The following is a 288,358-nucleotide window of genomic DNA, read 5'->3' on the forward strand; positions in this document are numbered from 1 at the left end:
AACATGGCTTCAGGTGCAAAATATACAATGCATTTTCTCACCGCTGTAACATTATTGAGGGACAAAACAAAGCGCAGGCTGAATTTATTAAAAGTCATTCACCACAGACTCAGCTCTGCCAGACTCAGAGCGGCTTCCAATAAGGGGAAACACAGCCACCCTCCTGAGACGTGCTGCTGTGCAGTATGCACATGTGGGGTTAAAGAATAATCTTAAATGATTCATTTGCTCTTAATTTATCTACATTTTATAAAAGTAAATGCTTTATTATTCGCGTTAAGAGACGCTTTACTTCAAAGTTGTTTACTCACAGGTGAGAGTATCTGGCAATAGTGGGGAGGAGCCGGGCCAAGCTCCACTCCTCCCTGTGGTCTTTATCTGGGCTGTGGGCTGAGCTGAACTTTAGTTCACTGACAAAGCCTTTTGGATGAGAGGCGAAACGTCGGACACACCTACTACAGAGTACAGAAGATGACTCAAGAACCTTCACTGAAAACGCCTGTACGATGGAGAGTCTACACAGACGTCAACGCAAATCAATTTTAACTGTGTCATTTTTTTGCGCAATTAATTTGTCTGAATTTGCTGCCGCACATTAAAAAGACGCCATGTGAGCCGCTCTGTTGCTGCTGTCACTCAAACAGGAGTCTGTCACGTGTCCGCGAGTTTAAGGGAGAAATAGCTCTTGCTTTGTTTTGCCACTGCACTGCTGAGGACACCTTGGAAATCACTTATGGACACTCATGGAAATGAGGAGCAGAAACTATCCCGAAGCTTTACTTTTATCTACTCTTTTTGTCAAACAAAACAAAGTTTGGAACTAAAGTGGAGCAGCCTTTGCCTGATGCTGTGAGAAGCTGCTCTCCTCAGGTTAGAAAGATGCTGTCGTCTTGTTATTTAACTGTGCCTGGCTTCTTACTGCTGCATTATTTTCATCGCATGAGCCTGTCGCGCAAGAGGCGACATCTAAATTCGAGAAAACAAAACATGCTAATGATAGGTTTACCCCATAAAACTGGACATTCTACAAAACATGGACTACTTTGAGTGGCAGTTTTGGATAAGGATGCACATCATTTAATTAAAAAAAGTGCACTTTCTAACCTGACCTGATCAATCGCGAGTTAACTATAACAATCATGAGATTAATCACAATTAAATATCTTACACGACAAACAGCACTAGTAAATATACCCGTAGGCCACTGTTCTCTTGGAAAATTCAGCTCACAAAGAAAGAAAAGCCCTTCACTTGCAGTGTGCGCTGATGGCACGTTCAACCCTGATCACTGAGACAGACAGACACATGACATAACAGACCTCACCATTAGCATTGATGACAACTAGAGTCAAGAGAGAATCCATGATGGCCGGTCTCTTCCTACAGAGCATGTTGTGTCAACTGTTGACTAACATGATTTATATACATTTCTACTTCAGCAAAAATGCGTTCTTACTGCATAAAATGTATCCAACTTTATGGTGATTTTGATGTACTTACTTTCTCTCAAGTTTCATTTTGTTTTGGAGGAGAGCCAGGGTAGAAGGCGACACTTGTAGAGACACCTGTTGTTCATTTGTACCTGACAGCGAGAGACGTGCGGTGCCAAACAGGTGGGTCTGTGTGCTCTCAACATATTGTTTAGCAGGGACCAACAGTCCCCCATGCGGCTGCTGCAAGGGTTGTTATTATTACAAGCCCCATTTCTATTTGTCAAATGAGTTAGTGCAAAAGTTAGTTTAGTTTTGAATCGAGCACATAACAACAGCACAGGCTGGGTCAAGTATATGGGCTATGTATTATACAATCATTACCAGCTTCAAGCATTGTTATGAGGAGATTATTTTCAAATGCGGGCCCGTTTATTGTTCTATCATACATTGCATGAGGAGGGGGGGTGGGGGACGGGGCACGGTGGTGCTTGTGCTTCACAGCAAGAAGATCCCGGGTTCGATTTCCACCTGGACGGGGCCTTTCTCTGTGGAGTTTGCATGTTCTACCATGGAGAACATGCAAACTCCACAGAGGTTTTCACAGAGGTTTCCTCTGGGTATTCCGGTGTCCCCTACCACTAACAACATGTACAATAGGCCGGGTTGAATGAGAGTGTGTTTGAGAGTGCAACTGTGGGGGGCAAAGGTTGCAAATTAGCCTATGGTTACAAACCAGAGTGGCATGTTTACATGCATGAGTCCCATGTATGTTCATGAACATGCACTGTCCCGACCAAATAAATAAATGAATAGATACATTTAAGTCGCCACCTGGGGTTAGGGGCGACAGTGGTGCAAATGGTAGAGCCGGTCGTCTCATGATTGGAAGGTTCCTGAAGGTGCCCACTGCCATTGTGTCCTTGGGCAAGACACTTAACCCTCCTTGCCTCCAGTGTCACATTGGTGTATGAATGAGAGTGTGAATGGGTGAGTGGTTCCTTGATGTAAAGCGCTTTGAGTGCCTAATGTAGGTGGAAAAGAGTCGAGACCATTTAACCATTTTACCATTTGACTGTTATTGGATTGGAGCAGCACTACAGAGTACAGAAAATAACTTAAGAACCATCTAAGATGCACAACTCCTGTATGACTGAGGGCCAGACATAGGATCAATGAAATGACACAAATACAAAGACTCTATACTTTACTTACTGACTATCAGTGAGCTTATAACAACACATTAAGGGTAAGATAGGCCATTACTGCTCTGACACATAATTTCTGAATGTTCTCTACTTCTTGAGCTTTTAATGACATTCACTCATCAAAATCACACATGGTGTTTATGTTTGCTTCATTCACTCATTTTGAGCAGGTTCAAGCCCTGCAGAATTGTTTTTAGCCATCTCAAGAGGATGTATTAATGTGAAGCGCTCTAAGCCATACAGCTTCACCAAATATGCCAATCCGAAGGAGTGAAAAAAGCCTGAATGACGCACAATAAGACCCTCATTCATCAAATTCATCAAATGCTGTGCTGTTTCATCAAAACTAGCTTCAATTTTGAGTGTGACGTCCACTGCAAACCACTGTCTCCACTCACTTCCCACTCTTTCTGTGCATCTATCGGCGTCAGAGGCAAAGAGAAAGTAATCCTGCATAGCCGAAATGAGAGATCTGTCTGTTCTTAAATCAGTGATTGGTGGCCGCAGTTCAAAGCCCTCCTCGGATGCCCAACAATGGGGAAGTATCTTGTGCCTGGACAGATCAAAGAGTAGACACACCGAGAAAGGTCAGCCCTCAGACAAGCTCAGAACACAGCTCAGTGTTTGTGCCACAAGCTCCCGGCCAGGTCTCAATTACTCACTCAATCAGTGTGGTTGCATTGACTAAGGGAAAGATGGATCTCTTGTCTAGTCTGACTAGAACAGGATAGCCCAAACCCAGGTAAACCAGGACAATTCGATTGGGGGAGCTTGAACCGACTATTCCCTCTGTCTTTTCAAATCAAAGTGCACTGGATTGGCCCAAAGTAACTGCATATGCTGTCCCTGCCCTGGAGACTACCGGCCAGGCTGTCAAAAGGAACATATCATCAAAAAACATAGTGTTAGCTGCTTCTAATGGACTACTGCCTTAGCAAAGCTGCGTACTACTAGTCCAAAGAGGATGACAGGAGAGATACATGTTGTGGCTAAATCAGCAAAAATATGTGTTGGGCCAAGAGACTGACAGAAGCTTCTCTCCGACTGATCACATGAAGACGAGAAATAAGTCACTAAAACCATCACCTACATATAAAGCAGCCTTTAAAGTTGTTCTATGCTTGTTGAATTTATAGTTTTTTTTCGCAGGCCATGCTCAAAAAGTTTACAGGTTCCTGTAGTTTTGCAAACAGTTTGTCTTTTTTCAGAGAGTAAATGATAATTGAACTACTTTTATTATTTGCTACAATAAGGAATATCCTGTCAGTTTTAAATCCTATCTTTACATTGTACAAGGTTCTCGAGGTTTTCATCAGTCCGACGATTTGTTGTGGTGTTTAAGTGTTTCTGGCTGCTGTCAGACAATATTAAAGTGGTGTTAAAGCCTGGTTGAAAATAACTGCTGAGCGCACAGACCAAATGCCGGTTTATTTTGTACATTAATTGAGAACAAGTGAAACCATGAGGGAATTCTTAGCCACAAACTCAACAATCACTCACAAGGACAAGAAGTTGAAATTAAAGTGAAATAATTGTTCTTTATTGAACAAGTAAGATGATGAAAAGGCGAATAATGTTATGTTTGCCGTTTTAGGGCTTCATAGTAGCTGACGACAAGCTCTTGGGCTTTCATCCTCCCCAAAAAGCCTGGAAAAACAGACAACTGAGCAAATTATAGACTGATGTAGCAAAGGGAACTGGGCGAGAGGCGAGAGAAGGATACATGTGAGGTCAGAGGGGACCAAGCTAGAAGAAATACAAACTGGAAGGAAAAAAGTTTTGTGTTTGAGATGCTTTTTAAGATAAGATAAGATACGATAGAACTGTATTGATCTCACAGTGGAGAAATTCACTTGTTACTTCAGCTCTGAAGAGCACTCGGGGGGTGCAAATAGTCAAGAAAATGTGAAATCAAAGAAGAACAGGATAATGTGCAAACAAGTAGTAAATAGCCATTATACAACTTTACAAAATAGTACTCAGCATTTACTCATTCCTGGGTCTAGTCTAGAGTGGGTAAAGAGGTACATGGTTAAAAGGGCATGAGGAATCACTGGGCAGAAGGCGAGGATGATAGCCAGCAGGAAAGAATGTGAGACATGGCGATCGAATGATGGAAACAAAGCAAACATAGACCTGAACTTAAGTAAAAGACCTGACCTTTCGACATTGGAGCAGCAGCAGCGACAAAGACTTCCAGGGCTGACCTGGAGGCTAAACAGAGAACTGGCTGTACGAAATATCAGGAATAGAAAGGCATCAAAGGGAAACCCTTGCTTCGTGACAAATCGGGGAAGGCACCTTGGTGCCTCATAGCAGGTATGACTGCCTAGAGATGAATCAAGGAGAACACATACTGTAAACATAATTATGCACAAAAGACATGGTAGTCGAGTTCTGGGAACAATGAATGAGAATGACAAGAGCGAAGACGAATCAGCGAGAATCTGAAGAAAGTCCTGCCAGACACAATGAAGGACAAGGCACCGCAGGGAGCAACAAACTGAAATAACCATTGGTAGCATCTAAATAGAACTTGGCCTCACTGGAACAATGGAGGAGAAAGTGGCAACGATGAAGGCGAGTGATCAAAAATATCTTAGTACCTGCCAATGAACATAGACAGGAAACCTAGACACGGCATTTCAGTGCCTACGAACAAACAGCGACGGGACATCTCACTACCAGCGAACAACCATGAAGGGATAACTCGGTACCTGTGAACAACCCTACACGGTGCATCTCCGTACCTGTGAATGAACATGGGGAGGACATCACAGAACCTGTGATCAAACCTAAATGGTGCATTTTCATACTTGCGAACAACTAGAGGCATCCCCATACCTGCAAATGAACCTTGACATGGCATCTCTGTTCCTGCGAATGAACCTGGAGAGGACATCTGTGAAAGAACCATGATGGGCATCTCGGTGCCAGAGAAGGAACCCAGACGGGGCACCTGCTGGGAACATCAAAGGAGAAGGCATAGACGGGACGAGGGAAAAGTCATCGCCGGAAATGATGAAGACGCAGGCTTCATCAATCATGAGAAGAAGGCACGGCTGGGGACGACAAAAATGGAGACAGCGCTGAGGACGACAAAGGTGAAGGCAGTGCTAGGGGAGACTGAGGCGGCAGCACCGGGAGCAAGATGGAGGGAAGGCACGCCTGGGGACAATAGAGGCAAAGGCAACAGCGCCAGGAATGACATAGGCATCGCTGGGCACAAAGAAGCCGAAAACGAGGGCGCCAGGTTAACGAGGGCAACGACAAGGCTGCCGGGACAACGAAGGCAAGGGCAACACACTGGGGGCAACAAAGCACATCAATGCTGTAGATCCAAGCATCCAGTTTACACCTGAGGAAACAAGTGTCACATTCTGACCACAACAGCTAAGAAGAAGCTGAAGTGAAATGTCCTCAACCTGGCCTCCCCAGCCCTGTCGATGAGTCAAGCTTTGCTACGATACAAGCAGAGATATAAGATCTCTTGAACTGGGTGACAGTGGACACAATGAAATAGTAATAAAAATGAATAAAACAAGAGAGCGATATTTAGACCTAAATATATAGCATATCTAATAATAAAAGTCATGGAACACTTCCTTGCCTTCATAAACAAACACTTCAGTGATGTGACTGAATTATTTTGACACAACAATGATTTGTATCTGGACATTAAACAGACAACGCTCCTTATGTTTCTGATGCACTTTCTGCATGTGCCGAAAAGTATTAAATACTGTATTAACATGTTGTCACATATTGTATCCATTATAAATAGTTAATATCAAAGTAAATGTCACACCAGCGAAAACAAGAGATTCTTTTTTAAAAGCACAATCTTAAACATTCTACTATAATTGTGTTAAATAACTGTGTTCAAGCATAGATGGTTTTCTAATTTATTAAATTGACTGAACTACTTTTGACTCGGACAAATATTCTGCCGATCAGAACATGAGGGATAGTTTTTTAGTACTTAAGACATCATTTAAAACCTTTTGTATCCTTGAAAATTCTTTCTGCTTTGGGCATAAAGTGAAGGGCAGTTTGCCGAATGTTTTCAGCAGCCTTGCACTTGCACTCGCTTTTTTGTTGTTGTTTTTGTCCTTTTCTTTTGTTTAGCATTTTGCAGTTATTATGTTTGGCTACTTTCGTATGAGCATTTTATGTGTCTACCAACACATTCTGCATTGCATTAGAAATAGCCCAATGCTTTCTTTCTCTCATTGAGTCATCCCGTATAATGCTGCTCAAATCCTGGCTCGCAGCAAAAATAAGGTCTCACATTTGGACTAAAAGAGTGTTTATCAGATTTTCAGTGCTGGTGCACTTGGCAGCAGCGAGTGGATGTTTCGCTTGATATGCATTTTAAAGCCCCATTTAGATTGCATATATATTTGTCAACTCCTGCTGCACTCCCACAGAGGCCAGAGACAGCGTTAGGCATCAGTGAACTCAGATGACAAAACCAATGCCACTGTTGTTGATTCATGTAGAGAGGAAATAAGGTTTTATTCTGTCATGCTCCTCAGCCAAGAGCATGAGAATGACTCATTGTGTCTCTTAGAAGAATGCGTGACTTCAAATCTCCCTAAAACATCTCAACTCAGTGTGTTCTGCATGGGATTGTGTTGCTGTTTTTCAAGCTACAAATACTTTGTACAATGGGATAGTGCCTTTTTCGGCAATCTGTATTCTCTAGTTTCAGGACCAATCAAAGTAGATAGGGCAGCCACAATGGATTAATCTTTTGCCACTCTACTTTTGTTTTAGTAAGACCAGCACAAATTGCATCAGAAGCGCTTGTCCAACTGGATTTGTAAGTGAAATGGAGCTGTTGCCAACATCTTCACACATTACATTTTTCAGATTGATTGGTTTATTCTATGTGTAAAAGAAGAAGAAGAGCTTTATTTGTTTAGGTATAGAATGCAGTAAGGAAGGCCAGTACGCAATTGACCACCAATTATATAGTTTTATTTTCTGGCAATACCAAAAAATTAAAGCATACGTCTTTTGAGTTCCATTTTGTGTGACTGGTTGAATGCATATATTGAATTTCGCAATTTAAGGCAAGCACTTCATTTACACTTTTTAATAACAGTAAACCATTAAATTATTGTTGTAAAGATTGAAAACTGTTTCATAGAGTAAGTAGATCTGGCATCTGGGCAATCCTGTATAGAAGCTGTGCATTTGTGCAGTGCAGAGGGCAGAAATTACTCTGCATTTAACAAGCTCTCCCTGTGACCCTCAGTTCTCTGTCTAATTTTAAAACCAATCTTGTGAAGTCAATGTACTGCATTTACTTTGGGGACAGAAGGGTCTAAATGGTGATTTAAGGCAGACCAATTACCTTCAGAGTAGGAGGATTACACAAGTAGATGTTCAGAATAATTAACTCTTTTATGGCCCTGTGAGGTTACAGTCTGGTTTACAAGGTCCAGTCTAGTGCACTTTACTAAAGGCCTGCAGAGGGGCCCATCTGTATAAGTCTTGTTAGAGAAGGTAACCTATAACTGGCAGGGGCAGATAATAGACTAACGTCACACACTAGTGCTTTTTACTACAGTATATTCAAAAGCTCTGATTCAGAACTGGTCTATCCATAATATCACAATGCTCCCTTTGTCTCTATATTTCTGTTCTTTGTACATTTTTAGTGTGGGTGTGAGCAAATCAGCAACATCTTCAATCACTTCAACTTTGTCACTGAATTTGAAACTGTTTAGTGTAGTATATGTTACTTTTTATGTACATACAGGTGAAACTCAGAAAACTAGAATATCGTGAATACGTTTATTTCTGTAAAACAACTTAAAATATGAAACTAATACATGATATAGAGTCATGACATGCAATGTGACATATGTAAAGCTTTTGTTTGTTTTTAGTTTGGATGATTTTGGCTTACAGCGTGTAATTTTTTTTTTTCAAAATTTCAGAAGATTAGAATATTACATGAAATCAATGAAAACATATTAATAACAGAGAAATGTCAGCCCTCTGGAAACTATAATCATGCATATGCACTTAGTACTTGGTTTGGGCCCTTTCACTTGAATTACTGCCTTAGTGCGGCGTGGCATGGATGCTACCAGCCTGTGGCTCTGCTGAGGTGTTATGGAAGACCAGGATGCTTCAACCAGAGGAATATGACATTTGAAGCCCATGTCCAGGATCCGTCTGTGTCTGGTGGCTCTCGATGCACTGTCTCCAGCCTCAGTCCACTCCTTGTGAAGGTCCCCCACACTTTTGAATGGGCCTTTTCCTGACAAACCTCTCCCGACTGCGGTCATCACTGCGGCTTGTGCACCTTTTTCTTCCACACTTTCTATTAATGTGCTTTGATACAGTACTTTGAGAACATCCAACTTCTTTTGCTATTACCTTTTGAGGCTTTCCCTCCTCAAGGAGGAAGCCAATGATGGTTTTCTGCACAACTGTCAGGTCAGCAGTCTTCCGCCTGATGGTGAATTCTACTGAACCACTGAGAGACCATTTTAAGTCTCAGGGACACTTTGCAGGTGTTTTGGATTCATTAGCTGATGAAAGGTGACACCTTAAGCTACAATATAGTCCATTTTCACAAGATTCTAATCTTCTGAGATTTTGAATTTGTTGTTTGTTTTTACAAGCTGTGAGCCAAAATCATCATGCAAAGTGAGATCTATCAAACCTTTGTTTGTTATAATTTTTGATAATTATGGTTCACAGCTTGTAAAAAACCCAAATCAAACATCTCAGAAAACTGCAATATTTTGAAAATGGACCATAATCATCAAAATTACTACAAGCAAAGGCTTGGCATATGTCACATTGCATGTCATGAGTCTATATCGTACACTCATATGCGCGCTAACCCTGTCCATGGTGCTGGACACTCACACGCGCTCTAACCCTGTCCATGGTGCTGGACACTCACACGCGCACTAACCCTGTCGATGGTGCTGGACACTCACACGCGCTCTAACCCTGTCCATGGTGCTGGACACTCACACGCACTCGAACCCTGTCCATGATGCTGGACACTCACACGCACTCGAACCCTGTCCATGATGCTGGACACTCACACGCACTCGAACCCTGTCCATGATGCTGGACACTCACACGCACTCGAACCCTGTCCATGGTGCTGGACACTCACACGCGCACTAACTCTGTCCATGGTGCTGGACACTCACACGCGCACTAACTCTGTCCATGGTGCTGGACACTCACACGCGCACTAACTCTGTCCATGGTGCTGGACACTCACACGCGCACTAACTCTGTCCATGGTGCTGGACACTCACACGCGCTCTAACCCTGTCCATGGTGCTGAATAATGCCCTGCCTTTCATGTGAGGATAACCCTTTTTATTTGTAGGTGTACTCATTCATCAATCTGTTACGATCATATTTTGAAGGGTTATGCTTCCTCGTTTGAGGTTTCAGAATTTTGTTACATTGATTTCTTATTTAAAGCAATATTGTTTGGGGATTTGAGCTGCTTCTTGTATGAAATTAACTTTAGAAATAAAACTGTGTTCCCTTGCTTTGTGATTGGAGTCATTAATGTGCTATAAAAGCGAATGAAAACCAATTAGATACATTTATTTTGTTTTTTTTGTCAATCTAATTTAGCCAGGCATATATACATACTTGACCTTTCTTCAAGTTCTTAACTCTGAAACTCATTTTCAGCAGTTATGCTCAAAACAACACCAGCAGTCACGTTCGGCTAAAGAAAACAGCCTACATCAATTAAGTGTATTACAAAATGCTTCGTCATCTAATGGCGGAGTGTGCAGGAGCCAAAAAAAAAAAAAAAAAAAAAAACTCCTGACAGTCCACACTAATCATTTACATACTTAATAGGGCTCAGTGTACTTAAAATTAGTGCTGAAATGTTCAATTCTGAGGTCCATTTTACTTGTTAATGAGCGCATTATTCAAAAGTAAAGCCACGCGCTGCAACGCATCATAAACTCTGCTAAATGGCCATTACGTGTTTTATAACTTCGTTTTATTATATGCTTATGCCCCGACAACCAAAATTGACCGAACTTTATTTGAAATATTGCTGAAGTTTGTTTTTCAATGTATTATTATTATTGGCCAAGATCTACTTTTAAGGTGTTGTGAGATCCAATAGCAGCACAGCCACCCCTACAATCATAAACAGTGTGTCCCCCCAGATTAATGCTTGTACTCCTAATTGGAGCTTCACTGACTTGTTACGCACGAAATATCGGTGCAATTATACAGCGTAAAAAAACAACAAACAAACAAACAAACAAACAAACAAACAAACAAACAAACAAACAAACAAACAAACAAACAAACAAACAAACAGACAAACATCGCGCTTATCGACTGAGCGAACACGCGTGATATCGACTCCTATCAATAAGGCATTCTCGTCATTCAGCGATTTTACAAGCTCATTTCCCCCGCTAGTAGTCTGCGCTATATCCTCCTGTGGCTTGTTGCTGACGTAATATCGATATATAAGAATGTTTCACTTTGAGCATAGATTCACAAAGCGGACTTTTCCCTCTCGATGCGACTCCTCTCCTCTCCTCAGTTTGCATTGACTGCGAGAGAGGATTTGAAAAAAAAAAAAAAAAAAAAAAGAAAGAAAACGACTTCTTCTCTCCTCGAGCCCAGTCAAGCCCGCAGTTCTTTTTTTCTCTCCCACATACCCGGGATTTCGAGGCAGCAGTTTTTCTTGTCAGCTCAGTGCGTCGTGGACCGGAGCAGAGTTGAGGTATGCGAGCGCAGGTGAACGCGGGTTATACGACGCTGCGGTATAAGTGATTGAACACCTTGAGCGCTGACTGTCACCTCAACCAACAGTGAAGAGCAGAACGCCCCTCTGTGAGCCGGGGAAGCAGTCACGCGGAATTAAAGGACAGCTGAACCGGCTAAACTTGTGTTTCAACAAAGATCTACTGCACTGCTTTATTCCCAAAAAAAAAAACAGGATTTTTTCTTCTTCTTTTTTTTGTAGGGGGGAGAGAATGTGACCCTCGTTTTACTCACGCACACCGCTCTTTCTGATGAGTTGCTCCGTATTTCTGGGAGGATTACGCGCAAAGACACAAGCTTCTGATTTTCTTGTGCAGCCTTTTTTAAACACATAAAGGAAGTGTCTTTTTTTTGGTGTTAAATGGCTTCGGTGTCAAGGTTGGGAAGACGCAAAGACGCGTACCAGTGGCCGAAGATGTCAACTTTCTGGGCTGTGCTGCTCCTCACTGCGCTGCTGCTCTTCTACTGCGGTAAGTGGTGATGTGTGCGTGTTGATAATATGACAGCCTTTTGACGCGGACGCATGATGCGCAGCGGCTGACAGGGAACGCTTCTGACTGGGAAATACTGAGAGTGATATCGGCAATTTCTCCTTAGCCTCACACTCGTCAGCTTCTCTTTCGCTCAACAGTTAGTGAAACACACTACAGCTGAATGCACGTATTAGTAGAAATAACCTACTTCCAACCTAAGATGCATTTGACATTGATGGGGGTCGCAGAACGTTTTGCAACATTAAACATTCACTCACTTGGATCATCTTAAGACTTGTTTAGCATCTTCCAATTTTTAACATTGTTGTCCAACAAAAGCTAAAGTGTTGCTGACAAGAGCACCAACTGTGATCAGTGTAATATAAAACACTGAAGAATATCTGAAAGCTTCCTTTTTTTGAAAGTTGTGGAACCAAAGAATTGAGTGACACTAACTTATAAGCTCGTCGGTTGTCTTCAAACTGACTCCTGCTGTGTGTACTCCAATGCAAGAATGCAAATGGAAGTTATTTGGATTGGTTTAGTGAGCGCTCCACTTTACACTTTTCTCCCGCTCTCTCTCACACCCTCTTTCTCTCTGGCATTGCTTAGTTAAAGTGCCATGTTTATTTTTGTTATGTATTTGTTTTTCCAATCCCATGAGGGCTGTGTGTGGACACAATGTTCCTCACAGTTGGACTGTGCATTTGCAATATGAAAACGGTGCTATTAGATATCCTAACCAATCACAGTTGGGCACCTCTAGGACTGTGCTTTTCGAATTAAACCAAGTTTATGCCTAATTGTTGAATAACTTATATTTGCAGCCGCTTTGTACGATTAGATTCACAATTAAGGCATTAAATTAATGCAGTTGTTATTCTTTTTTTCTTTCATTTTGTTTCACGTCTTATATTGGGTAAGCATGTATTTAACTGGATGGAGCCATACCCAGTGATGTGGGTGTTTTTTTGTTCTTCCTCAGGACAAATATTACAGAGGATAATGCCGCCTTTGCCAATTACTAGTGTGTGCAGGCAGCATTCCCCTACGCTTCCATCTCATATAGAAAGTGCTCAGCTCACATTAGGGAAAATGTCTTATTGGGTGTGATATGCAGGAAAAGACAGTGGCTTGGGGGGAAGGACTCCTACTCCTGCGTGCCACATGCCTAATTAAGTCTCATGTGAGCGCCTTTAATTTGCCTGCCTTTCCTTTGTCATGCACATGTCTCTTTCCTCCGGGCAGTGTTACATCGACTGAGGTCATACTTCTATCACGTTGTCTCCAGCTTGTTACTGGGCATCAAACATACAGACCGAAGGATCAGTTGTGAAAATATCTATATCTTAATTTTTTGGAAAAGTTGTGTTGGACAAATGAGGAACGGCCTATTGGACAAATGCAATAGCTCTCCGACCTTTTCCTTTGTTTCTCTATACTCAATGGCGTGTGAGTCACCTATAGGTACGCACTTGGCCCTTCGGTCTGCTCAATGCTATAAAATAATAAATAAAAACAAATAAAATAAATAAAATAAGATCTAAATCTGAACGGTTTCATTAAGTCCTGAGCTAATGATTAATAAAATCGTCTCGTCTTTGAGTACATTAACCACGCTTGTGTTGGAATACATAAAATATTGGAAAAAAATGAAGCACCCAAAACAAATCTTCTGCATCTGCAGTATGTCATAATCTGTAAAGTTATTTCATGTAATTGCAAATGCACCGAACACCTGAAGCCAAGTTGATTAAACTAATTTACAATGATAATTGTCATCAGCGTCCAATGACATTGCAGTATGTTTTATGCAGCTTGGGGCTGTTATGTCTGAATATTTGCATAAATGATGCATTTTGAATTTAATTCATTTCAGACTCCGATGGTCTTATGGTACATTGTATTGATTTTGACTCCTATATATCATGCCTAGTTAATAAACAATCAGCCATGGTTAAAGCAACAAAACATGATTTATTGTGTGACATCAATACATTTGCTGGATTGGGTAATTTGGCAACATTATTTGCTAACTTAAAACATCAGTCATATTTTCTGAACTTTGTCCTGAACTGAGCTTTTTACCCAGAGGTTCTTGATAAACTTGCTACTATACTGTTTAATCTAAAGTGGTTTAGATGTGAAGTAATCATTGCAGAGTGTCACAAAAGGCAGCCTGTTGGCTCTTAAGCAATATGTTCTTTTAACGCTAACCACATGTTGAATGATTGATTAATTGTCGTTGCCCTGACTGAGCCCTGGCACAAGCTGAGGAGGTTTTGATTGACAGCTGCCTGTTCTTGTTATGATATGTCACTTGATTGTTCATTACGCTGATCCACACTGGAAAATTAGTCCAGTTGTCCTAAACATTATGTCAATGTAGGGCTACACCTCAGGTAACTTCTTTTTTTGGGGGGTGGGTGGGCGGGGCGGTTTATTTATTTATAAGGTTGGGACAGTGTCATGTTAATGAACATACATGGGACTCATGCATGTAAACATGGCACACCGGATTGTAGCCTTGGGCATATTTGCTTGGGCATATTTGCATTCCCACACTCGCAAGCACTCTCATTCATCCTGACCTATTGCACATGTTTTTTTAGTGGAATTGAACCTGGGACCTTCTAGCTGTGAAGCACGAGCACTAACTGCGGCACCACTGTGCCACCCGTTATCTCGATATAATCTTCCAGACCTGGGCATCCTCAATTGTAATACTTCAAGTTAGTGTTTAAGTTAACTCAGAAAGTTACATTGTTTTACTTAGGATATTATATGAATAACTGTATTTCTGAATATATACTGATATATATACATAACTGGATTTTTATTTCTGTACAACAAAGAAAAGAAAGATACATTACAATTAAACCCTTTGTGAATACTATAAATCGTATAAAGGCAGTTGCATACTGTGCATGAAGCAAGCACAAGAAATCATTCAAAATAATCATTACAAAGAAATGCTGGGATTGATTAATATAAAAGAAATCCTTGCCTTTGTTCCACAATGAAGTCTCTCCTTACTTCGCTGTTAGCAGTCACACAGGTCAGAGGGACCTAATCGACGTGAGGTCTCGGTGCCTAGAAGCACAGGCTTGAGGGTGTCTCTTTCCTCTCTCGCGGTGCTTGCGGCCGTGTCAATTGATTCTGTGCGTTTGTTCAATCAATGCAGGCTGGTGTTTGTTTCAGTCAGCAGTCTGGAGCTATGCCCCGAGGACCCAGACCACCTACCCAGCAACACCTCGCCCTAAACGGACCTAATAATCCACCCTCAACCCTGCCTTTGATTCACTGAGGTTTTCTCCTTTCACCGCCTATTGCTTCATGTTATTTTCTTCTTTACTTGCAAGTCTTTTCCAAGGTGAGACCTGGGTCATTCTCTGCATAGGTTCCATTAGAAAGTAACGCAATGAAATGCTCAACCACATATTCGATGTACTTCTAGTTCAATGCTATTTAGCTGGTCCTTGACATAAAAACAGATAGAACCATGGTCCCCTCCCACCTCATTGTAGGAGGTACATACAGTATGTGAGATATTATTGAGGATCCGTGAAGCACTCCCTATTCTTCTTTCGTTATTAAGCAAAGGGGTGTGTCAAAAAGGTGAAAAAAAAAAACAGAACAAAACTTGATACCTGATCATTTGCTTTTAAACCATCAAAAATAATTTGAACACAACTGAGAATCCTGGGGGGAAATAGGCATAACTCTGAGAAAAGGAAGAAAGGGAAACGAGATTTAAGGGCGGTGATGCACCTCTTTCTCCAGCCGCCCTTAAAAAGAGATTAAAGTAAGTGTGCAATTATGTGTTTAAATTCTGACTTTTATTTCTTGCGTCTGTGTAAACCACTTAAAAGACAGCAGCATAAACATACCATACCTGAATTAATCATTGCGAAAACAATATTGCTATACATATTAACACTGAAAGCGTATAAATATGCTTTACCAGCAGGTGTAGGTGATTTTAACGGACATTCTTTCCTCCTCTGAACTGTCTACCTTTCTCTCTGTTGCAGCAGTGCCTTTTCTTTTTATTCATTTCCTTTCTCTCTGATCTCCTCAGTGTGTCCTTCATTCATATTTATCTCTCCATCTGTGTTTCTCCTTCAGCGTCCAAACTGTCTGGCCCACTCCTATGTACTCTGTGAAACTGCAGTCTCATTTCACTCATCTGCATGTTCAGATGCACTGTGTGACTCCGGTGTACCCACACACACCTTTGAGGTAATGCTTCCAATGCCCTGGGCTCAGCTCGGTGGGGGCTGTTTGTCCCATGGATGTGAGGGTCTATGGCCATGGTAACTTGTGCACCGTGTGGTTCTCTCATTCATGAGGAGTTTGCTCCATAAAAAAAAAACCCATGCACACCATGGCTTAAAGGGACTTGATGCAAGATTGTCATTTTTTTATACTCACTACTGCCACCTCAGGTCTTACGCGTAACTGCAGGTTTTATATTAAGCTTGTGCATGACGGCACTTCAGACCCGAATTAACACCTTTTTTAGTAACAGTGCAGGATTTTAGAGGCCGTTGTGGTGAATAGGTCTGAGCTCATTCTACGCATTAGGACATTGCTGGAACATGTAGGGGGAGGGAAATACTTCATTTTAACATTTTGAAGATGCATGTGAAATTGGGGACATACAGTACAGTGAAAATATCAACATCTACAGTTAAATATCTTTACTCACTTCTTTATTATAGATTATAGATTATAGATAAATTGTTGAATTACCATCGACCAGGTTCTCTTACTCGCTCTCCAGAACATGGATGCAAAATAAAGATGTAGCACTGAAAGTTCTGACATGTTTATGCTATGGTGTGAGAAACCGAGAGCTCCCAGAGTGTTAGAGCGTTTTTGGACCATGGACTGACCGCTGCACTGCCCTGTATGTTTCTCTGACTTAGGTCTGTGCTTCGTCAGCAGTTTTTTCAGGCCCCCGCTTGTCATCTTTTGTCCTCTCTGTTTGACTGTAGACCTTTACACTCTATAACTTGTTCATTTTATTATACAGCTACAAAGCCAAAAAAAAAAAAATCAAGCTTTGCATAGTCTTTCTTGTGCTTTGCTGTAAAAAACAAAAACATGTTTTAACTGCATTTCTGTATAACACCTATACTTGGAAATGTGTTACTCTACTGCAGTGTTAATTTTGACAACATATTTTAATTTAGTTTTAGTCTTAGTCTTTTGACTAAAATGTAATGTAATTTTAGTCAAAAAAATCTTTTCAATTTTAGTCTAGTTGTAGTTGACTAAAATTGCATGTCAATTTAGTCGACTTTGCATTGATAATATTCATTATAATCATATTTAATCTTGTTCCTGTGCTTCATGGAGCTGCTCCACATGATAAAGCTCAGAGCGGCTCCTATAGCAGAGAATTTACATGATATGAGGCTCTTTCAGACTGTCATTTGTAGTTTAGTAGTAGTAGTAGTAGTAGTAGTAGTAGTAGTAGTAGATGATTTTAGTCTCTCCCTTTCATTTTTATTTAGTCTTATTTTAGTCGACTAAAATATCTGGACCTTTTAGTCATAGTTTCAGTCTCATGAACAACTTTTAATTTAGTTTTAGTCCAATTTTAGTCGTCAAAAATAACACTTGGACTAAAATTAAGACTAAATATTTTAGTCGACGAAATTAACACTGCTCTACTGTTAAATAAATACCATCCATTCTGTTTTATTTTTGGGGGGAAATTGTTAAGTCATAAGAATACACTAGTCCTCAAAGGTTGCCTGGAAAAATCCAGACTCACTGCTGAACCAGAGAGGAGTCCGGTCAGAGTCGGCAGCAACTACACTTCCAGAGCGGGAAGCAGGAAGTGGAATAAACCAATCAGCAAAGGGCGGTGCATTACTAGCGGTTCTGCATTAGTAGAGAAACAATGTGTCCAATAGGTTTGTCTCAAAGGAGCAAGCAGTGGTTTGTGAGGTCGTAGCGTTGATCACACAGAAGCCACACGCGATGATCACGTTTGAAAAGAAGTGCCAGAGCACGGGACAGTCATGCGGGTACGGATACATTTCTGTCAATTGCTTGCGTCATTCACTGTACTGTGTACTTTGCTGCGCTGATGGTCCCATTTCCTGCAAGCGCCACTGCGTTTGAAGCTACAGGCGGGGGGACTCTGTGATTATAGCATGACTCATATGGTGCCTGTCAGCTCGAATCAACATCCAACTTCACACAGTCCACCTTCTCCTCTTGGGACGGGGTAAAGGGACAAGGAGAAGGAGAAGGAATTTTTGAGATTCGGGTTTGGGACATGTTGGATAATCCAGATGTCGTTTAAATAATAATAATAATCCAGAAGTTTTTTTCCTCGACAGCTAAACTAATTGCTATTGACTGCACCAATCCAACACAATTCATAGCTTTTGAAACCATTTGTCATTCAAAGCACACATGATGATGGAAATAATAACGCATATCTATCTTGCAATTTCATTTTTAAGTGAAAACAGTAGCCCGTGGTCTCCTTGCTCATGGATTCCCTTTGGCCTGAGGTTTAGGGGTACGAATGGAGAGGGAGAAGTCGGTGCAGGTGAAGGCCGGGGGTGGCTTTGTAAGAGCGTTAATGCTTTGATGAGAAAGCGGAGACACACAGGGAAGCGGCAGAGACAGACACAGACAAGCTTTAATGAAAAGAAGATTTGGACAGATGTGGGGAATAGGCCCAGAGCCCTGCTGAGGCCCTGGAACAGGCCTGGGGTGGTGGAACGGAATGGGAATACACAATAGAGCTTAGGCAGCAACACACCCACGTAAAGGAATTCCAATGATGAAAGAAATAGCTTATTTTACTTACCGCAGAGTTTGCACGGGCTCCCTCCTCTGGACGCTCGCCGTCATGGCCTTAGTTTGTTTTGGGAGAGTTTATGTATTCACGAGCACACAGGAAGCTCACCCACGAGGCAGGCTAATCAGTATGCTAATCTTAGTCTGAGCGACTTGAGGAATGTGCTGCGGTCCCGCGCCTAATGCAGACAAACTGAGAGAAGCCACAGAAAGAGAGAGTGGAGAATTCCTCTGAGCAAACAGCAAGTTTTGGAGGCAGAAGAAAACATGCATTTGAATGTGCAATTACAGGGCCTTTTCCTTCAGATGCACAAAATATAACATCTTTAAAAAGTAGCATTTCAACATGTCTAGAGTTTTTAGTTTAATTTCCCCGTGCTAGTCCCAAGCCTGGATAAATACTGAGGGTTGCACAACAAGAATATAACCTATACTTGAATATCACTGTGCCTAATGTTAATTTAAATGTCCCTGTCAAATAAACGACTGCACTGAACTAAATTAACCTCTTAATAAACTCTTAATCCCCACAACACATTTTTTCCAGTTTGGGTTTAACCAAATCTAAATCTTTCCTGAAACTAGTTCCATTTCAAATGTGTGGCATTACTATGGAAACAGCTGTAGTGGAGTGATATAGAACATGATTTTAACTGTTGCCGGATTAACTGTGCGTTATGTAAGGGATAATGTATAGAACGCTGGTCGCGTCGGGGTCCGGTTTGCCCTGTCGGTGCTTATTTTCCCGATAATGACCAGCGTTCTCTACATTATCCCGCTTATTATACGGCCATTTGCCAACTGAACACACACAACATAAACATTGTACGCTTTTATGAAGGTCGAAAGGTTTATTTAATGACTTCCGCGACAAATAGTTCCCAAACGTTTGCGCGTTGCTCGGCAACGTTTTGCTAGGCTAGAAGCAGCAAGGCTAGTAGCTAGCCTAGCTACTTAGTTGAAGGTGCAGTTGGAGAGGAGGAATGGTGGTGAATCTCTGGGTAAGTTGAAAGTCAGACTCACGCTAACTTCACGATCAATTCCCCCAACTTCTCTCGCAGTGATGGGGACAGAGATAGTATCCTCTACTACCTACGTGCGGAGTGATATGAAAGCACGAACTCCTTTGCCATTGGCAGCGGTCATTATTTTTTTCAGAGGTCCTTTATCAGAAAATAATGACTGGTAGAACGTTGGGAAATCCCATTCAAATCAACGCAGCATTCTACTTACGTTGTGAAGAGCCGTATAATAAACAGTTTTAATGCACCCCAGTTAGTAAATCAGAATTGAGTATCCACCCAGACCATGGTATAGATACAGACGGCATCGCGTCATAGAAGGGGGCGTAACCTTGCCGAGGGGGAAAACAGAATCTTTTGGAAAACTCAATTTGTCACTCTTTTTAGCCATTTTCTGGCAAACTATAAACTTATATAAGTCTAAATCGGGTCCATATGGATTTTTATTCACGAGCTAGAGTTAGGATTAGCATGATGCTAACATGAAGCATCGTGCTAGCATTTTCTGTTATTTATGTTCATGGGCTGTTGAACCACTGCTCCTCTCCATGTCTTTGTATCTTTATTAAGTAGAAAACTATATTCAAAATTCAGCATGTGTTAACGTAGTTTTTGAGCAATTAGAGAAAGTTTCGATTTTACTCCAAGTTATTTTCCCCCTAAACTGTTTTCAAACATGACCAAATATGGGCAATTCAAGAGATGCCGTCTGTATCAGAATAAGAGGTCAAGAATGCACTAAGAAGTGAAAAATCCAAAAGGATTCATTCATTAACAATGTTTCTATACTTCAATAAGCTTTCTTAAGTGTTGTTGGCTGACATTCACAGGTCTAATAACCATTCAAATATATTCTTACAATTTGCAGAACATAACAAGCTATTTTAGGTTTCTCTCTGATAGCAAATATCTATATGCTGAGTCCTGTTGCGAAATGTTAATATGAATGTCCTTTCTGTCAATGTTATAAGGTTCATCTGCATTACAAAAAAATACCAATATTGCATTTGTTCATACTCGCTCCTATAACTAAATAACAGTCATTGAGACCAAGTTGCATCATACAAATTGTTTTCCCTTATCTCTGGTGAGGGGCAGTTACATTGGTTCGGCTTGACAACAAACAGCAAAATCCTAACCTCTGGAGAGAACTGATATTCCACATGCAAGCCACACACACACAGACACACACTTTGTCCAATGTTATGTTCCAGTAAAAGCACCTCTCTTTGCAGACAGACTGGCAAATTACATGGGAGGAAATGAGAAAGGAGGAAACTACTTCCTTCTTTTGACCTTCAGAGTTAAACATAGGGATTTTTTGATTCATTACGTCCATGAGATGAGTGTGCAACGCCAAACAGACACCTACATGAAATGAAAACACTCAAGGGCATAAACATGCATTACAGTTATTAATGAACGGTACATCAAAGTAGACACGCGCAGAGCTTCAAAGGCTTCATTCAGGGTCACAATATAGGCGTCATGACCCAGTAGCACGCACATAAACCGAAAAAGGCACTAAAGCGCTATATCGGCATGGCTTGCAAGACGGGAAGACCCGCTGTTACTTTTCAAAAGATTACTGAACTCAATGTAAAACTACATAAAAAACGGTTTCCTAGCAGTGTTTCCTGGATATTTCAAGTCTTTATACTTGCTGAGCGAAATGCATTATGTGTGTCCCCATACAATACCGGCTTTATTATGTCCTTGTGCCTTTATCATGCTCTTTCCATGCTTTCACTGTGTTGTAAAATAACGTGCTACCAGCATTTTCACTATTTTAGCTGCTTCTATTTATACCACTAACACTTTAATCCCTTATACCACTAGGATTTTTACATAATATACAGGTACTTTTTTACTCCTACTTGAGTAATTATTTTGGTCAATACTTTTTAGTTCTTCCGCCTATGCTAAATGTAAACCTTATACTACTTCTACAACAAAAAACAGAATCGTAATCAGAATTGTATTTATTGCAACTAGGATTTTTTCTCAGTGTACTTGTGCAACATAAAACATAAAACACAGAATTTAGAGAAAAATAAGCTATAGCAAAACTTTAAAACTAGGAGACTATACGGGCATAAATGAAGAAGATTAAAATAAATTAATGCCAAAAAGACTAAAATGTAAAATATGATAGGACAACAACAATTTGAGTGTATTTACTGATGTGTGGGTGCATAAAGTGATAGCAGCAGATATGAGTGTGTACATAGTGGATAGAGCAGTGCAAATGGCTGGAACAGGTTATGAGTTCATGAGTCTGACACAGACTTATTGGATCTTGTTATTGTTCATAAGTCTGATGATGGTGGGGAAAAAAACTGTTCATGTGGCAGGAGGTAAGCGCCTGTATGGACCGTAGCCTCCTGCCTGAAGGGAGAGGGGTGAAGAGTACTGCACCAGCATCTTGGTCGGCAGCTTAAAGGAATAGGCCACCGTTTTTACATACTAAAATATGTTCTTACCTCACTTTAGACGTGTTAATATATCCCCGTCTGGTCTTTGTCCGTGCGCTCTGTCAGGCAAACGGAGCACATACGCAGCCTCTCCCACATGTCACATAGCTCCGAAAAAGCTCACGATAGAAGCTACCAAGCTCTTCCACGTGTTCCCTATTTAAATAAAGTTACGTGAAGTGTTTTCATGCGAAGTATATTTACACAGAAATGTAACATGTCGATTTTATAAGCAAATAAAAAGGGGGACTATATTGTGAGGCGTAATGATACGAGGAGCACAGCGTCCGCGTAGTAACTCCTAAAGACTTCCCCCGCTCACTTCCGTCAATAACCTTTAGGAGTTACTGCGCGGACGTTTTACTCCTCGTATCATTACGCCTCACAATATAGTCCCCCTTTTTATTTGCTTATAAAATTGACATGTTACATTTCTGTGTAAATATACTTCGCATGAAAACACTTCACGTAACTTTATTTAAATAGGGAACACGTGGAAGAGCTTGGTAGCTTCTATCGTGAGCTTTTTCGGAGCTATGTGACATGTGGGAGAGGCTGCGTATGTGCTCCGTTTGCGTGACAGAGCGCACGGACAAAGACCAGACGGGGATATATTAACACGTCTAAAGTGAGGTAAGAACATATTTTAGTATGTAAAAACGGTGGCCTATTCCTTTAAGCTTCCTCAGCTGCCGCAGGAAGAACATCCTTTGCTGGGCTTTCTTGATGAGGGAACAGATGGTTGGCTCCCATTTGGGTTATGGTGCCCAGGAATCGGAAGGAGTCCACGATGGAGATGGGGGTGGAGGAGTCTGTCGAGGGGGGACGGTGGGGCTGTGTCTGTCCTGAAGTCCATGATCATCTCCACTGTCTTCTGGGCGTTCAACTCCAGGTTGTTGTGGCTGCACCAGGACGCGAGATGAGCCCGATGAGGGTGGTGTCGTCCACAAACTTGCTCAGTTTAACGGACTGGTGGTGCAGCCGTTTTTGTACAGGGAGAAGAGCCAGGGGGAAAATACACAGTCCTGAGGGGTCCCAGTGTTTGTAGTCTGAGTGTCTGAGACGATCTTCCCCAGGCGCACGTCCTGTCTCTGGTCTGTCAGGAAGTCAGTGATACCTGCAGGGAGTGCTTCTTCTTAACATGTTGCCACTATAATGTGCTTGTATTGGACCTGTATGTATTGTAGCTTGTTGTTATTGTAGGATTTCCATTATAGTGCAGTAATGTGTATTTTTTGTTGCTTTTTTACTATTGTAAAAAAAAAAAAAATCCCTAGTAGCTCAATCTACACAAAATGTAAAAGGAAAATATGAATTAAACATAGTCCTATTATGCATATTCATATAGTATATGTTTGGCCTGTGATCATAGAACCTGCATGTGCTACAAGCCGCATGACCCAGTTGCATGTTCCCACAGAGGAAAAAAGGGGACAAAAGCGGCAGCCATGGCATGTTTCCACTCCGTGTGGTCTCCTGTGTCTCTGGTTGCCGTTTGTTTATGAGGAGCTCTGGCTGAATCGATGGCTTTTTGACTGTTACTGAGCAGTGTGGGGCTGGGGGGCATCCTCAGGGACAGAGCTGTGACGCTGCAGCATTCTAACAATCGCACCTAGTCGGATCGCTGTGAGCTAACACCAGACAGTGTTAACAAAACCAGTCCACCAGTGAATTCATGTGTGGATGCATTGTTATGAACACAGCATATCGGTTACTCTTTTGTACTAATTGGAATTTTCACTATATTTACACTGGTTTGGCATGCGGTTAGTGGTGGAAATCCTCAGTACTCTATCCACATCAAACTGCCACAAATTACCATACTGATCTTGGGCAGGGGACTTCACATGGACATGCATGGGTGATAGTTTTTCATTAGCCTGTTGTCAATTGTAACACTTGACCACAACAGAAATTAAGTTTGTGTATCAGGATGATAAAGAGGATGTTTCAGCTCTTATTCAAGGAGCTTCCTCTGCAGTGTTGGTTTCTCTGCAGTTTCGCTTGCAGGAAGTGAAGGGGCTGGATGGCACAAAACTGGCTAAAGATAATGGTTCTAAAACTGAAATTGTGTTTTTTGGAAACTCGAGCGACGTCACTGCTCAGGGCCCTTTGAGTAACTATTGCCATGAGTCTGCTAGGAATCTGGGGGTTGTTTTAGACAGCTCATTCAAATTTGACAAATAAGTTTAGCCCTATTTGCCACATGCCGACCTGGAGCGTGTCATTCATGCTTTTATTACCTGTCGCTTAGATTATTATAACTCTCTGGACAGCGGGCTTGATCAAACCTCCATCCGCCGCCTGCAGTTAGTTAAAAATGCTGCGGCGCATTTGCTCCCGGAGACTAGGAAACGTGAGCACAATAGTTATAAAGTATTGGAGGAGGAACCTCAACTTCTGAAGTAAATTTATCAATTTTCCCTGGAGGCGTAGAGGGACAAGGGACGGGGCATTTGAAAGCTTGAAATTTGTAGTTTCCAACGGCAAAGACCGCAAGTCTCTTTCTGTTCCAAAGTTATGTGATGTTGTAGATGGCGTGAGCATGGGGTTCAATAATTAAAGCACAATTGTGCAGCCGCCTGAGTCGCCTATGCCCAGGGCCCTGCACATAACTTCTGCATTGGCCTCTCTGCACTTCCAGTCAGCTTTAGGATTAGATTTAAGATACTGTTGATGGTTTTCAAATGTCTGAATGGGTTAGCTCCACCCTATCTTTTACAGCTTCTGTTGATCCGTGGGCCGGGTCGCACCTTGAGATCATCCAATGAAATGACTCTGGAGGTGCCGATATCAAAGCTCAAAACCAACGGAGACTGGACTTTTGCCGTAGCGTCTCCGAGACTCTGGAACAGCCTTCCCTTAAATGCTAAAATGGCCCAGTCTTTTCATGTTTTTAAGTCTTTGTTGAAAATCCATCTTTTTGCACTGGCCTTCAACACAAGCTGAGAAGGTCTTATTATTATCATTTCATGTTGTACATTGTATAACTGTTTTTACTGTTTAATTGCACTTCATACCAGGGATTGAGTCTGGTGACCGCCCCATCAACTCCATTTCCAAAGCTGAACATTGGCGAGTAAACAGGAAGTGGAGTAAACCAATCAGCGAAGGGTGGGTGTCTGCCGCTGATACAGTGTTATTAGCGTGATTGTGTTTAAACAAAATACAGAGGGATCTCATTCTGGCATCTCCAGGCTAATAGAACCTACCATGAACTGAGTTTTATTCTTATGTAAACACTGAGTCAGATGTGTCAAACGCCTGCTAGTCAAAGTTACCCACTGAGAACCGGTGAGTTGACTGACCTCAAAAGGCAACAACTTGTAGGTGAAGGCGTGCACATATTTGAATATGTTATCCCATTTTAGAATAGCCTGGAGGCTGTTCCTCTGCAGGGAAGGGACCACTGTCAGGAGGCAGAGAGGCAGTAGTGATGGCCCGGGGACGAACATTCATAACAGGACTGTACTTGTTGAGTTTTCCACAGAGAAATCCAAGATGTCTAGAGCCACTTTATGGACCCCTGGAAAATGAGGCCAGAGACCGCATGCATATTTCAGCAGCATTTTAGAGTATTTATTTGTCAAATTTATCACAGAATGTGTAATGTTCCTGTCGTCAAACCACAAACAGGGAAAGATTTTTTAATATTGTTTAGGAAATATCAAATATTCAGCAGCAGGAGTCGTTTTGCGGGTGTGCTCGGCTGCATTGAATGTGACTGGAAGAAGAGTGCGCGGATTCTGGTTACCTGCAAGCCGACTCCTCGCAATATTTGTGAGTTCACAAACATATGAGGATTTAGATACTAATTGACAATGCAATGATGAGCGGTGCTGCTACACAAACACAGCATTTTTCATTGTGTGTGTGTGCCAGTCAACATAATATTCATTGATTTTGAATTCTAACTTACATAAGAAACTTGCTTTTATGTCCCTTCCTCTGTCCCACGGATGTGTTTCTAATGTGTTTCTAATTCTAGTGTCAACAATGTTGTCTTTGAAAATTGACTTGAAACAGAGCTATTTAGGCATTTGCCTCTTCCCAGAGGAGAGAGGAGTTAATCAGAAAGGAGAGCGTTTCATAAAACACGCAATATCTCAGTTTCTTAAAAAAAGAGAGAGAAAAAGTTAGAGTCTCACCTTTCAAACGAGCCATAGCATGTGCCCATAGCTATAACATAAAGTACGCTGTGGTGCTACAATGGTGCACTCAATGTGTTCATTTCAGCAGAAACATTGCTATTATTCCTCACGACTAAGTAGGGCTGGGTACCATTAAAAAAAACTTTAACATACTTGGTTTATGATGCCAATACCTGAACAAAAGCTTTTCTGATGCTTATTCAAATTTATGTATTTCTTTCCTTGTTTACTCTGCTGTTGTGTAGTGTATTGTTGCTTTTGTCAATGTGCATTAATGTTGTGTGTGGATTGTTCTCCTCTTGGCCAGGTCGTATTTGTAATTTACCTGGTTAAATATTGCTCAATTACACTGTTTTGCATATGTGTTTTGGAGAAGTATAAAGTCGACTTGTGCTTCCTGCTCCCTCTGGTTCGATTACTTTTACTGCTGTAGTGCTGTGGGTAAGCATTTGTCACCAACTGGACGGTCACCAGTTCAAGATTTGTTTGCTGTTCTCCATAGTCCCTGGGCGTCTGGACAGGCCTCTTCTCACACCTTCCTTAAACGTATTCAGAGATACCATAACCTTCAGAAGACTGAAGCGAAACGTGCTCTTCTGAAAAACATGGAGAGCAACATTTATTCATACCTAATAATACAGCAGTCAAATAGTGTTATTCTGAATTTTCATTGGCAATTTGTATTGTTCCGCGCAGCCGAACATTCAATCGATGAGTGCTGGCCTTTCAGCTGACAACCCTACGCGCACAACACTTCTAAATGCAGATGTGCATTCAATTACTGCCCCCGAGCTTCTCTTTGAGACTATGATCCTTCTGCTTCTTATTAAGACTTTTGATTGAGGTTGGAGTACGGCTGAAAATATTACTTAAAATGGTAACACTTTATGATAATGGTACATGAGTTCATGCATTATTTTCATTAACTTATGCATACATTAATGCATGATTTCATGATACTATACATGATACACACACAGTAATCAACACAATCGCCTCATTTTGTTTGCTTATGACACCAACATACTTAGTTGTGGTAACAAACTAGATACAGTTGAAAAAGAGCTAATATTGTTAAAGAAGTGCTTTGATTTAAATGAGTTAACCCTCCATTTAAACAAAACTAAGGTATAGTTTTTGGCAATCGTGCCATTATGTGAAAAGGACTTTGAAGTGAATGGAAACAAAAAACAAAACAATATTAATAAAAGCCTAAATAAATACAATAGTATTTCTAAAAACAAGAAACAAGTTTTTTTGTCTGATAATGACGATGATTTTAATATGTTTTGTGGTTAAAAATGCTCAAAGGTTTTATCAGTTGTTGATCGTGTTAAGTCGTGTTTTACAAGAGGGCGCTGTGCCTGTGCCAAACATTTCCACATATGGTTAAACAAATGGCTTATGGAATATTGAACAATTGTTCTATCGCAAACGCCAACGAATAATTACAAGTGTTTTGGCTTTTCCAGCAATCTCTTACTGAATCCTGTTATGAAATAGTGGCACCAAAACTTGTCCACAATATGAAGCCATGCCTGAGTGTGGTCTTTAGTGGAGTTAACTTTGCTCTCCCCCACAGAGCTGGGCACTATATTTGTTTTTATTAGCAGTAAGCCCCAGTAGCCAGAGGAGGCGTGCGGAGAACCATTTTGTTTGTGCAGATTCGCCTCAACCTGAAGTTAGTTCTCCCACTGCTGTATCTTGGCTGTGAATTTTCAAAATTGGACAGTGGGTATAACCAAATAATGTTCTTAAAGGCACATTTCATTTCCATGAATGAATGGGCTTTTTTTACCATTGATCCATTAATGAATACATACACAGTCAAAGTGAACTATAAAGAAAAAGTACACAAACATTTTGTTTCAAAAAGAAATATATATTTGTAACTTGTTACTTTTGTAATATGTTACTTTTGTAATATGCTAACACTGTATATATAAGGACTAAAGGACAGCACAGAGGCTCATCATGGCTGCACAGGAGCAGGCCTTGAGCACCAGAGCAATAGAGGCCCAGATCTACCACACCAGACAAGACCCCAGGTGTAGACTGTGCAAAGAGGCCAATGAGACAATCCAGCACATAACTGCAGGGTGTAAGATGCTGGCAGGGAAAGCTTACATGGAGCGCCATAACCAAGTGGCTGGTATAGTGTACAGGAACATCTGTGCAGAATATGGGCTGGAAACCCCAAGGTCAAAGTGGGAAACACCTCCAAAGGTGGTAGAGAATGACCGAGCCAAGATCCTGTGGGACTTCCAGATACAGACTGACAGACTGGTAATGTCGAACCAACCGGACATTGTGGTGGTGGACAAAGAGCAGAGGAAAGCCGTTGTGGTCGACATAGCAATACCAAGCGACTTCAAAATCAGGAAAAAGGAACGCGAGAAACACCAGGGGCTCAGAGAAGAGCTGGAGAAAACCTGGAGGGTGAAGGCATCAGTGGTGCCCGTGGTCGTTGGGGCACTCGGGGCAGTGACCCCCAAACTGGAGGAGTGGCTCCAGCAGATCCCAGGAAATACATCAGACATCTCGGTCCAGAAAAGTGCAGTTCTAGGAACTGCAAAGATACTACGCAGAACACTCAAGCTCCAAGGCCTCTGGTAGAGGACCGGAGCTTGGAGGAAAAAAGACACTGAGCGCGAAGGACGAGAACGTTTTTTTTTTATCCACTCATAAAAAACATGAACATTTTCAGACACTTTTTTACCATTAACTTTTAAATACTTTTTTTTTTAACTTACCAAAATACAACACATGATAACTTTGTTATTTGTTCCCATTTCCCCTGCAGTCTCACAGCTGTTAAAAACTAAAACAACATGAGCATCATAATAGCAAGGTAATACGCTGCGACATTTACCTAATGTGAAAACAAATTGCAAAGTGTTTGGAGTTTGCAGTTAAGCAAGGTGTCACAGTCACGGCCATGGCTAATTGCGCCTTAAATGCTGCATGTCACGTAAATTAATCTGATGTCATTGACTTTAATTATCTCTAAAACGCCATGTATAATATTACCATAACACATGGCGGTGGATGACTGCAGGCCTCAACAGGTCACAGTCAAAGTGCACTATAAAGAAAAAGTAAAAGTAACATGTGCTTGTGATGCCAAATGCTTTAACTTTTACTGTTTTATTCTGAAATTGTGACTCATTTGTCGTCACTATAAATATCTGCTTGAAGTTTCTGTTTTGATCTTGTTGTGGAATTGGTGAAACAATTAAAGAAACAAATCCTGTCAATATACAGTATACCAATATGCAACTTTTTACATGATTCCTAAATCACAGTATTCTTTATAATTCATTTAATTATAAATCATGCAATGTAATACAAAATAAAACTTGAGCTTGAGGCGCTGACAAAGAAAAGTGATTAATTCTAAGTTCTACAAACAATCCTTTAGATTATACTAGGCGGCTTAATTGGGTCGGGATGTGAGCGGTGTCGGTGCAGTGCGTTGGAGCCTCCGGAGGATTGGTGGATGTGCTCCGGTGCTTGTTTTGCCCGCGGCCAATAAGCCCATTCAGAGAGAGATGCTAAAGCTACTCCCCCTTTATTACTGCAAAAAAAAAAGCAATTGCTTGGAAGAAAATGCCAGAATGGTGCTTTGAATTCCTGGAGGGGCCCATCACTGAGACGCGGACCACGGAGCTGAGACAGCCAGCATCTGGAGCAAAGACACAGCGCTAAAGTAGGGAGAGGAAGTGAGGTTTGAGGAAGGAGGGATAAATGGAAGAGGGTGTATGGAAGGTGGACACAGGAAGAAAGAAAGACAAAAGAGCACTGGGGAAGGGGAGTGAGTGGCAGCAGACTGATGCAGCGGTTCACAAGGAAGGGACAAGCGTTTCATTGAGTTGCCTTGTGTACGAAATGCCTGGGATAAATAAACTTGCCACTGTACATTTTTGGATAGTTTTATCCAGTGTCATAAAAAATATAGTTGGATTACTTTGCTTGCTTTAATCCAGGCCAGGCATCACCAGGCGAACCCCTCCTGATTTTTATGCCAGTTGCTCTTCCTGTCACTGCCAGCCACATGATAGTAACAAGAGAATGACAATGGGGTTGAACTCAATTTACAGGGGAAATAATGGGAGTATCCTCTTCATGTGTGTGTGACAGACAGATGCAAGTGCCAGCGGGAAAAAAGTATTTTAACAATACATGTAGTACTGCTGCATGCTATAACAGTGCACGATGAATCACAGAGACATACTGTACACGGACATATTTGTTCACTTGCATTTATACCATGGTCTGGGTCTGAATACACCAGTTAGCCAAATAAACTCTGATTGGCTAATGTGTTTATTGATTGACTGCGGAATCCTTCCGCAGTCAATAAATGGTTTTGGTGTTATTTATCTATTATTATTCCGTCTTTTTCCCGTTTTTCTGCAGCTTTCACAGCTTTCACAATTTCAGCGATTTCCACAAGTTATACATCAAAACGTTCCGCATGTTGGAGAGAATCCTGCTATTACTTTTGGGAATTCTACAACTTCCGGTTTTTCCGCAATCGGCCGATATTCGGCCGATTTTTCCCATTACTTATAATGGGGCTTCCGCAAATTGATGTTTTTCTGCAACTTTTTCCACATTTTTTGCAATTTCTGCAGTTTGTGCTTGTCCAGGTTCCACAACTAGTCAGTTTTCAGAAAAAATTAGAGTTCTGCAGTTTTCCAGTTTTTTTCTACAGGCTTGGGAATTCTGCCATTGATTTGTATGGGGAAGGCTCCCCATTCATTTGAATAGGATTTCTGATACAGTGAAGTCTGTGAGTGATTTAAACAGTTTATACAAAGTTAAGACTTTCTGCAATTTCAACAGTTTTTACAGTTTCTGCAACTAAATAGGGATTTTTGCAATTACAACACAATTATGCAACTTAATAGGGATTTTCACAATAATAGCACTATAATGCAACTTAATAGGGATTTTCACATATAAAGCAGTATAATGCAACTTATTAGGGATTTTCACATATAAAGCAGTATAATGCAACTTAATAGGGATTTTCACAATAAAAGCACTATAATGCCACTTATTAGGGATTTTCACATATAAAGCAGTATAATGCAACTTAATAGGGATTTTCACATATAAAGCAGTATAATGCAACTTAATAGGGATTTTCACAATAAAAGCACTATAATGCCACTTATTAGGGATTTTCACATATAAAGCAGTATAATGCAACTTAATAGGGATTTTCACATGTAAAGCACTATAATGCAACTTAATAGGGATTTTCGCATATAAAGCAGTATAATGCAACTTAATAGGGATTTTCGCATATAAAGCACTATAATGCAACTTAATAGGGAATTTCACATATAAAGCACTATAATGCAACTTAATAGGGATTTTCACAATAAAAGCACTATAATGCAACTTAATAGGGATTTTCACATATAAAGCGCTATAATGCAACTTAATAGGGATTTTCACATGTAAAGCAGTATAATGCAACTTAATAGGGATTTTCACATATAAAGCAGTATAATGCAACTTAATAGGGATTTTCACATATAAAGCACTATAATGCAACTTAATAGGGATTTTCACATATAAAGCAGTGTAATGCAACTTAATAGGGATTTTCACATATAAAGCACTATAATGCAACTTAATAGGGATTTTCACATATAAAGCGCTATAATGCAACTTAAAGGAATAGGCCACCGTTTTTACATACTAAGATATGTTCTTACCTTACTTTAGACGTGTTAATATATCCCCGTCTGGTCTTTGTCCGTGCGCTCTGCCAGGCAAACGGAGCACATACGCAGCCTCTCCCACATGTCACATAGCTCCAAAAAAGCTCACGATAGAAGCTACCAAGCTCTTCCACGTGTTCCCTATTTAAATAAAGTTACGTGAAGTGTTTTCATGCGAAGTATATTTACACAGAAATGTAACATGTCGATTTTATAAGCAAATAAAAAGGGGGACTATATTGTGAGGCGTAATGATACGAGGAGCACAGCGTCCGCGTAGTAACTCCTAAAGACTTCCCCCGCTCACTTCCGTCAATAACCTTTAGGAGTTACTGCGCAGACGTTTTACTCCTCGTATCATTACGCCTCACAATATAGTCCCCCTTTTTATTTGCTTATAAAATCGACATGTTACATTTCTGTGTAAATATACTTCGCATGAAAACACTTCACGTAACTTTATTTAAATAGGGAACACGTGGAAGAGCTTGGTAGCTTCTATCGTGAGCTTTTTCGGAGCTATGTGACATGTGGGAGAGGCTGCGTATGTGCTCCGTTTGCCTGGCAGAGCGCACGGACAAAGACCAGACGGGGATATATTAACTCGACTAAAGTGAGGTAAGAACATATTTTAGTATGTAAAAACGGTGGCCTATTCCTTTAATAGGGATTTTCACATGTAAAGCAGTATAATGCAACTTAATAGGGATTTTCACATATAAAGCGCTATAATGCAACTTAATAGGGATTTTCACATGTAAAGCAGTATTATGCAATTTAATAGGGATTTTCACATGTAAAGCAGTATTATGCAACTAAATGAGGATTTTCACGATAAAAGCACTCTTATGCAATTATGAATTTTTTCACAATTTTTATGCAATTTTTGCAATTTCTGCATTAGTAGCCTAGGATTCCGCAGTCAATCGCAATTGCACAGCAATTGCAAAATTTTCTAGTTGTTTATTGTTTATTGTTGAAAGGATCCCCATTAGTGCAGTCATGCTGTCGCTATTCTTCCTGGGGTCCCACTAAATCCATTCACAAAAAGTATAAACAGTATTTAAATCCATACCTACTAAAATCTTATAAAAAGCTGTACATAAAAGTAGCACATATTTGCGTTCAGAAAGGACGTTCACATGACACGTTCATTCGCCAAATTCAATCCATATTTTTTTTGTAAGAGTTTTCTCAGTAAAAATTTAAATCTCTTCTTGTCCTCCACTAACGTTAGACTGTCTGGAAGTCCACTCCATGCCTACATAGCTCTGTATGTGAAGGTCCTCGTAATGCTATTCGATCTTAATGTTGGCAAGAGAAATTTTCTGTCCGTTGCATGTCTGGTTTTATATTTGTGTTTCTCGTGGCTGAACAGGAGATTTTCATAAGTGATCTTTGGACATCTAGTCGACATAATACTTTTTACTGAGGATAACAGAGAGTACAAGAGTCTGTTTTTCACTGACAACCATTTCTTTCGTGCTTGTCATGTAGTCACAGCCTAGCACCATTCGTGCTGCTCGGTTCTGTACTACTTAGGTTTTTATCCCTTCAGATGTTGCATTTGACCAGACTGTTGGACAATAGTCCAAGTAGGACAGTATCAGCGCTTGTGTGATTAGTTTAGTAGATTGCTGTGTAAGACAGTGCTTGTATCTTTTTATCATTGAGATCGCCCGTGCCATTTTACCCCATCACGTGTGTTGACGCTGTTATGGTGCGTTCATATGGACTGGGGTGCTTGTTTTCCTGAGATGTGACATCATTGCCCCAGTTGGTTTGTGTTCATGTGATTTTTATGTGGGTAAGTGGGAAAGTTTTGATTTGGTGATGTCGCAAAATAAAAACATGTAATTAAAAAAATCACACACATTTATTTTTTCCTAGGTCCACTGATGTCAAGCATTTCACTCGCAATTGTGTTACTTCGAGGATGACGACAGCTAAGTCTAAACTAAAAAAAGTAGCAGTGTTTAACTATAAAGCTCACATTAGACGATAAAGGGACAAATCAGCTGATTTCCGCTGTCAGCTCGTTTTGACCCGAGTTCCCCAGTCTGTCTCCCAGTTGAGCAGGCGTTCACATGCATTACCCAACTGGGGAAGTCGTTCACCAAACTTCCCGAGGATCCCATGAGTGCAGCGTTAGCTCTGGCAACAGTTACATCCCGTTCTATAGCCTACGTTTGTTAAGTGGTGACGTCACAGCTCTACTTCCGGGTTCGCATATACAGGCAGATGTGCGAGAAACTCCAAAAAAAACCTCTTCAATACCACAATCAATATTTCTGAAACTCTACAGAAAGTTACTGAACATACTTATTTAGCAGGCCCAGTAGCCAAAAATGCTGAACCTACTGCTATAAAAGTAATATTTACCAAAATCGGTACTTCCGGTTTAGCGGAGATAAATGCTAACGACTACGCTAACCTTGGTACATATTATGTTTTTAGCAGTAGGTGCGGCATTGATGGCTAATGAGTCTGAGAAATAAGTAGGTTCAATCACTTCCCATTGAGTTTCAGAAATTTTGATTGTTGTATTAAAGGGGCTAGATGCAAGTTCGCCATTTAATACTCACTACTGCCACCTCAGGTCATATGTGTAACTGCACCTTCTATATTAAGCTCATGCATGACGGCGATTCGGACCCATTAGGACATTGTTCGAACATGTAGGGGGGAGGAAAATACATAATTTTAACATTTTCAAACTCCGTATAGACCCTTTAAAGAGTTTTTAATGTTTTTTTTGTTCATATTAGCTGGTGTGCTAGGACCCGCATATAGGGGTTACTGAACATACCCTGGAGTAGCGACTTCAGTAAATAATACTTTAATAGCAGTAAGTGCAGCATTTTTGGCTACTGAGTCTAAGAAATAAGTGGGTTCAGTAACACTCCGTTGAGTTTAATTTTTTTAAATTTATTTGATAGGGACAATGCATATTGATGAACATTTGCACATGAGCAATGTAAATATGCCAGATTATAGCGGGGATGCTAGTTTCCATCTGTAGTCCCTAGGCAGGCAGCACATACACAATTTACAATTTACAATTAACATAATGTGACAACAAAAACATTAACATTGATTGTTGTTTTTAATACTTTATTTCTCGTCTATTTGCTGGTCTGGTAGGACCCGGAAGCGGAAGTCGTGACGTCACACTTAACAAACGCTCAACAAACATTTGAGTTGGAACTAGTTTCAGGTAAAACAGCTTAAAACATAAAATAACTCCTGCCCCTGACTTAAAAAAAAAAGCAAACCGACCACAATGAACAGTTTCAGTTTGTGTGAGCCGTGCATTATAGTTTTAATGCACTCCGCTGCCTGTCGTGGTGTTCTTGCCTCCACGTCGTGCATTAAAACTGTATAATGCACGGCTCCTCGTTGTTTAATCCTCACTTATTCACTGATATTTGGACCACCAACTCGCTTTTCAAATTTTGGTGGATACGGTAAACATTCATTTTAAATTCAGTCAAATCGTGTAACAACCTGCTTGGTGATCTTAACCAAAGCTTGAAAGCAAAAGCACAAAAGTCCTTGTCTCTTTGTCTTCTCATCGTCAGTAATTAGTCTTATGATTTTCACTGTGATATATTTGAAGGTTTCTCAAGGCTAGGTTTTATTTGGAAAAAAAAGACCTGAATTGTTAATCCTAACATCGTCTAACAGTGGCAAGCAGACAGACACAGGAAGGGGCTGACAATAGCAGAGAGAGGTTTGCAGGGAGGGGAAGACTGCTGTGCCAATGAGACAAAAGGCAGACCAGACCACTTGGACAAGCAGCATTCAGCCCCGTGGATTAGGGAATGGAGTCAGTTAACACAATGAAGCTGTGGCAGACTGACTAGAGGACGAGTGGCCCTCAGAAGTAGAAACAAATATTACATTAGAAGAGGCAGAAGCAATGTGTCACAGCAGAGCCGGAGAGGTAGTTAAACAGCAGAATATGGGGAGCTGAGGTCTGCTGGATACGTGTTGCCACTAATAGGAAATTGTGGTCAAGTCAAGTCCATTCAATCAATTGGCTGACAACCTTCAATGACTTCTGCACTAAACAAGAAAACACCAGTCCAGGCTGAGAGACCTCCGAGTCGAGACCACTTCCTCAAAGACCTCCATTTCTTTACAATGTCTTCATCAATTTTTGCTGCTAATGTACACTTTTCCAATAATCAAAAATAAAGCTGACATCTTTGGGCTTTATCTGTGTGCTCTAGAAGCCTGAAAGCCACACTATGCCGTATTTATTGCAAATAAGCAAAATAAATGAATTAACAATTCAGTTAAATTATTCACAAGCCAGTGTAGTGCTCTTGAGGTTGTGCTGGTTACGTGATGGTGTACTTTTACTTTTATTGTCGCCACGTTTCCCTGTTTACGCTTTTCTGATAGAAGCACTTTGGTCTGCATTCTTGTCTTGTGATGTGATTATCGGTGTCCTTGAGGAGCATTGAGGGTTCAGCTTCCTGACAGCCTGATGGATAAAGCTGCTCTTCAGTCGACTGGACCTGGCATGTAGACCCTGTACGGTCAAGGAGGACACTGCAGGGGGTTGCTGTGGGCTTTGTGGGAGAGACAGATGCGGTCATTTCCTAAATGGAGGGGAGAGGCACACCGATGATTTTCCCAGCTCTCACTGTGCGCTGGAGGCTCATAGTGAGAGGCTGGATACAGTGCAGGCACCACCCAGGGATGGGACTCCATCCATATTTTCATATGGCCTGTCTGTCCCAGTCCCAGATCAGCACCTTCACATCAGGGCCTGGTGACACCCTTGACAGCCACGTTCATTCATTCAGCCACTGAATGAATGTTGGAGTAGATAAATCCTGTTTTTATGGTTCAAATGACAGCTGCACTCTGCTTTACCTCCATGCCAATGAAAACTGACATAACTTGGAGGATGTACCTATAGATCTGGAATATACTTTTCAACATATAGTCAAAGTGTTTCTCATACTGTTGCCAACGCATTAAAATGTAGTTGTAACTGTAACTGTACAATCAAACTATAACGAAGGGCCTTAAGTAAGCATGTAAGCTGTCTGTGATGTAGTTGTTTGTAGAGGTTTCTGTCGTTGAGACCTCTATAAACATACAACACATACAGTACTTCTCACAAACATCCGGTTAAAAATGACTGCGTAAAATGTAAAATAAAGTCTGAAAGTCGTGAATAAAGTCTTCACACACTCTCGCAAATATTTGGACATTTTTGCAAGCGCTCAGATTACCTGTCCCTCAATTTGAAATCGACTTTGATTTCACATTCATGAACAAACATTCATCAGAAATGTTCTTTCCCCACATTCTTTCCCTGTCCCTTTTTCTTTCTATAGAAGTCTAGCTCCCGACACTCTCTGTGATTGATATGGAAATTATAATGCACTTGCCCTCATTTATCTTGTGCTGTTGCTTGTTGCTGCTTCAACAACCATTTTGGGATGCAGGCATGATGGACTGATTTGTGGCTTGTAAAGAGCTAAGGGTTGGAGTGTAAAGATTTGATTTGAGACCCAGAGAAAAAGATTTGCTGCATTAAAATGAAGTATCCTCATGAATGGTTAAAATCCTTGAAAGTGGTTGCTGTATATTTCCTTTTTTTGACAGGGCAAAAGCTATAGTCTCTCTCACAAACAAAGCTCTGAAATGTGTTTTCTCTCACATTTTGTACAGTTTCTTTGAATCATAATAAGGTTAGGTGACTACAAAGATGAAAAGTGCAAAAAAACAAACAGCTTGGCTTGGGACTGATAAAACACAAAGAAAATAAATCACATTCATACTTTTGCGCTTTCTCTTCTCAGTTTTACTCACATTTGATTTTGAAAAAGAACCTTGAGGTGGCCCCAAAATCCTTTTTTACTACTTTCACTAGTTCTCGAGGTACACTTTGTATAGTACAGCAACATTCAACAAAGTGTAATGCATGAATAAATAAACATATCATTTAAATAATTCAAATGTATGCATATGTCTTTGAGGATTACTCGTTTACCTCCAATTTACCCATGACCATATTCATACATTTCCTCTTCTTCCTTTTATTGTTTTGTAGGTCATATTCAGGATGCATGATTTTTTGCTTGTGCTACATTTTCCATTCTCTGAATATACCATGACAAATATCATCCATGCAGTCTAGCATAAACACATTTATACCATGAAACAAATACCCCACATAGAAGTGCACTAGATTCACACTGAGCGCTTTTTAAAGCTGCATTTCTTTTTGCACAAATGGCTTGAACACTTCTCTCCGTTAGAGAGTCATTAATATAAAGATATGAGTGACTTTGAAATCTGAGGCTAATACGACAGCAGATTAGACTTTGATGAGATTGCTGCAATAGACTATATTTAGCTGTCAGTATCATGAGGCATTAGGGCTTAAAATGGGGAGTTTCTTCAACATAAATGGCAGAAATGATGTAGAAACATGCAGACACATATTGAACTTGCAAGAAAAAAAAAAACATTGGAGATTTTGAGGTGATACAAATGTCTCTGTCATCTTATGTTTGTTTTTATTTGTCCATCTATCCATCTATCCATCTATCCATCCATCCATCCATCCATATTTTTCCACTTATCCGGGATCGGATCACAGGGGTAGCAGTCTAAGCCAGGACTCTGACATCCCTCACCCCAGACACTTCTGCTAGCTTCTCCCAGGGGACCCCAAAGCATTCGCAGGCCAGCCACGAGACATAGTCCCTCCAGCCTGTCGTCTTCCCAGGGGCCTTTTTCTAGTAGTACATGCCTGAAGCATTTCCCATGGGAGGCATCAGGAGACATCCAGAAACACTTGCTCGAGTCACCTGCCTGGCTCCTATCGATGTGAAAGAGGATATTCTACTTTGAGCTTCCAGGGTGACTGAACTCCTCATCTTATCTTTAAGGATAAGAGCCCTGCCACTCTTTTGGCTCAACAAATGGGGAACAAATTTTGTGCTGCTTGTATCTGGAATCTCGTTCTTTTACTCATGACCAACAGTTGCCATGCTTTCACTATCACAGCCCTAGGGCTTGAACAGGTCTGCTGTGTTGCTGAAATGGCCTCTTTGGTGCGATGAATGGCAATAGTTTATCAGAGGCAGTCAATATGAGAACAGGGTAACTTACAAGAATCCTTTTACATCAATGCGAGCACTGATATGAAGAAGTCATACAACTTTTTCTAAACGTGTACCTTTAAAGGTGACTTTGCCAAATAGGCTAGGCCTACTCCTTGATCATGCAAAATCAAAGGCCTATTCATACTCCACAAGATGCGAGAACTTTGTTCTTGTTCTTGAGGCAAAAAGAACGAGAACAAAGTTCGTCTGGGCTCTGACATTTCATACTCCACAAGACGTGTTGCTGCCGAACTGCCACGCCGCCTTTTTCCGCAGCCAAAACAAACAAGGAATGACCGAAATAAAACGAGCCATTTGAGGTTTTTTTTCAGGTTTTGTCCATCCAAGAACCTTGATTGAACATGTTGGTGACGTTTCCCGGTGTTTGATGAAGGGTCTAAGGTGTACAAGCCTGGTATCCCTCCGTCCACGAGCCTGACCACTTTTTTTTATCACTTGCTTCTTTCACGCAGGTAGCGCCAGGCTCTTCTGTTTCCTCTTCGTCCTCGCCCAAAACGTCCGCGTGTTTCTCCCCAGGACTTTCTTGCCATTTGCGTGTCCTTGTAATCCTTCAGCGAAGTATTTTACTGCCGCGAGCGGTGCCTCAAAACTATGTTGTCTCCTGTTTTCCACACCGGTGTTAGGACACGTAAACATTGGATTCTCGCTTCCCGCTTCTGCAGAAATAACCCCGCCCACTAAAAATCCAGCCAATCACAGCCAGAGTTCTTGCAGCCCAGCTGACGTCATTTTGTTCTGCAGCTCTGGGTGCGAGAACAAAGTTCTCGCGTCTTGTGGAGTATGAATAGGCCTTAAGAGTTTTACATTTGACTTGCATGTACCTAATCAAAATTCAAAGCTGTGTGTCTTTACGCTATGCTTGGTTCCGACGGGCCAGATCTTGTGGTGGCGCATGGAGGCTCTTGGCGAATTATTTTCCGAGTGGCGAAGCTATATGCGCCATTCGCCTCCGCCACTTGTGAGGGGGTGTCACAAGAGGAGGTGAGTGCACTGATGGCACGCTGACATTCATTTCCTCGTTTACATAGCGTTGCCTTGCATTCTGTCTTAAGCCTTAGGCTCTCACAGGTCAAACTAAAAACTAAAAACACCCCATCGTGAGCTAAACAATGTTTATGTCGAGAGAGAGAAAGAGCTACAGCGTCCGCTGTGGTGCAGATCGGTCTGCGCTTGGCGTGAACCTCAAACAAAACAAATGCACATGTTCACCCCCATTCCCCCACGCTCTACCGACCGGGAGTCGATCTGGTTGGAGGAAAATGTGTGTCTCCTCCCACTTCAATGCGCCAAGTCTAGAGTGGCAAGATCACATGCTAAATGTCACGCTATCGTTTTGAGACACGAGATCGGGCCCGTACTGCGCTGTTATGGTGTTCGCTTGACAATTTCTTCTCAAATTGAATTCTGTGAATTGTTTTTCATGACTGTCATGCTCATATTGCCTTTATGCATTTTGCCACATGGCTCGTCACCACTAGCTGCCGACGTTTACTTGGACATTATGTTTGCCTGGATACTTCATTTGCCTGAACTATACATTGTCTTGTTTATTGTTTTGTTTCATTGCTTTAATGTTTGGTGCAGCCCTGTGAGGCAACTCCCATTGATTGATTTATGTGGTGACACTATAGGCACATGCTAAAAGCACAGTGAGGGCAAACATTTTCAGCAGCATAGGGACAAACAGCTCTTGGAGGCAGAGGTGAAAGAGGCTGGAAGGGAAAAAGTTGCCTAGAAAAGAGCTAAAGACTAAACCATGTTATGTCCATAAATAACTCTAAAACATGGTGCTGTTACATACAATTCTATTCACCTTATTTCACCCTGCCCACTTTGCTTCTTTTCACCACAGAAATTGTATTGACATTTCCGTAAAGTCCGTTCACGATGTCCTGCTACTATGTCACTGTATATGTATATGTTTGGTTTTGTATTAAGTGTGGCAGCCCTAATCTTGAATCTTGAACTTAACAACCCTGTTCTGAGTCAGTTCAGCGTCCAATGGCATCTCCTTAAAAGTTCTTATTTCATAGATTTACATGACAAAAAAACATTTGTGTGACTTTATTTATGTCTAACACAACAGGCCAGGCTGCAGCACAGTTAAAGTAATGTACTAGCCTGCAATAGTACAACTGTGAAAGTCCATTATTAATCCGTTTTTTCTGGTGCCCCAAAAGTTCCGCGGCCCACCACAAAACGTCAAAACTCTCCCGATTACCCAAGCATGCCTTTGCATCAGATCTTGCAGGACGACAGGTCTTGTCTGAGGCAGGCAGCGAAACAGCTTGAGGTTTATAGAGAGATAATATGGTATGGTGACTGATTAGACTCAAATTAAAAGCTACAATGACAACATCATGAACATTTCGTTGAAGGGCCTACTAGGATTAAAATGAGTGTAACAGACCTGAGCGCATTACAAGGACCTATAATCTGATAGCAGGAATCTCAGAATATAATAGTTATAATAGATTTTACACATACCAGAATATCAACCCATATTTGACTTTAACACCCTCTAGTTCAGCGTCTTACAACTCTCCTTCTCTCTCTCTCTACAGCCAAGGCCGCCGGCAGTCAGATATCTCTCTATTGTCACACAGCATGTCGCTCTGCCCGCCTTCGCAGGGTTGTAGAGCTCATTACGACTTCTCAGCGGGACCCTATAGGCAACAATTTATGTGATGTGCATACGACACAATCAGTAAAATATATGCTCCCGCTCATCAATTATGCTGTTGGATTAGCTATTAATGCCGCATTGTATTGATGGCATACTTAATGTGTCGTGTATGCACAGCGACCTGTCCTCACACAAGGCCATGTGTTTATATAGAAAACGGTAAGCGGATTCCTTTCGATTTCACACTTTGTTCTTTCATTTCTCGTGGGATTTCTCAGTGTAGAGCATAATCGAGAGCGGGAAATGTATTGTTCTTGGTAAAGAATGAAGTGCCACACCGTCCTAATTAATGTGGTATTCTAATTAAACTAATTAAAGGCACCATGCTGCTTTACACATGTCTCTATATATGGCATATATACCCGCAATACAACGGTTCCTGGTTGGATTTGATCCCTGAGACCCCCCCTGCCGGACCACCGAATAATGTGTGGATTCAGTGTTATTTTCTATTATAATTTTTTCTTTGAAAATATATATTTTTCATTGAATTTTACAGTTAAAACCACATTGGTCACTCACACTTTGCTCACTCACACCCTTGCTGCATTCACACATGCACACATCCACTCAGCCACACACACACTGTGTGGAGGCGCGATAAAGATTTCACAACTCAAGGTTCACAGTTGTACAGACATTATTAGTGAAAGTACCCGGATACTGTATACAGTATATCCATCCATCCCTCTGGCTCAGGATCAGCAGACGATCCAGACCATAGCAAGCTGGATCAGTATTGCTCGGCATCAAGGGTTCCCAGGAAGCGATCGCTGGATCTCTTCCAGCGATCACCTCCACCATTCGCACTGAAACAACAAATTAAAAATATAATCATTTTTATAACTATCATCAAGAAGTACAACAGTACAAGCCTGGCCTTAGCCATCCGTAAACTCCGGTCAATTATAATTTCCCTACATGTTGCGTCTGAGTCTGATTTGAGTGGCCGCGTTACATCGGTTGAACTTCAACCTACCATTCAGCGAGCGCGGGAGGCGGGGCTTGTAGGTGACGTCAAGCATTTGCACCGGATTTGCTGGAACTTTAAAAGGAGTTCACCCCTCCCACCTGAAAACAGAGCACAATTGTGAAGATCCAGACCCTCTGTACAGAATGAGTACGAGGGTATGGGAAGACCAGGCTATAACAGTACCAATGCTTCTTTGAAATAAAATAAATAAATAAAATAAGAAATAATAATATGTATGAAACATTAAGAAACAATGCCTACAAGTTAGTGCATATTGAGTGTCATTTTCTGTGAGGTATTCACACTGTCATGATGGCAAAGGCAAAAACAAATCTCGTTTTGAACAGGCCCCTCGCATCACGCCAACGCTGCTGAGGTGAAGTTGTACTTGAAACCTTGTTAAGACTCTTTCAGCTGGTCGGGACTGTAAATCAATTAATCTGGGTAAATTTACTGTACGCATTATCACAAATGTCATTGCTTAATAATTGAATATTCACAGGTGGGAACCCATGCAACATTTTAAAGAACATCAAACCTGCTACAATATTATTTGTTACTCACTGGAAGATGTGTCACCCTCTCTCCAATTAGATTGGGATCTTGGGGAGTGCTGGTTGATGAATCAATCTTACAGACTCACATACACGTAATTACTTCATTTGTCAACGTCTGGAGACACATTGAAATTCAAACCCAAAGATTTTCAGCAGGGAGAGCGATGGAGAGCACTCGCTTCTATTTTAGCCTCTTCATCTTGTATAGACTCTGTACTGTACAGCTCCACGACAGTAATAATTATTCAATAGGAGAGCAAGTTAGTGCCTTTGACCTGTGGAGGACATTACGAGTGGATATAGAAGATGCAGATACATCAGATACTGTATATGGAGTCAAGCTTCTAAACTCAACTGCCCTGGGTGGATTCTGTGTAAGGCCTTTTACTATTCCCATCATGTATTAGACCAATGAGCAGTTATATTGTCTTGCATGTAAAGGATTTGGGGGTTTCTTTATTGGAAGTCTTGTAAGACCTTGTTTCCTTTTTTATGGAAAAAACATGGACAATTATTGTAAATAGTAAATTATTCATTCAAAAGTTTTAATTTTTTACAGTCCATATGGTTGGCTTCTACTTTCTTTAAAATGCCTAATGAGAAAATAAACAGATAACTAAATGAAACCTTCTATTGAGGGGCGGTTACCCTTTTAAAGCTTTTAATCTCTTAATCTCCACCCTAACCAAACACATTTTCTGCAGTCCGGCTTTACCCAAATCCTAAAACTTCTTACAGCTTATAACCATGTAACCATTTGAAGCTAAGATCTACAAAACTGACTTTTCTTGCGTTGTCATCTCTCTTTTGTCACATTTTTTTCATGCTTTTTTGCCACTTTATGTCACTTTTTTTTTGTCACGGTTTTTTGTCACAGTTTTTTGGTTGTTTTTTTTTCATCACTTTTTTGTAGCTTTTTTTACCACACTACACTTTAAGAACTGTACAGTTGGCCAAAGTGCCGCACACAGAAACAGATACAAAGATTTACTGTAAAAACATAAGGAATGAGTACAACGACAACAACAACAATAGGCAAAACAACAGTGAAACGCAGATCAATCTGTGTTAAACGCCAGAGAACAAAGGTGCGTTTTTATTAGAGATTTAAAAACAGGTAGAGACTGGGCCTGTCTAATCTCTAACGGCAGCTGATTCCACAGCCGCGGGCCAGCAACAGAAAAGGCCCGATCTCCCCGAAGTTTGCTTGGTTTTTGGAACAACTGGTTACAGCTGATCCGCTGACCTGAGAGCACAAGAGGGGGCGTAAGGCTGAATCAGGTCAGACAGATAGGATGTGTTTGACATCATTACCAATTACCAGCCAAAAAACTCAATACTCACTCTTTGTTTAGGCTCTCATTTGTACCGGATTTCAAAAAGGTTCTTAAACTGTCATCTCTGTAGTTTAAGTGTTGGATGTTTCGTCTGCAGTACTAATGATCTTTTTTAAATATAACAGAGCAGTGTGAAGGGTTTAAACCCAAATGCTGGTTTTAGTGAGAGCTCTTTGTGAAGTCAGATTCACTTAGTCTAACTGAGAAACAGTTATGCATTTTGGAGAAGACAGAAAATTATTTTTTACTCTCGCCTGGAAGGAGGAATAAAGCTACAGCAGTTGGAAGGAACACCATTATATACAGGTTGATGTTGCCCTTGGTGGTGCGATTTCATCTCAGAGTGCTGTACATCACAAGAAAGATAAAAAGAAAAAATAAATATCATAAAATCATTCAACGGTTAGTCAATCTTGATGTGGTGCATGCTATGTTTCCTGTTTACTGTGTGTGTCATCATCTGAAAAGGAGCGTGGCATTCTCGCTTTGATAAATCACACACAAGTGAATAATTAACATTTCAACCATTTTGCATCAGAGGGATATGTCTTAATTATCACTTTCCCCCCTGTCTCTGCAGTCGTCTCAATGCACTGCCATTCAAATGAAATTGCATATTACTCTCTTCAGGGGCACTCCACCCCTTCTCCCAGAGTTCAAATGGCTTTTTGTCTCTTTGTTGTCAAAGCTTTGAAACATTTAATCCAAAATCAATTAAAATGTAGTTTTTATGCAATGTTTATTACATTGTAAATACTGATGGTAGGCCTATGAAGGTAACCCAGTCTCGTCAAAAAAACGTACCCCAGGTACGCTTTTACAATATGGAATTACGTACCAGTAATACGTATTTTTGCAAAACTACGTAGGTTATCTACGTTTTACAAATCCATTCAAATAACACAATGGCGCGTTCACGCGGAAGCCTACGGAGCTTGCCGAGTGTTTTCCGAAGTTCTCCGAAATCTCCGAAAACATTTCTCTGCAAAAAGACTTTTACTAAAGCCTTGTTCTTACCTTTCGCTGTCTTCGTGGGACGAGTACTCCATTACAAGTCCCACAAAAGTGCAGCTACCGCTCTGCCATGCTCTTGTTTGAGTGCATGATCCGATGAACTCCTGCCGGGTCTTTGTGGAGCTCGTAGCGGGCTAAAGTGCCTCCTCTTCGGGCTAGCTTATAGCGCCACAGCCCGCTGGAGTCCCACGGAGGCTCGTCCCGCATCTTCCCACTTCTTCCTTTGGGTGAAAGTGATGCCAAGCATCCACGGTGATATAAAAATAATAATACGAATAATTTAATAAAACATATTAGTAAATAAACAATACACTAAATAAGACTAATATTAATATTTTACCATAAAAAATAGATTGACAGAGCCAATCAGAAGCACAGGTTTATGTGTTCTGGCCGCCTTCTTAGTCATATCACAATTTTGAACGCGTGTCATTGGTTGACACGGGTGTCAGTCAAAACAGCTGGTCTTTACGCGCCAATATCAAAATTATGATCAATAAATGCTTTTTTTAACCTTAAATGGCTGAGCAAGGCAAACCTAACGACATTTAAATCATCGTGGACGCTTAGCATCACTTTCACGCAAAAGAATATTACGGAAGAAGCGGGAAGATGCAGGACGAGCCTCCGTGGGACTCCAGCGGGCTGTGGCGCTACAAGCTAGCCCGAAGAGGAGGCACTTTAGCCCGCTATGAGCTCCACAAAGACCCGGCAGGAGTTTATCGGATCATGCACTCAAACAAGAGCATGGCAGAGCGGTAGCTGCACTTTTGTGGGACTTGTAATGGAGTACTCGTCCCACGAAGACAGCGAAAGGTAAGAACAAGGCTTTAGTAAAAGTCTTTTTGCAGAGAAATGTTTTCGGAGATTTCGGAGAACTTCGGAAAACATTCGGCAAGCACCGTAGGCTTCCGCGTCAACGTGCTGTGTTATTTGATTGGATTTGTAAAACGTAAATAACCAACGTAATTAAAAAAATACGTGTTACTTGTACGTAATTCCATATTGTACAAGCGTACCTGGGGTGCGTTTTTCTGAAGAGACTGGAATGTAACCACCGCTTTAATGATGATGATGATTATTATTAGAGCAAAAATAATTCAAAAGCCCTAGCCATGCTATGATTTACAGAGAAATCTGTAATTTAATGCTTTAATATGGATTCATTGTTTTTATCATATAATGGCAAAGGTTAACAAGCAGCTCTGACACACCTGTGTATACAGTGGGAATCAGAATGTATCAGGAATCAGAATTAGAATTTTTAACAAAGCCAAAAGTTGACATACATTTCATAAATATTTTGTAGCATTGCCTTTAAATCTTGTACTTGGGTCAAACGTTTTGGATGTCCTTCCACATGCTTTTCACTATGGTCTTTATGTACAGTGTCCTCACGTGATTTCTTCCTGGACAGTAAGATCGGCGCTGTACTTCCTCTTCCCTGTCTTTTACATTCACGTTTAGCAGGGTCCCAAACAAATGAAGAGACATCTCAAGATTTTGTAAAGGACAACGTCTTACAAACATCATGTTCGTTGTGAATCCTGCCCCAAAGGAAATGCCAGTGTTGATAAGGTCGGAGCTTTCATCTTGGGAGCTAAAGGCTAGTGTTAAAAAAATTATAACATAACATTTAAACAACTCAATAAAATTTGAACAACTTACAGGCCGATGAGATTCTGAGATTCATAAACTGAATCCGAGTGCTGCAGGGATAGAGCTGAAACCCCAAACAAAATGGGTCCATTACATTAAAAAAATAGCTATACAATTAGCAAAGGAATGAGAAAGATGTCCGACTCCCAGCTTATAGTGCGTATAGGAAAACTGGCCATCATGTAGTGTTCTCTGGTTCCTGTGCTCACCGGCGCAAGTGAAAAAGGAAAGAGGGGGAAGGCGCAGAGAGGGGAGACTCTTCTGAGCTGAAGTGCACCGCTGTAGGGGCGGAGCAGAGCAACTCAGGTTGTTATTAACTGTTACATCTGAACTCATTTAATTTAATTTCACAAATATGTTTTGTGTCGTTTTGAGAATGTGTTGAATTTTGGTGAGCTACCCCTCCTCCTCACCCCCCTTTTGCTTTTTTTTCCCAAAATGGCTTGCAGCGGCCCTGATTTTCTCAGTAACTGCTTCAAACAGATCAGTGTGTGGATGCACTAAAGTCAGACAAAACTGAAACAATTGTTATTATCAGTCACCTAGAGTCTCTAAAACTGAAAGATCAGGCCTGAACTTAAACGCCTACATCAAAGCGGTAACATTAGCTTTATACCAGCTTAGATCAGAGGTTTAGTGTCTAAACCATCCCTAGAGCGACTTATCCATGCATTTGTCTCCAGCTGGTTAGACTACAGTAACTGGCCGTTCTAAGCGAGCTGTAAGACACCTGCAGTGCATCCAGATTATAACTGGAATCAGCCAGTGTAGCAGTCTCTGTGCTTCCTCTGAGAGTGGAAGGTAATAGAACTATTCCACTGTCATCAAAGCACAATCAAAGAATCAGGAAACGCATTTTCAATCACAACTTTGTGCTCAAGAACAGTGTGTGGGGCGAAATCTAGAGGTTTCTCAGAATCATGCAGCCATTGGCAAGATTGACCCGGAACAGGGGCAGAGCTGACACAGGCAGTAGAGGCTGGAGCCCCACAGGAGGAGTAATGTGTCGACTGCGTTCTGATTTTTATCACTGTGTAGTAAGGTTACCTTTCCTGAGCTGAACTCTCGTGGTATTTGTAAGTTCACAAACTTACAAATACCACAAATACCTAACCTGGCATCCAGACTAATCTCCGATGTTTATTAATGAATAAGCAGGAGACTAGTCTGGCGACCCTGTCGTAGAAAAGCTACTGCTTGAGGCGGGACTAATGTGGGACAACCGAAGCGCATAGCAGCCAATGAGAACATAGCGGATGTGACGACAGAAACAGCGACAAGAAAGTTGTAGTCATTCGGACATTAACAATGGCGCTCCCTGCCACACGGAGTTCAGTAAATGACTTCTGTCGTTTATGTCAGAAAAACTTAAGAATACAAGCATACGGAGCATTACGTGAAGTGGTTGCTTGTGTTGAAAAACAAAAACAAAGGCGCAACAACGTGACGCCCGTTCAGGGAGCTGCTCTGATTGGTCGGTAGGCTCCATATCGCTGCGTCACTTCCTTTGAAAGCGCGCAATGGAGTGTTGCCAGACCCTCTTCTGTAAAGAAGCGAAGTCTGGTTGGCGAGAGTTACAAATACCCGCCTTCAACGTTCAGAACCAAACCAAAAGTGGAGTGGGCCAAATAGATACTAACTAACAATTCAGCAACAATGAAAACAAATATATATACTGTATATATGCAGCTGCACATATAACACAAACACAGAAAAAGGCTTTTAATGTCAAGTAACTGCCCTCTATTTTAATGTGCTAATTTTATGTGTGATTTTATTCTTGTTTTATATAAAGCGTCTTTGAGTGTCTTGAAAAGATACAAATAAAATGTATTATTATTATATTATTATTAGATATTTTCAAAACTGAATAATGAATGGATTTGCAGTGTGCTTGATCCAATCAGCAAATGCTGCTCAAAAGTGTGTCCTCACCTCAGAACGATTCAAGCCGGAGCTATCTAAGATTGATATCTGTGCTAATGTTATTAGCACTTTTATCAATCTGGCTCTTGCCAGGTTAGTAATAAGGCTGATTAAAACAGAATATGGTCACCAAAAGTTGCAGATGACCCTGAGCATCACATGAAAAGCCCTCAAGTACCAAGTTTTGAGAACCAGTGAGCTAAAGGAATAACAGTGATTCAAACGGTATTGTTTTCACTTGCTCATTGCTGTACATTTTGCAAAGTCAAATATAAGAAATGCCTAATAAATCATAAGCCCAGTATATTCCATACACAATCCAAGTATAGGTTGCTGCAACTTTCACAACTGAGCTCTTGTATTGTATTATTATTGCTGAAAATATTTGGAAAAGGAAACTGCCTGTTTAGTCACCGAGTTTCCCTGATTGGGCTCTGGGTGAACGCGTCCCCTCTCTCTGTGCGGTACCTCAGTGTAGTGCCTCTAATCTAATGCTCACATTATGCAGGCAGGGCTCGCATCTATTAATGTAGCCTCGCACCAGATTTATCGCCCCGCTTTAACTGTATGGTAAAACAGCACATTAAGCAGATGATATCACACTGTATATGAAATGATTGTGCTGGCTGTGGCTGAGGAGAGGAAGAGGAGGGACCGAGGGGGGGCTACTTAATTAAATGCTTGGTCCACTGTTATACATCACTGGTGTACACAGGCCATTTAGTGTAAATGGTGAGATGTGGGGAGATTTTGTTTTTTCTTTTAAGCCATAAAAAGCTGATCCGTGTTTTTCTGTGCCCCAGTCTCGTCCTGCCCTCCTCCACCTCCTCTTCCACTCTGCTGTATCATCTCCATAAGCCCCTGTGCCTAAATTACACCAACAAATGTGCTGCACCCAGGATATTCTCTTGGAAATGGGCTAAACTGCTTCAGACATGGATGATTCATTGCAGTATTTTTGCTCCGCGTTTGTTGGGTTGTCTTTTTATTGTAGAAAAACGTTTGAATAATTAAAATAAATAACATAAGCAAATAAAATAAAGGAAAAGCAACTAAATATATTATTTATCGTGGATTGCATTTTACTGAAGATATGCTTTTCTTGATTTCACGTTGCTATACACATTCTGTGCCAGTTTAATTTTTGGTTTGAGTCTCTATCTCACTTTTACACGATTCAGTTCATCGGGCTTTATCACTTATGAGGCAAAAGTCATTCCTGAATCCTTATTTGAAATGTCAGCTCTAAAGTCAAAATCAGTCATAAACAGTTATACTTTCATAGTTTGGAAATGTATTGGTTCCCAGAAACTCGTACAAGTAGAATCACAGTGGTCGCAGATAAGACGCAGTACCCATTTTATTACTGTTGTCGAGTGAAATTCATTTTAGCACCTTGTGGATTATTGTATTCAGACATTGCAGGGGAAAAAAAGAGACCAGAGAGCGCCGTGTGCAGTACAAAAACTTCCGTGCAGTACAAAAAAAAGCCGGTCTGGAGGGGCACTCAGCTGTAGCTGGGCTGTGGTTGCACTAAAATGGCCTCTTTGGTGCGGTGAAAGGTCATTGTTAATGAGCACCAGTAAATGTGAGCACAGCACAGGGTCGCCTGTACACAGACACCCCATCCCCGTCCAAATATTTTTTGGGCAAGGCAAGGCAAGGCAACTTTATTTATACCGCGCATTTCGTACACAAGGCAACTCAATGCGCCAATCCTCTCTGGAGGATGATATTGGAAATTTAACCATGCTTTGAGTGCATCTTTAAAATAAACATTGGAAATACTGCCGTGGGATCCCATTAGGTCTGAATGTACCTTTAGATTCCCCTGCAGGGTAAAAATAAACCGCAGGGAGAACCACAGATGGAGAGATCCACTCCCATGGACGGACACGCTAGACCCAGGGCCGATGGGAGTCCCTCTGCACACGGGCCAGCTCTGATAAATTTGAAAATAAATTCTACTCCTTTATAAGTTCTTTTAATGTTCTGGTTTATAAAAAAAAAAAAGTAACATTATCTAAATACATGGTAAATTGTATGTCTTTGTTGTGCAGTTGCAAACCTTTTAGTAACGCAATATTCCTTATTATGATTGCCAATATTTTCATACAAAAAATGAATACATAAGGAGACAGAGGAATGTAAATACAAATAATAAATATGGAGACAGAGAATGTAAATAAAAAGAATAAATAAGGAGACAGAGGACATCCTTGCCTTGCGCCTCTAGATTGCAAAAGGTTTTCTGATAAATATCCATTATTTATACTGAAATACTAAGTTTGTTATAAAGAAACCGGTGTATCCAGAGGAAACCTACGCAGACTTGGGAAGAACATGTAAACTCAACACAGTTTGGCTCTGTCAAGGTGGAAATCGAACCAAGGACCTTCTTGCTGTGAAACACAAGTGCTACCGTGCAGAGTAAATGAGGAATTTAAACATGCTTGGAGAGTTTTTTTTTCATCATAGAAAGTAGAATGCACTTCTATAGGGAGTCCATCAAGTCCACTGCCTTTACCAGTATAGAAGGACTTATTGGATTCATGATTTTCATCTTCTGTTAGATCCCCTTCACAACGTTGTTTTTGTTGCCGTGTTAGCTCATAATCATTGGTGTGGGGGGAAAACAGACTGTTTAGTCACCTATCAAAAGTGCCAAAAAAATAACTTAAGCAGATTTGTATACTCAATATCTTCTTTTGTTTTTACAAACCTTACAAGCTTTGCTCTGTCATACGTTCTCCAATAAAAATGTATTTATTTGTCACTCTTTCAACTCACATAGGAGTGTACTGTACAATGTATGCTAAGTATGCTTCTAACCACTCAACCTCCTTGTGCTCTTCTGTGACCCTGCATTGTGACCATGTTATAGCTCCCTCAGTGTGCCCTGTTACCTCTCGCACTTGTCCACACTGACACTTATTGACTTCATGTACGGCTTAATGATGGAAGTGAATGGTGAGATTAGAAGGAACTGACCTTCATATGAAGACACGGCATCAATCAAGCCTCATGTCTCAACTCAACCACAATGAACCAAACTCCTATCTGTCTCCTCAGGGCAGTGCAACATTTACCAGGCCTTTTTTGATGCAGCTCTGAAGCAAGATGTCCCTTCATTTAAATAAGCTGTTGGTTTCGCTCTCTGTTCTTTTTTTTATCAGGCTGAGCACAAGCCCTGGAAATAATTCACGCAGAAATGGGAGCTTGCTTTATTTTGCTGTCCGGCCACACTCAGTTCCCCAATGTTGTTTTATTGAAGGCTGTAAAGAGAAAAGTGGGACGGGATCATCTCGGCTGGCAAAAACCAATAGAGGCTCGGAGGTAAAGCAGTCAAAATATCCACACGTCCACAGGGCCTGGTATAAACACTTCAATGTGAAGTGTATAAATAAACAAGGTCTCTAGCACTTATTTTCTGTTGGCCACTTGTGTCCTGAAGTTACACCCTGTGCCTTTTCATATATTGTTTGAGCCAGGAACTGCATCCTGTATCCTGCATGGGCATTTTCAAAAGGCACACACTGTCCTTGTTCAGTTGAATGGAAGAATCTGAATTGCTCATTTGAATCTGAAAGTTAATGTGAGATTCAGAAGTTTTTGCTATCTGACTATGATGCTTCATGGGGAACCTTTACAACACTACAAGATTTAGATTAGGTGGACGGCATTGCTATGTTGTCACATACCCACAATCATATTAATTTAGACTAAGAATACAAAAGAAATATGCATCAACAACATTTTCAGGGCAAGCGAACAGGAAACAAAGTAAAAAAAAAAACTGTAAAATCAGCCAAGGGCAATCTGATGTGTTTTTAACCATTCTGCGTTAATATTCAGACAGTCTTATGAATCACAAAACTCACCTGTCAATGTGTTTTTGGTCATTTACCATGGATTGGAAAAAGCTCTCCATGCACCATCCATATTTTGTTTTTGAGGGGACGTTTGCGTCCCAAGAGTGACACTGCTCACAAACAACACAATCTGATTGCACAGATCCGTTTAAGTGTAGCAGCAGTGACAAACGACGACATCGTTCCCAGACTGATATCCCCATATATATAAAATATACAGAGGGGTATCATTCTGGATGCCACACTAACCTAACTGGGTAATGTGTTAACAACTGATGGTGGTGCCGAATTGGATATCCAAAATTGTCAGTCTAAAGAAGGAGTGCCCACACTATTTGGGCTCGCGAGCTACTTTCGAAGTCAGCAAGGCCAGGAGATCTACTAGTGAATTTCTCCATTGTGAGATCAATGAAGTCCTATATTATCTTGCTGAGATAGTGGGGTTATAAGTATTAGTTGAACTTTCAAAACATTTGGAAAATAACCTCTTAATAAAATTAAACATCATTGTACGTATAATACTCCAAAAGAAAATCAAGAGATGTTTTTCGACTTAATATGTGTAGCCTAGTATTTGTGATAAATTATTGCAGCACACAAGACAGGACAGACCAGAGTTTTCTTCTTCAGGAAGCTAAAATTCTCTGACGCAGGGGTTTCCAAGTAAATTTCCCTGGGGGCCAAAATATATCGGGTCCATAAACAATAGCTCCAGTAAAATGTGTTTTAATTGGGAAAAAACTATTGAGGAAACTTTTGTCAATAAATGAATAATAATGACCCTGACAGGACTGTAGTGTTAGAGAATAAAATTAAATCGCCAAGTCTCCAGGTCCCGCAGAAGAGGGATAAATACCCTCTGTTGAGCGTCATACTGACACGCAAGCAAAACATTCAGTGGCTGAGGGCAGGTGTCTGAACGCCACATTCAAGGCAACGACAGAGATAGTACGACTGTATAGCATGGCCCAGTATGAGAAATAGTGATTTCATTTTATTCTCTTAACCTGTTAAGCCCTAGCCGTTTTTGAGGACAAAAACACTCAAAATGAAATCTCAAAGGTAAACCAAGAATGGCTCTTCAGTAATTCACTCCATATGCATGTTCTTGGTGTCTATGGACAGCTATGGACCTGAGGAATTCATTCCCAATGTTAAAATTATTGATTGTGTTACTATGACTGTGTAAATTAGGATTAATCTAGAGTAATTTGTACTTTTTTTAACCTCCGCCTGATGTTTTATGATATATAACAATGGGTAACACCATGTTTACACAGATTCTATGCACACAAATGCCTTTGGTTATCTAAAGTAACTTGCTGACTACACCTCTACCAAATTTTATTTGAATTGGATGAATGGAAGGGCCTACACACTAGGTTTGAAACATGATTTTACCAGGCGAACCCTTCATTTGGCACAAAATGGCACATTTTGGCACAATGTGTGCCAAAGGTTTTTTTTTCCACTTTCAAAGTAAACTGGTTGAATATTTCTACTTATGAGCATTATCTGAGTCAATTGCCATCTAATGGTGCTTTTGGAAAGAATATATAGTTGGCGCATCATCAATTACCACCATTGTGCACAGTAGAAATTCATACACATGACATCAAACTAGATTAGTTTGTAACCAAATGAGTATTTTTACTACAAGAACTCTCACAAAATGCCATAAATGTCAAATAACAATAATCATAAACATCAATATTATATAAAACATCCATATAAAAGGTAATAATAACTGTCAAATATGTACAAATATATAAAAGGTTGATTCAAACTTAATAAAATAAAATCTCATATCATTTCACAGCACAGTACAATAATTGGAGAAACTATAGAACAATTGTATGTGCAAATTCAGTTGACAGATATATACAAAAAACATTCAATTGGATTCAAACAGCCATTAAATCAATATTTATGAGAAACTACAGACATAACACAACTCTTTTTTACTAGTGATGGGCGAGTAAAGTCTTGTAACACAGCAAAAAAGTGCTGTAGCTAGTCCCTGAGCTGTTTCATTCTGTTTGAACAGTGATCTCTTGTGGACAAACGTTATTACTTCTTTATTTATTTATTTACTAACTTAATTACTTCTCATAAACACGACTGAAGCACCAACACGAGTAATTTTCTTTGTATTGTGGGTCTGTGCTTCACGGACTAATTTTGGCACTATTTGCTGTAGATGGCGCTCCTTTTGTTTCCCTCGCCTGATCAGCTCCACGCCTGCTTTTGTATCTGTTCAAAAGAAGGACCCTTGTGAAGAATAAGAAAATACAAAATGTATTCTGGCCCACAGTCAGAATAAGCCAATGGAAAATGGGGGAAATACAGCACATTTATCTATGACTAATGATTTACATAACTATACGGACAAGAAAACCTCCGTTGTTTAGCGCCTAGCCACTAAAGGCAGCTCAGTGAGACGCTCTGAACGATGACCCGCTTTGAGACACGATACGCAAATCACAGAATGAAGCAGTTTTCGAGACAGTCCCGTGACCAGGTGTTACTGAAAGAGAAGCAATCTGGAAGTAAGTTTGTCAACATTGTCAACAAGGTCTAAAACATATATAAAATGATTATATATTATATAAGAAATATAAGTGCTCTTTCAAATAAAAGTGCCTATAGCAGGATCTTGCATAAACATGTACCCTTTAAACAGTGAGATGTGTGGCAAGAATGGATTAGGGGACACGTTCTATTACAAAAAGGTTTATCCTTAATTTTTGCATGGACACGCCGATGCATTTTGAAAGTACAGAGTCTTTGTTTGCCCCCGCCAAAGACTCTGTACTTTCAAAACACATCGGCATGTCCATGTAATAATAAAGGACTTTTAAACTTTTTTGTAATACAAAGTGCCCCTAATCCGTTCTTGCCACACATCTCACTGTGTAAAGGGTACATGTTTATGCAAGATCCTGTTGTCCTGCTACATTAAAACACCATTTTGCTAACAGCATTTACATTAACAATATTTACATTTACAAGCCATGAAACTCCACAAAGCAGTTCCTTCCAGGAACAAAGCAGAGAGACACATCACAGCTGGAACAGTAAACGGGTGTCTTGATGTTTTGCACTTTGTATCCTGGCATCTGCTTTGCCTTCTCCTTCTCTTTAGCAGCACATACCACACACCTTCTCCGCTCAGATGAGCTGTCTCCTCTGAACATTGGCATGCATGTGCTGCGCAGGGTGGGGCGGGGTGCAGAGTCTGCAATTAGAGCTTTGGCTTGCGCTACCATCTCCGTCATGAGAGCTTCCCGGAACATCTTGTGGGTCATGAGGGATGGAGACTTGTTCACACGCTTGTACAGGATATAGCTGTTGACTACCGCTATGTCAATGAAATGATAAAAAAAAGTTTTGTACCACCTCATGGTCTTATTCAAGACGGAGTAGTATTGAATAAGGGCATCGGACAGGTCAACTCCTCCCATGTAGACGTTGTAATCCTTGATGGCATCAGGAATGTCCACAGCCGTCCTACGCCACTGCCCATCTGCCCCTTTCACCCTTCTGAGAGCAGCATTCCCGCTGTAGGCGCTGTGAAAGGTACTGCACGCGTTTACGACCTTTGTGTCCATCCACCGCAAAAAGAGCAGGTTGTTTTTCCTGATCCAGCGCATGTCTCCTCTTTGTGGCCTGATTGGGAGATCATTCAGGGTTGTTTTGGGAAAGCCTTTCCTGTTGGTTCGAATGGTGCCACATGCTGCAGTGTGGTTCTGCGCAAGCTTGTGAAACAGAGGCACACTTGTGTAAAAGTTATCGACATAGAGTCGATAGCCTTTCCCCAGAAGCTCAAAGTTCAGCAAGTCCATCACAGATGACACACTGAGGCCCTCCTCCGCTTGCCTCTGGACCCTGCGCTCTTTGTCCTTTCCCTGGTAAACAAAAAAATTTGAAGTGTAGCCAGTTTCCGAATCCGCCAAAACAAATAACTTGTAGCCAAATTTGGTGGGCTTATCCTTCATATATTGCCGAAATCCAATACGGGCCTTGCTTGCAACCATACGCTCGTCAATTGTGATGTTTTGGTTCGGTTGAAAATGGGACTTGCAGGCATCAACAATCTCAGTGTAGAGGGGTTTAATTTTGAAGAGCCGATCATACTGGGGGGTTCCTTTTTTTTTCTCATTTTCTTCATCTTCAGCCAAATCAGAGAGATGAAGGGACCAAAAGATGGCTTCAAACCGGTCCCTGGTGATAAAAGAGCGAGGAAAGGGGAAGTTGTAGGGAAAGGTGGTTTTCCACATGTCAGACCTTTCGTGAGTGTGCACCAAACCAGAGTAAATGATAACAGCTAAAAACACAAAAAAAGTGTCCGGAGACAAGGGGGACCACTTATATTTTTTGCCGCTTGCCAGTCGCCTTGCTGCATTTTCATTAGTATTCTTCATGACAGTGCGCAGCACCCTGTCACTAAAGAACAACTTGAACAGGCTTAAAGGAGACCAGCTCACGGTGCCGTCAATTCTTGGGCCTGGAGGATGTTTGGGCTCAAAGGGTGGGCTTTCCGGTGCAACATCCGGGTCTTCTTTGGTGCGCCATGCCTCCCCTGCATCTTCAGCAGCCAAAACACGCCTTCTCGCTAGCCCTCCACAGCCTTGGGCATGGCCTCTTCCACGCCTTCGGGCACGGCCTCTTCCACGCCCCCCTCGTGTTATCCCAGGTTCAGGGGATGCAGGACTGGAGGAAGATGAAGTGGATGGTACCCTCTTCCGCTTAGGGGGTGCATAGTCCTCATCATCTCCAACATCATCACTGTAAGAAAAATAATCACCATCAATATAAATAAATTACATCAACTTCTGATTTCAGACAAGATATGAGTATTAGATGAGTATTGCAACACAAATCAGCACACTAACCTCAGAAAGAGAGGAGACTCTGCACCACGGTGGGTAGATGGAGCTCCACCGTTCTCCTCTGCTTCATCTTTCCCCTCTGCTTCACCATTCTCCTCTTGATCACTTTGGAAATAGGACAAAAAAAGGCAATTGTTACCCAGTAATTGATAATAAAACATGCTGCGTGAATTATTTAGTGTATGAAATAGAAAGCAGGGAAATGTAAGATCAAAATAAAAATGCAACATTTTATTGTAGTACTAGGATTCATTAGTGCATTTTCTAAACATTTTATTCCTTTGTTTTCATTTGTTTTTTCACAAACACTCTTGAATAGATACAAGTAACTGTGAGGATAAAATAAATCCATACACAATTATTGATGAGGGAAAAAAATGAATCATATTCTCCTCCAAAAAAAATGCTATTGATTTTGAATAATTCAATATTTGTAAAACGTCTTCAATAACTACTTTTTATCATAATGTCTATTGTTATTGCTATTTTTATTATTACTGTAAACATATGTTGTCATTTGAGCGTCTTGAGGGTCTTCACGGAAAAGTAGAAAGTTGCAGACACCACATTCTACATCACATACTAGTAACAAGCTTGGCTAGAATTTTGAGTGAAAGACAATAATTATGCGTGTTATTTTATATTATACTATCTGAAAATACATAATGTACAATAATAATAATAATAATAATAATAATAATAGTAATATAACAACAAACAAATAAACTTACTTGTAAACAGGTACATGCAAGATGAACGCCTCATCTTCTGACCGCTCATCATCGTCGTCCGAACTGTCCTCCGTATCAACCGAATCCTCCACTTCCACATCGGACCGCCTCTGAACCTCCGCTAAAATCTCCGCCATGTCCCTTTCAATGTTGTACATCTTCTTAGCCATGACTTCGAAGAAATAAAACTAAATATTTCGCGGAAACTCAACAACAAAACCTCGCAGCAGTCGCCAAACCGAGGGGGAGTACGTGCGCTCTGTTCACTGTTTCGCGCCGAAGAAGAGAGCTCACGGAAGCGGAAATAGGGCGCAGTGTTTACGCGTTCCCTTTGCAACACCGGGGTGTTGTAGTTTTTAGAGTAATTGTTATCATTAGATTCAGTGACTTCTCCCCTTTCACAGGACTACAAACTTAGCTGTACGTGGATTTCAATGGCAACGCAAACAACGTCTTTTCGTACAAAACCAAAGGTTTTCAAAACGCTCTTTTGCGAACAACGGGGTATAAAAATGGCCTGTACAGATAAATATGTGCATAAAGATTAACATTATGGTTTGTTTTGTGTGCATTAGGGTGTACACTTTGCTTAAATTAAAAAAATAACTTCGTGATAAGTTTTTAAGATGTACTCCACAGAGGTTTATGATGCAGTACCTATTTTGGTCCCACAGGTGGGACCGTCGGGCTTAAGGGGTTAACTTGTAGCCTCATAAAAATGACTTACACTTGTATTGCACTTTCAAGCCTGTGTCACAAGTTTCTGCTACATTGTAGTCATTATTTATTCACTCCACACTTGGATTTGGTAAGCTACTATAGCCACAGCCGCCCTGGGGCAGACTGTCCATTTATCACATGGCTATAATGTGTTGTTTATATCCTAATCTCTTATTATGTCAGTGCCCTCTGCTGGACATATGTGGTATTCCTTCCTTTTATTTCATTTATGCTGCCTGCTAGTAACCTGGCTAACACCATGCTGCTGTGTGCGCTCGAATTATTTCGAACTGCACAACAGCCTGGGGACCATGGCCCAAATCTCCGGTGGATTTGGGAACCAATCACAGAGCGAGGAGGGACGGCAAGACGATGACGCGCTATTCGATATACGGAAGCTTGTAGTTTATTTACGGATAATAATAAAAAAGTTTATTTACGGATCCAATGTGACAGCAGCAGACACAATGGTATTTTTTGATCAAGCTTTAGACCTTGTTCTAAATAATTTAGCTCAAAAGTTTACAGCGGGTACGTCATACGTCATCTCATACGATGATACGATTGGCCATGGCTACGTGCAGACGCATGAGACTTTTTTTTTTTTTTTCCGTATCGCCCAATAAACGAGTATGGACGATCGTAAACCACACCTCTCCTACGAGAAAATGAATTGGTGGTCCCCAGACTAAATATCACTTGTGATTTTAGTCTGGTGTTAGCCAGGCTAGCCTGCTAGTGGCTAGAGAGAGCATTCTGGTTATTTCTTAGAAAAAAAAATCATAGCTCTGCACAGGAATGGCTGACGTCTGTTGTTGTTGTTAACAGTTAGCCCAGATAAGCCCATGGTGAAGTCAGAAATAACTGCTGTTTTTGAGTTAATTTTGATATCCTTCGGTCCTTCGGTCCCTCATGGTCTGTCAGGGTCTCCCCCAGTGTTTAAGCTCACATGCCCATAAACCTCCTAACAGACGCTGATTAGCACCTGTGGTTAGCCGTTAGTGGCTAGCTAAAGGCTAATAGAATACAATGCTATTGTCTGTTGATGAGTAGGCTATTGTGTAATAACTATACATTCAATAAGCACAGCACAACTTTAAAAGCCACATAGAACGTAGCTAATGGTTTTAGTGACTTTATTGGTGCATATTTATTTTTTTCATATCAGCGCTAGCGTTAACATAGCTGTAGCAGCTCCGATGGGAGTCTTCTGTCTCACGGCCCAACACACATTCTCAGTGCTGACTCACGGGCGTTGTATACCGATGCGTGCATGCGTGGGGGCACACACACGTGTTGTGTGCCGATGCACACACGTTGTCGTAAGCCGCGTCACAGCTCTTTTACAGGCTTCAACACAAGCAGATAGAGGAGGTTTTGAGTGTTATTTTCATAGATCACCAATACAGTAGCACAGGGATGAGTAACTGACCCAGGCAGGTCGCCAATCGGCTCACGGGAAAATAAAGGGATTGTGCTCCCCCCAATTGAATTTCCCGGGTTTGGTGGATGGGTTTGGGCAATCCTGTCTCAGTCCAAATAAGTGAGATATTTGTTACTGCACTGAGTGCAGGCCATCGTCATTAACAGTAAACACCTTCTGCACATCCCTGTGGTCGCTCTGAGGAGCCGCTGCAGTGGTTGACCCCTCTCCTGGTGCTGCATATGTTTAGGAGTTCGTTAGACATGTACACTAGACCTTGTTAATGTATTTCTTGATAGCTTTTTAACTTATTTGTTTACTGATAATATTGTACTTAGTGGTAAAAAGTACTATTTATATTTAGATTCATTACATATTTTATTAAAATAGTTATTTCTGTTTTAAATATGCCTTGTCTGCTCTCAAAAGTAAAACTTCATAATAAGCCCTAGCGTTTTCAAAAGCGTTTTACTTTTATCCTCATGCCTCGAGCTCTGCTGTGATTGACAGCCGTCTCCATGGAGACACTCACAAAGGGGAAAGGGGCTGAGTTAAGCGTGGTGCTGTCTCGGGGACAGTGAAAGGAGCCGAGGATCAGACTGGGGAAAACCAAACTGTTTTCTTCCGTAAACAGATGCTACGGAGCGGTCCGACAAGCTGCTAAATTGGCACATGTGGTGGACATGGAGTGACGGACCCAATTTTTTTGATTTAGCAATTTTCCACATCGTCTGTTTTCAAAAGCATGGATTAATCTAATTAACAAAATTTATCACCCAGCCCCAGTATTGAGAGTGCTTGGTTATGGATGGCACACACTGTATGCATCGAGACACAATCTATTTTTCAGCTGATTTGTTTATGGATTGTGGGACCTGGCCTTGATCGCATTGATGGGTCATATTATCCAACTTACCCAAAAATAAATATAAACTGAGGCTTATTAACAATTCTTATCTTACTCCTTTAATATTTAGCTATTTGAGAAATTTTGGTGAGAGGGAGCTCTATGGTGACACGCAAGGGCAAAATCAGCTCTTTTGGCTCAACATCTAATAACAACCAACTACTCTTTGATGAACAGAAACAGAGCAAACAGGTAGGAGGATTACATTATGACTTCACCTGTTTCCCTTTCTTTATGTGCTCTTTCTATTCCTCCTTTGAGTGTGTGCGTGTGTGTGGGCGGCAGCATCGCCCTCTCTCGTGCACAGCTGCCGATACAGCGGCAACAGCGGGCTGCAGATGTCTAAATGACTCTTCTTCAGCATAAGATTTACTTTGACTGTGTCTGTTTTGTGTTTCTTCCTGTCCATAATGGTACAGCTTTCAAATAAAAAATGTAGGAGAATGAACACATTTCGTTACTACACCAATATAGTCATATATTTTCTAACATCATCTCAATGAAAAGGAGATTGCCATGGAAAAATCCAGTTACTGGTCTATAAATAGATACATCTTGAGCCTGGATTTAGTGCCTGATGCATCATAAGTAATAACTTACATCATAAGTCAACTCCCAAAAGCTTGTAATCTGGTACAATGTTAACCTTTTTCTGATGATTGGTGATTTGGTTTTAGCATTCAGACAAGAATTCCCCAATGTAACAGCTTCAGAGAGCACTAATCTGTGTGGTTTTACTGAAATGGGGGCTCTAAACTTTGAAAAATTGCATCATTAAAAAGGTTCTGATTTCAGAATGATGGCCAGCTTTGAATAACCGTTATTAACCCGAGGTGGGCAACTCTCCTTCAAACGGGCACAGGTAAGCACTTACTGCTTCAAGGCCTTTGACACAAACACTGCTGTTTTTGCTTATGATTATTTTTGCTGTCACAAGCAAATTATAATTAATAATCTATTTAGCATTTAAATAAATTGAACTTGTTCCAAACTGTAGGTAATGTTCATAATACAGTACAAAAGTCCAAACAATGTTCATAAGAATGCAATTTCATCTTAACATACTTATTACACTATATTATTATTGTCTTTGTTTGCACACATATTTCCATGGCAACTGCGTCCATGTCCAGAACCACAGAGCAGGGAAGCAAGTCTCAAGTCAAGTCCAAGTCATGAAGGTCCAAGTCCCAAGCAAGTCCAAGTCAATTGGTCATGGGGTTAAGTCACCTCAAGTCGCATCGGCGTTAAGCCTAATTTTCACTGCTGGACTATTAATTCTTCTTTTCAAAATGTGTTTATAATCTACTTGGAAATATGCAACAAGTGCTTTCTCAAGATTTAGCGATTTTGAACATTTAAGCTATTTTTAAATTTAAAGTCTAATTAATATTCTATCGCCGCCACAAAATTAAAAACATATATATATATATATATATATATATATATATATATATATATATATATAATATTTGGAATGCTCCTGTCTATGTATAAAAGGGGGGGGGGGGGGGGCTACTTCAGAAAAATTAAAACTGAGCCTTTTTTTTTTTTTTTTTAGTTTCTGTCAGTTTTTCTGTCAGTGGTTCCCCTGTTATGCTCCAGCCCCCGTATACTCGGATTCGCCCCTGTTCACAGTAAATTCTGCACAGCCTTCACTCCTAGGGCCAGATCTTGTGGCGGCGCACGGGGCGGCGCAGGCTCTTGGCGAATTATTTTCCCAGTGGCGGCGCTATATGTGCCATTCGCCTCCACCACCTGTGAGGGGGCGTCACAAGAGGAGGTGACTGCACTGATGGAAACACGGCTGACATTCACTTCCTCGTTTACATTGCGCTGTCTTGCATTCTTTCTTAAGCCTTAGGCTCTCACAGGTCAAACTAAAAACTTTATTTACCCCATCGTGAGCTAAACCATGTTCACGTCTCGAGAGAAGAAGAGCTACAGCGTCCGCTGTGGCGCGGATCGGCCCGCGCTTGGCGTGAACGCAAAGCAAAACAAAAGCACATGTTCACCCCCCACTCCCACACAACCACTCTCCTGGACGCGGAGTCGATCTGGTTGGAGGAAAATGTGTGCGTCTCCACCCACGTAAATGCGCTAAGTCTGGAGTGGCAAGATCACAAAGTGCGCTCCGACTGAGCGCAAAATGTCACGCTATCGTCTCCGTTTTGATGCACAAGATCGGGCCCCTAGTGTCACTGGGCTCTGTGTGGATGTGGGACATATCTACGAAATGCTGTAGTTTTTGTGCGAATGCCTAAAAACACCAAACTGGACCCTAGATGTGTGTCATTAATCCAGATCTTACCGCATCGTACTTTTATCTGTTAATAAACGTCTATGAAGTCTATTATGAATCTACATCTCTTCGCTCACTGTAGAAAACTTTTAATGCATCCAAAGAAACACATTTCCTCCTGCCTGTTCACACTGTATTGATTAGATGCACTGTGTCGGGAAACCAAAAAGCATGTATTGACAACAGCGTAATCCAAAATGTTACTCAGTGTGTCTTTAACTCTGTGAGATGAGTTGAAGGTTGGAGTAGAAATGGCATTACAAGACAGCAATTATCATGCAGAAGTAATAAAAGTTTAAAAAAAATACACTGTATCCAACAATTTGCTGACTGTTCTGCTGAGTCCCTGGCTGTCAAATTCACTGTTTTCAGGAAGTATGATGGAGGGCAGTTATTGCTTTGTTTTATAGTGATGTGAAATTTCACATAAAATAATGGTCTGTCCGTCAAATCAAAGGATGAGTGTGAAAGCTGTGACAATTCTACAGGGGAAAAAAAGGAATGACAAATAAATAAGAATCTGTGTATCAAATTCGAAAAATAAAAACAAACTGACCTTTTTTTCAGTTCATGTAATGAAACAAATGGTTTAAATTAAGCTGATGTTTCTTTTCAAGCATCTGACTGACAATTTGACATTTAGAGTGATTTTATCCCTTTCAAATTCTCGACGAAGAGCACTTCTGTCTGCCATTCAGTTTGACAAATTCATACAAATTCTGTGGAGAGTTGGACATATTTCAATTTCAGATATACTTTCGGCAAACAAGTAGCTCTTGAGGGACTTTCGCTGCAGCCATCCTCTCGACTTTATAAAGCTCAGAGGTGGCTGAAGAAGGAAATGCATGGTATTTAAAAAAACAACAACATATATATATATATATATTTCATTAGGGATTCAACTTGCACTATTGTTGCGTGAGCATAAATTATCCTAGCACTATGCCAAACATTTCACTAACACCACACAATCTTCTAGGGCTCGTGCAACCTTCAAGTGACCCAGTTTAACAAACCCAGCCAAAAACAAAGAGCTGGCCTGGCTCTTGACAGCGTCCCTGAGTTAATAGGGGTGGAGAGGATGGGTTGGGACCGAGGAGACAGCGAAATGGAAAAAGGGCTTCATTTTATGGTTTTTGCCTTGAGAGTGTCCTTGTGCACTTTGCATATTTATTACGGTGAGGGGACAGGTAGAAATCACACGCAGGATTTAAATGAATTCCCAATTGACCCCTCTGGCAGTAAAATAGTAATAATCCACCAGCCTTCTGAGATCTAATGGTATATTAACTTTGGAGGTTCAATGTCTCTTTTTAGTTCACTTGATGTCAGCAGAATGACTGGATGTGTCTGGTTGTCAAGTAGATCTCCCTACCCCCCCGCTCTGCCCTGATCTACATAATATTGGAGTATTTTCACTCTTCAGTTGGAACAATATGCCTCCCTTTCTCCCACTCCGCTTGCAATTACATGACATTACTGGGTCATACTATTAATAAACACAAAGGGGGTTCCACTGATTTAATTAAGTGTGATTTGCCTAATGTTGAACAAAAAGCACACACGTATGTATCAAAGGTCACTCTCTTAGACTGATCAATAAGAAATAGCATTAGCCTAATATTTATCAGCCCTCAGGATTTTAAAGAAATGACAGAAAACAGAAATAAACCACAGACGATATGGTTAGCTAAGCTCCTGTCCTCTTTTGTCCGCAGATTGTCTGGCCTTGGAGAGGCACTAGATGACTGGTTGTTGTCTGATGACATTTATGTTATGTGACTGATGCTGAGAGTGCAGGGTCCTACGTGTTGTTTCGAAATGCGGAGTTTCACTTTACATTTTCTACAGGGTGTGGTGTGGGAACTTCCTTTATTGAAAATGAAATAAAAACACTGTACATGTTTCAAATTATTTATTAAGTTTTTCCTTCCTGCCACACAACATGCACATTTTCAAAACATAGTTTTGAAAATAACATCCTCCATGGTCAATACACCGATTCAGACGATTGTTATAAAACAGGGACCAGCTGCACGGGGAAGGCTTCTCTCAAAAAATCCATTAAAATCATTGTGTATGGGTTAAGATGGAGTGAAGATTTTGATGAACATCCCTACATGCCGATACAAGGGCAAGTGCATGCTTATGAGCAATTTAGCCGGAAAACAAAGAGATTTATGTGGACACCATCCAGCTATGGTGGACTAAGTTGTCTTCTTGTCTTGACATGGTCTCTTCTGAAGTTTGATTTCGTGACAGATAAGGGACCCAAACAACTCAAGCATAAATCCAGGTTTAACCCAAATGTATATTACAGTATTCAGAGCTTAAACAAACACACATAGCAAACAATTATGATTTGCAAATCAAATTTCAAAAATAAATGTTTGTCTCACCTGGAAGCAGAGGAGGGGGTGGAACAGCTTGTTGTCAGGTGTGGTGGAAGGTGCCGGTCCAGTCAGTTCCAAAAGGCGGGTCCTCAGCGCTTGTTCTCGTGGAGGCTCGCTCTGTAGTAGACAGTGAGCGTTTGTGAGGTAAGCGTCTCTGGTTCCAGATGTGGTAATTTGTTCAAAATTGAGCTCTGTTGGTGGAGGTTGTATCTGTTGAAAAGTCCAGTTTGCAAAAAAAAATATAACCCAGAGTCCAAAGTTCTGTTGTGTTGCTGTTTTTTCTCAGATTTTCTCCCAGTTTTAAAACTGAAGAACTATCCTCACAGCTTAGACAAAGGGACAGACAATCAACCAGACGGGGGCCTGGATATTCCCTTTGGTGGCTCGAACTTGAAGGGTGTTTCTCAGCCTGAGGAGTCGGCCAACTAGAGGTGTGATCCGAGCTCTTTATAGCTTTCAGCCTAAGGCCTGGAAAGGGTCGTGCTTATCTTTTATTCACTGTCGAACATAAAATAATAAGCCTACACGTTTTGGGCATTGTTTTATTTTGTTTCCTTATTTCTCCATAACTGTTCTCCTGGCGCTTGAAAACCGCTCAAATTAGGAAATAAAATAAAAAACTTACCGGTGCTGGTATAGGCGTCGAAGAAATGGCTACATCCAAATAAAGTGCATGCGTTATTGCCTATAGTTCATAGCCCAAAGATGATCAGGACGCACATCCGAAAGTTGCAGACAAAAAATATGAAAATAGATCCAATTCTTTAAGTGTTTCCATGTTGAGGTAAAAGCTTGTTCCCACAGTTAAAACACACTTAATAGTCCAGGGAGAGTCACACATGCAAAATTCCAAATCTTGCCGCTGCATCTCACACAGTCCAAAAGTGAGAGTTAACATGTGGCAAGCAGCTGATTTTTGCTTTCACTGTTCAATATAAAAGGCATAATATAGAATAATTACATAATGAGTCAGACCACTTTACTCTAAAGGCACTTGAAACACAAACTTGCGGGCACTGCCCCTCCCTAAATGATCTTGTCTTAAGTGAAGTGAACTGAACTGAACTGGTCCGGTCCTATTGAAATACCCCTTTTGTTTTCAAAAACTCATTTTGGTCTCTCTTCTTATAAATTTACCATTTAAACACAATGAAACCTCAGAAAATTATGCTGAAATTAAATGTACTAAAATTACATAATTTGTTTTGACATGGTGACAGGGCAAGAGATGTAAATTACACAATATATTGACACAGTAGTAAACAGTACACACACATCCTGGTTAATTTGCTTGATTGAAATATTTTCAGTCCTTTTCCGTGGGCTTCCAAGGTTAAAACGTTAATAAAAGAGAAGCTGCTTCACAGTAACTTAGCAGCTGTAGGTTGAGGTGTTAGTCACCGTATGGAGTCCTGTGACAAGGCCTTGAACCATTTGAAGAGATAAGAGCGCTGCTTTCATTGGCTAATCCTGGGTTTACACATGGGCACGATGCATGGCATCCATCATTCATACATTTGTCATTTGACAACATTATACTTAATGCATCTTAATAGGGTTCTTAACAGAGCCCAAAGCGTGCCCTTTGGTGATGATTTGTGGCGATTTGTTATTCAGCAAGATAGCATTTGTGTAGGCATCACTGTTTTCTCTCATGCTAGCGCTCAAAGTTGATAGAAACTCATGTTGGAGAAGGCAGCGAGCAGCAACAGGCTGGAGGGAGCGCAGCACAGTGTGTAGCAGAGGCGCAGGTTAAACAGGACAAATCAGAAGCAAAGGCATGTACCAGTGCACAGGCTCTTAATGTTTAAACATTATAGTAAGAATATGGCCTAAACGAAGGAAGCTTTGCGTACTGACGATTGTTCTTTTAGTAAGGCAGATGGTTTGTTTACCTGCTTTACTAGTTTCGAACACTACCTGTGATCTTCCTCAGAAGTGACATGTTGTAGGCAGCTTACATGGATTTACTGTCAGTAGGGAGAGCTACTGAATGATGCCTTCTCCAGGAAATGATCGAAATTAGTAAAGCAGGCAAACAAACCTTCTGTCTTACTAAATGAACAATCTTCAATAGTTTTAACTATGAAGACGGTTTGAACCTTTTTCAAAGCTATGCATAGTTTTGCTTTTACTTATAAACAAAACTGCAAGTCCACATGCTAATTTGTGTGAACTCTGACTATATGCAAATGAGAACGGGAGCAATTTATTTAGATTTATTTATACTTACAAGTACCAGATTCACCCAATCCATGATGTTCTAAACACATTTCCAATGGCCCACAGCAGCCAGGAGAAGCGCTCAACAGTACGGGACAATATTTGTGGCCGTGTGTTATAATTTGTGCCTTTAATTGTAACATGTGGTAAAAGTTTGCAACAGTTTGTGATGGCGCGTGAAGCCTCTGCTCCGAATCATCAAATTCCATCCACATTGATGTGACAGTGTAACCTGGCTAACGCCAGGCTGAACTGCACAACAGCCTGGGGACCATGACCGAAATTTTCACATGGATTTGGGAACCAATCACAGAACGAGGAGGGACGGCAAGACGATGACGCACTCTTCGATATACGGAAGCTTGTAGTTTATTTACGGATTTAAAAAAAAGTTTATTTACGGATCAAACATGACAGCAGCAGACGCGACGCTATTTTTCGATCAAGCTTTAGACGTTGTTCTAAATAGTTTAGCTCGAAAGTTTACAGCGGGTATGTCATACGTCATCGGATACGATGATACTGTTGGCTATGGCTACGTGCAGACGCATGATAGACATTCGTAGCGCCCAATAAACGACTATGGATGATCGTAAACCACACCTCTCCTACGAGAAAATGAATTGGTGTTCACCAGACTAAATATCACTTGTGATTTTAGTCTGGCGTTAGCCAGGCTAGTGACCTAAATAATAATAAACCTACCATAACTTTGAGTGGTCCTTGTTTGGGCAGACCCAACAACTCTTTGAAGTCGGAGGAACTTTAAAAGACATATAAAATAATATGAATCTCTCTATGACTTAAAAAATCAATGCCCAAATGTACCCTGGATCTTTTTGTATAATGTATCCATGGGTTTGCAGCCCTATTGTCTGGGTCAAACAGCTTTTCTTGGTTAGATAAAGGATACAACAATTCCCAATAATTGTACCCACAGTAGCACTCACGTGCTCGCTCACTCACGCACTCACTCATGCATGCACTCACTCATTCACTCACGCACTCACTCACTCCCTCGCTCACGCACTCACTCACTCGCTCACGCACTCACTCATGCACGCACTCACTCATTCACTCACGCACTCACTCACTCAGTCACTCCCTTAGTCAGGCACTCAATCACTCACCCACTCACGCACTCACGCATTCAAGCGCGTACTCACACACTCACTCACGCGCTCACTCATGCGCTCACTCGCTCACGCACTCACTCACTCACGCACTCACTCACTCGCTCACGCACTCACTCACTCACGCACTCACTCACTCACTCACGCACTCACTCATTCACTCACACACTCACTCAGTCACTCCCTTAGTCACGCACTCGCTCACGCACTCACGCACTGGCTCCATCCCAATCCCTTTTAAGGGTCCCTCTGCAGGAACTGTCAAGCAAATCAGCCAGGACTACAAAGTCTATTCAAGTACCTCTTGGCTGGTCTCGATCAATTTTCTTTGTGATCAGTCAGGCTTGATGAGATAAAAGTGTTTCAAAACGTTTTAAAGACCCTTCCTCACCCCAGTTGGCTGCTTTGAAGGCTATATGGGACTGTGTGTACGTGTTTTCTTGTTTTTTTTCCCCCCTTATAGCCTACATCTATCTTTCCTTTGTTGGTTACATTGAAATCTGATAACACCAGCCTGGTGTGCACAGCATGAAACAGCAAGGAAATACCATTTCGTCCAGTGTCAGACAAGGCTGTTGCACATTAGAAAGTGGAAACTATTTGTTCTACATTCAAAAGATTGGCTGCTACATCAAAGCAAAAACCTCTTTTACGAGTGGCCCCTCATGTGGTCCAATACAATGGGGATGAATATTTAACTATAGACAATAAACTAGATTCCATTTATATCATTGCCGATTAGTGCTGTACAATTAGTCATTAGTCTGGTGCCAAGTTTGACTGCTTTAAAATTTGTTCTGCACTTTTCTGAACAGTTTGAAATTATTAATTGGCATAACATAGAATGGTAGCATGTTGCTGCAAGCACTCAAGAAACATGACTGCAACCAACATCAGGAAGGGAAAACTAAGTGGCTATTTAAGTGGCTACACTACTACTGTTATTTGACTCATGCTAGAATATGTGTGTGCCGAAAGTTTAGCTCAACTGTGGTCTGTGATTCAATAAAAGCTGGTCCTGGAAAAGTGACTCTTGCAGCATTGGAAAGTGCTTCACCCCAGGGTGAGGTGAAAGGCTTGTGGATTTTCGGATTTGAGGCTGTATGGGCGGCTACACTGCAGTCACTGCCAGTCCGGTGTTAGCCAGTGGTCCTGCTGAGCCAAGCCCCAACCAAATAAACTGGATTTTCTCCTCAGTGGCAGGTCGGTTTGGCATAATGGCCTCCTCCAGCTCTTTGAAGTGGCAGCACCCTGCCCCTCCCATTGGCCTCCAGGGAGCAGCTGGGACCCCTCTGCTCAAAAAGGCAGCCAGGATACACACATCCGTGAAAACACCCTCCCCTCAATCAACCATCCAAAATATGATCCACCCGGGGTCCAGCAGACAACCACTGACAACTGAGAAGCCAGAGACTGATAAAGGGCAAACAGGAAGCTCCCAGAATGCACCTGGGCTTGTGTTGATAAAGAGTCGCTGCTCCTAGAGCAAACTGGAGCCAGGCCATATTGAAAAAAGACAACTGAGGCTAAGCTTTCTAGCTTTACTATTGGTTTGAGACATATGACAATAAAACTCTCCTACGAGTAAGTCTGTAAAATCTGATTGTAAAATTCTCAGTATATTTTCCCAACATTTAACTAAAATATCTCAGGCTTTGTGCATGACGTTGCTGGCTAAGGCAACTTTATTGTGTCTGTAGGGATTTTGTCATCTACTATACTTGACCCATCCTTCCATGCTACTTGACTTGGAGCAACTTGTCAGGAACTGTAGGGGGCAGGTGCTGACCTAGCTGGGGATTCATACAGGAAAATTTGCTTGGATAAATGTTTTTTTTTGTCGAGACTAGAGAAGCGTGGTAGTCAGCGAGAGAGATGTTCTTGCAGCAGACTAAAGGTTCACCGCCTGTACAGTAGTGCTCTGCACGGGCACCATGTGCACACAGCGCTGAGTGAGGACAGAGAAGATGCCTTTACCTGTAGCAGGTCTGCACAGGCGGACACTGGCACTAACAATTCAAACATTACTCTACAATAAAATGTCAAAAATATAGCTGAGGTGTAGTGTCAATAGATCAAATAGTGCAGTATGAGGAACATTCCAGTACAGATGCTTTGGTTTAAAAAAGAAAATCAACAGGAAGGTCAGATTGCGGTGCTTTGGATCGGCTATATAAGGACATACAATACTGAAGAGATTTATGGATATACAAGAGAACATGATTTTCTGTGGTGACCCCAAAAGGAAACAGTATGAAGTGATAAGATAGCTAAAAGCTGTCATGTGAAACAAACACTACAGTATATCATGTGCACATAGCATGGAAGCACCTGGCCATGCTGCCTCATTATTTCAAAGCTCCACTGCCAAATGCTGCTGTTATCTGTGTAGATAGAGAAGCTTTATAAAACCATTCAGTGTTACCATCTCTGTGAAATTGCATCAAGTGTATTTGAAAGAACTCAATAGTACAATCACTGCTTGTTCCATTTTCTCAGTCTTTTACTTTGACTGAATTTAATGGAAGTGAGGGGTAGTATGATACTACACCAACAAGAGCAATTTCCGAGAAGTGCTCTTGAAAAGCTTTAGACTCTGCAGAATACCATGTCAAATATGCTAAATAACATTTTGTAGTTGTTTGTCTCTTTGTGTGCTTTTCAATGTAGTCTTTTAATTTTCAAATTGACGGTTAGCATTATATGCTTCGGCTTGAGGGGAGAAAGCTAATGATGCAAACCCATCTATTATGATTAGGGTTGACAAACAAATTATATTTAATTGACACTAAAAGTAGTAGACATTTTTTCAATACTTTGTCTTTTCCTCCAGCATGCATAGTGCATAGTGTTGTTTTGGGATGGTGGTACAGTGGTCAGCGCTCGTGCTTCATAGGTAGAAGGTCCCGGGTTCGATTCCCACCTGGACGGGGCCTTTCAGTGTGAAGTTTGCAAGTTCTCCCCGTGTCTGCATAGGTTTCCTCCGGGTACTCCGGTTTGCCGTATCTCTTAAAACCATATTCAGTAGAATATAACTGCTGCTAATGATGAAAACTTTGCTGAAATCATTAAATTAAAGTCTGCGTTTGGTCTGAAGCCGTTCTGAGGCATTGGAACGAGGAGTTGATCTTTTTTCATGACTGAAGTGATCTTAAAATGCTCATTTGAGTAAATTTTCCTTTGTGTTTGAGCTGTGCACATCCTGATCAATGTTTACAGTGATAACAGTTGTCTGATGAGGGCAGAGCTTTTTGTTTCCTATACACAAACTATGTAAGGTGCATAGGCCCCCGCAGCCGCAAGGGCCCGCATCTCAGTGAAACAACGGTGTTGTTGATTAATCAACGTGTTGACAGTGGACAGGCTCTCTGGGACTCGGGCTGCATCAGCCACAAACTCATTTAAATTCTCTTCATATTGTCTCTAGCGGAGAATCAGGACAGTAGTTTGGTGAATAGACGAGAGTAAAGCCGTTCCAAGAGCCCTATTTGTCTCAAAGAGGAGTTGAATCCACACGGTTCTCATAGTTACTTACAGTAACTCTGGTTCTCTGAACATGCACAGTTTAAAACGAGTTAGGCTACTCACAGGCTAATTCTCAATGGTAAGACAGAAATAACCGTCAGGTGCAGGTTGCCGTTAGTTTTAAATCAGTGGTTCCCAAACTGTAGGTCAGGGACCAGAGGTGGGAGAATGTGACCATTTGCCATTAACCATTGTAAAACGTTGGGAAATAGATTAGTAGTAGTCCTAAATCCTAGTCTCACAGTGGCTTAGTGGTTCTCACACAGAGGGGCAGGGCCCCTTCTGCCCTGCACTTCTGCACAGTGGAACCGTTTTTAACCATAAATGGATTCGCTCTTCGTCGAATAACCATGGGATGCGTACTGTAGGGCCCCCGTGTGGATTGTTGCTCAGGGCCCCAGAAGGGCCAGCACCGGCTCTGGATGAGGGGTGTGTGGTGAGGATCAGGGCAGTCATACCAGTGCGACCCCGGAAAAATGTTTAGTCACACGAGATAAATTGCAAAAGGATCCCTGAAGTACCTGAATAAATGCATTATCCCTGAATTTTCATGAATACATACTTATGAATTAACACAGTGAAGTAAGGCAATGAAGTCATTAATGATAATGAGTAATTAATCATGATCATGAGGAAGTCTATGTGCAGAAGAAAATGAAGGGGACAAGGACGCACCTTTGTATAAACCTACAAAATCAACGTGTTATTTCATGTGCCTTCATTATGAATGTGCCCCTAAACTAAAGCGTTGCATGTTTGATCACTTAAACAATACAAAGCTATGTTTTAAAAGAGCAATTACAAACAAAAAAGAGCTAAAAATAATATTCAAGCCCTAAAAAAATCTGTTATTCCTTTGCACTCAACTCAGTCCTACAAGTTTTCTTGATATCTGTATAGTAAATTTGTACTAAGGTATTGTATAATAATACAGAATATTATTATTTTTAAGGAGTATTCTCACATGTCACTTTTAAAATGTTTTGTTTTTTTTACACTGCAGGTGAGAGAGATGGTGGTAAATGTGGCAATTTTTGAAGAAGTTTGTTGTAGATCCTTCATTTAACAACTGTCACAGCTTTTCATGCACCTGTTTGTTTTGTTCAACACATCCCGGCACATCCACTCATTATTTCAGGGGAATGATTGATCAACATTTTCAATATTCATACAAAGGACAGCAATTTTTGGCACCATAAATATTTTTTAGTCTGCTACAGAAAAAAGTGAAGTGCAGAAGCTTGAAAGTTGGTCTTTGTGATCAAACGCTGGTATTTCCAGTAAATGACCAACAAAAGCCCATAGTAGCTTGAATAAAACACAATGTGGAATATTTGAATGGACAAGTAACAATCACAGAGGCTCAATAATGTAATGCATCGCTCATTAAGCCACAAAAAAAAGAGGCGATATTTGTTTTTCAGACACTGGGATTGATTAAATTTAAGACAGTTGGCGAAGATTACAAGAGAAGTCGAAACCTTGCCAATAATAAACACAGAACCGGGTGCAAAAAAAACAAGTACAGAAGCTCAAAGAGACTTAAAGAAAGATTCAGGGAAGGAGGGAATGAGAGTCCAGAAAACCCCAGGATCGATGAGTGGGGAAGGGCTATGAAAAGCTGCTTCGGGGCTGCTCAGCTCCAGAGGACTGCCATGGTAATGCTGTTACCTGTTATCGATTGGCTTATGGTAGCCCTCTTTCAGTCTCTCTGTCACCGTTAGCCCTGAGAGCGACAAGATGAGAAAGAGACGGAGCGAGAGAGAGGTGAGAATGAAGATTATGTTTGATTACGTTCTTTGACAAGTTAAATTGAGTCAGGCACATGTGATGAAAATAAGCCAGGCACAGTTAAATAACAAGGCGACAGCTTCTTACTAACCTGAGGGGAGCATCGTCGTAGCGTCAGGTCGTAGGCTGCTCCACTATAGTTCCAAACTTTGTTTTGTTTGACGGAGTTGTCCATAACGTGGTAAAAGTAAAGCCTCTGGAACGTTTCTGCTCCTCGGTTTCTGATAAGTCCATAAGCGATTTCAAAGGCATCCTAAGCAGTGCAGGGGCAAAAAAAAAAAAAAGAAGTGCTATTGGTCCTGACTCCTGTGTGTGATATTTTGGAAGGCTAGAGTTAGCCTCCTCTCACTGCAAATAGGATCTCTGTCAATCTCCTGTCAACACCACACAGCCACCAGAGTCAAAAGCAACAGAGGCCAGTCATGACCGAGTCCGTCTCCGCATTTTACAGGACTTTCCCTTCACTTTTCCGCGGAAATAAACACCGCTAGCATGAACCATCGCACAGTGCAGACCAGTGCAGGTTCATGATTTTGCAAATCCCACAACAAAAAATTGCACAGTGTGTACACCAGCCATATAAATCCTGGGTTTAAGTTATGTTCCAGTTATGTTCGCTGCCTTGGTCACATGTTTATAATTTGCCATGGCTTTTGCTAAAGGACAAAAATTCAATGAATAAGCCAACAATTTCTGAGAGGCTCAGGGAGGAGGTACTCTGTGTAAACATAACCGGAGAAATATTCTTTTGTCCCTGTTTCAGCGAAGCGGCTAAATGACCAGAAGCTGTGACCTTGAGTGTGCATGTGTGTGTGTGTGCGTGTCTAGGTGTGTCTGTGTGTGTGGGTTTAAAGAGGGAGGCAGAAGTGTAGGAAGTAAATGTACGGCTCTTGGACGTTTTTTCTTGCTATATATGTATTATTGTGTGTAGTAAATTAAAGTAGCGTAAAACATTTCCCATTGTAGCCGGTTTGCTATTTGTACATAATATGTCATGTATGTAATTTCTATGCATTTATTTCTGTGGCAGTAGTTTGTAGCCTTGTAGTCATAATAAAAGTTAGGAGGAGGAGGCTGTGAAATCCACCCCTCACATTCTATTGCAAGATGGAATCAAACGGACGGTTAGCAATGATATAGGATACAATTATGGTGGAAATGGTAACTGCACATGTGAGGGTAAAAGTAAAGACGGGTTGCTCCTTTGTAAACACATCTTCAGCAGCAGCATGTCGAGTAAGCAGTCCTTATGACAGGCAGCAGATGTGGACCTCAGGGCTCAGTAAATCTCACGTTTGTTACTTTGATTATGGACCCCAGTTGCTCCCTCGGGGTTACAAGTTGACAGATTTTAAGGGGGGGTTTGTGGAGTGAATTATAAGAAAGTCAGTTAGTGCTTGCAATAGGCCCAGAAGAAATAACTTTTTTATGGTAGTAAAAGACCTGCATAGACGTGTATAAAAGTGGCTAATAAACAAATTTGAATATATTTATCTTGTATTTTCATGTGATATTGAAATATAGTGCTTTGTCTTTCATCAAAGCTTATTATAGCTTTCAATACCTTTGAGTTCCTTGAAAAGCGTTATATAAGACGTAGGTATTATTATTATTATTTTTGTATTATTATAAAGTCGTTCTAACTCGCCTGGCTAGTAAAAACATTCCACTGTAACCAAAGCACAAGCAAAGAATCCGGGTTTTTATTTTTTCAGAATTGCGCAGGAGCAGTGGCTCCTCCAGAAGTGAATGTGAGGGATTGATTGCAACCATTTCACACGAACAAAGAATTTGTAGCGCAATTAGTCCAGTTCTGCAATTTAGTATAACTTGAGTAACCATTTAGTGCAGTTTTAGCTTTGCCATAGTATGTTATACGCTTTGCCACTCAACAAATGACAAAGTGATGATGAAGTGCGTAGGTGCTGGTTCGGGGTTCAGGACTGGCATTGTTGGAGACCTAATGTAAGTAATTACATCCAGAGCTTCTCTTGACTATCATAGCACTGGGCCAAGCAATAAGTATTTGCTGACATCTTGGCTCATGGACACACTGCTAAAAATAGGACCAGCAAGTGCAAGCAAGCAGTTGAATGATTGTACAGGTTGTAAGCAACTATATACGCTGACAAAAAACTGACAGAGGAAAGTTATAATTGGAACGCAAAAGACTATTCTATTCTCTATTCTACACAACACACATACAGAAGATCTTTAAAGGGAATATTATACCCTTAATTATTAACTAAATTAACAGCTATTGTACACCTCTATTTACTATTTTGTCCAGTGCATGTCAAGACCAAGCTGCCATATTTGGCTTTTGTCACTCATGACCAATAAGAATAAAATAAAATTAACCTACAATTCTAGGCTTATCTAGACAAATGTTCATCTTCAGTCCATGATAAATGGTAAATGGTCACATTTATGTCGCACATTTAAAGGGGCTAGATGCAAGTTCGCCATTTTATACTCACTACTGCCACCTCAGGTCATTCGTGTAACTGCACCTTCTATATTAAGCTCATGCATGACTGCAATTCGGACCCGAAGTAACACGTTTTTGGGTGACAGTGCAGGATTTTAGAGGCAGTTGTGGTGAACAGGTCTGGTCTCATTCTACATATTAGGACATTATTGGAACATGTAGGGCATAGGTGTCAAAGTCTGTCCCGCCAAATTTGGCCCGCAATGTAATTATATTTGGCCCGCGAGGCTATACCAAATGACTACTCGAGCTGGCCCACCGGTATTATACTTTTTTTTTCAGATTTTGCATATCTGTACTATTAAGTTATATATTGTATAAGTAATAAGTGTTGCTTGTTCCATATTCAATGTTAAAGCAAATCTTGTTTGAGTCCATATTAAAAGGTTCATTTGTTCAATGGTGGCCCGCGACTTTGTTCAAGTTTTACATTTTGGCCCACTGTGTATTTGAGTTTGACACCCCTGATGTAGGGGGAGGAAAATACATAACAACAGTGTACACCTGTTGGATTCAAACCGCCTATTCTACAGTCAGAATACGATCTCGGCACCTGTCGGCCATGATATATAGAGGCACAACAAACATACTGTGCTGTATTTACAAAACAGTCTTCTTAACATATATCATTCTCCATTGTACATGTATTGGATTATTATCTCTGCTACTGTCCTCTGAACTGCATCAAACACATTGGAATCAGTTTAATCATTGCACACAGGAAAGGCTTTGAATAAATATATGAAAATGATGAACTCCCTGCTGTATGCTTTCGATAAAATATGCCATGCAGGGTATTATATTAAAACTATTTTTAGTAAATTTACTCAGTGTCGATGTTTCAAAGGCAAGTTCATTCAGTTTCCCCTCCCACACAGCCTGTATACAGAGATGGGCTGCAAAACAAGCAGCCGCAGTCATTTTGATGTGCTTACAGTGGAAAGAAGTGGTGATGAGCAGCCTACTTTACATGTAGGCGATGTATCAAAAAAAGATATCAAAGAAGCCATGTTTTATTCAATATTGTAGAGTGTTTTCAAAGGAACTCCCAGACCATCCACAAACTAGACTAGGTTATTTATGGGTTTATTCACTTATTTACTCTTCAATTTTCCTTTCCAAGAGGCTTTGTTTATTCTTCTTGCGCTGCACACACACAGGTCCAGTCAGTTAAAATGAACCTTGTCTCACGGTGTTATTGTGTCTTATATAAAGGGGAGCGTAGAAGAAACGTGAAATGTAAACTTGAATGCAAAACGTACTGAACAGAAACTGAAATTTCACAAAACAGATTAAAGACAGAAAGTAGTTGTAGTAGTGGTGGGACTCGATTCAAATGTTTTTATGGAGTTAATTACGTTTTACAAACCAACATATTCAATTCAAAACCCCTTTTTGCAACGACATATGTCAAAAATCCTGAAATATTCCTTTAAATCAATTTATCCATAAATATTCCACTGTCTCATCAATATTTGTGAGCGGATGTAGCGTGTGCATCAGATCTACGGGCGTACCAGAAACACTTGTGTTAAAATATTTGTAATAAATTCATGGAAAAGAACATGTTTAAGTCCCTGCCTTCATTTGTATATCAAGTGTTGCCAACCCTATGCTCGCGGGTTGGTGACAAGGCCAAGGGCACCCGGGGTTTTGGGGGTACATATTTACCCTTGGGAATTGGGAACGTTACTGTGTGGGATTAACCAAAATAAAATGCCACTTTTATCATGGCTCAATGCAAAATCAGTCGTTCCTGTATTACATGGGTCATTTACTGAGCGTTTTAACACGTACAAACACGGAAGAGTGTACTAAAGTGGAGCAAAAAGCTAGTGCAGTTTGATATTTGTGTTTCTAAAAAAACGGCAAAGGCCACAAGACATGATGAATATGCAAACCAGGGCAATTTTGTTACAATGTGCAAAATTTAAGATGGAATAAATATGAATGATTTAGTTTTGCGAGCGCGGTCATATTTATCATGACTGAAGTAAAACTGCTCAAAAAATGGACCAAGCTTTGTGCGTGAATCAGATAGCTGGCATTTATGAGCATGGATGAGAGAGAGCCACTATGGTCATAAGGACAGCACGAGACCACGAGGATGCGAGCGGAGATCCAGCAGAGATGTGTGTCCTGTGTGCCCTGAAATGAGTTAATGAAAACTACTTTACAATAAGCAGGAGACGTTCAGTTGTTGCCATGCAGCTACAGTACCTTAACAACAGCAGCTAAAGGGCCCTAACCCAAATTAATTGTTGTTTAGTCATGCAAATTTAACTCATGGATCCACATGGATTCATTATAAAACACAATTCTGAGGCTTGGCTTGAATAGTAATCAGTTGGCTTTTTATGTAAAGGCCTAATTGTAAATCATTAGGCAACATTTGTTCGTAAATTGTGGCCAAGCGTATTAAACATTGTCCTTTTATGGACTTCTTTTTCTTCTTCTTCCTCTTCTTCTCCTCCTCCTCTTCTTCTTCTTCTTCTTCTCCTTTTTCTTCTTCTTTTCCTTCCTCTTCTTCTTCTTCCTCTTCTGCTTCTTCTCCTCCTTCCCCTCCACTTCTTCCTCTTTCAATCCTTCTTCTTCTTCTTCTTACATTGTTGTATGAATGAGAGTGTGAATGGGTGACTGGTTTCTTGCTGTAAAGCGCTTTGAGTGCCTGTTGTAGGTGGAAAAGCACTATATAAGTGCTTGGATAGGGATATGGATGATTTTGAGCTGGTAGCCCTTAGACAATTAACTCTCTTAGTAGTAGCTCTCAGCTCTAAAAAGGTTGGTGACTTATGGTACTGTATATGTGATATTGTATTTGACACAAATAAACCTACTGAACTATAACCATCTTTGTTTCCACGCCCCATAGACTTTCCCTGCATGCACGGCGTATGCTAGGTCAGGCGGAGTGTGCCATCAAAGCCATGTAAATCTGGCCGTATGCTGGCACAGGTGGAAGCTTGGCATTCTCACCGGGTGCTGTGGCTGAGAGGCACTCAACACACTGTCTCTCCGGAAGTTCTGATCTCCTGCATACATTACACCACAATCACCTCTTGTTGTGTTTGACAAGGCATTGTTAAAAAGCTGACACGTTTTTTTTCTTACCAGGATGTTTCTTCCCAATAGGAGGTCTCACATGGAGCTGGAAGAGAGTGGTTGTGTGTGTGTGTGGAGCTAAGCAGGTAGCAGGCAACACGCGGACACTATATCAAGCAACAGCCATGCATGCCAGGCGTACTTCCGATACTCGCACTTGAAAGCCACCTGGGTGGCTGGGCAGGGTGGGCTCATGCTTGGTTTGAACTTAGGGGTGGGGGGGGGTTTTGTTTAAAGGGGTGGAGGGGAGAGTTGATGGAGAATAGATGGCCTGGCAGACCGGGGAGTGTGCCAGAAACCCATCTTCCCTGCACAGATGGAAGCACCTCATCCTCCTGCACTGCCTTTTTGTAACACGTGCCAACTAGAGCACAGTGGATCATGAATGTGAAAGTTCTAGGGAGACTGTTCAAAGAGTCCGACAGACAGTGTATAGGATTCATATTATCTCTGAGCTGAGTTTTGATAAAAAAATGATCAAAACTTTAAATAACTTTTGATACGGCACTGACAATTGCTTCCTGTATCTTGTTACATTTCTGGTGTATTTTTTGACACTATAGGGCCTGGGTTACAAATTGTATGATGATATATGTGTTTATGTTATGTGTTTTGGTGGACATAGAGAAATGAGTGAAATTACCACATGAAAAAGGCAGGCACCTGTTAGAGGATACATTAAATCGCTATTTATCATACTGGGTCAAGCTGTAAAGTCGTACTATCTCTGTCATAGCCTTGACTGTGGTGCTCAGGCGCCCACTCTCAGCGTATTAACATGACACTCTGAGAGGGTATTTATCCCTTTTCTGTGGAAGCATAGACAGAATGGCAACCTCTCGAACACCATTGTTAATCCTCCAACAGCACCATATTTGATCATGGTTCACTTAAACCTGAAGTTATATAGTTTTGTCCATATTTGGACATGCCCGTTGTACCTATTATTCATACTTACAGTATTTTCTTGACAAAACAACCAAAATCCATCTTTTTATGTTGCTAAAGGTTATTTTTTAGTAACATTTTTGGGCAAATATTGGAGGTGACTGACCCCGCCAAGTGCTGTCAGGCACAGCTTCGCACACATTGATTTTCTGCATGATAATGAAAAATTTTGAAAAATGTAACAAAAGAAATAAACTTGTGTTATGTCCCCCAAATAACACTATTAAGTTGAAATGATTTATTTCAAAGTATTTCAATGAGTACCCTATAAAGGGTTAATGCTAAAGGGCCACAAACTCATTTATAAATCAGATTTGCACCACTAATAATACAAACAGTTGCTAAGGAACGCATGTGCTAACTGTGTGTAATACTTGCAACTCAGCACCTGGCTTGATAAATCAGCCAAGTGCTGAGTGTTTGGAGAACTGCAAATTCTTTAAAAAATGTGTATTTCTTCTTGCCTGTCAGAAAAAGTGAGGGTCTTCGTGTTTAGTGGAAAGTGAATAAGCAATGAAGCAATTAGTTTTAAGACTCGCATGTTGCTTTCAGCTATGGTTATTTTGCACTTACAGTCTAGGCTACCCAACCAGGGGTACGGGGACCCCTGGGGGTACTCGAGGACCTAGCAGGGGGTACTTGGAACTACTTCAGATTGAAAAAAAAGGGTAACATCATTTTTATAGGAAAAAGGTATATTTTTCAGTAAAATGTGTTGCTTTGGGAGAATTTTAGGTTTATTTTGACTGCAACATTGTCCTTTTTCTTCCAAATACCACTTTTAAGTAATTACTTTCTAGATAAACTGCAACACCCTTGAGGTAGGGGGTGCACGGTTGCCCACTGAAAGGCCCAAGGGGTACGAAACACAATAAACGTTGGGAACCACTGGTCTAGGCTACTTGCATAATGGTCCATAATGTGCTGTTTCCATTGTTCTCTTTATATTTTGCATTTGCACAACCACCCAAGATATAAAAAATGATGCATGAGAAGTAAATAGCTCCTTAGCTCCTGTGGAGATTAAATAACACGTCACCATCTGAAACATGTTAATCACCTCTGTAATTATATGCTGGGAGGCTCTTACCTATTTGCTTAGGCAGTTATGGACAGGTAGCATATGTGGCCCCTATATGAATGTGCAGATGTGGGAAGTCCTTGTTTATACAGTTTGAAGACGAGGTGCTTGTTGGAATGCAAATGATATTGAAAAGAGAAGTATCAGCCCTCAGCTCATTTTTATGCATTTTCTACGCTTACTGAGCTTGAATCAATCAATAAATAAAGCAAACGTGGGTAAAAAAGAAAAAAAAAGAAGGCACCGAAAATTGTTGATGGATAAAAATGTAAATGTATGGTGCCTGTATGAAACATTGCCTTTGCCCTTGAAGCATTTTAGAGCTACTTTACATACAAATACATGAATGATCAGTGGGATCAGTGCAGGGACTTGCTGAAGATTTTCTGATATGAACTAGACTTATTGTTCTCCTCAATTTCCTCTCTCATTACAGTTCTAATTTAGCAAAAAGGTCCTGGGTTCGACTCCTGGGGCCTTTCTATGTGGAGTTTGCATGTGCTCCGGTTTCCCCTACCACTAAAAATACAAACAATCGGCTAGGATGAATGAGAGTGTGTTTGTGAGTGCAAGTGCGGGACAACAGTTGCAAAGCCAACAGCAGGTCCTTCATCCCCAGCGCTGTTAGACTGCACACTTCTACTGTTTCATGTGCAACAACCTCTGCATCTGCATTAAGTGTCAGTTTATCAATCACATTTACCTGCCAATGTTGACAGTATTGATTATTGTATGTTTTGTATTCTGTTCTATAATGATCTTGTCTTATCTTATATGCTTAAAGGAACAGGCCACTGTTTTTTCCATACTGAGATATGTTCTTACCTTCACTCTTAAAGAATTCTAAAGATATTACTGTGCAGACGTCGAAGTGCTCCTAAGGTGTTATTACGCCTTACAATATAGTACCCCTTTTTATCTGCTTAGAAAATCATGTTTACTACTCACGTAACTGTATTTAAATCGGGGAAACGTGGAAGAGCGTGGGTCTGGGTCCATACGAATATGCTGGGAGAGGCTACATGCTAGCAGCATCTTTGGTCTTTTGCGCGACTGAGCACACTTATAAAGACCAGACAGGTACGCATCAACTCGTCTAAGCTCAGAACATATCTCAGTATGGAAAAACAATGGCCTGTTCCTTTAAGACTCTATGAGGAGTATGAGCATAGAATTTATTTTATACAATGTGAGCAATATAAAATAGTTAAGACACTCTGAAAATGTTGTTGCAGTAGATTGTGTACCCTTGTAGGCTGTGTGGAGTCAGAAGTGTTTCTGAAGCAGGGGCGGATCACAGCAGAAGTTTCAGGGCTGGGGCCCCAACTGGGGGAACATGTAATTAACATGTTTAGCCAATTCTAAAAATAATTGATTGCACTAAATAGACAGCATTAAATGCTTTCATTAGGCACACCCATTGGCCTTACAATATAGTACCACTTTTTTATCCGCTTAGAAAATCGACATGTTTAATTTTGTGTGAATATACTTGGATTGTGTAACTTTTCACGTAACTGTATTTAAATTAGGAAAACGTGGAACAGCATGGTAGCTTCTAACTTCACCCCAGTTTGTGGCTATACCTATGCTGGGAGAGGCTAAATGCTAACAATTGTGTGACTGAGCGCGCAGACAAAAACTCGTCTAAGCTCAGGTAAGAGTAGTGTCAGTATGTAAAAACGGTGGCCTATTCCTTTAAGTTCACTCATTATTTAATTATCTTGACAATGGTATGGACGGCCCTTTTTATTCAGTTGCAGCTCTTTCTATACATGGGTGTTTAAAAAAATAAAATAAAAATAAAAATTAGCTACGGGACTTTTAAGTATTTAGAAAATAATTTGGAGCCATATGCAAGCATAAAAATTCTGGAGCTCTAGGCTCCCCTTTAAAGGAAGCTTTAATGATAATCTTTTACCTTTTAATACCTTCCCCATCTCTTCCCCATCTCTTTACCATCTCTACTTAATCATGTGCCTCTTTCACTTCCAATTAATCAAGCCTCCTCTATTCCCCCTTCACTCAATCTGTTTACAGTGTTCATATATTCAATTATCGTTGCCCTTGTTCTTTAGATGGCATCTTGGCTAACACAATATCCCTGTCATCACATTGCTCTCGTACAACATCTTGTACCTCTGAAGCAGAGATGATAGAAGAGATAAACCCAGTGATTGGCACAAAGAAAGAATCAACTCGAGCTGACTCCTAATCAACATGACAAAATGCTTTGTCAATACTTATTAAAGTAAAAAATTCTGTCTCATCATGTTCATTGTAATTTGAACAGACTTGAGAATGTGCCAAGCAATCAACTGCTACATTTTACAGGAACAAGCGTTTAGTCTTCTGTGATTGACAACTGGTGGCCCGCTTCTACCTCTGAAGACATGTTAACAAAAGCCCCTGTTAACACATCATTATTGTACTGTATAAAGGAAGAGTCTGATGTGACAGCGGGGAATTTTCTTACATGATGTTTTTTTTTTTTGCAAGAGTGTTCCGGGTTCGATCCCCAGGCCGGACTGAGCCTTCCTGTGCATTTTGGGGGTTGTAAGGGAGCTGTCCACCATAGATACAGACGGCATTGGTTCATTAAAGGGGGCGTGGCCTTGCCTAAGGGGGAAACCGAATCTTTTGGGAAACACAATTTTCACTCTTTTTAGCCATTTTCTGGCAAAATATAAACTTGTTTGTCACATACAAATAAGGTCAAGTCTAAATGGGGTCCATATGGATGTTTACTCACAGCAGATTGTTCAGTAGAAGCGAAAAAACGACAGTTGTAGCTAGCACTAGCTGGCATTAGCATGATGTTAACATGAAGCATCATGTTAGCATTCTCCATTATTTATGTATTTATGGGCTGTTGAACCACTTTGCTCCTCTCCATGTCTTTGTATCTTTATCTAGTAGAAAACTTTATTCATAATTCAGCATTTGTTAAAGTAGTTTTTGAATAATAAGAGAAAGTTTCGATTTTTCTCCAAATTGTTTTCCCCCTTGACTGTTTTCAAACATGATCATATATGAGCGATTCCAGAGATGTCGTCTGTATCTATCCCTCACTGACCAGGTGTATGCCCCACTTGCGCCCTCCTTTTTTTGGGTCATGTATCAAGGCTGGAGCTCAATAGCGAGTGCTGGAAAATAGTAAATAGCCTTTTGTGGGCAAGTTGAACCGTTTAAATTTAATTTAATTTACCGTTTGAAATTGTGTGTATTACAGTATTACAGACGGAATCTGATATAAATGAGGGAATGCTGCATGTGTAAAAATTGCACAAATGACTCTGTAGCTGATTCACTTTTGCACATACTTGTTTTACACATGAATGAGAGCTTGCTAATTCTAAATGACCCCTTTGAGAGGAAATGTCTTCTTCTGCATTTGAGTGACATGCTACAAAATAACGGCTGTTAGTAAAACGTTGGAGCGGCTGGCTTGTGCCTAACTATGATCAAGCACATTGGGTTACCACAGTCACTGCTTATGCATTTGATGCTCTGTAGCAGCTTGTCTATATTTAACTTCTTCCTGACTCCATTCAGGAAGACTTCATTGGGTTAATAAAAACAATTTCTCTTTTCTTGTTTGCAAAATGATCAAATCACTCTTTTAAATTTAAAATCTAAATGGAAAATTAATAATTTCTTATTGTCTAGTTCAATTCATCTGTTTTCCTATCTTATTTTTCACAGATGAATGGGTTAAAAGGAAAATCTGCCTGTCCGTCCATGGGAGTGGATCTCTCCTCACTATGGTTCTCCCCGAGGTTTCTCTTTTCTCACACAGTTTGTTTTTCTTGCTGGTCATGCAAGGAAAAACTCAAAATTTGTTTCATTGTTTTGACGTTTGTGTCATCTTGAGACCCCAAGCTCAGCGGTCGTGGCCCTCATGTGGGGTCCTAGCCCACACGAATCCAGATGGAAGTTATAATCCATGTAAATTCAAGAGGTTGTGCCGTTTTAAGGTTTGCATTTTTGCATTGCATTATTTGATTTAGGTGAGGGTCTTAAAAACAATCACTTAAAAGACTGACATGCCAAGCACTGTCCGGGAAATGTCAGTTGTGAAATAAAACATGACAAGTAAAATGATGTTGTTATTCTCAGTATGTAATGAAATAATGTTCACTCTGGACGGTCACAGTGTGGTTGTAAATTCAGCAGAGGTGGCTGACGACAGTGGCATGAGATGAAAAAGCCTCTCTCACATCTCTACAGCCATGGATAATGAGGTTCCAGGCCATATTTTCATGGTATAAAGAAACAAAGCCTGCGTGGGTCCAGGTTTGATCCAGGGTCTTTGTGGTGCTGTCAGAGTTGGACTGAGGCACAGAGAGGCCACAGAGCACGCCGCTGTTTATTATCAATCATTTATTCTCACTACACACTTTCCTATAGTGTCTGTCAGTTTCTCGGCCTCTCTGCAACTATGTTTCCATTCATTTTATTGCTATAAAAAAAAACCTTTGTAAAAAAAACATTTAGCAGAAGTGGGTACATTTTCAGGACTTGAGACTTACGTGACCAATGCTCCAAAAAGACTCGACTTAGCCTTGCCTTCTGTGACTCGAGACTTGAGGCCAATGACTTGCAATGACTTGCTGTCATATTATATTTATTACTGATTTGAGTGAAGCTGATGAAAGACAAGATTCAGGGTAAAACCAGCGCATATATGTTTACATATATATTGAATCATTAGAAGTAAAGATTCATAGACTTCATAGATGTTTATTGAGGACAGGAAAACGTTTGAAACAATGGACTGCTTTTTCTCACCTTCAGCTGTCTTCGATGGACGAGTATCTCATTATTAGCCCCCTGTCATGATAATGTTTTAGACCATGATCTGTACTCCTGCCGAGACTTTGCGGGCGTGCAGCTGGTGAAGGTGTGTCATCCTCAGGTTAGCTTTGAGCCACGGCCCACTCGAGTCCTGCTGGAGGCTGGTTCGGCCGATTTGCTCTTCCTCTACAAAAGTTCTTCTAATGAAAGTGATGAACTGACTGCGATGATATAAAGGCCTTTCTTTCCCCCCGGTCAGCCTTTAAGGATAAAAAATAAGCATTAATTGATGATAAATTTGATTAATTGCGTTATAATAACATTGTACAGCTGTATGATTGACACTCGTGCCAACCAATGACATACGCATTCTGGAATATTAATATTGGTCATATAGTCTATTATTTATTATGAAATATGTGTATTATTGTAATCTGGCTACAACATATTTTATTTTAGAAATTTGCTGTGCACTGTTCTCTGTATAAATGCATTTTATGCAGTATTGTAATATTCTGAGGCATGAGATAGGAATGAGCGCATGTTTTCTCTAACTATATAGGTTTTGGCACCTGCAAAAGTGGATGCTTTGTTTTCGTATTAGAAGATTCCTTCTTTTATTCCATCACAATGCTTGAATAGCGGAATACGCCATTAATTTAATTTTACACCTATCTTCTCCTGGGGCGTTTATAGGAACAAGCTAATTTTTGGGGGGGATAAAAATCTAGTGGAGCTTCAAAAGTTATCCAAATAATTTTTAGTTAAATGAATTTTCATAAACTGAAATATGCTCCAGTTCGCACACGAGGCCCGATTTTTTTAAATTTAGTGTCAGTTGTCACATCAAATTGTTGTTACAGGATTGAGCAAACATTTTATTTTTCACGAAAATGCACAACTCTTTGATTAAAACAAACTTATTCTAGCCACAATCTTTTTTTTTCATTTTTAAATACTTAGTTATAGGGAAATTTATCCTCTGCATTTGACCCATCCTTCGATGCCAATGGGGCAACCCATTAGCAGCAGTGGGCGACAGCAATGCCGCGCCCGGGCACCCATCTCCAGATGTATGGCCAGGCTGATGGTCAGTATCCCCTTGCTGGATAATTCACCTATTCTACATATTTTTAGTGGTATTGTAAACAAGTTGATCAGTAATTTGTACATTTTTCATTTACCTATAAGCTTTGGGGCTCTAAAACTGTAAAGCACGCGATCTCATATGGTAACAGTATTTGGTGCAACAAACCACAAACAGCCATTTAATATTTTCCAGCTTGCATCCACTATATACCACCAGTTTTTGATAAATGACCCCAAAACAGTTCATACAAACTTCTGTACAAGGTCAACTTAAACTGAGAGCAAAGCGTTCACCAATGTCCAGGAACACACTTGCACTTTGTCAGGTACCGAGAAGGCCTGTTGCAAAAATAATACCTGCAATGGCCGTAATATTGTATTCCAAAAGCTACTTCACATGGGTGCGCAATGCTTACACACAAGTAAGCGTAGTGCACCCATGTGAACATTGTTTTTAATTATGCTCCCAAAATACATAATTTCATAGTCTTTCTATCGTGGTGTTAATTTGTTATGTGTGTGTCTAAGCTGAGCATGAGGCAGCCTGTGTGGACAGATGGACCCACAGCACTCCTGTCTCTCTCCACTGGGCCATGCACCACTCCATTGTGAATTATACTGTCCTTCATGTCCGTCAATACGCTTAGTCCCTGGCTTCCACACTGCCCCGAATTCAAATACAAGCGCTGCCATGTCTGACCCTTTTGCCTTTTCCCTGTCCACTGCGCTCTGTCTGCATTATGTCTTTTTGCTGCACAGCTCTCATCTAATAATCACATTTCTTTTTCAGTTGCCTGCTCATTTTTTTTCTCTCTCTGTGAAATGAATGTAGGGCTGCCTGGGTGACTCAAGGTTACAGCAATCTAGAGGAGACTGTTCTTCTGTCAGCATTTTACATGAAACGCTATTTGCAAGTAAATATCATTGCCACCTTTCCTGTTTGCCTTTTTCTATTGTATGTCCTTTTCTTTATATTTTCATAGAATTTCATTTTGTGTAACTGCATGGTTTACTTCTCCCAAATGAGGAATAGCAGCCCTAAATAGTAGTGGGAATCACAGAGCGTGTAGAAAAAGAAATGAATGGACTTTCAATACAACATGACTATATGGTCTAAACCACAATGTGTTAGCCTCCAGTCTTTAAAGTATTGTCCTTTTCCTCATATTTGGTGATCACTTTGAATACATTTCAATCACTATTTTACATGGCTTGTTTTTACTTGTTTTCTTTCTGGTGACACTAATGCAACCTCTGACTCTGTAAGACCCTCCTGCTCTCACTCGATCCCCATCAGCTTGTAAACGTTGTTGTCAATGTGCTAATATCAGACGGTGGCGCAGAAGAATTTATAATTTTGACGACCCTCCCATGGACTTTTTGCCTCTCGCTGCACTGTGACGGAGAGGTGAGCTGTGCTATGCAGCAAAGAGTGCCTTGGTAACATAGGGCTGCTGTATAAAAGGGAACAATATTATAGAAATAGCTCTATGTTTTGCTTTTCTTTTCTTCTCTCCCAATGGTTGGCCTTCGTTATTTAAATAATTTAAAGTCATAACACCCCGAATGATATATGTGCAAGAACTGTAGAGCATATATCCATATATATATATATACTATATATATATATGTTGCAACTTAAGTGACATGTTAATCAATATACCATTATACAAGCAAAATGAAGACTGGGTGCTTAATGTAGCTGGCTGTATGCAAGGTGTTCTCAGCTGTCAAGGTTGTGTCAGTGTCCAAGGATGCGTTAAGGCACATGACTCTCTTCATTTATATACTTATATTGAGTTTACCAGCAGGTGTTTTACTTGCCAGGGATAAGCTACATTTTGTTTCAGAGCAGTGCTGCCTTTCTTTTCTTTCTTTTTATACCTATCTTCCTCTGCCGGAGTGGAGAAGGCGGATTGAGAATAAAGTCACAAATGCAGATGGTCAAATGCTGCTGAGATTATTATTTTTTCTTATAATGGGCCGGTCGATAAATTATATTTAACATGTTATAGGCATCAATGAATAACAAAGATTATTCATTGATGCCCTGAACCTAAAAGCAGCTGCAAGAAGCCACTGTCACATAAATTGGGCTTGACTGAAAACCCAGTCATGTGCAGGTCAGCGTGTCATTAATTTGTGCTTTTAGCTGACGTGAGATTTATTACAAAAACACTAAGTGTGTGTCTGAGCTTGTAGCATATAAGTTTTAACTTCTCAAAGTGCAAAAAGTAGGCCTAAAGAAAACTGCTGTAAGCTTAAATAAATATCTATATGGATCGGTAACGTACAGTGACAGTCTATTTTAAAACATATTATATCAAATATTCAATTATGTTATATTATTTCATTTATTACAAAAAAGGCTTAGTCTGTTTTGGCCCGCACCAAATGTGTTTGAGACCCCTGCTTTCGGAAGTTATGGGCTCACATGTTTATCCTTGTAAATTTGAGTCAGCTGGTCACAGAATAGAGGTCTACACAGGTAACAAAATCATGTTCCTAACCATTTCAAACCCTTTTGGCATTTGAAGCTTAAACTATGTCAGAACTAGTCATTAAGGACATTCTTAAGCTTAATCTATTCATCCATGTCATTCTCACTGAACTTGCATTCCCAGTGTCCTTTGTGTCAGTGGCTGTGCGACCTGCAGTGACTGATCAAGTAAGACAGGAGTGCTGATGACAACTACACCACAGACAGTGCCCGCCTGCAGTATGCAACATGCTTACAAAGACAATCCACACATTATTTTGTTTGTTTAGACCAAGCAAGTGCAACTAATCGACAGAATAATTTTACAATTGCCAATACTCATAACACTGATCATGGCACCTGTCATGATGATTCCAATGCCCCTGAGTGAGTTTGCCTTAACTAGTGGTGGGGGAGAATACTGGCACTGCAGGGCTTGTATCTCTCATCCTGAAGCAGATTGATTCAAAGCACTGCATCTGAACCTGCATCTGAACCAGCTGGTCATAGGACTAAAGTGGCAATTGTCTCGCTTCACTCTGCGAGTCATGTATAAGTTTGTCAAAGCGGTTCATTGGTTCACTGTGAGTCTCCTTAGTGTTGCCTCGACAGCTTTGAGCGGCGAGGTGCTAAACCATGGATGTTTTAAGGTTACGGTATACTTTATTGTCCCCATAGGAAAATGTGTCCTCTGCATTTGACCCATCCTTCGATGCCACTGGGGCATCCCATAAGGAGGGGTGGGCGACTGCAGTGCCAGTGATGTTCAGTAGCACCTGGCTAGAAGATTCACCTATATTGTACATACAATATAAAGATTGATGTTCTGCCTTGGAGTAGACCCACTGAGCACATGCACACGCAGCGAACAGCAGTTCTGAGAAGTTGCACTAGTCTGTTATGAAACCTAACCTAACCTAGCAGAGCGGCAGGTGACTGAGTCAGCCCTGCTCACTGGAGCTCTGTGAAGCACAGAACCACATTACAAAATGTACTCTTGAGTGTTTTTCTTGATAGCCGAATGTAACAAGTGAATTTCTCCATTGTGAGATCAATAAAGGATTATCTTATCTTACTGTATCTTACTGTATCTTATCATATTTATTGGCCATTGATCTGATCATGCATCAATATTAGGTTGCTTGTGCAATTAATCAAAACACAGACACATCCATCCATCCATTTTCTTCCAATTTATCTGGGGCTGGGTCGTAGAGGCAGCAGTCTCAGCAGAGATGCCCAGACTTCCCGATCCACACACACCTCCTCCAGATGTTCTTGGGGGACCCCGAGGCGACACCAGTTCAGCTTGGAGACATAGTCCCACCAGCGTGTCCTTGGCCTTCCACGAGGCTTCGTCCCAATAGGACATGCCTGTAACATCTCCCGAGGGAGGTGGCATCGAGACATCTGGAACAGATACCCGAGCCACCTCAGCTGACTCCTTTCGACGTGAAGGAGCAGTGAAGGAAACTCATTTTGGCCGGTTGTGTCTGCGATCTCGTCCTGTCGGTCATTACCCAAAGCTCATGTCCATAGGTGAGGGTGGGAATGCAGATCGATCGGTAAATCAAAAGCTTTGCCCCCCAACTCAGCTCTCTCTTTACCACAACAGTCCGATACAGCGACCGCATCACTGCTGACGCCGCACCGATCCGTCTATCAATCTCACACTCCATCCGTCTCTCACTCGTGAACAAGACCCCGAGATACTTGAACTCCTCCACTTGAGGCAAGAACTCCCCACCGACCTGAAGAGGGGAAGCCACCTTTTTCCGGTGGAGAACCATGGCCTCACAAAACACCCACACATCTGTTAAAAATTCCTAATGCACACATTGATTTGATCAAGTTTGTGCTGCAGTCGTGTTTACGAGAAAATGCAGTGATAATGTTTGTCGAGATGTCAGTGTTAGCTCTGAAGGTCCAAATCTTTAGCAAGACTTTTGCAAGGAAAGCGTTAAAGTGTCACAGGCTTTACTCACTCATCACTAGTTCTAACCCTTTCATTACTGAAAAGCATCTCTTTTGGAATTTGATGGAATGTATAGTTGAAGGAAGCTAAACTAAAAATGTAACTGATAATCATTCAGTTAACCTTATCCTGGAAGCGTTAACAACATTTAGAAAATAAACCACGCTGTTTGAAGTCCTATTCCTGCTGGTCACGTGTATTTCTGGTGTTGTCGCTGGTCCCTGGGGTTTCATTATCCACATCTTCCTTGTGTAGACGATGGGAGCAGACAGTAGAAACATCCCATAGGACTTTGGGTTTGCCGCTTCTAAAGACTTGTTAAATATTTAATTGTAAATGCTGCTGCTTTTATTGGGCTTTTGTCTATTGAGATAAGAAGATGCACTGGCTTCAAAAGTGCTACACAGCAAGCCATAACTTTTTTATTGGCTTTCCCTGTGGGATTGTATATATCCATTAGCAACGTTCGCTAATTTGCACCTCAGTACGGGAGTAAAAGCGCAGGCTCTAATGACGTCCATTTTGTCGATGAATGACATTGGACAAACACTTGTGAATGCCAATAACAAGGATAGTAATTACTGCATAGACTGTACAAATACGATAATTTCAATGATCCTTGGCGCTATAGCGGCTGTGATTTGGTGAAATAATTCCAGGTGGGATTAGGGATAATTGAGGCGGTAAATGGACAAGTAGTGTGTGCGTGTGTTTGTTTGTGCGATGACTACAGCAGACTTAAGAAGCTTAGGTGACTCCAGAGGATGAGTCCGGAGCTAATGTAATGTCACCTCAATATATTGCATTGCCTGTAACAGGATATTTCAGTGGGCTGGAAGTAGCATTATAATGACTCATGCCATCAGTCACAAAGCCTATAATTATCCCTGTGCATAACATTAAAATCAAGCTAGCAGCAGCTCTACCGCCTGTACAGTGATTTCCGGTTTCTCATTCATTAGTTCAGCGGGTATTTGCTACATTACAAGAATAAAACTAAATACAAAAATTTTAAGTGCCACTGTAATGCCAACGAGACATATGACCGCTCTGACTTTATTTGGTGACAACAATAAATAAAGAGGGGAAAGCTAAGCAGCGTGTTTAAATAAGGACCAGTCTTTTCAGAGACAGGTTTGCACTTGTTGCAGTGTGAGACAGATAAACAGTGGATTGTTATGGATAAATTCCCCGATAAGCACTTTAACAATCAGAAAGATGCACAAATAAACAAGTAGGCTAATACGAGCGATCGCGATGTCGTCACATCCGTTGGCCGTGGTAGGCATTTTACATTTTCATATATTCATATTCATTATAAAATCCTATAATCAGCAAAAAACAATGTCCATAAACAGTGCATTGCTTCTCTTGCGCTGTAACAGATCTATCATTTTCTAAAACCGAGTTAGAGGCCTGTATGCATCAGCTGTTGCCTACCATTCACCAAAACATCCGGCGAAAATTGCGGAAGTAAACAATAACAGCGATCGCTCGTATACAGCCATAGCTTAAAGTTTAGACATTTTTACGCTAGCAGCAGAGCTAGAGATAGCATTTAACTTGTTGTACAAAACAACATACCTTAGAAAAGTTCCATGTTTTCACCGATCCATGGGGCAAAAGGGCAAAAAATGTCCACGAACATCCTTAGACCTGTGTCATCGCAGCGACTTCACCCAGGGCCGAACTTTTGAGACGAGCGGCGTCTCAGGAGCGAGTGGGCGAGCGAGGCAGAAGAGTGAGGGGACTCAGGGGAGAGAAAGTGCAGCTCCAATGCGAGAATGAGCCAAAAATCCTTTTCTTTCAGTTGAGAGATGAAATGTGTTTTGTCTGTTAATAGTCATGCATAAAGAAAGTTGAACTAATGAATGAGACGGATGCTTTGATTTTGGCGTGCTGGATTGAAACCGGAAATCACAGTGTGTAGCTACCGTTGACTTAGTTCTAACGTTATGCGCAGATTCAATTAAAAAGGGTCACATTTTTTATTTATTTTTATTTTACACAAAAGCATACAGAAGCAACAGAGCTAAACGGCTCTGTTAAACAGGGCAAAACGAGACGGCAGTTGAAGGAAGGGGACGTGCATACATTATTGGGTGGGGAGACTAAGAATGGACACGAGTTTGCTTTGCATTATATAGATATTTTGCTTTACTTTGTTTTTCCATTGGACAGGGCGTGTGTGTGAGTGTGTGTGTGTGTGTGTGTGTGTGTGTGTGTGTGTGTGTGTGTGTGTGTGTGTGTGTGTGTGTGTGTGTGTGTGTGTGTGTGTGTGTGTGTGTGTGTGTGTGTGTGTGTGTGTGTGTGTGCGTGCGCGCGCGCGTGCGTTTCAGTAATATTGATTATGGGAATTGCCATGGTGGGTGACAGAAAAAAAATAGAAAAAAAAATAGATAAGAATAAAATAATAAGAATAAAACTAAATTAAAGGGACTATACGGAGTTTAAAAATGTTAAAATGTAATGTATTTTCCTCCCCCTACATGTTCCAGCCACGTCCTAATGTGTAGAATGAGCCCAGACCTATTAGCCAAAACTGCCTCTAAAATCCTTCACTGTCACTCACAAAGGTGTTACTTCGGGGCCGAAGTGCCGTCATGCACGAGCTTAATATAGAAGCTGCAGTTACGCATAAGGCCTGAGATGGCAGTAGTGAGTATAAAATCACAAACTTGCATCTAGCCCCATTAATTGAAAATAAACATAGATAATGATTTTAGATAGATAAAATAAAAGAGAGAGGGGGATCAATAATTGTATGATTTGGAGAGCAGAGGAGAAGGAAGGAAGAAACAAACAAACACGAAATAGAGAAACAGACACACATACATACGTACATACATACACACAACCATATATGCATATATACATAAGCATATTGCGGTCTCTTAGTCATTCCTCAAAGGGTCACATTTGTACATACAACAATATTTGAGCCCAAACACACATTTACGGGATATCATGATGAAATACAGAATAAACACAATGGTATTTAAGTTTAGTTTTTCCACTTTAACCCCAAGCAGCTGATATTGATCACAGCATCATCCACTAAGAAATCCCTTATGTTGTTTAAACGCCATTTCTCTTTACTGTCCGTTCCATACTAATGCATCAATCCTCTATTGTCTTTTCTAATTGTATCACTTACTGACACATTATGAAGTCCAGTGTGTCCTCAGTAATACGAGTATCCCAAAGCCTTATATCTTTAGAGTGACTAATGCGTAAGGTGACATCCCATCATGGATTGACAATTTCCTGGCACTCTCTATTTGTTAGTCTGCCGGTGTCAGATGATTGGCACTCAGTAAAGACATACACACAATGCCTGTACAAAGACATCCCTGAAGTTTCAAAAGAGCAACTTATGATTAAAAAGACAGCCACACAAAGCCATTTCAAGTACTTTGTCCTGAAAATTGGATTTCCTGTTTATGAAAAAGCACAGGCCTGCACGGGTTTAGCTGCTCTGCACACAGCAATTTTATAGGACATTGTCTTATCGGTGCAAATCATTTCACAAACAAACACTACATCCCTGCATTTGTTCCTTGCACTTTCATCTTCCTGCTGCACGTCATCTGCTGTAGTAAACACATGCCTCATTTTATCAGTTTGCCTTTCAATTCCCGCAAAACACCATGCATTCTTGGACTTTGGACTACTTTGGGTGTTTGGATGTTTGCCAGCTTCCGGACCAAGCACAGCTGCAAAGGTTAACATAACAAACACAGAATTGTTTGTGAGTTTATAAATATGAAACACTTGCTTTTTTTTGTTTGCATTGCAGTTTAATTATTCACCTTTTTTTCTTTCTTTTTTTTTTTTCCAATATTGGTTTGTAAGTAAATAAGTATCTAAATTATCAATGGTTGATTTCAATAATTCAACAGATCATACAGCTCAGCCATGTTATTGTTGGGTCATACACGTACTTTAGTATTTTTGGAAAAAGAGGTCCACATTAGTTAGCATTATAACTTGGGTATTATTGTATTTTATAGTGATTACAGTAAAACACAAAACAGAAAAAAACAAAACAAGATTGACCATTTAAATCAATTCAAATGTCGTTTCTAAAATGACATCACATTGGCGTTACTTTTCTTCAGTGAGAAAACCATTTCACCTACCAATGCAAGAGCTAACACCGCTCGAGCCCCTTTTACGACACGTGTCAGTGCCGGAGCAAGAGGGCATTGCCTTAGAGACAGCGAGGCTCAACTTGCTGTTTGAGTGCACTCACAGTTGTGTGGAGCTTTTATAGATAGTATGAGATCGTATAAAAGGCGTAAAAAAAAAAAAAAAATACAACAGAGATATTGGTAGCACTTTATAATAATGGTACAAAAAATAAAAACATTTATAACAAATTATTACAAGTACAGCATAACCAAATAAGACCTCCAGAGCAGGGCTTTAACAGGTTAAAAAGTTTAGTTGAGGGGTCAATCATGTTTTAATCATAAATCATGATGTATTAAGATATATTAAGTTCATGATTGTCATACATTTTATCCTACATATACAGACGGCGTCTCTGGAATCGCCCATATATGGTCATGTTTGAAAACAGTTAAGGGGGAATACAATTTTGAGAAAAATCTAAACTTTCTCTAATTATTAAAAAACTACAAATGCTGAATTCTGAATATAGTTTTCTACTAAATAAAGACACAAAGACATGGAGAGGAGCAAAGTGGTTCAACAGCCCATAAATACAAAAAAATGGAGAATGCTAACATGATGCTACATGTTACCGTTGTGCTAATGCTAACACTAGCTAGAGCTTGCTACGATGCCGTTTTTTAGCTTCTACTGAACAATCTGCTGTGAATAAATATCTATATGGACCCCATTTAGACTTGACTTTATTTGTGTGTGATAAATAAGGTTCTATTTCGCCAGAAAATGGCTAAAAAGAGTGAAAAACTGTGTTTCCCAAAAAATTCTATTTTCCCCTTGGCGAGGCCACGCCCCCTTCTATGACAAGATGCCGTCTGTATCTATAAAGTTATACTTTGTTTATTGTCATTTCATTGTCGTTTTAGTGATTCATGGTATTCTTATGTGATCCTCATGATCATGATGAATTACAATTTTCATGTGCATTCATTACAGTAGTTAGACGTTTAATTCAGGGATGAACTCATCCAACATGTAATCATGAAGTCATGATTTAGTAATGCATGAATGTATCATGAACTCATGCATTAATTCATGCATAACTTCAGGAAAATCATGCACGAACTCACGAACCATTATTATAAAGTGTTACCAAGATATAATTGGAAATTCACTTCTCAAAAAGATGCATTTGTAAGGTACATGGATAATTTATAAACGTTTTAATGCAAAATCAATAGTAACCATTTTGTTGTGGCTTTTTTCCCTGAAAACATATCTGCTGTAGCTATCACATCGACTGGTCGCGCTCCACAATGACTGCTGCACTTGTCTTTGGTGAAACTGGCATCAAAGACAGACCATTTTCATGTCGGACACCTTGACTGATTAAATGTCGTGTATGTTTGCTTCAGCTGCTGCACGGTGGACACGGACCGTATGTAGGGACTCTTCCCACTGATTAAGTCCTCCTCAGATTTATTGTCCATGGAAAATAATGGGAAACACAGCGAATGTAGGAGTTTTAGGCCATTACTCAAGGCTTTTATTGGCATGGGAGGTGTCTGGCACACGTCCAGTGACCTGCAGAGGACAAAACCACCTCTATATCCCGAGTTTAAGTTTAAAGGCAGCTGCAGGAGGAGGAGTGTGGCAGCGCTGGGGTTGCAATACTTTGAGGATAGGCATTCATAATTTATAGACAAGACACAGTTCTACACTTGTTACAATCTTGCTATCTCTGTGTAATATAAAAAAAAATGTGAGGATGTATCTAACAAGGTTTTATAATGGTGTCTAGACAGAATTTTTCCCCAAGGGCAGTGAAGTGTTTATTTTGTGATAAAGGTTGTGGAGGAAGCCAAAACAAAAGTGCAGGTACAAATGTAGCTATATTATCTGTTGAGGTCTACTGAAGTCAACATTCCATCCAAAGGCATTCACAAAATTATTGTCTTTGTCTTTTTTTTAGATTAAATTTATTCTGAAATTGTGGAATGCCTATATTGGGCTTGAACATAACACATTCTCAACACATACACATAAAAAGTCCATAGGGATGTCTTATGAGACGTTACTTGGCAGAATGAGCTTCTGGTGTTAGTTAAAAGTGGACATATTGTTGATGTACGGGAATGAAACAATGAAATAATAACAACAGTGCTGGTTCTAATTATTTCTTCAGCTTTTTCTGTAATTAAAAATCTACAAAAATGCCAACAAGTGATTAGGAACTGTGATTAGTCTAACTAAAAGGTTGTACGCAATTGTCTGAAACATTTTGATACCAACTTTTCATTCCCCATCACTGGAAGGTATTGTTTTAAGTGTTGTGTGTAAATAATATTCAACACATTTTAGGAAGAGTGTTGGAGAAAATGGAGTCTTTTTCTCCATTTTGTGCTTTTGAACTGTTAGCCAAAGGATGAACCTTTGTCAGTACTTTTCAACAACAATGTGAGGTAAGAGAAGATTGATTTTATTCAAAGTGAGACACGGCAGGTGAAAACATTGATTTTGAGATTTCTGGCTCGTTTTGTGATTCTAATGTCAAAGGAAGAAATACAAATTAAAAAATTGACCAAATTTGCCTTTGCAATTTGTATTTTTGGACATTTTGTCAACTCCTGCTTCAGATTTTCTCAGTAAATAACCACAGCATTGCAGCACCTTGCCATGTTTGTCGATGTACGCAACACCCTTGACTAGACTCTGTAATCAAAATACGGGAATTTATTTTATGGAAGACACCAGCCACAAAAGTCAATTTAGATACAATTCAACCGACAAAAGCAACAATTAGAAAGATCTATTGACATATGTATGTTTTTGGCGATCAAACCCCGGCAGTAGACATCAGATATATGAATTGCATTTAGAATGGATGGGCAGGTTAGAGTTGGAGATGTCCTGGCACTGATGGTGCTCTGGGAGGCCTGAGAGGATTCAGCAGGGAGAGGCGTAGACGGGGTGGAGGTGGGTTGCAGCACAGCTGGGAAGCGAACAAATCATGAGTTCCAGAGGCTTATAAGCAGGACCGAGGGCGATGATTGGTTGCTACGAAGGTGTGACCCTCTCGCAGACAGGGCCATTGGCTGGAGGTAGGTGATGCTAAATTGGTCTCCCAGGCAGAATTTACACTTGGGATTCATTATACAGTTGTTTTATTTCTATTTTAAGCTTGGCATGTTTATTTTGCACATATTTTCTCTGCAAAAGTTTCATATTGACGTTTCTTATTTTCCTAATTACCTGCAGATCGCCTTGACATTTGGCATCAGTCAAATTGAGATGATCGACTCCTGAAACAATGTGTACTCAAATGTCAAAACAATTTACTTGGCAAGATTTCTATCAAAGCAATTAAAAGGAAACATTATAATTCTTACAGCAGTGTAAACAGTGACATGGGGACATCAAGTGCTCATACATAAAACAAGCAAGACAGTGATCAGCTATTAGCAGCTGTAGCTGCAGGGGCCAACTTCACTGACACTGCAATGACAGTTTGACTGGCATGAGTCAGTTATCGTTTCAGGATTAGAAATGGAAACAGGGAAATATGCCGCTCAAACCTAACATTATGAACAGTGGCAACCGATTGAAATACCACAGAGCGGGAATCTCTGAAACGGACGCCTTAGACTAAAATAGCTGCTTTTATTAATAAGACATGACTTGCATTGGAGGCATTTTGAGCACTGAAGTAAGTCAGTCATATCAGCTTGTTGATCTGGACTTCAGAAACAGAGGCGCATGACATCAGCTAAGCAGAGACTTCACTTCAGTCAAGCGTTTTAGACTTTGGGCAGGAAATTTACAGCAACATAAATAGTCGGTGCTTTAATGCACAGGGAAAATTACCAAACTGTGGAATGAACAATGTGAGTTTTCCGCAGCACATGTTTATTTTCTCTTATGAGGCTGCAACACCTGTTCAGGGGTGGCAGACATAACCTGCTGTCAGCACAACATGTTATAATAATATCTTATTTGTCCAGCTTTTACACAATGTAACCGGGGTGGGATAACTTCTATTTCCTCCATTTCGAGCATCATTATATGAGTTTGTTATTGTGTTGCCTATAAGTCAATTTGTTTTCTTCTTCACACACTACTTGCCTGAAATGAAAAATTAAAGGAAATAAAATGCCCAATCCATTATTAGGGGCACATTCTCAATTAATTCAGGATGAACGAATGAAGAGTTTGATTTTGTTGTAAGTTAATACAAAGTTTGGTCCTTGTAGCCATTTGTATCGTCTGCACTAACTAATTAATTATGATCATGATTAATTACAGTTCATTGCCTTAATTAACTGTGTTAATTCATGAGTATTTGTTGCTCACATCAATTCATGCATAAAGTCATGATCAATTAATGCATGATTTCATCATGAATTAACTGAAATCATTTGAATAAATAAAGGCCTGCGTGGGAAAGTTCATCTACATGATTTGCTGGTCTTAATCTTTTGCTTCATTGCATGGCTCACTGGTAAATGACATGCAAGAGTGTTTGTTTTGTTGCAAACACACACATAGCTTCCTACTGACTGTATCGAGCAATATTTGAATATCCATCCCACTGCGTGCAAATATACAAAACAATGGCAGAGTTGGCTGTCAGCAGGGGGGGATTATGAAACCTAATGTTTTGCTGCTTATTGTTGGTCGGCCTCCAATGGCACTGCTTTCACTCATAACAACCTTACATCCTCCTTGATATCACACTGAGAGGAGCAGAGGCTGCTTTTGAAGAATCTGCAACTGCATTAATTCTTTATGTTGATGATGTGATGAAATTCTGAAATACATGTGTAATAGTATCAGGGGTGTTGAATATTCGCGATACATTAGCCGTGGGCCTGGCTTCCCACAACCTAATGCTTGTTTCAATATCCAGGAGGTTTTGCTAATACAGTAGCACTGCATTTTCTCACTCCATTAATATTCATAAAACGGTCTTGCTAAACTAGTCACGCTCTGTCTCATGATAAACGGCGGTATAATTTTTGGCTTAGAAAGCACAAATAGGGTTATTATTGAGCATAATGTTGTTCTTTGAGTTTTGGTCTTCACATCATACAACACACTGATACACACTTTGTTCACTTTGTCTCTCTGTATCAGGGAAAGCCCCACTATAGCAGCTCTGCTATATTAGTTTTAAAACATGCTACTGAGAAACAATATGGAGTTGAGTGGATTGAGCTATTTGGCTCCTTCCAAATGTCTGTCATTTATAGTTTTTATCAGCATCCATTCAACTTTAGCTGGGTGAGCTTTTTCTCACCACCATTGTTCTAATTTAAATGGCGGCAAGCAAGATTTTTGTGAGTTAGACCGTGGACCATAAGGAGTTCCCATGTGGCACTGTGCTGGGAACTCCAAGTGTTTCTGCATATTTACACTTAAAAGCAAATAAATAAATAAAAAATACAAAAAAACTTGCCCCTCCCCACTTTTCATTTAGCTGCCCTGCCATTTACTTTGCAAATAACACTCACACAACAAGCAGTATAATAATCTCACTAACATGCATTTTTCTTCAAACAAATATTTCTTAAATAGTGAGATATCACAGTGCCAGAAATCTACATTGCTGGTCTTGATATTTGTTGGTTTGTTTGGTCGCACAGAGCATGTTAATGAACACACACCGAATTGTATCCATGGGCTAATTTCCATCTGTCGTCCAACACTCTCAGACACATTCTCATGGCCTATTATACATGTTTTAGTGGTAGGGGAAACTGGAGCACCCATAGGAAACCAGACATGAGGAGAACATGCAAAATCCACAGACAGGCCCCGTCTTCCGGGGATGGAACCCGGGACCTTCTAGCTGTGAAACACGAACTGCTGTGCCACCATGCACATTATGGGGAAGCTGAGGGTTCAGTTTATAGAAATAAAACATTTTCAAATTAAATATTGGGCAATGTCTTTCGGTTTTACAATGCAAAGTGGGTAGTTTCATTGATTGGTAAATGCAAAGCTTGTTTCTGGAATATTAGCTGTAAAGACTGTGGTCCTTTTATAAAATACACTCTGCCACAGACACTTGAGGTTTGTAATTTATATGTTACACATGAATTTAAGCAAATGATGAGCCGTAAAGCTGCATGGTAATGGCTACAACCTTGAACCATATTGAACAACTCGCATCAATCAACCGAAATACTGTGCATGACATATCAAGTTGTTCCGCCTTTTTCCTTCAGGACTGCACACTTTTTTTTTTCTCCATCTACTTATTAAGTTCTTGAAGTGATCTTAGATTAATTTCATTTGACAGACAGACAAGTCTGATAAAGCAGAAGTGTGGACAAGTGAGGGCGGCTTTTGAAGGCGTCTGATCCAGCGCGTTACAGGACGGGATTGAACGGGACTGTATCGAGCAAAAAGGAGGGGTTTGTGGAAAGAAACGCAAAAAAAAAAACAAAAAAAAAAAGCGCGAGATGGGAGAGTGAGCGAGCGACGTGGTGCACGACAGAGAGAGGAAGTGAGAGAGGGGATCGGGGAGAGAGCGAGCCGAGGAGAAGAGACTGGCTTGGCAGTGCGCTCTGCCGGTGCCTCTCCAACAGCAGCGGTGGGAGAGCGGGCGACGTGCGTAACATGCAGTGGTGAGCCGTAATCATCATCTGCTGCGCGCCGCATTGTGGATCTCCGCGTGCGCCCTCAGAGAGAAAAGACAGGACTAGGTCAGAGACGCCGAAATAAAAAAAAAAGAAGACGCGATGGCAAGCTTTGAGCCGGTGATTTGGGGTTAATCTCCCATCTGTTTTTTTGGAGCCACTTTGGCGCACTGTGGACTGGCAGGAGCGCGCGCGTTTTCTCTTTTTTTTTGGCGCTCAAAAAGGACTACCAAGTTGGATTTCCATCAGGATAATGAGTGAATTCCGTGTGAGTATGAGTCAGTCTGTGTGCGTGAGCTGAGCCGAAGAGCGTCCCCTCACCGCTACCCCACGCCAGTCTCTGCCCGCTGTAAGCTCCCTCTACGCCAAGATGCAGCTGCTCAGAGTTGCGTGGGCACTGACCGGAGCGGCGATCTGCTGTTTCCTCATTCTTCTCCTCCACTCACGCCTCCTCCAAGAAGGTAACCCGGTCGGACTTCAACACGCACATATGATGTTTTTTTTTTCTTTTTTCCCCTGCATATTATTGCCACATCCAACTAGCCTATATCAACAGTCCAAATGGTGATTCATTTGCATGACTGACGCGTCACGGAGGTTTGGTTTCCCTTGTGAATTTGCTTTCAGCGCGCGATTGATCCAAGTTCTGAGGCAGCAACTTTGATTTAGTTCTAATCAGATTTGTTGTTTTCAATAGATGGCACTAGAGTCCAGCTTTAGAGTAACACCGAGGTCAAAGCAGTTATGTTCATCACATTGCCATCTCCTGGGTATTCTGACTTTATTCATACGCCTTTGTTTTTACTGTGCTGATTTAGCCTCTGGGCTGTGGGACAAGTTTATGATCAGTATTGCTATGCGGTAAAAGGGGAAACGTATGGGACAGACTGCTTGCTTCATACAGTGTCAGCTGCTGGGACTATGTGCTTGAGGATGCTGTAGTGGATTTTAGCTTTTGTTGCCTTAAAAAAACACACACACAAAAAACTAAAACGATGTACCAATTTGACGTGACTCTCAGTGACTGTTCATCTATTCAAGATAACGCCATATCATCACATGCTTTGATCAATGCTGTCATTTTATTGTGTCTTTCAGTATTACTTCAAATATAACATTTTGAATTTGTCTAAAATTGTTGAAACGACAGGAAATGCAACGTGAAAACAATTTACCGATTATCTTATCAGTGTAGTCTATTGTAGCTGTATTAGCTTTAAGGATTGTAGTTTGTTATTTCCACACGTTCTAATTATCCTTTAAGCATTGCTATATTCATCCCATAATGGCATGTATGTAAAAACTACATCAATGTATTTCTGATTAAAACTTTAAAACAAAACTATTAAAAAAAAAGGCGAATAAGTTGGAATATTCAATTTAAGTAAAACATAACACAATGCGGTATCGCTTTAGATTAAGCATTAGTAATCATTTTAGCGTTAAGGTTAAGGGTTGGCTATGAATAGGCGTATTGTTAAGGGGCCTATTAGTATGTTAGCAGATAAAAGTATAATAAGCAGTGTATTAATACTTTACAAGCATATTATTAGTGCCTTATTAATACTTAATGAGCAAACCTTAATATAAAGCGTTGCCCATCGTGTTTATTTTAGAGTGATATCCCAAACCTCATACTTATACAAGTTACAACCAGCGCTTAAAGAACAGATCTCTCTGGTCGTACGCCTCGCCGTTAATCCACCTACAACGCTCACTAATAAATACTAATCACAGGTGTCTGTTGGGAGGTCTTCACGCCGAGGTTGAGCACACTTACTGCTCAAACTCCTAATGAAAGTCAAATGGTGTCACCCAGGGATTCACTGTAGCGCCGCATGATCCGGCCACAAAAAGAAACAGCACTTTGTACATGTCCGTGGCCTGAGGGCGAGCTGCTCCACTCAGGGATCACCGTGCCTGTCTTTTTGTGCTGCTCTTACAGGCTTGCAGTGGCCCACCATCCTCCGCCATGCCCCCGGGTTACTGCTGCAGATATCCAGGTCAAGCAATGGCAAATAGTCGCTCGGCAGTCACTGGAGTCAGTTTGGGACAGGCTGGGATTACAAGCAGGGGGAAAATAGCCCAAAATGTTTAGTGGCAATCCCAACTGTGTTCATACTGTCCAGCATAAGGACGTTGACGAACACATAACAAACTCAAACATGGGAAATAACAACCTTACTGATTTACAAAATAAATTACAAAATAAATATATATATAGTATAAACTAGAAAATAACACACATGACTTTATGGCTTATACTAACTTTGAAAAACGCACAAAGGAAAGGAAGAAAGAAAGAAAGAAAAAGAGAAAGAAAAGGAGAAAGAAAGGAAGTAAGGATTGAAAGAAAGAAAGAAAAGGAGAACGAAAGAAAGGAAGGAAGGAAAGAGAAAAAGAAAAGGAGAAATAAAGAAAGAATGAAAGGAAGGAATGAAAGAGAGAAATAAAAGGAGAAAGAAAGAGACAAAAGAAAGAAAGAAAGAGAGACAAAAGAAATAAAGAAAGAAAGAAAGAAAGAAAGAAAGAAAGAAAGAAAGAAAGAAAGAAAGAAAGAAAGAAAGAAACAAACAAAGAAACAAAGAAACAAAGAAACAAAAGAAAGAAAGAGAAAGGTCACTAGAAGGACTGTATTGAAAAGCGCTGGCAGCGAGTGGTCAGATTCAGGCGATCAGCATTGTTGTCAAGCCTGTTGACTGGGAAGGCAATATTTTTGACCTTCGTCGCCCGAGTCGTCAGTATCATGTTGTGCATTTTCTGCCGTTATATTGCTTTTAAGATTTTTGCAGCGACGCTGCAATCCGCATGATGACCCGCGATGACACTCTCCTGGTTCATTACGGGTTTATTTTTTAAGGTCCCCGTTGAAATCCGCACGCAAAAGAACGAGGAGCACAAAGGAGTGTTGAGAATACGCTCACTTCAGGCTACGAGACTGGCCAAGGTCAGTGCTGGCTCTGAGGGCTAATAATACGTCCTGATAAAATGAATTCAAAGGAGAACTGCATTAGTGGTGGTCTTTTGGGAGAAGGGGAAAATGAAAGGCGAGGAGTCTTAAAAGAGAACAGACCCATTTATGCTTGTAAATATACAGCACAAAAGCAGAAAATGCTGCATTAGAGTTAACGTTTTTAAAGATCACAGTAGTCCAAAATGTTAATGTATGTAATGATAAACGGATACTTTTCATTATGGGTGTTGTTTTTAATAAATGACATCACCATCACACAACAAATTATACGTTGCACAACATCACTATGGCAACGATTTACTGTGAATGTGGTGCACCACTGCACTAACTTCCCAGTTATTGGTGTTTCACACCATTCCAGATTCATAAAAATGTGCCAATGTTATTTGTACTGCAGCAATAGCTTGTGCCAAAAAAAACAAAAAAAAGCCCTACGATATTAATTTAAGGAAGGACACACACACGCTCACATACACACTCACACCTTTGAAACGTTTAAAACAGATAAATGACCTGAATAAAAAAAATAAAAAAAAAAGATTTTCTTTCATTCAATACTTTGAAAATAGACAGACTTCAAGTAAAAATGACCTAAAAAGCAAATACTTAATCTGAATAATGCATAGAGCGAGGTTTACATTCATGGGTTTATTTTGTTGATGTATTAGATGCAAATATATATTTCTTTTGAGAGGATTTCTTGCACTAAATCACTAAATGCAAGGCTGAAGTCCTCGCAGTCGTGTGAACAGAGCCTTCTTAGCCTGCTTCCTGTCACGGCACATTGATTGACCGTATACGTGCTTCCTCATGCATGCTGTTTGTGACATTGGACTTGGAATATCGACTGGAAATGTGGCCCGCTCTACAGCGAGCGTGGCACATACTTACTTCATATAATTCAGTAATTGGACGCATGACAAAACTCCAAAATGTCATCCCACTGCAGCCGTTAGATAGCCCATCTGGGTTATTCCCGGTTTGTGTTCAACACCTCATTGCATCAGCTGTAAAATTGCATTGCAGAATATGACAGGGGCTAATGTTTTGCAGAGGAATGAAGATTCACACAGGGTGGATTGGGACTGGAAATGTATTAAAATATTTTTGCATGGCCAATGTGGATGGATTTTGTGCTAGAAATTTCTCACACTGTCCACTTCAATAATTCAAAGCAATGACCAGATCCCATTTTGCTTGTGGTGCGTCAAGTTATTTGTCACATAGCAATAAAGAGGCTGGCAGGTTCAGGGACCCGCTCGCGGCATGGGAATTCACAGCCAAATTCAGGGCGATATTAAAAATAAAAAGCTGTGTGAAATAGATGTTCTGTAGAGGTTTCACAAAGTTAGCTTTTGCTCAAAATGTACCACTAGAAACAAGTAATGCCCTTTGCAAAACATACCGAGTCCATTCAGTGACGTTCTGAAGGTGAAGTGTCCATTCAGTGTTTAACTATCCTCTTTGATTCTCTTCTTTGGTTCTTGTTGGTGTAAATTCGGTCATTAGCTGACATTATTTTATGAAATGTTCAAGTGCTGGAGAGTTTTTGTTTTAATCACATCATTGACGAAGCCTTGATCTCCCAAAGACCTCAACCGACCAGGGCTTAAGCCACAGAGGGAGCACACAGTGTTTTCCTTTGCTACATATAGGAGCCCCTGTGTTGGTGGTTACCCCGCTGCCGCTGCTTATTTTTATTTTATGGATTACAATTCCTTTTCCGTTCAGTGACACCGCTGTGAGCCTCAGGCAGATTTAGGTCAAACAGTGACAAACGCTTTACGTGTACTGGCACCGAGAAGAAAGGGATGCGCGGCTCATCTTAAGCCATGTATTAAGAACAGAAAGACTCTTATGTCTGAGGTCTCCAGGATCCCCTGCTGTTATTGAGACCATTAAGGCTTATTTCATCCAGGATGATATAACTTGGGCCATTGCGAGACGATTTTGCTCTTGGAAGCGTGTTGCAGTTTACGAGGCGCACTTAATGACAGTCCAATTAATTTGAATATATAGTGCAGTTCTTTGAACACAACGCTGGAGTGACAAGCGCACAGATAATGAATGTGGTCACAAAAGTATCAACCTTTGAGTGGATTTATATTCTAGATAAAAGATAAATGTAATAGATGCTTTGTTCTCTTAGATGTAATGATCTATTCTATTCTTTATCTTATTGTTTTAAATCCCATTGCAAGGGAGTCACAAGGATGATGTCAGGTGTGCTTTTGCTTTAAGAGCTCTTTGTGTGAAAACGTCTAATCAGGTCACCTCTAAAAAGCTTCCACTCAAAACCCAGGTCACACCGAGAGAAGGCCATGCTCCTGTACCAGTGCACTGTGACGCCCTCAGCAGCAACCTTCAAGCACCTGACCCACCATGTTTTCATGAAATCATTATCATTCAATCAGGAAAAAAAACATTGGACCTGTGAAATTATGTGTATGTGTAATGTATTTTCTTTTCCAAGGTGTGCATAGCCTTTTTTTTCAAAATTCCTGTCTGTACAAGTTGATGTGATTGTGTGATTGTAAAAGGGGTTTAGTTAGTTTAGTTAGTTTTTATTTCAAGCGCACAATGAAAAAGTGTACAATATGTACAACATATGACAATGATCCAAAGAACACTGATAGTCAAACAAAGAAAATCCACTCGAGTGGGATGAAGTTTAACACTTAATTATTTAAGTCTTTATTTAATTCCCACCCGCCCTTCCAAAATCTTAATGCAATGTTTACTTCCTTAGGTTAAATCCACTTTCTTACAAAATACAAGCACATATATCGTATTTATACAATATATTAGCAACAAACTTCTCGGTTAAACCAGCTCATTTCCTCATCAGCAAACAACACTAATTTCAATACTTCTAACACTTGGCATAAATCATTGATTTAAAGAAAAAACAATTTTGGGCCCAAAACTGCCCCCTGTGGGACACCACAAGAAATTTCCAGGCATTCAGAAAAGTAATCTCCCAGTTTCACAAACTGCTTTCACTGGGTCAAATAACTTTTGATCCAAGCGCCATTCCTTTTCAATTTAGTCTGGTATGTTCCATGTATCTTCGTGGTACTAAGGCGGCGATCTTGTCTAGCGTTCTTAGTTTGGACATTATCTTCGAAAACAGATAAGTGGTAGAAAACTGTTATTTACCCTATCTCCAGCAATGTTTAATTTGTTTGTTATTGTTTCTTCAAGTGCAGGCCAACTTTTTTCCATTTCTTTGCACCATCTGCGATAGCTGTGCTCCAGATTCCTGTCTCTGTGTTCATTCTCGGTGTGATGGAAGCTGAACAAACTTCAGGCAGAGTGAAAACAGAGCTGATGCCAAACTTCACCTGCATGTGCAAAAACATGGGTTGTTTCAGAAAATGTAGGGCCTGATGCACAAAGCGTTTGCTCACGTGGAAATAGATAATTGCTACAGTTGAAAAGAAAAAACAACACACAAAACAGGTGCAATTGAGATTATTGTCTCTTAAAAGAATTTCCCCACAAATAATGTAAACTGTTTCTAATGATAAATTAGGTGTGACACGCAATAAAAAAAAAAAAGCATGTACTCATTTTAAGTAATTCAGCACCTTTAAATGGATTTAGATATAGTACGGTGGTTTTCTTGCACATCTTCGTGCACATAATTTTACGCAGCTTTAGCATCAAGTGACATAAAGACTTGTTGAATTTAATCTTTTGTAAACGTCCATAGTGTAAAGATGACACAATCTGAGTAGGAGGGGCTTACGGTGAGATCGCTTGAAAATCAGGAAGTGACTTGACTGATAAGAAAAATATTGTATTTTCTAACAAAGTGTTAGATATTGGTAACAATGTGTTTGATGATCATACCTGCAAAAAAGCACAATGCCCCCCTTTAAGAAAGTAAGGAATGAGTCTGGACTAAGGCCTGACCGATATATCGGCCCAGCCAATATATATTGGGTCGATATAAATGCTGATTTTTCTGAAACCACAAGTTAACCGTTTGTGCATTGGAAAGTGCAAAGTTGGAGCTTTTAAATGAGCACTTCCATAATTTCTTAAGCCACAGGGGAGCATAGAAACATTTCAGTGAAAATCGGTCACAAGTTTTACACACATATTTTATACATTTTATGTTGTCGACCTTTGTGAATAATTTGGAAACAATAAGAGAGAGAGACTTACCCTTTTTTGTTTTGGAATCTACTGTTTTCTTTGTTTTTCAATCAAGCTTCATCTAAAGTACATGCCAAACATGAATATACAGCGCCCCCTGCTGTCAGAGTTCAACAACGAAAGAAGCTTCATACACAGGATTCCACTAACAGTTTTCAAAAATATCAGCCGTGCATTTTAGTATCTGCCAATCAAAATCCCCAATAATCTATGAAAAAAACATTATCGGTCGGCCTCTATTCGATATATTTCTATACATTTCTATGATTGAAACCTTTACCATATCAATATGTTTAGCTATAGGCTTTTTGAGAGATAAAAAAACAACAACATGAAGTTAAATTACTTAAAATATCGGCCTATATATCGGATGCCTTCATAATCGGTATCGCTATCGGACCCCACAAATCCATATGTGTCGGGCCCTAGTCTGGACCTAAACTAACAATCCAAAACGAACAAGCTTCATTGTGGAGATTTTCAAAGTGGGATAATGGGCCTTTAAGTAACAGCATCTACCTTGCATTAGACTCCTGTACATGTAATTAACTATAAACCAATTTCAAATGGTTACGATTTCCTTTAATGGTCTCAATCGACAGTAATCAATGAATGCAAGGTTAATCTATCTCGATAACTGATTCATTACTTAACAGTTTGGTCCATTTATCCACATTAATTCATCAATCAGAGTACGTACCTGTGCCCCCCTTCCCTGTTTTCCTAATGACCCCCTGGGGTCCGAGGCAGGGGGGGGGGGGACTTTGTTTCATCAGTGCTCTCCAGTATTCACCCCTGGCACCGTTCTCTCTCCCATTGATTAAACCTGATCCTTGCGGGACAGTAAAAAGTGTGCACTATCGCCCCCTGTTTTCCTAAAGTCCTATTGATTGGGGTTTGGCAGTGCTGTGGGACAATAAAGAGAGGAAAAGTGGGACTCTAATGAAAAGCTGGTTGTGTTCCCTCGGTTTTACAGGGCTGTAGTCATTGGCCGGTGGAAATTGTGATGTCAAAAAGATATGGGCCTAATTCGCTTCATTCAGCCCTTCCAGCCATGAAGAGACGGCTCATGTCCCAGAGGCCCCACCAATCTGAGCTGCGAGATAGTGAAGGAAATTACTGCGAATATGGATCGAATCCATTTACTGTGTGTGAGAATATAAAATGGGTGCTGTCATCACGAAAGAGTCGTCTTTTACAATCTACCGAAAGCCAAATAAATATACACCGCACTAGCTTGTGAATGTAAGTATTCCTTTCAATTGTAGCCCCACATAAATTACAGCGAAAAATGCATGCTTCAATTTATTGACTCCGAAATACGGTGAAACAATTTTTGCACCTTCATTATGATTACAGATAACGCACAAGATCGGAAGTAATGGGTGGGACTCACGAAACTGATCCGCAGACTCCAAAATATTGCATTTGCACAGTCATGGCGTAGCTATCCCGGGGCATAATAACAGATGCTGCTGATAAACCCGGACCCCAGCGCACGTTATTATGGTGCAGAGCGTTGTAAGCTAGCGCAGATCACTACATCGCTTGCTTCATTGATGTGTGATGTGAGAGAAGCCATAAAAACGTGAGTGATTTGAGTAACTGCAGAAGTATGTTTAATTAAAAGCTCATGAAATAGGCTGGGAATGTGTTCTGGTCACTGAGATCTGATAGAGCGACTGCATTAATTAGTCATGTGAGTGCTGTACTGGGGCTGAGGCAAAGAGGAGGGAGGAGGCGGAAAGGGGTTTTGGCACTAAAAGAAGATAGATTCATATTAAAAGAGCTGAATCTCAAATTAGTCATGACCAGTGATGATTTTTAATAAGTCTATGATATTAAAACTGAGAAGGCACTGCTATTTTGGATATGTCGGATGCCTTTTTTTGACAACATGTGTCACTTTCAAAGCAGTTTGTCATAGATTAGTGTTTGACCAAAAATGAGTGGCTCTTTGTACAGTATTTATACTTTAGCTGACATACACAAGAGGGTATTGTGAGTCTTAGTCCCCCCTGGTGTGGACACTCTCCTGGAATATAATGGAGACAGCTTTTTTGCCGTCTCGGTGTGTGTTGGTCTTTGCACAAACCTGGCCTGGGAGCTCGAGGGCTCTGGGCACTGTCTTTGCTCTACCTAGTGCTGCACTTTTTTTGGACAGGGATGTCTAATGTTTGTCTTGGGATGTTCTGTGGCCACTTGTCCAGTTTGAGGGTTGCTGCCTCATGTAGTGATGTAACGTCTGTGACCGAATCAGCTTCAGGGTGAACAGGTGAACATGATTTTTTTTACCCAAAACGACCCTGAACAGACTCAGCCCAACAATGGAAGAGGCAAAACACTAAAAATTATTTGCCAGAACAGTTGTAGCCTCTTTTCATTAATGGTAAGATTTTATTCACACACACATTTTTGAAAGCAGAGAAATAAGTCCCATTGTAGTTTTGGCTTATTTAAATCAAGAGTTATATTATCTATATGAATAGATCCCAAAGACTTGGCTTCCAGTAAAGGGCCATAAATCCCAACGCTAGCCCCGAGTGCTCCAATGATCACAGGCACCACTGAGCTCTTCTCTGAGGCGCTGGTGTTTCTCAACTTTTTAATGCTCCCTTTTCCTGATGTTGCCATCACTTGGTATTGCTATGTCAAGCTTTCCTCTGATCTGCTCTCTTTATCTGGAAGTCCCTCAGGATCTTTGGGGTTTCCAGCCCATACTCCGCACATACAGTATGTTCCTTTACACTATGCCAGTCACTTGAGTATGGTGCTCCTTGTAATCTTTCCCTTCCAGCATCTTACACCCCGCTGATGTCTTACATCCACCTGTGCTGGATGGTCTCAGGGGTCTCTCTGCACAGTCGACACCTGGGCTCTGGTGTGGTAGATGTGGGCCTCTATTGCTCTGGTGTTTCATCCTAGTGGCTGTCGACTCACTAGTCCTTCTTCTTATTCAAGGAATCGATAATTTGATCAGTGGCAAGTGCTATAATATGATTCGTAGGCCTCACCACTCACGTTAAAGCAATACTAAGTAACTTGTTTACCTTAATAAATCCTTTTCGTAGTCCCTCTGGGGGTAATACAAATGTTGATGGGATGACTGGGGGTTCTTTCATCTCCCCCTGCTGTCTCTGGCCAGAAAACCATGCTTGCAACTTGACTGCCATCGGGTCGGAGCCACCAATACACACTAATGGAATCACAGAGAAGAAGCTAACAGGCTAACGGGCAAAGCTAACTGTGGGCTAGCGGCACTTAAACAGTATTTACAGCCAAGTTTGAGTGAAAAAAAAAATCTCCATTGTGTAATTGGATGTACAATATCCCTCTCTCCCTTTGTCTTTTCTGTCAGCGTTGTATTTACTCTCACGGACAATTAATAAGCAACATGCTACAACACCCGCAGTGGCGCTTATGGCCTCTAGGGTGCACAGGCTACTTAGTACGGCTTTAAACTGTCCAGATTTCAAGGAAACAGTGTGTGTCTGGCAAAGAACCTAGAGTAGGGAATAGAACAAGCGGAAGAAGGGTTGTAGTTTGAGAGGTTAGAGACAAGCAGCGATTTGTCCATCAGCTTGTCAGGAGAGGGGGGGAGATACCTGCAGATCAGCATTTTAGTCCAGCAAAGGGCGGTTTCCACAGAGGGCCATTCTTGCAGCATTGGCAACACGTCCGTCATGTCTTCAAGCAGAGATGGACCGCCCCTTCACTGTAAATAATGGAGATGATCTGACCCCGGCCCACAGTGTATTTATCAACTCATGTACAAGATTGCAGTTTAAGGAATTGGAGTCGGCCCCCTTCACAGGAGACGATATTGATTGCATGACCACGCGGGTGCTCAAGCCTCCGGCAACCTCACATTTTTCAGGGAAATGATGGGCGCAAAGTGTGCTTACCCCTTCGGTGATTCAATTTGCGCTCTACCTCAGTGTCAAAGGTAGAGATGAGGTCATTTCCCCCCCCATTTCGATCGACTGCTCATTCTGTGTTCATCTCCCTGGTCGATACCTACTTAAGAAGTTTGATCTGCTTTGTGCGTGAGATCACAGACATTTGAATAGCAGTGTAGAAATCAGTTTTTTTTTGTCTGTCACTATAAAAGCTTTGCCCCAAAGGCCACTGTGACACCATGTGTGCTATGTGTGGTAACAGGCTTGGTCATGCTTTATGGATCCAGCGACGCTCATTTTCCCCCGTCTTCCAATGCTGCAGAAATGTAGGTTTAATCTGACATCACGCCGGCTGTACAGCATTAGCTCCTCGTGTCAAAGTGGCACAATATTACCGATGCTACGGCGCTCGGCTGAAACAAATTGTGTGTTGCTCTTTAGAAAACTAATGGAGGTTTTATCGATTCAAACAAGGCCAGCCACTTGCTTTGTTTCGCTTGTCAGATTGTGTCCAAAGCAATTTCATAAAGATCATTATTTTCTTTCTTGGAATGTCTCGCAGCTAAACAAGATCCTCCTCCGTTCGGTTCTTGGCTTTTGTGTTGCTTACGGCTTCAGCGGCTCTTATAGCCCAATTGAAAATGAATTAGTATAGAATGTTGCATAATGAAAATCACTAGAAAGCATTTGCACGTCACATCCGTTTAGTTGGTCGCACCTCTGAATAAATTGCTTGCGGTTTTCCAATTTCTACTCACTTGAGGGGAAAACTGTGCGGCAGAAGCCATAAGATTATAGGCCATAACAAGCAGTGTCACTCATTTAGCCGCTAATGCTAATATCTGGTGCAGGGCTAAAGGTCCTGATGTGGCTGTTAGTCATGGAGCAAGTGAGATAAATCAACACTCATGATTGTTGTCACTGGCGTAATTGATTAAGCCGGCAAGCTGCGCAGTGCCAGGTCATATTCCAACTGTTGGCTGGAAAAGCAGATTGAGGAATATTTTCTGAATCACTGTTTTAACTTTTTTTGTTTTTTTCATGCAGAGGTCATAACGGTTCTCAAATCACTAAAAGTTTCTTGTTCATCATTCACAAAAGCAGGACAAGCTTTGTATCCTTGTGACACGCTCACCCCCTTACACACCGCTATAACCAAATATGGTCATTTCCTTCGTGGAAGATCCTGAGCAGCATGTTTTTGGATGTTGGGGAAACCGTAGCACCCGGAGAAACCCTGGCTGGCTGCGTTCAGTGCGCCTCTGAAACGATGCACCGCCTCCTGGGTTTGTCCCTGTTTCAGAGCGTGGTGTCCTGCACTGGTCAGCTCCACCTCCTCCTTCCACTTCCTCCTGCGCAGCTCCCTCCGCTCCGTTACAGTCTTTCACCATCTTCTAGGAAGAGCTTAGGAGTTCATCTGTTTTATTCTCCAGTGAACGTCCATTAGCCAGAACAATAGAAGGCATGTGTGGCTTTGCTGTGAGTCTCGCCCGGATACCTCCTCGTTTGACCCTTCCCTATTTCCTGTAGCTCGTCTTGTGACGCCTCCACTATGACACTTTAGGCACAGTTGCTAAAACATAGTCAACACCATTATATTTAAGGTTTGATTGAAGATTTTACACACCTTTTGTTGGTTTGGCCATTTTTGTGATGTGATGTTTCACTTCCTTATTGAACACCGACAGGAAAAAGGATAACAATTTTAAACTGTTGCCGTGCCAATCATGTCAAGTCAATGAGAAATGAGTCAAAACTTTATCTATGTCACTTCCTGTCAGCAGCTGAAAATTTTTAATGAAAATAAAACATTTTATTATAAAAATTGCTGCTTCACTGAAATAAATTGATTATGGACCTGATGTTATGAGTCATGATTTCCAAAGGATTAAAACCTGTCATATGCACTTATTTACTGAGCTTCCTTTTTTTTTTTTTTTTACTATTTATTGGAAAGTGACAGAATGTACGATGTTGTCACGTTTGGGTGCTTTGGTCGGCAATTTGATGTTTTCGATAAATAGATCTGAAATAGATTTTTGTATCATGTATCCTGGTGAGCCCATAATATGCTTATGTGTATGCCTGTGTACCTGTGCTTTTGGAGTATGACTGTTGCTTGTCCTGACGCCAAAAACTGCAAGAAAAATCTACCTTATGAAGTAAACCTGAGCCTGAACCTAATAATAATATTGATAATAACTTCATAAAACAGCGTCCGGGGGCTGGCTTTATCCAAAACACCCAGTGAATATCGTAAGTAGACAACGACATCGATTGCTCGTATTGCAATCATATAAAAAAAACACATTAGTACTGTTCCTTTGAATTCCTCACAAAGGCATTCATAACCGGAACAGAACAATAAAATATTCAATCTGTCACTTACTGTATGTTCTTTAAGTGTGTGATTGAAGGTGTGATGGAGGCGCTCGCTGTTCGGTTCTCTTACAAAATCTAGTCAGTGACAGTTGCCAATAATCCACGCTCTCCCTAGTCCCAGTTTATCACACGACCGTGTCCTTGTACTCGACCACACTGAAAGAGCGTCTCACTCACTGCTGCTGCTGCTGCTTTGCACTCTCTGGCCTTCCGTTTATGGCCTTTTTTATGGTTACATCATTCTACATATAACTTTATGCTCATGTTTACAGCTCTGTCGATACAACAGCAGGGAAAGACAGAAAAAAAAGAGAAAAGAGCTGTTTTTGCTTCATCATAATCATTACAGTCCATTGTGCAAGGGAGGGGGGGGTGACTTCATTATTGCACCGACAGGAATTGTTAAAAACAAACTCATGAATACAGAATGCTTTTGTTTTTTGTTGTTGTTTTTTTTCTTCCATGGAACGGTGTTTCTTTATGATGCTGTTGGTAGGGGAATTTTTAGAGGCACATTCCTCACTTAAAAGCAATACATATGGGATACGGGCCGGGAAATAATTCACAACTTTTGCTCCACATTCACAGGTACGGGTGTCACGCCGAGCTGGCTGTATCCTCTGTCTGTTCAGACTCCGGTAGAAGTGTGCATAAGAGGGCAGCCGGTTCAGCGGGTTTCTCCAAAGCGAGATTCATCTAAGTAATGCGCATTCCACCATTTGGTATGCATTGATGTGCCGGGACTATTCTACACATATTTCCCGATTTTCAACATTGACTTAGCCAGCCCGTCATGCCCAAACAGACTACAAAAAAAAAATGTTATTATCAGAGATTCACAGCATAAGGTCGCAATTCTAATGCACCCCATGGCACACCGCCACACACTGTGAAACCGAAAAAGGTGAAGATAAAAAGACATATTTTACTAATGATATGTATTCAGAAAATGAAATATGCCAGCTTTGCACATTTGCCTTGCTGAACAGACAATAAATTATACCTCATGCACAGGCACATAAGCCCAGGATAATTCCAGGCTGGATGGAGTTGAAAGAAATTGCAGGATGGAGGGAGAGCAAGTGTCCTTGTTTAAATCAAAGAAAGGAGAGGAGATGTTGACATGTTGGTGCCATTTACCTCCCATATGGGCTCATGTACGATGGGCTTGACATGTTTAACATATAGCAATCTGAAGAGCGGGGTTGCTGGGTTGCGGATAAGCTCGGAGGAAGAAGATAATCTACATGAAACTATGACAACTACAGGAACATGCAGGGAACTCAACGTGGCATTATATCTAGTTTACTGCTTTGATAAAAACTTTAATGTAAAATGTGTGTTTGCATCTTGTATTTTAACAGACAGGATTACATAGGAATAATACATTCTCAACATAAAAAAATCACAAACACAACACATTCATTTTCTCATATAATTGAAAAGTTGAAAATCAAATATTGCTTCTTAGACTACATGAAATATAGGTGTTTCCAATTAAATCATAACTAATGCAGTGATATACCATAATAATCAAATGAAAGCAAGCACCTACACATTATAGTCGGTGAATTTGGAACTTCAAATCCATAATGCTATTACTTTCAACAATAACAAGTATCCTAATGCATCATATTTTTCTGTATAAATGTCACAATGCCAGTCGAACAGTCCAGATCCATGTCAGAGCAGTCATTCAGCAGAAATACCCTGTATAGGCGGCGGATCAGTCTTTTTGAGGTGATTCTTGTGCGAGCAGTGACGGCATCTTCAACATGTCAGAGCGTGTCACCATTTGACATTTAACATGCAAACGTTGATTCTGTCAACACTTACACAGCGCTGGCCTCATCCGTCAGAGACCTCCATGTTGTGACAGACACCATACACCGCTGTTAGGACGGCTTGACACAATCTCACACTCTCAGGACGTGTGTACGTCTCAACCGCAGGCTGTGTTCATTCCCAAGACACTGTATTAACATTTGGTGTAGCTGGGGTTTTTGTGCTAGACTCTACTAGACTTAGTTATAATAAATACATTTACTATGTATAACAAATATGGAGTGAGGTATACAAATAACAAATTACCAGAAATGGTGGTCATTACAGTGCCATCGCCTAGTCCAAAGGCTTTACTTACTGTATTAAGGCAGATATATAGGGCAAATGAATATCTAATCTGATACGATGTTTATGGGTATTATTAGAACATGCCATTAGATAGCAGGAAACAAACAATACATAGCCACAGTTACTGACTTCTGTGATAACCAAATTGCAGTTGTATGTATGTTGTAGTAGTTATAGTTGGTGTCACTTAAAGGAACTACACGGAGTTTAAAAATGTTAAAATTAAGTATTTTCCTCCCTCTACATGTTCCAGCAATGTCCTCATGTTTAGAATGAGCCCAGACCTATTCACCACAACTGCCGGTCTGAAGTGCCGTCATGCACAAGCTTATTATAGAACCTGCAGTTACGCTTAAGACCTGAAGTGGCAGTAGTGAGTATAAACATGACCAACTTGCATCTAGTCGCTTTAAACAAAGGCATTTAAGTGAATTCATCTTGCTGTACTGATTTTAAGCTGCTGCGGGATTTGGTTAATTTTGCTGGATGGCTGGCAAAAAAGGAGCTTCCAGCGAAAACAAATGAAATGTATTTTGTTAGAAAGTAGCACGGTAAATTCATTTCTTAATTTGACTCCAAAGGGAATAACAAGGTAAAAAAACAAGTTACCTCTAGAAGCCACACTATCCCACCAGGCTGCAAGTTTAGTTTTAGAAGCATGCATTTGCCTTTTAGATACATTAATCTTTTGCAGACACACGGTTTGCGGATGCTGCAGTCGGTTGCCATATTGAGGGCAAATCATTTGTGATTGCTGCATATAGGTATGTGCCATATAGTGACTCAGGTACGGCGTCGGGCCAGATGTGCCATTATGTGGCGTTCACCGATTCTTTATACTTTTATTAAACTGCAGATGGTCTTAGGGGTTTTCCTTCTCGAGCTTGTCCGTCTGCAGTAGTGTATTTAGGACGTACTGTTGGGTCCTCCGGTCAACAGAGGAAGTTCTCAGCTCCGCTCATACAGGAGGAACGGAAGAGGACAAAATGTTCCGGTGACCAAACACTGCTTTATAACAGGAGCAGCAAAGGCAGGTCGTGTAACCATCTCAGGCCTAATAATGTCTGATAGATAAACAGAGCATAGCCACCCACCTGCCTTTATCCAGGTGGAACCACTTGAGCAAATTGCCTCTTTAATTGATGGACTTGCACTGGTTGGCGTGCACAATTGAGTGCACGTGGCTGCTGGGATTTGTGCCGCAGGGTAGAGAAACTGGAGGGAGGAATCTGTCTGCCGGTAATTAAATAATTGTTGTAAGCCCAAAGACATCTAGGCTTTCCCTCGCGCACAAATCAATAGCTTACATGTGATATGTAATTTGTTGTGGTATTGAATTAAAATCCGTGTGTTGTGTGAATAACAGAGGTGGTGTTAATTAGATGTCCGCAAGGCAAACCTATACTTTCACTACACTGTTGCTGGCCCCCCTTTTTTGGGAAACAGGGACTTCCAAGTCTGGATAAAATCAAAAAGTAGCAGTATGTGTCGGGGAAACTGATGGACCGGCTACCAATTTCAGCCATTGAAAACACAAAAGATCAAACTTAAAGGGGCTAGATGCAAGTTAGCCATTTTATACTCACTACTGCCACCTCAGGTCATACGTGTAACTGCACCTTCTATATTAAGCTTGTGCATGACGGCACTTCGGACCCGAATTAACACCTTTTTGAGTGACAGTGCAGGATTTTAGCGGCAGTTGTGGTGAACAGGTCTTTAAAATTTTGCTGATTGTTTTTAAATGCCTAAATTCGCTGGCACCTAAGTATCTGTCAGAACTGCTGCAGCTCTACTGTCCTTCCAGAGCTCTGAGGTCTGCTGACCAGCTCCTTTTGTCTGTTCCTAAATCCAAGCGTGTGTCCAGAGGTGACCGAGCCTTCTCAGTGGCGGCCCCTAAACTTTGGAACAGCCTTCCTCTACATCTCGGCTCAGTCTGTAGAGGAGTTTAAAACCAAATTAAAAACTCATCTTTTTGCTTTGGCCTTCGGTTCCATGTAGACCAGACACAGTTTGTGCCTTTATATATTACCTGTGTTTAACTTTTATTGTGTTTATTGTACATATTGTTACTATACCTGTACAGCACTTTGGTCGACTATGGTTGTTTTTAAATGTGCTTTATAAATACAATTGACATTGACATTGACATTGGGCAATTCTACACCTTAGGATATTGTTGAAACATGTAGGGGGAGGGAAATACTTAATTTGAACATTTTTAAACTCGGTATAGTCCCTATAAAGGAACAGTCCACTGTTTTTCCATACTGAGATATGTTCTTACCTGTGTTTAGACGAGTTTATACGTACCTGTCTGGTGTTTGTGCGTGCCCGTGGAAGAGCTTGGTAGCTTCCAACTTCACCCCCGTTTGGAGCTATAGGAATATACTGGGAGAGGCCAAATGCGTGACTGAGGGCACACACAATGACCAGACAGGTATGCATCAACTCGTCTAAGCTTTGGTAAGAACATACTGTATCTCAGTATGGAAAAACGGTGGCCTGTTCCTTTAAAGAAAGAAAAAGATATTGTGCAACAACAGAAATGCAATTATTTACTGTGAACTGTGTATTGTTTACTGTGAACTGTGTTATGAGATGCTGCACAGAATACAACATTAAATGACGAAAGCAGCTAAATTCAATGATGCATGCACAGACTTGTATGCAGTATGTAGCAATTGAAAGACATTTAGACATTTGAAGTCAGTGAGAAGCCATCATTTAGGGCTAGAATCATGCTGCCCGCCCTCTGTGACGTAGGCTGGCTTTCGCCGTGAAACTGAGGCCCATCAGATGCCAGCCCATATTAAAAATAGACCCGTGGTATAAGCAAACGAACTTTATGCTCACAGTGGCTGACTGTAGGCTGAGTGTGACAGCAAATGAGGCGCACGGAGGGGGTGGGGGTGGGGGGGTGGCATGGGGGTAAGGGTAAAATGCAGAGAAGGAGAATATGAAATTGTGTAGGAGTCAAGAAGAAAAGAGTGGAAGAAGAGAAGTGAATGAGACAGACAGAGAGACAGTCACAGGTTGCTGCCGACGGGTTGCATCCTGAAATAAATTCTTTTTGGGGGTGGGTTACCATGGCAACTCAGGTAACGACGAAACGAGATTGGCTGAGCGCGCGGGGCCTTATAAGCTCTGGAAAAACAAGCGATGATATAGTTCAAACAATTTCCGTGCTTATTTGGGCTGTGTGGAAAAGGAAAATAGGAAACGTATAACTGACTGTTCAGCTCCTTCTAATAAGCATTATGGCATTCATGTTTATATGACAGCTCTTATTTTAAACAGCTTTAATATTAACAGAGGCCATTTGTGAAAACTGACTGTTTTTGCTGTCATGCAATTTTACACAAAGCTACCGGAATAAACACAAGAAAGAAAATAACTTCAGAGCTGTCGAAATAATCTAACTGTTGGCTTGTTTTGTGGACATAAAGGGTAAAAACTGTACATGACAATCAATAATGAGAATAATAGATTGTACTTTGTCATGAACTGGTCCTTAAGCTTTGGCTTCCATTATGGACCATATTGTATTTCCGGACTATAACTCGCACCAGCCTTGACAACTACCTGGGCATGGAAGCGTAACTGTATCGTTTACAAGCCTCTTCCGGCAGCATGTTCTCCAAGCGCTCATTTGCTATAAACCATTTTGTAATTGGGTTGTGGCACAATGTACAATATCCTTCTCTCCTTTTGTCTTTTCTGTCAGCGTGGTATTTACTCTCGCGGACAGTTAATGAGTAAAAAAAATGCAACGTGCTACGGCGCTTATGGCCTCTAGGGGCATGAGTTCATTAGTTCTGCTTTAAATTATGAATTGGATATATAGACAGGACCATAGAAGACTTAGGGGATTGTTTCCCAAGCGTTTGCTCATGTGCAAATCAAGTAACACGGGCAAAAGTGGCTCAGGAGCAGAGTAATTTATGCATTTTTAACTCACACAGCATTGTTTTATGTCAATAATAATACTGTAATACAGGCAAAATCAAATGGTATATTAAGTGCAACATGCCAACATGATTTTATTTTTCAGCTTGCACCCACTATTTAGCACCTCCCTTGATAAATGACCCCCTTACTGTTTTGACATATTTTGCTTTCTGCACTGATACTCCATATGCATTCTTCACTGCTGTGGAGTTTCAATCTATTGTTTGTTGAGGAACAGATGATAGGCGCTGTGGCATATTCCCAGCTGACGGGAACTTAATATGACTGTGTGAGTTAATGAGAGCTTAAGATCCTCAATCCGTTCATTATTTTGAGAATGACACGGCAAAGGTCACACGCATTGTCAGGATTTGATGCATGACGCTCAATATAACTGCTGAGAACAGAGTCACATGAAATGCTGGGAAAAAAAATCTACACCTGGGTCTGCAAACTTAGGACCTATTTCGGTTTTATTCAAGTAAAAATAGAGTACTGTCTGGTTCTGTTGTTTGAAGAGTAATAATGAGAAATATGGAAACATTTAAAGTCTATATTACCGTATTTTCCGGAATATAAATTGCTCCGGAGTATAAGTCACACCAGCCTTGGCAACTACCTGAGCCTGGAGGCGTAACTGCACCATTGACACGCCTCTCCTGGCACCACGTTTTTCAAGCTCTCATATGTGAACTTGTTCCTCTAGCTGAGGCCTTCTAGCTTTTAGCTCGCGATTAACTTTTTTTATTTTCTTCATTGCAGTAAGAGTAGCCTTTGCTTTTTGCCACCATGTGAAATTGTACATTTTTATATATAAGTCTCACCTGAGTATATGTCGCAGACCCTGCCAAACTATATTAAAAAAGTGCAAGTTATAGTCTGGTATATGGTTGACTTTTTTTGTTTGTAAAGTAGAGTTTGCATTTGCTGCTATAAAAATATGTGGTATCACTTTATAATAATAAAAGTTTAGGATAATGCACCACTTTAGTTGAGGGGACAGAATCAATATGAAATCATGATGCATTTAGGATTAGCAAATGATAAGTTCATGATTGCCGTAAGATTGCCGCCATATGTGTCATGTTGTTCATGCATAATCCTCATAATCATGAATGGTTGAGAATTTGTAATCATATTTGTTCCTGAGAAGTCATGATTTAGTAATGCATGAATGCATCATGAAATCATGCATTCATTCTTGCATAAGTTAATGAAAATCATGCATGAACCCATGTACCATTATTATAAAGTGTTGCTAAATATGTATATAAAAAAACAGTTTGCAAGATTTGACAAACAAAGTGGTTGAATATCCATTGTACGGGCACTCACATCGGCAGCGATGAGACCAACCAGTGACCAGTTTCCATTCATTCTTTGTTGCCTGGCCTGCCAAACTACATGCTTTTTCATAGATATTTCAAAGACATAGTCTGGGAGCGAGCATGATCTCAGCGATTTCCCAGTGGGCGTGATTGACAGACGGCATCAACCAATTAGAGCAATGCTAGATACGTCGCAGTAACAAGCGGCAGGAAGCCTTTCCAGAAACGTCCTTTTTTATGAGGAACGCTTCGAACGCTGTTTCTTGCTCCGGTTTTAGGGATTTTATCTTTTCCAAGCAGAAGAAAAATGTGTATTGGTCACTGCGCGGCCATCTTTAAAGTTTTGGAAGAGTACGTGGTGGTGACGGCTTCAGTCTCTTAGTGCGGGATTGGACCGATGTGGGTAAAATCGTGAAATGATTGGCTGCGAGCAGTGTCTGGCAGGCCAGGCAAGGCGGACAGACGAGTCGCCTTCCTGTTACTGTTGTTGCTCTTGGTCTGAGTGCGGTGTCACTAAAAGAACACAAGTGTAATGAGCGAGTCTATCCTTTGAATATGGAACTTTATTTTTGTTTTACTACTACACTGAAGTTAAACCACGATTGAGAACTACCCCTGGCATTATTCCATCAGAAATACCTGTCATCCTGTATATGCACAGTATTATGTCAGTTTTGTAGTTTAATTTCACTGTCAGATCCATGTAGTGATTGATAATGAGTTATATCCCATCAATACAATTGGATTTAAGTAATTCCAATGCAGAGACAGCCCTGTATTATAACTCATAATACATTTTTCTTGCTTATTTAATGGCCATGGCTGTTCTATATGAGCCCTCACAACAGCTTGGGGTCAAAGGCCAACTATGCTAATGGCACCTTCCTCCTGGTGGCTGCCTCATTATTTGAAAAGTCCCACTAAGAAGCATGGATGGGCTGGAGATTAGGAGATGTGCATTGAATCTAGTACCATGGTCTGTATCAGTAATTTGAATATTTCATCTCTGAGCACATGCATACCAATATCGCATACCATTTTATTCTCTCCAGTCCTGATAGGAATAGTGTCTAAAGTAGAGAAAGGCATGCTTCTTTTGGAAACATTTCTGAGCTTTAACATTTTGTCAGCCCCCTAGCAAGTCACTTTGGTTACATAATACTCTCCTAACACTGCAGCATCTTTTTCACTGCTATGCCCTCAACTAATCATAAGACTTGCTGTTACCATAACAACTTCTGCCTAAGCCATTTGTATGGAGGTTCGGAAGTGTTTGTAATTGTGATCTCTGGCAACGATTCAATAATAAGTGTATTGGATCATGGAGATCTAGACCAGTTCTAGTTCCGAAATTATTAACAATTTTTGAAGAGTTAATTTGCAAATGCAGATATATCTATCTTGATTTTTTTTTTTTATAGATGCCTTGTGAAACTAAAGTTGTATAACTTGTGACTTTATATTTTCATGGGGCTGAAACAGACCTGTTAATGAAAAACACTGCTTTATAAAGAGAAACTTGCAAACGTACAATGAGTTTTTTCAATGGCACTTATCTGTTTTTGCAAATGAGCTCTAGTTAAATATGCTGGACAATTTTCAGGCTTAAGCAGTAGTTCATTATGTTTCAATTGTTGATGGTAGTTACGAAACTCCATTGTTTTCTTTTGCTTTGGGTCCTAGTGCTTTACTAGTGACAAGTGTTACCTGTTTAAATGGCCTGGAGTGCATTTACATAAATAGTCTTCTTAATTAAGTGTAATTCAGAATAGAGCCACATCTTCCACAGTTTGCTGGTGCAGCATTTTACTCAGTGTCCTTAAAAATATCCTCCCAATGCAGCAGCACAATGTGCTTGTGCCCCCTGGAAATGGAGAGACTGAGCAGAGGACGGGGACAGGAGCGCATGGATACCGCGCGCTTCAGGTGCGTTTCTGTATGAAAATAGTACAATGTAGGGCTGCTAACTGTGGAATAATGTGTGAGCAAGTTTCTGAATAGATACAGTATTTGTACAAAGTTGTTTATTTATGCTACATGCATTAGTGGGTTCACATAATCTACCTTGGTGAACTCAACTGAGAGGCAGACCTTCTGAACCTGCTTGCAAAATCATTGTACAAGGTCCTGGAATTAACCGGGGACCGTCTTTCCTGAAACGAGAGTGCTGGTTCTATTGACAATAGTGGCTTGAAATCGTGTGTTTTAACGTGAATATTTTTGAAAGACCATTACGTTGAAGCCAGTCCACCTTATTCCTGGGGTGGCTCATGTAGAAACGAGGATAGGGGGAATTTTCGGTTTATTTCAACATTTCAAGATGATTTTCTAAACTCAAAGAGCTCAAAAAAACATGTTTCGTTGTTCGTGGTTGAATTAAAAACCAGAGAAAGTGACATTTGTGGCTCTGGAACGTGCAGTGTTTGGAACATGCTCCTGGACTAAATCTGGGCTTAAACTGTGACATGTTTGGGGCAATTTTGCACATGCCAAATGTGACTGACTCTCATATGAAGAAAGCCCAAAGCCCAGGGAGGTAAACAAACACTATGCTCACACTGTACGAGTGACATGAACCAAGCCCCGTGAGGCGACACAAGCTGAGCTGGGTCTGAATATGTGGCCTTTTACATGTCTTAGTTATGGAACTATTTTCTGATTGTTTGAGTAAAACCTCTGACCTGATTACATTGTGCGTTTCCTCGTAAATGCGGCGCATGTAGTGAGGCTTCGTAAACAGAAAGTAGCTCATTTGCAATCTGAAAATGTAAAGATCTCCGCGGCTATTTGACCAATCAACGCAAAACAAAAACTGCTTTTATTCTGACGATCCATTCTCTAAGCCAAAGTACCACATCTGAGTAAAGTATGTGAAAGATCGCAGAATTAGAAGATATTCACATTAAGTGGACATTAAGCGGAGACACCTTGACCAACACGCCCACGGGTCAGAAAACTCTTAAAACGGCGCCATTTTCAGCCATAAGTTTATTGCGAGCAGCTAACCGCGGCTCGTAGTTTTGTTATAGCTGTGACAGCTCGTGTTCTCACATAGTTTACGTCTCTAAAGCTCATAAAAAGTGGATTAGAGCGAACGATCTATGCAAACAAACAGCAGTCCCGGTCTTACCAGAAATCCCTCCCATTCTTCACACAAAGGCTCATGGGGCGTAGAAATAGGGTGGAGAGAGGGGGAGGTATTACCCACAGTGCCCCCAGTGTCTGCGTACATTGGTGTATGAATGAGAGTGTGAATGGGTGACTGCTTCCTGAAGTGCTTTTACCATTTCACAGTGGAGCAGAAGGTTTTGCTAATGGCTGTTATCAAAACTGACCCATCCTGACCCCCCATATGCCATACACGTCTAGTAGAATTGAGTTTTAATGAGTGAGATTATGTGGATGTCTCCGTGCTATGGACTTCTTTTTCTGCTTTGAAAATGTTCTTACGTTATCAAGTTGTTCAAAGCTGACTTACTGGGGGAAACAACAAGGGTGAATGATTAGAGAAAACTTAAATAATTTGAATGAAAGGTGCCTTAGGACCCCACCAATCATTCAGCCCTCACCCCAGTTCCTGTTGAAATCCAGATAAGGAAGCCTGGTCTCTTCTTGTGCTAACAGGCTCTGCTTTGGTGCTGATGTGGGCTGAATACCAATTAGACTGGGCTGGCACCGTTACGACCACTGAGGCAGACAGAAACACAGAGACACTGCTGAAGCACATAGAAGGACAGCTATAGAAGCCACACAGAGAGGCCATGAATGCAACGACAGCTAACCTAATAAAGCGAGAGACCCTGAGAGCAGACCAAGCAAGCAGTGATGTCTTTGTAGAGGACAGAGGATATATGGGAAAGGGAACAAGAGGTATTTGAATTCATGTTTTGATCGATCACACAAGTTGTCATAAAACTTATTATTTAGAAAAATCTTAAAATATAATAACATCTGGGCATTGTGTTCTTCTCTGTGCTATCTGCTCGGATAACAACACCCGGCCTTGCATCTTCCTGCTCCAATGAATGAATGTTTACATGTGATGGCCAATAAAAATATGACAACATGGAATTGTTTGGGTGATATTAGTTTAAAGAGGGGGTATTATGCTTTTTTCAATCACATGGCACCAGTCTAAACACACTACAATGATGACGAAACCTTCTGTTGGTCTGTAAATGCCGTAAATTAGAATAACTGCCTTGTATAAAATTGCTCTCTCAAAATGGCTGTAGTGAATGTCTTGAAATAGGCCTCTGTCTCTTTAAGAACCTCTGACCCTTTCCGACACGCCCCCTCCACACGCTGTCTGTGGCATCAGTGGGGAGGGGGTTCTGCTGAGGAGCAGTGATTGGTTACTCGGCTGGTGACGAAAGGTCGGAGGCGTCTCCAGGAGGTGGGGGCGTTCCTAGGAGGACTCAGGCAAACCTATCCCTAAAATGGCCGCCATCAGAGTTTTTACAGATTACTCAAAAATACGTGAATGTGCCAAGGCAACACTTCAGGCATGTTTTTAATGAGGGAATGACATAATAACATGATGTAAAGCTTGAAAAAGTCGATTTTGCATAATACCCCCCCTTTAAGCTCTTGACCCCCGCCTTAACCAAGTGCATTTTCTCCATTTCAGCTTTACCCAAATGTAAAAGGGTACAGCCTATAGGCCAGAGTAAGGCCTCATTTGAAAGCTCATTTTGATCACTTTTTTGTTGCTTTTTCTGTCGTTTTTTCATCACATTTTTGTCACTCTTTTCACATTTTCATAACTTTTTGTCACACTTTCGTCAAATTTCCGTCGCTTTTCAGTTGATTTTTTGTGTGACTTTCATCCTTTGTTTTTGTCGTCACTTCGACACTTGTTCCAAGAAGCTTTTAGATTCGGGTAAAGCCAAACTGGAGAAAATGTGCACGGTTCAGGTGGGGGTTAAGAGGTTAAGCTGACGCTTTTTTCTTCTTCTTCATTCTTGTGATTTTAGGAAAGATCATCAGACCGCATTTTATGACCAATTTAGGCAGAAATGTACTGCACGAAATTCCAAAGGGTTCACATACTTTTCCTCCCACTGTAAAAATAAAAAATAGTTTGTTTTCTGTTCTTTGTGGCAAAAATCAAGATCAGATGCATAACACCAGAATACATATACATATATACACATACACAATAATGACATTTGGCAATTAGTTATTATATAAAATAGACTATAAAAAATTACAAATACAATTGCCAGAGGCGCATTGAGTTGCCTTGTGTACAGTATAAATAAACATGCCTTGCCTTAGCCCACCTAGCCCATTGATACCATCCGTCCATGGGCGATGTGCTTGGCTTTCTCACTACCTCAGCTCACACAGAAAAGGTGTAAGACTCGACGTCGAATTGGGTTGTGATGGTAATAGTGTGCTGTAGAAAGAAAATAAGCCCCTGGACATTGGCTCATCCTCAAGAGGAGCTGGAGGAGGCAGTGCACTTAAACAACTAAAGGAGTTACATTGTGCACCCACTCGCCGATACACAATGAACTCATCTTCCTCTTCACCATTCTTCTTTTCATCTCCCTGCTCCCCTCATTTGAATGGCAATGGCATTTTTACTATGCGAATGAATTGCAAGCCACTACCTTTGTAATTTCATAATGCAGTTTTAGAAAAGGGAAGTCACTGCGTCAAACCCGTGGCTGCTGCTCGGCGCCCACTTTGCCACTTGTGTTGTTTTTTTTAACTATTATTCCAATCCAACTGGTGGCTATGTGACAGGGAATAGTTTTTCAGTCTTGATTCCAATCACTGTGATTTTTTCTCAGTTAAAGTATATGGATTTTCTTGAATTCACTCTGCCGTGAACACCCAAATGATTGAATCTATAGGTGAATATTGAAGCAGTCTCTTGTACTTCATATGTGCAAGTCGTTACAATGTCCTACTTTATTTTTTTTGAGTTGTTATAAAATTAAATAAGTACGCTTGCGGAGCAGGTTACATTTGCATTCCTCATTAGCATTGCTAATTCTGTTGACTTCTTTGTTTCTGTGTTTATGCTTGCTTTTGAGATATTTTTAGACACGCTTTCTGCTTTTATTCACTGTATATTGCTCAAGGACAAATCTGCCTGTAAATCACTCTGGCTTCAGCTAAAAGATATTCATCTCTTGTTCACTTTTCATTAGCTTGATGTGATAAGACTGATATTAGTGAAAGTCCTTTTTTTTTTTTTTTGATCACGCTGTCAACTGCTGCTATAATAGGGTTTGCAAAAATTCTGTGAAAGGATTTTTGCAAATAGCCCCCACCCCCCAATCTGATCAATGGCTAGACTTGAAGTAGCAATTAGGTCTGTCATGTATTACTCAGTTTGAATGGACAGCTTCGACAGTGTAAGTGTTTAGCATGACTGTAAAAAAAAGTATATCAGCTCTTGAGATGGCTTTCATAGAACCTGGCTTAAGTTGGTTAGTTCAATGTCATTCGTTTTGTAGCTGGAAAACACCGAAACCCACACAGATGCACGTTGAGGCAACATATAATCTCGCGTTGAACAAAACAAAACACCGGTGTCACTAGTTCCAAATAAATTGTATTGCTCCGCTTAATTCTTGCCAGCTCCTGTAGCACCTGGCAACCTGCATCCTGGAAGTGCAGTGTGTGTGTGTGTGTGTGTGTGTGTGTGTGAAGATGTGTGTTCCCGTCTCTTCCTTCTTGCTTCAGGGAATTGTTGTATATTTGCTACGTCTTTCCGCTTCTTTTCCGCGTTGGTGAACCTTAGGCAAAAAGATTGTGATATCACAGCTTGCATGAGGATACTGGTATAGTATGAGCTACCGTTGTTGACACTTGCAGGAACCCCCCCCCCCACACACACACATACACGTACACATACACATACACATACACATACAGAGCCACCCATATAGAAAAGGTATTGCTGTGCACGGATAAAACAGATGGGTGTCTCCTCTTGATGGCATACCAGGAAATGACACACCCAACAATTGGATATACCTTCCTGTTGATAGTCGTTTGCTTTGGCTGCTCCTCCTTTTTTTCCCTTTTTTCAATTAAATGTTTAAATGTTTGTACTTTTACCCACAGCATGCCCAAGTAATTGTTATTTATGGTGTTGGTACACTTACACGTTTTTTTAGCAAGGTTTGGTTAAGAGGTTGCATTGTCCTACACAGTTAGTGCTACAACTCTAATGTATGTGTATATTGTATGTTTTTGAAATAGACAAGACGCAGTAGTAAGCATTTTAATTCGACAAAACTGTGTGGTCAGAGCATCGCTAAAGGAAGAAATAAATAAAAGAGAATCAGCTTCTTATATCCTCATCATCAACATACCTGGAGTGTTTAGTGCTACGTTTATAATCCTGGATACTTAGCCTTCTTATATACCTGTATGTCATACGGTCTGGACACCTTCACCAAATGTATTCTGATTCTCCTGGCATGGCTAGTTTCCCCAAACTGTCTTCCCACGCCAAACCTTTGCCAGTACATATCTTAAGATTTGATTTTTACACTGCTGAGGAGAAAGTTACACAACTGCATTTTATAACATCATCAAACCTAGGGATATTTTCTACATTCATCATTTCAAGTGAACCTCTTAACCTCCACCTGAACCGTGCACATTTTCTCCAGTTTGGCTTTACCCAAATCTAAAAGCTTCTTGACAAAAAAAGTGTTGAAATAGCGCCAAAAATGAGAGGAGCACGAGTAAGAAAATGCAACGTGATGAAAAAAAATGAAAATGTAACAAAAAAGCCACAAAAACACAACAAAAAAGCAATGAAAAAGATTACGATTTTATTTTTGCACTGCTGAGGAGAAAGTTACACAACTACATTTTATAATATCATCAAACCTAGGGGTATTTTCCAGACACATTCATCATTTCAAGTTAACCTCTTAACCTCCACCTGAACCGAGCACATTTTCTCCAGTTTGGCTTTACCCAAATCTAAACGCTTCTTGACAAAAAGTGTCGAAATAGAGACACAAATGAGTAGAAAATGCAAGAGAGAAAATGCAACGCGATGACAAAGTGATAAAAGCAATAAAAAAGTGACAAAACCTCCCACAAAAGAGCGAGGAAAATGTGTGACAAAAACACAACTAAAAAGGGATGAAAAATATAAAGATTTTATTTTTGCACTGCTGAGGAGAAAGTTACACAACTACATTTTATAACATCATCAAACCTAGGGGTATTTTCCAGACACATTCATCATTTCAAGTTAACCTCTTAACCTCCACCTGAACTGAGCACATTTTGTCCAGTTTTGCTTTACCCAATTCTAAACGCTTCGTGGAAACGAGTAAGAAAATGTGACAAAAGTGCGACAGAAACATTACCAAAAAAAAAAAAAGTCGAAGAAAATTTAACAAAAAGGCCACAAAAACACAACAAAATTAAAAAAAAAAAAAAAGATTACGATTTTATTTTTGCACTGCTGAAGAGAAAGTTACACAACTACATTTTATAACATCATCAAACCTAGGGGTATTTTCTAGACACATTCATCATTCATCCACCTGAAACGAGCACATTTTCTCCAGTTTGGCTCTACCCAAACCTAAACGCTTCTTGACAAAAAGTGCGGAAATGGCGACAAAAATGAGACGAAAACGAAAAGAAAGAAGAAAATGAGAAAATGTGACAAAAGAGCAACAGAAACGTGACCCAAAAAAAAAAATGAGCGAACAAAATGTGACAGAAAACAGACCAAAAATAAGCGATGAAAAAGTGACAAAACCCCCCGCGAAAGAGAGACAGAAAAGTAACGAAAATGTTTGACGAAAAAAAAAAAAAAAAAGCAATGAAAAAAAAAAAGTCAAAAAAAAAGTCCAGACAAAATGATTCATCTGGGTGAGTTTTGCAGGTCTTAGTTTTGAAATGAGGCATTACTCTGGCCTATAGACTATAACCTTCTTGATTTGGGTAAAGCCGAACTGGAGAACACGCACTTGGTTAAGTCGAGGTTAAACTGCAAAAAAATACCAAGGATAATGGATAAAAAAAAAGTAGTAGTAAACTGCCTGACAAAAGCCTAATATTGCACCATTAAACACAGGCCTTTCCCCCTTTTATTCAACACAGTGCACCCATCCCCATGTACACAAAGTTTAGCCACACACCGCTAATACCACACACCTTACACCACCCCCCCCCCCCCCCCCCACCCCCCCTTAGACCTTTCCCAGATTGCACATTTGCCTTATTGTGAGTCCATTTGCGCATAATCCTGCCCCCACTCTCCTTCTGTTCCCTCTTTATCACCAGTATAGGTTATCTCCCCCGCTTTATCACTATATGCTCTACCTCATAAATCTGTGCGCTGATAGCCTTGCTCTGCCAAACTTATGCATATTCATAACACCGCTGCCTAAATATTCATGAGCAAATGTCTGGGCCAAACAGCCTCCCCCACCAGAATAGTGAAATATAAGCCACACTTTGGATTTTTATGTTTTTGTTTTTGCGATATTTTGCAGCGATGGGTGGGGAGTTTTCAATCCGATGATGAATCTGCACGTCTCCCGAAGAATTACAGTGCATATGTTTTCTCCCCGACGCCGCACATACTTCCCGGCGGTATTTTTCATATCCCGACTTGCCTCACATAGATTTTTTTTGTGTGTGAAATTGTCTCCGGAGCTGGTTGTTGAAGCTGAAAAATGTTTGGGGTAACAATTTTTGAAAGGTTTATTTTTTCAGAGAGGCACGCATACATCATAGTTATGACAATAAATGACATGTTATCATGCAAATTAGAGATGCATCACTATAGCACTTGTTTACAGCCAAAACAAAACCATAAACGTAATGTCTTTTATTGGAAAATCAAGTCGGCTGCGGCTACTTTTTTTCATTTATTGAAAAGTGATGCCTGCGGGTGTGTAAGATGGCAATATATTATGATTTCATGTGACAGAAATACAGTCACATCTCTGCAGCGCCGCCATTTTGGTTTGGAAGAACAAGCCCGATGTAGATGATACTCACTGTGTTTTAAATTGTAAACTTGGTAATAATTATCGCCTTTAAAGCTGGAGCATGACCTGGTCCATATTTTAGCCTCTTTAAGTCCTGTTTTAGGCTTGATTTAGTCATGGTCCAGTCCTGCTTGTACTTAGGAAGCCAAGATTTTAGAACACAGGTGTAGAGTAGGCCTGTCACAATAACTTTAAAATGTGAACTTCGATATATTCAAAATTAAAATATTGCGATAAATGATTATTTATTGTGGATATTATTGTGGACCGCTTGATGCCACTGAAACTAACTTTAAAAAACAAATGGAAATCTTTGTAATCCCTTGTTTTAAAAGTGCATAGTAACATATCCTTCATAACAGTTGAAATTAGTCATGATTTTGAAGTTCGAAATATTGAGGCGGGAAAATATCACGACAGACGACAACATTGACTCTCAAGATACCCGATACTTTCAAGTTTAATCCCACCCTACCACACAAACTGCGAAAAACATGAAATATAATCTAGCACAATAAACAAACTCTTACAAAGAAATAAATAGAGGGAAATGCTAATAAATGTACAGACGATAAATATTGAGCCCAAAATTGTATTGTTTATCCGGTATTTATTGAACAATAAGTCGATATAGTAATTTTCATGACAACCCTAGTATAGAGGAGACAAAGTCGAAGATTTATCGTCTTTGTTTCCATTTCTGATCTGTAAAATGCTTTTTTCTGACTCCTGTTGTGAGTGTCATGCTCCAGTTGTGATGAAGACGAACCTCCTTAAAAAGTTAAAGGTGAGATACAGTATGATCAGAGGATATGGACAGGTGGAGTGCCTTCCTCCCATTTACTCACTCTGTTACCGTGCGGATGAAGGGCCTGATGGCAGATTAATGGCAGCAGTGGGGGAGAGCAGAGAGACGCTGCGATGTCAATCATCGCGAGACTCCTGCTGCGTTTGCGTTTCCATGAAATTGACTGTGTTTTCACAGCATATGCCTAAAGGACATCTATTGGCTCTGATTCCCTGCGCTATGCTGAGACTTCACTTGAATCTTTAGAGTAATGTGGCCTGGTTACTTAAGGTTAGGGTTAGAGTTAGGGTCTTGTGTCTTGTTACATTATGTACCTCCAAACTACAAATACATAGTATTCCATTGTGTATCTAACCCATAGGTACAAGTTATTATACATTGTTACATAGCTCCTTACATTTACATTGTATCAAGGGTAGTGTGAAATAAAGTGTTTAAATTTATATTTTAATGTCTATTATTATTAATTCCCTAAAGACACAACTAAACAATAGGTGACTCATATATCCTTTTAAAGCCAATGCAATACAAAACAGAACTTAAAGCAGTATTAAATAACTTGTTTACCTTAATAAATCCTTTCCGTACTCCCTCTGGGGGTAATACAAGTGTTAATGGGATGATTGGGGGGTCTTTCATCTCCCCCTGGTGCCTCTGGCCAAAAAAACACACTTGCAGCTTTCCCCGCTCCGACCCGGAGGCCCCAATACACACTGATGGAATCACGAAGAAGAAGCTAACAGGCTAACCGGTAAAGATAACTGCGGGTTAGCGCCACTTATACTGTATTTACAGCCAAGTTTGAGTGAGAGAAATGAGTGTGTAATTGGATGTACTTCTCAGCCAGCATGCAGGGCTCTAGAGAATTAAAAGGATAAAACAAAAAAAAACAAAAAACAATAGCCTACTGAAAATCTTATTAATTAAATAAAAAGAAAAAATAGAAAATTATGTATTTTCACATAATGTAAACAATCGTGGTATTTTGGACAAAACGCTTCATTCCCAACAGCATTAGCTTGTTTGCTTATTTTGCTATTATGGCATCGAAAATAGCATTTTCTATTCTTCCCAAACGAAAAATGAGAACCTCTTTGTAAACTTGGAGATTCAAGTTTAGCTGAACAAAATGCTTGTCTTTATGAGATTCAGGTAGCCGTTAAGTAACCCAATTACAGAAGCTGCGAGAGGAAAGGCCTTAAGGGAATTCTTCTATTAATGGCCTCCTTCTTCACCAGATATTTAATATGCCACCAGCTTTACTATTTTCTGCTCTTTTATTTTTACTCAGCCTGTTACGCTGTGCATGGTGTACACTATATGGTCATTTAGCATGTTCATGATCCATTGAGTGTAATTATGCCGCAGTAATACAATGAGAGAAGAAACAATGGTGCTGCTATAAGTCGCTAATTACAGCTTTACACAGGGGGCCTATAGTTCGAGGTGTTCAGGCGGAGAATCTGTGATCACAACAGGAGCGCTCGCAGCCTCAGTGCCTCGCTACAATCTGTGTGCAAGTACAAACAGCTACAACTGTGCGGTGATATTCAGTGCGGGGTCAATCTACAAATTTGCATTAAACAATGTTGCGCAATGTTTTAACATATTGAAAACTCATCCTGCAACGAAAATATGAAGTTATTTCCTCTTCTTTTGTCTAACATACTGTGGGTTGCTGGAGCCCATAAATCCTATATCCTTGCAGAGCTACTGTAGAACCAAAGTTTATACCGAAAGGTCAGGGGTTTATGATGCATCATAACACAATATATTGCAATACTAAAATGTCACAATAAGCATCATATGACAGTATAACAGTAATGATGTGTAATGTAGTCTGTAAGTTCAATTCAATAGGCTCTTCAGTGCATTATGTGTGTGATTGTGATTAGTTAGGGTGAGACAAATTAACGTATTGGTCACAGATACTGAACACATAATAGTAAATGTTGTATTATTATTTCAAAAACATTAAAAATGTAATTAAAAATACTACATTTTTCTCAGTGATTATAAGTTATAAATTAAAGCTAATGTTAGCTAACTACGCAAATACCTGCAAAATACAGTACATACTACAGTATATTATGTAGTTAAATTGTAATTATATTGATGCACTAAACTGTGGGTCTTGTGTTATAAGATGTCTGAATCGTTACTCTGCTACAAAAAGTATAGAGAAATTCACTTTCATTACTGTGATATTGTTGCCATCTAATCATTTCAAATGAAAAAACGCCCGAATTAACTCCGAAATAAGCAACGCTTACAGTTATCTCACACCTGGGACAGAGCCACGCCACCTCTTCATTTCTTGGCAGAAAATGCTTAAAGCAAATGTAAGAATAAAGGGAAAACTGAAACACATTTTATTCTCAGACTATCTAAAAATTCTGTATAATCCTGCCACATTTACAGGGTTGCAGGGCATAAAAAGTCATTTAATGACTTGTGCCAAAAATTGAGGCCTAGCATTAAATTCAACTCTAACTGGCATTATATATATATAAATAAAAAAACTCTTCCTCACCCTCCGTGGGCGGTCTCTTTGTCCATATATATATATATATATACTAGCTGAGACCCGGCCTTCGGCCGGGCCTCGCTAGTCTCCACATTTGATATTCTGAGATTATGAGTGATTACAAAGAAATGTCCAACCCGTCACACAGTTCAGCTGTAGACCAGTGGTTCCCAACCCATGCCAAAAACTATGGCCACTACAAATGAGTAAAAGAATGAATGCAAAAAAAAATGTCAAACAATCTGCAATTGGAGTGTTTGATGCACCCGCGCTCCTTTCTTATAAAGTACAACGACAATATTTTGGCTAAACTCAGGGAATAGAATTCAAGAGACAGTGGAATAATTATGGATAAATATTAGGGGTTCAGTTCTAACGCTTTGGTTCAAAGTGCAGGACCCGTGGTTTGGTGCATCACGGTAGTTTACAATCCAAAAAATAATGAGTAGGTTTTGAAATGAAATAACCTAATTATCGTTGTTAGACAGTATTTATAACCTTACAATAAAATTGGCAATGCTTTCCAAGCTGCTTTAGAATCAAATGTACCAAATGTAGCAAAATGTAGCAAAATAGAAAACAAAAGGTACAGCAGCAAAGTAAAAAAAAAGATAAAAAGAAAAAAAACTACGCAGTGCAGGCCATGCGCTCGTTAAGTTGTAGTGTCATTTTCGCTTTTACTCACACGGAGGATAAATCAGTCGGAGCAGCGCGTTTGATTAGAGGCTCGTGTTTGAGGAAGTTTTGGGCACGCACGCACACGCACACACATACGCACACGCACACACACGCACACATGGCCCTGTTTGGATGCGCACGCGCACACATACATACACACACGCACACACACATCGCCCTGTTTGTACGCGCGCACACGCACGATGAGCACGCGCACACATACATACACACACACACGCACACACACATCGCCCTGTTTGTACGCGCGCACACGCACGGCAGTCAGATCTCGTGCACTCGCGTTTTTGTGACAGCGGGTTGTCCTCGGACAGCAGCACCGCGGTCCATATGGACCCGTGGCCAATGCCCGCGGCCGGTGGGACTCGTCACGTGGGGGCCGGCCGCGGATGTAATAACACCAACCACGCACACACTCAGTACTGTCGCCAGGCTTCCTGGTGTTCCCAAACGGTCTCCCATCCCAGTCCTAACCAGGCACTTCCCTGCTTAGCATCGGAGGAACGGTCTCCCATCCCAGTTCTAACCAGGCACTTTCCTGCTTAGCTTCAAAGTCGGTATGGGAAATAAACATGGCGGCGCCCAGGCGGCGGCCATTGAGATAGCGTTTTCTATAATAGATATATAAAATGGCATTGGTTATTATTATTGCTCCATTGTCCGTTGCTCAACTGTTGCTTGTTGTGTCCAGTTTGCTTTTACTTACTTATACTTTATATTTTTTATACATTATACGTTATTAACCTGTAGCAGCAGTGAGCTGCCAGCATGGGCCGGCGCTCGGAGGCCCATCTCCATGATGTGGAGCCAGAAATGTGGTCAGAAACACCTGGCTGGAGGATTAACCTATTGCACATTTTTACCACTAACCTACTCAGACACGGGGAGAACATGCAAACTCCACACAGAAGGCCCAGTCCAGGTTAATCGAACCCGGGACCTTCGAGCTGTGAGGCACTATTTTTTTTGCAAATCTTCAGAAATATGCAATATGCAGTATTTTTTGCGATTGTGCCATTAAATTATACTTGGGCATTAAAAGCATTATATCGGACTTGCTGCTGCTGTAGAAGCCCTGATTTCGCTATATGCTTGCATCGGTTGGCATGAAGGTCATTTCAAGGAGCATCAACAAGCACGTATACAGCTTTTTAGAGCCTGAAGCTACTTAATCTTGTATGCAGATCTGTCAGACTGCGGGAGTATTTGTCTCATTGCGCGTTGCTATTTCCATACCACATATAAAGGTAAAGGTTAGAGTTAATTCAGATGGATGGGACTTTGGTTGGAAACAGCTGGTGAGAGAGTACTTTATTTAGATTTTAAATGTGACCTTTATAATGGGCATCACATTGTTGGCCGCATGGTCTAATTTAGTCACAAAGCTGCACCAGGACAATTCTGGGTCCCAGGTTTAAAAGTAAGAGTGAGTAAGGGAAAAGGGAACATAAATGTGGCAGCTTGTCTTTCACAACGACTGAGCCCGAAATAATACATCTGAAAATGTGTCACTTTTAGGCACGGGAGGCCAGTTAATAGGCATTTCGATTTCAGTGGTTAAATAAACTGAGTGTACATTAATAATGTATCGTCTTATATACCATCTGTTCCCAAAAACTCTCTATAAATGAAATAGAAATAAAAAAAGCTTCCACTGGACTTAAAAGAAGATAGTAAGACATCAGGAAAACACTTAAGAAACTAAACTCAACCTGATACTTTTCAGAATACAAAAGAAAGGTAGATCCTGTTCCCGGGAGGTGCACAGTGAGTGGTTTCACAGAGTAAATTATTTCACATTAACACTTCAATCAGATTCCTTTTCTCTTTTCCCGGTGACTGTGAAAGGGGCACTGTATGAATGTGTGAGTACTGCCTCCCACCCCCCCCCACCCCCCCCCGCAGCCTGGACCACTGTGATTTGATGGTAAAAGCACTGGTGAGCCATTGGGTTGCCCCGCATTACTCACACTTCAGGGAAAAAGCAGTTTCAGGTGTACCACTAGCAGCCGAGCACATTGGAAGCATTCAGACAAAAAAAAAAAAAGAAAAGAACGTTTGAGAAATTGTTATGCAATCTAGCTGGCCCTGAGTCTCATCTCTTATTGATGCAAAGCCCCTTGGAGGGAACAATTGACCTGCAGCCAAATGTTGACACCTATCATCGAGAGTGAAGCTCCCTGTGGGCCGAGTCACTCTGTTTTCATCTCCCAACAACTGCTTACTATCTCTGTTTTTACCACGCAAAGGAAAATATTAACTTTCAGCTTCAGTGTCTGCCAACTTCAGACACCTCAAGGCACAGGCTGTCCATCACGTAAACTAGAAATCCCATCTAAAGTCAGCAATGTGCTACATTTCTTTCCAAATATCTTGTTTTTTTTACTTTGATCAGAATTGCAGTACACCTTGCAATTAAAACCACTTTTATACAACGAGCTATGAGACTTCTAATCAGCATTCAATTCTCCAAAGTAATGCTGGTCCACCACTGTTGTTAGCAAGTGTTTGTTTGAAGAAGAAGTCTCTTTTTAGTAACTTTAGCTAAATTGCACTTCACACAAGAGTTTATAGGGTAATAAGAGTTCTCCGCTTTCTCATTTTCAGTGGAAGATGACTAAAGAGGTCCTTGCAATCACTCAATAACAAGCCAGTGCAGTTCTCCGCTGTGTGAGTCCGGGGATGCCTCTGTATATCAAGTCTAGGTTTTAAATAATTAAACACTAAAGAAGCGCTATCCTTGCACTGCATACTGGCCAGGAGCTTTGCCAAACCTATGCGTCTAAAAATACACATGAGGGCGAAGCAGATCTTGGAAGATGTCCATATGCACGTCTTTTTCTTTTTTTTTTATTATGAATTGCTGTTGAACTTAGATCAATAGAACATAAAGGCTGCACTTTCAGTTTAGTTATATTTCCATTTTCAGTACTGTCTGTGTTTGCCTTATACCAGCGCTTTGCTTCTTCTTCTTCTTCTTCTTTTTTTAATCATTGAAGAGCAACGTTTGTGGTCTTTCACATTCAAGCTCTCAGTAAGGGTTGCTTGCTAATGGATTTGGCTGACTTTAACATTTAAAAGCGGCTAAAATAAGGGGTTATTGTCAGGTCAGAAGGAAGTAGAATATAACAGATGCAGCTCGCCCATCTTTTAGTCGCTGACCGGAATTTCATAGTGGTTTCAGCGTTTTGTCCGGTCAGATTTTGAACAAATGTGACCATGTTGTGGGCAGATTTACACGCATCAGCTGCGTGGTGTAGGTCAGGCTAAGTGCACAGGCGTCGCAGTTATGGATACAAGCAAATGGGGTCTTGTTTTGCATCAAGGGAAGAAAATGTGGAGTTTAATTGACATGAGTATACATTACACCGATTTGTTTTGTTTGTTTTTGTTATTGATTTACAGTGACTCAGATGGTAGAGCGGGTCGCCCGAGAGGTCGGTGGTTCGAATCTGTTTTGTCGTCGGGAAAGACGCCTCACCCTCCGCCTGTGTGAACGCAGTGTGTGAGTGAGTGATAAGCGGTGGTCAGAGGGGCCAATGGCGCAGGTTTTTATCCACAAGGCAGCTGTTTTTATGATACAAAGGTAGCTTCCCACCATCGAGTATGGAGTGAATGAATAATGACTACACTTAGGGCTGTGCAATTAATCCAAATTAAATTACGATTTCGATTATTACACTAGACGATTTCAAAAATGGCATAATGGAGAAATCCTGCAAGGGTTTGCGTGAGTGTGGCTGATCGGCTGAACTACCTGCAGCGTGATGAACTGTTGTATTTGTCGCAGAACATGATAATAAAAAATGTTATATGTAGCTCTTGAGATAAGTTTAGAAGCCTCTATATCCTTTGCCCAGGGCTGGTTGTTACAGAAAAGTCTTCTTAAGGAGCAGATCTCACAAACACAGCTCTAAGCATGGTCGTATTATTTTGTGCTGCTCGCTGGGATCATTGTTTCTGTTCCCTTCGCATTTCGCGTGCTACTGGCACATACTTTGGTCCGACATAAACAAACAGTGCTGTGTGATGATGTCATCAGGCCGCACTGCTTGGTTTGCTTGGGCAGGTGTGAGGGCCAGCAGAGGGCAGGTGAGCCAGGGATGTGTCTAGGATTAGTTTAGAAACAATATAGTTAAATTTAACTGTCCAATGATTTTTTTTTTTTTTTTAATAATCATTTGAATAATTGTGATTTAAATTATTGCTTAAATAATCCTGATTATTGTTTTTTTCTATAATCGAGCAGCTCTAACTACAGTGTTGCGCTTTGACAAACTTTTCAATACAGAATTGCAAAGCGTTATACAGATGTAGGCATTATTATTAATTTATTGTACTTTTCAGTTGTATCTGTTGCTTTTGGATATACCTGAACCTGTAGGCGCATTAAGTTCCCTTGTGTACGAAATGCACAATAAGAATAAAACTGCCTTGCCTTGTTATGCGGGAATACCATGAGTTCGGGTGAGTGGTTGGTATAGTGGTCCGAGGGTCCAATGGCGCAGATTGCTGCAGTCATGTTTCTGGCAGTCTACCCCCAAGTGCAGCTGTGGCCACATTATGTAACTTCCCAAGACCAAGTATGGAATGAATTAGAAAATGCCCCGTGTGAAATGCTTTGCACGACTTGTGTCTGTGAAAAGCTTTATACACTGTCAGTAAGAATACCTTTCACTATTTCCACAGCAGTGTTTCTCAATTGATAAGACACAGTTCCTGACACGTTGCACTAATTTCCCCTAACACTGTTTTCTTTATTAGGAAGAGGGGGTGTTCACAAAGCACTGCACTCTTGGATCAAAAGCACACTTTGTTATCAAACTGTGAACTGTGTTGTCAAAAAGTAGAAGTCAGACCATGAAGCAAAAATACTAAACACTGCAGATTTTATTAATTATGATTGATGTGAAAGATGCAGCTTGAAAATGTGTGCATGTTTCTGTGTGTAACCTGAAACCAAATATTTATACTTGATAAAATCCAGTGTAATTCGAGTTAGGCTTGCCAAGGATATAGATTCGGCTTCTGAGCACAGAGGCTTTGGGTATTTTCAAACTGGTTAAATTTATCGAGCCTCCTGTCGATTACTTTCTCCCATAATTGTTAGCAAAGCTGTCGTCCGATCTCGGCTGTGAAAGCAGTGGCAGAAATTCAAAAAGTCTCAACACAATTGTGTGCTTTTCAATACGAGAGTTTTCAGCCACTGCTTGTTTTCTTGTCCAACTTTCCATTGAACATGTTAAAAAAAATACCAGTGTGCTTAGTTTTCTATTTGCTTCAATTGATGTCTTGTGTGAAAAGAATGATTGTAGAAACTACCGCTCCTGCTGCGAAGCGATGTGGGAGAGGGAAAAAAAAGGATATAAGCAGAGAGGAACTATTTGGTGCAAAGGAGGAGGAAATGGAGAGGGGCCGCATGGCTGTAATGGTTAATGTTCCCTTGCCTCACAGGAAGAAGGTCAGGATGATTTTTGTGTGAGTTTTCACGGTGTCCTCCATGTGCTGTGTTTTCCTGCGGGACAATGCAGCCCATGGCTACAATCTGGCTTATTTACAAGCATGCATGTTAATGAACATGTACGGTCCCGGACATGAAGTTCACTCACAATTAAGGAAAGTGTTCAGTGTGATGGATTCATTCAGGCATATGGATTTCTGAATCTGACCTATTTCAACTATATACTGTATCTATCCATCCATCCATCCATTTTCTTCCAGCTGCCCAAATCACATTGCACCAGCCCCTATGGCTCCTCCTGCCGGTGGTGGGTCCACAGAAGGACGGCCTCACGATTTTAACCGGGCCTGTTAGTCTCTCATAAGGGGCTTCTGAACCGCTCTCTGTCTGACCCGTCACCTAGGACCTGTTTGCCCTGGGAGACCCTACCAGGGGCACGAAGCCCCCGACAACAGAGCTCCAGGATCATCCAGGTGCTCAAACCCCTCCACCACGTTAAGGTGGCGGTTCCAGGAGGGGATATACTGTATCTAATAAAATAATAATAATGCTTCTATCGCGCCCTTTGCATAATAATAATAATAATAATAATAATAATAATAATAATAATAATAATAATAATAATAATAATAATAATAATACATTTACACCCAAGGTCACCATACAATTCAAAGATGATAAAAACAAAACACCAATGCATATTTTTTTAATTCAAAACGTCTATAAAGTCCGATGTGCATGTGTGTTCCAGAACCTGGGTGCTGAGCGAAGGAAACAATATTGTAAGGAAAAGTATTTATTCAAGTGCACATGCAAATACAACATGTGGCATTCTCCCTGAGATAAAGCAAAGCCAGGCATAATCAACCAGCTCTGACATAACATTTTCCAGACCCCAAGGGTGCATGGAGCAAGGAATGATGGGAGTTTCACCCAGAGGTCTTTAGTCACTAATATTATCGCAACATTTACCGAACTTCACCTTATCATCATTACCCCGTTGTGCTATATCCTCAAGGGGAAGTCAAATGTGCTTAATTGCAGCAGTGATGTGCTGCTAGAACGTGGTGTGTATGTGTGTGTGTGTGTTTGTGCGTGTGTGTGTGTGTGCTAGATATTTCTAGAGTTACCTCGGGTTACACGGGTCATCTGTTTTGCCTCTCTCTCTCGCCGTTTTAATTGATGATCATTCATTGTTTCATGCCAACTTCCTGTTATTAAGCAGAGTTCATTATGCTAAAACACTGGCACCAGGGAAAAGGGAGCGTCTCGTGGGAAAAAGCCATTCTTTTTGTGCCCCATGCAAGGTCACAGTAAAGAAAAGGGGCCTCCAGCTTCATTATGAAAACACCATTAAGCCACGCAGGAAGTTGATTTCATTTTAATTACAAGAGAATACAGCAGGAAATCACTCAGGCGCAATGGACCAAAGCATTGGCCTTTTTTTTTGGAATCAAAGTCTCAACTACATGGGCCCCAGATTATAATGATTCTGTTAGTTTTTTCTTGTGATTCTTAATGGTTCATCTAATGCTGTGCCTTTAAAACATGGTTGAATGTGTATGTGCTGACTGTGTATTGTCTTGTAGTAGAGTAAACTTCATTTGGCACCATAGATCTACATTGCTGTGTATCTATGGTGCCAAATGTGTGTCTTAATTGCAGCTATTTTTTTCTCCAGCGCAAATCAGTCGGTCAGAGGGTAAATTAGCACAGAGTTAGCATTGGCGGTGCACCTTGTTCACGTCTCAGCGCTGTCTCGCAATGGACTCGTGCTGAAATGAGCTTCTAATTAACTCAGGTGAGCGGAGGGTCTGAGAGAAAGAGACTCATTTAGGCAACAGCTGAGAGATTTGACTCTTTCACGGAGTAATTCAGGTAGTGCAACTTTAAGGCGAGACACGGCGGGTTAATAGGGGAAAAATAAATGGATGTAGAGGTATCCATTTGAAACTTTTGCTGAACATACACAGTAAGTTTTCTGCCGTTTTCTGTATATACAAAAAAAAAGTCCAAAATTGCCTATAATTTCAGCTGTTTAATTATGCGCGAAGAACGAGCTGCACGGACAACTATGTGGAGGGGAAACAAAAAATAGTTGTAAAAAACAAGTGGCAGAAAAATTGTACCTCCAATATGAAAAACTTACAAGTGAATCTTCAACTAAACAAGCACCAGGAAGGAAGGAAGGAAAAAGAAAGAAGGAAGGAAGGAAAGCAAGAAGGAATGAACGAAGGAATGAACGAACGAACGAAAGAAAGAAAGAAAGAAAGAAAGAAAGAAAGAAAGAAAGAAAGAAAGAAAGAAAGAAAGAAAGAAAGAAAGAAAGAAAGAAAGAAAGAAAGAAAGAAAGAAAGAAAGAAAGAAAGAAAGAAAGAAAGAAAGAAAGAAAGACCCGCTTCATATGACATTAAAGATCGCTAAGGCTAATTTATATATGATGAATTTTGGCCATTCCGTCAGTGTTGGCTGTGAATGAATGTCCAGATAGCTATGCCTATTTTATGAGGCTTATTATAACATGATTTACAATGGTAGATCTTTCGGTTCATCCTTTTTTCTTCAAACACAGTAACCATGTGGGGGTCGAGAGCATATTAGTTCTCAACATACTCCCTTTGGTATGAGAGTACTTTAGATTCTGGCTCCATTTGCCATGTTTTTTTCCCTCAATTCTTTTTTAAAACAAGAGCAGCGTTTAAACCAAGGGGCATGCAGATTCAACAGTCCATTGCTACCTTTTCAAATGCCTCTTCCTATTCCCCTGCTTGTTCACAAATCCTTATCCGTTTTTGTTGTCTCATCGCTAACAACTCATACTTTTTGATGCCTGTATTTTTCCTGGATCAGTGCTTCGGCGCTGACTTTCAGACTGATTGGACCTGTTAAACGGCCATGAAAACATAAATCCACAAGGCCTCAGGGCGTTCTAAATAAGCTTGAAAGTAGAGTCAAATGTTCCCAGTGTTTGATTTGTGTTCTTCCTCTTGCACTCAAGTCCAGCCTCACGTGCAGTGAAGAAGCAGTGCCTGTTTTTGCCGGGCACATCAAAAAAAGCCAAGTCCTGTGGGTCATGAGGGTTGCGATCCGAGCAAGACGGAGGTTTTAGTTTAGAAAGCCTTTGCCATTAGGTCTGAACTTGCGAAGCGAAAGAAAGATCTTGCTCATACGGTAGCCTCATAAATGAATCACACCGGAAACAACCACTGAGACTCGCAAAGCTTTGTTTGCCTAATCCACAAATCAATATTTCATATTTCAGCATTTGACGTGACTCACCTTACGCTGCATCTTTTTTTTTTGCCCTGCTAGCGAGACCATGCCCTCAGGAAATGCCAAAGTCAGGTTCAAACCTCAGTGGTCCGGTCAAGTGGAAAGAGCAATGTACCCTGCTATGGCCCGTTTGTTCTTCACACTCTATGTGCACGCTTTAGCTTTCACTGGGGTCAAGCTGTGTATAAATAAATAAATACATTAAACACGTACAGTCGGTGAGACCAGTGTTGTACTTATAAAAGGAAATTCAAATAACCCTGAACTAGGAATTGCAGAAAATGTGGAGATGAATCATTTATACAGGCTTTTAAAGAGGGGGTATTATGCTTTTTTCAATCACATAGCACCAGTCTATATCACACTACAATGATGACGAAACCTTCAGTTGGTCTGTAAATGCAGTAAATTAGAATAACTGCCTTGTATAAAATTGCTCTCTCAAAATGGCTGTAGTGAATGTCTTGAAATAGGCCTCTGTCTCTTTAAGAACCTCTGACCCTTTCTGACACGCCCCCTCCACTCGCTGTCTGTGGCATCAGTGGGGAGGGGGTTCTGCTGAGGAGCAGTGGTTGGTTACTCGGCTGGTGACGAAAGCTCGGAGGCGTCTCCAGGAGGTGGGGGCGTTCCTAGGAGGACTCAGGCAAACCTATCCCTAAAATGGCTGCCATCAGAGTTTTTACAGATTACTCAAAAATATGTGAATGTGCCAAGGCAACACTTCAGGTATGTTTTTAATGAGGGAATAACATAATAACATGATGTAAAGCTCGAAAAAGTCGATTTTGCATAATACCCCCCCTTTAAAAAATGTGTTTGGGCGACTATATTACGTAAGTTTGTTTTGGAGCGCATGCTTTTTTTTTCTAATGTCATCCCACCCCTGCCTTGTATTGTTCTCTCAGAAACAAACAAACAAAAACAAAAAAACTTAAAGTAAGTCATATTCTCGAAATGCTTTGTGGATATTGCTTTTACCCAGTTCTGGATACAGAACAAAGGTTCCCTCACCGCGGACAGGTGCCTCTGCTTCGCCCCGCTCTCATGTGTAAATCTGCGCTGAGCCGAGCAAAGAAGCAAACAGGAAAAGTAGCAGCTTCTAGCCCGCCCTCTCTAGTGCAGGATAGAGACCACAGAAATTACATCACTGTCAATAAAATCAACATGTACTCGACTATCACAGTGATTACCTTCACCACTCACGGTCGCGGCAGTTTAGGAAGGCCGTTCGCACTCATCTCCTCATCCATCATCTGCATTGTGGCAAATACAATGAGCAACGCTACTGTAATGCTAATGTCCATTTTCCAATTCAATAGATTTCCATTAATAGGTTTGACGAGTGTTTGCCCTTGAATAATATGCCAACATATCAACAACTTAAAAGCAAGTTTATCATCCACGAAATGTCTTCTTTAAAAGTAGTATTAATTGAACCTGGGTGAACTTGCAGTATATTTTAGATCGAATCCTGGAACTACCCTTACGTAAAGTGGCTAATGGGGGTGATATGCTTAACTAAATCTGAAATGAAACAATCACAGGCTATTTGAATTATTAATTGGTTAAATTGATTGACAGCTCTATAACTAATTGTTACTCAGCGCTCAATGGAAAAGGATTACATTATTGGACTAAGTGCCTATGAATGACACTATTATCTTCCGCTAAGCTTCACCAACCAGCACGTTTTGCTATCTAATTAGTCCTAATGTATGGTGTATTTTTACAGGTTTAGAATTACTTACACAAAATAATGGAGACTGCAGTGTGTCTTTCATACATGTATGTGTGTGCCAGTATATGCATGGGTTTCCCTCCAGGTGCTCCCCATACCATTAAAAATATGTACAATAGGCTAGGATGAATGAGAGTGTGCTCACAAATTGGTCATGCTGATGCAACTTTATCAACAGACGCCTTCTCACAACATAGCACTGTGAGCTTGTTTTCTTTGATGAGTATCTTATACTTGATTGAAGTCTTCTTTCGGATGCTCTGAAGAGTGTCAGTAAAATGAGATTTCTTTCCTTCAGACAGCAGGAGATCTAGACAATCTGGATGTTAAAAATAGGGTACATCAGCGCCGCCTGGACACTTGTCAAATGGCTGTGTGTGACAGACCAATCATAATGCGCCGAGAAGCGAGTGGAGAAATAATAAAGCAAAGGAGCATGTCAATAACATTATGTGGTGTTAAGGCATTACGTTCTGCCGCACGAATCCATCTTATGGCACCTTCTGAGCTTTCATTTCACTCTAGGGTGGTCACATACATTTTAATCAGCCATTTGGCCGGCCGGGCTGACAACCGCTCGACAACAGCAGCAGATAAGGCCATGATAAATCATAGCACACGGCTACAAGCTCCGGGCCAGTTAGGAGAGGCGCCTAGTTTTACATTTCTCCCACAATGCATCAGGCCAGGCCAGAAAAGGGGATTACAGTTTCTTGTGTTCACAGTCCAAGTATTTGGCTCTGAAGGGATTGGACCATGTCTTGGATCTTTGTATGAATTAAATCTAAAATTTAGACTTCTTATAAATGACATTTTCAATAGCTGTGAGACTGGGCATATTGTGTACCCTATTGACATGTACTCTGGTTATTGCATTATGGCCCAGATAGATGATAATTCAAGGAAATAAACAGAACGCCAGGAAGTCTTCTGACTTGTAAAGTGGGAACCAAATCACATGTCAAAATATAACAAGGTATATTAAAAGGGGGGAAAAAAGCCTCATCTATTTGAGTTTTTATTGACCTTAAAAAAGGCCACTCTTGATCATGGTATATTGATATCTAATTTACAGACAGGAATTAGAGGTGTAGTATTAAAATTGATTTTTAGTTTCTTAGAAAATAGACAACAATATGTAGAGTGTATCGGCCATGAATCTAAGTTGGAAACCATATAGTGTGGAGTCCCTCAAGGCTCTGTGCTGGGGCCTAAACTTTTTACTTTATATATTAATGACCTCTACGTTTTGTTCTTTTTGCGGACAATACTATTGTTTTGTATCGGCTAAGAACTTAAAAACATTCATGGAAACTATTGAACAAGAAATGGTTCTACTTCAGAAGTGGTTTAATAAAAAGAAGCCGTTAAACTTAACACTGCCTGTTAACGCAGGGACTGCAATCCCTTTTTACCGTAAATAGTGAGACACGGTTAGAAATAGTGAGGCGCCAGTGAGGCCATCTGACTTGTATGTATTATTCACATGAGAATGGGGCAGGAGTTTATACGTTTTTTTCTTCATCCTACTCCTATTCTTCTTCTTATGGAATGTATTGCTATGATGTGTTTTCTGGATTGTTGTTGTGGCTTTTTGTGTTGACATGAAAAGAGAATAAATAAATGAATTTGCTGCAGTTTCATCATCGATAATTTATAACCAGTCTTACAGTCTTTACCTGTGAACTATATTTAAATTCATGAAATGCCCAATCTAACTTTAGTCAGCTTGTCAGGCATAGAAATTCTCTTGAATTTTCTCGATGTCTTGTCAGATCCCTTCAGGGCCAAAGAAAGCTGGAGATTTTCAGCTGATTTTGGTCTGTTTGTTCTGTGCAGTGTGGATGATGTGGTGTGCTGTGCATGAACTGTGTGGAGTATGATTCTGCAGGCAGAGCCAGAGGGACGCTCTCGGCTGTTTGTATTAGAAAAGAACAGCACCAGAATTATTGGGCGACTGAAACCAACGTGTCCTCAAACGTCCTCTTGTTTTGTGCTCTAGTGTTTATTAAAATCAATCATGGAATCAGCTAGAATTTGTAAATGTTTTTTTTTTTTTATAAGTTTGTGTATGATTAATACGGTGCTAAAGCTGTTATTTGACTTTATATATATATTTTTTTCAAGCCTTTTCAAGCCAAACATTATCAGTTCAACCTACCTGAATTGCATAACAGCCAATGATATTTTTGCCTACTAACTTGGGCTGACCTTTACTTGTTATTGCTGATAAATACATTTATATAGAGATGACTCATTTCAACATTTATTTTTTGCACTCATACTGCATAAGGCAGAAGGGTGTACCCATTGCAGGTCCAGCACTTTTAGATCTTGAATGGTGAGAATCTGTGCTCAGTTTTGCAATAGAAATGTAATTAACACAATTTTAACCATAAAAATAAACAATTGCAATTACAAGAGACAATAATTGCTCAAAGAACTTCACACTATAAAATAAAAAAAACACCTATTGTTTATTTTGTTTCTAATTAGGTTTGATAGTAGAAATGTGCATGCCGTCTTCCGAAATTAAATCTCAAAGATCAATAGAAGACAATCTATATTTGGAGACGCTGAAGACGCCCTGAAGCTGCTGTTATGACAGTGTATGATAAAACCTAGGCAATTAATGAGCTCCACCGACAAGAGAAAGAGGAACAACATAGGGAGCGAGGTGTCAACTTTGAGCTTGTTAACGTTCGCACATGCTACCTCAGCGCTACACTGATCTCCTCCATTATATAAGACATCTAAACAGTCTCCGAGCTGCACAACTGAGGGACCGACAGGGAGATGGAAGCCAACCAGGAAGAGCCAAACATCTTATAGAGTGTGCCTGTGTGCGAGTGTGTGTGCATGTGTGTGTGTGTGTGTGTGTGTGTGTGTGTGTGTGTGTGTGTGTTAGTGTGAGTGGAGGGAGGGTTGGGGGGGATTGGAGCGGAAGAAAAGGAGGAATCCACTGAAACAGGCAGAGCAAGTTACATGACATGTCGTTAGCTTGCATCACATGAGGGAGGGTGCTAAAGGAAGGGGAGGGATCTGGGTAATGATGCATAAGATATTTTCCTGAACTCTGAAGTGACTTTATTCAAAGGGATGCTTATAAAAATGTCTGAATGTTAAGTGATAATGGTACATACTGGATGGCTAAATATATAGTGTGGTTTTCGTAAATAAATCTTAATCAGAAGGCCTCTGTGGCTTTAAATGTATAGTAATTATTAGGGCTGGGATGATACAATACGTACTGCGAAACAATATATTCTAACGCGCTGAATTTAGAAAATTGTGAAATTTAATAATTTGAATTTAATAAGAAAGCACAAGCTGAGCTAATGAAAGTTAGAATTAGATATCAATCAGTCAGATACTGAGTCAAATATTTTGAAAAAGGCATGGCAAAGGGATATCTATATCTAGAAAAAAAACGCTCTCCTTAATCCTCCGTAGGCGGTTTCTCTTTGTCCTTCAAGCTCAGGTCCTCTATCAGAAGCCTGGGAGCTCAAGGGTTCTGCTCCGTATTATTTTATATCTATTTATTGAAGAGGAATAACCCCTTGGGAGGAATCGGCTCATTTTTTTTATTTATTTATTTGAAAAGGAGGGACAATACATATTAATGAACATTTTTACAAATGTAAATATGCCAGATTATAGCCTTAGGCTAATTTCCATCTGCAGACCCCCTGGCAGGTTGATGTTAGACACGAGTTAGTAAAGGCATACAGAGACACTATATACAGACTATGTACAGAGAGACAGGAATGAGAACAGTGATCACATCATGTTAAAACAAATAACAATAACAAGAGTGGACAACAGAGGAGAATATAGAAAATAATAAACACATCGACTGTATTGCACAAACCTCAATAATGCACATGCCCTGACAGACCTGATATTGCACTGACCCATATTGCACCATTCTGTATTGCACTAACTCATATTACACCATTTTTGAGGGGGTCCTTGTGTCCAGGTACAGAAATTGACCTTACAGCGGCAGTCAAATAAAATAGAAAACACATACAAATAAAATAAAACAGAAAACACATACAACTCTCCAGCATCTTCCTGAAAAAATAATCAAATAATCAAAAATAATACATTCAAAATAATGGTGATGAGCTAGGGCGTTTTTTAAACATTGGAAAGGAAGTCAAAGAAGGTTATTCCACTCATACGGTGCTTTATGTTGAAATGCATATCTTCCTATTTCTTTAGTGATTTGAGGAATAAGAAAATAGATTTGGTTATTATGACGCAAGTTATAAGATGAGCTAAATGGAAATAGATGTTGTTTTAAATAGGAAGGATGATCCATATCAATAGATTTAAAAAATAAATTGCAACCAGTGAAAATGCCTTTTTTCTGGCCGGGTCAGTCAGGACAGTTGATGGTACATTTCACCATGGTGTGTTCTGTTGGGGCAGCAGAGGATAAATCTACACAAGCTCTTGTAGGCAGTTTTGAGAGACTGGAGGTATCTTTGCAGTTCAGAACTGACACTTGTGTGATGTTTTTCCTGGGCTGTAGCCACTCCCCCAGTTTGGGGGTCACTGCAAGTGCCCCAATGACCATGGGCACCATTGATGCTTTCACCCGGCCTTCTCCAGGTCTTCTCTGAGCCCCTGGTATTTTCTTTGCCTGAGATGAGTATTAAGAGGATTAAATTATTACGATACATGGTTTCTGATACAATGCGTGTATCACAACAAAGACGTATTGCAATGTATTGCAAAACAATATTATGCCCCAGCCCTATAGTTCATGTAGTGGTTATTTACCATTACTATATTATTCTCATTCTGTGGTTCCTTTGCTTTTTGTTATATTCCCAGTATAGCCCCCTAGCATACATACAATAAGACTGTGAAGTAACGCCGACTGTAACAAGTGAATTTCTCCTTTGTGAGATCAATAAAGGTTTATCTTATCTTATCTTATCTTATCTTAGCATGTGTGTTGCCGAAAAAGAGGCAGTGAGAATGTACAGTATATAATACTCTTTTTGTTTATGTATTTTAAGTTGCTCAAACATTGCTCAAATCTATGCACTTATTAACACTTATTATTAAATTATTTGAAAGACAACTCTCATCCCACTTGAGTACAAGTTCAGTGTGGACAGTGCTGGTGTCTGAGGCAGTGGCATGTATGGCCTGAGAGATCCCCATTACCTCTGGTGTGATCTCTCGTCACTCAGTTCATTAAGCCGGGCCACCTCAGTGTCCGAAGCTCCAGTCCAGATTTAATCACAGCTCTGCTCCTCACGCCAGTCACAATCACCTCCAGATAAACCACTGCAGGACAGCATCCAAAGGCCCCTACTCTCTCACCGAGGTTAATTTGTGAGCAGCAAGGGTCCGGCTACAGGCTAGGGGTCAGCTGATTGAAAACATGCTGGAAGTGAATGTGCAGAGGTGCTCCTGACGGGGGGGCAAGGCTGCAATTATAAAGTTCATCAGTATTCATGTGCCCGGCTCCTGGCTAATGGGAACATTACCTTCAAAGAGGTGCGTGCTAATAAGACTGGGCCCTTAATGGGAAATAGCACAGTGCTAGTCTTTAGCCACAGAGTATAAGGTAATTTCACACACACTCGACTTCACCTGAGAGCGGAACAGCACCCTACAGGGCTCTGCTGAAACGCACTTCGACCAACTTTAATCACACACTGTCTCCACTTGCTCCACAGGTTGTGTTCACTTTGGTTAGGGGGATGGACAAGTTCTTGTTTTTTTTTCTGCCCAACTTGTTTCATTAGTGTTTTTTTGTTTTATTTTTTATAGTTAAGTTAGTTACCAATATATTGTTTAGAAATGGATACAAAGGCATTAAAACGTGTGCCCAAAATAAATTATTATGATGTTCTGAAGAATTTAGTGAAGTGCACAGGCTTAAAAATGTGCATATTTTTTGTTGCAGAATAAATCGTGTGTAAAATATGTGAAAATCCTGAAACTGCGCATCGAAATACAAGCGCTCAGACACAACAATTACGAATGAATAGAACCATCAGTGGGTTCGTGCGTGTCTTGTTGACTGTGTACATTCCTGCCTTTCTCTGACCTCACGTCCTGTGGTGCCATGTCGTTTCAGGCCAGCTGGCAGCCGGCACATGTGAGATAGTGACGCTGGACCGGGACAGCAGCCAGCCCCGGAGGACCATCGCCAGGCAGACCGCCCGCTGCGCCTGCAAGAAGGGCCAGATCGCCGGGACCACGAGAGCCCGACCGGCCTGCGTGGACGGTAAGGAGCAGTGGATGCGTTTGGGGGTGGCAGCGCTCTCGCCACACAGCGACAAGGTCCCAGATTTGGTTCCCTGGCCAGACGGAGCCCGTTCTGTTTATAGTTGGCATGTTCTACCTGTGTCTGTGTCGGAATACTCTGGGTGCTCAAGTTTGCAAGGACAACAAAATAAGGAATTTTAAAAGAATAATAACTAGCAGTCTTTTCCCGTTGTTTTCTAGCATGGTAGTGAAGTCATTCTCAATAGTTGAAACTTCTAATCCCCCCACCCTGCTGATGTCATAAGGTGGTGCTCCTCAGCCTTTTTCACGTTCAGACAGCCCCATCGTTCTTGTCATGACCATTTCAGTGTTCAAATTGCCTCCATTTGAAGCTGAAAAAATGCAAATACTATTTAGAATGCGCTGCAATGAAAATAGTGGTAAGGCCTTGTGTATAATCTGCCAGTTGTGTGGAAATGGAGCCATCTCCGGTGGCTAACTGGCGTTAATGGTCGTGTGGGCATTTGGGGTCAGTCTGGTTTTAAGCAGGGCTTAAAGTGGATCAACCTACAGTGCGGAGTGGATCACAGAGCTGCCTTTGTGCTGCCTGTAAAGCCCAAACCAAACCAATTTACAGTGAGTCATTTGAACATGTGGCTGCGGGGGGCCCATAATCCCACAGCAGCACCACGGCTTAGCAAGGCTTTCATCAAATGAAGAACTCTATTTACGGAAGTCAGATTTTCGGGATGGATATATGTGTATTAGTAAAATGGATAATATGTGTATCCTTAAATCTTGTTATAATGTTTATACTGACACAACATAACAGCACACCAGGCTGCTCAATATTCTGTATGCTAAAGATTTGTGGTGTAAGGTAACTGTACAATAAGCTTTACTTCCAATGATGAGGAACTTGCTTTGTAGAGCACAGGAAGGTTTTTTTCTCTGTCTCTCTCTCTCTCGCCATAAGATGAATTAAAATGTGCAAACAGACATTTTCAGTCAATAGTTGTTTTCTTTTTATCATCTTTTTTTTAATTGGCTTTATAAGTTGCATTCAAGTTGAGTCAGACTGCTTTAAAAAAAAAAGGATTTGTATTGATCAATCTAAAAAAAGGAAAAAAAGGTGCTTTAATACCATAGACATAATATTAATAGCTCCTCGCTCCTCCATGTTTGCCATAATAACTACGTTTGAGGGGGAAACCATGGCAGATTTACAGACTCCTCTACCCTGCTGTGTCGGAGTATGTTCCAAAGGGCATAAGGGCGGACTCTTCACTGTAGACTCGGCCCTCGCGGGGCACGTAGTTCGGTCGTAGCCACGCCCGCACCATTAGCTCTAATGCTAATGGCCTGTCAATCAAAGTCCGGCCCTCATTAGTATACGAGATTTCGAAAAGTTTTCTTACTAAAACCAGCCTAGTTTCTTTAATTGTAAGTAGCCCAGCTTTAACCAGGCTTTACAGTTGCTTAAAATGTGTGGAAAGTGCAATACTAACTAATAGAAAACTAGCTTGTTTTGCCGCCCACATATGGAGGCACTGCAGTAATAGCTGACAATGTCGGCCCCTAACATCGTGGTCTTAAAGCAGTGCAACCAGCGGCCATTGTTTAATACTGGTATTCTTAAAGGGGCTCGATGCAAGCTGGGCAAGTTGGGCATCACTACTGCCACCTCAGGTCATACGTGTAACTGCACCTTCTATATTAGGCTTGTGCATGACGGCAATTCGGACCCGAAGTAACAGTGCAGGATTTTAGAAGCAGTTGTGGTGAATAGGTCTGAGCTCATTCTACACATTAGGACATAGCTGGAACATGTAGGGGGCGGAAAATACTAAATTTTAACATTTGTAAACTCTGTATAGTTCCTTTAAGGTACACATATTGGTCAGAGTACATTATGTCAATATTTTTGAATGGCGGGATTAAGAAAATCTGCTGCAATATCTCTAACAAGGAAAGTGCGGATTTACTGTAACGTAAATAGATTGTTCATTACACTAACATTAAATTAACATCTCAACTCCAAACAATCCGACTCTTGCTTTGCCACCACTTCAGTGCACCAACAAGAAGAGCAGCGTTTCTATGTTTCAGCCACCTGCAAATCTCAGGGACATCGTGTTAAGCAGAGCTGTAAAAAGCATTCACACTTTTATGTCTAATGCACTTGTTGGCATCTGAGTGACCTTGGCAATGTGCCTCTTCATTGAGAAAAATGTTCAAAGTATTTGCTGAAAGTGCAGTTATCTTATTATGACGGAGTAGTTTTTGGTGGATTGCGTATCACCAATAACGTTGTACCTAAAAAACAGGCCACATTTGAATTGTCCTCTATTTTTTTTTCAGTTAAAGATAGTGTATTGAAAAACTTAATATTATTTCCAAGGCCGCCCTTAAAATTCTTTGTATCTCATGTCAACCAAATGAAATCATACATTTAAATCCTCAGAAACAGTGGCAATGTTTATGCAAATAGGGTCTTATCCAGAAAAGAAAACATGAAGAAGACTTGCAAGTCCATCCCCTCATTCACCTGCACATCTCTTCTTAGGTACTCCAATCTGCAAGGGTGCACCTCTCCCTTCCTATCAGACCTGGTGATGTAGTATAAATGCACTGTGTCTAGATTGTATCATAACGGCGCACATCACATTGTGGGTCTGGTAGACCCGTGTGGCATTTGCGTGGGCAAGATACTGGCCTTTCCGAGAAGCGCTTTGGCTTATCTGCAGGTTTTAGACGGGAGAGTGGGAGGAGGGTGCTGCCTCAGTTTCATTCCTTATTTTATTATCTATTTTTTAGTCATACTTTCCGCCAAAAATACACTTCACCTGCTGTAGTTCAGTGGCATATTGCACGAAACATTCTAAAAGTGGGTGAAATGAAACATACTTTTAAATAATCTTTAATCTGTCAATTATTTTCTTTTGTAAGATTTGTAGATGTCTAATCAAACAGGGGAGTGAGGTGACATTTTGATATTAAAGACCAAATTGGAAACAACGGGAAACTTTTTGAGGAAAATATTGTGTATAACGTCAGTGAAAACTGCAGCGGAATTAATTTTAGACAGTATTTTTTTTGTGTGTGCATGTTTTTGATCAATGCTCACAGTAAAAAAAATTGAGTAATGTCATTGTTGTGGGTTCTGTCTCTCAGGGAGAAAAACATATGTTCTTAGATATAACTTTAATGCCAGTTTGAATTCAATTTAGTGACTTTTATGGCCTTCATTCTGGCAGAAGCCCCATATTTTAAGGTGATGTTTATCTTACTTGAGTAAATAATTTTACGATTTAAAATCCATCATAGCACAAAGAGAAAAACATACTTTTTTTGCATCATTTTTTACATCATCAGAATTAATTGATTCTAGCGTGACTTTTTACTGTAATGGACACCGTTAAGAGGATTTATCACCCCTCAAACCGTGATGTTTTATATTTATGGCAGCAGTTCTAATTTTACATCACTTGAAACCCATTTTGTAAGTGCTCTTTTTGGCATAAGAAGGCACTCCGCCTAAAATTACTCTTGAGTCTCACTGCGTCGGCGGTTGTATCTCGGAAAAATAGCCGGTGAAAGTGATGGAGATGGGGGACTATTGTCGAGGGTCAGGGCGGCGGCGACTGTAGTGATCGCTCAGCGGGTAGTCCTTGCCCGAGGTGAATGTGTTTGTGGGTTTCTGCAGCTTTGATGCTGACATTGATCAAAGGCTGGACGATGGCCTCCCCCCCCCCAAAGGGACTGGTGCTGCACGTGCTACTGCGGGATAGCACTGTGGTCATTACAGTACATGAGCTAAACATTCATGCAAGTGTGTTACTGGAGTACAGATATCGTTTTAACGAGATTGCAGGCGATTCAAAATATTTTACTTACATTTACAAAAAACAAAACAATTGAGAATTCCTTTAATACCGTATTTTTTAGACTATAAGTCACTCCGGAGTATAAGTCGCACCAGCCAAAAAATCCATAATGAAGAAGAATAAAACATATACAGTGGGGAAAAAAAGTATTTGGCCAAAATCCAATAGAATGTCTATGTGAAACTGACCAAATACTTTTTTCCCCACTGTATAAGTCACACCAGCCAAAAATGCATAATGAAGAAGAATAAAACATATATAAGTCACTCCAGAGTATAAGTCGCACCAGCCTTGGCAACTACCTGGGCATGGAGGCGTAACTGAACCTTTGACGAGCCTATCCCTCTAGCTGAGGCCATCGAGCTTTTAGCCCACGATTAGCTTTTTTTGCTTTCTTCATTGCAGTAAGAGTAACCAGTCCCTCACAAGTCTCACACTCACTCCAAACTTTGTTTCTGCTGCTGGATTACTGTTTTTTTATTTTTTATCTTCAGTGGTACTGGAGTAGCAGATACTGGTACACAAGCCTAGAGCGCTCAGTGTAAAAAACAAAACAAATAATATGTTTTGATATATAAGTCGCACCTGAGTATAAGTACCCCCCAGCCAAACTATGAAAAAAAAGTGTGACTTATAGTCTGGAAAATACGGTAATAAGTAACAGTGCCCGTGATTGAAGAGTACAAGGTTTTTGTACTCTTTGGTCCTTTTTTATTGCTGCTGTGTTATATGGGCCATATATTTGCTATCATGTGTGGTACATGGTGACAGCAATTTGGGCTGTGCCATTCGATCTATATTAACCTAACTATACTTCTATATGCAATTCAGCCTTGTGTTATTCTGATACTGCACTTTATACGTTATGCAGCTTAAATTGTGCAAGATGTCATCAGTGTGGCCAATATTTCAGTAAGGAAACAGTAGTTTAACCTTTGAAGAATGGGTGTAAATGTTAAAATGTAGGTAAATGAGTTTTAATTTGAGGCAATCTTCTGGAGAAAAACAAAACCGGGATACAGTCGTTATTAGACACGACAAGAGCCTCACATCATATCATTTATCCAGAGTGCTAAGGGAACTGGCACACATCTGGAAATATTTGGCTTTCAAAGTACAATCAGACAAAGTGTGGATTAAAGATAGACTAAAAGAATAAAAATTCATGGCCCAAATGGAGTATGCTCTAAAATCACAGATGGAGAACCACAGGGTGAATGGGTGAACTCTCCCCTGCTCCCTCTTAAGGACATTCTTCTCCTCTCAGTGAGCTGTGCTGTGAGCTGGGTCAGAGGGCCATAGGCTGCAGCTGTGGTGGTGAATGAGGAGGTTGTGGTGACACAGCAGATGGGGACAGACCCGGAGGTGTTCTGTATGATCCCAGGGCCCGTCTCCCAGTGACTGCTTGAAAATCTCGCCTGAACATTAGACTAAATGATAAGAAAAAATGAGAGAGATTAAAATCACTTTATTTATTCTTACTGTCATAACATGTCTAAATTAAAGCTTCTCATGATAGTCTTTCCAAAATATCACATTTCATTTATGCATGTATGGCATAAAGATTAATGTTATGCCTTTTCGTGAGAACAAAGTGTCAAAAAAGACAGGAGTCATTATTATCTACAAAGAGCACCAAAATGACCAAAGACATACAGTATTTGATGGTTAAAGGAAAGCATTACAACAAGCTTCCAGTGTTTTGTTTTTTCCTCTTGAGTGGGCATATGGTGACAAATGGTTTGTTTCAGAATATGCAAATGTTGTGTTTAATAATTTGTAGGAGATGTAGCGTTAATATTTTTTATTATAATTTCTATTATTATTACTATATTTTTTATTTTTTTATAAAGGCTGTATCTGAGAAAGATTTTTTCCCCGTGGAAGAAAAATCTTAATACAGCATCATTCATAGCAAGTCTCAGAATTCCACCAAAGAACAGCTGCTAAATTATCTGTTTTAGTATTTCCCTTTCACAACAGACATGAGAAACATGATTAACTTCCTCCAACTGCTCCACTAGACACAAAAGTCCCAAAATTAAATATAATTCTCCACTTTCTATTTTTAGCATCTGAATTTACTTATTATTAATGCCACGTGCTCCTATGAGTGACTGGTATCAAAACAGATTTTTGTGGGTGTACACACAGACACAAATAGTGCCGGATGCGTGTTGCACTATATGACAAGCAGAAATCTAATACAAAGAGTGCTAGTGTTTTCCCCTTGGGGTGAAAACTGACTGCTGGCGCACATTAGCATAAAAATAATGCAGAGTGTCACACTCTGGCTTTTATTCTGTGCTAGAGTTACAGTAAGTTTTACATCCATTAACCTTGCATTATGCTGCTTCTCCTTAGTGAGTTCTGAAATGATTCAAATTATTCACAGATTGAAAGAGAATGACATTAGGGTCAATTTGTTGGACAAAAGAAATTGCTTGCAATTTTTGTTTAACATTTAATGGAACATACAGTGTTTGCATGGTTTCGCAAAATGACACACATTAGACACAATTTTTGCTAAAACATAGTTAGCACGATTATATTGAAGATTTTGCTAGTTTTCTTTAGTTTGGCCATTTTTCTGATGTTTATAGTTTGACTTCCTTATTGGACACTGACAGGAAGTGACATAGAAGAAGGTAAATAATTTTAAACTGTTGCCGTGCAACCATGTTAAGCCAATGGGGAATGTTACCTTCATTTATTCACCTTATTCCGGCCCGCCCACTTTTGCCTCTTTTCGAGTTGTCTAGGCACTTCCGTTGTACTGACACTTCCGAGCACAAAGCCTGTTCATTTAAACGGACCAACATGTTAACACTGCACCGTTTCTCAGCACAGCCGAACGACGGCTTTGTTTTCGTGTAGTCACTGATTTCATGTAGACTTCTCCAGTCCCATGTTAACTGATAGGAGAAAAGGGGCAGGCACAATTCATGGCGCCGCCCACATGAACTTCAAGAATAAGGTGAATAGATACAGACGGCATAGATACAGACGGCATCTCTGGAATCGCCCATATATGGTCATGTTTGAAAACAGTTAAGGGGGAAAACAATTTGGAGAAAAATCGAAACTTTCTCTAATTATACAAAAACTGCTTCAACAAATGCTGAATTATTGATATAGTTTTCTACTAAATGAAGATACAAAGACATGGAGAGGAGCAAAGGGGTTCAACAGCCCATAAATACATAAATAACGGAGAATGCTATCATGATGCTTCATGTTAGCATCGTGCTAATGTTAACACTAGCACAAGCTATGACTGCCATGTTTTTGCATCTACTGAAAAATCCGCTGTGAATAAACATCCATATGGACCCCATTTAGACTTGGCTTCATTTGTACGTGATAAATAAGTTTATATTATATTTGAAAAATTGTGTTTCCCAAAATATTCTATTTTCCCCCTCGACAAGGCCAAGCCCCCTTCTATGACGCGATGCCGTCTGTATCTATGTCGCTTCCTGTCAGCAGCTTAAAAATTCAAATAAAAATAACTTTTCTGCCCAGCATTTCTTCATTAAAATGACAGCTTCACAGAAATAAGACGACAATTATGGAACTGACGTTATCTGTCTAAGTAAGTCATATTTTCGATTAGACACTATCATTAAGATTGAGTAGTACCTAAGGTCAAAGTATAGCAAATGAAGATACCAAGCATCATGAGCAAACAAGTCCTTCACTGACAAGGTCCAGATGTTTCCTGGTCTGATGAAGGATCTGTGCAAACCTTTTTCAGGAAGAGTCCAAAGATCTGCTCACGTTGAACACAATGGCATCGCACATCCAAGTGCTGTTGAGCTTGTTGTGAGCTCAGTTTTCAGTTCACTCGCTTTTTATCTTCTCAGTCATCATCACAAACTGTGCGGACACAATAGCCTTCATATAATCTCCCAAACTGGTGCCGCTTTGTCAGCCCAGACTGCAAACCACTTCTGTCTCTATTTAAATCCTGCCGTCATTTACAAAACACAGCGCCTCACCATTTGCTCCTCCTTATTCTGCCCCCTCTGTGATAGATGTCGACGCCACCAACTATGAGTAAGTGGTGCTGTGAGCAGGAGTAATACCATATGCATACATTGACTGTAAATATTTAATATCTCAGATGACAGAGCTCATACAGATGCCATAATGCATTCAGGCGCACAGTTTGCCCTCTCCTAATGAAGCGGAATTACCCAGCATCCCTTTCTGCCGACACCCGTCCCCTTCATAAATCTACAGCGAGTGGTGATGGAGTGGACCCAGGTGTGCTCGGGTTCAGAGTGGTTTGATAACGTCACCGGTTATTGATGCTCTATTGTTGTGTGTATGGCTCTTTCACTCGGGTTTTATTTTCTAGTTTATTGTGGCTAAAAGAAGCCTCTGAAGTTCAGGAAAAGTGCTTTAGAAACGCGCACAATTCAATAATATTAAAATAGCAATTCTTCTGTTCCTTTTACAAGATAGTGCTCCAGGCAAATTGTATCTCATTATACCAACTGCTTTTCTTTTAGGCCTATGAAGTAACCTCAGTTAAGTTACTGTATTTGTCTCATTGGTGAATATTCAAGTTTTATCTTTTTTTATTCACCACACCAACAGCTTTGTGTCAACATTGTTCTCTCAGCAGTGTTGGGGAATCACGGAATACGAATATTTAAAATACATGTTTGAAGTACAAATTTTAAGTAGATATATTCCTTCGTATTGCACAACATCAATTAGAAAGAAACGGTTAAAATACTATGGTATTTGAATAGTACTACTGTGCCATTCTGGGGCAGCCTCACACTCACGCAGCCTGATGCTACACGGCACTTTTCGATGCTGCTTTGCTTCCCAATAATCAATAATCTGCCTCTCCTCCCCGAGTAAAATACAGACGTTTTTATGGAAACAAATGCTCCCTCAGCGTCATGTGCTGTGATGTGCTGCGTTTATGGTGTGTGCTCTTTTATATGTCTTTGGGGTACGGCAAAGTAGTGCATTTTTTAAAGTGTCTTATCAGTAAATCTGTAAAGGTTTTATAATCACATAATAACCCAATTTATCCACTCATATAATGCAACTCATAGGGAATATTCAGAATACTTTTAGTAGTCCTTCTGGGGGTAACACAAATGTTAATGGGGTGATTGGGTCTTTCATCTCCCTCTGGTGTCTCTGGCCAGAAAACCGCAATTGCAACTTTGCTGCCTCCGGGTAGGAGCCACCAATACACACTAATGGAACTTCCAAGAAGAAGCTAACAGGCAAAGCTAACTGCAGGCTAGCATCACTTAAATAGTATTTACAATTTTGAGTAAACAAAGAGTTATACAAATATACTAGGTCCTTTGTACATTTGAGTGTCTGTGTGTGTGTGTGTGTGTGTGTGTGTGTGTGTGTGTGTGTGTGTGTGTGTGTGTGTGTGTGTGTGTGTGTGTGTGTGTGTGTGTGTTTGTGTGTATGTATGTTTTAATTATATCACTTGGTTGTGAAAAAAACATTACAATACAATACAATGCAATGCAATTATCATTTTTTCATTTTTTCAAAGATGAAAAAAGAATGCTATTATGAAGGCTATGCTGAAAACATTATCATCCTTGATTAAAAATTGGACATTGGCTACTTGAGTGTGCAATGCTGTTTTTTGGATTTATTAAAGGGAGATGAGCAATTTAAATTAAAGCTAAAGCAACAAATGTTTTCTGTGAAGGCAGTTTAAAGGTTGACAAAATCAGACCGAGGTCAGAGCTGAACATGTAGGATTAATAATGATTAAAATGCAAGAATGAAATAATACACAACTCTTATAAATACATAAACAAGGAGATTGGCTGAATATGGAGCACTCCTCAGCACACACTGGACAGTGAAACAGTCGCCCTCTCACTGTTCCCCCAGTGTTTTACATCTCCATCTGACACTCCGAAAGCCAGTGGTCCAGCGTTTGAGCTTCCACAGGCTACATTAACTCCAGTCTCAGGACTTTACTTTCTCAAAACCACAGAGCTTCTCCTATAGACGTCCCTCTCACCCACACACACCCTCACTCTGACTGCTCGGGCCAGCGTGCCTGATGGTCCATGCGCTCACCTGCTCCACCTCACTGCTCTAATTGGAAGAGAAAAGCTCCCCCTGCCCACAGCCTTTCAACAGGACTCTCTCTGCGACACAGATAATTCATTAATTATCAAATTACACAAATGCCTCCAGCTAGCCACCATTAACATAACAGTTATATAAATCATTTTCAATTGCACCATTTTTTGTTCGAACACTGTTTTTTTTTCCTTATTTCAAAGGTATTGCATGATTGAAACATTACAATTGTCTTTATCAATTCAAAACAAAAAATACAATATCATTTGAATTGCCAAAGTACTCAAAATCTGTAATAGCCACATGACAGAAACCATCCATCAAGAAAACATGTTTCAAAAATAGCTCTAAATTAACAGCCAGTCAGAAATAAGACAAGACATACATTATTCAGATTCATAGTGTTTCGATCAACAACTTTTATCCCAATCCATTGTTTTGTCATAGCACTTGCAAACTTTGTGATATTTTAAACGCTTAACGGTTTGGACTGCTTTCTCCAGTGTGAGTGTTTTCCGGTGTTAGCATGCTGTAATATTATCAACTTTCTCCCTCGATTGTGGCACTTTTTCTTGAGATGTTTGTTGCTGCTCACGCAAACACCAGCGCTCCTCCGCCTTTTACTGTCAACAGCTTGACATAAACCACAAAGCCCTTTTGTGCAGTGGAGGCTCAATGATAAATACTGCACACAATGTGCAGCGAAAACTCAATGAAAAGTGAAAATATGGGACATAATAAAAAACAGACTGGTAAATAATGCATACTTGTAGACTCTGAAAGTGCTTGAGCAAAAAAAAAAAAAAAGTCTTTATCTGGGCTTAGTGTTTCAACTCACTCTTCATGAGGCACGTCGCCGCCATATTTAGATTTAGTTTGCAAAGTAACATTAATACTTTTGCCTGTTAAAATATGAATGCTCAATGGGAACGCTGTTTTAGGGTAACAAAACTCTGTACCGGTGATGTTAACTCTTGGTGGGGATGTTGCACATGTTTTGCTATCAGATATACTTGAACGCTCAGACTAAAAAAATGAATTTAACCACGTATCAGCAAATACCCACAAGACAACTCTTATCAGAGCATCAGACATGTGATTACACAGGACAAATGTTTTCACTATAAACCATGATCAAACAGCTATACAATTAAATTTAAACAGCTGGCTATTGCCCAACAATGGACGGTAAACACTTTATTTTACACTACCCTTGATACATTGTACTTGCAAAATTTAGTATAATGTGAATTTGTACTTTGCCGGTACATTATGTAATAAGGCCTAATACTCTAACTCTAAATAGGTAAGTGCTTTATTTGTCATTGTAGTGTACGTCGAAATAGTGTTCAGGTGTTAGTCCTGAGCCGCTGCGACTGAGCCGCGCTGCCACTGTGGTCCGTCCTGACCAGAATGTTTTTGGAGGCAGGAGAAACCATAGCACCCGGAGGAAACCTGGCTGGCTGCCTTCAGTCTCCTCTGATCCTCTAATACAGTGCAGCACCTCCTGGGTTTGTCCCCGTTTCCGAGCGTGGTGTCCTGCACTGGTCAGCTCCTCCACCTCCTCCTTCCTCCTGCGCAGCTCCCTCCGCTCCACAACAGTCTTTCGCCATCTTCTGGGAAGAGCTTAGCATTTAAATTAATGTGTTTTATTCTCCAGCGAATGTCCACTAAGGCATGTGTGGCTTAGCTGTGAGTCTCGCCCAGCTACCTCCTTGTTTGTCCCTTTCCTGTAGCTCCTCTTGTGATGCCTCCACTGTGCTTCAGGTGTGGGTGGACTAACCTTAAGCCCTAACCCTAAAGGTCATTATGTCTTATTACATTATGTACATGCAAAGTACTAATACACATTATTCCATTGTGTATGTACTACATAGATACAAGTTATTACAGATTGTTGCAGTAGTAGTGTTAGTGTAAAATAAAGTGTTACCAACCTTTTTGAGACACCAGGAAGAATTAAACTGGGCATATGAAAAAAAAAAAAAAACGCAGCATGTCTGACTAATTTATTTGTGTCTCATTCTCACATTGCAATGCCAGTTCTTGAATATATTTATATATATATGTTTTTGCAGACAGAAGAAGCTGCCAGGGAACGCGCGCTCTCGCTCGTTCACTCTGTCGCACACTCTTTGGCTCCGAGCAGCGATCCAAGTCAAAAAGGACCCATCTGGCATAGAGAGAGAGAGGAAGTACTCTCTCTTTTTAACCCCCATTACTCACAAGGTGCGGATTCCATATGATAGGTGTCAGGGCCCTGCAGTGAATGACTCCTCTCTGGATAACACTTATGGTAACTCTCATCTCACTGTGATTACACTGACTTCCCTTTCGGAGTTCGGAACCCCCTGCGGGACACACACATTAATACATTTGGTCTCTAGGTTTAGGTAGATGTCTCCATGTGCAGAGAGATAGAAAGATGAAATCTGTTTGGGATTGAGCTCGGGATAATGTTGTCAAAACTGGTTAAGTTTTCTCGGAAAAGGAGTGTTTCGCATTTTGACACCGGCAGCGAATGCAGTCGTTCTAAGGCTGTTTCTCTTCCCTTTATATTGCTTTCATGCCAAGTCAGTCAGTGTTTGCTATAGTTCCCCTCAAAATGGCGGATTTCTGTGATTCTGTTAAGTTCCTAACATCAGACCCCGCTCAATACATGCTGACAATGTTTTATACATATCAGAAGAGCTCAAAAGAAATGCCGAACATAGAAGGTGCTTGATTTGTTTCATAAGTTCATTTTCATAACTCACTTTGTATTGGCGCTGAATACAACAGATAACCACACTAGTCAATTAAAACATAGTTCCAAATGGAAGAAAAAAAACTTTGTATGAAGGTCACGTTTTGTGCATTGCTGTAACATGTGGACGGTAATGCCTCATTTAACTTTATCCTATAATTATCTCATGTTGCCCATCCTATATTAATGACAAGGCCAAAGTATTGTTGCACGGCCCTATGTGAAACCATTGTCCGCAGTATCATTAGCCGAGTGGATGCAGGGCTGGATGTGGTGCGGGGATGTAAATATATGCGTCTCGTGATTATTCTTTATCTTCCTCATTAAAGCACTGGCAAACAGCTGGATGGCAACACTGGGCGACCAAAGACGCAACGCACTCTATTGTGACTGAGATGATAAAATGCATAATTAGGTAGTCAATGTTGTGTTGGCGCTCTCTCTGTCTTGCGCTGAGAGGTGCAGCTCTGTGTTTCCTCTCCGTTTTCAGAAAGGATGTTGTTCATTAATGCAATGTGATTTCCCGCCATGGGCCTCTTCCTTTGTCTCGTCGCTGTGTTTTGTCTTTGGTAATTTACCTTTATTGGCTGGCTTGGCAATTTCATCTGAACACTGGATCTTTTAATAATGTATGTGCCTTGTGCAGTTGGTCTATTATTTAGTGCGAGATGGCCCTCCTCTAATTGCTGCAGCTCGCTGAACAATCACAAGATATGATGTATATTGATTGAGTATATTGATGTTGCACGAAAAGTAGTGGTAGCACCTTATAGGCTATTAACAGCAAACTACAATGCCCTAAAAAAAAATCTAAAATCAAGCAAATCTATAAGAGTTGTGAACTGTAAATGACTCAGAATAAAACACTTAATAACATGCAAGAGTAGCACATGTCTGAGTGGACAAAGATGCAGTGAAAACACAGCAATGAAGCAACACGTACACTTGGTTGGTACAAACATTCATGCTCTGCAGTTTGTACAGTACAAATACCATTTTTATCATCTTATTTTCTATGCAGTATATATCGTTTGCTTGGCAACACAATAATGAGCCATGTAATGACTGCTGTGACCACCTGTAGTTTTATGTAGGCAAATTATAATGGACCATTTCCACCCATCATGGCACAGATTTCTAATGGCACAGAAAAACATGTCACATTTCCCTCTCATAGAAGCAGCCAGTTAATAATTGCTGTCACAGACACTTTACCCACAGGCTTTTGAATTAATGTAATGATTACGATTCATTGTATTCTTGCATCTATATTATTGTAAATTGTGTTGCATTTCCTTACACTATTCATATAACAGATTTTATATAAAGTTGTCATATTTCTTCATGCTACTTAAAATAAATGAATTCTAGCACCTGCTGGGGCAGACCATTATTGTGTCAGGTAGGCTTTCCTTCATCAGTGTGGTGAGTGAGTGAGTGAGTGAGTGAGTGAGTGAGTGAGTGAGTGAGTGAGTGAGTGAGTGAGTGAGTGAGTGAGTGAGTGAGTGAGTGAGTGAGGTTGGTTGAGCGTGGCTTCGCCGAGGGGGAGAACAGAATCTTTTGGGAAATTTTCACTCTTTTTAGCCATTTTCTGCTGAAAATATGAACTTATTTATCACATACAAATAAAGTCAAGTCTAAATCGGGTCCATATGGATGTTTATTCACAGCAGATTGTTCAGTAGAAGCAAAAAAACGGCTGTCGTAGCTAGCGCTAGTTAGCGTTAGCATTAGCACGATGTTAACATGAAGCATCACGTTAGCATTCTCTGTTATTTATGTAATTATGGGCTGTTGAACCACTTTGCTCCTCTCCATGTCTTTGTATTTTTATTTAGTAGAAAACGATATTCATAATACAGCATTCGGTCATTTTATACTCACTACTGCCACCTCAGGTCTTATGCGTAACTGCAGTCTCTCTATATTAAGCTCATGCATGAGCCACATGAGCTCAACTTTTTGAGTGACAGTGCAGGATTTCAGAGGCAGTTGTGGTGAATAGGTCTGGGCTCATTCTGACATGGCTGGAACATGTAGGAAGTGGGAAATATTTAGTTTTTGAAACTCCGTATAGTCCCTTTAAAGTGTTTTTTGAATAATTAGAGAAAGTTCAGATTTTCTTTTTTTTTTAGATTGTTTACCTCCTTAACTGTTTTCAAACATGACCATATATGGGCGATTCCAGAGATGCCGACTGTATCTATTGGAGACTGCTTTACCACTACTTAGTACTTGATTGGGGACAGGTGTTGGGATTGTGGAAGAAGAAGAGAGATGTTTTCCAAGCTGGTTTACAGCAACTGGATATGGCAACCCCTTGTACTTTCTTATTAGATGATCATCTTGAAAACCAAACAAATGAAATATAAAACAAATTACTGATTTTAACATGTTCGCCTCATATCGACGTCATGTTTATGAAAAATGTGATATATCCCACTAAAAAAAAAAGACCAAAAATGAAAAATAAATTATAATATTCTTATAAGACCTGACCAGAGCAGTATCAGGTACAGCTTGGTGCTTTGGACTTTGGAAACACTGGAGAGACGCCTTATATGGACTACAATAGTGACATATACCCTCTGTCTCTTTTACATGTTTGTTATGGACCTTTTTGAGTCTGAAATGAAGATTGATTGATTGAAAAGTCATCAAATGAATAGTGTAAACGAATAAATAGTATAAACAAAAGACAACTTATGCTCTATTGAAAAAGTCAAGTGTCCCCGTGAGAGACGTAAAAACCTCAGTGAATCAAATAACCCAGGCGACATACCAGCATCATCTTGGAATCCGTACTGTAGGTGTGAGTGCATCTCAAAGCAATCGAGTGTCAGAGTGCCCTCTCCGTGTTTTCGGTCACTGGTGGCTCTCATCTAATTGTTCTTCTGCAGAGCCCCATGAGCAGAGTGTGCTCTATTGCTGTCTGTCCTTGGGCTACAGCTCCTCCCAATAACCTTCACACTAATAATCAGAAAAAATGCCAGACATGAGTGTATGCCCAGAATGCATGTTTGTGAATTCTTTGGACTTCCAGAGCAGACATCATTATTGCGCTTCATCCCTACGCACTTCGTAGTCTACACTTGAAAGTAAACATGTTTTTGATTTTAGGCCTTTTCATCAGAATTTCTGGAAAATTGGCCTACTTGGCATTTATGTATTTTCTCAACAATTCTTCTATTAACTATAGTTTTTCTGCTCTTGATTTCAATTATTGCCATTTGATGATGTAAAGTATTATTATTTCAAGTATGTCCAAAAACTCGGAACAGAAAATTGATCACCCAAAGTAAAGAATGAATTAATGAAACAAATAAAAACAATATATTAATAAATACATGTGCTGGTTACAGTACATAATAACATGTTTTTAAATGTATTGAAATATAATAAAATCTTAGCTTTATTGGCTTTTGTACAACATACAGTTTTCACTGAGGGCCAATTTTATAAGAGGGGGTTATTGGAGATCGAATGGTCAAAATAATATTTGTTCAGTGATGACAGGCAAAAGATAGCAAGATGAATCTGGGATAAAAATAAAGCCAAATGAATACAAATGGCGTCTCCTTCACCCACAGGGGCGAATAAATCATATGTGCCGCAGTGTGCCTGTGGCTTCTCAGCATTTCACCCCTCCTCTCTTCATCTGATTAAGTCTAGAAAGTGTCCTTCTGTGTTAATAACCCACTTCGAGAGGCGAGGCATTTACTGACACTCAGGAAAAAGTGGTGCTAACCGTGCTCCACCAACAAAGATGTGTACCATTAATGATAAAAGCAAAATATAGTTTGTTTGTTTGTTCATGCAATCTGACCAAATTATTTAAATTAGGACATTTATATAGGTCGAGAATCAACAATTAATATAATCATAACAGCACTTGATTGTTATAATCAAATTTCAAAAGTGTTATTAATCAGACTGACAGCACTAAGTTATTTTTAAATGATGATTGTGCAAAGTAAATAATAATTCCAACTGCTAATATGGGTTCACATTCATGTGGGTATGCTTCTTGTAATCCGCTCTAAATCCACAAGACTGTGGCGTTTGTGTATGATTCATGTAATGGATTGGTGAATTGTGCTGGGTTGCGCTGACGTTACTGCTTCGGATTAAAACTCTCCTGGTGCCACTTTGAACATGCAGCTGTGGAGCTCAGCCAAAAAGATCCGAGGCTGCTGAGGACACCGCGCTGGACAATTCACCACATGTTATTGTGCAGACACTGACATTGACTGTGGGATTGTGACTGCCGACTAAACTAAACAGAAGCATAGAAAACACATTAAGTAAGTGAAGGGGATTTGGCTCAGATAGCATGGTTTATTGTACAGCAAGAAAAACATTGACCAGTCGCTTGATGAAGACCACATATACTCACCACCTCCGCTCTGTGGTGAGCTCCAAGCTGGGTCCCCACAGGGAACTCTCTTCTCTTCTCTTCTCTTCTCTTCTCTTCTCTTCTCTTCTCTTCTCTTCTCTTCTCTTCTCTTCTCTTCTCTTCTCTTCTCTTCTCTTCTCTTCTCTTCTCTTCTCTTCTCTTCTCTTCTCTTCTCTTCTCTTCTCTTCTCTTCTCTTCTCTTCACCATCTACACGCCAGACTTCACATACAACACCGACAGCTGTCATCTGCAGAGGTTCTCCGACGACGCAGCCATTGTGGGCTGTGTGTCTGAGGGGAACGAACTGGAGTATCGGTCGGTTATCATGGACTTTGTGGACTGGTGTGAGCGCAACCACTTGTGCTTGAACACCAGTAAGAGATTGTTTATTGTTTTATTGTTTATTAATGGATCCCCATTCTTCCTGATGGTGATCGACTTCAGGAGGTAGACACTACCACACACATTGCTGAACATCCAGGGGGAGGACATTGGCGGACAGTTTCAAGTTCATCTCAACAATAAACTGGACTGGTCCCACAACTCCAACGCCCTGTATAAGAGGGGCCAAAGTCGCCTCCACCTTCTGAGGAGACTACGGTCCTTCGGAGTGAGCAGGAGCAGAATGTATATGGACAACATCTCCCACCAACCGCACGGGACTGTAGAGGAGCTGAGCAGCTCTTTCAGTGGGAGACTGAAATTACCTCTATTTTACTATCACTATTACGTGCCTGAACATTATCCTGTTCTTTTTGGATTACACATTTTCTTGAATATTTGCACCAGAGTGTAACAAGCTGATGTAAGAAGGGGATTTATCCACTGTGAGATCAATAAATATCAATATTATATTATATTATGTTATATTTTCTCATAGTGTCTTATCTTATTGTCATTAATAAGATGACCAAATTGTTGTGATAGTTTTGTTAAATTAAGGCTGGCACTAAAGCCATAAAGGGCAAACCTCTAAGCTGAGTTTTTGTTTCTGATGCCTATCCACAGTTGTGTAAACTGTAAATAAGTCCTGGTGCCCATTTTTCTTCGACTTTCTGTACAGGATCAATGCATCTTGAATAGTTTGGGGGATAATCAAGGTTATTTGGGTAATGAAGCGTTTTGTTTGTCATTGCAGTATAATTATGGAGATTTATAACGCTATAATTACTTCAAAGGCCATCTATATTCGCTAAAATACTGCTTTTCTCCCACTTTTGCAACACAGCTTATTTGTTTACTTTATCTTCTGTCATGTTGAGCAAATGTTTCTTCCTAGAAATTTAAATGAACCTTTTTTTTGTTCACACAAGTTCCTGCAGATGTATTTATGTTCTTAGACACAGCAGAGAGTTGAGGGTGTTTGGCCTCTATCTTAAAGAAGCTTCTCACTCTTAAAATCAAAAGCGAAAGACTGATTAAACATACAAGACTATTTAGACTCTTGAGAGGAGTGGTCAAGGCTGCCACCTCCTGCACTTCTTGTCTACAGTTCCACTAATTAAAGCAGTACTAAGTAACTTGTGCACCTATGCCATACGTGCCACTGCACGTGTCGTAGCATGTTTGCTGTTTGTTTACTTATTAATTGACAAAGTAAGAGGGTGATATTGTACATCCAATTACACAATGGAGATCTTTTTTTTTTCACTCAAACTTGGCTGTAAATACTGTTTAAGGTGCGCTCGTCCGCTATTAGCTTCACCCATTAGCCTGTTAGCTTCTTCTTCGTGATTCCATTAGTGTGTATTGTTGCTCCGACTCGGTGGCAGTCAAGTTGCAAGCATGGTTTTCTGGCCAGAGACACCATGGGGAGATGAAAGACCCCCAATCATCCCATTAACACTTGTATTACCCCCAGAGGGACTACGGAAAGGATTTATTAAGGTAAACAAGTTACTTAGTATTGCTTTAAAATAGTTTTTGTTATGGGACGCTCGGGCAAAACTGAGTTAGGTGTCATTTGCATCAACAAAGTCCTGCTTCTCCCTTTCAAAATCTTGATTGAAACAAACCCAAAGTCTGAAGTCATCCCTTTGCTGAGGAGTGGATTAACTGAGTTGTAATGGGAGGTGGCTGAGCCGTTTACAGAGCATAGGCCATGTCGGGGTTGATAGATGGAGGACTGAGGAGGTGAGTGCTAAAATCTCAGGGTTGTGCGCTTGAACGTTTGCTGTCAGCCTACCCAAAATCACTCCCCCCCGAATCAGCAGAGTCCAACCTAGGGCCAGAGGTGCACTCTCTCTGGGAACAACACTTTGTATGAGCACTTAGCGATACTTCACTTTAAAGGCCAAGTCAAACAAGCACATTGTGTAACACAGAACTCGGTATTCTCAAAATAGGACTGGTGTGATTACACTTGTGGAGTCATTTTTTTTATTTTTTTATTTTGTTTATTATGTCTTGAGCTTTGTATACTATAATTAAAAATGGCTCTGAATAAGATGTATTAATTAATGAATATTTCATTTGTAATATTATTAGAAAAGATCCTTTGGATCCATTAAAATTTATTATAGCACATTTACCTCATTCATCGATTGGCAGCTACATGTTTATAAGTAGAACAGGCAGTGATTTTGAATTGTTTTTCATAATCCAATAATCCACGTCAGATAAACTGGTATGTATTAAGAATACTTTAGGCCCCCTGTAATTCCGTAATGGAGCAATTAATTTTTTTAACTGCTGTGTGTAGCGTCAACATTAGCAAATTAATATTTAACATTTGTATCATGCTATTAGTTAAGGTGTATTTGGGACTAAATTATAATCAGTACATAGCGATACTACACTCAGAGCCATTTTTTCCCTATAGGCAAACTATGCAAGTTGCATAGGGCCCCCGCAGCCGCAAGGGCCCCGCATCTCAGTCAAAGTACGGTGTTGTTTCACTGATTAATCAACGCATTGTTTCGGGCCTTTTTGTCTCAAAGATGAGTTGAATCCACATGGCTCTCATGCACACAGTTACTTAAAGTAACTCTGATTGTCTGAATGTGCACAGTATAAAACAAATAGGGCTACTCACAGGCTAACTCTCAGTCAGACAGAAATAACCATCCGGTGCAGGTTTCAGTTAGTTTTAAATCAGTGGTTCCCAAACTGTGGGTCAGGGACCAGAGGTGAGAGAATGTGACCATTTACCATTTTAAAAAGTTGGGAAATAAGACTATGGTTGTCGTCCTAAATCCTAAACTGCACAGTGAAACTGTTTTTGACCGTAAATGGATTCGCTCTTCGCCGAATAACCATGGGATGCGTACTGTAGGGCCCCAGAAGGGCCAGCACCGGCTCTGACTACACTGGTTACTTTCACAAAAAATAGTTATCCCTTGTATGTTTTTCTCCCTTATAAGAAGTCTTACTTTAGCTGATTTCTTTTGGTTTTCTATTGTCAGACCAGAATGACCATTGAACTTTCCAGTTCAAAAACAAATCAGGATCCAGGACCAGTGTTTTCTTTCTTTAAAACTCTTCGTATCAACTTTCCTGCACGCATTTGTGTTTCACCTGTTTCTAAAGTGACACAAGGTGAGTGAACAGCGCACGGTAACTCAGCATGTTTCCCAAAGTTTCTCAAAGCCCTTATTTGTATAAAAGCAGTGATGTAAGATATTGTTACTTCACTGTACTAGCACAGAGTTAGTGAAGTGATTTCTTTGGCTCACTCAGTAAATCCCGTTGCCGCTACAATCAAGGCCAGAAGTGCTTTGTTCTGGCTATTAGCTGAACAAATATGCCAAGGTTACAATTAATGTCCTCTCCATTGAATCATCTGTTGCCTCTCTTATTCGCTCTCCCAACTGCGGAGGAAGACACAGCTTGCATCCTAATGGCCTGCTGAAAAAGAAACTCAATGTGAAAGGGTTTTTATGTTGGAGATGTAGCGAGGTCGGTCTGCAGTCTCCTCTGAAACTTAATGACATCTACTAAATTCTTGGTAATCCACAGATCAATAATCCATCTTTGCCTTTAGTAATGCAATGATATAAATAGTCCCACAGAAAAAGTGCAGTACCCCTTTTGAGTGGTGAATAGCTGTTTGTGTTAACTAGCTTCACAAAACAACACAATATGGCTTTGGACTTATTTATTTATTGTTTGTTTGTTTTTTATATGGTTTTCTCTACATGATTACTTACACATACAATAACTTGTACCTCAAAGGAATAACTTCAATGCAGCTACTTAATGATTCAAAAGATGTGCATTCATGAATGTCATTTTGTTTTGGAACTTTTTTTGCTCTTTGAGAACTTTCCAAATGCATAGAAATTGTGTTGGTCCAATATGCCACAATGCCTTAACTTTGTCCTAAAATAACTTGTCTGAACTGAAGAGCGTTAGCTGTAAACAGATACATTAGAGGGGCATTAGGTGGATGCCAGCAGTGTAAGATAAAGCTAATAGTCCCACCCTCTCATCATCAGTGTTAATAACTGTCATTCTTATCAACACATGCATATGCATAATGTTAGTCCACGACAAATTAACAATGCAGCCATATTGTAAAGGAGGAGAACAAAGTCACCAGAATGTAATTTGATATTCATATCGGGATCGGCCATACCGCCTTTGCTCTGCCCAATCCCGTCAGGTCTCGAGAGCTATGGGAAGGGCCTGGCTGGTACTTGGACGGGAGACTGTTTGGGAACAGCCTGGGTGAATGTAGTGAGTGAGTTAGTGGTGATGGTCGGAGAAGCGCAGACTGGTAGCCTCACTTTCATCAGTCTACCCCAGGGCAGCTGTGGCTACAATATAGCTTACCACCAAGTATGGAGTGAATGAATAATGCAATGTAAATCGTCCAGAAAAGTGCTATTAAAAACCAATGCAAAAATACATTAGATAAAGGCAGAATTAATATATGAATCACGTCAATTCCATGAGTCAAAACACAACAGTTCAAAAACTATTCTAAAGTGCGTAATCTATACGATTTTATTAATAGTTTATGTATGAATAGACAGTGTAGCCAACGCCAGTGCAACTAATGTATCCTCCAATACACTGCCTGACCCGCCCAAACCTGCAGGTAGACTGCAGATTACTGTATTGGTCACATAGTGTTGCTGAACCTAGTCTGAACATTTTTGTTTTTTGTCCTTCTGGTCAGGCACTGTATATCCATAATTGACACTTTTAACTTACTTCCAATCATTCGTGCGTTACATACAATATTTCAAAAATGCAAAACGAAGTGACATCTCATAATCACTGATTTCAGTCATGTGACCATCTTTTATTACCACCATCTGCAATAAAACCCTTTCTTTGTCATATGGAAGAAAATAATTCATAAAGTATTAACAGGAGTACTCATTACTATTCTGCGTTAGTCTTGTCTAAAGTGATCTGAATACACAATATATAGTGCACTGCATTTGGTGTGTGTGGGTGAAAGACAGCAGGTTTTTGCAATATGCATAGAAAAAAAAAGAATAAAAAAAACTGTGAATCCGGTGGGACATGTCATGATCTCAGGAGAAAGGACAAAGTCAATCTGTAGAGTTTTCCCGAGCCCAGGGGAGTAGGCCACTAGGGTGTACGGGACTTCCACTAGATAAAGATGGAGGATTTGACTTTCCTCTCCTACAATATAGCGCGTGTAAAGTACAAGGGCAACGGGGTGAGGGAAGGGGAATAGTAGTGGTGGTGCTTGGATGTATGCGGGACACGCAGCTGTTGGTTACATAAAAGCCTGGCTGTGATGAATTTTCCTTGGTGCTAAGTTGTCATGTATTTAATCACACTCTTTTGTTGCACACTGTTAGTGGCTGTGCTTCTGAGACGGACAGATCCCCCAGTGTGTTCGAGTAGCACACTGTGTGACTGAGACCGCCTCGACACGGCAGAGCCGCAGAAGGGACGGTGCGCTGACTCACACTTTGGAGACAAATAATGACAAAGACGTGGTTGTTGTTTGTGGAGCCCTGTCTGCAAGTGCTTCCTGCGTTACTGTGGCGAACTAAACAGCTTCTCACTGGGTTTCTGCCCAGTCCCCCTGGCCAAGACGAGTGGGAATTAGTCGTTGTCAGCAATGCATGACGAGGTAACGGGCAATAGTTGTCATGATTAGAGATGCACTGATCCAGCTTTTTTGCTACCGATACCGATACTGGGGCTTGAGTATCTGAAAAATGGAATTGACTCTTCTCCATTGTAAGATCAATAAAGTCATATTTTATTGTCATGATCTTACGGATCAATTATCAATTATATCTAATGATGAACTCTTGGATAAACATTTAACAAGGATGACTTTTCTACACTGAATGTCCTTGGGTGTATGACAGGCTTTTTTAGGGGCGTGGCTTCGCCGAGGGGGGAAGTAGAATCTTCAGAGAAACACAATTTTCCACTCTTTTTATCTATTTTCTGGTGGAATATGAACTCATTTACCACAAATAAATAAAGTAAAGTGTAAATCGGGCCCATATGGATATTTTCTCACAGCAGATTGTTCAGTAGAAGTGAAAAAACGTCAGTTGTAGCTAGCGCTAGCTAACCGTTAGCATTAGCCCGATGCTAATATGAAGCATCAAGTTAGCATTTTCCGTTATTTATGTATTTATGGGCTGTCGAACCACTTTGCTCCTCTCCATGTCTTTGTATCTTTATTTAGTAGAAAACTATATTCATGATTCAGCATTTGTTAAGCAGTTTTTGAATAATTAAAGAAAGTTTAGATTTGTCTCCAAATTGTTTTTTCAAACATGATCATAAATGGGCGATTCCAGAGATGCCGTCTGTATCTATGCTCCTGCCATCTTTAGCGTGCTATTGCTAACGGCAGAATTTTGCGCGGGAATCAAAACATTTGCAGAGGTTAAAGCTAACTCAGTGGTTGAATTCTCCTGGTTCTTAGCTTTACAATGATATGCAGCATGTCCATATTCACTTAGATATAGTGGCGAAAGTTGTGTTTTTAAGACGTTGAGAGCCAAAACTGGTAGGCTATCGGTTCAGTAGCTATCAGATATTTGTAGCCGACACCTGATTTTTTCCAGTATCGGCTCCAATATCCGATACCAGTACACCATGGTATCGGTGCATCCCTAGTCATGATACAGACTTCACTATCCCTTTGTAATGGGAATTATGTTAACCAATCATGCAACCCAAGGATCTAATAACTGTCCATTTAAACATAATTGTTGCCAGCAGCGAAGTAAAGTAGTTGAATTAAGTCTACAACAGCTGATGAATCGGGCTCAATACAAACGGATTTTCTGCTTTGAGTGGTGAATTGAGTGAAATTCTATCCACAATAAGAGCTCTTATCGGAGATGGAAGGAGCCACCCCTTGAGATCAGTAGCTGGAACAGAGCAAAGGAAAAAAAAAAAAAAAAAAAATGCTACATTTCACAAACCTGCGTGCATAAAATAAATTGAAAATACAAAAAAAAACAAAAAAAAACACCAGGTGCAGCAGCAACTATGTTTAAGCTCAAAAAAAGTAATCCTGCCTGCAAGCTGAATTTCCCCTGTATTCACAAATTCATAAATAGACAGGCTTTTTGAAAACTGAACCAAAAGTAGTTAAAAAGATACTAATTAACAACCAGGCAAAACTAAGTATATCATAAAGCTGTAATGAATTTTGCTTGATCGAATCAGCTGCAAAAATGCTGCTCCAAAAGAAATCCCAGATTGGTATCAGCGGTAATGTTAGTGGCACAGTAATATCAATCTGGCACAAAGTATAATAGTTGGTCTGTTTTGCACAAGTGAATTTGCATAATCCTCACATATTCTCAAAAATAATTACTTCCAATCCTAGACGCTAAACAATTAACTCAAAGGCCCGCACACACAAGTACTGCATTTACTACGTTCATTCAAGTCAGCAGTTTTCCCAGCACATGCGTATAAGAGACAAAAAAAAGTCTTCTACCTGTGTGACTCTCCCTGAGCAATGTACTGTGAACTACACCGCACTGTACTTAAGTGCTCTTATGTGTTACTTAAAAGCCTATAATTGAAGTGATTCAGACTAAAGTGGCCCCTTATCCCAGCTCCCCTATGATTCACACTTAGCGCTAAAAGCATGTCTCAGTGGGATTTAAAGGTTTGAATGCCACCAAATTATCAAGATAAATGTTTCAGTCGTCAGATATAGCAAGCGACTTAAACACACCATCTCTGAAATAAGAATGTACTTGTGATCAACTTGGAAATCAGTTATTAGCATGTACAATGGTGTGTTCTGAATTTATGCTAGTATTTTACAATATCGGACAATAAAAATGTATATATCTCCGGAACCGAAAGTGATGCAAACTTCCTGTTATTTGCATTGGAAAGAGCTCCATAAGAGATTGTGAGTTACCATTTTTTGTTTTGGAAATGAGTGAAGTTTGTGTTTCAAACAAGCTCCCTATGAAGTACCTACAAAATATGAATATACAGCGCCCCCTGCTGTCAGAGTTCAACACTGACATGTTTAGAAGCTTCATACACAAGATTATAGACGAGACATTTTCCAGAAATATCCGCAGTGCAACCGTATCGGCCAATCAAAATCCACAATAAATTGGCTTTGGCCTTAGGAATAAACCTTATCGGTCGACCTCTTTTAGATACACTTCTATACATCTTTATGATTGAAACCTTTACTCTAATAGTAAATGTTTCACTAGGGCTGGGTACTGTTCAATACCTGCTTTTTGGTACCGTTGCTTAACCGTACTTTTTCCGATACCTATGTCATTTTAATCCAATTAAAGCTACACCGCGTAGAATTTTACCCAAAAAATAAAATTGAAATACAAGCTTTTATTTTATGACAGATATTTTCAGCATTGAAAAATATCTCAATAACAAACATGTGATTTTGCCGTGAGTGGCTCAGCTAAGACATGACATAACTTTACCGGGTGTGGGTACGTCTCCAGCTCATTTCCATGGAGATGTCGACTAAAGTCAGCAGAATTTGAGATTTAAACAGGTTATGTTCCCATCCAAATCCATTCTTTGATTTCTCACCGCAGAAATAGCGTTTTCTGTCAAGCTGGTCATTAGGAGCATGTTTTGTACTGATGGCAACAGTATAGTCCAAAATGTTTCTCAGTGTACCTTTAAAATAACATGTGTATTAAAAAAACGACGACCTAAAACAGAAAGCAAGACTGGCCGCAGCAGCGTCACCTGAAACTTTATGTTTTGAGCAGAATTTCCACTTAAGCAGCAATAAAAAGAGAGAAAGGACATGATCACCTCCTGAGCTGCAGGGACAGACCAGATCCACATCATGACACAGTTTTCTTTCAGCTAAACATTTCTAAACACTCTGCGCTGCGACAAAGAGAAAGTACACAGTGCGTGCACACACTCTGTCACTAATAACTTGCCAAAGCTGTACCAAAAATGTCTAACAGAGTGAGCGCTCACTTTTCCACAATATCTCCTCGCTGCTGCTGGTAAACAACAGGCACGTGAGCTCAGCCTCCGTGCTAAAGGTAAAGATGCCTTTCTTGTTATCATTGCGATGTTATGCTTTTCAATTTGCCAGTTTAGTTTAGCCCTGGGTTACATCTGGTTTAGTCTAAGTCCTGGTTTAGTCCTCAGACCTGCTACAGACTCTGCCATCTCTTATAATTACACAAGTTTTGTAAGTTATAGCTTTGCTTTACTTTAAGAAAACAAGAGCATTTTCGCTCAAGCGGCTCATTATCTGCTCACGCTCATGTTGCTTTTCTTAGACCCACTGCGGGTCATGTATTCACATCTGGAGAGAAAAAGTACAGAAACTTGGCACCGAAAGAATATTAGTTTTTCAATACCGCCCCCTACGGGAGCCTTTCAATCAGTACCAAGTAGGTACCGTTTAACAGAACCCAGCCCTATGTTTAACAATAGACTGTTTGATAGATTTCAAAATAAAATGACATCAAATTAAAATACTGAAATTTCTTCTATATTCACTTGCAACATGTATTTAAATACTCACCTAATAATTGATGGGACAAGAAATACATGAATAATGAAATAGGGCCACAAAGGGCAGAGGGCTAATCTTATCTTTTTCATTTTTCTTCGTACATTATTCTTTTTTCTTTGCTGCTGTGTGTTGTTTCACTGATGTATGTTTGGTAATCCTGCTTCTTCACATCTCTTTTTTTCCACAAAATCTCTTTACCCTCCCAGTCCCAATCTCTGATGTCCTGGAGCTCCTCTGTGTTTTTACAGCCAGACAACTTTATTGGTCTCAAATCTATTATTTAAATACGCAAACACAGATCACACATGTTGCTTTGAGCTTAAATGAAGTGAAGGATTTGTTGATTTGAACAGCAGGCTATATTTTTGTGCGTGTGAAAACAGTGTTGAAAGGAGAATTCCAGTGTGGCAGGACTAAGTTCATATAAAAGTTAGCGGACCTAAAATATGGCAGAGATAGACAAAGCTGGAACTGCTCCTCCTGTAGCAATGGTTTCCCCCCTCGGTGCCTGTATTTGGGCTGCCTGTAAATTTGTCCAGGGACAAAGCGGCACAAGGTATAATCCACCTGCCAGCCCCGTTCAGCATCAGCGCACTGTGGCAGGAGCACTCTGCCTCCACTTAAACAACAAAACCGGCATCGGCGACCAACAGTAGAAACCATTCCCCCCTCCATCTCCTCTCCTGATTACAAATGCACCGCGGGAAAGCAAACGTGGGTGGTGTTGTGCGGAAAATGGTGAGAAAAAGAGAGACAAACTAGAAGACAGACCGACGCATGCGATCCCTTCACAGCGCGGGGAGTGTTAGCGCGAGGAGAAGAGAGGCGAGGCGCTGGAGCAGATAAGAAATGAGTGGCAAAACGTAGACGGGGCGCTTTTTTCCTCGGCTTCCTTCAGCCCACTCAGCTGCCGGGAAGGCCCCAGGAGAGAGGGGAGATTGATCGGTTCATTTGGATTGGAAAAGTGGATCTCTCCCACCAAAAAACTTGTTTCCTTCCAAAGCAAATGACAAATGAGCTATTGATTTGTTGTTTACTATGCTATGCTCCCCCCCCCCTCCTCCCCCAAGTGCACCTCATAATAGTGGGGGTCTCTGAGGTTTTCACGCATGTTGAAATGACAGGGGAAGCGGAGGCCCATTACGGCGGGCGTACGGGACGCCGTTGTTGAACTGCAGTCAGCGCCGTGGAGGCGACAAACAAGACCGCTGCGCAGTAACCGGCGGAAAAACAAGCGCTCATGAGAATATGACGGAGGAATAGCCGTTTTGTTATGTGAACACAACAACACCACTCGTCCAACACTGCTGCTGAACTGTACATTGCAGAAATATATTGAATTAAGGGGCTCGATTTAGACTAAGGTGTGCTCATTAAGTATTAATAAAAATGTGTTATCATTTTAGGGTTAGGGTAAGGGTTGGCTATGAATAAGCGTAATATTAATGGCCTGTTATATGTTAACAGATAAAAGTATAATAAGCAGTGTGTTAATACTTTACAAGCATATTATTAATACTTATTAATACCTTATTAATATTTAATTAGCAAACCTTAGTATAAAGCGTTTACCGTTACCGAATTAAGCCATGGCCAAACACGCAAGAAGTAAAAAAGGATGCTTCTAAACGGCAGTGTTCGACATCAGGCATCGTCACTTTCAAGTTGTTGTTATCTTGTTATGTCATGTTGTTTTATACTGTATACATTTATCTGATAGAGATAGAATAAAAAGCATTGTTGCAGTAACTGATGCCATGTATGTCATATAGGTAACTGCCAATTTGCAGACCTGGTCCCTAAGAAATAAAAATACATTTATACACAGTAACAAGTACAGATGACACAATAAGACTATTTGCAATACAATTCTAGACAATATTTGTCAGGTTTGTTTTTATGTTGTTTGAATGGTAAGTTTTATAATGTTCACTTTTATATTTATATTTTATATTATGAGATTACTTCTGGGTTTACAGAAGAAGATAAGGTAGAACATTTTTTTTTTGTAAAATACAATATTTAAAGTAAAGTGAAGGGCGGCACAGTTAGCACTCGTGCGTCACAGCCAGAAGATTGTTCTTCCCGTGTCTGTGTAGGTTTCCACCGGGTATTCCAGTTTCCCCTACCTCTAAAAACATGTACAATAGGCCTGAATGAATATAGTGAGTGAGTGAATGGTTGGTGGTGGTCGGAGTGGCCGATGGCACAGACTGGTTTCCTCGCTTCCGTCAGTCTACCTAAGGGCAGCTGTGGCTACAATAGTAGCTTGCCACCACCGAGTATGGAGTGAATGAATAATGCAATGTAAAGCGTCTTTGAGTGCCCAGAAAGGTGCTACATAATACCAATGCATTATTATTATTATTATTATTATTAAAGTAGGCAAAAGAGCCATGGAACGTTAGCTGCCAGGCCACTACTGGTAGATGCAACTGCATGAGCTGCGACCTGCTTAGCCAGTACCTGTCAGCTGCCTCCAGAGTCCTACAACCCGACAAGGCTAGGTAGGACTCCATCCTCAGCTTAACAGCATCCCTTACTTCTGACCACCACCACCAGCAGGTTTGGGGGATGCCACCACGACAGGCACCTCAGCTACGAACGGCTCAGCCCCCTTGGGAGTGTCTTTTTGTCTAGCACACTACCTTCTTGGCTTCTCAGTGTCCATCAGAGCTCACTGTAAACCATTGATCACATGAGCCTCCCAAACTGCCACCACATGTCAAGGTCTCTGTATGTCTGCCCTTTCCTATTGATCCTTTAAAATGCCAAGTATAAAACTGCATAAGCACGAGCGGCACTTCAAACCCCAGTACACTCATCCGCATACACCCCCAAATAGAGCACAAGAGAGATTTTTAACCCACTTACAATGAGAAATGTAATTATAAATGAGCATCATTGTGTGCTGAGGATGTCTAATTAAGCTGGTTATTGGTGTGGTGCGCAATGTCTGGCAATCTTAAATAAAGTGCGTTGGCTGTAATCATGTCTCCATTCTTCCGTGTCTGCATGTACTGTTCATTACCATCAGCTTTTGCAAAGAGAAGATTACTTTATTGCCTCTTTTGTCAAATAATGTGTGAAACAGGCTTGTTGTAAATTATTGTTGCAAAAAGAATTATATAAAAGTCCAGCTTCCAATGGCATACACAGTCATGCTTTCAGAATCGTATTAAAAAAAGCCCAGATGGACTCGCGTCAGTGAACGTTTTGTGTCTTGTCGTGTAAATACATTGCGTGCTGTCTTGAGAAACCTGATGTTTAAATATATGTGTTGTAAACTGCCTGATCTCAGCCATTTACCTACCTCGCCTCTTTGTGTTTAAAAGCGATCAAGAATTGGTACATTTGAAACTGTATTTATGAGTTTCTAAACATGTATATTGTATGTAAACATGAAAGAAAAGAGTCTGAAATGCAACAGCATCATCAATAACACAACACTTGCCTAAGCCTTTATGGTTTTATCTTTAATACAACGACACGGAGGTATCAGCCATCCACATCCCTGTCTAAAGTTTTGCCATTAATCTAAACTTGGCTCATAGATATATAAAAAGAAGTAGCCAGATACAATCAAAGGGGGAGGCAGATTGGACCGATTTTGATCTATAACTCATCACTTTTGTGGCACACAGTGAGTTACTTGGGGCAGCCTGAGCCTGTGGGAGTGTGCAGTAGATTGTTTCCTGATACAGCAGTTGGGACGAAATGACATCATCAAACACCAGTCCAAAGGCACAAATACACACACAGAAGAAAAGGAAGAACGGCTTGATTTAATTGTTCTGTAGATACCAGAGGTGGGAGTAAGTCACTGAATGCAAGTCGAAGTTGTGAAGTTCCACGTCCCGAGCAAGTACATGTCAATTGGTCATGGGGTCAAGTCAAGTTGTAGCTTTTGTCAAGTCAAGTCACTCTATGTTCTGCAAGTCGAGCGCTTTCACTGTCGGGCTGTTAATACTTCTTTTCAAACACACTCCCAATCAAAAGTTTAAGACAGTTGATAGTTGGATCTAAACAAGGTCCAACGTATAACTTCAATATGCAACAAGAAATGAATGTTTTATTGAAAACAACAAATAAACTGAAATAGTATTCACACTGCCATGACGTGGAATAACCATGTTTGGGTTGTTGAGCTGCATAAGCAGGGCCTCTCGTAGGGCGCCATCGCTGCTGAATCTGACCCAAATGAAGGCTGTTACTGGAGCCGACTGCAGCTCAATAACCATCAGAGGCATCTGCGACTCAAGGCCTTCAAAAACCAAAAACGTCTCCTCGTGTCCTTGAGGCCATAGACCTGTCCGTTTGAACTTTGCAAGCGCGCACCAAACATGGGACATTGAAAGGTGGAAGGAAGTTTTATTCTCTAATGAGAAAAAAAGTGACCTTGATGGTCCAGATGGTTTCCAATATTACTGGCGTCACAAGCAAATCCGCCTGAGATGTTTTGACAATCCACAGGAGCCGGGACGTTATAATGATCGGATCTGCTCGTTCCTTCAGTGGAACAAAGGAGCTTCAGGTGGTGCAGGGGCGTCAAACGGCCATTGGCTCTGTGCAGATGTTACAGAGACTGGTTATTGGGCTTCAGTCGGCTCCAGTAACGGCCTTGATTTGGGTCGAGGATTGTCCAGTGTCTTGACAGGCACACATTCGGACCCTCAGGCTTAGTATAGTGACGTTTTTTTGGGTCTTCCGCTTGACTTTTTTGTTCCATAAACCTGGGTTGATGCACTGTGAGAGGCCTAAACGAGAACTATTATTTTTTGCCTTTGCCATCAGAACGTCATGACAGTGTGAATATCTGACAGTGAATCAACAATTTTGGACAGATTTGGCCTTTTGATCAGCTGCAAAAAAGCCTATTTCAGTTTATTTATTGTTTTCAATAAAATGCTTAATATATATATATATATATTTTTAGTCACACTCCCATTACTTCTTGTTGCATATTGAAGTTCATGGAAGTTCCATATCGCCCGACAAAATATCACAAGTGATATTTAGTCTAGGGACCACCAATTAATTTTCTTATAGGAGAGGTGTGGTTTACGATTGTCCATAGCCGTTTATTGGGCGCTACCAATGTCTATCATGCGTCTGCATGTAGCCATAGCCAATCGTATCAATCATATCGGAAGTATTGCCGTACCCGCTGTAAACTTTCGAGCTAAACTATTTAGTACATGGTCTAAAGCTTGATCGAAAGATGACGTTGCATCTGCTGCTGTCATGTTGGATCTGTGAATACAGATCAGCTAAGTTAAGCCGTTTTTATCTTTTAATCTTTTTGAGCAAGTCGTGCACGCTTTTATTTCAAGCCGTCTGGACTACTGCAACGCACTTTACTCGGGCATCAGCCATAAAGCACTTTCCCGATTGCAGTTAGTCCAGAACTCCGCGGCACGACTTTTAACAGGGACCAAAAAACGTGAACATATCACCCCAATCCTCGCGTCTTTGCACTGGCTCCCTGTTAATTTTAGAATTGATTTTAAAATTTTGTTGTTTGTTTTTAAAGCTCTAAATGGACTGGCCCCGCAGTACATCACAGACCTCATCCAAATTTACCACCCCCCACGCGCTTTGAGGTCTGAGGGCCAGCTCCAGCTCGTGGTTCCGAAGACGAACCGTAAAACCAGAGGGGACAGAGCGTTCGCCGTTGTCGGCCCTAAGCTGTGGAACGCTCTGCCCCTTCACGTCCGTACGGCCCCCACCCTGGAGTGTTTTAAATCTTGTCTTAAGACTCACTTTTATTCTCTGGCTTTTAGCACCGCGTAAGTTGTGTGGTCCCCTGTGTCTTTTTATTTATTTATTTATTTTTTATTTACTTATTTATTTTTATTTAGTTTTATTCTTATTTATATGCATGTGCAGCACTTTGGAAACGTTTTGTTGTTTAAATGTGCTGTATAAATAAAGTGGATTGGATTGGATTGGAATACACTTTTTTACATTTTTTTCATCCGTAAACAAACTACAAGCTTCCATATGTCGAATAGTGCGTCCTCGTCTTGCCGTCCCTCCTCGTTCTGTGATTGGTCCCCAAATCCATGCAAAGATTTTGGCCATGGTCCCCAGGCTGCTGTGCAGTTCAAAATGTTTAGAGCGCACACAGGAGCATGGGTATTCCCAGGCTAGTTCCAACCATGCAAAATGCTAATTTTTGCCATTTTTCAACCGGTCTTAAACTTTTGATCGGGACTGTATTTTTGAATCTACTAGATAATATGCAAATGTAAGTGCATATTCTCGGGGTAATCACCCCCTAACTGGAGGAGTGGCTGCAGCAGATCCCAGGAAATACAGTCCAGAAAAGTGCAGTTCTCGGAACAGCAAAGATACTGTACCCTTAAGCTCCTGAGCCCCCAGTTTGCCCTACCACTAAAAACATGTACAATAGATGAATCCTCCAGCCAGGTGTTTCTGACTGACTATTAGCTTGGTCCCCAAGCACTGGCCCACACTGGCAGCCCACTGCTCCTATGGATTGCCCTAACGGCATTGATGGGTCAAATGCAGACAACGAATTTCCCTACGGGGAAAATACACCATAACCTTTTCAACCAGTTTCTCAATCTTCATTGCGTTTTAATATAAAATACTGCATTTCTTCACATCTGGGTAGAGCCAGATTGGATGGACATTGTGTTGCTCTGATGGGTTGATCTGACTGTCGATAGCTCCCTTCAGACCTCGTGGATATTAGGCCAAGACCCAGACTACACGTCATTTTAAAGAATTGGAAAAGCGTGTCGTCTGGCTGGCTAATCTAACAACAGCAACTACGACTACTACTAACTATCTACAATTACCACTACAATTATTTCGACTCCTGACACAAATGCTGCTGCTTTCTTTCCAGTCCTGTGCTACATTGACATTAGTAGATTAAAAAGAAGTGCTAGCAGCAGTGTAACTACATACATTTTGTTGCTGACCGTGGTGCTGAAGTCTATCTATCATCTACACTGGGCTTGTTTGTGCTTGTGTTACCAGTCATGGTCCAAAGTGCGTTAAGATCACTGGGGTGAAGAGGTAGGGGGTCCTATTATTAAGGAATTGTTGTGGAATGTGGTCAGAGTGGTCAACACTATATTTGGAGTTGTTTGGTTTAAAAAAAGACAATACTACCATTTGGTCCCAAACTAGTACTTTAAGTATGCCATGGTACTGAGACACTGTGTCCCTGATACAGTGTGGACTAAAGCCTATGCCGAAAACAAAGGCCTTGGGACTGTACATCTGTACACAGGCTGACACAACATGCACACCAAGTTTTGCACAGTTCCATCCAAACATGCATGTCTGATACCAAAACAACTACAATTCTACCATAATCAAGCCAGAAATGCCTTCATTTGTCATGGCACCACACCAAGCCACTTGTAAAACATAAACAGAGCAACTAATGACAAAACAGCACAGTTAAGTTAATATTTCAGTTCACATCCGATGTCAAGGCCAAGCTCTCTCTTTGTCAATAAGTGGGCTGTTCCTGCAGTGCAGATTCATGCGCTTTTTCTGCGATGGGATTTGCAAATAGACCAGTCAAATTAAAAGCACCATGCAATCATCGAGATTGACATTTATTAAGATCGCGATTCGATTAAAATTTGATTAATTGCCCAGCTCTACTCTTGCATTACAGCTTGGAGCCTGGTTGGATTCCTGAAGAGAGTGTGCAGAGTTTGGTCTCAATATTTCTGGAAGGGTTTCTTCTCCATATTTGACCTATCCTTTTATGTCACTGGGGCTGTGTCAGGAGCAGTGGAAGACCACAGGGCTTTGCCTGGGGTTCAAAATGGCATGCTTTGATCAAGAGTATAATCCTTTTGTGCAAGCAGGAAACATGTTTTGGGGAGCACACTGTCTGAAAATCAAAAGGTTAGAAGAAGCTGGTAGGTCTGTGAGTGACCGCCCTGAAGATCTAATGAAGCCTGATCAATCTTTGTAATAAAATAGTTTTCTTACAAAAAGTTTTGAAAACACACCAATATCTGGAGCACATGTAGTCGCTCTAATACTGTAATAATAGCTTCAGATACAGCAATGGAGCACACTAAAAAGTACTGAATATATGAGACCAGTAGTGATGAGGCTTCATTTTTTAAACAACAAAAGTGAGAATAAGACACAAAAGTTTAGTACTTCCTTATGAGGTAGGTGTGTGTTTTTGACAAACGTCCGCAAGTATTTCGGCGTTTGTTAGTTTGTTAGTAGTTTGTAGTGACTGATTTTATGTGGACTTCTCCAGCCCCAGGTTAACACAGAGGAGAAAAGGGGCGGGCACAATTCATGGCGGCGCCCACACGAGCCTCCGGAATAAGGTGAATTCTCCAAGCCACAATATACTGCAGCTGCTTCTGCTCACGCATCTACATAGTTATTTAGTTGGAATGATTACTTAAATTGTAGTTCTGGTTCCTTTAGTCTTTATACGTGTGAAGAATGGTGCAGGAGTAATTAACATCAAGAACATAGGGGAAAACTAAGATTAGACTAAAACATAATTGAGGATATATAGATTAAGTTAGTGGTTATGTGCTGTTAGATTGTTTACAATAATTAAAAAGACACAACATCACACAATAGTGAATATTTTTATTGTAATAACATTGAATGTCCATAGGCATTATAGTGCTTTGAATTGCCCACCAAATGTTTTTCTTCGAGGAACATTTTATAGTGTTGATGGCTGGATGATGCTTCCACACGCAAATGAAAAACCTGGAGGGGAATGTAATGAAAACCTCACTCCATAAATGTTTTACATGCTATTTAACTGACACTAGTAATGAGGATAAATTGCAGTGATTGAAACACACACAGTCGATGTGCAGGAACACGAAGCACCCGCTGACTGCAAAGACCAAATGACCTGCAAATATTACAGTATGCACTAACCAGATTGGAAGAAAGCCGCCTTCTGCATAACAGCCACGATTATTAGGCCCTTATCTTCTTCAGGGACCAAGCTTGTATTATCATTCACGCTCATATTGCTGTTTTGCTTAATTGGAATTTGTTTAGCGGGGCTTTGTAAGGAAGCAAACAGGGAATAGGCAGATTTATGGGGAGCTGCGCCAAGTAAAAGGTTATGCATAATTTAAGGAGGATTAGCTTGGATGTAGAGGTCAATAAGGCTAAATAGACATAAATAGCCAACATTCAGGAATAAGTGGGGGCTGCGGGAAAGGTTCAGACACCACCAGCTGAACTGTCTTTACTCGTTCTACAAGAGCAAACCAACTGAGCAGTGATTCACTCACTTTTGGCACAGGTCTGCCAGATGCCCTTTGAAAATGAAAGCTTTTACACCTGTGCAGAAACAGTCTTTCTGAGCACCACTAGATTTAAACCAGATTAAAAACAGGTCTAAAACTAACAAGTCTTCTCATCGACCTCCACGAAGACTAACCCAAAGGATAAATTGGCACTAAGGAGGACTGTAACTGACAGAAGATGTATCAGTGGAACAAAAACATGATATAATGAGATATGCATCAGTGCATGTCATACACATGTATATAGTATTTGTCAAGTCAAATATGGTCAAAAACTTAAGCGGTTGTGTTCACAATGTTGTAGAATTTGATGTCAGTATGGCAGATGGAGAGCAGGGGCTTTAAAGCAGTATTTAGTAACTTGTTTACCTTAATAAATCCTTTCCGTAGTCCCTCTGGGGCTAATACAAGTGTTCATGGGATGATTGGGGGGTCTTTCATCTCCCCCTGGTGTCTCTGGCCAGAAAACGCAATACACAATAATAGAATCACGAAGAAGAAGCTAACAGGCTAACGGGCAAAGCTAACTGCGGGCTAGCACCACTTAAATAGTCTTTACAACAAGTTTGAGTGAAAAAAAGTAATGTGTAATTGGGTTGTGGCACAATGTACAATATCTCTCTCTCCCTTTGTCTTTTCTGTCAGTGTAGTATTTACTCTCACGGACCATTAATGAGTAAAAAAAAACGCGACATGCTACGACACCTGCATGCCTAGGGGCATGAGTTACTTAGTACTGCTTTAACTCTGGAGAAGGTTTGTTGTTTTTGTAGAAAACAAGAAATCACCAAACACAAATTCACATTTGGTTAAAACTTTTGTTTTAAGGAAATCAGTCCTCCAAATGAACATGATAATCTTATGTCTTTTATAAGGCCATACCGCCTTTGCTCTGCCCGATCCTGTCAGATCTCGGAAGCAAAGCAGGGAAGGACCGTTTGGGAGCACTAGGAAACCTTGGTGAATGTAATGTGTGTGAGTGAGTGGTTGGTGGTGGTCAGAGGGGCCGATGGCGCAGTCAGCTGTGGCTACAACCAGTACCTTGCCACCACCGAGTATGAAGTGAATGAATAATGACGACAGTGTAGCGCTTTGCAAAACTTGGTAATACAGGTGCAATACAAGTGTGAGCCATTATTATGATTATTTTTTATTGAATTCAGTGTATTTTTATTCAAGGATTTTTTTTTTCTTTTTCTTTTTGCGGATAGGCCCAGTAACTACAAGTTTAATAATTATGACCAAAATAAACATTATCACAGTAAAAAAAAATACATATTCTAAAACATAGAATTCTGAGCTATCATCCCTTTCGTCATACGACCGTAACCTATAAAGTGTAAAGCATGACTACTCCTCTCTGGCTGAAGCAAAGGCCTTGATTCCCAGCTGTACTGCCAATATTTAGCTCACACACCTACTAAAGTATGAAGCAATTATACCCCATTGTTTATTTCTGTTTGGCGCCGCGAGGCTGTGCTCTACTTATGCTAACTATGTCACTGTGTCATTTAGCATTAGCTTCATCATAGTCACCTTCATTATAGAGGCTCACGTCACAATGGCAGCTCTTGTAACAAGACATGATTTGAACTAGAGTGACGTGCAGCATCGGACACTCACTTTCACCCACTCAGCTGCTGATTTTACACAAATGACTAATTTGGGTTGACCTCAAACAAGATGGTGCGCTCTCAAACAGAAGCTAAATATATAATTGTGGATTTAATGTTATACTGTATAAGGATGGTTTGCTCGTAGAATCTATCTTGTAGAAAAGAAACAGGTGATGAGAAATACTAACCCTATTTCAACATGTATTTGAGTTATACGTTATTAATTATATTAGGTCAACCCAAGTAAGTCATTTGGGTCAGATGCTTTTCCTGATGATTTAACCAGCCACAATATTATGGAGCTGGAGACTGCAGTCTTGCCTAAAGACACAGCATGACAATAGGTTTAGTGAACCAGCTTTCCGAACACTCAAACCGCTGCCAACCTGCGATTATATTTTTTTTGTATTGACCTATAATTGTAATTATTTGTCAATTTCACATTGGAGAATTGATGAGGGGGGAGGAGGGCTGTCACGATAAATACTATATTGACTTATCGTTCAATAAAAAACAGATAAACGATACATTTTGGCCTTGATATTTATCGTCTGTACTTTTATTATAATTTCTTCATTTGTAAAACTTTGATTTTTCACTGCATATTGAGTTTTAATATATTTCATGTCTATTGCAGCTTGTGGTATTTTTGGATATGATGATGCACTTTTAGAATAAAGGTTTACTGTAATTTTTATGAGAGTTGACAGTATCGAGTATTGTTAGAGTCAATAACATTGTTTATCGCGATACTTTCCTGCCTCAATATATCGAACTTCAAATTTGTTGTCGTGACAGGCCTATGTGAGAGGGTGTTTTTAGTTGGAGCTCGTCATGTTTATTATTTTAGTGCCAGACAATTCACTTAAGGGCTTTTTCTGCCTGCCGGGATTACGGCGAACTCACCATTTTTCAGAGGATTAATAGTCCATTGGATGTTGGGAAATCTGACATGTTTGTATCTCATATGTTTATACTTTCACTCTGGCTTTCATATGTAGAATAATAAATCAGAATAATTTCCCCTTTATATTACAATGAGTGCGTCTTGTTGTGATTCCAAGCCCTGCCCCACTCTCCAAGCCTTTCTTCAGAACATACAGCACAGCTTGTTCTATGGACTATTTATTGTAGCAGCAGGAGACCACAGTACACGACTGTGGCTTGCATATGGGCCGCTTCTGTACCAGAGTGGGAGAGCTGTGAAGCCTGTGAATAATGTGTGTGATTGCGCATATGTGATTTGTGGAGGGCTGTGCATGTACCTGCGACAGACCCTCACCGAGCTCCCCACAATACATTACAAGAGCTACACAGGGAGAGAACATACGGAGAGAACAGAACAGCGACACAGGACTTCTGTTTGTCTGGTGGCCTGGAGGAAGGAAAGGAAATACATGCAGTTCTTTCAGTTGTTGCCTCTTTTTTATCACCCGAGCTTTGGACGAGTTCGATTTAAACTAAGACTACAAACAATATTTTATTTAATATTTAATCACCCTACTTTTTTTTTTACGCTGAATATCGGATTGCATATTTGGTTGCTGATGGGTTCATGACTCCTCTATAGGGAGTTCTGGCGTATGTGTTAACATGTGGTATGTGCCGCTTTAAACCTTGACTCCCGATGCTCCAAGCATCTCTGTAGACAGGTCTAAATGATCTCCTCCCTCCGACTCCTGTTTGCACTGACATTTTCCGTGTCCGGCTGCCCTCGGGCTCCTCTGCTCTCTTTTCCATTCTTATACACACACACACGCGAGATGTATGCTCTGTAGGTGAGAATACGTCTGCAAATCTGGGGCTGCTTCTGAAATGTCAGGGAATGTCTGTGAATGAATGATATGAGCCCGTCCTGGCGGTACGCTCACACGCAAGAGGGCTAGCAAAACAAGCCCAGAGTAACGACACACTACACCGGCTGCCAGTTAGTGCCGTAGTGGAAGCAAGGAAACAAGGCCGGCAGGAGAAAAGTGAATTGTGCAACTCTAGAGTACAGGACACACATAGATCATTAATAATTGTATTAAGCACTTTTCTAAATACAATGTCCTTGTTTATTCTTCAGCCATAGAAATAAAATAGCGATAACGCTTTATATTAAGGTGTGCTCATTAAGTATTAATGAGGTATTAATAAGCATTAATAATATGCTTGGAAAGTATTAACACACTGCTTATTATACTTTTATCTGTTAACATACTAATAGACCATTAATGTCACTCTTTAAACATAGCCAACCCTTTACCTAACCCGAACCTTAACCCTAACCCTAAAATGATTACTAATGCTTATTAATACTTAATGAGCACACCAGTAATGCTTTATATTAAGGTGTGCTCATTAAGTATTGATAATGTACTAATAAGCATTGATAATATGCTTGAAAAGTATTAACACACTGCTTATCATACTAATACAATACGCTTATTCATAGCCAACCCTAAACCCTAACCTTAATCCTTACCCTAACCCTAAAATGATTGCTAATGCTTATTAATACTTAATGAGCACACCTTATATACCCATGTATGTTTATTATCATGCACCGTCCCATCCAAATAAAACAAATAAATCATGCAGACATAATATTAAAGGATGCGTCAACTATCAAATCAATTGATTTCACAGTGAAAGCAGGGAAGAAGATTAAAAACTTCTCATTTGGTGAGAGGAATTGTTAATGCTCTTCTGTCTATAAAATATTACTGTCTCCTTCAAATGTTCATTTAGCACATCAAATGAGTGTGGGGCACTTATCTGTGCTTTGAGAAACTTTAGGCAGTAAAAGAATCGAATTTCATTGATCATTTCAAATGAGTAATAAAGTTTTCTTTTAATAACACAGTGTAATATTTCAGCTCAGATCCTCCGGGTAATGGCTTTATGTTTTATATGCAGAGCCGTAAAAGAGATATTTTGTGTCTGGGACTTGCGTATACACATTTCTTTTTCTTTTGCATTCTCAAAGACACTGGGATGAGGTCTGAAAATGTCAGTCAGCATGCTTTCTCATTATTTCTCTCTCTTGAAGTTTTATGAGTGCAGAGCAGCTATTTGGGACGCAAATTCACTTCACCGAAAATCCCGGGCTTGTTTCAAAAGGGGCTTGACAGCTTTTAGTGTGTAGAGACTCATCAAGGGCACCAAACGAGTGGAAGAAATCTTATGAAAATCAGCCAGGGCAACAGAGAGGAAAGAACAATGTGGAGGAGGGGGGAGTAAGGAGCGCACGGAGAGAAGTACAGTGTGGAAGCAGGTCGAACATAAAAGAAAATAATACATGCACAGACTGGAAAGGTATTTCTGAAGCCCCATTAATAGGTTAGTATGTTGCTGGATACATTGGATCAAGTATCACTGTATAGTTAATGATGTAACTGGAAGAGCAACGTCAGAAAAAAAGAAGAGATTTCCATAACTAATGACAAATTCTCCGCGCCTTTTTCACTTTGTTGGGCGACAGGACAGCCCAGAGATTAGTGAGCGCGCTGCAAATACATCTGCAGTGTGGAGACTTCTTCCGTCTTTATTTAGCACACGCCCTTTAGGACTGTGTGTGATATAGTATGACGACATATATCATGTGACCACAGAATATAGTTCACATTATGCATATTGTTATCCCTCCTATATTCTCTTGCACCATATGTTGCCAGTGGTGCGTTCATTGATCTGACTCTGTCTAATGTCCTCTGGATTCTTTCCTCAACAGACTGGGCGAAGTAACCAGCTTCACAGCACGCATGAATGACTGTCGAGAAAAAACAAGCCCTGGCAGATCAGAATATGCACGTCTGGGTGTAGGGCTGGGTACCGTTAAACAATACCAGTTTGGTATTGAGAACAAAAAGGTTTAGGTACCGGTATAGAAAAAATGCAAGTATTGAAAGCAGGTACCAAAAGAAATATTAAATCTTTATATTCAAGTTTTGATGCTGTTGGTCATTCAAAAAGTGGGGGTGAAAATGGAGAGGGGGGAGTCAAATGTAAAAGAAACTGTAGGAGAAAATTCAAATGGAAAAATTCACCCTTAAAATGTTCAATGTTAAAAAAATTGAGCCCTTAAATTCAACAGTAGAAATTCAGAGAGTGAAATTCGCAGCGAAAAATTCACACATAACATCCTGGACACCAAGGCCTGAGCGATCGATCCAGAGTGAGTCGAGCCAAATTCTGGTTCATCGGCAAACAGTGCAAGGGACAAATCAAAATTCTTAGATTTGACTCGTCAACTCCTGTTTCCTCGTTTGTAAGTCCCACCCACAAAAGACACAAACCAATAGGAAACATCCTACGTCTCAGCTCTCAGTCACCCAGGATCGATTGCTTATGCCTTGAGGTCCAAGATGTTCAGTGCGAATTTTTTTCACTGTGAATTTCACACTCTGAATTTTAATTGTTGAATTTAAGGGCTGGATTGAATTTGAATTTTTCCATTATCATTTTTTTCTACTACAAATTTGACACTCTGAATTTCAACTGTTGATTTTTTTATTTTTTTTGACATTGCATATCTTAAGGGTAAATTTATGTATCTGAATTTTTCATTGCAAATTTTACACTGAATTTAGGCTGTTGAATTGGATGTGTTGAAAAATAATACAGTCGATATTTCAAAGGTGAATTTATCATTATCAATTTAAAACCCTTGAAAAATGAAATTCACCATGTTATTTCAGTGTTAAAAAGATCATCTAAAATTCACATTTTAATGACGCAAAAAATCTTCCATATGAGAGAAGGCTGTGTGAGTGAAATCTTTTTTATAATTGACTCTGCTGCTGATCCACTTTAGCGAGCCTACTGTAGCGGGGCACAGATGTGAAAAGGAATAGTTCTTGAATAGGAGATAAAAAATGAGAACTACAGTAAAGGCAATTTGACTCATTCACCTTTGACATCGGCCTTCCATTGACCAGTAATAGCAAGCTAAAGGTGGACACTGACGGCTCTCTGGAGGTTTGCATAGGAGGGTTTTCTAAATGTGTGCACTTTGCATAAAAATGGATACTGTGGTGAATGAGCAAGAACTCTTAACCCACTGAACTGCCTTTCAGTCCAGTTGCATTTGTCAAATTCAGGGCATGAGAAGCTTTAGAAAAAAAAACAAAAAAAACATTGATATCTTCTCTTAGAATGAACATGGTGTATAGTTTAAGGCTTCGCTATTTTCTACTTGGCCGGATATAGGATAACACAATGGTTTCTTTGAATTATCTGTTTGTTGTCCCACACTTGCCCGGCCTTGGGATCAAACCCCACAAAGCGCTATTCACTCTTCCATTGTGCAAGTCACATTCGATTAGAACATAGGGCAGATAACATCACACAATCTATGAGAACAAAATCGTTTTGAATCAATAATACTGTCACGAAATCATTTGAAGAGTTATTCCAGCGATATTTGTTTTAGCTCTGTCCAGCTCTGACTTTTCTCGTGCATGATATTCTGTAATTTGACCCCATATTTTAAACACACACTTCCAATCATTGGGCGTGTTAATCTGTCAAAATAAATGCCTAATCCACCCTTATCTAGCGTCCAGCAGTGATAGCCGGCCTTGTCTCTGTGCTAACTCTGCACTGACCCGCCCATATCAGTTAAGAGTGTACAGTGTGCAATTATCTGTCCTCATGTCTTATCTGGACATCATCTCATATGAGGCCTTTACCCATTTATTACAGAAGATCCCATCTGTCTTTAGGTCCGTTTTGCTGCTTTCACTGAGTAGCCCGGCCCCCACATAAGCCCATCTACTCGGCTGCCATTTCTCAGGCTTGCCGTGCTTTCGGACAGACTGTATTAGCTGAGATGCTGGCTGTTGACATGAGGGTGATGTACCATTTGCTGCACAGATAAGTGCCCTTTGGAGGGTGTAATAATATTCTCTGCTTTTTGAGTCCTCCCCTTATCTCTCTCTCATGCTGATAACTTACAGGCAAAGCAACAAATGCGTTTCCTAGGATCTGTATTTGTGCCTATAGGACTACTGCCGTCTGTAGCTATATTCTATTTCCGCAAACATGCCAATAAACCTCCGAACCAGTCATTGTACATTGACTCTGTTATGTAGTATTATGTGCAGCACTGAGATTTTTCACAGCGTTGCCTATATTCTTGAATTTGATACACAAACAGTTAAGTTTTAAGTTCATGCTACAGTTACAGCAACCTGGATGTGGAAGGATAATAGTCAGGGACCCAAACTCTCAAAAGCTCTTTAAATTGGGTTGAACCTGACATGGTCTGCTATATGTTTATTTGTGTTTTTTCTGTTAACTTTGACCCTAAGGACCAATAATCGGAGGGTCTGCTCTGCTGGAAATATCGCGGAAAAAAATTGTGGCCATTTTAGTGTATGCACCCAGCATTTTTATCAGAAAAATGTGAAAAACGACTTTTTCCCTCAAATCCTCAGTGGGTTGAGTAGGCTGTCAATAAATGCATTCCAGATACACAGAACACATGTGCTGATAACATCCACTGAAAAAAATCGCTCTTAAAACACACTTCTACACATTTTTGTATCAATTTAATGCAAAAAAATGTGTTGTTTTCTCAATTTTTTCCAATAGTTGTATCTTTACTTCATTGGCAATCAACTATTCCACCCAGTTATGGCATCAGTCAATATGCTATTATTTTAAACAGACTGTAGACACATTCCACAGAAAAAATGATCAAAATCCAACCAAAATCATTGGATCTGTGATGATTTAAAGACCAATAAGTGATCAACAGACTCAGAACCTCAGAACTGTCAAAAGTCACTTTTGACACTGGTCCATATTTTGGTTTAGGCCATTTCCAGCCCATTAGATAATGATTTACACCAATGTATTTGGTATCATTGAAAAGACGACATTGTCACGTATCATTTGAGCCCAAAGGTACTACTCTGTAACAATTGCTGTGGAAACCATAGCTCCTCAGACTCAAATGTGAGTACATTTTTTCACAAAATGGCCATAATTTTTTTTTCGCGATATTTCCAGCAGAGCAGACCCTCCGATTATTGGTCCTTAGGGTCAAAGTTAACAGAAAAAACACAAATAAAACATATAGCAGACCATGTCAGGTACAACCCAGTTTTGAGAGAAAGACGCTGAACCCAATTGACATGTACGTAAATGAGACTGACTACCAATACAACTGCACTCTTTTGAAATAGGATCATGGCAGTCTGTCTTTGACCAGACTCACGCCTATACACACACATGTTCATTCATTCAGCTTTGCGCGTCTTCCCCGTCTCTGTGCGCTGTTTCATTCATGCACACCAGACATGATATGAACGCAATTTTCCCCTGTTGTTCTAATTTGCCCAAGGGTGCACGTTACCCTACCTCAATCATGCATGGTAACACATTTATCTCTCCCTTCTGGCCAATGGAGTATACTCTGAATCAGGGGCCACTTCCGGCCCGCGTGATGATTCCATTTGGCCCACAACTTGTAGAGCACAAATCCCAGAGTATGTCAAAAAAATAAATAAAAAAAAAACGTCTCTGGCCCATTCCTGTGCGGCGTTATGAATTTTTCAAGAAATAAACAGAATGCTCACCCCAGCCACTAGGGGGCAGCTTAAATTAAATAAAGGGAAAGAAATTCAGAAGAAACCATTTTTATGAGGCTACAGTCCTGTCAGGCTCCTCAATACTATTGTTCCAATTAAAATATATTTTAATGGAGCTTTTGTTTATGGACCCCTGCAATACACTTCCAGTATTTTTGCCCCTAGCAAAATTTTACTTGGAGCCCTACTCTAAATCTTTATTTATTTATTTATTTACAAACAACGCATGACAATTTATATCATGCAATTTATATCACACAGTCTGTTGATATTAACGTCCGCTTTGTAAAAGGGAATCCCCAGAAGCGCAATGCTTTTGGACAGGGACCCACAATTAAAATATATGCAATATTTATTGTGAATTCCCCTGTAAAATATGTCCCTCATATTTGTCCCTCTGAAACAAACGCCGAGATGCTTGGAGAGGGAATACCTGAAGAGGGAATGCCACCTTTTTTCCGGTGGAGAACCATGGCTTCGGATTTGGAGGTGCTGATCCTCATCCCGGCTGCTTCGCACTCGGCTGCAAAATGCCCCAGAGCGTGCTGAAGGTCCTGATTTGATGAAGCCAACAGAACAATGTCATCAGCAAACAGCAGAGATGAGATCCTGAGGTTCCCAAACTGGACACCCTCCGGCTCCTGGCTGCGCCTAGAAATTCTGTCCATAAACGTAATGAACAGGACCGGTGACAAACACCAACACAAGAAATACCGCCTGAGCTCTGTGATCCGATTTTGCCTGTTCTTGAATAGCCCCACAATAGTAACACAATCGTATTCTCGCCCGCGATTTCATTCCAGCGTCAACACTGGACCCTACTTTTTCCAAATCATATTAAAAAACAACATTTCCATTTGCCGCCAAGCAGCTGATTGCTTTTGTTTAATTGTTTTGGTGGAACTTAAGGTGCCTTGGACTCACCTGGCCAAGTGATGGAGGCCTGTGGGCGTCAGCTAAATTGTCCGACTGCCAAACTCTGGAAGCACTTAAAATTGATTTCCATGTGGGAGGTGGATGGAAAAAAACACATTCAGTTTAACAGCGATAACTGTATATATATATATATAAGCTCTCACATACTGTATTCTGTTGCTTTACTATTATCTGCTATAGATACAGACGGCATCTCGTCATAGAAGGGGGCGTGGCTTCGCCGAGGGGGAAAATAGAATCTTTAGAGAAACATAATTGTCCACTCTTTTTAGCCATTTTCTGGTGGAATATGAACACATTTATCACATACAAATAAAGTCAATTGTAAATCGGGCCCATATGGATATTTTCTCACAGCAGATCGGTCAGTAGAAGTGAAAAAATGGCAGTTGTAGCTAGCGCTAGCTAACCGTTAGCATTAGCCCGATGCTAACATGTAGCATTATGTTAGCATTCTCTGTTATTTATGTATTTATGGGCTGTTGAACCACTTTGCTCCTTCCCATGTCTTTGTATCTTTATTTAGTAGAAAATATATATTCATAATTCAGCATTTGTTAAAGTGTTTTTTGAATAATGGGCTATATGCACAGTGACCCCACGTGATTTCCGCCTGGACAGTCAGCCAGAGGCTGTCCTTCCTGTCTGTCATCTCTTCCCATTAAAAATTAGCAGGTCCCACAGAAATGAAGCAATAGCTTAAGATTTGGTAAAGGACAGCGAGTAAAAGTTCGGATGTGGCTGGAGCAGGTTAAAAAATATTACGTGAGACGCAACGACTTCACTGGAGGAAACCTCCGTGTTCATAACGGTGGATGTTTTTGTCTTGAAGCTAACGCAGCTAACAAAATAAAAAATAAAACTAGCGCAAAGTTTAGAACGAGCCTGCGCAAAAAAGAATCGTCCTGTTAGTAGTTTAAATAATATTTACTTGTTTACATGTTATATTATCATTTTTCAACACTAGCCTTTAGCTCTAAGATAAAAGCTCCTACCTTACGACAGCTGGCGTTTCCTTTGGGTGCTGGATTCACAGCGAACATGATGTTTGTAATACGTTGCTGTGACTGTCCATCAGTAACTCGTTGTCCTTAACCAGATCCTGAGCTATCGCTATTTTTGTGTGGGAACCTGCTAATTGTGAACGTAAACGACCAGCGACAGGAAGTGCTGCGTCTGGCTGACTGTCCAGGAAGACGTCACGTGGGGAAACTGTGCATATAGCCTATTAGAGAAAGTTCAGATTTTTCTTCAACTTGTTTTCCCCCTTAACTGTTTTTAAACATGACCATATATGGGCAATTCCAGAGATGCCATCTGTATCTATGCATCTTTATCAGCTGCTACATGTGCGGAACATAACCATTAGAATGACCTTGCTGACAACATTCATTAGATGGATTTAGAATAATGGAAACATGGTCGAAATGTTTGCCTGTGAACAAAACCAAATCGTGGGCTATTAGATCTGACATGATTTTCTTTTCACCTCAAGAATGGCATGTTTCGAATAGTCCTTGAATTTTTGCTTCTGCAACCCTGCTTCCATTATTATTTAACAAAACCTGTTTTCCTCCTCCTCGTGTGCATAGGCCACTTACTATTGAAGGTACAGCACTGGTTGTAAATCAGACAAGTAGAAGTTCTTGTCCTTTCGATTTACATAAAATGGAAATTGGTCTTCATCGCCAGCGTACACAACATGTCACATCCAGACAAACAGAACAAATGCGAATAATAAATAGGTTGCAGTACATCAACAAGTGGACAAATTGTAGCTGTTAGGAATGGCATTATCCCTGTGTCTGGATATGAAGCCCACGTGTTGCATGCAGTATTGATTTATCAGTTGTTTTCCAGTTAAAGGTATGGGTTCCAAGACACGGCACCGGTGACGTGGCACGCTGATCCACCTGGAATGTTTAACTCCAGCCTTAAAGGAACAGACCACTGTTTTTCCATGCAGAGATATGTTCTTACCTTAGCTTAGACGAGTTGATGTGTGCCTGCCGGGTCTTTGCGCATGTGCTCAGTCACGCAAAAAGACCAAAGATGTTGTTAGCATTTAGCATCTCCTCCTCTCCTCTATGGACCCAAACGAAGGGTGAAGTTAGAAGTGACCAAGCTCTTCCACGTTTTCCCTATATAATTACGGTTAAGTGAGCATTTATGCCATCCAAGTATAATCACACAAAATTAAACATGTCGATATTCTAAGTGGATAAAAAGGGGGGGCGTTTGGACCCATGAGGAGAGGAGGAGAGGCTAAATGCTGACAACATGTTGGGTGTTTTTGCGTGACTGAGCACACGCGTAAAGACCAGACAGGTACGCATCAACTCGTCTAAACTCAGGTAAGAACACATCCCAGTGTGGAAAAACGGTGGCCTGTTCCTTTAAAGGTCCAGTTATTGGTGCTGCAGAAAACGCTCTGGTGTCACAGGGTCAGAGGGCATAAACTGCTTATTTTTTTTCAAGTGCAAGTTGGCCCTTTTATACTCACTACTGCCACCTAAGGTCATACGTGTAACTGCTTGTGCATGATGGCAATTTGGACCCGAAGTATGCAGGATTTTAGAGGCAGTTGTGGTGAACAGCTCATTCTACACATTAGGACATTGCTGGAACATGTAGGGGGAGGAAAATATATAATTTGGACATTTTTAAACTCTGTATAGTCCCTTTAAGCTGCCCCCTAGTGGCTGGAGTGAGCATTCTGGTTGTTTGATTAAAAAATCCTAACTCTGCACAGGAATCCGCAGGAGACTTCCTTTATTTTTTTCACACACTCTCTGACGTGCTCTACAACTCAGGTCAGTCAAGTCGGATGACAGGCTGCGGCTTTGGTTTCATTTTAATTTGTATGTGCCCTTTGAAAAAACTGCTTTAAATGATAATGTTGCCCTTTTGTTTTGAAAAAGCATTCTTCCATGCAAACCTTCAAGGTCAAAGCCATATATGTTTTTAGCACATTAGCGTCACTAACCTTGTGGCATGCAGTAGTAGCGCAAAGTAATTCAACCTCAAGTAGCTTGTCAGCAAAATGCACTCAACAATAATAATGCTTTACACAAGTGTCAGTTCGGTTCTGTGAGTTAACTGTGCTGACACGGTGTTCATAGCACTTTTATCATTTGGCTGTGCTGCACTTCAGAGGGTATACATATTTCATGGCTTGATATATAGATGTTGTTTTATGGAGATAATAACAGGGTAGTGTGCTTGCTGATGATCCATATGCAAGGTTATAGCTGCTCGTGAGTGTGCCCCCAGAGCAGATTTATTGATATGGAACAGATCATCGTATATTTTTAAGGGACTCAGCATCACTGCAAGAGCACAGCACAAAGCAATGGTACTGTATATTTAAACACAAACACTGTGCATGTGCTGCTGACCACCGAGACGACAGTTTAGTCTATGTCAGTACTCACAGTATATACAGTATGTACTCCAAATGTAACGATAGACACCATCTCTATATACCCTGTATAGAGGCCTGTTCACTGGCCTCTCTAAACAAGCTGTTATAGCTGCAGTACATCCAGAACGCTGCTGCTCGAGTCCTGACAAGAACCAGGAAATATGACCACATTAGTGCAGTGCTCCGGTCTCTGCACTGGCTTCCTGTCACTCAGAGAATAAAACAGCTATGCTTGTGTACAGGTTTTTTCATGGTTTAGCACCAAAGTACATCTCCGACATGTCGTATGAACCATCTTGGGCCCTGAGAACTGCAGGGAGGGGTCTCCTGGTGGTTCCCAGTCAATAATAAACACGGTGAGGCTGTGTTTCAGTTTCATGCAGCTAAAATCTTGAACAGTCTTCATGAGGATGTGAGACAGGCCTCAACTCTTACAAAGTTCAAATCCAGGCTGACAACAGTTCTTTTTACCTATTGATTCATTTTTGTGTTGATGTTTTATTAATTTATATGCTTTCTTGTAATTTTTGCTGTGAAGCACTTTAAATTGCCGTGTGAATGAATTGTGCTCTACAAATAAACTTGCCTTGCCTATATCGTATCTTTTACTAATTAAAAAAAAAGGTTTGCTTTTTCAATTGTAAAATATGCTGTTCAACCCAGTCTCACCCAAAGACACATATTACACGATGGGCACTGGCTTTGAGCTATCTTTGGTGTGCATCCTTTAGTGTATGTCATGAAATAACGCTGTTTATTCGTGACATTGCTACGCGTTTCTGAAATGTCTGTACCATTATACAGTGTGCACTTATCGGATTACAGTGTGTGTGCAGTTCTCAGTCTTGACAAAGTGTTTCAAAGGTAAATTGAATGCTTCAAATTAATAAAACCGATTTGACATATAGTTCGTGTCTGTTTGAGGCTGAATTGATAATCACTGCTGTGAGAATATTTCATCCATGCTGGTGAATGCAGAAATGTCTGCCAAGCTGCCACCCTGAATTTGTAACATTTTTATTTACCTGACTGATCTCGGGGCTCTACATTCACGTCTGTGGTTCTGCTCCTCTCCATCTTTGCCTCATCTCTCTCTGCCATCCTCACTCATATCGCTCAATTGTCTCTTTAGTCCATTGCACCCCATCCACCTGAAAATCTCATCTTCTTCCCCTCGCTTCCTCCCCATCCAAACCGTTCACGCCATTTAGATGTATCTCAAGGCATTTATCATATCTATTTTCCTATCATTTTTTGTGTGAAAATCCTTGCCACATCTGTCCTACCTCATCTGTCATCCCACTATTTTAATCATAACATGTCCGAATGCCTGTCGTCTGTCGGAATCTATTTATGTCAGGGCCATATTGAATTCGCTTACGCGTCGAGCTCAATCAAATTATCGCAAGTTAACCATATTCATTACAAACATGCGTATCTGGCGTTGTAATAGCCTTTTGTTATCTTTCTCCATAATTATATTTATTATTAACATAATTATTAATCATTATACTACTACTACTACTATCATCTTTTTTTTAATTTTTTTTTATTTTGTAAATACATATCTTTATACATTTATACAACTCAGCTCATAGCAACACAGAGCGGGACAAGAACCGGCTGAACAAGGAGGGCCAGCTCCGTCCTGGGCTGCCCCCTGCGTATTAGCCAAGCTCACCTCCATCATGGACAACACCTCCCACCCACTGCACGGGACTGTAGAGGAGCTGAGCAGCTCTTTCAGTGGATGACTGAGACACTCTCAGTGCAAGTAGGACGTCCTTCATTCCCATCACTGTCAGACTGTACAACACTACTGTAATGTAACATGTGCAATCATTGTTGGGGAGTAACTGAATACATGTATTTTGAATACTCATTTTGTGTAACTGTATTCTGGTAAAGTTACGTTCATTTGAGAGTATTTAGAATACAGTTACTTTCCAAATATCAAGGGAATACATCACATTATTCAATCATTACATTTTAGCTCCATATTGCACAACATTATTATGAAAGAACTTTGAATGTTGAGCTGTTTTTCCTCCTACAATAAAATAAAGATTTAAAACGCCTTGTGCCACAGTTCATACAAACATGTGTCACATGATGCTGTATCTGCTGCTCCATTTGCCAAGAGAGTGAAAGAGTTTCTAATTAATGGTGAGTTTATAACAAGTGTTCCAACAATTGTAGTCTTTTGTAGTTATACGGCATATTTATACATAAATATAATGACAATCAATGTGAACGTATTCAAAGTATTCAGAATACCATACTCTAATTAGAAAGTAATGGAATATGTTACATAATACATTTTAAGGAAAGTATTTAGTAACTAAATACAATATCAAAGTATTCTCCCCAACACTGTGTGCAATAACCTCTTTGCAAAACTATGTGCAATAATAATCACATTATCTGCGTCACTTTATCAACCACTTGCACTATAAACCTGCACTGCCAATGCTGACATGTTTGAGAATTTCTTCATTTCTTTTTTAATAGTTTATACTATTTGCCCCCACAGGTTTTTTAAGTCATTGTATATAAGATAGCTCTATTGTCTGTGCATGTCCTGTCTGTGTTTCTTGAGAGCTGAATGTGACAAGTGAATTTCTCCATTGTGAGATCAGTAAAGGCTTATCTTATCAATTATTACAACAGTAAATGTTCTTTGTCATTCTGTATGTCCCACACTATTCTTATTTCTTCAGAGTTCATTTCTGATCCTTCTTAATCACAGCATTTCCCTTGTGCTTGTGTCTCCCCTGCAGCCAGCATCGTTCGGAAGAGGCAGTGGTGTGAGATGGTGCCCTGTTTGGAGGACGAGGGCTGTGACCTGTTAGTCAATAAATCTGGCTGGACTTGTACACAGCCCGGAGGAAGAGTCAAAACCACCACGGTGAGTCCGGTCTCCTTTAATCTCTGCTGCAGGCTCCAATAAAACCACTTACAGACCCATCAGAGTGGGTGGCTGCTGCAACATCGCACTGACGTACAAAATGAAGAAACTAGATAAGAGAGAGGACAATACATTGGGAGTCCCTCAAAATAAGGATTATGAAAGATGTCCAGTGATAAACTGTGATTTCTTCTTTCATTATTTTATACATAAGCACTTCTCATGTGTCGTCTCACTCTTCTGAATAATGCTATTGTCTAGTGTGTATGCTACTACTACTACTACTGCTACTACCTACTGACCCGGGAGACTATAGAGTTCAGGAATGTGACGTCATATCACTAAACATCAAGGGATCGGCAGCAATTTTAAACTAATGGAGATTTTAAAAGTTAAAATACTTATTGTTATTGTTCACATTAAAACACTTGGACACCACAGTTGTTCCATGGCTTTTTTCTCCACGTTTTAAACCAGAGGTGTCAAACATACGGCCCGCGGGCCTGATCCGGCCCGCGAGATGATTTAATCCGGCCCCTGCCCTGTAGAGCATAAATTCCAGAGTATGTCAAAAAAAAAAGTAAGTCTCTAGCCCATTCCTGTGCGGAGTTATGATTTTTTAAAGAATAACCAGAATGCTCATTCTAGCCACTAGAGGACATTAAATTAAAAAAAAGGATATAGTTCCACACGTGTCCAGCAGAGGGCACTGACATAATAAGAGCTCAGGATATGAACAACACATTATATAGCCATGTGGTAAATGGACAGTCTGCCCCAGGGCGGCTGTGGCTTCAATAACAGTTTACCACCACCAAGTGAATGAATAATGACTACTGCACTTTCAGGAACTTGTGACACAGGCTTGTAAAGTGCAAGTGTAAGCCGTTGTCATTGATGAAGCTACAGTCAAGTTGGGGCTTTGATCAAATCACAGCTTATTATTATTCATTTATTGGAAACATTTTCTCTATTATATGCGGCCCGCGACCCGCCGTGGGAGCAGAATTTCGGCCCACGACCCAAAATGAGTTTGACACCCCTGTTTTAAACTGTTTTTGGCTAATGTTAGCCAAAAACATTAGCCAAAAATGAGTTTGACACCCCTGTTTTAAACTGTTTTTGGCTAATGTTAGTCTATGGAAATGTATGCTCACAGCTGCAAACATGGCGGATCTCCATGGTAACTGGATTTTCCCAAACTCTATTGATATAAACTAATTAACTTGTTTGCCTTAATAAATCCTTTTCATTGTCCCTATGGGGGTAATACAAGATGATTGTTGGGTCTCTCATCTCCCCCTGGTGTCTCTGGCCAGAATATCGCTTGCAACTTTCCCTGCACCAGGTCAGAGGTGCAATACACACTAGTGAAATCACGAAGAAGAAGCTAACAGGCTAGCACGCAAAGCTAACTGTGGGCTAGCGCCACTTTAGCAGTGTTTACAGCCAATTTTGAGTGAAAAAAATAATCTCCATTGTGTAATTGAGTTATGGCACAATGAACAATATCCTTCTCTCCCTTTGTCTTTTCTGTCAGCGTAGTATTTACTCTCACGGACAAGTAATGAGTAAAAAAAAAATGCAGCATGCTTCGACACCTGCAGTAGCGCTTAGGGCCTCTAGGGGCATGAGTTACTTAGTTCTGCTTTAATATAAATTGGAACCTGGAGGACTGACGCTCGAAACGTCACTGTGATGCTAATAAATTGGGGAGCTTAACTTGCGTTATGGCTATTTTCTGATTTTTGATCCAGCCAAAAAAACATGTGCATCACAAACATCTAAATCAGAGTGATTTAGATGTTTGGAGTGTGCGTGTATTGTATTGCTCTGTATAGTATCATCATGAACACAGACAAAACAGAAGGCTGGATATAGTTTATAGGGAACTTGCTGTACAGGCGCCTGCTAACAATATGTAGATACTGCCCTTTCAGCAATCAACTCAACTCACAAGGTTCAGAGAGCCACCTTGATTTGATGTTACTTATGTCCAAGTAATTAGATGAGAATGTATAGATCTTCACACAATATCACATTTTTACATTTCATAATCCTGGCGTGCAGGATTGTTGGCTCTTGCTCAAATATCACAACCAAATAAATATGTGATTATAAGTGTTGACCTGACAGTCTCGCACTCCCCCACTGTGATCAGGAGGAGTAAACAGCGTTGCCTCCCTGTCTGCTCTGTAGTGCAGCAATTAAAAAGGTCTTGACGTTATTACACAACAGAGGCAGGCCACGCGGCTGCCCTCGCTGTAAATGTCACTGCAAACGCATCTGTCAGGATGTAAGCGTTCACTGACTAACTGTTTTGCCTTCTTGCTGAAACACTGACAGATAAACACACGAAGCCTGATGAGACATTTTGTCATCACATATGTGGTGATCTCTCGGGTGTCTGTGTTTGAGTTTGAGAGTGGTGGAAGCTTTATCTTATCGGTGGTTCTCAAAATGTGGGAGCACCTGGTGGTACCGAGGTTCCTTCTGGTTATACTAATGTTTTTTTTTTTATCTCATTACATTTATTATTTATATTATTATATTCAAGTATTTTATTTTCTTATTTGACTTTTGATTAGCTGATCAAAATTGACTACGTATAGAAGAAGGTAGATGTTTTGTAGGGCTGGGACAAAATATTGATCGGACTTGGAACACTTTGTGCTGCAATACCAAGTATTCCTTCAATACTTGTGTTTGGAGGCATTTTTATCCTGCATTCCTTTGTTTTCGAGTAACAGCACTTTGTTACATTTTATGTTAATGCACTGTTCAATCTTAAAAATTCAACAAATGTCAAATGGGTTTAGGGCTGGGCGATATGGACCAAAAGTCATATCCCGATATATTTAGGTTGAAAATCGATATACGATATACATCCCGATATTTTTTCCACAAAGTGAGAGCTGTGAAATTAAATGTTAAGTCAAAGTTAAAGTTAAAGCCAAATACGAGAAGTTTATCGAAACTCACTATAAAATGTAAACATAAACACTGTATAACAAGGCTTCGCAAGATGCACATTTAAATAAAACAATATCTTTTTCTGAGGTCAGCATTTATATATAAAGAGATAACAAAATAAAGGGCTCAGTTTAAGATAAACTTATTTTAAAATCAGCTTGGGATTACCTCTTCCTGTTTGTTACCTTAATAGCTTGTCTGAATTTGAAATATCCCGATATACGCGATATGGTGTAATTCCATATCACATTTAAAAATATATCGATATATCTTAAATATCAATATATCGCCCAGCCCTAAATGGGTTAAGGTTAAGTGATGTCCCAGTAATATTAAAGGATTTTTATTTATGTCAGAGTGCCTCGGATCGCTTTCTTCTTTAAATGTCAAATGGCATTGGGGTCATAAACTTTAGACACATGACGGTTTTCTTTTTACAAATTTTAAGGTAAACGTACTACCTATCATATAATTACTTATTGTATCGCAATATGTATCGGATCGCCCCGAGTATCGTGATATGAATCGAATCGTGACAAAAGTGGATCGTCCCAGCCCTAGTATTTAGTCATGGTGCAGAACAATGATTCTTGATGATTGATTGACAGATGGAATTATGATGATGATGATGATGATGATGATGATGATGATTATCATTATTATTATTATTATTATTATTATTATTATTATTATTATTATTATTATTATTATTATTGTTATATTGTCTTTTCTAGGGATGTAACGATCCATTGAAAATCAATTTACAAAACATTTTAACTGCTTAAAAAAAACTGTCAAATTGATTAGTTAATTTCATGTTGTGTATTTTTTTTCCTCTTACTGAGACAACAGTTACAGTTTGTTGCAAGGACAAAAATGTAGATGTTAAAATGTAATAATCATATTTTGGTTATATAATGAGTAATTAATTTTTCTATAATAAAAAAAAAGATGGACAAAACTGTAAATCGGGAACTTAAAATTTCAAATTGAAGTGAATCGGGGCTTGAGTGCATCGTTACATAGTCTTTTCCCATTTTCTGTGAGTTTGTTAATTAAATGAAGATTTAACTACACATGTAATTGGTTCTTACCAAGTTTAGACCTGATTAAGTCCTAATTTCGTCTATACTTAGTTTGGACTTGGCCAAGTCCTGTTATATGCTTCTCATATACTGTATGCAACAATTTTTTTTAAACTGACACATGGGGGAGCTGCCGTGGCTTACAAGCAATGTGGCGGTCAGGCTTAATATACAATAGAGGCGCATTTAAGACCATATCATGAACATTAACAGATAAAATTCATTAAGTGTTCATGATGAAATTGCAGAAAATTGACCATTGATGGATGCTTGACTTTTTGGTTCTACGTATATATTGTTCATCCTGTCAACACTGGTCTGTACATGCATTTCCTTTTCCTTACATTTTCCTTTTCTGCACACCTCTAAAATACAGAAAGTGACTGGTATTACTTGTTTGCATCACTGGCCGCTTTGCGCTTGGGGACAACCAGTCAAATGGCTCGACAGCTCAGTGCGCTCATCTGTGTGTGAGGGTGTCATCGCGCATTCTTCACTGTAAAGCATTCAGAATAAGCGAGGATCATGCGAATGTTCCAAACGCTTCCTAGAAATTTTGAATTTACTTGAAGGATGGACAGTTTGACATCTGATGAGACTGTGTCCTCTAATCTAAGCTAGGCAAGGAAAGGCAAGGCAACTTTATTTATACCGCGCATTTCCTACACAAGGCAACTCAATGCGCCTAAAGAAGAAGCTAAAGAAACAGGCTGGTCTGAGCCAGAACGTGGAAGAAAAGGACATTGCATCTTTGGACATTCAACCACCGCATAATATGAAGCAAAGATTAAAGCTCATTTGAAGCATTCGAAAGTTACAGTCTTTGTTTTTTTCTGAAATCTAAACTCCATCCTGGTGTGGTCTTTGATTTTGTTTTCTTTCTGTATCTTTTTGTTGTTTTTACATAAGCTGTAGTATGTCTGGGTGAATGCTGTAATGTCAGACATACCGCATGTGCCCTTGATGTATCATTTCTGTGTGTGTGTGTGTGTGTGTGTGTGTGTGTGTGTGTGTGTGTGTGTGCGTGCGTGTGTATGTGTGTGTGTTACCTAAAATGCATTAAAGGTTAAAGCCGATTTGAAGCATTACATAAGTCTCTTGTTATCTGCACACCCGGAGGACAATTGTGAGCACAAACAAAACTCTTTAGTCCCCTACTTCCATTATAAATAAGTCAGGATAGGACGCTTTCAAGGTTAGCCCCACCTTGTCTGTGCAGTTCGGTAAGCCATCTGTCGGATGTTACACATGAGCCCGTTCTCATGTCATTCTGGGGATATTTTGCCGACAAACAATCTACAGATGAATGTATTGTTTTGTATTCATGTATTCTGAAGAAGCCAGCCGAAAAACTGATATTATCTTACAATTAATCAACGAGAATCAGACTAAAATCATCCAAACACAGTGGAATTGATTATTACACTTCACAATACATGCTTGGTAATAAAGCTGTGTTCTGCGTATTAAAGAAAGCATGCCGCATTTGCTGTGCCAGATATGTTAGCGCAAACAGCCGTCACTCGTGCTTTTGCTGATCTGTGTAGAATGACGAATAGAGAAAAGAGTTTTGTCTCTTTTCACAAACAAGATCTGTGCTACCCAAGAGTCATCAAAGCAAAAGTAGCTCTCTGCCATCTTTGTCACGTAAAATTACCTCACAGGATTGAAAGAAGTTCATATATTGTAGCAGGAGAGTACATGTGTCCTTCCGTTCTGTCTCTTATGTCCTGCTAAAGTAACCTTCAAATCCTGTGCTTTTTTCGACATTTTTGTCATCAAGCCGCGTTCACATTTATATTCATCTTAGGCCGGCCATACGCTGTACTGTACATGTCAGTCCTGTCAATAACAATACTATATAGATTTTTCTGAGGTCACTTTAAATAGACGAGGTCAGTCTATGAACAGATGCATGAAGATTGATATGAGCAGTGCTTACGGTTGACAGTGATGTTTTAAGTGAGGTGACTTTTCAGCCAGAGGCCCTAGTTTAGGGCTTCTCGAATTGTGGTATGGATTTCATCTACTGAGATGATTTTGTGCTAGAACAAGCTTTGTCCTTGCCAATGACCACAACTTATTGTTCTCCTAAACACCTACAGGTTTAGTTCCTGATGCCAGGCTTTAACAGCCCATAGTTTCATTTCAGAATTCTGTTTAATACTGGTTTAGTTCTTATACTTTTCTGTCTTTCATTCCTATCATCACATAAAACAGTTTTTAATCTGTGTTATAATGCCAAATGTTAATCCATTCAGTATTGACAGTTACTAGATGTATAAAGTAAGAACCACAGCCATAATAATGTCTTTGACTGGCTTTACTGTCTACATATGACAGTCCTGTCCTATGAAAACTCCTTGGATGGACACCTTTCCAGCCAGTAGTGCTGGAAATGAGCCCCTGGGATCACATAATGAAACATTAATTGTGCCCGGACACTTGTGCATGTCCATTACCGACCGCTATATTTTCTCTGTGTTCTACATAAAAGCTACGTCTGCCAAAATGAGTGACTTATGGCAGCCCACACACTCAGCAAACGGATAGAGAATCACTCACACTGCTAAATGATTTCAGCCATGTCTCTGTAGCTACTCCGACGGCTGAGTTTAATTCTTCCTTTTTAGTTTCTATGGTAACAGGCCGTCATTTTAGTTTGTAGGACAAGCACAATGACACAATAAAGATTGTGTTTTTGTGGAGCAACAGAAAGCAATAACAGCTGGTGCCAGGGCAACAGCTGCAGCACATAGTTTCTTATCTGGACGCTGAGATGAGAGAGTCTGATGGGAACTCTTTTTTCTTTATTCTCCAAAGTTTTGATTATGCGTAGTCTGTTCGGATGATACCAAGACGTCAATCCGTGATCCATGGTCGAACCTTGAGATCATCCAATCTAATGACTCTTGAGGTGCCGAAATCACAGCTGAAAACCATAGGAGACCAGGCTTCCAGACTTAGGAACAGCCTTCCCTTAAATGTTAAAATTGCCCAGTCTTTTAATGATTCAAGTCTTTGTTGAAAACTCATCGTTTTGCACTGGCCTTCAACAGAAGCTGAGCAGGTCTTATTAGGTATTATTATTTCACTTTTTTTACTCATTAATCGCACTTTATAATGCTTGTTGTACAGCGCTTTGGGGAGACGTAGCTCTTTATAAATGATAAACTTTAAACCTCGAAACCAGCTCTTTCCCATAAAAGTAAAATGTAAACATTCATTTAACGACTTTTATCATTTGCTATACAAAGTAATAGACTGTGGATTTTAAAGCAGTACTTAGTAACTTGTTTAACTTAATAAATCCTTTAGTAGTCCCTCTGGGGGTAAGACAAGTGTTAATGGGATGATTGGGGGGTCTTTCATCTCCTCCTGGTGTCTCTGGCCAGAAAACCACAATTGCCATTTTGCTGCCTACGGGTCAGAGGCCCCAAAACACATTTATAGAATCATGAAGAAGAAGCTAACACTCTAACGGGCAAAGCTAACTGCGGGCTAGCACCACTTAAACAGTATTTACAGCCAAGTTTGAGTGTAATTGGATGTACAATATCCCTGTTTCTCTTTGTCTTTTCTGTCAGCGTTGTATTTACTCTCTTGGACAATTAAAAAAACGTAGCATGCTACGACAACTACAGTGGCGCTTATGGCCTCTAGGAGCATGGGTTACTTAGTACTGCTTTAAAGCCTATGGTTCTTATTAGTCTGACAAATTGTTACGCTTCTGAATTTAGAAATGACAGCATTTTTGTAAAAATGTTATGTAAGCTAATGATTAGTTAATATAGTACTAATTAATGAGTCGCGCTGTGTAATTCCCACTGCGCCGTCTATGCACCAGTGCGAAGCAGATCATTGATCAATAACTGTGGCTTATTTTCAGGCCAGAGATGTAGATGTTGCAACTGAACTTTGCTCAGAATTTGTGTAAGGAGGGGAGTGAGTACACACGGTGGAAGGGCTGCTCCTGGACCTCTGCCTATGGCCGAGACGCAGGATGCACAGAGACACAGAAGCCATAACTACCAAATCAAATCATTAGGCCACAAAACAATTAACAAAATGTATTATACGGCTCTTCACAACGTAAGTAGAACGCTCCCTTGATTTGAATGGGATTTCCCAACGTTCTACCGGTCATTATTTTCTGATAAAGGACCTCTGAGAAAAATAATGACCGCTGCCCATGGCAACGGAGTTCGTGCTTTCATATCACTCCGCGCGTACGTAGTAGCGGACACTCTCTCTGTCCCCGTCACTGAGAGAGAAGTTGGGGGAATTGCTCGTGAAGTTAGCGTGAGTCTGACTTTCAATTTACCCAAAGATTCACCACCATTCCTCCAACTGCGCCTTCAACTAAGTAGCTAGGCTAGCTACTAGCCTTGCTGCTTCTAGCCTAGTCAAACGCTGCAGCGCAACGCGCAAACTTTTGGGAACTATTTGTCGCGGATGTCATTAAATAAACCTTTCGGCCTTCATAAAAGCGTACGAAGTTTATGTTGTGTGTGTTCAGTTGGCAAATGGCCGTATAATAAGCGGGATACCTTCAGGGCGAAACAAGACCCCTCCGCTTCGCGTCGGGGTCCGGTTCGCCCTGTCGGTACTTATTTTCCCGATAATGACCAGCGTTCTATACATTATCCCTTACATAATTAACCTAAATAATTACCTAACTGCACCATGTCTTTGTCCATAACAAACCAACATGCTCCACTCCAGGTTAGTGGACGCAGCACATTTAAGCAGCTGGCGTCGGCTATGGAGCAGATGCACAGGGGAATTCAGAGTCAAACATATTAAAAAGTCTTTGAAATGTCCACGTCTTACTGGTCAGGGCAGTGGCAGCAGCACACATGTTTGGCAGGCAGGAAGACAGCTTATAGTGACCTGTATTTGCGGCGTTTCACTGCCCACCTGCGTGATTTGGAACACTACACATTTATGAAACAGAGAGAGGAGAGGGGTTGTTAAAGGGAAGCAACAGGCGTGAGTTGCTGCGAGGTGTGATAATATAAAACCATTAAATAAGACAATATACACTGATGTATAGTATATACACAGCAAAAATGTTCACAATGTGTTAATTAATTCTGATCTACATCTAATTGGATGAAAGTGAGGGTAATCATTACATTCTTGACATCTTTGTTCACATGTCTTGTTAGTTCTTTGTCGCTTGCTCCTCATTGGCACCCATTTCCCTAAAATAGTGTTTTTTGAAATAGACGGTTGAGGCAGAGATGGCAACAAAATGTTAACAATCTATCTTGGTCCTAATGATAGGTTTCATTGGACGCCTGCTGATTGGGCTATTTAGGCTGTGAACAGGGTGTTATGAGCACAAGTGGCCCCAACTGGGAAGGAGAGTGTGATTGCTGTAATCAACTTTTCTTTTTTTTTTCAGACCTGAGGTGAGAAAAGGGGTCACTTAATTGACATAATTCTGACAAAGAAGTAGTGGATACTGACTACCGGTAACTGTGTTTTCTCGGTATAACAACAAAAAATCTCGAGTGCCTCGGAATTTCTTTGACTGTATTCACTCATCTATGCTACCAGCCAGTCTCCTTTCTGCTGTCCAATCCTATTGCCGGTATCCTGGAAGAGCACCCGTGTGTATATGCATTGACACAACTGGGACCCACAGCAGCACTCACCATTTTCTATTTTTTAACAAAACAATCTGAATTTGTTTGGCTAACATGGACTTTCAAATAAACGGGTATGGTCAGTGTTAGAAAGAAGACAAAACATTACTAAAATCCTTAACAAAGGAAGACTATTGCTTTCTGATACTAATGGTAAAATACATCAAATAAAATATACATGATCTCAGACTTATTTCATGTTATAATTGAACGTACAGTGTAAACTGGGGCTGTGCAATTAATCGAAATGCAATAAAGATTTTGATTATTACACCAAACAATTATAAAATATCATAATTGAAAAAATATATATATATTTTAATTAGAAAAGACAAACAAACAATTTCAACAGTTACAATACATTTGACAAACTAACACCAAGACAGAATTACAAAACAACACAAAATACAGTAGACAATAGTCTTGACAGACAACACAGCACTTCAGCACAATACATTCCAATTGTCTTTTAAGTAAAATAATAAAAAACTATTACTATGCCCTTCCGCTTGTCCATCCGGAGCGATCTTACGTAGCAAAGCAAGCATTGTTTCAGGCCGCTGGGATTATTTTCCCTTTGCATATCACATTCCATGGCTCATGCTTTTGCCTGACATAAAAACAAACAGCGCTGTGTGATGATGTCATCAGGCTGCGCTGCTCAGTTTACTTGGGCAGGTGTGAGGGCTGGCCAGAAGGGGGCAGGTGTGAAACAGAGACCTCTCCTCAATCAAGGCATACCTGAAAACATTTGTACTTTTATGACTGTTCAGAAAACAGAAAATATTTAGCATAGTTTGAATAATCGTTATTTCAATTATGACTAAAATTAATCTTAATAAAATAAAGACATTCTTCTCCCTCTGTGGAAGTAAGACCATCTTACTTTTGAAGACAGAGATGAATGGATCATTCCTAGATGACTGAGAGCCCACACAAACATATTCCCCATCCTGCTGCAATTTTGTGCTATTTGGCTGTTCATGGTATCAACAATGAAAACGCTATTTTCTGAAATCTTCCTCAAGTTGCACAATGTTACTTTTCTCCCTTATCCACCACTCTGCTGCCATCCCCAGCCATCAGTATTTACCCATTTCTACATTTGCCCGAGACAGGATACTTGCTGAGAGAAGAAAAGGCACATGGGGTTTTGTAGATTCCCTTTTCCCATTTTCTTTTCCTTCTTCTAGACTCGTGTGATGGGATCTCACATCCACCACGCTTTGGATCGGGTCTGGTACCGGCCCCGATAATTGATCCCTTTGGGCCTCCTGCATGCAGCTTACAGTCCAACAGTGGCTTGAACACAATCACTACTAAGAAGACAGCTGTTTGGCCACCCAAGACATGCCAATGGGGGGAGAGACAGTTAGCTATTAGTGTTGTCTGACAAAGCTATACACAGAATACAGTATATGTCGCAAACTCAGCAAGTGGTGAATGTAACTTTTTGTATTTACTGCTGGCCTTTGGTTTTGCAATTGAACCCCTTACACTGAAAATATTCCAAATTATTCCAAATGTTTTAGACAAAAAATGGCACCAGTTTTAAGCTTTTAAGTGAATCTTCACTTAGGTCAAAACAAAATACGACCAGCTAGTGAATGAAAACATGTTTGCTAAAACGTACAGCTAACGAAGAAATAAAGTCACTGTGATATCAAAGCTTGTGTAATCATTATATGTTGTCAACCTAACACGACTATGAACCACAGAGTGACGCACACTATCGACTGCATACGGTTTTACTAAGAACCCACTCCACCAACTTATAGAGAGGCTGCTGGGCTCAGTATTGGACCACTAATGTGTTTGGACAAACAGCCGGTCACACCAGATCCTCCTTAAATAAAGTGCTTTACTTTGCCGTTTTTTTGTGTAAGATGAAAATTGTGGCGTGTTCTCTTTCTGAGACGCTGTTTGAGGTTTTATTGTCGGTATGTATGTCGTGTTCATGTAAGCTACTTTTCTGTACATTTTGCAATTTTAGTGTTGCTTAGTTTCACCTGCAGTAAACCCAGTAAACCCTTAATTAAGTAAATCATTGAAGTGAGGGAGGTGTTATTAGCCGATATAATCTAGGAAAAAGAAAACAATACATTTGTGAAAATGCTTTCATGGGTCGTGATAATGTTGTTCAATATACAGTATATTACAGACATAATAAAAAATAAACTCCGTCTGCTCACTCCTTCCCGTTTGCCATAATAACTACGTTCCAGGGGGAAATCATGGTGGATTTACAGACACCTCCTGCTCTGATGGAGCATGTTCCTAAAAGGGCATAAGGGCGGGATCTTCACTGTAGACTCGGCCCTTACGGGGCGCGTAGTTCAGTCGTAGCCGTGCCTACGCCGTTAGCTCTGTCAATCAAAGTCCAGCTCTCATTAGTATACGAGATTTCTAAAATGTTCCTTACAAAAAACGGCCTGGTTTCTTTAATTGTAACTAACCCAGTGTAACGCAGGAGCAATATCTAGCTGAAGAAAGTTTAAAAAAATTAGAAACCAGGCTTTACAGTTGCTTAGAACATGCAGTTCTATGCTTTCCAATGGAAAACTAGCTTGTTTTGCCGCCCATATATAGAGGTACGACAGCAATGGCGGGCAATGGCGGCCCCAAGCATCCCGGTCACAAAGCTGAGCTGGGTTGAGACTGGAGGTTGCTGTAACTTTAGACATAGGACTTTGTTTGATACTAAATGCAGTTATATAGTTTGTTTATTACTGAATGTGTTTTCCCTTTCTGTCTCTCTCTTAGGCACTATGACGAGACAAGAGTTCCATTGGGCACTCCTGCACTATGGACAGCACTGATGACCCTTTGACAGACAGCCACAGACCAACCACCACTAGCACCAACCACCAGCACCGCCTCACCTTCTCCACGACTGCTCCACCCCATCCCTGGCACCGCTCAGGCAGCTCGCAGTGACAGCACCTACACAAGGTACACCGAAACACCAGAGTTTCAAGCCAGTTTAGCCAGATTATGAAATGCTATTGGCACCATCTAATTGAACGGTGTGAACATAACATTGAATGAACACCGAATGAGCATTAGCATAGCATAGTCAATAAGTAAAATTGAGTCATTAATAACTTCTGTTGGTGTTCTGCCTTGGCTTCAAATGGCAAGTTAGTCCTGTTTTCAACATATCTTTAGTTGCCAGGATTGGTAAATAAATAGAAAGAGTTGAAATAGCATTTTTTATGATTTACGCTATGTTAAAATTATGATGCAAATTGTATTTCGGTGCCATAAAGATAAAACAAAACAAAAAAACAGCAATCTGAGGTATTTGGCTGGCAGAAACCGTCCTCGTGCCTTTATCTGCACAAACCCGTGTGTGTTCTGAATCAGCCAAAAATCTCTTAACAGTACGATGATTACGGTTGATCTGTCATGAAATATTGAACGTTTTCGTACCTAGTCCAAGGCATTCAACTAGTTCACGCTTTTCATCAGCAGAGAGATTCTTTTTCTTTCTCATATTGCTTGAAAATGGTGGTCTGCTTAATAATGCGGAACATCCCTTTTCAGTAGTTTTTCCCCTTGCCTGACAACTACCTGACAGCTCCCTTAAGAGCACTAATCCAAACCACAATAATATCCTTCCATAGTTGTGACAAAATGTACATGTTTGCTATATTGCGCCATGTTCATATCTGGGATTGCTGTTTTTTAGTTGTCATCTCAGCTCTTTACTTTAAGTATAACAAGCATCATCATGCCAAAACCTCTTTCAACATCAACTTGGACATTAAGGAAAACATAAATTCAGACAATTATTGAATTATTGTCTGCTTGATGCCTTTATTCAGCATCACATTTTCCCATAAGTTCAGCCCCTCCCTGCAGAGTATTTAACCACAGGGAAATCCATGCCTGCTGCAGGACAAAATACAGTGCTTTATTTCCAGCTTGTATATTGTCTTTAAAGCGTTTAGATGTGCAGAGGGATAAAACAAGGCACCAGGCTGGCTCCAACATTGATTCGAGTGATTGGGAAATAGAGAGATGCCAGTCTCGTCAATTTAACAGACAGCACAGTAAAAAAGGAAGGGGCCAGAGCCGTAAAAATGCCCGGTCTCATACAGTTAGTGGAAAGCAAGAGTTCTGTGTCGCTCAATATTGCCAGTTTATGGCCCGTGTTATGATTGGAGCAGGTCGGCAGCAGATTCCGACTATAAATAGACCGAAGTTACAGAGTGCATTAGGAAATTATTGTCTATATTTACTGTCACAACATTTGATCCGGTAATGTACAGAATATACAGGAAGCAGCCGCAATCAGGAGCAGTAGTCAGCAGCATTAGGTTTCACTGTATTACACGCAAGTACACACCGGAAAACACAACGCGGTAGATTTTTGTGGTGCACTTAAGCCCCATTTCCACTGACCAAGCCTACGTGGCGTGGTGCCCATTCACCCGTGTTTAACCGCATTTCGACAGAGCTCAACCTGTGGCAGGCGAGGGCCAAACAGGGCACACTCATTGGTGATACACTCATTCAACCTCCTGAAAAAAACAAACGCACTGCCTCTTCACCACCACCACTCACTCACTCACTCACTCACTCACTCACTACATTCCCACACGAAAAGTGAATAAAATGAACTTCGATCTGGCCTGCCAAACACCCAGACACGCCTATATGAGAACAACAAGCACCACTAACTTTGATGCACTGGCTGAAAAGGAAGATTGCTTATCTGCTGCTATTGTTGTTTTTTGTTGTTGTGAGTACAGTAGTATAGCATATAGTATTTGAGAATTGCACTTGACACATCCTTCAAACAACAACTGTAGTGGCTTCCTTTGTAGGGCTGGGTACTGTTACTTTTTTTATAGGGCTTTTATACTCACGCAGAACCCTCAAGCTCCCAGGCCTCTGGTAGAGGACCCGAGCTTGGAGGAAAAAGAGACCGCCCGCGGAAGGTGAGGAAGAGTTTTTTATATATATACTGTATATGTATATATAAATTTGGATGACCAACAGCATCAAAACTTATATAAAGATAAAAATATAAAGATGTTCTATTTCGTTTAATGGTACCCAGCCCTACTCCTTGGTGAGTGTAAAAAAGTGTCCATAGGTCAAAAAGTTTGCTCAAAGCTGATCTAAATCAAGGACGATAACCTTCCCTTAATACCCTTCACTTATGGATACGTTTGATAATACTCTGACATCTGACATTCAAGCATAATTTAGAGCGCACCCTAATGCTGCCTCTTGAGTAATAGGTTTAGGATCAAAGTATAGGCAGATAGTGTTTTATTTGATGTTCAGAGAAGGCGCCGTGTAATGACATAATATGGAGTGAGCTTTGAACTCTCTCACAACGTGAAACGGGGGCTTGTGTCTAGAGGCTCGTGCATACATGTTCTTGTATTTTGATCTAAGCATCTGCTCCAGGCGCTATCCAACTTCTGAGTTTCTAATGAGTGGTTTCCAATCCCTTGTTAACCTGTAAAACCTCTAAACCTACAAGTTCTCCTATAAATATTCATTCAGGGGACTATTGTGTTAGGAGCGTGCTCCGACATACAACAGGAAACCTGGTTGACTCCTGAATGAAATATTAATCAGAAAGCTATTTGATGTGGGATGGGGTCGCTTCCCAAAGGTTTTTAGCCGGGTTTTTCTAACCTTCTTGCAATTTGTATTCTGTTACCTATTAGGTTATATTTAATTTGAGTAAACAATTTGAATATGGGGTGAAATCTCAAATTAAAATCCATTTGCTTTATTGAGCTAGAGTAAAACAAGAAAAAAGTGTATCCACAAATATACTGAGTTCACCCTGTGTGGCAGTGTTCTTAACATCACAGATGAGATGAAGTATTTGGGTCATTATATCTGTAGTGATCTCACTGATGACCGGGACATGCACAGGCAGGTGTGTAAACTGTATGGTCAATCGAACATGCTGGTCAGGAAACTCTATATGTGTTCTGTAGATGTCAAAGTTACTCTGTTTAAAGCTTTTTGTTCTCCTCTGTACACTGCACAGCTGTGGCAAAGTTTTAAAAGGTCCAGCTTGCAGAGGCTCACAGTTGCATATAATGACTCTATGAGGCTGCTGTTAAAGATGCCCAGACACTGTAGTGCGAGTCAGATGTTTGCTGACTGTGGAGCTCACTCTTGTCCTGCTGCACTTCGTCATTGTTATTTTGAATTTATGTGTAGACTGAGCGACTCTCAGAACGGCATTATACGGACTCTGGTGTGTCCTGTGATCAGCTCAATGAGATTCACGTCAAAAATGTGGAATCATTAGCGCTCGTGTCTTTATGTGAGTGGCAGCTAGAGAATTGCTGGTACCTTGTTTTGTTTCTGCAATTATCTGCAGTATTTTAATATTTTTCTTTTAAACATAAATATGGATCATGTGTTCTCATTTGTGTCCTTAATAAAGATTGAATGAATGAATACAGAATTACAAACAGTGTTAATTTCGTCTACTAAAATATTTAGTCTCAATTTTAGTCAAAGTGATATTTTTGTCGACTAAAATTGGACTAAAACTAAATTAAAAGTTTTTCATGAGACTAAAACTATGACTAAAATGTCCAGATATTTTAGTCGACTAAAATAAGACTGAATAAAAATGAAAAGGAGAGACTAAAATCATCCAAACTTCTATTGACCGTCTGAAAGAGCCTCAGATCATGTAAATTCTCTGCCAAAGGATCAGCTCTGAGCTTTGTTCATGTGGAGAAGCTCCATGAAGCAGAAGAGCTTTATTAAATATGATTATAATACATATTATAAAAGCAAAGCCGACTAAATTAATCTTAAATTTAGTCAACTAAATTGACATGCAATTTTAGTCGACTAAAACTAGACTAAAATTGAAAAGATTTTTTTGACTAAATCTCGACTAAAATTAAATTACATTTTAGTCAAAAGACTAAGACTAAAACTAAATTAAAATATGTTGTCAAAATTAACACTGATTACAAATGCAGTTACCATATCACCAAACAATTTTCAAGCTCACTCTCGGATGTTTCTGAATCTCGACCTTAGCACGTCCAATCAATTTGCTCACATGTTTACTGAGGCCTGTGGGAGCCATATGTTCTGTGTGCAGAGCGATTCGAGCAGCGTGATGCCGGTATGTTTGTGTTATGTAGCTGTCTTTGCAGGGACGCACGGCGCTTTCTCCTCCTCCTCTCAGCTCAACAATCCAAATGTGTGCTCGCTCATTTATTCTTCCCCGCAATAGACACTCGCCCCGTAGACAGAAAGCGCAACATAATGTCCCTCCAATCGAATGTTTGTCTTGTTGCCAATACAGCGCCAGAAGCTACATGTCGATGTGTTTTGCAATAAAGGATGAGTTTGTCAATGAATTTTCCAACAGTTTTTCTGACACGTTCAGCATTGTGTGCATCTCCGTCGGATCCCATTCTGCTCCCAGCCAGCAGTGACATTGTGCAGAGGTTTTCAAAGTAGGGGACACGACGCCAAGCAGCAGCAGGATCGCACATATATTAAAACAAGAGCAAAATCTTAAATTCTAAACTTTTTTTTGTTTTTTGGACTACTACTTGCTAACTGTCTCTAGTTTTTGGTAATATTTTGTACATGTTGCAACTTTTTTCCCCCAAAAAAATCAAATCACTCACACACTGCATTCATACTATCAAGGCTAGTGTTTGCCCAAGGACACAACTACACTTGCGGGTGTTGGGATTCAACTTCTTAAGTCACTTCTGTGCTATTTCACATCTTTACACATTGCCTCTTATACATTCTCTCCTCAATAAGGTGGCTAGTAGTTGCTCCAACACCTGGACATTTTATTGCAATTTGCTGCCTGTGAAATCGCTACAAGTTGATTATTATGAGTTGGTGGTGCAGAATAGAAGTTGCTATTTGGCTGTGTGACCATTGCGGAACAGATGGCCACCAATATATCTATCCCTGTTAGATTCATTGTTGTTTTACTCCCCGTATTGGAATGTATCTTTGGTATACACACACTGGACCAATTATAATATTCTACTTGAATGTGACTCGCCACCTCAGGTCTTACGCGTAACTGCAGTCTCTATGTTAAACTCGTGCATGACGATGGAAATGGTTGGAATTTCAAAACGAAATACCAACTTTTTTAGAGCAGGCTTTTAGCAGCAAGTGGTGAATAAGTCTGTACATTGCTGCACCATGTAGAGGGTGGAAAATACATAATTTAAAAAATGTTCACTTCTATCTAGTCCCTTTAAAGCAGACATGTCAAACTGGCGGCATTTGGCCCGTGAGATGATTTAATCCAGCCCCTGACTTGTAGCAGAAATGTATGTGTGTATATGTAAGGAAAAAAGTCTCTGGCCCATTCCTGTGCAGAGTTATGATTTTTTAAGGAAATAACCAGGATGCTCACTCCAGCCACTTAAAAAAAAAAAAAAAAAAAAAAGGATTCCACATGTGTCCAGCAGAGGGCAATAACATAAAAAGAGATCAGGATATAAACAACACATTACAGCCACGTGGTGAATGGTCAGTCTTTTATTTTAAAATCACAGCTTTTTATATTTCATTTCTTGGAAACATGTTTTCTCAATAGTATTTTCATGTTCACATTATATGCTGCCCGTGACCCGCCAAGGGAGCTGGATTTTGGCCCAAGACCCAAACCAGTTCGACACCCTTGCTCACTCAAAAAGTTGTTACTTCGGGTCCTAAGTGCCGTCATGCACAAGCTTAATATAGAGACTGCAGTTACGCATAAGACCTAAGGTGGCAGTAGCGAGAATAAAATGACCAACTTGCATTTAGTCTCTTTAAAGGAAGCTAAAGAAGACAAGTTCTCTGAAGAATTAATCTAATATACTGTATCTGTTAAAAGTTTTTTACACTTTTTTATGTTTTGGCTTTTGTTATTTCCAACTAGGGCTGGGCGATTTTTGAAAAAAAAAAAAAATCACGATTATTTTCCCTGTATTGATCAATCTTGGTTTTCGATTCGATTTATTTTATTTTATTTAATGGTAAAAACAATAAATGTGACCTTTCCTGGGCTAGCAAGTAAACAGATGCTGCAGCCGCACTGAAAACTGTGACTAACTCTTTAATGCAGCAGCAAAGACAAGCTCCACACTTCTAGCCTCACAGAACAACATCCCCATGTCACTTCACCTGCACTGCACAACACACAAACATCTGCAAGTGAGACGCACACAAGTGGAATGTCTGAAGAATGTCAGAAGCAGACTGCGAGAATTAGTTCATGGAGTTTAGTAATTTACTATGTACATAAAGAAATACTAGCAAACAGTGCATTAATAAGTATAAAAGACGATCAAACTTACAATTAACTATTAGAAGTCCAGCTAATCCACGGCCGCAGCCTCAAGAATGATCCACATGGTCCAAATACAGCGATTGATAGTTTTCCTCTTCCAAGGTAAACATTTTTATCCACGTGTGCGCGTCCTGATCCTCCTCCTGTGTTTCTGTTTTGCCCATTAGACGAGTTAGCCTGAGTTTGTTGCTAATTTTACACTTAAATTCACCAGATCCTCTCCTCTTGCTTCCGTGTGTGCTTCCTGTTTGCGTGATCGAGTGATTTCCTGGGCCTGACCTGACAGGCGCTGCAGCATCACGGCGTCCTGAATGTTTTTCCAGAATGTGACAGGACTGGCCAATTCTGTCGATGAAAATGCACCACGAGAATATGGAGATCGAACTTTATTAAAATTGTGATTAGATTCAAATTTGATTATTTCCCAGCCCTATTGTCAACACTTTTTACATTGTATTATTCTCATTGAAAGCATTACAATGTGAATGAACACATGGAATTATGTAGGAAACAAAGAAGGTTGAAATATATTAATATTTCTAATTCTTCAAAATTGCCACCGTTTATTCTTGTAATTTTCTCGATGAGCTTCATACGTTGAAATGGTTTTTAACAGGTTTGTTAAATCCATTTCTCGAAGTGAGTGTCTGCGTACATTGGTGTATGAATAAGAGTGTGAATGGGAAAGTGGTTTCTTGATGTAAAGCGTGTTATACTGTAAATTGAGACCATTTCCATGATGAAACGCATTGAGAAAATGTCATGACAGTGAAATCTGCTGTAATCAAAGTAAAAGGCAACTATTTTAGGCTATTTTCCATGCGTTCATTCATAAATCAATGCCTTCAGTGATAATCTGCAATGTAAATAGTCTTAAAATAAAATAAAAAACAATACATAAAAAAAAGTATTTCCAAACTTTTGACCAATGCTGTATTTTCATACCGAGCACTGCCTGGTGTATTTGAGTTTGAAGTTTATTTCGAGTTACAAATTTGCACGATTATGTGCAGCCTAGGAAACTGCAACAAATACACTCATTTAAATCATGTACATATTCACATAGTTGCATAACGTTTTACATTGAGTTTCCTGTAAACTTGAAAAAGGAGTGGGAAGAAGTAAAAGTTCTAAACTCCCACACCCGTAAGACTTATAATTACTTGATTATGGTAGGAACAAATGTCATATTGGATTATCAGTTCCATATCTTTTCTCTTTATTTATTATTTACTTATTTTTACTTTTTGTTCCCATTTGAATTATATCTCAGTCTGAACATATGCTTGTGTTGATCAATCCAAATAGAAGTGCATTCCCCAAATAAGTCAGAAAGTGTTTGTTCTGTTTAAGTATGGTAACCCATCAAGTACCTGGCAGACAGATATGGCACCAACATTAGATTAAAACCTTTTTAAAGTGCGGATTGCCACATGAAATTGGCTTTGGTATTATAGTCAACGCTTACATTTTTCATATGTCTTGCTGTTTTAATTCAGAAATAGAAAAATGTCATTGTGTCATGTCTCCAAATCTCATACATGCACTGCTTTGACCAACAGGTGTCAGAACCACAGCTGGCGGTGGGACCCCCAGGGAGTGACTGTTGTTTGAGGGATCTACCTCCACCTCTCCCCCACTCCTCCTCCTCCTCCTCCTCCTCCTCCTCCTCCTCCACCGAAAACTGACAGGACAACTGTTCCACCACTACACCTGCACTCGTACCTGTTCCGACCAGTCCGTCCTGCTGTCTGTCGTGGGGTCTACACATGGTACTTGCTCTGTCTGAGAACACAAGCAGAGGAACAAACAACCATTACATGCCCGACAAAAACGCCTCAACAAGATACTTGGCTATGAAACGTCCCTATGAAATACCTGGATTGTGTGTATTGTGGGACCATCGTTATGAGGTGAACGCTCTTTGCTGTGAATAGGCCTTCTGCTGGAGTAAAACCTCCCATATTTTTATAGACCAAAGAGAAAAACAAACTGAAATCATCATATCACATGAACCAGTACAGACATTTTGGATAAGACATTGCAAGATACAGGCAGAACATTGACAAATGCCTGGTTGGATCCACTTGTGAACCAATCAAAACTACTTTTAAACTTTGCAGACTTTTTGTCAGTCCACGACTGTATTTTGAAGACTGAAAATATAGATACTACATACGTATAACTGTGTATCAAAAAAGTTGCATTTTTATCAGTAGCGATGGTGTTGACAAAGACTTGTAGGCAGGATGAAATCATATCTTTCAGAGAAAGTCTAAATTTTGTTGAATAGACAGAGTAAAGAAATGTCATTAAATGTATTTTGAAAGGCCCTAAAAGTTATATATTTATCAATTTTATATGTTGTACCTTTGTAGAGAAGCTTATTGGACTTACAATGTGATCACAATAGCAGTTTTAAGTAGTTGGATGTGAACAAAATGCTGTTGTTCTCACTGGCTTGTAAACCCAATTTTATTTTTGTTCACACCTCTGTAGCTGCTTTTGTTTCTTAAGCATTCAAGTCACTGTCTGTTGAATTCATTACTGAAAAAAGGAAATGTTTTGAGGACTGGTATCCAGCTAACTTAACATTGTAAATCTATGGTAGTCAGTGGAAGCCATTGAAATCTGCTAATTTGCTATGATATTGTATCGTACATGGTGTGGAATACTGACTCATTCTCTCTATGGGTTCCGATCTCTTTAATTTATTATTTTTGTGCTTTTGGTATTGGTTTGCACAAATGCACAAGAGGGCAAATCTTGGAAGTCGAGGGATGCAGAAGAAAGAATTGCAAAAGTTTTAATTTGCATACATTTTTATCATGAAATCTTTTAAGAATAAATTAAATACTTGAAAGAATTGTCCCATGAAGACTCAACCAGAATATATATATATATAAACAGAATATATATAAAGTCTCTACCTGTACATCAATGTAGCTCTTCCTTTCAACTTTTATAAATATTATAAGATAATGCAAGAATTGTATGGACAATCTGCGAAAGACCGTCCTTTGAAATAATCTGTTTGAAGTTCAATGTAATCATCAAATACACAGGTACGTTTTAAAAATCGTTTTTTCATACATGTTGTGGATGTTGGAAAAGGAGAAACTTCTGATCAAACGTTCTGGCCAAGTCTAATAAAAGAGCATCAAATTTTACTAGCACAAATGTCACATACAGCTTGGCTGGAAGAAGACGATCATTGTTTTGTAAGCAAGTTTTATAGGAAAATAATGAGAAGGAGCAACATCAAGCTCATAAGAGCATCTTGATAACATTTAAATAGGTTTGGTCCTAATATAAATGCCTGTTTTGGCAACTGAACACGAAACCGTGCTGGAAAACAGTTTAATCAAAATTGGTGGTTTAAACAATAAACTAGGCTACAGTGTAAATATTTCTGTAGCCGTGAAGCAAACTTTGTGTGTAAGACTTTACAGACAGAAACATGTTTAACGGCAGATTCAACATTCTCCCGTTTGTCCCGTTCCGCCCCGACCTCCGCAGAAAATGCGTTGCTATTTTATCTATTAAGACACATTCCATATCAGCCTCCGTCGTTGACCCGCCTCCCTGATGAAAAATATGGATCAACTCTATTTTAAGCTCCATCAGTGCCAACCGGATCAGTCTCCACAGTTCAGATCACACCACACAGGAAAAAGAACGGCAACATCATCCGGATTTTCAAAGTACAGTGGGAGGAAAAAGTATGTGAACCCTTTGGAATTTCTCACATTTCTGCCTATATTGGTCATAAAATGTGGTCTGATCTTTATTTAAATCAAAAGAATAGACAAACAGTGTCTGCTTGAACTAATACTATGCAAACAATTACAATGTTATATTGTTATTGGCCATAACAGGTAAACATTCACAGGACAGGGAGGAAAAAACAAGTTAACCTCCTGGCAAAGGATGCTCCAAGAGCTGATCAGACAAAAGTGTGCAGACATTTAGAGTCAGTTGTGAGCCAACCTGAAGTCCAACCACTGAGGTGTGGCTTAAAGCTGCCTGTGCCATTTTCAGTTGCAAGAAGTCAGACTACGATCATGGAAGAAGCCATAGCTGTAAAAAAAAAATTAAAAAAAATAAGAAAAACATTGGAAGTTTGCGAAAGAGCACTTGGATATTCTATTGCACTACGGGCAAAATATTCTGTGGACTGATGAAACCAAAGTTTAATTGTTTGGGCGGAACACACAACGTCATGTGTGGAGGACAAATGGAACAGCACACCAACATCAGAACCTTATCCCCACTGTGAAGTACTGTATGATGCAGGAGAATCATGGTGTGGGGCTGTTTTGCTACCTCAGGGCCTGGACAATGTGGTATCATCAATGGAAAAATGAGCTCACAAGTTTATCAAGATATTTTGCAGAAAAACCTAAGGCCATCTTTCCAACAGTTGAAGCTCAAAAGATGGAGCTGCAACATGACAATGACCCAAAGCACAAAAGCAACTTCAGAATGGTTTCAGAAGAATAAAATACGCGTTCTGGAATGGCCCTGTCAAAATCCTGACCTAAACCGGATTGCGATGCTGTGGCGTGACCTCAAGAAAGCCATTCACACCAGACATCCCAGGAATCTTGCTGAACTGATTTGTAAAGAAGAATGGTCCAAGATTCATCCTGATCGTTGGGTTTAATCTGCAACTACAAGAAATGTCTGGATGAAGTTAATTCTGCCAAAGGATGGTCAATCAGCTATTAAAGCCAAGGGTTCACTTACTTTTTCCTCCCTGTCCTGTGAATGTTTACATGTTGTGTTTAATAAAATATGAAACATGTAATTGTTTGGGTGGTATTAGTTCAAGCAGACACTGTTTGTCTATTCTTGTGATTTAAATAAAGATCAGACCACATTTTAAGACCAATTTAGGCAGAATTTCACATACTTTTTCCTCCCATTGTAAATACACACACATTTTAACAAAAATGTCTGTGTTTCACACAATATAACCTGGATATTTCCCTCTGTAGGAGTTTGTTATCACAAAAACAAGACCTGGTTAAGCCTCTATTGCTCTCATTGATGTTACTTTTTTTTCTGCCCTTTTCTCCCTTGCAGGCAGGAGGGGGAAAAAAACAAAAACTTGTGATTGTGAAAGAGAAGTGGTCTAGCTTCAAAGCGATCCCATCTGTGACCGGAGTTTACAGCTCGCCTGCACCTAGTTATTTATTATTTTAGTATGAGTTTTATTTCACAAACTTGTTGATTTGCATGTGCTCAATTCGATCTCCTCGTGGAGCTGAGTTGCAGCAGAGGTGGAGAGGACTGCCACGGACTGAAGAGGAGGTTAAGGTGCTTTATTTGTCATTATACTGTCATTATAAACTGTACAACAACTGGCTGGAGGATTCACGATCATGTTTTTAGTGGTAGGGGAAACCGGAGTACCTGAAGAAAACCTACGCAAACACAGGCCAAGAACTCCACAGAGAAAGGTCCCGTCCAGGTGAGAATCGAACCTGTCGTGCCTGCCGAGGTCGTGGGCATTAATGTCGCTGCGGACAGGACAGAAGATGTAGAATCTGGGGATTAGAATCAGAGATTTCTTCAGACAGGTTTCGTCAGGTCCCACTTTGAGCAGCAACGCACATACTGTAGTGTCTGTTAGGTCCCGGTCTGAGGTGCTGTGGGGAGCAGAGGGGTAACAGCCCTGCCCACCTCTTTGTGCCCCCCCACTGGAGAAACCATTTATACCAATTCCATACATTTGTGGAATACAGCACTTCGTACTGTCCCTGAAAGCACCCCCCACGCCGCTTCGCTCTTTGCGTGCTTCCTCATTGGTTCCACTGTAGCGTGTTTCCCCGTGAATTTAAGCCACCACAGAGTGACAGTAGGCACTAGCAACAAAGAGAGGGTGGTGTTTTTTATCCTTACGGTGTGTGTGCCGCTGTTGAACCGACTCCTTTGACATGAAGCACGTGTGTATGTATATCATTTTTGTTTGTCTTGATAAAATCCGTCTGTGTTTCTCCATCATGTCAGTGGCATAGTTACTTAGTTTGGGGTTGAACTGGTGTGGCAGTCCCATAGACTGTGACAAACTATTGATATTCTACAGTATATGGGCAGTCCTGACGCTGGTCTACTGGCTTCTTGTTCCTTTTACAGAAGGAGGTTGTTGGTAGAGGATGGTTTAGATGCAATGTGTTGTTGTAGCTACAACATGTTCGAGAATGTATGAGAGGTAGGACATATAATTCATTATTTCTTACAATTCGGGCTCTTTTATAACGCAAATGTAATATAGGATAGGCTACGGTTACTGTGTGTTTCTGGAAAAATGTATAAACTTCCTAATGAACAAAAACTAACTATTGTGTTAAAAGGAATTATTGATAATTTCTTGGTTAGAGATTTATTTTTGGCTTTTTTTTTTGCGAATTTGTAAAATCGCTGTTGGGGCCGAGTCCTGATAGATGATTATAAGGCTTTTCATTCAAATGATGCCTGTTTTCAGCCGCCGCTGCTTGTGCATGCGGCAGAAGTACACACAGGTTCATAAATACAACACGCCCTTAAGCGTATAATGATCAAAATACACACAAAAAAAATAAACCATTCTGTGCTCAGTGTTGATAAATGAGGATTAATACTGTATGTCAAACGTGGGGGATCCACAAACAGTCTCTCAGAATCATTGCCAATGAAATGATGGACAGAATTACCCTGCATAAGGTATGATTTGCTTCATGACTCTTCAAATGTCCATATTAAAGGGGCTGGAAGCAAGTTCGCCATTTTATACTCACTACTGCCACCTCAGGCCATATGTGTAACTGCACCTTCTATATTAAGCTCGTGCATGACGGCAATTCGGGCCGAAGTGACACATTTTTGAGTGACCGTCCAGGATTTTAGAGGCAGTTGTGGTGAACAGGTCTGAGCTCATTCTACACATTAGGACATGGCTGGAACATGTAGGGGGAGGAAAATACTTAATTTTAACATTTTTAAACTCCTTATAGTCCCTTTAAGCTAAACGTGTGCTATAATATTGATTTACAATTGGCACGTAAATATAATTAAACTTGAATTGTGTCTTTAGTATTTATTGAAGTTGTGTATGGGTATTATTAGAGCTTCCCAAAAAACATCGGAGGAAAAATTAAAAGCTGGTGCATATTTACATGCTGCAGATTTCACTCCAGGTTTCTTCAGGCTAAATCAACTTTATAAACAATATTTGTTATCATTTAATTATTTAGATTTACATGTAATTTTGCATTGGACTGATAAGAAATTTAGATTTAAATATTGTATACAACTATACACAAATGAGCTCACTTATATGAAAGAAAATACTGTACAAAGTTTAGATACGCCAATTTGTTCTGTCTGGGTTTGTTAGAGGCACTGTTAAGTTATGCGTATGTGAAACTTGATGGTACAATCCAGTGTTCTATTTCTCGGGTGATTATATAAATTTATAATAAAAGAAATGTCATTTCAGACGTCCTCCATTAAAAGTAAATTTGAGGGTAAGTCATGTTTATTGTATTGCCCAGAATGCACTGCAGGTACTAGCGGGTGTACTGTGATCATGCATGGCTAAGATGTCCTTGAGTAAAAAGCCTTTGCTCAGCCACACTTTGAAACGCTGCAAAGGGACAAGGAGAGGCGAGGAAAGCAGCATGTACCAATCGGATATATACTTTTACAAAGCCCTGCCTCGTATAGACATGCACGCTCATGCACGGCTCAGACTGAAGCCTTTTAAACGACGAGCAGGTATGATCCCGCTGTACTAACTCTGTGCTTTCATGAAATCATCTCAGGACATAAGTCTGACCAACTCCTGCATTGGCCCATATGAGTTTAAGGTTATCGTTTACTTTATTAATCAATCATTTGGCGCTCGGGGACCCATCTGCAGATGTGGACCCATGGCTAATGGTCAGAAATGGCTGTAGGATTAACCTATTGTACATGTTTTTTCGTGGTAGAGAACCGGAGTACCCGGAGGAAACCTACGCAGACACGGGGAGAACATGTAAACTCCGACCCGGGATCAAACCTGGGACCTTCCAGCTATGAAGCCCACTCAGTGCTGCGCCACCGTGCCGCCCTTTGGGCCCAACATCAGGGTCACAATGCCCTCACACCACCTGGACCGTTGAAACTCTCCTCACTCACACCACCTGGACCACTGAAACTCTCCTCACTCACACCACCCGGACCACTGAAACTCTCCTCACTCACACCACCTGGACCGTTGAAACTCTCCTCACTCACACCACCTGGACCACTGAAACTCTCCTCACTCACACCGCCTGGACCACTGAAACTCTCCTCACTCACACCACCTGGACCACTGAAACTCTCCTCAGTCACACCACCTGGACCACTGAAACTCTCCTCAGTCACACCACCTGGACCACTGAAACTCTCCTCACTCACACCACCTGGACCACTGAAACTCTCCTCACTCACACCACCTGGACCACTGAAACTCTCCTCACTCACACCACCTGGACCACTGAAACTCTCCTCACTCACACCACCCGGACCACTGAAACTCTCCTCACTCACACCACCCGGACCACTGAAACTGTCCTCACTCACACCACCCGGACCACTGAAACTCTCCTCAGTCACACCACCTGGACCACTGAAACTCTCCTCACTCACACCACCTGGACCACTGAAACTGTCCTCACTCACACCACCTGGACCACTGAAACTCTCCTCACTCACACCGCCTGGACCACTGAAACTCTCCTCAGTCACACCACCTGGACCACTGAAACTCTCCTCACTCACACCACCCGGACCACTGAAACTGTCCTCACTCACACCACCCGGACCACTGAAACTCTCCTCACTCACATCACCTGGACCACTGAAACTCTCCTCACTCACACCACCTGGACCACTGAAACTCTCCTCACTCACACCACCCGGACCACTGAAACTCTCCTCACTCACACCACCTGGACCACTGAAACTGTCCTCACTCACACCACCCGGACCACTGAAACTCTCCTCACTCACATCACCTGGACCACTGAAACTCTCCTCACTCACACCACCCGGACCACTGAAACTCTCCTCACTCACACCACCCGGACCACTGAAACTCTCCTCACTCACACCACCCGGACCACTGAAACTCTCCTCACTCACACCACCTGGACCACTGAAACTCTCCTCACTCACATCACCTGGACCACTGAAACTCTCCTCACTCACACCATCTGGACCACTGAAACTCTCCTCACTCACACCACCTGGACCACTGAAACTCTCCTCACTCACACCACCTGGACCACTGAAACTCTCCTCACTCACACCACCTGGACCACTGAAACTCTCCTCACTCACATCACCTGGACCACTGAAACTCTCCTCACTCACATCACCTGGACCACTGAAACTCTCCTCAGTCACACCACCTGGACCACTGAAACTCCCTTCACTCACACCACCTGGACCACTGAAACTCTCCTCACTCACATCACCTGGACCACTGAAACTCTCCTCACTCACATCACCTGGACCACTGAAACTCTCCTCAGTCACACCACCTGGACCACTGAAACTCTCCTCACTCACACCACCTGGACCACTGAAACTCTCCTCACTCACACCACCTGGACCACTGAAACTCTCCTCACTCACATCACCTGGACCACTGAAACTCTCCTCACTCACATCACCTGGACCACTGAAACTCTCCTCACTCACACCACCTGGACCACTGAAACTCTCCTCACTCACACCACCCGGACCACTGAAACTCTCCTCACTCACACCACCCGGACCACTGAAACTCTCCTCACTCACACCATCTGGACCACTGAAACTCTCCTCACTCACATCACCTGGACCACTGAAACTCTCCTCACTCACACCATCTGGACCACTGAAACTCTCCTCACTCACACCACCTGGACCACTGAAACTCTCCTCACTCACATCACCTGGACCACTGAAACTCTCCTCACTCACACCACCTGGACCACTGAAACTCTCCTCACTCACACCACCTGGACCACTGAAACTCTCCTCACTCACATCACCTGGACCACTGAAACTCTCCTCACTCACATCTCCTGGACCACTGAAACTCTCCTCAGTCACACCACCTGGACCACTGAAACTCCCTTCACTCACACCACCTGGACCACTGAAACTCTCCTCACTCACATCACCTGGACCACTGAAACTCTCCTCACTCACATCACCTGGACCACTGAAACTCTCCTCAGTCACACCACCTGGACCACTGAAACTCCCTTCACCCACACCACCTGGACCACTGAAACTCTCCTCACTCACACCACCTGGACCACTGAAACTCTCCTCAGTCACACCACCTGGACCTTCTTCTTTATGTTTTAAACATGTGCTTCCAAACAGCAAAGCTCGAGCTCGTGTCACTGCTGCAGTGTCTGCCAACCTTGTGTCCCCCGCACTTAAAACTAAATCATTACTGCCTCATGTTTAGGGAAATCTCTTTCTTAAGTTACTTTTTATGGAGAAATGGAGGCGTGCAGAGGGCGTGACGTGATGTCCGCTGCTTTCTGCTCCACGTGGGATCAGTGAGGTGCAGATTGCATGTAGGTGTGTGTTCTGGCGCACACACAGGGTTTCATTTATCAGAAAAATCACTTTGTGTACAGAATTTTGCGTTACATTCCAATGCACTTTTAATGTTAGAGTCTCATGCACATATATGATGCCCTCATTGTGCTGTGGCGGCAATTCATACTATTTAATAATTAATTAATAATTACTATTATTTCACCAAACAACAGCCCATGGGCTCCAGTTGGTTTAACAGCACAGGCTGCAGTGAGTGGGGAGAGATACCCTGCAAACTGTCTGAGCCAGGACCCAAACTCTAAAAACAGAACAATGATTTGCGATGTGTGTTGCAGCCTTGAACACATTTTTACCAGGCCAGATTTTTTGACCATTGGCAAGCCACCAAAAGTCTTTGTATTTTTGGTATAAATAAATGAGAATTTTATTGTCCAAATAGAATTCAGCCAAAAAGCATTGTTTAGTTTGTTTCTGTTAAAAAGCAGAATAACTATGTCAGAAGACCATTATTCAGTAAAACAGACTGAAAGGCTTTGGCCAGCCTCTCTTTTACCTGTTAACTTCTGGCAAAGCGGCGCAGATAATGGCAAAAATAAATAAAAACCATGGAAAGGAAAGATTGGATGGTTCCAGTCATAAATGACCATAAAGGTAGACAGGATATGCAGGCCTCTATATTACTCTTATTACAAATAAACATTTAGTTACACTAAAGATGCTCCGATTGTTACATATGATACTACCATTACTATTTAAGTGAAGGCTATCATTATCGAATCAGTGGTTAAGGCTGAAAAGGCCCGTATGAACCCTGAAGGAGCTTCTACACAGCAGATTTCCGTAATGAAGGAAAGTGTCACTTCAATAGCATTGATCTATATAAGCACACAATTATGCCTTGTGCAGGACTCTTTTGTACAGTGATGAATGCTGTCGTGACGATCTGCAATAATGTTTCAAGGGCTATTGAGTTGACTTCAGCTGGTGACACTGGGGATAACAATGGCTGAATGGAGCAGAAAAGAGCTCATTATGGCACTAGACCAGAACAGATTTAGCAGGTGGTTTTCCACAGAGTTGATCTGAATGAAAACATGGTGAAAATATTCTCGTGGAATTAGCATTGTGTTATTTGGACTGGAATATACTGGTCAGATTACACATTGCAATGTTACTTACTTGTGTCACTTAATGTATTTGCCTGCGGGTCTTTGAATGGTCTTGTTACCAGAATTTACATCCTTCACAGTGCCATTGGGAATTTGTGGATACTTCCCACAAGGAGAGAAAAATCCATTAAAATCCCTTTTCACACTGGCAGGAAACAAAGACTCCTGATTCCAATACACACATGGTAAGTAACCCCTCGCCTCTTGTAAATCCACATTTTAACCCAAACCGTCACCCTGTACTTGACTTTTACACCCAGAGCTAACAGCACAATCCCAGGATTACTGGTGAACACACTCTTCAACACATGGGCGGAAATGAAGGGGATTCAAGGGACCTGTTTTTCTCTTTATAATACACTGACTGTGGGCTCAAGGAAGAGGGAGGGGAAGCCTTTTTAATTACATCAGATTGAATTCCAATAATCTGCCCCTTTTCCTTGAGCTGTTCCTGACATTGTGTGTGGAGTCCTGCTTTCACATAGTTTAAAGGGATTAAAGCGGTGCAATTGTGTGCGTGTATATTTATATATATATATATATATATATATATGTATATACACACACACACAGGTGCTTGTCATATAATTAGAATATCATGAAAAAGTGCATTTACTTCTGTTATTCAACGTATAATGATTATGGCTTACTGTACATTTTCAAAATATTCAAATTTTCTGAATATTTTTATTTGGGGTTTTACAAGCCGTCAGCCATAATAATCAAAATTATAACAAATAAAGGCTACACATCTCACTTTGCATGTAATGAGTCTATCATATATTCATTTCACAGTGTAAGTTGAATTAGCATCTGTGTGTGTGCGTGTTTCTGCTTTAGCTGGTTCCAGTGTCGATACAGCACATGAAGCATGTAGGCTCACAGCTGTAGAGCTAGAAGGGAGGAGGATACAGCTATGTACAATACACATAAATCTCAGAAATACCAATATTGCATCTCACCACACAACATATTATTATTTGCTTTGATGGATAACATTTAGCTCCTAATTCAGATTTCATACAGCGAGTCTTTGTTTACAATATAAATCTAATTAAGCACCGGTATCACGGTGCATAGCAGATCGATACGTAATATGGACAGCACAGATGCTTACCTCACAAGGATGCCTTTCCCTGCCAATACGTACACACCATAAAGTGCTGCAGCCTCTGTCTGCCCTGGCCAATAATCTGTCAAGGTTAGGGCAAGCAGACACAAAGTATTAGCTCCGAGGGACACCATTCAAACATAAATGAACCACAGTTACTGATTTTTTTTTTCCCTCTATGTTTCCTCTATTCTAAGATGTTTGGTACTTTTTATGACTATAATTTGATTTGAAAATGATTCCAGATAATGTAATTATAAAATCTAATGGTCTCAAAGTAAAACACAAACAAAAATAGATGCGTAGGCGGCCGTTTGCTGTGCTCTCATTAACTGGCACTCATATGTGATATACCGTTCATCGCACTAAAGAGGCCATTTTATCGCCACAGCAGCCCAGTCCCTGCCCCTGTGCTCTGCTCCGACACCCCTCAGCACCGCGAGGGCACAGCACCGTAAAATAAGAATAAGCTATACATTTCTTGGGGACCCCAAACCTTAACATTGTCATATGTCAGATTCACAATTCTGGAGAAGCACATTATGGAAACTGATTCCAAATAATAGACAACAGTTATTGTTATCAGTGTCATCAGTATGGACGGATACTTTCTTTTTGCTCAGTGTTATTCAATGGCACATACACGGGGAGTGCACAAATGCCCGGGGTCCTGCCCGTCCTGCGACAACGACCCAGTTCAATCCTGGTGGGGCCTTTCTTTGTGGAGTGTTAATGTTCTCACCGTGACTGATGTATGTTTTTTGTTTTTGTTAAAAAGTCACAAGCCATATTCAAGAAGGCAATACTCTTGTTTTACTGCTGCTGTAATCTTATCTTGAACTATGTCTGTTATGAACTTAGAGTCGTCTTTGCTATAACCAGATGAAGCAGGTTCTGCAAAAGAAAATAATGCTTCTACTCTTGTTCTTTCACATTTAGATTTTGGATTCTCTGTCCTTCCTCTGTGCCCAGCAAGACTGGTCATCACGGTCTGCACTTGCATCTGATCCAAGAGTCCGAAAAACATGAGGAATAAAAGAGTAAATAAACAATTTCAGATAATGTGAAGCCTCCACAGCTATTTACTGTTTAGTTCAAGTGTCTGAATGTCAGAAATGTATTTTGAGGCAATCCCAAATGTGTCCACAAATTAGCATCCAGTCTTACTCTGTTTGGATACTAATCTGGATCAGTAAAAAAGCAAAAGCCAGAGAAAAGTTGCCAATCACTTGTTAAACACACACACGCACGCGTGCACAGTGGCTCAGCGGTTAGCGCTCGTAGCTCACAGCACGAAGGTCCCGGGTTCGATTCCCACCTGGATGGGGCCTTTCTGTGTGGAGTTTGAATGTTCTCTCCGTGTCTACGTAGGTTAGTGGTAAAAACAAGCAAACATGTGCAACAGGTTAATCGTCCAGCCTGGAGATGGTCCCCGGCAGCTCACTGCTCCTACAGGTCGACATTGAGGATGGGTCAAATGCAGAGAACACATTTCTGTACAGAGATTAATACAGTACAACTTAACTTAACTTAACTAACACGCACACACTAGCTTGTACTGCTATCTTAGTGAGGACGCTCATAGACATAATGTATTACCCAGACCCAAACCTTAATCCTAACCCCAATCCAAACCCAATTCTAACCCATGTCCTCACTTTGTGGGTCAGTACACACACACACACACACACACACACACACACACATGCACACGAAAAATCCAGACTGGTCAGAGTCGCCATCAACTACATTTCCAGAGCAGAACATAGAAGCAAAGAGATAGCAGTGGGGTTGTTAGCGTTTGGTTTTCGAGCAGGGTTATGAATCATTAAAGGCTATGTACTGTGGTGAGTTCTTAGTCATTCAAAAAGCTCACGGCTCTCCCGTACACCATCCGTAGATTGTTTTTCGGGGACTTCCGCGTCCCAATTGTGACGCTGATCATGAACATGTGACTGCATATAAGCAAATCTGGTTTTAGGGATCCGTTTGAGTTTGGCGGCAGCGGCAAACGAGGGCATCCTGCCCAGACTGAAATCCCTGTGTATAAAATATAGAGGAGGGTATCATTGTGGACTGCCAGGCGACTAAAATCCATCATAATGCATATGAGTAAATTGCAATCGTCTTGTTCTAATCTTTGCACCGTAATTTCCAGACTATAAGCTGCTACATTTTTCATATGCCTTGCGGCAAAACAGTGCGCCTAATTTATAATTTTTTTCTGTCATACTGAATATTGTGTCATGCTGTCAATGACAATGCACCTGAGTCCACTCGGCTATTTCTAATGAAAGAACTCCCAACATGAGAGCGACGCAACAGCTCCAAATCCAAACGTAAAGTTGTGCGTGTGGAGACGATGGAGAGCTCACGCGGTTCCTTTCGGACGTACTCCACTCATCTGCACAATAACTTGGACAGGTGCAAACCCTATCACCGTCTTCCTCTATCTCTGTCTGCTGTGTACTTACTGTGCACCGACACTGGGGCAGCAGGATGCCCTCCTGCGCTGTAGCTCAGTACACCGTGTGCATAGATGGCCGAGGAGGGCGGCTCTAACACTCCCGAGGAGGAGTCGCAGCGTTTAAAGAATAATATAATTGAATTTATTAGTTCTTAACACACTTTCTTAAAAGTTAATGTACCTGTAGGCCATCGTTCTCTTGAAATATTTGACCATGCATGAAGAGAAAAGTCCAGTATTTCCGGCAGTGATGGCGCTTCACATTTGCTTGTAACAGCGTAGACAGCTGCAGCTTGTAGACCAGTGCAGTCTATATGTACCGTTTCTTTTTTCTTTATACATTTTGTTGGTGCGCTCAGTAGTCCGCAATTTACAGTGTTTTTTCCTGACCATTATATCAAGGGTAAGCTTGCAGATTAAAACAAAGCAAACCTGAAAATAATGAGAAATTGGAGAAGAAAGAGTTGGCCCTTCATGCCATAGTTGCCACTGTATGCGAAGTGTATACATGATGACAGCTGGGACCTGCGCCAACACACTGGACCACTAAATGAGAAAAATGACCATCTTTCAGCACCTCTTTTAAAAACTCATTTACATCCTGTCAGATCCCATTACAGACCAGGCCTGCATCTGAGGCTGCAGGACAAGACTTGGACCCCACTCCTCTCTGCTCCTCTTCGCCTCATCGCTCCACCACACCGCTGAGTCCTCTGTGTCAGGGTTTTTTGGCTTCCTACTCCCTAGCTTTCAGTCTTTCCATTTCGCTGCTCCCTTTAGGTGTGCACTTGCTTAAAACGAGTTGATGATCGGCTTGCCTGAAACCAGGCTTTAATTCTTTTATACAATTACCGTAGTGTACGTGCACTTAAAAGCATGACCAGGGAGGATTAGGCTAGCTAAATGCTGAGCCCTGAATAAATGATCTACCAGAGGGGCATTAGCAGATGAAATGTGGAGGGAAGGAAAAGAACAGCAGGTGTATTCTGGATTATTGTACAAGAACTAGGCTCAAATATGAGACTTCTAGCTGTAGCCAACAAATAAAAGTAAATCCAAGGGCTAATGCATGGCTAAAGCAGATTACACACGTTGCTTTACAATGTGTGCTTCCAATATGAAGACATATTTTCCTTTTCAATTATTGCCTCATCCTATACAGCAGAAAATGTACTTTGTATTGTTATATTTCATCCACAATCTGTTTGTTTGTGTCTACAATTTTCATCAATTCAAAGATCCAATGGGACACATGAAGCCAATAGCTTGCAGGACCTTGATTAAAGTCAGGAATCTTAATGACAGGAAAAAAAAAAAAGTGTTCTTTAACATTTCACACCGAATACCACCTCATGAAAGGAACAGGCCACAGTTTTTACATACTGAAATATGTTCTTACATGAGTTTAAATGAGTTGATACGTACCTGTCTGGGCTTTGTGTGTGCCCTCAGTCACGCAAAATGACCAAAGATGTTGTTAGCATTTGGCCTCTCCCAGCATATTCCTGTAGCTCCAAACGGGAGTGAAGTTAGAAGCGACCAAGCTCTTCCACGGGCACGCACACAGACCAGACAGGTACGTATCAACTCGTCTAAACTCAGGTAAGAACATACCTCATGGAAGAACTGTGGCCTGTTCCTTTAATATTAGTTAAATGGAGAGCGTGACCAGCCCAGAGCAAGACAGACCGGTCTGTATCTGTGGGAGCCTATTTTCTCCCCAGAGGGTTTACAAAAGATACCCAGAATTTATAGTTGATTTTTATTCTGCAAAAAGTTGGAGCTCAATGTTCTGTTTGGAAGAATGAGAATCCAGCATCAGCTAGTGAGTACTTACTGTTCCGTAGAAGCTAGATACATTAGAGCGTGACGTTTTTCTGCGATGATCCAAGCTGTTCCTCGTGACACTGACCACGAAGACTCAGCAATGAGTCGAAACCAAAATCTACTTTACCTGCAGAATCTGTGTGCCTTGGATTCCGTTCAACGTATTTTAAGCCCACTATACATAATTTTCAATGTAGCTTTTTCTCCTAAACAGTGGGATGATATAAAACCCATTTATTGACAGAGCCGTGACAAATACAGTACTTTAAATTGTGGCCCATCGATGCACTGCTGAAGGACGTCCCGCCAGATCATTCAGAATCAGGCGTTGAGTGTTTACCGCTGGAGGGCGCCTTTTGACTCTGCATGCTGGAACATATCAGGATCAAGTTTAAGGTTGTTTTAATGTCTTTTTAAATGTCTTAATGGTCTTGGTGCTTCTTATCTTTCAGAACTGCTTCTACTTTGTGAACCTTCACGGCCTCTGCGCTCCTCCGGGGGTTGGTCCCCCAGTTATTCCTAAACAAAAAGATTCATGGTGAGGCGTTTTTCCAGTGATATTGCCCTCGCCTCTGGAACGGCCTGCTGGAGGAGCTTAGGGAACATTTATGTTTTTAAGAGAAGGCTCAAAAGGACAAATAGGCCTATTTATGTTTTGCCAGTATGTTACTTCTTAGTCTTATTTTATTGAACCCATTAGTACAGTTGATTTTGATGGAACAATTTGTAGATTCTCCCAGTGTTTTGAAGGTGCATTCAGACACGGACACAGGTGTGGCCTACTGAGTATAAGCCGAACCAAAGCGCCATTGAAATGTGTGAGCAAGTTCATGTAGCGGAGTGTGAACAGTGAACACTGAAGTATATTGAGCCATAATCGTGAACTGAAAGCGTTGGCGGCTCCGTAGGCAGGAGCGGACCATAGAGGACCCACAGGTGACCTGAGATGGGCATTCGGCTTATTGTCAATGTGAAATGCACGTACACGTGCGGGTGACGACTTGGCATGGCGGCGCAGTGTGATCAGAGCACAATGCGCGTCATCTGTCTACAGTCAGTGAACGTGACGCTGGGAGGAAGGATTTCAGACAAAAAAAGGGGACACAGATCAACGAACTTGGAGCAATATAACCTTACCTCTACTACATCATAAAGAAACAAGAGAAACGGAAACTGTGCCTGAAAAGAGGAGGAAAAGATTTTGGACTGACTTTCCGGCACATTCGGATCAAAGGAATTATATGCTTCAATAAATTTATAAAAACACGGAAGCAATAAAGAACACACTGGACTACAAACATGTTTTAAACAGGATTTTACCATGACGTGAGTCTGGACAGACAGGTACTGCACACTCCAAACCCACACATGTTGAAATAATATCCAGGAGAGGCAGGAGGGAGCAAAGCGGTGAGTCTAGTGTCAGAAAAAGTTAGTACCATATCCCCCCATGTGTGATTGTGTGGTATGTCTCTTTGTTTTGTGGAAGGAGGATGTTTTACAATCTGTAAAGCGCTTTTTAAATAAAGATTGATTGATTAACATTAAGTTTGAAATGTTTTATTCAAATCTAATGTGTTTATTAGACTGACTGACTTCCTTACCAGCCCAAGGGGAATATTCCTGATAGAGAGACTTATTTTGCCATACATGTGAATGGGCCTTTATCAAGCCTGCCACATGTCACACACTTTGATGTATATACAGTATATTAAAGAAAAATAATCATCGCAGCCCAGGATCTGTCTCTTTGACTGGCATTCCCATCTTGGGCACATTACATGTCACCTTTGAATGTATATTTTTGAACCGATCAAGTCGACACTGGAGACAGACAGCGCGTTACTAATAGCGTCTCGCTGCCTGCTCACATAATCTCTTTGATTTTTTTGTCACTGCGGTGAAGCTCTGTCAAGTGCCATGCTTAAGAAGATTGTTTGTGGAATCATTCTGATTAGAGGCAGTATCTCCAAGACCTTTAACTATGGTGTGAAAGCGCAAAATAAAACTCAATGCATATTCTGACGTTCAACTTATTCAGGTATTTTTCAAACCTTTTATTTATGTATCCTTTATTTCACCAGGGAAGTCAACTGAGAACCATTTACAGCGTCGACCTGGCCAAGGTGCATCACAAGGCAGTACCATCAAGGAATATAAACACATTTTACAGAAAGGATTAAAAGAAAAAAAAACTGTTATTAGAAGCAGGGAATAGGTGGCGTTCACGTTTTAGAATGTGATGATGTCATAATGTCAGGTGGAGCGTAGGGGCCAATACAACTACTATGGGAGAAATTTTCAAAACAAAAATGTCCAAATGTTTTTCCTCATCAGTATTTGAAAGTGATCGGACTCAGAAATATTATTTTTATGCCTGGAAGTCCTTTCTACTGGACAGCATCATGTTTTTTGAATATTGTCTCCACTTTTGGACGCCTTTCAGAGAAAATAATTCAACATTACATGCTGACAGAGAAGACAATGAACTTCGATGCACCCAGTAATGACTGAGATATCCCCAAAAGCTAAGACAAAGAAATCTGAAGTTTGCCAGTTACCATAGTTACCATCTTGAAATTTCCAGTTGCCAACCACCTCAGTTTTAAACAATAGGTCCTTTAGAATGTTGTGATGTCACGTGAACGCAACCTATTGAAATGGAAATTGACCAAAGGGCGTGTGAGTTTTTGGATAGAGGTTTATGTAATGGCTGTTGGTTTAGACCACAGCTCATCTACTACTACACCTTCTACTACAGTACCTTAAGTGTCTTTCTCAAAGACACAAATGATACTGTGGTAGTAGCCTGGTAGTTGTACTTCTTAGGAATGAATGGGAAACCTTTTCTATTCTGCTTCTCCAGTGATGTCAGATGCGCCTTGTGTATCGCAAGCTGGCCATGAGCAATTCAGTGGCCCTCGTGAAAACCTATGTTTGACATGTAATCAGCCAGTCTCTCTCTTATTGGTCAGTTTCCCCCAAAAATGTAGCCTGTTGCAAATTCTAATTTAGCTAATTGTGTCAAAATGAAGAATGATGAATTGCGCCCCATTTTTCGATATGGAACCACCTTGTTGTTTAATAAAAACAAATAAAATGAATTTATTTGAGTGGGACAGTGCATGTTTATGGAGGACCGTGGCTGCCAAAACTATAAATATATACATAAATAAATAAATAAATAAATAAATTTAAAAAAGACAAAATTTGCAAAGAAATGCGTGCAATTATGAGAATAAGTGCATTTATTTCTGTATTTATTTATTTATATATTTATTTATTTCTGTATTTATTTATTTATTTACATATTTATTTATTTTTGTATTTATTTATACATTTATTTCTGTATTTCTCTATTTATTTCTCTATTTCTGTATTTATTTTTGTATTTATTTATTTATTTATATATGTATTTATTTCTCTATTTATTTATTTATTTCTCTATTTATTTATTTATTTTTGTATGTATTTATTTATTTCTCTATTTATTTATTTATTTCTCTATTTATTTTTTTATTTATGCATTTATTTATTTATTTCTCTATTTATTTATTTATTTCTGTATTTATTTATTTATTTCTCTATTTATTTATTTATTTCTGTATTTATTTCTGTATTTATTTCTGTATTTCTCTTAATGAGATGCAAATCATGGGGTGGGCCGGGATGCCTCAGCTGTAAGCTCATTGGTCAATCTTTTTCCTTGCTCCAGAGCTTGTCCAGCATAGACGGCCATGTTGAGATCACTGTGTTCTCGCTATAGCCATGTCAGAACGAAAAGAAAAAAAAAAGCATTCTTCCATATGCAGCAATTGCATTGTGTGTGTGTTTTTTAAACAAATAAGTAAATTATCCTTTGCTCTGGGTCGCTGAACAGCCTCCATTTTGGAGTGGTGAACGGTTGCATGTTGGACCTCAAGCATATCTAGTTGGGGACTGCTGTGCTATGTTCTAATGAGCTGAGAAGACGGGCGGACAGGCATACGAGAAACTGTAGCGTTGACTATATTGTTTTCCGTTTGGATCAGTTACGTAAAGTCCCGTCGCCAGACGTCAGTCTTAAGGCGGCATTAGTACTACTATAAAGAACATATTTTTCGGTATTCGCGTAGCCCTGGCGCACACTGATCATTACATTAAACATAATCAACAGCAAATATGACCAGACCAACTACAGCTGTAACATCAGTCCTCGTGGCGGAAACGTCAGTAGGCCTACATGCGTTTCTCCGAGCTGAGCCTCCTCATCAACACATCCTTCTACTCAAACTTGAACTTATGAGTGAGGTCCTTTTCAAAAGCAGCTGAATGAGCTGGGCCTCAGGTCTGTGCAGAATACTGCGCCGATGCAACGAAAACACGTTTCCGAGCGTGGAAAACGACCGGACTCTGGGGCTGTAGAACGAGCGCCTGCACCCCCACACTCCCCTCCACACTCCCCCCCACACTCGCGCCACCGTTTGTACCATGAATATGGCTCGGTCAGTGCTGTGGCCGCGTCCACTTTTCAGTCTCTCTCAGCCGTCACTGAAAGCTCCAGTGTCTGAGTGTAAAACGCACACTTGGAACGCGAGGACTTTTCGGCGGACTTCAGCGCTTTGTAGTAAAACACACACGAGCACCTGTCACTGCCTTTGCCTCTCACGAGCATCGTGGACTCTCGGGGCGGAGGATGATCGTTGATGCCCCTCTATCATATCACCTATATTTTATTTTGTGCCCAGACAACACGGGAGCCGTGCGCAATTGCGCACGAGCGCAGCTTGGAAGGAACCGTGCCAGAGAAAGAGAGAGAGGGATGAAATGCCGCCTCCGTGCTAGAGGAGGAAATAGTTAGGCTACTTGTTGTGGAGTTTGGGCTGGTCTAATCGGGCAGAAAGCGCGAAAGTAACACTGTGCAATTGAGTGATCTTTGCCCAATTTGTAGTGGTTTGTAGTGGGCACACGCATCTTGACAGCATGGCGCTTCTCAGCGCACGCCTGTAATGTACATGTACGCACTTTGCGCGAGAGCTCGTCGCGTGCGGTGTATTAAACCGATTGAAAGCGCAAAGTAACACTTCGCACATGAGTGATACGTATCTTGGCCCGGTTTGTCGTGGTTATCCGGCAATCCTGCATGTTTTCTAGTGGTTATACCCGTCGCTATGGGCTGGCCATACGGGGCCATGCCCGCCCCCCCTGACACAGATGTGGTGTAGTAGACTACGTGATACGCAGACATACGCCGTATAACCACGAGAAGGCCTGCAGAACTGCTGTATAACCACTACAAATTGGGAATTGTAGAATGACGAGTGGAGAAATACTGTAACCAATAGCCTTTATTTGTGGCTGTAAAATAAGGCAACATGAACAAGCTGCTAGACTGTCTGACTGACGAGCGCGGAATCACATGCGCGGTAATACAAGTGCTGCCGTAAAGCAGGTGTTGTAAAGAGACGCAAAATGTAACAGTACTTTCGTACATCATTATATGACATCTCCCCATTTTTCAAATTACTCCCCCTCTATGCCAAAAGGACTATGGCAAAAACATTTAACAATACTATCACATTTCCTATTTTAATATCTAGAAAATCTTAGCAGTAATTGAAATTAGTAGGATCAATCAAAAATCTTATGAAACATATACCAACATACTGAAATCTTTTAGTTGTAAGTATGATCCATAACCGTATTCAAAACTTCTCAAAATAGTCAATTTCAAAATCAAACTTCAAATTAATTCAATCGTTCTTTTCTAATTCACCCTGTCCCCCCCAAAGGCCATAATGTGCACAGAGTGCAACAAAGAGACTACAGGTCCAGTCTCTTAACGGGTTTGCACACACGTCCGGACTTAGTACGGACAGTCACTGGCAAGTCAGCAGGTGTGTGCGCGTTGGTGATAACTTGAGTAGGAAGGGAGGGTGCTGTCTCCGAAGCGGGAGAGCCTGTAGATGGAGGAGGCTCCACCACGGTACTCTCAGTAGGTGGAGGTTGGTCAGCAGAAGCAAGTTGAGGAAGATTATCCATGCGCAGATGACGGCGGTTGCGGCGAAGGATTGCTCCCTGTGGCGTCTGCAGAAGGTAGGACCTTGGGGTAACACTCTCCTTGGAAACAACTGCAGGTGTCACCCAGGTCTTTTCCTGATCCAGCTTAGCGATGACGGTATCTCCTGGATGTAGAGGAGGAAGAGATCTTGCTCCGTGACGACGGTTGAAGTAGAAAGCTTGCTTGGCTTTCTCTGTGGCGTCCTTTCGCATCACAGTCTGTTTGTTGGGCCACTTCGGCTGAAGATTTGTCTCCAGAGTGGGAAGAGTCGTGCGGATCTTTCTCCCCATGAGGAGCTCAGCAGGACTGACTCCAGTAGTGGCACAAGGCGTTGACCTGTAGCACATCAGCGCGATGAGCGGATCCTCCTGCTTAAGGATTTTCTTTGCGGTTTGCACTGCCCTCTCAGCATGGCCATTCCCTTGAGGATGGTGAGGACTGGACGTGATGTGTTTGAAGTCCATCTCAATTGCAAACTCCCGGAACTCTGCACAGGAAAACTGAGGTCCATTGTCACTCACCACCTCGTCAGGAATGCCAAATCGGGCAAACGTCACCTTCAGTCTCTGAATTACTTGAAAGCTTGTGGTGGACGGTAGCTGAAGTATTTCCAGGTAACGTGAGTAGTAGTCCGACACTACAAGATAGTTATTTTTGTTGTACTCACAAAGATCCAGTCCAATTCTTTTCCATGGACGGTCCGGCAAAGGTGTAGAGATAAGTGGCTCCTTCTGCTGAGTGCGTCTCAGCTCCTGACAGGTTTTGCATTGCATTAGTGTCTTTGAGCGCGGCAGAGAGACCCGGCCACCAAACAGATGAGTTTGCTCTATCTCTGCATTTTGTGAGTCCTTGGTGTCCGGCGTGTATTTTCTTTAGAATCTCCGCCCTTTCTGACTTTGGGATGACGATTCTGCATCCGCGTACGACTAGACCCTTTGTCTCTGACAGTTCATTTTTTACTTTCATGTAGGCTCGGACGTCCTGTGGCACTTTGTCTTTGTATTCCGGCCAGCCATTTCTTATGAATCTAATGACAGCCTGCAGTTCAGTGTCAGTCGCGGTTGCTATTTTAATACTGTCCATTCGACTCGGAGATGCTGGGATGCCCTGCACCACAGTGGCTATGTAACACTCGACTTCACTGTGCGTGTCTGTTAGCTCGCTGGTTTGTGAACGTGGACTACGTGACAAGGCATCTGCGACAACAAGAGTTTTACCTGGCACATAGACAGCCTCTGGTTTGTACCTCATGAGCCGCATGAGAAGACGTTGACATCTCAGGGGCACATTGTCCAAGCTTCGGTTATTCACAAGGGGTACTAGTGGTCTGTGGTCAGTCTCTAGCGTGAACTGATCCATGCCACACAGATACTTGTCAAACTTTTCGCAAGCCCACACACTGGCCAAACACTCTTTCTCGATCTGGGCGTAACGTGTTTCGGCCTCAGACAGGCGTCGGGAGCAGTAGGCGACTGGTTTCCACTTTACTCCGTGAAGTTGAAGTAGTACTGCGCCTAGCCCGTAGCTGCTTGCATCGGCGGACACAGTCGTTGGCTTTGTGACGTCGTAAAAGGCGAGAACTGGCGCTGTTGTTAGCATACTTTTGATGTTCTCGAAAGCCGACTGCTGAGAAGGACCCCAGGTCCAGACGTTTTTAGTCTTGAGAAGCTCATACAGCGGTTGGCCAACTGTGGCAAGGGCAGGAATGTATTTGCCTAGGTAATTGACCATGCCAAGCACTCGTTTCAGTTCTTGTACGTTCTGCGGTGGAGGCAGTTGACTGATTGCCTCAATTTTCTCGGGATCTGGCCTTACCCCAGAGTGGTCGATCAGGTGACCAAGGAAGCGCAGTTGGCTCTGTCTCAAGGAGCACTTTTCTTTGTTGAGCTTGAGGCCAGCTGACTCGATGCGACACAACACTTTGTCCAGACGAGTGTCATGTTCTTCCATGGTGGTCCCGTACACCAAGATGTCATCCATGAACACCTCTACGCCCTCTAAGCCTTCCAGAGTTTCCAGCATTTTGCGTTGGAAGATTTCAGGCGCACTCGTAATGCCAAAGGGTAATCTTTTGAAGCAATACCTGCCAAACGGTGTTATGAACGTTGTTAGCTTGCAACTGTCCGGATGCAGGGTGATCTGCCAGAATCCGCTGGCAGCGTCGAGTGATGAGAACACCTTGGCACCGCTCAGCTTGGAGGTTATCTCGTCGGAGGTTGGTAGGATGTAGCGTTCTCGTTTAACAGACTTGTTTAGCTTTGTCAAGTCCACACAGATCCTGGCCCTGCTTGTGTGCTTCTTCAGGACCGGGACCATGGGAGCGCACCATTCAGTTGGTTGTGTCACACGTTCAATAACACCATTCTGCTCCATTCTAATCAGTTCGTCTTTCACTTTTTGTAGCATGGGGAAAGGGACGCGGCGTGCAGTGTGCACAGCATAAGGCACTGCATCTTCTCTTAGCTGGATTTTAACTGGTTCAGTCTTTAGAGTGCCATGCTCCCCATAAGGCTGCAGCTCATTGGCATTGGTTGAGATCTCATCAACTCTTCTCACGAGGTTCATCTCAACTGACAGGGTACGGCTCAGGAGATTGTTGACTTTGTGTCCGCGCACCACATACATTTTGGACATGTAGTCTTTGCCTTTGTAGCCTACAGTCACAGTGAAGCAGCCGAGACACAACAGTTCTCCTCCTGGGCTGTCCAGAGGCAAATCGGACGGCTGTAGCACCCTTTCCTGGGTGAGAGTGTGGAATGTGTCTTCATTCATAACATTGACATCAGCCCCCGTGTCAATCTTGAACTTGATCGGGACAGAGTCAACTTGGAGCATCACAGTCCATGCTTCACTTCTGCCTTTCGCATTACACACTGAGCCTAGGAAGTAGGAGGCCTGCTCACATTTCTCTGTTTCTGTGACTTCATTAACTGACCTGCTGCTACGACACACTCTGGCCCAGTGACCCATCTTGTGACAGTTATGACACGTAGCTTTTGAAGCTGGGCACTTTTCATCTCCCTTATGCTGCGATCTGCCACATCTCCCACACTTTTTCTCAGCCTCTCCCCATTTTCTGCTTTCATTTGACTTGCCTGGTTTGCGTTGTGATTTCCAGTTTGTGTTTTTATTCTTGTACCGCACTTCTTGCACCGTTGCTGCGTCTCCTTGCAGTGTTACTTGTGCCGCGACCTCCTCAGATTGCCTCACGGTCTGGATTGTGAGCGCCAACGTGAGATCCGACATCAACTGCAGTTTGCGTGAGAGCTCTTTATCCTGGATCCCGACCACGATCCGGTCGCGTATGTGCTCGTCTCTGGCCGCCCCGAAGTCACAATGCTCGGACAATTCGTAGAGCGCACGGATAAAACTCTCCGCCTTCTCCCCCGGCCGCTGAACACGCTGGTGAAAACATGCTCTCTCATGGATCACGTTCCTCCGCGGGAAAAAGTAGTCATCGAACTTAGCCAAAACAGTCTTTATGTCATCCTTGTCTTTGTCCTCAGCAAACGCGAATGACTTGAAAATGTTCTCGGCCTCGGCGCCCATGGCATAGATGAGACAGCTCACCTGCACTGTACCGTCGTCTTTATCCAATTTTGTGGCGATTCTGTACCGCTCAAAGCGCTGTTTCCAGTCCGGCCATTCTGTCGGCTTGTCAAAGGAAAAGTTCGCGGGTGGATTAAACTTAGCCATGGCGCTGATGTTCGTTAAATGTCCTTGTTTCGTCCGGTCCGGGTTACTTCTGACACCATGTAGAATGACGAGTGGAGAAATACTGTAACCAATAGCCTTTATTTGTGGCTGTAAAATAAGGCAACATGAACAAGCTGCTAGACTGTCTGACTGACGAGCGCGGAATCACATGCGCGGTAATACAAGTGCTGCCGTAAAGCAGGTGTTGTAAAGAGACGCAAAATGTAACAGTACTTTCGTACATCATTATATGACAGTCAACACTACAGATTCTCCTGTCCGCCAGTCTTCTCAGCTCATTAGAACATAGCACAGCAGTCCCCAACTAGATATGCTTGAGGTCCAACATGCAACCGTTCACCACTCCAAAATGGAGGCTGTTCAGCGACCCAGAGCAAAGGATAATTTACTTATTTGTTTAAAAAACACACACACAATGCAATTGCTGCATATGGAAGAATGCTTTTTTTTTCTTTTTCGTTCTGACATGGCTATAGCGAGAACACAGTGATCTCAACATGGCCGTCTATGCTGGACAAGCTCTGGAGCAAGGAAAAAGATTGACCAATGAGCTTACAGCAGAGGCATCCCGACCCACCCCATGATTTGCATCTCATTAAGAGAAATACAGAAATAAATACAGAAATAAATACAGAAATAAATAAATAAATACAGAAATAAATAAATAAATACAGAAATAAATAAATAAATACAGAAATAAATAAATAAATGCATAAATAAAAAAATAAATAGAGAAATAAATAAATACATACAAAAATAAATAAATAAATAGATAAATAAATAAATAAATAAATAGATAAATAAATAAATATATAAATAAATAAATAAATACAAAAATAAATACAGAAATAGAGAAATAAATAGAGAAATACAGAAATAAATGTATAAATAAATATAAAAATAAATAAATAAATATATAAATACAGAAATACAGAAATAAATAAATATATAAATAAATAAATACATAAATAAATGCACTTATTCTCATAATTGCACGCATTTCTTTGCAAATTTTATCTTTTTTAAATTTATTTATTTATTTATTTATTTATGTATATATTTATAGTTTTGGCAGCCACGGTCCTCCATACATGTTAATGTTAATGAGTGCAAAATAAAAGATGGATTGTGGAATGCATCTTTTTATGTGTTATAAGTTTATTTTATTTTTTTAGTCGTGTGTAAAGTAAGGAAATTAATTCACTTCGAGCTTCAATGTTTTTCTTTGTTTTGTTTTGTTTTTTTAATCTGAAATCCCACATCAGCCAAAATCTCTATGGATTAACCCGCGCACTGTCAAGAGGATGGTTCCAGTGATCCTAAACTCTCCAAGAATCACGGCTGGAGAACTGCTCAACAAATTTGTGTTTTGGGATGAGAAAAGCTCCGTAAGAACAATAACACATTCATCCTGAGCCAGCTGTGAGGGGCCGCACTGGGAGAAGAGACTGACTTAGTTAAATAAATATGATAATATTTTCTAGTAAATAAATTTGACAAGCCTGTGTGTGTTTTATTCCCTCCCTCCCACTGTTTGAGTCGGCTGAAGGTGTGGACAGCAGTGTTTCAGCTCTTCCTTCTCACAAGAATCAAACAGCAGCTCTTAATCTGAAGTATAAAATGTCCCCACGTCACCGCACCACTAAATCTACTTTATTGTGTTATTTCAACCTGTCAGACCTATTGATCAGTGGATTAAGACAAAGATGATGTGTTAAAGCTTTGACTGAGGGTTTCATGGCTGTCCCGAAATCCAATAGCACTAGGACTGCGTAGATTCAGGCCAGGATTTAGTGCGGCAGCCAGGATTGATGGGATGGAGACCGGCTGTAATAGAGGAGGCATACAAGCCCCATCTCTCAACATAACTCACCACAACACTGGGCTTTTTATTTAGCTATTACAGTCATTCACTTGTCGGCTTATTTAAAACCTATTGATATTGCATTACTCTCTGTTGACATCCAGGATCAAGGTTTCAAGAAATACAGAAACTGCAGATCAACTGTCTCTCAGCACAAATTTGATACTCGCCATGAATAACGAAATTAAATATCAGCTGATGTGGGTCAGAAATTGCTCACGTTATTTATCTTTTCCTATAATTATAGTTACAAGTTACTGTAAGTAATCAAGTGAATCAGTGGAAAATGTAATTATATAATCACTATCACTAAAAGATCGCTAAGAAAAAAATTATCTTAAGCGTAAATTCAATCTGGAAGACACACACCTACAGAAATCAATTTATCGTCTCATCTCCAGCTGCTCCTGGACAATCATCCAATCATCGCTTCATATCAAGCCACACCTCCGTGTGGCCTATCACTGCAGGAGCACATTCCGCTGTCAGCCAACCATTTCCCAGGATCCCCCTCTTAAACCCCCCTGTTCACTGCCTCGGCCGTTTCCCATCTGTGCTGAGACCCTCCTCCGCCCCTCCTCTGGCCTGGCCTCTTCTCTTCTCTTCTCTACTCTGCTCATCACCACCACCAGTGTCTGGACTCCGGGGTGAAGACTTATCTATTCATTCATGCTCATGTGTAATATACCGTTTATGCATCAATAAGTGTCCCATAAAACTGCTCTCATGCCGCTTTGTTACTGTGAGTTTATTTTCAGGTTGAAATATTTTGAAAATGTTGCATCTGTGTGGTTAGAGTCACAACATTGAACAACTGTATCACTTACTTTGTTTTGTAGCCTTATTACAATGTTTATCAAGGATGCTACACATCATAGCATCTACCGAATGCCTTTCATTAGAATGGAGTCAAACCCTTAATGTAAATAGTAGGGGTGTAACGGTTCAGCTCGCTCACGGTTCGGTGCATCACAGTGCAAGTACAAAATAAAAAAAATACTAAGTTGGTTTTGAAATCCACATAAGTGTCAATATTAACCATTAGTGCCAGTAGTTGAGGTCTAAAATTGCTTGATATAGGCCCTTGAAGGTCTACATCTCTCTACCTTTCCTTCCTTGTCTGCATTTTTCCCACGATACAAGTCACTAAAAGCACCTCATACAAGGAAAGGGGATTTTTTTCGATGGTGGTAAGCGATGTATGTAGCACAGTTGCCCATGACTGACTAAAGAGGAATGTTCTTACACACAAGTATCTGTTTATGAATAGAAAACCTACTATAGATTTGCAATTCAACCTTACAGATATTTTGTTTGGTATTCATCAAAAAAATCTCCCCCCAAATAAACGTTTTATTATAAATTGAATAGCAATAATGGCCAAGTATCATATCCATAGCTGTAAGTACCTAAACCAAAAACCAAAACGTGTTGTATTTGAATCACTAATGTCCTCTTATGTGACCTCCTTGAGTTATTGCACAAATGCCAAAACCTCGAAGACCAAAGTTGTTTGTAACGAGTTTGCACCGTAAAACTATTTATTTCTATATTTGTATGTATTTTGGTTTACACTGAAAACTGAAGCCTTGCACAACTGACCCTCGAGCCTTGTTTGTGTTAATTTTGTATATTTTTCAATAAAAAAAAAAAAGACTGACTAAAGCGTGGCTGTGTGGCCGAGCTCCGGAGGCTGTGCGCGCAAACAGTAATAATAACAACAATTTAATCGAAGTTCTTAGAGCACTTTAATTAACAAAATGTATAAATTTAAAGTTGATGCTTATATTTAGGCGTGCCCAATAGTCCAAAATGTATGTGAGCCTCTGTCACAATACTACAATATGGCCTTGATTATGCCTGCCTTTTAATAAGAACCATTTCTTGTTTCAGAAGTTTATATCTATTGTCATCATCAAAACTCACAGCACTCAAGTCATACTAGGTTATAAATATTAAAGAGTATGTCAATAAATCAATTTACACAACCAAAATGGAATTTGTTTAAAACTTAATTAACTTAATACTACTTTACAATGCAGATTGAATTATACTTTCATGAAATGCATTGAGTTTTTGTACCTCACTATTGCACCTATTCATTACATGATTGAATATAATTAAATACTACCTTTTTCAAGCAGGTTATGTCTGGTCTGACTGAAATCATAATCTTCATCCACACTTGAGTAATCACCTGTTACTATTAAGCTTTGTTAAAGTTGACCTAATTAGGGTTTTACATGATTACAAGAAAAGTTTCTTTGAGTGGAGCCAATTTTAGAGTTGCATGGCCTAATGTCGTCAGTGTGGCCTCAATTATGAATATGCAAATAGCTGGGCATCCCTGGGGCAGCACCGTGGTCACCTGAGATCTGAAAACAGGTATATACAGTACAGTTATGACAGCTATGTAAAAAGAAAAAAAAGAAGCACTAATCTTAGAACTGCACAACCATAATGTTTCTGCAACTGCCACAATGAAGTAATCCTCTCGATTCCCAGACCTCCAATCACACATTACTTTTGTTTTCAGGATTGATGTTTCTTATGACATCACGCTCCATAACAAGGTCAAGAGTTTGACAGCTCTATTTCTTTTCTGTCAGTCCACAGTAATCAGCTACATCAGAAGCGCAAATGTTTCTCATCACAGCAGGACACGGATTGTCTCTGGATATCAGTGGCTTAACTTCTTTATATTTTCAGCTCCAGTGATGCACAGCCCTTAATCTATGCATTTGTGGGCTGATGATGAAATCTAAACACATGAATTAATTCTCATAAATGTATTTAATATATTATTTCTTATATTTATGTCATGACAAATGTTAAATGTCAAAATGTCGTTTAATTTGTTCTGTTATCTTCTGTCTCCTTGACAACAATTTGACTTCAACAATGTTTTTGTAATTTATTTTTCTTATTCTTATTGAAAGGTCACTATTTAATCAGTGACCGTGGCACACATACTACATAATTCTAAATGCTTTGATGCTCTATATCAGGGGTGCCCAAACCTTTTGTCTCTGAGGGCCAAAATGAAAAAGTTCCTGTGGGTCGCGGGCCAAACATGACGATGTCAAGCGTGAAACACATATAACTGGATATGATAATAGTTACATATTATAATAATATTTTCTTTTTCGGTATACATTTGCATTTAATTCTATATATGCAAATACCATGCTATGGCAAAAGCCTAGTTTTAGTAGAATAAAATCAACTATTGTAGCAATAAGCACAATATGTAAACAGATACACCTATCTACAGTACCTACAGTGACTTTCCCTCATTCATTTATTAACTCAAAGAAAATGCCAAAATAGATCATTTTGAAAGTGTCATTTCAGCATACATTCTTTTATAAGTACATTTTTAATATGTACTGTGGCATAATCAGTTTTATGCCTTTTAATCCAATAAAACTTAATGTATTTTAAAATAACTAATGAACGGCAGATGGCGCCAGCGCGTAAAAAGTATAAAAGCCCACCCTGGTTCACACGCACTTCCTCTGTCTTCCTCCCTGGCGTCCTCCGGCCTGGTTGGGCTGGCCCAGAGGCTGTGCGCAATGTTCTACGGGTGCAGGTAGCTATGGTTCGTTCGTCCTCTTTTCAGTATTGGTTTAGCCGCTAACGCAAGTTGTATTTTAGCGTCGCGGGTGGCTGTTTGTTTAAGGCGCACCACTCCATGGCGTCCGCATGGCTCTCCCGACGTGTTTGGTCCGGGGTCTGCTGGGGCCCTCGCGTAACCGGGAGGCTATCGAAGCACCGCACCGGCCGGGTGGAGTTCGATGTGGGCGTGCGACGGTAGGCTTGCCTTGCCTCGTGGTTAGCCTTTTGTAGGAGGACTGTTCCGCAGCTAACTTTCTTTGTATTTACGTTTAGGTGGACCCAATGCTGCTGTCTTGCTTTGCTTTGTTCTTGTTGTCATGTTTTCGTTTTGTTTGTACTACTGAAAGCTACTGTGACCAAACGAAAATACTGTGAACCGACAGACTTAAAGTGAAACTGTCCAACTGAATGTAACATTGTGAAATGTCTAGTGTGAACGAAAAGTATGAAGCGAACAGAATGATAAAGTACAACATAGAAAAATAAACTAAACTGTGAAAAAGGAACATGCTGCCTCTGTCCTTATGGGTCGAACCTGTGTGCCTTAAAGCACATTTTTTCCAGTTTTACTGGATGGCGTTGTCTGGCAATTTCATTTAAACATACCTATACCACTCGTCATGCCACATTTGGCGTTGTTGGCAGGATCATTCGGTTTCAGAGGCTACAATGTTCCTTTCAGTAAGATCTATTGGTAACAAAATCAACAGCTACAGGACCGCTTTGTAGAGATTTGTTTGTGTTTGCTGCTAAAAACATGTTTTCACCAGCCCTATTTGCTCATTATATTGTGTACTTTTGCATGTTTGTTTTTTGCAATATTTTCTTGTGTTTATTTGCTGTGCATTTATTTTGAATGGCAATATAGGACTACTGGTACTGAAGCATTGTTCTGTGTAGTTGCACTGAAAATTTCGCTAAAAGCTACTATAGTGCTGTGTATTTTGTTTTGTTTGGCAATGCGGTTCATTTTGTGAGAACCCTGTTAATTTGAGAAAGTAATTCTGTGGCAGTAACGTGTACTTTTATTTGTGCAGAAGCAAGACAGCAGCTATAGCAACATGGGACGCTAGTGGGGACAGACACAGCATTTTGGCCTCGTGTTACGTTGTACCTGGCATCTCTGGGGCTCATACCCCTTGTAGCGGTGGGTAGGCGTGAGATGAGTGTGCCTCTACTACCGATAGCCCCAAGGGCAGCCGTTACTGATACGTGGGAAGCCGTGTACAGCCCGTGTGGAGGCCAAGTTTTTTAAAAGTTCCTTTCCCTCAGCTCGTGGCCGTCAAGGCCCCTCACAACGTCGACCGGTGGGTCAGGTGGGGTAGAGTGGGTGGTGTTTTATTGTTGCGACGTCCGGTGACCTGTTGCCGTGGCCCGCGTTATGTTGGGACACTGGTCCCATGGTGTCCTTGGTTTTAAATTCGGGAAGCGTAAGCCTCATAGCCCTTTCCGTTGCCTGAATGTTTGTGTAGTGCTACAGTAAGAATGTTCATCGTCGGGACGCCGATGCAGTTTGGGGGGGTAGATGTGGCATAATCAGTTTTATGCCTTTTAATCCAATACAACTTAATGTATTTTAAAATAACTAATGAACGGCAGATGGCGCCAGCGCGTAAAAAGTATAAAAGCCCACCCTGGTTCACACGCACTTCCTCTGTCTTCCTCCCTGGCGTCCTCCGGCCTGGTTGGGCTGGCCCAGAGGCTGTGCGCAATGTTCTACGGGTGCAGGTAGCTATGGTTCGTTCGTCCTCTTTTCAGTATTGGTTTAGCCGCTAACGCAAGTTGTATTTTAGCGTCGCGGGTGGCTGTTTGTTTAAGGCGCACCACTCCATGGCGTCCGCATGGCTCTCCCGACGTGTTTGGTCCAGGGTCTGCTGGGGCCCTCGCGTAACCGGGAGGCTATCGAAGCACCGCACCGGCCGGGTGGAGTTCGATGTGGGCGTGCGACGGTAGGCTTGCCTTGCCTCGTGGTTAGCCTTTTGTAGGAGGACTGTTCCGCAGCTAACTTTCTTTGTATTTACGTTTAGGTGGACCCAATGCTGCTGTCTTGCTTTGCTTTGTTCTTGTTGTCATGTTTTCGTTTTGTTTGTACTACTGAAAGCTACTGTGACCAAACGAAAATACTGTGAACCGACAGACTTAAAGTGAAACTGTCCAACTGAATGTAACATTGTGAAATGTCTAGTGTGAACGAAAAGTATGAAGCGAACAGAATGATAAAGTACAACATAGAAAAATAAACTAAACTGTGAAAAAGGAACATGCTGCCTCTGTCCTTATGGGTCGAACCTGTGTGCCTTAAAGCACATTTTTTCCAGTTTTACTGGATGGCGTTGTCTGGCAATTTCATTTAAACATACCTATACCACTCGTCATGCCACATGTACCTTTGTTGATGTCAACAACCTTTGCAATAAAAGTTGGAAAACTGGGAAAGTTGATGCTACAACGCTGTGATTGATAAACACAGAGACACCACAACAGTGTTTCCTTAACTTTGCGAAAGGAGTGAAACAGCGCCGTCAATTTGACGATGGTGGCCAAAAAGTGTACTGCATCCATATTTACCATTGCGAATAAATGGGAGAGAGTTGGTATTAATCATACCGGCGCAAAAGTATGTCACCCTCAGGCGGGCCAACAGAATTGTTTCGGAGGGCCAAATTTGGCCCACGGGCCCCACTTTGGGGACCCCTGCTCTATATTAAGTGTCATTCAGTTTTAATGTAGTACGTGTTGCTGTGCACAACAAAGTTTGTTTTTGTTTGTATTTAAAAGTGGCCAAAATGTCTGACAGGTCACTCACACCAATTGACAGCAATGTAAGTTGACAAATGTCCTATAATTCATATTTGAAGTGCTGTATGTTGTTCCCTGTCTTGTATCATTGCACTGTATTGTTGTAAGGACTCTATGGAGGTGGTGACCGAGGAGGTGGAGGAACTCAATGTTAGTCAACCTCAGATCACTGCTGAAATTCGACAGATCTTAGAAGAGACAGTGAGAGTTGTGAGTGAACTGTCTATTCATTCTCAAGAGGAGGAAACAGCTACTACTTCACATCAGCGCAGTCATCTTATGATGCACAGAGCAAAGCCTCGTAAAGGAGGAGTAATGCACAGGTACAGATTAATAATATTATGGTATTTTGTAGGATATAGCAGCTGCCCTTCCTTATGTACTTCTATACTGCATCAGGTATCAGGAAAAGTATATCAGGTTAAGCATGCTGTATATTCCAATAATCCAATGTATCAAAAAAAAATTTTTTATAATGTATCTATAATCAGGTTTTGAAAATATGGCAAAAATAAACAGCTGATGTGCACTAAGACTAATGCTGTCAGTTGATTAATATTTCTAATGTGATTAATCAGAATAAGTAGCAGTTTATTCTAATGTAATTATTATATTTATTATTATTACTAGGCCAGACATAAATTGCCCTCATTGAGAAGCATTTGCTCACATTTTATTAACAAAGGAGAGTTTGAGATACAGGAGTGTGATAGGTCAAAATATGTGATGCCAATCATTTGTGATTCATCCATGATTAACATGGTCACCGACTTCTTCTAGCACACCCATGGATTTTTCTTCAAAACCTTTACAGCCAAGTTTCCCCAATGCGTTTTGCTTTTTCCACAGAAGTGAGAATGAGTGTCATCCTGAGTGGTTCATTGCACGTCTTCCTAAAAACTTGAGCGATCTGCAGAACGAGGACATCAAAGCAGCCTGCAGACCATCTCTCTCAGATCTGACCAAGGGGAGTGGTTAAAATGCTGTTTGAGCTCCAGCAATAAAGAGCTCAATGGATCTATTAGCTTCTGTCTGCAGTTATTAGAGTAGACCAAAGCCCTGTAAAGTTACTATACTTATAAAAAATATATATATATATATATTGGTGTCGCTTTAGATTAAGGTGTGCTCATTAAGTATTAACAAGCATTAGAAATCATTTTAGGGTTAGGGTTAGGTTTAGGGTATGAATAAGCATATTATTAATGGCCTATTAGTATGTTAACAGACAAAAGCAGGGGTGCCCAAAGTGGGGCCCGTGGGCCAAATTTGGCCCGCTGAAACAATTCTGTTGGCCCGCCAGAGAGTGACCTACTTTTGCTCTGCATGTGGTTAATACTAACTCTCTTCCATTCATTCTCAATGGTAAATATGGATGCAGTACACTTTTTGACCACCAGCGAATTGGGGGCGCTGTTTCACTCCTTTCGCGTAGTTAAGGAAACGCTTGTGGTGTTTGTCAATTACAGAGCGTTGTAGCATCGACTTTCCCAGTTTTCCAACTTTTATTGCAAAGGTCGTTGACGTCAACAACAGAAAATGTTAAAAATTGACTTATGAATGAATTGATGCTGAACTGACACTTTCAAAATAATCTAATGTGGCATTTTCTTTGAGTTAACGAATGAATGAGGTAAAGTCACTGTAAGTGCTGCAGATACAGGTTTTTTTTTTTTTTTTAATTGTTTTAGAATAGAATTAAATGCAAATGTGGGCTATCAAAAAAAAAAGAAAAGTAAATAAAACAAAGCTACTTTTTATATGCAGTTATATGTGGCCCGCGACTTACAGGCACTTTTTCATTTTGGCCCTCAGAGACAAAAAGTTTGGGCACTGCTGGACAAAAGTATAATGCACAGTGTGTTAATAATTTACACACATTATTAATGCTTATTGGTGCCTTATTAATACTTAATGAGCACACCTCAATATAAAGCTTTACCAAAAATATTTACCATTTTGCATTAATCAAGCATAAACTGATCTGCATGCCACCAATTAACGTAAATACAAATAGACAACAGGATAGAAATAAAAAAAAACTTCTCAATTAAATAAATGAGTGCTGCGATTGTGAACATGTGATATGGAGCCATGCAACGAGTCATTGCAGTTAGGAGAGCCACAAGCCCTTCACCCTGCAGATGTCGGTTTAGGAGCAAATCATCCAGACAAAATATGTACTTTTCTGCTCTATTTGACAAAGCCATTGGGATTAGCTTTGATTTGATGAAATAACCGAGCATGCAAAACAATCTCATTATGAAAACGCTCGTGCAAAAGTGGAAACATTAGAAGAAAAAAAAAAAACATACATACAATCGTTTTGTAACAATCACGACACTTTTGCTCAGCCTGTATTTGTTTTTGTGTATGTAATTATTATGCATGCGCTACCATTTTGGTGAAGCGTAACTAATCTGGGTCCACTTGTTGTTTTAAATGTCACTTGTGGTATTTTCATGAATGCAATCAGGAGCTGAGTGAGTGAGAGGTCCGTGATAAAATCAGCCTACCGCTCATTATTTGGATGAATTATTTTGAGAGGTAATCCGCCGGAAACCTTTAATCATTTGTCGTTGTTGTTGTAAATGGGCAAACAGCAGAACAATATGAGCATGAGTAAAAGTGTGTCGAGTCACTATGGTCAAGGTTGCAGCACTGTGAGAGTCCGTTTTGAAGACTTAGAGGGAAAATATTGGAAAATGAAATATTGTGCGCCATATTTCCACTGTGCATAAAAACAAACTCTAAACTTACATCTGCTCTCTTGCTGTTAGGGTTAGCAAATATGCACGGTGTCGGGTGACGTTACTTTTAAAAGGTTAGCTCGTTTCTCCTCTGGAAAAGCTTGTTACGTTATGTTCGCTACTTTATAATGAAGATAAAGTGTTAGAGTACTCATGTGTTACCTATAATAAACATCGATATATAGCCTTCATTTGTCCATCATTTTTTCCAATGTGGAATTCTTCATTTCACAAACAAAGAAGCTACTACTCACGCAAACAGCCTGATACCAATAAATGTATTGGTATCAGAGAGGCTTTTTTCAATGAAACTAAGTTATGAAAACAATCTATTTTCTGATAATTTTATGATTAAAACATCTGATCGTATATTGGGCATAGCCACTTAACCAACGAGCAGCATCCTACTGCTCACTTGAAGCGGTTGCTTGACGCCATGTCCACTTCCTCCGCAGGACTGAGTGCTGCCCGAATGCTTGTGATATTCACTGTCCAACATGCAAATGACATGAGGGAGCAATTCAAAGGAGCACAGCACGAGAAGGGAAATGGAGAGGAGAGGCTGATCCGGCAGGAGCCTGCAGTATACAGTATACTCAAGTTAGAACAACATTTAGGCTACATATAAACAGTGTTAATTTCGTCGACTAAAATATTTAGTCTTTATTTTAGTCAAAGTGTTATTTTTGACGACTAAAATTGGACTAAAACTATGACTAAAATGTCCAGATATTTTAGTCGACTAAAATAAGACAAAAAAAAAATGAAAGGGAGAGACTAAAATCATCCAAACTTCTATTGACAGTCTGAAAGAGCCTCAGATCATGTAAATTCACTGCCAAAGGATCAGCTCTGAGCTTTGTTCATGTGGAGCAGCTCCATGAAGCAGAGGAACAAGATTAAATATGAAAATAATGAATATCATCAATGCAAAGTCGACTAAATTTACTTGCAATTTTAGTCGACTAAAACTGGACTAAAATCAAATTACATTTTCGTCAAAAGACTAAGACTAAAACTAAATTAAAATATGTTGTCAAAATTAACACTGCATATAAACACTAAGACACACCACAACAGGTCGAAGGGAAGCTACAAACATTAGCTACATTAGCAGTTGTACTTGGCATGGACACTCGCCGATAACAAACATGAATCTTACCATTACCGAGCCTTGATGCTTGTGAACGATGACTAGACTTAACGTCTTTTAGCTTAACTTATGCTTCTCATACCCGGCGCCTACATTGCTTTGCTTCTGCCAGGTTCTTCCGTCAGAGGGGAGAGGTCAGGAGGGCCAATTTTTCACAGTTTATAATTTAAGAATTAAAATGACATGATGTACAGTTTTAAAATAAAATTCAAATGTCCTGTCACTGTTTTGGAACCATGTATTTACAACACTGTACGTATGCCCTAAATTTTGTTTTCAGTGTCCTGCATTTACAGTCCAGTAATGTGCAAGTCTACCTCAGTACAGTGAGCAAGGCAAGAGCAGGCCCTGAACAGGTAATTATCTCCAGGGTGAGCCACATTATTCTAAAACTTACCACTGACGAACATGGCAGTCACAATCGCACACAATGAGAATGACCCAAAGGAGGAAAAGTAAAACATTCTGCTAATGTCGCAGGTGTGCTGAAAATACACTTGCATCCATGTGGTTTTCTTCAACTAACGTAACCATGGTTCTCTGAGTGGAGAGACTACTGTATTCATTACATGCTATGGGGAATGACCTGAAGTGAAATGTCTTTTACAGGCTGTACTCAGACCGCTTTATCATTCAGTTTCGGTCTGGCAAATGGGGCGCTTATTTTGGGTTTTTTGGGGTTAAATATGTTTAACGGTAATAAAATGTATCCACGGATTGTCCTACAGTTAATGAGAGAGATGTAATTAATTTGTGCACTATATAGAAATATATAGAAACAGCGAGGACTCGAAATCTTCCATCAAGCTCGCCGTTTTGACCTCGGAAAATACTGGAGAGTAAGAAATACAGGAATCAGACAGAATCCGCTGCTCCATAGACCACCTAACCACAGAGGTGACACACTGTATAGTTACCCGAGGGGTTGTCTGTACTCATACAGCCAGAAGCCCATAACCAGACTTGGATAAAAGAAGGGGGGAGAACACTTGGCAGATGCCATATTCAAGGCAAGCAAGAATACTAATGGTTTTCACAGCCCTATATACCTGCACCATCCGAGCACAATCCTCCACAAGGGAAAGCTGTACCATAGGCATATGGCGTAGTGGAAGAGCAGATACAATCAGCAGCTCTGACACATACATTGCAAAGCACCGCTAGGTCTGTGCCAACAGTTCATGTCCCAATAGCAAACATGAAACACAAGACAGGACAGCCCATCAACAGAACATGGGCCTGCAGTAGACACCAAGATAATGTGCATATGAACCAGGTGGCATGACGAGGGAAATGCAGCTGTGCTTATAGATACAGACGGCATCGCGTCATAGAAGGGGGCGTGGCCTCGCCAAGGGGGAAAATAGAATCTTAAGAGAAACACATTTTTTTAGTCTTTTTAGTCATTTTCTGGTGGAATATGAACTTATTTATCACATACAAATAAAGTCAAGTGTAAATCGGGCCCATATGGATATTTTCTCACTACAGATTGTTCAGTAGAAGTGAAAAAACGGCAGTTGTAGCTAGCGCTAGCTAACCGTTAGCCCGATGGTAACATGAAGCACCATGTTAGCATTCTCTGTTATTTATGTATTAATCGGCTGTTGAACCACTTTGCTCCTCCCCGTGTCTTTTGATCTTTATTTAGTAGAAAACTATATTCATCATTCAACGTTTGTTAAAGTAGTTTTTGAATAAAGAAAGAGAAAGTTTTGATTTTTCACCAAATTGTTTCCCCCATAACTGTTTTCAAACATGACCATATATGGGTGATTCCATAGACGCCGTCTGTATAGGCAGATATAGGTTTATTTTAACTTTTATGTACAGGGCTGAGACAGGTCCTTTAAAGGAACAGGCCACCGTTTTTCCATACTGAGATATGTTCTTACCTGAGCTTAGACGAGTTGTTGCGTACCTGTCTGGTCTTTGTGCATGCACTCAGTCATGCACAACAACCAAAGATGATGTTAGCATTTGGCCTCTCCCAGCATATTCCTATAGTCCAAACGGGGGTGAAGTTGGAAGCTCCCTCCCACGGGTACACACAAAGACCATACAGGTACGCATCAACTCGTCAAAGCTCGGGTTAGAACATATCACAGTATGGAAGAACAGTAGCCTGTTCCTTTAATTATGACAATATAGATTTTATACAGTAGATTAGTTTGCAACTGTTATAATGGATTCCTGGTGGCTCCACACTAGGGCTTTAACAACAACAGATTTTAAAATTTGTAAATAAAGTCGAAGTCTGTACTACTCTCTCCTGGATCATCCTCCTCGTATATCCAAGGTCCGAAGCACGTGCTTTTGATTCCGTGTGAATGAAAGAAAATGTTAAAAAGTCACGGTACGCAATGAAAGTGAAGAGACCGTTCCGGCTTTAGCTCGCCCATATTGGCTTAATATGTCCAGAAGAGACTCAGGCAAAACTTTATCCTGGAGCACTAAAAACTTATTTTGCCCCAATTCTTAGGCAGATGTAACACGGCAGATGTTTATTGTTCCACCGAAACACGGAAAAGAGGTTCCGCCAAGACATTCATGTTAAAACTATAGACAGATCCTGTTTTTTCCCCCAGACACATGGCCGTTTAAAAAAAGAACAACTTGTATTAACGTTCACTGTAACATTGATGGTGTACAGAAAAGTGCAGATAAAAGATAACATTTTCGCCGATTACATTTTCCGTAAGTCTCTGATCTTAACATTGAGGCTTGTCCTGTGATCTCACTTCTTATGAACATGTTGGCTACTGACAATAAAACATTTGATGGTCCCAATAGAAAATGATGGCACACTTATTGGCAAAGGCAAAGGCATGTTTTCAACTCATTTACAAAGTGGTGAACCCCAAACCCCTATTTTACTTCTTTAACACTTTAATTGATACTAATTGATTCAAGAGATGTCTGCCATTATCACGGTTAGTGAAAGGTTCACACTTCTCTGGTCCCTGTCACCAGCATCCACCCCCATAATCCTCCCTGATCTCCCAAACAATAGGATTTTCCTCCATGGCGGGGACTGTGGCTGATTTATATCTTCCTGTTACAGGGATCAGAACCGGCAACACTATAATAATAATAGTAATTCAGAGAAGCATAGCCTTCAAGTGGTCATTCCAGACTTCGAACACATCCACCTATATATTTGGAGAATGTCTGTACAACAGTGGGCTATTCAGAGCTTAGAAAAAACATCCAGGCTGAAAGAGGAAAGAGAGAGAATGATGAAATATTTGAATTCAGATGTACAGTGTTTTAACTGGCTATATACTGGCTAATACTACTGGTTAAGTGAGTCAGAAAGTGGATAAGTGAAGTTTATCTCCTGCCTGCACTGGAGAACTGAGTATAGCTAACCAAGTGCAGATATACATAAACACATTCAAGCAGAGTTTATCCTTACATAGACAATATTTCAAAATAAAAACATCAATGTTGAAGTATCCAAAAGTGTATTTTTAATCCTCAATTAGGTTGTAGAAGTTAATGGGATTTCTACCCGGTTTCGCAAAGGAAGGATTTGTCTCATCTGAGGGGGTCAGGGACACACAGGGAGTGAAGACTGTACTTGATTGTAGGATTTGATTCACGGCGTTGGTGCTGGTTGTCAGGCACAGGTTGATAAAAAAGACTGATGGACGGGTTTAGCTCTTGAGCCAAGTGGCGCAAGTAACAAACCAAGTGCTTTGTTTGTAGTTACTCACTGTAAAGTCACTGTAGTTTAACAAGTATTTACATGCGTTAATTCGTTGTACCTTGTTACTGAACATTTTAATCCCATAAGTGACACGTTTCTTAAAGCGTTGCACCCAATCCCCTTATAAATGATTGCCACAAGCAGGAAAAAGTATCTGCCGGATAAATTCAATCGATACAACTGAATAAATACACAAACCTTGTTGGAACTTTACACCCACCAAGTGCTGCAAAGAAACAATAAAACATGATAATTCATTTCTCTTTATGAAAACATAATTATGAAGATTATTTTTCATTACAGCTCATCAGTTCTTCTAAATGCCATGCACCAGTGCGCCTTCAGCAGTTTTTTTTGTTTTTTTTGCCCTTTCATTATCAATGCTAACTTAACTTGAAATTAATGTTTATTTGATGGAATTCTAGATGAAATATGCACACGACAAAGCCACCATGGATGGAAAAGTTTTAGAACAGCTCTTACTTCATTATCATATTTGACCATGTTCAGACTGTTCAGATTGTTTCTCCATCCTATTAGATGTGGCTCAAAAGGAAGGGGGGAAAAAAGAAAGAAAGAACAAAAAACAAATGAAAATGTCAGAAATGTTGTATCATCTCAAAAGACATTGCCTACACTCACTTTGTACTGTAAAAGAGAGCTAACGAAACTCCATAAACCAATAAGTATACAAATAACTGTTCCTGACTGTCTGTAGCCAGAACAGACCTTAACGCTCTGGTTCAAGACGCACTCCCCCATTAGTGCACGGCTCCGAGTGTGAGGTGCCAGTGAGGCATTCATGCAGATTTTACACAGTCATTAGCATCACCTCCCACTCGCTGAAATTATACAACACCTAGCACACCTCTCTGACCCACCAGCTCAGCTTGTGTGAATACGTTACCTCTGTCTTTCACATTCACCCATGGGTGTTATGATAACCGGTACATTCAGTCGCATCCCTCCAAGCACCACATCATCACATGCTTTATGAACGTAAGCACAATACAAAACTGCTTTTTCTGTCAGCACAGTAAGAACATATGATGTCAAAAACCATTGGCCTGATGCAGGTCGGCTGAAAACAGGACTGTGCTGAGGTGTAAAACCCCACAGAAAATCAGGACGTTATTATGGAGTTAGAAAATGTAAACGTATAGCTCCCAGTTCTGCAGAGCTCGAAATTGTGACCAATTAGGAAACTGTTATAGCTTTAATTTGATTTGTGTTGATTGGTTCAGGAATTGCCGTGTGTAACCATCAAAGTATTCAAATGTATTCTTACATTACATGTGTGTATCAACCACATTAGTTGGGAACACGCAATGTTCATTTGTCTAATTAGACAAGATGTCTTTGCTCGAAAATTGTTAAAAAATAGTAGTTTGATGTTCTTATTAAGAAGTGAAGAGTAGAGGTAAGAGGTAAGAGGTAGAGTGGGCTGATTTGTGTGTCGAGAAGAGAGGAGTGGCTGTGGGTCTCACACTCGCACACGGACACACACACACACACACACACACACACACACGCACTCACACACACGCACACGCACACACACACACACACACACACACACACACACACAGCAATCAAACAGAGACAGACACAAGGACAGACTGGGTCTTTTTGCGACAGAAAAAAAAGCTTGCGATATACCATGGTGGTGTGAAATACTGCAATAACAAGGATTTTGTGATATTTACTAAATCGTTGCATGGTTACATGATATGATCCATTCAGTTCAAACACATAAAGTAAGTCTTTCAGCAAAATGTGTCAAAACAAAGACTTCAAAAACACAAAATCATGACAAAAAAAAACTTAAGCTGAACGTTTGCTCATTTACAAGTAAAATCTTTGGTTTTCGGGAGAGTTTGCAACAAATATGTTGATCTCAGTCATATGGATGACTTGATGTGATTTTGCAAAGTATATGGTTATTTAGTTCTTTAGTAATTAAAGCAGTACTAAGTAACTCTTCCCCCTAGAGGCCATTAGTGCAACTGCAGGTGTAGCAAGTTACGATTTTTTAACTTAATAATTGTCTTGGAGAGTAAATACTACGCTGACAGGAAAGGCGAAGGGAGAGAGGGTTACTGTGCATCCAATTATACAATGGAAATATTTTTTTTTTCACTCAAACTTTGCTGTAAATACTGTTTAAAGTGACGTTAGCCCGCAGTTAGCTTTGCCCGTAATCATGTTAGCTTCTTCTTTGTGATTTCATTAGTGTGTATTGCTTTCTCCGGACCGGTGGCAGTCAAGTTGCAAACATGGTTTTCTGGCCAGAGACACCAGGGGGAGATGAAAGACCCTCCAATCATCCCATAAACACTTGTATTACCCCTACAGTGACTACGAAAAGGATTTATTAAGGTAAACACGTTACTTAGTACTGCTTTAAGCCCAGGATGACTGTGAAATACCTCCTTCATAACCATGATAAAACAGAGGTTATTTAAACTAGGCCCCCCAAAACAGAGAGTCTCTATCTGAACAGGTCACCCTTGATAAAGTTAGTGTGTCCTCGAGCTTCTTCCACAGTCTTGGCCCCGTCTGCAGAGGGACTCCCATCAGCCATGGAACTATCTGCCTGTCAGTCCATGGGAGTGGATCTCTCCTTGGTGGTTCTCCCCAAGGTTTCTATTCACTGGGGTTTTGAGTTTTTCCCTGTTGTGTAGGAGAGCCAATCTGCTGCTGACTGCTATGTTTACCTGGACACTACATTTGCTTGGTCATTACATGTTTAGTTTATTTGTTTTAATATGTGGTGCAGCTTAATGCACACTCTGAATTGTGGCTGTGCACATAAACGCTCCTTTTGCATTTAAAGTTTTATAGACTAGTAGAGGCTTTAGGACTTTATAAACATATTTACCACCATTTGAGAGATCAGAGCCTATCAAATGTGTGTGATGAGTCTGGCTCTTCCTCTTGTTCAATCACTGTAGTACCCCTGTTGTCCACAAGGGTATTTTAAACTCATTTACGCTCCAGGCCAGGCTATACGACCACATTCAGTAACTTCATGAATTAACAGATAGTTACTCTCAATCAGCCTGAAGTTCTGTTAACATTAAAATATACAAAAACATGTCCATTAATTTTCGTTTGTGTTCCCATGTGCGCTCCCATGTAAACAAAGAAAATGGGAAAAATAATGTGCGAGATCTTTAAATCAGGTGCAAATAGTCCTCCCCATGGATCACCATGACCTTCTAAGCTGTCATCTTTGTGCTAATGTCTCTAGCTGCTACAAGCAAACATTTAACTCAAGTGCCTTTGTCTTTAAGGGGAATTATTTTACCTTTAGACTAGTAATTCACCACAAAAGAAGTCCCCACATGGCCAAAAGTTTGTGCAGGCTGCTAATTGGTCGAAAAGGAAATATTACTCTATTAAGGATATATTACCATCCACTGTTATCGGTTTAGTACACTATTAATGAGTCTCCTGTTATCCCCATAACTGTATCTTCTTCATTATGTATTGGGAATTGTTCTGAGGTATAAGTATGGCTATGATGGCCCAAATGTTTAGCTTAAATGCAGAGATTTTACACTGGAGGATTGGCTATAGTACTAACAGTGAGACTGATGATGCAGCCAAGCGGGTCTTAGCTGCTCTGGTCCTCCACTGAACCCCATTCATTGCATTGATCCACTTCCACCAGGAGAGATATTAAAGAAGACTCTTCTTTATCATTGGACTGGCCTTTGCTTCAACGGGATACCTCATAATTAGTGTTAGCTGGACAGACTGTATTGGAGGGGCACCACCCTTTCATCCAAACTCATTACTTTGAAGTAAATACACAAGAAAAAAACAAAAAACACTACATGCCGTATAGGAAAAGTTCTGAGCAGTAAAATATTGAAAAACCCAACACACTAAAAAAGTTACGTTACTTCGGTCGCCCCTGTGTCCTTCAGCCCACTCTCTGTCTGTCCCTTCAGTTCCAAGTTTCTTTCAGCATTTACGTAGTTGTCTTTCCGTGCCACGGTGCAGGTGCATTGGTTGCACTGTGATCAGCAAACTAAACTCACAAGAAACACAGGCAATATTATCAGAACAAACCCAAAACTCACAGGTTTAGCTTGTGCCAGGTGCACCTTATCATACTGTATACCGTAATTTCTGGACTATAGACGCAACTTTTTTCCCACGCCTTGCGGCTTAAACAACGGTCCGGCTAATTTATAGATTTTTATGGTCATACTGAATATGATGTAATTTGTCACCCTATCGCTGTCTTCCTCCACCTCTGTCTTTGGTGTTTACTGCAGGATGCCCTCCCGCGCAATTACTAACGTGGCTTTGAGTGCAAAATATATATAAAATAGTATGGAGGGCCCATGAAACGAGGCTGTGTGTGCAAACATCCCGAGAGGAGGCCGGCTCTAAACACGGCCACACTCCCGAGGAGGGGTCGCTGTGCAACACAAGCGTTTTTAAAGAATAATATTATCGTTCTGAACACACTTTAAAGGTACTAGATGCAAGTTGGTCATTTTTATACTCACTACTGCCACCTCAGGTCTTACGCGTTACTGCAGGTGCTATTTTAAGCTCATGCATGACGGCACTTCAGACCCGATTTAACCACTTTCTGAGAGTGCAGGATTTTAGAGGCAGTTGTGGTGAATAGGTCTGGGCTCATCATACGCATTAGGACATTGCTGGAACATGTAGGGGGAGGAAAATACATAATTTGAACATTTTTAAACTCCGTATAGAACCTTTGATAAAAGCATATGTACATTTAGGCCACCATTCTCTTGGAAGATTTGACTGCACACAAAGAGAAAAGTCCAGCATTTCCATTTCACTAATGGTGCTTCAAATGCTTCAGATTATAGACCAGTGCAGCCTATATATATAAAAAATTCAGTTGCGCTCAACAGTCCGGAATTTGCGGTATATAATTAGCAGTAGCGTAATTTGATGAAGGGCCATGAAAGACATATTGTTATACAGTTCAATTGTGTACAACCTAACAAAACATTTAAGGGAAAAGAAGATTTATATACAGAATGTATGTGAGCCTGATGACATCCATTTATTCAACAAGCTTCTCATCCACTTCCCACTAGACAGTGTACTTGCGGAATGTAGTCAGTTCAAGGACACTGCAGGATTCCGGATGAAAAGACTTTGCAGTGGAAGCCGTTTAGAGGATCTTGAAGATCAAAACGTCTAGACAAGGAGCAGCAGCAATTCCACACAACTATTTGTTATGATGCCAAATCTTGCTTCTTATAATTGAAAGCCAATTAAAAGTTTATGCAGGATGCCCGAACATAGAACAAAATACAAGAAAGCAGCCCCGTGTAGCCATTAAAAGATAACATGCAGACTGCTGAGTTGCTTTACAGAAGCTTGGACCCCAAATGTCCTTGTGATGTAAAATGTAGACACATGTGATGCATAGAAGCTCATTGCCAAGTTTCTGAATATTTGCTGTCCTCATGTTGATGTATTTAAAACAATCTTCCACTTTGTGCAAATAAAAAAAAAAGTTGTCCAATCACTTTTTTATCCCCCAATCTTAAGATAATTAAGATAATTAGAAGACTGAAAGAAAAAGTTTTTCATTTTAAGACATCATGTGTCCACTACAGTGGACATTGGAAAGTCATACGTCTGAAATTGAGTCTTGATGAAAGTTAGTTCCAAAGAAAATACCACAGGGTCAACATAAGAATGAGTTTAACCTACAACAAAACGGTCCATCATCACTTTGTTTCACTTTGCTGGAATGATACTTCAAAAAGCACTTCCTCTTCTTGGAAACACAGACGAATGCATTGCACTTGGTGCACTTGTTTTGCTTTTGGATCTTGATCTGCTACACCTTGATGCATCTTTCGTTCACCATCTCTGGGAGATGCATAGCATCATCCATCTCAGAGCTTTTATTGGCTGAGGTTTCCACTTTTGACGTGTGGGAGTCATCTTCATCCATCTCTGTAGTTATTTCCTTCATTAATGTCCACTACAGAGGACCATTTTTTAAACACAAATAGATTGAAAATAAGTCATGCTATGTATTAATGTGTTGGTAGGAGATATTGAATATATTATATTGAACATGCCAACACCATTTCAATTCAAAATTTGCTCAACAAAAAGTTACTTTTATTCCCATAAAATGTGTTTGTGTTGATGGCTGCCATTTTCCTTGATGAATAAAAGAAACAAAGGCCCACCCCTTCACATTTGGTATCATTGAAAACCTCTAGATGTTCCCTGTAGATGCTAAAAGGAGTTATATTTAGTGAATGGGAAAAATCCTGGTTTAGAAATGTCCTCTGTAAGGAAAATTTGCATTGCTGGTAGTAGGGAGGATATTGAGAAAGTCTGACATTATCATAAATGTATTGCAGGGGTGTCGAACTCATTTGGGTCGTGGGCCGAAATCCAGCGTCCTTGGCAGGTCGTGGACCACATATAACGCGATAAAAAATGTGCCTGTTTATAATGTAAACAACAAAATACTATTGAGGAAACAATTTTCCAATAAATGAATTATATTGAGCTGTGATTTTAAAATAGTGCTGATTTGGTCAAAAGCCCGGGACTGTATAATAATGGTTTACACTTGTATTGCACTTTACAAGCCTGTGTGACAAGTTTCTCATAATGCACTGTCGTCATTGTTCATTCACTCTACACTCGGTGGTGGTAAGTTATTGTAGCCACAGCCGCCCTGGGGCAGACTGTCAATTTACCAAAATTCTAAATTCATAACTGCACAGAATTACTTTTTTTTTTTTTTTTTTTACATAAGGGACTTTTCGACAGGACCAGACCGGAATGGGCTGGAGTGGTTTGAGGGTGTTTCGACAGCCAAAAGTTGACCGGTTTGCTCCCAAAGGAAGGTCCAAACCACTCCAGACTCAGACCACTTCAGCCATGGGGTCTGGAGTTTGCAAACTAGACCGCTTTGGGGGAAAAGGGGAGGGGGGCTTGTCCCCATTCTGATTGGTCAGGCTTTTGAAAGGTAATTGTCTTCTTGCATATTCAAAGTCAGCTTTCTGTTCACAAATTTAAACCAGGCTCTATCATGACTTATTCACACAAAATATAGGCAATTTTGCCCCATCTTTACTCATAGCCATGTCTGATTTTGATGCGGATACATTCAATAAAATAATCTATTTTTCCTACATATTTATGGCTGTAATCTACTACTCAAGTTTTCAAGTTCGATTTGCACAACAGTTTTCCCATACATTCTTTCTTATTGCCTAAATGACAGGAGCGAGGCCTCATATCTCCCTCTTTTATTTTGAACGCACTTAAAATAATCTACATCTACTTGTTTTGGTCATTGTTGTGTTTTATTTCTTTTTTTCTCTCAATAACTGTTCTACTGTAGTTGGAAAACCACTCAAACTGCTCAAATAAATCAAATTAAGACTAACCAGTGCTGGTATAGGTGTGGAAGAAACAGCTGTATTCAAGTCCACATGTGTTAATTGCCTATAGTTTAAAGCCCAAAGATGATCAGGAGGACGCACATCCACAAGGTGCAGACAAATGATATGAAAATTGATCCAATTCTTGCTGTAAGTGTTTCCGTGTCGAGGTAAAAGATTAAGTTAAAAAGCTAAAGGTGAAAGTTAGCATACACATACATGGCACAGCTGATTTTTACTTTCGCTTCTGTATGGCCTAGAGGCCCTTCAGAGATAGGCAGGCTCTATTAAAGTCTATTTTATAAATTAGTTTAGGAAAACATTTGCATATGATTTTGCATATACAAAGGTGTTTTGATGCAGGTCTAAAGCACAGAGATATCAGGCTGTGGTTGTTGTCACATGAATGTTCCAGGCATTGTCCTTGGCCACTCCCATAACGACTCAGACCACTTTACCCTAAAGTCACTTGAAACACAAACTTGCGGGGACTCCCTAAATGAACTGGTCTCAAGTGAACTGAACTGGTCTGGTCCTGTCGAAATACCCCTATACTCAGGAATTCATGCTCTGCAAGTCGGGGGCCGGAGTAAATCAACTCACAGGCCGGATATGGCCCGCGGACCGCCATCTTGACATGATATTATGCAGCATTTGTTCTTGACATTCAAAATATCAGTCGTTTTCAGTTATTTTGCCTTTTTTCCAATGCGCTATACTGTATGTCATCCTGTCCTGTCTCCATCTCATGCCACACTTGTTTTTATGCCTTGGTCAGCTCCTCCCTCTGCTCTCATTTACACACTCATCTCTTCTCCGCTGTGCCCAGTGACAAGTGACTGACCGCGCTAACAATATATGGAAGCGCCTGCTCACCAGACCACACGCTGCATGATAAATTACCCTCATCAGTTTGTTGTGCCGGTAGCCGATACAGGTCACCACCAAGGCCGGTCGTGACATTTTGTTGCGTACTGTATATGCAAATGTCTGCCAATCAATTAGTACGCCGCTCCCTCGGCTCCAGCGGTGCCCATTGTGATTAAATTGAATTGATTGTGGCTAAAATAAACAACTACCAGCCTGCCAAAAAATATGCACAGGGTCAACAGAATGCACAGACAGAAAATGCACAGCGGTACACTTGAATTCAAGCTCGACTATTTTTTAGCACATGCTGTCACAACATAACTACGCCAAGCATGTTTTGAACACTTCACACCTTACAGCCACCTTTTCTTGCTTTTATTTTAAAGCGTGGAACTCAAATGATTCGATTTTATTTCTGATGACGTCTGGCACCATTTTTTCCCCTTTCATCACCGATCCTAAAAAATGCCAAAAGCAGGTTTCTCTGGGATGACACACACTTACCACTGCTCCCAACAGGGTACATGTTCGCAGTCAGTGTATACATAGACATTTTCTCTTGGAACAACCACATAAAACAACATCTTCGGTACACAAATTCTTCTCAAATAATTATAATATACAACAATGTTTCCATAACACAACTTGCCGTCACTCACCTTCCATCACTTTATGTCTGTGGTCACCCATAACTACGGGCAAAAACACAGGGAATGTGCTGAAAATGAGAAAAGCGCACTGTAAACAGAGGCTGTAAATGTAAGGAGCTGTCAGTACTTTCTGAAGATTAGGTGATATGTGATGGGGAAACGATGGCAAAGCAAAATTCAAACAGCAGCAGTTTATCAAGCCCAGCCGAGCGCACATACAGCGTGTGCATGTGTGTCTGATGTAGAAGAAGGACTATACAGCATACATCCTCAAGGTTGTTCACTCTGCTCAGGAAGAAAAAAGCAGATCCGAGACTCTGTGTATTCACTGCTCCTAAAGATCCGGATTCTACCATCATCATTATCATCATCATTACACCCACATAACCTAGATACAAACTTACTGTTGCCCCTTTAGAAATGTAAATGTACAGTGCATTTGTCCACAGGGGTTCAAATCAAATCCTTTGCCTCAACTTCTTACTTTCAATTAATGGTGTCTTATCCATGCCTTTCAGTCATATGACATGTTGTTATGGTGACCATTTTGAATACCAAAGTAGAATTATGCAGTACTGCAACATGTAACCATATCTCAAGGCAAATTTATTTATACCGCGCACACACAAGGCACACACACAATGCGCTTCTACTCAGGATATAAAAGTAACACAACTGATTGACAGTGGCATTTTTATGTGCTTGTAATCATTGCTCAAGAAGATAACAGTTAAAACATGGTTCCAGCACGTTCATGTGAAGAAACCAGTGAGTCAGTGTTTAAGATGTTAGCATGCTACCGGTTAGCATTTAGCTTCAACAGTTCAGCTCTGACCTCTCCAAGAGAAATCATTTAGCCTTGGATACAACATGAGACAGGTCAGAGCAGAGCTGTTACTGTAGTATTTCCTCAGTGTTCATAGATGTGAGCCACACATGTGTTTATCATGTTGAAGCCATTGACAGTTGATAGTTGCTAACCGGTAGCATGCTATCGTCTTGAGCAGCTTAAACACTGACTCAGACTTAGACTGTTGACATGACGAATTGTAAAAATCCCAGAGAAAATCCTGCTGTAGCTCGACAGCGCTGCTACGTCTGCGCCACATTTCCTGTTATATCACATAAACGTCCATCTCTGGGGCCGTGTTTTCTTCTTGAGCAATGATTACGAGCACAAAAATGACACTGTCAGTCAGTTGTCTTTCATTTTGATGAGTATAAATATTATTACATACTGTAGTAGTGCATAATGCTACTTCGGTATTCAAAATGGCTGCTGCAACTATGCGTGATGTCATCGGAAACGCATGTATATGGTCACTTATATGTGATGATTGTATGTATGTATATTTATATGTATGGGTTCAGGAGATATACAACCCGGTCCGTTTTCAATTTTGATTTTGAAATGTTAATGTCTGTTTTTAAAGCTCTTCATTGTCTCGCTATATATTTAACTGAGATGTTGACCATATGTCGCCCCAACAGAGCTCTCCGGTCCTGATCAAATGGTTCTGGACGTGCCCAGGTCCCGGTACAAACAGTGGGGCGTTCCTTTGTAGTTGCCGCGCCTAAACCGTGGAACAGCTGCCCCAAAGTTCGGATTAAAGACTCACAAACTGGCTTTTAATACTTGGAAAACACTAAATTATGTCTAGGGTGCAATAATGTTTGTGTGAAATCTCATTTGAAAACTATGTGTAAGATCTGTGTGAGTGAAACACAACTTATGGAGCAGAAAAGCTATGGGCTCGTTTCTCTAAACTCGAGAAAACAAAACATGCTAATGATACGTTTACTTCATTAAACTGGACATTCAACATTCTAAGGGAAAATAAATAAGTGTGCAAGGGACATTTCGAATAGATAAAAAATGTGCAATTAATTTGTGATTAATCATGAGTTAACTATGACATTAATGTGATTAATTGCGATTAAATATTTAATACTTTTTATTTGTTTAATTTGGCAGCATTTACTAAAAACACGAGGGCTGACAAATTAAAAGCCATGTAGTGACACCTTCATCCAGTATAAAATATGTTGAAGGCACTTCATAGAAAGGCACTCCAATAACAAAAACAGCCAGGGTGTGAAAACATACTCTGACTGGTGATTTAGCATCAAAGGCTTAAAGTCAGGGTAAACAGTTCACTGATGGTTCACAGTGGCTGATTAAAGGAAGCACTTATCATTCCAAACCAGGCCTGCTTACATAAACAAGGTACCCACAGGAGCAAATGACAGCGAGGTGATAGAGGTGCAATTTCACATTGATAGATGGCTTCGGGTCCCATTTTCCATGATCAGGGAGTAAATGTTATTATTTCCTCATGTTTGTATCAGCTCATGAAAATGCAACCTGTGGTGCGTATAGTCAAGGTCATTGTCTCTTTAACTGCGCTTCAATAAATGCATATAATGGTACAGTATGCAGGTAAGAACTTTGTTGAAGGAATGGGCTGGGGCCAGTGGAGCTCTCGGGTTGAGAGCCACTTTATGTCGATCTAACAAGCCTGTGTGAAAACGGCCAAAGAAAAGATTTATATAGTCATTCTCAACCCAAGGTAAGTAAAGCTGCGTACACACCTACGCGTCAAATCACAACAACACATTGTGTTGTTGGTCGAGTCCCATGTATCACTTGTGTTGGCTTCAAGAGGACCCACTGTTAAGAAGAAGAAGAAGATCTTTATTTATATAGCGCCTTTCACAGACATGGTCACAAAGCGCTTTACATGAGACAGTTGTTCATTCACTCCATACTCGGTGGTGGAAAGCTACGTTTGTAGCTTGAGTTTCCCCTGGGGGAGACTGTCAGAGGCGCTTTCGCGACTACACACGTCTGCTCCAACGGACCCTCTGACCACCACCATACATTCACTCACTCACACATCATTCATCCTGGCCTATTGTGCATGTTTTTAGTGGTTGTTGTGACCCGATTCTGAGAAAACCTCTGGGTTTTGCCCCATGCGCTTTCCCTGAGCACTAACTTGTAAACGAAAAGTTGTTTCCTGGTTTTTTGATAGGGCTTTGGTAGAGATAGTACAACCAAGTTAGGAAATTAAAGAAGGATAGAATTGAAAGGGCACCATCTAGCAAAGGTTGATTAAGTTTGCCTTGCTATTAAACATGTCTTTAATCCGAAGCGTGCTTCTAGCAGTTAAGGGACTCTCATATACTTAAGCATAAATCAGCTGAAACCAAAACTTAAAGAATCATAAGTGTATTATTTATTCACAGTTCAAACAACACACACATAGAATAAAATTTGTATTTGCAAATCAAATTTGACAAATTATTAATTTCAGTTCACATGTGACCTTGATTTGTAGATGCAAATACATCTGCATAAATAACTGCTTTGATGCAGAGAAGGGAAAGATTCCTTTGTGAGTTTTATGAATGGGTATTAGTCACTTCTAACCTCTAAAATGAATGCCAAACATTTCAAAACTGGTTTTGTCATACGTTGGAATAGCAAAGGTGGTAGCAGCTGCGGTGGTGAAGCACGCTGGTCGGCTCAGGTATGGCAGGAAGAGCTGATCTGTTTGGTTCTAGAAGCAGTAGACAAGTGACTGTTAAGTTAGCGCCTGGCTCCAGAGGTGCTAACTTAGTCCATTCCAAAAAGGGTGGATGCTGTTTGGTATTAGCCTGGTGAGACTAGAATGAATTACCCTCAATATGTTTAGAAAAAATCAAAACCAGCTCGTGCAATCAGATTCGTCTATTTCCGCCACATGTTGTCCATGAGCAGCGTCACTTATGGAATACATGAGTCCCCTCAATACCAATCTATGAACGGCGCACGAGGAAGAGCGTAAGACACATCGACAGTAGGTGAGTTTCGTGATTCAAAATCCTGCACAAATATTAAGGCCACTAATAACACCGCATCAACTTCGCTGATTGGTTGACTCCACTTCCTGTTTGCGTGGGTTTGTACCGCTGTGGAAAACAGAATTCACGGTGCCCGTTACCAGACTCAATCGCTGTTACAGCGGTGGGTCTGGTTCCCAGGCTAGCTTGGTGGTGGTTGCAGTTGTTGAAAAGGTCTGGTGTGCAACAAAAGGAAAAACTGTCCAAAAATCTTGTGTTGCAGTTTTTGCTCAAAGTAAGCTCAGTTTGTGGACTAATCGGAATGACCAGCTTGGAAACAAAAGGCTTTGCACCTTTCTGAGAGGGCAAAGAATCACAGGGCCTTGAGTGGACCCCGGGCACAGCTTGGAGGAGTGTTCAGTTCACTGATGAGTGAGTGTGTGACCTAAACAACTTACTGTATACAGTATACGTAGCTTCTGGTTCAAGCCCAGAGTGTCCTTATCAGCCGATGGTTGGAGCTGATTGGTTGTGGGTCTTCTGTGAGTAGTAAATGAGTGAACTCGCTCCTAATATGTCCTCTGTCCAAATAAGTAAGTTTAAACATTAACTGTTTAAACGTCCAGGTAAGTCCACCCAAACACACTGCAAGGATCCTCGGTGTCTCGACCACTTCGGATGGAATCCACGTCATCACAGTGCCGCCAAGTGGTGTTAATATTCATGTGGACCCCCTTTTTTCTTTTTTACAATTTTTTGCCCAAACTTTATTTAGCAATGGAACCCCCTAAATATAAATAAAATAGTTAAATATATTTTTTGGTTTGAAATTGTTTTATTCCTTCAGGCCAAAATGTTCACACAGTAAGACATCCAACCAAAACCAATGTATAAACAGCTTTCTGAACTCTTTTTTTTTATAAATCAGTTGTTGTTTTTTCAGCACAGATTGATATTTTATCATATGACACATGACACAGCCAAGGTTTTTGCAATTTCCCCACACATTTCTTCATTCTGCTTCATCATGTGTGCAAAGTGCCGAACTGAAATGTGTGTGTATTGCAGTCACTGTGTCTACAACTATCTCGTTGAAGAAACAAGAACAGAGGAGGGAGGGGCATGGCGATGTGAAGCATAGTGCATGGCCCATGTATAATTCATGTCTCTGCATTCAGCCATAATGTTTGCCTAGTGCACTAATAAAGGGTGCAGTGGAAGTTGACTTGATAATGTGTGGGAGGAGCAGCGCATCAGAGCTGGGTACAGTGAGTCCTCCTCTGACTGCAGATGTGTTCTCCCATGCTTTAATCCAGGAGCCCATGTGACTGCAAAATATTGCGGAAGATTCTGATTCAGAGAAGAAGATGGGCAGTCAATAAGCAGAGTGGTGGGGCTCAGTAAGAGAGTTATTATCCTGTCTAATGGCTTGAGGGACAAAAGACTTACTCATTCTGTCTATAAAGGAGCACTGATGCTGAGCGTGCTTTTCCTCTCTGTGGAGGCCCCGTGCACAGGGTGTGAGGCATTGTCCATGATGGCCCTCAATCTGCACAGAGTCCTCTGCTCAGCCACCTCCGCCACAGGGGCCGCTTTAGCCCCACCACAGAGCTGGCCTTTTTGATGATTTTGTTCATCCGTAGGATGTTCTTCTCTCTGGTGCTGCACCAGCACACAGCAGCAGCACTCGCCACTACTGACTGATAAAACATGTACAGTTGTGCTCAACAGTTTACATACCCTATGAATGACTATACAAAATGTGATTATTTTTTTAGTTAGTGGTTGTGAGCCAGTTATGGTAAAAATAAAACTGAGTTTACTCTTTAAAAAAAAGAAAAGAAACTACCATAATAACAGTGATCAAAACTTTACATAACCCAGTCCTTCATACTGCTGCTTCCGAGAGCTGAATATTACCCATAATGCACGGCAACAGTTTTGTTATATTTTTGGCCCAACAGAACCACCAAAACATGATACATGTTTGTTTTGTGCAAAAATTAAACTCAACAGTAGAAGTGTTGTAAGCAAGATTCTTTACTTGCTTACATTAGCCCAAAGCTACAATCTGGTGTGGCTTGTTTACATGCATGAGACTCATATATGTTCATTAATATGCACTGTCCCAACCAAATAAACCAATAAATAAATGTAAAAATCAGGATTATTTGCAGTTAATCTTAATGAAATACCTAATAGACCAAAATGCTGCCACAGGCAGTAATCATTCGCACGTGTGCAGACCTTTCACAATACACAGTATTCACTCGCACCGGCTGCGGGAGCCACATTAGGTCTGAATGCACCTCCAGAGTCCTCTTAGCTTCAAGCATTATGTGCCATATGTGAGTTATCGGCTTTCTTGTAATGAATCCAGGCATCGCTCAGGTTGGTGTTTCGGGTTCGACTGTTCTGTCAAACAGGAGCTGGTGATTGGCTCCTCTGGTATTATTGTTGATTCCCTTCTGCACTGTGCTCATGTATTGTTCCATGTTCCTGCTTATCTTAGCCGCTATGATGCTGGACTTGAGCTTCCACGTTGTGGAGAGGCAGTTCATTTGTGCTGCCAGGCGCTTATGGCTCGATTCTGTTCAGGGAGGTTGCTCTGGTCCTCTCTCAGAGCTGCCAGCCACCGTGCATTGGAGTTGCATGTGTCTCCTTCTGCCTTCATTTTCTCTCGTGTACCTCTTTAGGCGGCTGGCCAAGCCTTTGTTTGGCAGTTTCCAATGCTTCAGGTATGGGCATCTAGCATTACCTTCTGGGTACCTGTTTTTTTTTTTCATTGCACTTTCCTGGGCCTCTCATTAACATCCTCTCGGAGACTGCCTGATGGGACTTCCCTTAGACTCTGTAATTCACTTCGGCGTAGCCTGGTGTTCATTCTTGCAATGACCGAACATTTCAGGTCAGTCACTGCCTCGTTCAGTGTGGTTCCCCTTATTGGGGCTTCATATCCAATCTCTGGGTACGAAGGGGGATCTGATGTCTGACCTGTCCTGGCTACACCTTGCCATAGCATTTGTGTTGTACCTTGACAATCTTGTTTGTGATGGCAGTTGCTGTTTTGCTGTTAGTGTGGATTGTTGTTTCGAAGTAACCATTTTACCCACCCAAGCGCTTTGGGTGTCTTGAAAAGCACCAAATAAATCCAAGAGATTATTATTATTGTTATTATTGTTATTATTGTTATTATTGTTATTGTTACTGTTTTTCTTCTTCTTCTCCTTCTCCTTCTCCTTCTCCTTGTTCTTCTTCTCCTTCTCCTTCTCCTTCTCCTTCTTCTTCTTCTTCTTCTTCTTCTTCTTCTTCTTATTTGCATGTAGCCCCTCTGACTGGGGTTACTGAAACAGTGGTGTTCCAACAGAGTTTTGTTCTCAAATCTTGCCCATTTCCGTCTTGTTCCAGTGTCATTTAAAACTGTCCATTGTAGTAAGTACATAAAGAGTAAAGCAATTCATAGATTTGCATTTTAAAAAAAACTCCACATCTGCAGCTTTGTCTCTTTTTAAACAATAAGCCCCCACTGACATAATTTACGATGGGGTTCCAATGACATACAGTGGGGCTTTTTTCTTTTGGAAATGCACAAACGTCATTCACAAAGAAACATTTGTCAAACTCTGTTCATGTGATGGAATAAGGTGCATTAGCATTAGCCGTTAGCAGCACATCACTCGCCCTGTGCCTCTCTCCCCCATCACTTCCCCTGCTGTAGCTTTCTGATGTGCAACGGGGTGAGACGGATGTGCATGGCTGCTCCCCATAGCACCACGCCGTTCAGCATCAGGATATTAGTGTACTCTGCCACACACTTTGGACACAGTGCTCTGACCTCCACGTGTAAAGAATCAGTTTTCTATCTGTCATGGCCCCCCCTATAACAAAGCAGTATACAGCCTGTCTCGAGGTGTGCAGGCAGTGCATATCTACAGACTGAGTGGCTGATAAATGTCTACAACTGAAGACAATCATATTATCGAGTTGAGAAAATGGTGACAGTGAGGGACAGTTGCTGGGACTATGAATACATCCAGAGAAAATAACAACAGAGTCTGACATTTCTGCTGCCACACATACAACATGTCTTTGGGTTCTTTAACAAAACTTACTTTTTGTTGAAACATCTCGCTAAAGGGTTGTCAATATTGAGACAAAGCTAATGTCATCATCATCTCAGTCCAGGAAGCGCAGTTTTACGAAGATGCTTCCAGGCTATGGAAGCCTAGAGAATTTACGGTAATTTAAATTACCGTAAATTCTTTCAAATTGGCCCGGGCCTTTATTTACTCAAGCGCATCAAGGACCAGGCCTTTATTGGAACCAGGCCTTTATTTCTATTTGAGCACAACGGACTACGAGTAGAATGAATAAAAACGAGATTTGTGTCCATCTGAACTCAAATATTAGGTTAATTTATTACTTAACATTGACGTCAATGTCAGTGCAGATTTCTCTACTTTTTTACCACGGAGTTGGATTATTTGTTGTGATCTCGTGTAAAAGGCAAGTTAAAGACGGAGTGTTGGTGTTTGTGATCGATCACAAAACAGACACGAGAGAAGACGAAACGCTTGCGCCGATCAGAGGAGTTATTTCGTAGGACCTACCTGCACACGGAGAGTCGCTGGATGTGATTTGAAGACACAATGGTGATATTATTAAAACCCTCGAGGGTCACACAGCATTTTCCAATAATAGTCACAGTAGGTTTGAAAAGTGGCTAAATCTGTGTCAAAGTTACGCTTGGATCAGCTTCACTTGGCGTTCCCCCTTGGCCTGGGTTCCCGTTTACTTCCTGCACTTGAGTTTTCATTTACACTCGTGTGAGACAAATTCCAATGGGGAATATTTCTACCGCTATACCGGTTGAGTTAAACTATCGCCCAACCCTAGTAGTTTCTAAAAATAGCCCCGGCCTAAATTAGAAACCGGCTTTTAATTGCCTCTGCCAGCAGCGAGCCCGGCCACTGTTAGAAACCCAGCAGGTAATGGAATACAGGCAAGTATGAGAGCATTTACGGTAATTAGGGTTGTGCTGATGGACGATATCATCGACGATATCATCGTCCATCGTGATGGATGAGCAACATCACGATGGAGAGCAACCATCGTGATGCCACGCCCCCTCCTGTCAGAAACATGCACTGGTCGTCAGTAGGCCTTGTAAACCTACAAACTTTGCAGGGATTTCACTGTAAATTAAATCACGGATGTAACTAATATGCGCGCTAGTGTCAGTAGCCTGCCAGAAGCCACGATGTGTTAGCC

General features: G+C 40.6%; 1 protein-coding gene across 2 annotated transcripts; it reads left to right on the top strand.

Annotated features, from left to right (window-relative positions):
• Positions 1–11,258: 11,258 nt before the first annotated feature.
• Positions 11,259–229,173, top strand: LOC306983081 (chemokine-like protein TAFA-5). 2 transcript variants are annotated; one of them, XM_079582793.1, is made up of 5 exons: positions 11,259–11,907; positions 155,517–155,666; positions 208,352–208,479; positions 220,955–221,143; positions 229,076–229,173. In XM_079582793.1, the coding sequence occupies exons 1-4, from the start codon at positions 11,799–11,801 to the stop codon at positions 220,961–220,963; spliced, it is 396 nt and encodes a 131-aa protein (XP_079438919.1). In that variant the 5' UTR covers positions 11,259–11,798; the 3' UTR covers positions 220,964–221,143; positions 229,076–229,173. The 2 variants fall into 2 exon arrangements, with proteins under 2 accessions (XP_079438919.1, XP_079438920.1); XM_079582794.1 differs by lacking the exon at positions 11,259–11,907 and adding an exon at positions 103,903–104,542.
• The last annotated feature ends 59,185 nt before the right edge of the window (positions 229,174–288,358 follow it).

The sequence above is a fragment of the Gobius niger genome (assembly GCF_951799975.1).
Source record: "Gobius niger genome assembly, chromosome: 2".
Classification (NCBI taxonomy): domain Eukaryota; kingdom Metazoa; phylum Chordata; class Actinopteri; order Gobiiformes; family Gobiidae; genus Gobius; species Gobius niger.

Bases quoted from the DNA above. Each gene is read 5' to 3' on its own strand.
- LOC306983081 (XM_079582793.1), top strand. From the start codon at position 11,799: ATGGCTTCGGTGTCAAGGTTGGGAAGACGCAAAGACGCGTACCAGTGG. The intron at 11,908-155,516 runs GTAAGTGGTGAT...ATGTCGTTTCAG, and splicing joins GCTGCTGCTCTTCTACTGCG to GCCAGCTGGCAGCCGGCACA. The intron at 155,667-208,351 runs GTAAGGAGCAGT...TCTCCCCTGCAG, and splicing joins CCGACCGGCCTGCGTGGACG to CCAGCATCGTTCGGAAGAGG.